The following is a 284,732-nucleotide window of genomic DNA, read 5'->3' on the forward strand; positions in this document are numbered from 1 at the left end:
ATTGCTAGCATAATTACTTCACAAGAAATAGCAAAAAATAAGTAAATTAAATTAAATGGGAAAAATATCAAAAGAAGTTTTTTTTTAGGGTGAAAAGATTTTATACCAGAGAGTAAATCAAATCTGTACAAAGAAGCAAAGAGCATACTAAAGATAATTATGTAGGCAGTTATACAAAGACAGAAATTATATATCTGTAGTACGTCTCTTTTCTCATCTGAATAGATTTTTTAAACAACTCCATAAAATAATAATTATAAAATTGTATTATTGGGCTTTTAACATAAAAAGATGTGATCTATATGACAATAGTATCAAGCAGAGGAGAGAAGGAATGAAACTATATTAGAACAAATAAATGACATAAAACAGTAAGTTGAAACCACAGGAAAAAAAAAAAGAATGCCACAAGCGGTAATATCTATGTTATGACAAAAAATTTGAGCAACCACTAAGAAAAATAACTCAAAAAATAGAGAAATTATTCAACAAAGGAATGAAAAAGATACAGTAGAAATGTGTTTAATAAAAAATAAGGCAATAATTAAAAGAGGGACAGAATATTCCTCAGATGACACATACATAAAAAATTAGCAAAATGGCCAACATAAATCCAACCATGCCAATAATAACATTAACTGTGAATGGCTTAAGTGACTTAATCAAAGGTAGTATTATCAGAGTGGATTAAAAACCCAAAATGAAACTATGTATTATCTATGAGAGATGTACTTTAATTTCAAAGACACAAATATGTTGCAAGTGAGAAGATAAAAGAAGATGTGTTCATACAATGTGATAAAAATGTTACTAGAGACAAATGATATTTTATAATGATTACTTGCATGGGTGCTAGGTAGTTTCAGTCAGGTCTGACTCTTTGCAACCCTATGGACCGTAGTGGGCCAGACTTCTCTGTCCATTGGATTCTCCAGGCAAGAATACTGGAGTGGGTTGCCATGGCCTCCTCCAGGGGATCTCCCCAACCCAGGGATTGAACCTGCATCTCTTATGTTTCCTGCATTGGCAGGTGGGTTCTTTTCCACTAGTGTTACCTGGGAAGCTCATAATGATAAATGTTAGCAAAAAATGTAGAGAAATTTGAACGCTTGTGTATTGATGTTGGAAATATAAAATGTTTCAGCCACTTTGCAAAGCAGTTTGACAGTTCCTCAAAAACTTAAACACACAGTTACCATGTGACCCAACAATTCTACTCCTAGGTATGTATCCAAGAGAAATGAAAACATGTTCACAGAAAGACTTATGCATGGATGTTTGTAGCAGCTTAATTCATAATAGCCAATGGTTAGAAACAATCCAAAATCTCCATCAACTGGAGAACAATAAAATGAAATATATTCATTCAGTGGAATACTATTTAGAGATTAAAAACAACCAGACTACTGTTTCCTGCTAAATATGTGAAAGTTGCTCAGTCGTGTCCAACCCTTTGTGACTGTACAGTTCACAATGGAATTCTCCAGGCCAGCATACTGGAGTGAATAGCCTTTCCTTTCTCCAGGGGATCTTCTCAACCCAGGGATCGAACCTAGGTCTCCCACATTGTGGGCAGATTCTTTACCAGCTGAGCCACACGGGAAGCCCAAGTACTGGAGTGGGTAGCCTATCCCTTCTCCAGAGGATCTTCCTGACCCAGGAATTGAACCAGGATCTCCTGCCTTGTAGGTGGGTTCTTTACCAACTGAGCTATAAGGGAAGCCCTGCTATAACATGGATGAACTTCAAAAACATTCAGAAACTAGGTGCAAAAACTACCTATTCTATGATTGCATTTATATTAAATGTCCAGAAAAGACATATCTATATAGACAGAAACTAGGTTAGCTGTTACCTAGGTTTGGGAGTGAAGATTAACTGCAAATGAACATGAAGGTGATGATTGCACAATTCTGTAGATCTACTAAAAATTGGTGAACTCTTACAGAGGTGAATTTTATGGTATGCAAATTATACCTTAATAAATTTGAAAATATGATCAATATCATTAATTACTATGAAAAGGCAAATTAAAACCCAAATGCCATAACATCACATACCCACTAGAATGGCTAAAATAAAAAAAGTAGACAATAACAATTATTGGTAAAGATACAGAGAAATGGGAAACCTCACAGATGGCTGATGGGAATGTACATGGTGCAGAATGTTCATGGGAATATGCATTGGAAAACAGTTTGGCAGTTTCTTAAAATGTTTAGTTATAAGTTTACCATATGACCCAGCAGTTATTTTCTAGGGTGAATGAGTACCCAAGAAAAGACTAGTACAAGAATGTTCCAAGGAGGGGCTACATTATAGCCAAAAAGAAGCAGCAAACCAAATGTCAACTAACTGATGAATTGATAAACAAACTGTAATATAACAGAGTGTCATTCAGCCACAAAAATGTATGAAGTACTGATACATGCCACTATGCCACTGAACCTCTAAAATGTGATGGTAAGTGAAATAAACCAGATAAGAAAGTTTGCAGATTGTATCTACATGTATTGATACACATACTGTATCACATGTATTATATGATACCATTTATATGAAATGTCCAGAACAAGCAAATCCATAGAGACAGAAAGTGGTTGCATGGGCCTCATGATGAGAACAAGCATTAACAGTAAATAGGATTTTACTGGGATGATGAAAATGTCCTAAAATGGATTTATGGTAACAATCATACAGTTTGGTAAATTTACCAAAAATCATGGAATTGTACACTTGACATGGGTAAATTATATGATATGTAAATTTGCATCAATAAAGAAATAAATACATTTTTTGGCTCTGCCACTTGGCTTATGAGATCTTAGTTCCTGACCAGAGTTTGAACAAACAGGAAGAGCATGAAGTTCTAACCACTGGCCCACCATGGAATTCCCAATAAAGTTATATTTTTAAAAAACTGATGTGTGTTAGGGATGTGTAGTCATTACTGTTGTTGTTCTGCCTGGATCCCCTCCAGGGATACTGTGATTTACAATAAGAAATATATACTTGGTTTTCCTCATCATTGCTCGCACAGAGCTGCTAAAAAATTTGAAATTTCCTAAGTGATAAGAGATATTAAGGTATCATTTCTTTTTTTTTTTTTTAAGTTTTTTGTTGTTAATTTTTTAAATTTTATTTTATTTTTTAAATTTACAATATTGTATTGGTTTTGCCATATATCAAAATGGAATCCGCCACAGGTATACATGCGCTCCCCATCCTGAACCCTCCTCCCTCCTCCCTCCCCGTACCATCCCTCTGGGTCGTCCCAGTGCACCAGCCCCAAGCATCCAGCATCGTGCATCGAACCTGGACTGGCGACTCGTTTCATATATGATATTATACATGTTTCAGTGCCATTCTCCCAAATCATCCCACCCTCTCCCTCTCCCACAGAGTCCAAAAGACTGTTCTATACATCAGTGTATACGAGACAGCAAAAGAGACACTGATGTAAGGTATCTTTTCTTATTCACAACAACCCACTTTGAACCACAACCAAGTTTCTATTAATGAGGTGACTTTTGGAAAGCCCCCAAAGATAGGGCTGGTTGCCATGGGAACCAATCTTGTGATTAGAGAGTTGGACCTTTCAGCACTAACCTCCAACCTCTAGGGATGAGAGAAGGGTAGAGGTTGAATCAATAACCAATGACCAGTGATTTAATCATTCATGTCTAAGGAATGAAACCTCCATAATAACTCAAAAGTGTGGATTTAGAGAGCTGCCCATTTAGTAACCACATGGAGGTGCTGGAAAAATGGTATGCCTGGAATGTGCATGGAGCTCTGCTTTCTTCCCACAGACCTTGCCCAATGCATTTTGTCAATCTGGATATTCCTGAGTTGTATCCTTTTATAATAAACTGATAATAGTAATTACAGTTGATCTTTGAAAAATTTGACAGTTAGGGGCACCAACCCTCTGAGCAGTTGAAAACCTGCTCCATTTGGGTGGTTCCTCCATATTTGAGGTTTCACATCTCGGATTCGGCCAATGGCGGATGGTATAGTAGGTCGTATTTATTACTGTAAAAAAAACCTATGCATATAATTAGATACTCGCAGTTCAAACCCGTGTTACTCAAGGCTTAACCATAAACTTTTTCCTGACTTCAGTGAGCCACTCTGCTGCTGCTGCTAAGTCACTTCAGTCATGTCCAACTCTATGTGACCCCATGGACGGCAGCCCACCAGGCTCCCTTGTCCCTGGGATTCTCCAGGCAAGAACACTGGAGTGGGTTGCCATTTCTTTCTCCAATGCATGAAAGTGAAAAATGAAAGTGAAGTTGCTCAATCGTGTCCAACTCTTAGCGACCCCATGGACTGCAGCCTACCAGGCTCCTCTGCCCATGGGATTCTGCAGGCAAGAGTACTGGAGTGGGTTGCCATTGCCTTCTCCGCATGAGCCACTCTAGCAAACCTCGAATTCTTTTAACAATTTGTGAGCACAATTCCACTGGCTTTTGTTGTCGCTTTGCTTCTGTACCTATGTCTCTACTGCTCTTAGAAGCCTGGTTTTGGGTTAATGGAGCCACTTTGCTTGTACATGCAGAGAGCTGGCATTGTCTCTGAGTTTATAGTCATCCTTACACAACCCCTTTTCTTCCCATCTGCCAGTCGTGGACAGTCTTTACCCAGTGACTGACTGCTGTGAGAGTATGTGTATGTAGTTCCTTTGCCTCAAGTAGGGACAAGCTCTGAGGCAGAATTTCCATTCAGTATTCTCCTGCTGGATCACACTGAAGCAACCCTCCACAAGATGTTGTCAGAAAGTACATATTTGTTTAGCTTCTTCCTCTTTCCTGTTCCACTTCCTCCATTTTCTTATCAGGTTGTCCTGGGAGAACTTCCTTAAGTTATTGCATGTACGTTTCAGCAACTGCTTCTGGGGAACCCAACCCAAGATGAGGGAGCTATTTATTCCTCATCCCCCCAGTTTGCAGGTGGAGGAACACCCACTGAGGTAACACTCCAGACTCCTCTGTCCCCCTCCCTTGCTTCTCCCTATGGGACTAGGAATTTGGCATGTATTGCTAGAGCAGATGCTCTGTGAGCCCTCAGATAGAGATGCTGCCTGAGACCTTGTGGGCTAGTCAAGGCAAATCCATAATTTGCATGTGTGTCAAAATGAACAGTTGACATTGTCAAAGGGAAGGGGTCATGTAATCATTTTGACAGCAAGTGAATCGTTGATATCCTCAAGGGATGGTGCCATACTGGGGACTTGGTGTTGGTCTCTTGCTGGAATGTTAACATTTGGCCATGGCAATGTGTACAACAGTGAAGCCCTGGCTGATGGGCCCATGCATAGCTGCCATCACTGCTACTGTGCCTACTCCATTGTTCAAGGACTGGGATGGCAGAGGACAGACTGGCTGATATCAACTGACCAGATCATCCTGTCTCCTTGGTCATTTTATGAAAAGACAAAATCCTTCACTTTGTGCCCATTCGCATAAGTATATCCACATGCCTCTTCCTCAGACCTCCCAATCTTTCCATCTTTCCCATCCAAGCTCCTATCCAACCAACCAAACCATTCACTGTTGGCCGTGAACCAATATATATTATAACCTCAAGCCACTTCTTCCACACAAAGTGGATGACCAAGTGTACCATCAAAAGCTCTGCCCACTGTCTTTCCGGGACATCCTTGAGCGGAGTGGTAGGGAAGCAGCTGCACGTTTTCAGCTTATACCCAAACACTGGGCCGACATATCCAGGAACCAAGTTTGAGCTCTGTTTTTGCTTGCAGCTTGTCATAAGGGATGCTCCATTTCATGTGCCCATAGGTGAGATTTGAAGGAGAGACCCCAGTGCAACAGTGGTGGGTGACATAAATGTCTGGACCACCTGTTCCTACAGCTTCCTTGTGTCCTCTGCTTGATCCCAATCCCGTTGGATGTACCACTTCATCTCAGAATGAATTTCTGCTGGGTCTGCCCAGCCTTGTGGCTGGGTAGATCAGACAGGATCCAGCTCATGATAGGCAGTTCTGGGAATGTGGTCACTTGATGTCCCAAGTTCAGGTGTTCAATCTCTTTTAGGGCCCAGCAGCCTGCCAGGAGCTCTTTTCAAATGGTATATGATTCTCTGCTTCCTGATGGCGTGGCCCTGCTCCAGAACACTAAGTAATAGCACTGCATTGCTCCTATTTGGCCTCGTCAGAGACTCCACATGGCATTTTTTTTTTAAACCACCAATACCTCTGCCTTCATGGAACTTTCTGGATCATGCATTTCACTGACCCAAATCACAAGATTGCATTTACTACAGCTGAGGCTTGCTACAGAGGCCTTTCTTGCTCTGAGCCCCATTTAAAATGAGTAGCCTTCTGCGTCATTCAATAAATGGACCAGTGCAGTATTTCCAAGTGCCGAATGTTGCTTCCAGACCCAAAGGGTCCAACCTGCCTCCTGAATCTTTGTAGGGTTTCTCTCCAGCTCTCTAGAGTGTGTGTCTTATCAGGGCATCCAGGGTACTTTTGCATTTTGCTCCTCACGTCCAATTAACACGATACCATCTGTATGGTGGACTGATACAATGCTTTAGGAAGTATCCAGATGGCTTAGTATCCTTTGTGCTATATTATGAGAGAGAGTACAAGAAATAACATAGCCGTGGGGTAAGACTGTGAATATATAGTCTTGGTGTCTGTCCCATGTGAATGGAACCTGTTTCTGATTTTCCTTCCTGATGTGTGTGAAAAGAATATATCTGCCCAAATCTGTGGCCACCTGGTAATCTGCTCTAGTAAAGAGACCACATCCAGACTGATTAAATGGGCATATGATAGAGATCATGGCTCTTTTTTCAAAAAAAAAGTTTATTTATTTGTATTTTTGGCTGTGCTGGGTCTTTGGCTGTGCTACACATGGGCTTTCCCTAGTTGCAGTGAACAGGGGCTACTCTTCACTGCGTACTTCACTGGTACACGGGCTTCTCATTGCAGTGAAAGCTCTTGCAGCATGCGAGCTCAGTAGCTGTGGCTCCCGGGCTCTAGAGTGTGGGCTCAATAGTTGCGGTGCACAGGCTTAGTTGGCTCATGGCATATGGGTCTTAGTTTTCTAACCAGGGATGGAACCAATGTCCCCTTCACTGGCAGGCAGATTCTTAACCACTGGACCACCCAGGAAGCCTGGGATCATGACTCTTACATCATTTAATGTTTTGAGAGTGACACTAATCTTTGCTCCCACCCCCATGCCTGTGCAGGGATGTGAGGTTTGTTTTTTTTTTTTTTAATTTACCATTTTGGCCCTTGGAATGTTTTGGGGTGGGAGAGAGTTTCAGGGTCTTTCATAGGGCCTTTCCTATTATAATATCTCTTACTTTGTAGATCAAGGAACTAATGTAAGATATCTACTAACTGCTAATATATTCATTGCAATTATTCATCTGGGAGTCATGGAGATAACTACTGGACCTACAGAGACAGACCTGAGCTGATACTGTTTTTCTCATCATCATCTGACCCTCATATAGCCCTCTCTAACAGGGCAGCCACATGGCAGGTTAGGCTGCTGTGCATCAGTGTCAACTTATTTCCTGGTTCCAATAGACCTTGAAAGTGTACTCTCCTTTCCCCAGCTGAGTAAATGGTCATAGACCCTGACTTTCAGACTGAGGAAATCTCTACCAGATATATGTGCCATGTTTTTTTAGGGTCCTTCCTTATGGGAACCTGGCCTTATCTTCACTTTATGGATTTTGGGATCTGAGAACTGTCTCAGTTCTGGAAGTTGGGAAAAGAGATGTGACTTTCCACTGGGGCAGTTGACCTGTGTCTTAGTCCATTTGACCTGCTATAAATAAAAACACCAGAGACTTGGTAGCTTATAAACAATAAACGTTTATTTCCCACACTTCTGGAGGCTGGAAAGTCCAAAATCAAGGTGACAGCAGATTTGTTGTCTGGTGAAAGCCCACTTCCTGGTTCACAGGCAGCCATCTTTTCATTGTAACTTAAAGGGCAGAAAGCATGAGAGATCTGTATGGGGTCTCTTTTGTAAGGACACCAATCCCATTCATGAGGGCTCCACCCTCAGGACCTAATCATCTCTGTAAGGTCCCATCTCCAAATACCATCACCTTGGGGATTAGGTTTCAACATATGAATTTGAGGGGGACACAAACATTCAGTCTATAGCAATCTCTGCTGCTAAGTCACTTCAGTCATGTCCGACTCTGTGCGACCCCATAGACCGCTGCCCACCAGGCTCCCCTGTCCCTGGGATTCTCCAGGCAAGAACACTGGAGTGGGTTGCCATTTCCTTCTCCAATGCATGAAAGTGAAAAGTGAAAGTGAAGTCGCTCAGTTGTGTCTGACTCTTAGCGACCCCATGGACTGCAGCCTACTAGGCTCCTCCATTCATGGGATTTTCCAGGCAAGAGTACTGGAGTGGGGTGCCATTGCCTTCTCCATAGCAACCTCAGACTTCTGCTTATTTAATATATATATATTAGTCAGTATCTCAGTCATGTCCAACTCTTTGCGACCCCATAGACTTCAGCACACCAGAATTCCCTGTCCATCAGCAACTCCCGGAGCTTGCTCAAACTCATGTCCATTGAGTTGGTGATGCCATCCAACCATCTCATTCTCTCTCTATGAAAAAGAATGGTCTTGCCCCTAGGAATTCAGTGTTCTATGAATCATCTCATTTGAAATGCATGGGTCAGGCACACTTTGGTGAGATTGTACCTTCGGTGCCCATTACAGTATTTATACCCACCGTGCTTCTCATGCTTAAGTGCTACCACCTGACCTCACATTTTCCAGAATCTTATCACCCCTGTTGCTACTAGGGAGTCCAGTCCTGTAATAGCATCTTCTACCATAAGCCCTGGCTCACATCCACAGCCTCCCTTCCTCCCCTGTTCTCCTCTTTCTTTCTTTCTCTCTCTTTCTTCTCTCCCTTCCTTCCTTTCACCCTCCTTTCTTTCTGTTTCTCTAGTGGATAAATCTATCTTTATTTGCTTTTGCTAATGAAAGAGTCAATTTTTTAAGAATTTTATATATTTATTTTATTTATTTTTGGCTGTGCTGGGTCTTTGTTGCTGCACAGAGTTTTCCCTAGTTGTGGTGATAGGGGGCTACTCGCTAGTTGCAGTGCACGGTCTTCTCATTGCAGTGGCTTCTCTTGTTGCAGAGCATGGGCTCTAGGCATGTGGGCTTCAATAGTTGCAGCACGTGGGCTTCAGTGTGTACAGGATGCAGGCTAAGTAGCTGTGGCACACTGACTTTAGCTGCTCCATGACGTGTGGAATCTTCCCGGACCAGGGATCGAACCCGTGTCCCCTGCATTGGCAGGAAGACTCTTACCCATTGGACCACCAGGGAAGTCCTCAGGAGTCCAGTATTTATGGCAAAGAATTCCTCATGGGTTTTGAGACTCTATTGTTTTTTCTAGTCATTTACAGGAAAACAGAGAAATTTGTTCCACTAGTGTTGTAGATGATTTGTCACTAATCTCAGAAACCAAAGAATAATATAAAACTGATTGATACTTTGGCTTTGGTATAGTTCTTTGCTTCACAGGAGCGTAAGGCCTCACTGGACAAATCAAAATATTGCTGATCTGAGGTAAAACAGGACATCTGTTGTCAGCTGTAGGCCACAGTGTGTGGCAGCCTGGGAGCTAGCCCATTTTGCAGATCTATCTGTTACTTAAAAAACCTGAGATAATTTTGTGATGAGCACAAAAGAGCTGTAGACAGTAGATTCCAGTTTTTGCAGAGGGGACAAATCTTCTGATGAAGCAATTGCCTGGTTCACCTCCAGATCTTCTGGTTTGGTCCTTAGAATCTGAAGAGGATTTGAAAAACTGAAATTAATGATAGCCTCTCCTTCAGCTTTGAGGAGTCCAAATTTTGAAAAAAAATTCTGACTTGTTTTATGTGCTGTTCTTGTTAAAAATGCAGATTTAAGGGAATTCCCTGGTTGTCCAGTGGTTAGGACTCAGCGTTTTCCACCCACTGAAGTGGCCTGGTTTCAATCTCAGGTCCAGGAACTAAGACCCCTCAAACTGTGTGGGGTTGCCAAAGGAAAATAAATGCAGATTTAATGATATTTACCAATGAGCAATGTACTGTAGCTAAAAGTGACCCATTTATGTCCTCCAATGCTGTGCTGACTTGTCATACAGTCATTGAAACTCATGTTTTGTCTGGAATTAAGCCAACACAAGCAGATGAGTTAATATCAGTTACTAGAGCTACAGTCTCTGGTCTGGACTTAAGTATATAATGTATAGACTAATAATAAAGGGCTTCCCTGGTGGCTCAGTCAGTAAAGAATCTGCCTGCGATGTGGGAGACCTGGGTTCAATCCCTGTGTTGGAAAGATCTCCTGGAGGAGGGCATGGCAGCCCATTCCAGAATCCTTGCCTGGAGAATCCTCATGGACAGAGGAGCCTGGCAGGCTGCATACAGTCCATGGGGTTGCAAAGAGTCGGACATGACTGTGTGACTAAGCACACAGCACTAATAATAAATGTATGTTTGGTGTCTGTCATGCAACAAGGCAATTTAAAAAATGGAGAATTTTCACTTTATTTAGAAGTGAAAAACACAAAATCTCACAGAAAACCGCAAGGTGATTTGTGGTACCAATAGTTCACATTGCTGACAGAGTGGCAAAAACTGCTGTTAAAACATGGCAGACTTCACAAACTTAGAAGCCCTATTCTTTTTTTTTGTAATTTATTATTATTTTTTCAGCTGGGAGATTTTATTTTTTAAAAAATGTAATGTTTTGTACAATTTTTTTTGTTGTTTTGTATGTACAATTTTTAAGAAGTCACTTTCCACTTGCAGTTATTCCAAAATATTGGCTGTATTCCCTCTGTTATACAATGTATCTGTGAGCATGTCTCACACCCAGTACTTTACACCTCCCACTCTCCCACTCGTATATTGCCCCTGAACCACTAATTGGTTCTTATTTCTTTATGGCTGTGCTGGGTCTTCGCTGCTGCGAGCAGTCTTTTACTAGCTGTGGGGAGTGGGGGCTACTCTCTAGTTGCAGTGTTCTGGTTTCGCACTGTGATGGTTTCACTTGTGGAGCATGGGCTCTAGGGTGTGTGGGCTCGATAGTTGTGGCTCCCGGGCTCTAGGGCACAGGCTTAATAGTTGTGATGCTCTGACTTAGTTGCTCCACCACATATGGGATCTTCCCAGATCAGGGATCGAACCCATGTCTCCTGCACTGGTAGGTGGTTTCTTTACCACTGAGCCATAAGGGAAGCCCTTGTTTTTTTTCTCTCTCTCTCTCATTTTGTTTACCACCCCTTGCATCTTACAGTGTCTTAGTTGCCCAGCCAGTGATGAAATCCAGGGCCCCAGCAGTGGAAGCATGGAGTCCTAACCACTAGGCAGCCAGGGAATTCCAATCACTAGTTCATTCTCTTTATCTGTGAGTCTGCCTCTTTTTCTTTTTATTATAGTTTTTAGTTTGCACATATAAGTGATATCGTACAGTATTTGCTTTTCTCTGTCTGACTTATTTCACTTAATGTAATACCCTCCAAGTTCCTCCATGTTGCTGCAAATGGCAACATTTTCTTTTTTATGGCCAAGTAGTATTCCATTGTAATATATGCCACATTTTTTTGGAAAGAAAGTAGGATTTATTGGTGGGCATGAGTAAGGAGGGGCCAGTGTCAAGGCTTTCATGAGCACAGGGTCCACCACTTGTCCAGAGGGCCAAATTTTAGGGATGTATTTGACCCCACAGCCATCGGGGATGAGCTGCTGTTCTGCCACCATGTTTTCAAATTCATCAGCATTAACCTTAGTAAATCCCCACTTCCTGGCGATGTGAATCTTCTGGTGGCCAGGGGACTCCAGCGTGGCCCTGTGGAGGGCCTCAGTCCCGTGCTCCTTGTTCTGCCACATGGTGTGGATGGACATTATGACTTGGCCAATGTGGACCCTGGCTACTGTGCCCTGGGCTTTCCAAAGGCACCGTGTATAACTGTCTGTGGCCTAGATTGGGGACAGCATGCCAGTCATGAATGTCCACTGGAAACTATGCCCCATCTTCTTTATCCATTCATCTGTTCATGGACATTTAGGTTGTAGAAGCCTTATTTGTTTTGTAGTGGTTGATTTGGTTTTGCTGCACAGCTTGTATGATCTTAGTTTCTTGACTAGGGATTGAACCCTTGCCCACTGGACCACCAGGGAATTCTCAGAAGCCTTATTCTTAATATGATAAGAAATTTCTGTTTATTTTTAAAAATATATTTCAGAAAAGGAAATGGGAAAATGGATTGAAAAAGGGATTAATTTTGGGCTGTTCCACTCTCACCACTACTATTCAACATAGTTTTGGAAGTTTTAGCCACAGCAATCAGAGCACAAAAAGACATAAAAGGAATCCAGATTGGAAAAGAAGAAATAAAACTCTCACTGTTTGCAGATGACATGATCCTCTACATGCTGCTGCTGCTAAGTCACTTCAGTCGTGTCCAACTCTGTGCGACCCCATAGATGGCAGCCCACCAGGCTCTGCCGTCCCTGGGATTCTCCAGGCAAGAACACTGGAGTGGGTTGCCATTTCCTTCTCCAATGCATGAAATTGAAAAGTGAAAGTGAAGTCGCTCAGTCGTGTCTGACTCTTAGCGACCCCATGGAATGCAGCCTACTAGGCTCCTCCATCCATGGGATTTTCCAGGCAAGAGTACTGGAGTGGGGTGCCATTGCCTTCTCCAGATCCTCTACATAGAAAACCCTAAAGACTCCACCAGAAAATTACTAGAGCTAATCAATAAATATCACAAAGTTTCAGGATATAAAATTAACACACAGAAATCCCTTGCATTCCTATACATGAACAATGAAAAAACAGAAATTAAGAGAAAGAGAAATTAAGGAAACAATTCCATTCACCATTGCTATGAAAAGACTAAAATATTTAGGAATAAATCTACCTAAAGAAACAAAAGACCTATATATAGAAAACTATAAAACACTGATGAAAGAAATCAAAGATGACACAAATAGATGGAGAAATATAGCATGTTCATGGGTTGGAAGAATCAATATAATGAAAATGAGTATACTACCCAAAACAATCTATAGATTCAATGCAATCCCTATCAAGCTACCAATGGTATTTTTCAGAGAACTAGAACAAATAATTTCAAAATTTGAATGGAAATACAAAAAACTCGAATAACCACAGCAATCTTGAGAAAGAAGAATGGAACTGGAGGAATCAACCTTCCTGACTTCAGGTTCTACTACAAAGCCACAGTCATCAAGACAGAATGGTACTGGCACAAAGACAGAAATATAGATCAGTGGAACAAAATAGAAATCCCAGAGATAAATCCACACACCTATGGACACCTTATCTTTGACAAAGGAGGCAAGAATACACAATGGAGAAAAGACAATCTCTTTAACAAGTGGTGCTGGGAAAACTGGTTAACCACTTGTAAAAGAATGAAACTAGAACACTTTATAACACCATACACAAAAATAAACTCAAAATGGATTAAAAATCTAAATGTAAGACCAGAAACTATAAAACTCCTAGAGGAAAACATAGGCAAAACACTCTCTGACATAAATCACAGCAGGATCCTCTATGACCCACCTCCCAGAGTAATGGAAATAAAAGCAAAAGTAAACAAATGGGACCTAAGACATACAGATAGGTAACAAACACATGAAAAGATGCTCAACATCACTCATTATCAGAGAAATGCAAATCAAAACCACAATGAAGTACCGTCTCATGCCGATCAAAATGGCTGCTATCAAAAAGTCTACAAACAATGCTGGAGAGGGTGTGGAGAAAAGGGAACCCTCTTACACTGTTGGTGGGAATGCAAACTGGTATAGCCACTATGGAGAACAGTGTGGAGATTCCTTAAAAAACTGGAGATAGAACTGTCATATGACCCAGCAATCCCACTGCTTGTCATACACTGACGAAACCAGAATTGAAAGAGACACGTGTACCCCAACGTTCATCACAGCACTGTTTACAATAGCAAAGACATGGAAGCAACCTAGATGTCCATCAGCAGACGAATGGATAAGAAAGCTGTGATACATATACACAATGGAATATTACTCAGCCATTAAAAAGAATGCATTTGAATCAGTTCTAATGAGGTGGATGAAACTGGAGCCTATTATACAGAATGAAGTAAGCCAGAAAGAAAAACACCAATATAGTATACTAATGCATATATATGGAATTTAGAAAGACGGGAACGATGACCCTATATGCAAGAGAGCAAAAGAGACACAGATGTATAGAACAGTCTTTTGGACTCCATGGGAGAAGGCAAGGGTGGGATGATTTGACAGAATAGCATCGATGCATGTATATTATCATACATGAAACAAATCACCAGTCCAGGTTTGATGCATGAGACAGGGTGCTCAGGGCTGGTGCACTGGGATGACCCTGAGGGATGGGATGGGGAGGGAGGTGGGAGGGGGGTTCAGGATGTGGAACACATGTACACCCGTGGCTGATTCATGTCAATGTATGGCAAAAACCACTACAATATTGTAAAGTAATTAGCCTCCAATTAAAATAAATAAATTAATTACAAATAAATAAATAAATTTGGGCTAATCAGTTCAGTCGCTCATTCGTGTCCAACTCTGTGACCCCATGGACTATAGCTTGCCAGGCCTCCCTGTCCATCACCAACTCCCGGAGTTTACTCAAACTTGTGTCCATTGAGTCGGTCATGCCATCCAACTATCCCATCCTCTGTAGTCCCCTTCTCCTCCTGCCCTCAATCTTTCCCAGCATCAGGGTCTTTTCCAATGAGTCTGTTCTTTGCATTTAGGTGGCCAAAGTATTGGAGTTTCAGCTTCAACATCAGTCCTTCCAATGAATATTCAGGACTGATCTCCTTTTGATGGACTGGTTGGATCTCCTTGCAGTCCAAGGGACTCTCAAGAGTCTTCTCCAACACCACAGTTCAAAAGCATCAATTCTTCATTGCTCAGCTTTCTTTATAGTCCAAATCTCACATCCATATATGACTATGGGAAAAACCATAGCCTTGACTAGATGGACCTTTGTTGGCAAAGTAATGTCTCTGCTTTTTAATATGCTGTCTAGGCTGGTCATAATTTTCTTCCAAGGAGTAAGCGTCATTTAATTTCATGGCTGCAGTCACCATCTGAAGTGATTTTGGAGCCCCCCAAAATAAAGTCTGCCACTGTTTCCACTGTTTCCCCATCTATTTGCCATGAAATGATGGGACCAGATGCCATGATCTTAGTTTTCTGAATGTTGAGCCAACTTTTTCACTCTCCTCTTTCACTTTCATCAAGAACCTCTTTAGCTGTTCTTCACTTTCTGCCATAAGGGTGGTGTCATCTGCATATCTGAGGTTATTGATATTTCTCCCAGCAATCTTGATTCTAGTTTGTGCTTCATCCAGCCCAGTGTTTCTCAAGATGTACTCTGCACAGAAGTTAAATAAGCACAGTGACAATATATAGCCCTGACATACTCCTTTTCCTCTTTGGAACCGGTCTGTTGTTCCATGTCCAGTTTTAATTGTTGCTTCCTGACCTGCATACAGATTTCTCAAGAGGCAGGTCTGGTGGTCTCGTATTCCCATCTCTTTCAGAATTTTCCACAGTTTGTTGTGATCCACACAGTCAAAGGCTTTGGCATAGTCAATAAAGCAGAAATAGATGTTTTTCTGGAACTCTCTTGCTTTTTTGATGATCCAGTGGATGTTGGCAATTTGATCTCTGGTTCCTCAGCCTTTTCTAAAACCAGCTTGAACATCTGGAACATTGGCTACAGTCCAAGGGGTCGCAAAGAGTGGGACACAACTGAGCATGCACTCAGGATTATTGTTAGGTAATTCCTACAGCCCAAATTTACTGCTACACTCAGTGCCCCAAACCCTGCAGTAAATCTGGGCTGTGGGAATTACCTAACAATAATCTTGAGTGCATGCTCAGTTGTGTCCGACTCTTTGCGACCCCTTGGACTGTAGCCTGCCAGGTTCCTCTGTCCATGGGATTTTCCAGGCAAGAAAACTGGAGTGGGTTGCCATTCCCTTCCCCAGGGGATCTTTCCGACCCAGGGATGGAACCCATGTCTCCTGCATTGGCAGGCAAGTTCTTTACCAGTGAGTCACCTGGGAAGCCCCTAGTAATAATCCTTGTGTCGTGGTTAGTGTGTCTTCAACAAATCCATCTGAATAAAAAACGTATTTTAAAGGCAAAAACATTTAAAGCGATGTGCTATTTGTCAGCAGAATTCTTTACAGGCCTCTCCCAAGGTAACACAGGAGAATCTCCCTAACCAACTTAACCAGGAACCTGGTGATGATTGGATTCCATAGATTGGATTTCATAATAGTTGTGAAAAGTAAGAGACTGTGTCTGGTTATGGTATGTACGATGTTTGGATGGCCTGAAATGTTGCCTACTTCAAAAGCCAATATTCAGGCGATGGTAAACCTCTCAATGTATATATTTCCCCCTTTTGAGATACTAGAGCATATTGGCTAGGACAGAGGAAGTCACCTTATTTCTACTGTTGTTCAGGAAGTATGCAAATTTTTGCAGATTCCTGTAAGCCTCAGTCCTCTGGATGTGTAGAGCAAAGAATCAAACTCCTTGGCTAAGACTCAGCAGTCTACCATGTTAACATGGCCTAGAGCCTTATTTAAAATTTAAGTCATGCCTGCAAGCAAGTATGGAATCTCTCCCTTTGCAAGTTTGGCAGCTCTATGAATTTGGGTCTGAGACCACCAGGTCCTGTGCCTGATTTAACTGAATTTTCTCGTTATCATGTGCAATACTTGGAAAGTTTTCTCTTGAGACTTCCTTGGAGGTCCAGGGGTTAAGACTCCACACTCCCACTGCAGGGAGGGTGGGTTCCATCCCTGGTCAGGGAACTAAGGTCCCACATGCTGTGAGGTGCATCCAAAAGTAAGTAAATACATACAGAATTGAATAAAATTTCTCTTCCTTTGGCCTGAGAAAGAGAAGGTGATCTTAATCAGGATCTTTTGGTTTGAATTAGTAAACCTGGGTTCACTTCCAGTTTCGGCAGGGTAGATTTTTTAAAAATTATTTTTAATACAACATAGCCTGTGTAAAAGACAAATCTAACTTTTCTTTTAAATCTTGTTTTAAATTAAGTGCTTCTGATAGAAAAACTAGATATGTTAAAGGTCAAGAATCATAAAGTAGGAATTACAGCTTTAAATTTCATATTTATAGGAGGATACATTTATGAGACTCTTAGAAACTTATATATAAGACCACAGAAAATAGGATAATAATCAAATCCTTGGAAATATGATAACTTGTAAACCATGAAATGATAGAAGTCAGGGGGCTGCTCTGGCGATCCAGTGGTTAGGACTCCACACTTCCAATGCAGGGGACACAGGATCCATCCCTGGTCAGGGAACTAAGATCCCACATGCCATGTGGCATGGGCAAAAGATTTTTTAAACAAGGCTTCTCTCTTCCCTGGAAACCTTGAGACAACGTTATAGGACCTGGAAGGACCCATCGGAGGAAGTCTTCCGCCTCTACCAACTGGAAAACTTCATCTGTATTAAAGTATTCCAGTCAAAAGATGGGCTGAGTTGAACGCTTTTAAGCGCTGCTGATCACCCATATGGCTATAAAGGTAAAGGAGAAACTTAGCTGGATTCATGCTTCCCACTGCAGGAAAATTGCACTATGTTTTCCACAAAGGATCTTTCTAGAACCACCGATATTGATACTGAACTCAATTGAAAAGAGATATTCTAGAAAATTGATTACTGTTCTCAGAAGCTACATGGCTGTCCTACTCACAGCAGTGCTTATTCTAATTATTTTAAGAATCAAATTTACTAAGAAAAGAAACATTATGACATAACTTTTTCTTTCTGCACGCTTAATGGTTCCCCAAACCACATATTTCCAATCAACTCTAACTTGTACTCTCAGTTTGGACTTGATCTCAATTTAAAATCTAACAATCCAATTATTAGCAGAGTACAAGTGGGACCATCCTCATTAATAATTTTTGATTGTTGTTGTTCAGTCACTCAGTTATGCCTGACTCTTTGTGACCGCATGAACTGCAGCACGCCAGGCTTCCCTGTCCATCACCAGCTCCCAGAGTCTGCTCAAACTCATGTCTATTGAGTTGGTGATGCCATCCAACCATCTCGTCCTCTGTCATCCCCTTCTCTTCCTGCCTTCAGTCTTTCCCAGCTTCAGGGTCTTGCATCTATGTACTTGAGCTCTAAATATAACACAGAATATTTCAGCTGGTTTGATTGGAAGGTTGATGTAATTTTAAAAATCATCTAATTAGCAGACAAATGGAAAGCTCGCATCTACAGATAGGAACTCCAGAAGACAGGTCTGATTAACACTTGGAGACAAGTCTCTCCAGTCTCAGTATGACGGGATAAACAAAGGTGGATGTCTATTATCTATAGATATTCAATGGACTGTTACAATAGTGTAAGTATTGATTTAGACCAACGTGAAAATGGCCCACAAAATGAGTTTGCCTTCAAGACGTAAAACATTAGAATCATGTACATGAAATCATGTACAGTTTCAATCTGTATTCTTGAACTGGTGTCCCATAATGAGACTTTGATGCTAGATGATGGATGTGTGTCTCTTTGTATTTCACATCTGAAAAAAAATATTTGGAAAGATGAAACAATTATTGAAAGGCCTAACATCATGTAAATGTGATGTTACTTGTATAATCAGTGGAAACTCAGGATACATTTATTGCCCTTAAAAGGAAGACTCTTTGGACTTCACTCATGGGATACAGTTTCCCAAAATTAAAATTTATTAAGAAGTACTTAGGGACTTCCTGGGAGAAGGCAATGGCAACCCACTCCAGTACTCTTGCCTAGAGAATCCCAGGGACAGCGGAGCCTGGTGGGCTGCAGTTCATGGGGTCGCTAAGAGTCGGACACGACTGAGCGACTTCACTTTCACTTTTCACTTTCATGCATTGGAGAAGGAAATGGCAACCCACTCCAGTGTTCTTGCCTGGAGAATCCCAGGGACGGGAGAGCCTGGTGGGCTGCCGTCTATGGGGTCGCACAGAGTCGGACACGACTGAAGTGACTTAGCAGCAGCAGTTGTTAAGAATCTGCCTCACAATGCAGGGGACAAAGGTTCGATCCCTGATCTGGGAAGATTCCACATGCCAAGGAGCAACTAAACCTGTGCACTGCAACTACCGAGTCCACAGTCTAGAGCCCACTAGCCACAACTACTGAGCCCATGTGTTGCAGCTGCTGAAGCCCACATGCCTAAAGCCCATGCTTTAGCCCCCACGCGAAGCCTGCGCACCACAACTAGAGAGTAGCCCCTGCTCGCTGCAACTAGAGAAAGTCCTTGAAAAGCAACGAAGATCCAGCACATCCAAAAATAAATACATAAATATTTTAAACAAGGAAGACACTTTTTAAGAAAGCTTATTTTATTAAAGCATAGTTGATTTAATGGGCTACCCAGGCGGCTCTGTGGTAAAGCATCTGCCTGCAATGCAGGAGATGTGGATTGGATCCCTGGATTGGAAAGATCCCCTGGAGAATGAAATGTCAATCCACTCCAGTATTCTTGCCTGGGAAATCCCATGGACAGATGAGCCTGGCAGGCTACAGTCCATGGGATCTCAAATGAGTCAGACACGACTTAGCGTCTTAGCACACATGCACATAATTGTTAATTTCTACTGTACATGTAAATCAACTATACTTCAATAAAAATTAAAAAAAAACATGTCTAATGTACAGCAAAGTGATTCAGTTATACATATATAGACATTCTTTTTCATATTCTTTTTCTATTATAGTTTATCACAGAATATTGAATATAGTCCCTCTGCTATACAGTAGGGCCTTGTTGTTTATTCATTCTATCAATATGTATAATACTTTGTATCTGCTACTCCCAAACTCCTAATTTATCTGTCCTCCTCCCTTTCCCCTTCAATAACCATAAGTTTGTTTTGTATGTCTGTGAATCTTTTTCTGTTTTGTAGATAAGTTCATTATAGAGTAACTTGTTTTTATAGATAAATGTCATATTTTAGATCCCACATGTAACTGGTATCTTATGGTATTTATCTTTTTCTTTCTGACTTAGTATCATCTCTAGGTCCATCCATGTTGCTGCAAATGGTATCAGTTCAAGAAGGTTAATTCTCCTGGTTGAAAATAAAGTGTGAGATTTCCTTCTTCTTTTTCTCAAAGCACTTATTTTAGAAAACTTGTAATAATAAGCATTTTCTCATCTCTTTGAAATTTATTTTATTTCTTAAAATTAATTTATTTATTTTAATTGGAGGCTAATTACTTTACAATATTGTGGTGGGTTTTGCCATACACTGACACCTCCATTTTTAAAATTTTAATTGGAGGCTAATTACTTTACAATATTGTGGTGGTTTTTGCCATACATTGACTTGAATCAGCCACGGGTGTACATGTGTTCCCATCCTGAACCCCCTCCCACCTCCCTTCCCATCCCATCCCTCTGGGTCATCCCAGTGCACCAGCCTGAGCACCCTGTCTCATGCATCGAACCTGGACTGGGGATCTATTTCACATATGGTAATATACATGTTTCAGTGCTATCCTTTTGAAGACTATAGACTTTGTGCCAGCTTTGTGACCCAGGACGTTCTCTCTTGTGGACCTGGGAACCAACTCTTTGATATAAACCTCAGGAGAGATTGCCCCCTTATCTCCTAGCTTCTGTGGGAGGGTACGAGCCTAACTTTGGTAGGTACTTCACTCAAGTTGCAAAACTACAACTTGCCATAAAGATATAAGATGTTTGTTTTTTAACTTGATAAATTCGCTAACACAGATGATCACTCCAATTACCAAGTAAAGTTCGGATTAACTGTGTGACAAATGGTGCTGTCAGGTCCTTTTGCTGAAGAAGTAATTACCGTTTAGGGACTTCCCTGGCGGTCCAGTGGTTAGGACTTGGCACTTTCACTGCTGGGCCCGCGTTCAATTCTGGTTGGGGAACTAAGATCCCACAAGTCGCATGGCAAGGCCAAAATAAACAAAAACAAACAAACCATGTGTATAATAGGTTGTATTTGCCTGGCCATACAAAAAGGTGAGATTGCTTTCAGTCTTTGAAATCTCTTAGTAGATTACCTGTGATCCACATCACATTCTGGTTTAAGTGTTTTTCTTTCTCTGCTACCACTGTGCAAGGGATTTCTGAGTTTGGAGAGATTTTGTTTTTAATTGTATTTCTCCAGCTTAGGCAAAATTACGCCCACCCCCACCAAGATGCCCATGTGCTAATCCCTAAAATTTGTGAATGTTACCTTACATAGCCAAAGATGCTTTGGAGATGTGATTAAAGCTATAAACCTTGAGATGGGGAGAATAGCCTGGATTATCCAGGTGCTAATCCAGCTGGGCTTCCCTGGTGGCTTAGTGGTAAAGAACTTGCCTGCAATGCAGGGAGCTGCAGAGAGACTTGGGTTTGATCCCTGAGTGGGGAAGATCCCCTGGAGAAGGACATGGCAACCCAATCTAATTACACGAGTTCTTAAACAATGAAAGAGAGAGGCATATGAGTGGGTCAGAGATTCGATGTGAAGACTCAACTAGTTGTTGCTAGCTTTCAAGATGGAGACAGGGGCCCAAAAGCCAGGGAATGGTGTTCAGGCTCTTACAAGAAAATGCCATATACTGGGTAGTTTAAAAAACAACCTCTTCCTGGTTCATAGCAACTGCCTTCACATGGTCGGATGGACTGGGAGCCTCTTTTATAAGAGACTAATCCCAAGAATTCTGGGATTAGTGGTTAGGCCTCAGCATTTTCACTGCCATGGACTGGGTTCAATCCTTGGTAAGGGAACTAAGATTATGTAGTGTGCAAAAAAAAAAAAGACACTAATCCCATTTATTATGGCTCCACCCTCATAGCCTAAGTACCTTCCAAAGGCTTGATCTCCTAATGCCATCATTTTTGAGGTTAAGGTTTCAATAGAATTTAGTGGTTAGGAGGCAACCATTCAGAACATAGCAGTAAGTAACCTCTAAAAGCTGGAAAAGGCAGCAAAATGAATTCTGCCTTAGCATCTAGAAGGGAGCACAGTCCTATTGACACCTTGATTTTAGTCCCATGAGACCCATGTTGGATTTCTGAATTACAGAACTGTAAGATAGCAAACTAGTGTTGTTTAAAGCCCCTAAAATTGTAGTAATAAAAAACTAATACAGCAAGATAGTCCCCAACAGCTAAGAGCAAATCCAAGGAGAAGGCTGCAGTTGTAAGCTGTTGGCTGCAGCATTCCCAGGAGCTGGAAAATGGGTACACTGGTCATAAAAGAGACAGAAACCATGGCTACTATAATATGTGTGTGCATCGTGCTAAGTCACTTCAGTTGTGTCCCACTCTTTGTGACCCCATGGTCCTCTGTCCATGGGATTCTCTAGGCAAAGAGACTGGAGAGGGTTGCCACGCCCTCCTCCAGGGGAATCTTCCCAACCCAGGGATCAAACCCGTGCCTCTTGCATTGCAGGCAGATTCTTTACCATCTGAGTCACCAGGGAAGCCCATGGTTTTGTACATAAAGATTTATTTCATTTCTTCTGAAAGTTGTTTTTGTTAGTGTATGAGTTGGTGATCTACCTCTTTTCCAAATGGATAGTCAGTTGTCTCAACATCATTTATGGAGAAGTCAATATTTTCCCTGTAGATTTAATTTAATTAAATTAATTTTTATTTTGGTCATGTCACACAGTATGTAGGATCTTTAGTTTTGGTATGTGGGATCTTAGTTCCCCAACCAGGGATTGAACCTGGGCTCCCTGCTGTGGAAGTGTGGGGTAGGGAATTCCCACCCTATTGATTTTTTCTTTTTAAAATATTTATTTCACTTTATTTTGGCTGTGCTAGGTTTTCATTGTGTGTGAGCTTTCTCTAGTTGCAGTGAGTGGGCTTCTCACTGTGGTGGCCTCTCTCGTTGAGAAGCACGGGCTGTGGCGCTCGGGCTCAGTAGTTGCGCCCACAGGCTTAGCTGCGGCGAGGCATGTGGAATCCTCCTGGACCAGTGATCGAAACCATGAGGCATATTCTTTACCACTGGACCTCCAGGGAAGTCTTCCTTTTCTTTTTTTTCGATGAATTTATATTGGAGCATAGTTGCTTTACAATGTTGTGTTAGCTTCTCCTGCACAACAAAATCAATCAGCCACATGTATACAAATATCCGCTCCCTTTTGGATTTCCCTCCATTGAGGTCACCACAGCGAATTAAGTAGAGTTCCCTGTGTTATATAGTATGCTCCTCTCAGCTGTCTATTTTATACATGGCATCAACCGTGTATATATGTCAATCTCAACCTCCTGATTCTCCCACCACCCCCTCACCTTTCCCTCTTGGTATCCATACATTTTTTCTCTATGTCCATGTCTCTGTTTCTGCTTTGCAAGTAAGATCATATACACCATTTTTCTAGGTTCCACATATATGCATTAATATATGTTTTCCTCCCACCCTATCTGTTTTAAATACCATGTCTAACATATACCAAATTCCCACATGTGCATGGGTTAGTTTCTGGGCACTCTATTTTCAAGGGAGGTACTGATTTGTTCACTTATCTGAGTCAACACCACACGTGTTTAATTATTGTACCTTTATAACATTTCCTTATGGAAAGGAAAGTTGCCTTGTGGGTAAAATCCCTTTTTTAATTTTTATTTTTTAAACTAGTCTTCTCTATTTGAGAGGAAATGTAGCATGACCCTAGATGAAATCAGCTAGGGAGTGAACATAGATAGAAAAGAGAGGGTGCCCAACAACTGAGCCCTGCTGTGCTCCAATATTTAACTTATGGAAGGAGGGGAGGAACCAGTGAAAGAGACAATCAGAAACCAGTGATGCTGGAGGAAAACTACGTGGCAGTCTGGAAGCCAAATGAAGAATCTGTTTCAAGTGGAGCAACTGCTAAGCCATATTATTCCTTTGTGAAACAAAAATAAAGCAAATAACAAGACAAACAAGAAGCCCTATCTCTTCTTCAAGTTAAAAAAATAATTGTTAGTGTGCTATTTATTTTCCAGTATAACAATTATAAAACTATAAAGTCATTCTGTATAAATTATACAAATCAAATATTGAAGACAAAAGTAGAAACAACTCAAAGATTTAATCACAACATTAGGAACTCAAAACTGTCAGAGCATAATAATTTATTATTTAACAGTTTTACATCTTATTTTTATGAAAACAGAAATCTTTATGACAGTTTCAATACTGACTTGCTTTTTGTCTATAGAAATAATCACTATATATGACAGTTTTCTTTTGAGACTGTAGACATTAAGTAGTTCTTTTTCTTTTCTTAAAGTGTCTTTTGTTATGTTTTTTATTTTATTTGTTTATTTTTGGCTGTGCTGGGTCTTCCTTGCCTTGCACAGGTTTGTTTTAGTTGCAGCGAGTGGGGCTACTCTCTAGTTGCCGTGTGCGGGCTTCTCATTGCAGTGGCTTCTCTTGCTGCAGAGCAAGCCACTCTGCAAGTATGCTTCAGGAGTTGTAGCACATCAGCTTAGTTGCCCCGTGGCCTGTGGGATCTTAGTTCCCAGATCAGAAATCGAACCAGTGTCCCCTGCATTGGCAGGTGGAGTCTTAACCACTAGACTATCCGGGAAGTCCTTAAGTAGTTCTTAATACATTTTAATTTGGGGAAACTGCATTCTCTATTGGTGACCATTATTGATGAAATTAAATACATCCTGAGAGCTCTAGAAGTATTCAGAAATGTATCCGGTGAACTATTACTGCCCAACTGAATGCAGAGTTCTAGAGAATAGCAAGGAGTTATAAGAAGGCCTTCTCAATGCAAAGAAACAGAGGAAAACAAAATAGTGTGGAAGACTAGAGATCTCTTCAAGAAAATTGGAGATACAAAGGGAACATTTCATGCAAAGATGGGCTCAATAAAGAATAGAAATGGCAAAAACCTAACAGAAGCAGAAGAGATTAAGAAGAGGTGGCAAGAATACACAGAAGAACTGTACAAAAAAGGTCTTAATGACCCAGATAACCACGATGGTGTGGTCACTCACCTAGAGCCAGACATCCTGGAGTGTGGAGTCAAGTGGGCCTTAGGAAGCATTACTATGAACAAAGCTAGTGGAGATGATGGAATTCCAGTGGAGCTATTTCAAATCCTAAAAGATGTTGCTGTGAAAGTGCTGCACTCAATATGCCAGCAAATTTGGAAAACTCAGCAGTGGCCACAGGACGGGAAAAAGTCAGTTTTCATTCCAATCCCAAAGAAAAGCAATGCTAAAGAATGTTCAAACTATACACAGTTACACTCATTTAACACATTACCAGGGCTTCCCTGGTAGCTTAGCTGGTAAAGAATCTGCCTGCAATGCAGGAGAACCTGGTTCAATTCCTGGGTTGGGGACTTCTCCTAGAGAAGGGATAGGCTACCCATTCCAGTATTCTTGGGTTTCCTAGGTCACTCAGATGGTAAAGAATCTGCCTGCAATGAGGAAGACCTGGGTTCAGTCCCTGGGTTGGGAAGATCCCCTGGAGGAGGGCATGGCAACTCACTCCAGTATTCTTGATTGGAGAATCTCCATGGACAGAGGAGCCTGGAGGGCTATAGTCCATGGGGTCGTAAAGAGTTGGACACGACTGAGTGACTAAGCACAGCATAGCACATGCTATCAAGATTACGCTCAAAATCCTTCAGGTTAGGCTTCAGCAGTATGAGAACTTCCAGATGTACAACCTGGATTTAGAAAAGGCAAAGGAACTGAAGATCAAATTGCCAACATTCATTGGATCACAGAAAAAAGAATGAAATTGCTCCTTCCCGCCACCCCCCCCAAAAAAATCTACTTCTGCTTCATTGACTACACTAAAGCCTTTGACTGTGTGGATCACAACAAACTGGAAAATTCATAAAGAGATAGGAATACCAGACCACCACCTGTCTCCTGAGAAGCCTGTATGCAGGACAACAAGCAACAGTTAGAACCTTGCATGAAACAATGGGCTGGTTTCAAATTGGGAAAGGAGTACATCAAGGCTGTATATTGTCACCCTGCTTATTTAACTCATATGCAGAGTACCTCATGTAAAATGCCCAGCTGAATGAAGCACAAGCTAGAATCAAGATTGCCGGGAGAAACATCAACAACCTCAGATATGCAGATGATACCACTTTAGTGGCAAAAAGTGAAGAGGAACTAAGCCTCTTGATGAAGGTGAATGAGGAGAGTGAAAAAATTGGTTTCAAGCTCAACATTGAAAAAATAAAGAAAATGGCATCCAGTCCCATCACTTCATGGCAAATAGATGGGGAAAAAGCAGAAACAGTGACAGATTTTATTTTCTTGGGCGCCAAAACCACTGTGGAGGGTGACTGCAGCCATGAAATTAAAAGATGCTTGCTCCTTGGAAGAAAAGCTATGACAATTCTAGACAGCATATTAAAAAGCAGAGATATCAGTTTTCCAACAAAGGTCCATCTAGTCAAAGCTATGGTTTTTCCAATAGTCAGGTACAGATATGAGAGTTAGACCATAAAGAAGGCTGAGTGCTGAAGAATAGATGCTTTTGAATTGTGGTGTTGGAGAAGACTCTTGAGAGTCACTTGGACAATAAGGAGATTAAAACATTCAATTCTAAAGGAAATCAACCCTGAACATTCATTGGAAGGACTGATGCTGAAGCTGAAGCTCCAATACTTTGGGCACCTGATGTGAAGAGCTGACTCACTGGAAAAGACTCTGATGCTTGGAAAGGTTGAAGGCAGGAGGTGAAAGGGCAACAGAGGATGAGATGGTTGGATGGCATCACCGATTCAATGGACATGACTTTGAGCAAAGTCCAGGAGATAGTGAAGGACAGAGAAGCCTGGCATGCTGCAGTCCGTGGGGTCACAAAGAGTCAGACACGACTTAGCAACTCAATAACAACAGCAACATTGCTGCAAATATATGGCGTACTTCAACAAGAGGCTTACTAGATTTTAGTAACCAGCTTTTCAGTTCCATATTTCAGTTCCTCATACATCAAAGATCATCAATATCTCATTTCTTACATAATATCATCAGTCATTTCCATTTTAAGCCTTCCTAGATGTATTAGCTTATTTTTATTATTTTATATTTATATATTATATGTATTAATGACATAAATATATATGTATATAGGTATTTATAAATTATATATTTATTGTTTGCGTGCTAAGTCGCTTCAGTTGTGTTCGACTCTTTGTGACCTCATGGACTGCAGCCCACCAGGCTCCTCTGTCCATGGGGTTCTCCAGGCAAGAATACTAGAGTGTATTGCCATGCCCTCCTCCAGGGGATCTTCTCGACCTGTATCTCTTACATCTCCTGCATTGGCAGGAGACATTCTTTACCACTAGCACCACCTCGAAGTTTATTTAAGTATAAATCATAATTATATTTTCTATTTGTATTATTACTCTCTAACATATTGCTTGAAACACTGAAAAGGCAGATTTGTACTAGGCTGAATTGTTGTTGTTTAGTTGCTAAGTCATGTCTGACTTTTTTTGACCCTATGAACTGTAGCCCACCAGGCTCCTCTGCCCGTGGGACTTTCCAGGCAAGAATACTGGAATGGGTTGCGTTTCCTTCTCCAGGGGAACTTCTTGACCCAGGGATGGAACTCAGGTATCCTGCATTGGCAGGTGGGTTCTTTACTGCTGAGCCACCAGGGAAGCCCACTAGTCTGAATAGTCAGGACCCAGGAACGTGTAAATGTAATCTTATTTGGAAAGAGGATCTTTGCAGAGGTGATTAAAGGCCTTCAGGTTATTACGAATTTTCCAGGTGGTTGCTATATGCCATCACAAGTGTGTTTATAAAGGAGAGGCAGGGCCTTCCCTTGTGGTCCAGGGCTTAAGACTCTGTGCTTCGACTGCAGAGGGAGGGCAGAAGTTCAGTTCCTGGTTGGGGAACTAGGATGCTGTGCAGTGCGGCCAAAAAGAAGATAGAGGCACAGGTTTTAGTGATGTGGGTAGAAGGCAGGGAATGCTGGTAGGACCAGAGAATGGCTTCTCCACTAGAATGTCTAAAGACAGCAGGGCCCTATTTGATTTCAGACTTCAGGCCTCCAGGACTATGGAAGAACAACTTTTTGTTGTTTTTCTTTTCACAGTGCTTTATTTATTTATTTTTCGCTGTGCTGTGTTTTCAGTGCTGCACTCGAGCTTTCTCTAGTTGCAGAGAGTGCGAGTTACTCTCTAGACGCAGTGCGTGGGCTTCCCTCGTGGAGCACAGGCTCTAGGAGCATGGGCTTCCGTGGTTGCTGCACGCAGGCTCAGCAGTTGCGATTTCCTGGCTCTATGGTTCTTGGGCTTCAGTAGTTGTGGCACAGTGGTTCATTAGTTATGGCTCGTGGGCTCTAGAGCTCAGGCTCAGTGCTTGTGGCACATGGGCTTAGCTGCTCCCTACCCTCACTGCATGTGAGATCTTCCTGGACCAGGGATCAGACCTGTGTTCCCTGCATTGACAGACAGATTCCTATCCACTTTGCCACCAGGGAAGTCCAATTTTTGTTGTTTTAAGCCACCAAATTCTGTGATAATTTGCTATAGCAGCTCTAGGAAATGAATACAGCCATGATAGTCTTTAATTATTATAAACTTTTCTTTTAAATATGATACTGTATACAATATAGAAAAAAGCTTAGCTTGAAATTGATCACCATAGATATACAGTTTAAATGAGTTGTCTTTTCCCGTTTTATGTTTTTACACTGAAGAGGTTAGTCTCTATTTTAATAAGCCTTAATTTGTTTAGCATCATTAATATATTTAGCTTAAACATCATGGTTCACTTTTTGTCGAACAATTTCTAAGTTCCTTCAATGCTTTCAAGGGCACCTGTAGGCCGATAACCTATAGTGATAACTGTGATATTTCAATTGTGATAATATGCCACAAACTGATTCTGTGATACTCTCCAAACTCATTTCTCCTCAAGCAACTGAGAAAACAGATATTGAATTGATCATATACATGAATACTGAAATCACCAGTTGAAAAAAGCTTGCAGATTTTAAACTTAGAGTCCTCAAATTGTAAAAATATGAACATTTTGCTAATAATTAAAGTATCTATGATTGTGAATGGCACTGACTTAGATATAAGGCACTTGTGCAGTGGACAACCTGAACAACCATATGTAGTGACCTTGATTTCAAGGAGAGAGTAATCTGATGTTTCAAATGCCACTGAGAACTACTAATGTGTCTTTATAATTGACCACTGGGTTTGATAACATGGAGATTGTTATGGGCTGAATTCTGGCCTCTCAAAATTCGTATGCTGAAGTCCTAAACCCCAGTACCTTGGAATGTAATTATATTTGGAGATAAGGTCTTTAGAGAGGCGTTTAAGTTAAAGTGAGGTCTTTCAGTCAGTTCAGTTCAGTCGCTCAGTCGTGTCCGACTCTTTGCAACTCCATGAATCACACAGCACGCCAGGCCTCCCTGTCCATCACCATTCCCCGGAGTTCACTCAAACTCACGTCCGTTGAGTTGGTGATGCCATCCAGCCATCTCATCCTCTGTCGTCCCCTTTTCCTCCTGCCCCCAATCCCTCTCAGCATCAGAGTCTTTTCCAATGAGTCAACTCTTCGCATGAGGTGGCCAAAGTACTGGAGTTTCAGCTTCAACATCATTCCTTCCAAAGAACACCCAGGACTGATCTCCTTTAGTATGGACTGGTTGGATCTCCTTGCAGTCCAAGGGACTCTCAAGAGTCTTCTCCAACACCACAGTTCAAAAGCATCAATTCTTTGGCACTCAGCTTTCTTCACAGTCCAACTCTCACATCCATACATGACCACTGGAAAAACCATAGCCTTGACTAGACAGACCTTTGTTGGCAAAGTAATGTCTCTGCTTTTGAATATGCTGTCTAGGTTGGTCATAACTTTCCTTCCAAGGAGGAAGCGTCTTTTAATTTCATGGCTGCAGTCACCATCTGCAGTGATTTTGGAGCCCCAAAAATAAAGTCTGACACTGTTTCCACTGTTTCCCCATCTATTTCCCATGAAGTGATGGGACCAGATGCCATGATCTTCGTTTTCTGAAAGTTGAGCTTTAAGCCAACTTTTTCACTCTCCTCTTTCACTTTACAGTGGGTCTTAATCCAGTATGACTGAAGTTCTTATGAGAAAAGAAGGCCACAGAGACACCAGACACGACGTGTGTAGACAGCCAGGTGTCCATATGAAGATACAGCAAGAAGGCCTCCATCTGCAAGCCAAAGAGAGGCTTCAGGAGAATCCAGACTGCTGAAGCTTTGATCTCAGACTTTTAACCTCCAAAATTGTGAGAAAATAAATTTTCTGCTGTTAAGCTACCCAGTCTGTGGTATTTTGTTATGGCAACCCCAGTGTTACTGAGTCCAAACTCATATTGCTTGCAGCACAACAGGCCAGTCAATGGAGAAACAAGCTGTTGGGCAAGGAGTGGTGGCTTTATTAGGAAAGCCAGCAGGCTGGGAAGATGGTGGACCAGTGTCCCAAAGAAACATCCTGCCCAGGTTTGGATGCTAGTTTCTTTTATTGTACAAAGAGGGGGAGGTGTGTGTGTATGTGTGATAGTCACTTAGTCATCTCCAACTCTTTGTGGCCCCATGGACTGTAACCCACTAGACTCTTCCGTCCATGGAATTCTCCAGGCAAGAATACTGGAGTGAGTAGCCATTCCCTTCTCCAGGGGATCTTCCTGACCCAGGGATCAAACCTGTGTCTCCTGCACTGCAGGCAGATTCTTTACCATCTGAGCCACCAGGGAAGCCCCAAAAGACAATAAGTTGTTGCAAATATTTCCTGGTTCCGGTAGACTCCAGAGGAGATGTGTTGATGTCTTCTTTCCTGCAGCCTTTTACAGGTGGCCCTGGTCAGAATGTTTCCTGTGAGCTAAGATATTTTAGCTTAACTTCATTGCTTAGGAGGCAGGGTCCTGGGAAATAGACCATTATGTCTACTTTAAGGTATATGATGCTGTGAACGTGCTGCACTCAATATGCCAGCAAATTTGGAAAACTCAGCAGTGGCCACAGGACTGGAAATGGTTAGTTTTCATTCCAATCCCAAAGAAAGGCAGTGCCAAAGAATGTTCAATCTACTGCACAATTGCACTCATCTCACACGCTAATAAAGTAACACTTAAAATTCTCCAAGTCAGGCTCAACAATACGTGAACTGTGACTTTCCAGATGTTCAAGCTGGTTTTAGAAAAGGCGGAGGAACCAGAGATCAAATTGCCAACATCCACTAGATCATTGAAAAAGCAAGAGAGTTCCAGAAAAACATCTGTTTCTGTTTTATTGACTATGCCAAAGCCTTTGACTGTGTGGATCCCAACAAACTGTCAACAATTCTGAAAGAGATGGGAATACGGGACCACCTGACCTGCCTCTTGAGAAATCTGTATGCAGGTCAGGAAGCAACAGTTAGAACTGGACATGAAACAACAGGTTCCAAATAGGAAAAGGTGTATGTCAAGGCTGTATATTGTCACCTTGCTTATTTAACTTATATGCAGAGTACATTATGAGAAACGCTGGGCTGGATGAAGCACAAACTGGAATCAAGACTGCTGGGAGAAGTATCAACAACCTCAGATATGCAGATGACACCACCCTTATGGCAGAAGGTGAAGAACAGCTAAAGAGGTTCTTGATGAAAGTGAAAGAGGAGAGTGAAAAAGTTGTTTTAAAGCTCAACATTTAGAAAAGGAAGATCATGGCATCTGGTCCCATCATTTCATGGCAAATAGATGGGGAAACAGTGGAAACAGTGGCAGACTTTATTTTGGCGGGTGGGCTCCAAAATCACTGCAGATGGTGACTGCAGCCATGAAATTAAAAGACATTTACTTCTTGGAAGGAAAATTATGACCAACCTAGACAGCATATTAAAAAGCAGAGACATTACTTTGTCAACAAAAGTCCATCTAGTCAAGGCTATGGTTTTTCCAGTGGTCATTTATGGATGTGAGAGTTGGACTATAAAGGAACCTGAGCACTGAAGAATTGATGCTTTTGAACTGTGGTGTTGGAGAAGACTTTTGAGAGTCCCTTGGACTGCAAGGCGATCCAACCAGTCCATCCTAAAGGAGATCAGTCCTGGGTGTTCATTGGAAGAATTGATGTTGAAGCTGAAACTCCAATACTTAGGCCACCTGATGCGAAGAACTGACTCATTTGAAAAGACCCTGATGCTGGGAAAATTGAAGGTGGGAGGAGAAGGGGACAACAGAGGATGAGATGGTTGGATGGCATCACCGACTCAATGGACATGAGTTTGAGTAAACTCCGGGAGTTGGTGATGGACAGGCAGGCCTGGCGTGCTGCAGTCCATGGGGTTGCAAAAAGTCAGACACAACTGAGCGACTGAATTGAACTGAACTAAACTGAAGCTATAGGCAACATCTCTTTAGTGATTAACTTGTAACAAAAGCAATAGAACACAAAGGTTAAAGGAAAAGAAATGGATCCAATATGGAGTAAGATTTTTTCTTCCTTATTATAGTAGCAGACTAAGAGAATACTGTTGCAGGAAATAGGGGGCGATAATTGCAAGAGCAAAGTCCTTGAGTGGGTGAGGTTGATCTTCGCAAGGAGCACCGACAGTTCATTGATTATAATAGGAGGGAGGCCAGAGCAGATGAGTACAGATGCAGATAGCTTGGTTGACTTGGAGAAGGGGAGATAACTGGCTCAATTTTCTCAGTTACATATGCAAGATCATCATCTGGCAGTGAGGAGCGTAGAGAGGAAGATGCAGATCTGATGAGAGAAGCCAGTGTTTTCAATAATCTTCTGATAAAGTGGAACAGTAATTGAACTAGAGAAATACAGTAAGATTACTTGGTAGTGCTAAAGGCCCAATCAAGGTGTGAGATACTAACGTGAATCCAGAGACTTCCCTCATGATCCTAAGAGAAGGATCAGCTAAGTCTCCGAGCTCCCAAGGCAGGCAGTCTGGTTTTGATTTCTGGTCAGGGAACTAGACCCCATATGCAGCAACTAAAAGATCCTGCATGCCACAACTGAGACATGGAACAGCCAAATTAATAAATAATTTTTTTTAAAGTGTATATTGTACCTCTGGCATTGTGAGACCTGTGGGTATCTGTCTTTTCAAGAATGTTATATAAATGAAATCATACACTATGTAACTTTTGGGGACTGGTTTTTTGCATTCAGCACCATTCACTTGAGATCCACATAGGCCGTTGTGCGTATCGATAATTTGTTCCTTTTTATTGCTGAGCAGGATTCCATGATATGGATGGGCCACAGTTCGTTCATCCATTTGCCTGTTGAAGGAAGGACATTTGGTTGATTTCCAGTTTGGGCTGCTACAAATAAAGCTGTTTTGAACATTTATGTATAGATATTGATATTTTTATTTTTTCTGGACTAGATTTCCAGGAGTATAATTGCTGGGTTAGATGGCAAGTACATGCTTAGTTTTTTAACAAACTAAAAACAACTTTTTTTTAGATTAAAAAAAAAAAATTTAATTGGAGGATAATTGCTTTACAATGTCATATTGGTTTCTGCCACACAACTTTTTTTCCCCACAAACTATTTTCCCATAGTGGTTGCAACATTATACATTCCTCCCAGTGATATAGGAGTGATCCAGTCTCTCTGCATCCTTAGCAGCATTTGGTGTTGTCACTGTTTTTTTATTTTAGCTCTACTGATATGTGTGTAGTCAGATCTCACTGTGATTTAAATTTGCATTTCCCTAGTAGCTAATGATATTTAACATCTTTTTCATGTGTTTATTTGCCATCCGCATGTCCTGTTTCAAGAGCTGTTTATGTCTTTTGCCCATTTTCTATTGGATTGTTTATTTTTTAACACTGAGCTTAAAATGTATTAAAAGGTGTTTTAGGCTTTTTAACATGTATTCTAGATAGTAGGTCTTTATCACATATATGGTTTCTAAGAGTTTCTCTCAGTCTGTAGCTTGTCTTTTCATCCTCTTCAAATGGGTTTTCAAAGAACAAAAGTTCTTAATTTTGATGAAACCTAATTTCTTAACTTTTTTTGTTCTGTAGATTGTGATTTTATAATCTTCCAAACTTGTCATATTTTCCTAGGATAAGTTTCTAAAATGACCTTGAGGAAAAACTTTAGGCATGATATAAAAGATGTACATCATAAAGGAAAAGATTGGTATATTTTATTATGTACAAAATTTAAAATTTCTGTATAGTAATTGCTAAGAAATTAATAAAATGTAAAAAAGGCAAATACTAACGAGGAAACAATTTAAAAAGTATATATCAAAAGGTTAGTATCCTTAATATCCAAAGAGGGATTATAAGTGAACAAAAACAAACTATATTCAGTCTCACTTGTATGATATAGAAGACATAATTAAAAGTAGACTGAGCCAGGGACTTCACTGGCAGCCCAGTGGTTAAGACTTTGCCTTTGGGACTTCCTGGCGGCACAGTGGATTGGAATCCGCCTGCCAGTGCAGGCAACAAGGGTTCATTCCCTCGTCTGGGAAGATTCCAGGGCCTCGGAGCAACTAGGCCCCCGCACCACAACTTCTGAGCGCGCGTGCTCTGGAGCCTGTGCTCCACGAGGAGAAGCCACTGCAGTGAGAAGCCCAAGCACCATAACAAAGAGTAGCCTTTGCTGACCGCAACTAGAGAAAGCCCACCCAAAAGCCACAGAGACCCAGCACAGCCAAAAAAACCCCAAAAACTTTGTCTTCCAATACAGGGCGTGCAGGCCAATCCCTGGTCAGGGAGCTAAGATCTCACATGCCTTGTGGCCAAAAAACCAAAGCATAAAACAGAGGCAATATTGTAACAAATTCAGTAAAGACTTTAAAAATGGTGCACACCAAAAAAGAAAAAAAAAAAATGTAGGCTAAGCCAACCTCTGCTTCTACCCATAAAGGATTATGTGGTACGGACTTTTCCTCCCAATATAAACAACTTGAAAACCAGTCAGAATATATGAAACAACTCTTTCCAGAAATTGAGACAACCAGCAGCACAGGACTTTGATCCCCAAGAGAAGGGAAACAAAGGGGGAAGAACCCTATGGTCACTCAGATTTTTGCCTAGAGGCAAATTCAGTTCTACGACAGGAGGAGGGGCAAATTGATTGGATGCTGTATTGAAAAAAAAATCTTTGAAAAACATTTTAGGGACAAATGGGAAAGTCTTAATATGAACTGAATATTGGATGGCATTAGTGAATTTTGCTTATGTTCAAAATATCCTTAATTTGAGGAGAGGCATGCTGAAGTATTTAGGGTGATTTAGGGTGATAGGATGTCTGCAACTTATTTAATCATTTATTTAGAAAAATATAGCCACTGTGCCTATTTAGGCAAGTGAAATATGGCAGAATGTTTCCAATGATTAAATCTAGATGCTGGGGACAAAGGAGATCATCATATTCCCTCAGTCTTTCAGTAAGTTATACATTTTCCTTATTAAACTGTGTGTGGGGAGGGAGGAGTTTCAGTTTTAGTCCCCCATCCTGACATTTTGGTTGGAATGCAAATGTCATGACTAGTGTCCAAGCAGTCTGTTTTATTTATTTATTTTTTGCTCATCACAATTGCCTTTTAATTTTATTGTTATTTTTTTGGCTGCACCTCACAGCTTGTGGGATCTTAGTTCCCTGACCAGGGATTGAACCTGGGCCCTCGCCAGTGAGAGTGCAGAGTCCTACTACTGGCCCACCAGGGAAGTCCCACAATGGCCTTTTAAAAAATAGCAATTTTGTTGAGACATGATTAACATAGTGTATAACTTACCTATTTATTTATTTATTTTTTATAACTTACCTATTTAAACTGTACAATTCAATGGCTTTTAGTATATTTACAGAGTTGGGCAACCATCACTAAATCAATTTTAGAATATTTTCTTCACTTCTTCCTCCCCGCCTGGAAGTCCCACTCATACCCATTGGCAGTCAATCCTTATTTCCCCTCAACTCTCACCTCAGTCCTAGGCAACTGCTGTTCTACTTTCTATCTGTGTGGATTTGCCTATCCTGAGCACTTCATATAACTGATCATTCAATACATGATCTTTTGTGACTGGCTTCTTTCACTTAGCATAAAGTTTTCAAGGTTCATCCATGTGTAGGATGTGTCTGTACTTCATTTCTTTTTGTAAAATGAATAATATTCACTTGTAACATTTTATTTATCCATTCATCAGGTGATAGATATTTGAGTTTTCACTTTTTGGCTATTATGAGTAATGATGCTATGAATCTTTGTGTACAAGATCTTACGTGGACATGTTTTCATTTCTCTTGGAGTGGAATTGTTAGCACATATGATAACTGTATTAACATTTTGAGTCACTGCAAAACTGTTTTCCACTGCAGCTGTACCATTTGACATTTCCTCCAGCAATGTATGAGGGCTCTAATTTCGCAACAGCCATGCCAACACTTGTTATTGTCTGTGTGTGTGTGTGTGTTTTTTTTTTTACCATAGCCATCCTAATAGGTGTGAACTGGAACCTCATTGTGGTTTTGATTTGTGTTTCCCTGAAGGCTAATGATGTTGAGCATCCTTTCTTGTGCTTATTAGCTATTTGTATATCTTTGGAGAAATGTCTCTTCAGACAATTTACCCATTTTTAGCTATTTGTCTCTCTGTTGTTGTAAGAGTTTTATATACATATATATATATATTCTGGATACAAGTCCCTAATCAGAAATATGATTTGCAAATATTTTCTCCCATTCTGTGAGTTGTCTTTTCAGTTTCTTGATGGTGTCCTTTGAAGGAAAAAATTTTAATTTTGAGAAAGACCTGTTTATCTCTTCTTTTCTTTTGTGGCTTATGGCCTTGGTGTGATATCTAAGAAACCGTTGAGGGGACTTCCCTGGTGGTCCACTGATTGAGACTCTGTGCTTTCACTGCTGGGGGCGTGGGTTTGATCCCTGGTCCAGGAACTAAGATCCCATATGTTGTGCAGCCACAACAACAACAACAACATCAAACCCACTGCTTAATCCAAATTCACACAAAGAATCATTTTGAACTATGAGGTGGGAAGCTAAAAATGGCAAAGTAACTGAAAAGTAGCATCAGTAGATCTCTGATGACTAGGAAGCTGCATGCTAGCCTTGGACTGCCAAATTCTGTATTTGTTTTATATGAGAGTGAGATAAAGTATCTTATTTAAAAAATTGAGGACCTCTGTTTCTTAAAATGTGCTACAGGCATTGAAACATGTATAATATCATGTATGAAACGAGTCGCCAGTCCAGGTTCGATGCACGATACCGGATGCTTGGGGCTGGTGCACTGGGACGACCCAGAGGGAGGGTATGGGCAGGGAGGAGGGAGGAGGGTTCAGGATGGGGAACACAGGTATACCTGTGGCGGATTCATTTTGATATTTGGCAAAACTAATACAATATTGTAAAGTTTAAAAATAAAATAAAATTTTTAAAAATGTGCTACAGAATGAATTATTTGCAAACAAATAACTGACATTGACTTAGTATCCACCAGGTGTGACAAACTTTTTTTGTTTTTTTATTTTGGTTGCACACTTCAGCTTATGGATCTTAGGTCTCTGACCTGGGAACAAACACAGATACCCCCTACCTGCCCGCCTTCCCATTGCACAGTGGAAGCATGGAGTCCCAGTATGACAAACTTTTATGACTCAATAACAAAAAGACAAACAACCTAGTAAAAGAGGGGCAATAGAAATGAACAAAGATTTTACAGAAGAGGAAATATTTGTGGCCAATCAACAGAGAAAAGCAAAGGAGAAAAGGAAAGATATAAACATCTGAATGCAGAGTTCCAAAGAATAGCAAGAAGAGATAAGACAGTCTTCTTCAGTGATCAATGCAAAGAAATAGAGGAAAACAACAGAATGGGAAAGACTAGGGATCTCTTCAAGAAAATCAGAGATACCAAAGGAACATTTCATGCAAAGATGGGCTCGATAAAGGACAGAACTGATATGGACCTAACAGAAGCAGAAGATATTAAGAAGAGATGGCAAGAATACACAGAAGAACTGTACAAAAAAGATCTTCACGACCCAGATGATCATGATGGTGTGATCACTGACCTAGAGCCAGACATCCTGGAATGTGAAGTCAAGTGGGCCTTAGAAAGCATCACTACGAACAAAGCTAGTGGAGGTGATGGAATTCCAGTTGAGCTATTCTAAATCCTGAAAGATAATGCTGTGAAAGTGCTGCACTCAATATGCCAGCACATTTGGAAAACTCAGCAGTGGCCACAGGACTGGAAAAGGTCAGTTTTCATTCCAATCCCAAAGAAAGGCAATGCCAAAGAATGCTCAAACTACCACACAATTGCACTCATCTCACATGCTAGTAAAGTAATGCTCAAAATTCTTCAAGCCAGACTTCAGCAATATGTGAACCGTGAGCTTCCTGATGTTCAAGCTGGTTTTAGAAAAGGCAGAGGAACAGGAGATCAAATTGCCAACATCTGCTGGATCATGGAAAAAGCAAGAGAGTTCCAGAAAAACATCTATTTCTGCTTTATTGACTATGCCAAAGCCTTTGACTGTGTGGATCACAACAAACTGTGGAAAATTCTGAAAGAGATGGGAATACCAGACCACCTGACCTGCTTCTTGAGAAATCTGTATGCAGGTCAGGAAGCAACAGTTAGAACTGGACATGGAACAACAGACTGGTTCCAAATAGGAAAAGGAGTACGTCAAGGCTGTATATTGTCACCCTGCTTATTTAACTTCTATGCAGAGTACATCATGAGAAACACTGGACTGGATGAAGCACAAGCTGGAATCAAGATTGCCGGGAGAAATCTCAATAACCTCAGATATGCAGATGACACCGCCCTTATGGCAGAAAGTGAAGAGGAACTAAAAAGCCTCTTGATGAAAGTGAAAGTGGAGAGTGAAAAAGTTGGCTTAAAGCTCAACATTCAGAAAACGAAGATCATGGCATCCAGTCCCATCATTTCATGGGAAATAGATGAGGAAACAGTGGAAACAGTGTCAGACTTTATTTTGGGGGGCTCCAAAATCACTGCAGATGGTGACTGCAGCCATGAAATTAAAAGACGCTTACTCCTTGGAAGGAAAGTTATGACCAACCTAGATAGCATATTCAAAAGCAGAGACATTACTTTGCCAACAAAGGTTCGTCTAGTCAAGGCTATGGTTTTTCCAGTGGTCATGTATGGATGTGAGAGTTGGACTGTGAAGAAGGCTGAGTGCCGAAGAACTGATGCTTTTGAACTGTGGTGTTGGAGAAGACTCTTGAGAGTCCCTTGGACTGCAAGGAGATTCAACCAGTCCATTCTGAAGGAAATCAGCCCTGGGATTTCTTTGGAAGGAATAATGCTAAAGCTGAAACTCCAGTACTTTGGCCACCTCATGTGAAGAGCTGACTCATTGGAAAAGACTCTGATGCTGGGAGGGTTTGGGGGCAAGAGGAGAAGGGGACGAAAGAGGATGAGATGGCTGGATGGCATCACTGACTCTATGGACGTGAGTCTCAGTGAACTCCGGGAGTTGGTGATAGACAGGGAGGCCTGGCGTGCTGTGATTCATGGGGTCACAAAGAGTCGGACACGACTGAGCGACTGATCTGATCTGATCTGATCTGAATCAACATACTAAAAAATTCTTGGGACTTCCCTGGTGGTCCAGCGGTTAGGACTCTGTGCTTTCACTGCAGGGGTCCTGGGTTCCATCCCTGGTTGGGGAACCAAGGTCCCCCAAGCTGTGTGTTGCAGCGAAAAAAAAAAAAAAAAAAAGGCTCAACCTTATTAGTAATCATACAAGAGTAAATTTCACACCCACAAAAATATTTTTAAAAATTAAAAAGTCTGTAATATGGAGTGTTAGCTATGATATGGAGTGATAGGAAATCATACCCTGCTTGTGGGAATGTAAATTTGTATAATCATCTTAGAAAACCATGCTTTGGGGATCGCTATGTGGCTAAGGATTAATTGTAGTGGGAGTAACTGAATAAACAAGCTGAAAAGACAGTTGGTTGTGGTTAGAAAATGTAGTGCTCGAATTCATGATGCAGGAGGCAGAGAAGTTTGTTCAATGACCAAGTACAAGGTGTGACCTTGCAAGTGGTTAGCTAAAGTGGAGGTGAGTTCACTGAAGATGATGAAGCATGTTAGTCTGGGTCCAATTAGGACAGATAAAGCACAGGGGGATTTTAACAGGAAAAGTTTAACGTAAAGAATTACTAACGATAACAGGGGACTGGAGTAATAAGAGATTGGCTGGTAAGAAGTCAAGGGAACTCTAAAAGAATATAGGAAGAGCAGATATAATATACAGTGGCAGACAATATAGAAACAATATGTAATAGTCACTACTCACAGAGCTGTGATAATCTCTCTTTCCCTGTATAGCTGAGATCCAGGCCTTGTTAGAGAAGTTGCCTGTGGTGTGCTGAGTCAGAGGAACTTGCTGGACATCCACCCTCTGGAACTGGCTGAAAACGTGCTTCTCCAGGATGTTTCCCATTCATAGGGGAGGTATCTCACCAGAAACACTGCTACAGAACCACCCAAGGGTGGTGCCAGGGGAAATTGCCACCCACTGTGCATTGAGGAAGCCAGTGCACAGAAGGTGGGTGCTAGGAAAGTGGAGGGTGGGGTGGGTGGGGGTGAGGTGTCAGCGGGGGTGGGGTAGGTAGGGGGGTGGTCTTACCAGGAGCCTATGGAGGAAACACACAGGAAACAGGAAGTAAAGCCCCTTCTTCCTGCCGGGTTTTTCCACCACCATCTACTAGATAAAATATTTCAAACCTGCTGGCAAAAGAACACAGCCTGAAAGTCCCCAGATGCATTTTCACAATAAAAAGAGGGAGTGAGAGGTATTATATCAATTACAGGTACAGGAGGTCAAGAAACTGAGTGGTCATGCAGTTGGATTGTTGTTCTTGTGAATACTGAAATTATCACCGGTGTTTGCAGAAATTTTGGTGGAGTATAAGGTTGTAAAACAACTTGTTTCTTCACGTGTGACCTTGGTCCACTGCCTCAGAATCAAGGGGATACTTTAATAATACAGATTCCTTTGTCCCACTGCAGATCCTCTAAACTGGGGTATTAGGGAATTGAACCCCCAAATCTTTTTAACAAGTGCCTTAGATTTAAAATTTCAAAAATCAGTTATGATTATTCCAAACGCAGAAAAGTTAAGAAAATAACATAATGGGTTCCAATGTACCCAGAAACCAGTTTTAACAAATGTTAACACTTGCCTTATTTGCTGTAGGTTTTTTTATTTTTAATATAATATTACCAATTTACCGATCGGCACAAGTTCCACTCTCATGCCTTTCTCCTCCCTCCATCACAAGAGGTGATTATTTTTGTACGTTGTCATTTGTAAATGACTACTTTAGGTGATGGAGAGCCTTTGAGAGTTTTTGAGCAGGAATATTAAACGATTACAGAGGTGTTTTTGGAAAATCAACCAAACTGTGCTCTGCAAGGGAGTTCATTAAGATGAGAGGATGAAGGGGGAAAGCCAATGATGAGGCAGTTTCAGTGGCCCAAGGTGTGTGGTATTAAAGATCTGAAGTAGAACCAGAAACCTTTGCTCTTTGTATGGCAAAAACCATCACAATATTGTAAAATAACTATCCTCCAATCAAAATAAATTAATTAACTGAAAAAAAGCACTATACTAAAAAAGTTTTGTGGGAGGCATTTAATCAATTTAAAATTAATTTTTATAAGAGGATAGTTGTCTCATCTTTTTAAAAAATTTGATTTGCTCAAAATTTATGTTATACTTTATTTTAGGTGAAATCTATATGTAATTTCAAGTTGAAAAAATCAACTTCAGTGCTCCCATTTCATTTAGTTTATGTTTTCCAATTTCTCTGTCTCTTTCTTTTTGATAGTCTTTCTCAAGCTTTTATCTATCAAGCATAGTAGAAAAGCTTTTGTATACATATATATAATATATGTATAACATATATATTTTAGAAAACTTATGGATTTTTGCCTAGCTAAAAAATTTATGACAGTTTGATTCCACTTGTTTGACTTAGTATGAATAGAATGTTACATTTTTAACTCATATTCACTCAAAACTTTGGTATAGTTCCACGTATTTTGGCATCCAGTATTACTGCTAAAAGTCTAGAAAGTTTATTATCTTAGTGATTTTAAAAAAATTGAATAAGGCTTGAAATCCAATTCTGAGAACATAAAGAAATATCACATTGTAAGAAAAATAAACAACCCAGAAAATTAACATGTGGTACAATATTATTAATTAAAGTACAGCTTTTGTTCAAATTTAAAAAAAATTGGGGCATTAAATTAATTAATTAATTTAAAATTAATTTTTATTGGCATATAGTTGCTTTATCTTTTTAAAAAATTTGCTCATAATTTATGTTCCACTTTATCTTAGGAAATCTATGTATAAATTTAATTTGAAAAAATCTGCAAAAAATATAGTTTTCAAAATAGAGTACATACTGGCTACCTTTTAACAAATCTGAGCAATATTACTTGAATACAATACCAAGATTATAGAAATTCAAAGTTACAATCCTGTTCAGAAAACCCAGATTTAAAACATCTTTTCAGAAAGTTCAATGTCTGTCTTTTAAGGTTATTATGAAATCGATTTCATATCTGGTATCATGTTGTGTGCTTAGTCAATAAAGCAGAAATAGATCTCTGCTTTATTGACTATGCCAAAGCCTTTGTGTGGATCACAATAAACTATGGAAAATTCTGAAGGAGATGGGAATACCAGACCCCCTGTCCTGCCTCTTGAGAAAGCTATAAGCAGGTCAGGAAGCAACAGTTAGAACTGGACATGGAACAACAGACTGGTTCCAAATAGGAAAAGGAGTACGTCAAGGCTGTATATTGTCACCCTGCTTATTTAACTTCTATGCAGAGTACATCATGAGAAACGCTGGGATGGAGGAAACACAAGCTGGAATCAAGACTGCTGGGAGAAATATCAATAACCTCAAATATGCAGATTACACCACCCTTGATGGCAGAAAGTGAAGAAGAACTAAAGAGCCTGTTGATGAAAGTGAAAGAGGAGAGTGAAAAAGTTGGCTTAAAGCTCAACATTCAGAAAGCTAAGATCATGGCATCCGGTCCCATCACTTCGTGGCAAATAGGTGGGGAAACAGTGGAAACAGTGTCAGACTTTATTTTTGGGGGCTCCAAAATCACTGCAGTTGGTGATTGCAGCCATGAAATTAAAAGACGCTTACTCCTTGGAAGGAAAGTTATGACCAACCTAGATAGCATATTCAAAAGCAGAGACATTACTTTGCCAACAAAGGTCTGTCTAGTCAAGGCTATGGTTTTTCCAGTGGTCATGTATGGATGTGAGAGTTGGACTATAAAGAAAGTTGAGCACTGAAGAATTGATGCTTTTGAACTGTGGTGTTGGAGAAGACTCTTGAGAGTCCCTTGGACTGTAAGGAGATCCAACCAGTCCATCCTAAGGGAGATCAGTCCTGAATATTCATTGAAAGGACTAATGTTGAAGCTGAAACTCCAATACTTTGGCCACCTGATGTGAAGAGCTGACTCATTTGAAAAGACCCTGATGCTGGGAAAGATTGAAGGCGAGAGGAGAAGGGGACAACAGGATGAGATGGTTGAATGGCATCACTGACTGAATGGACATGAATCTGAATAAACTCCTTGAGTTGGTGATGGACAGGGAGGCCTGGCATGCTGCAGTCCATGGGGTCACAAAGAGTCGGACACAACTGAGTGACTGAACTGGACTGTGTGCTTAGATAAAATAGTCGCTAGATTTCTGTATGGCAGAAGGAGAGCAGATAATGTTGTTCATCAAAATGGGTAGACTCTAATATTCATATGATGGAAGAGAAAACTTAGGCTTCTGCTTGAATTAAATGAGTCAGTGAGGTAATTTCATGCAAGTTCTGGATACATGTATCCACCTTTACTTCTGCCATTCTCTTCTTGCAAGCTTGACAAGGTAACTTTTGCATAGCATTTTATTTTTTCATACTCTTATGTAAAGCCTGTGCTTTGTGCCGCTATGATCTCCTGTCTTTCAACCCTCCACTCTGTTCCCCCAGGTCATTAACTTCTTTTCATTGCCCTGGGTTCCCTGGTTAGTCATTTCACCCATATGGTTGCTACTGTCCTGGAATGCCTTGCTTTCTTGACATTTGCCCATACCAACCCTAACTTCCAATCTTTATACTAGTAGAAGTGTTTCTTCTGCTTTGAGATGGCCTTGCCTTTCTGATTTTACTCTATTGCTTACAGTCATTTGCGATAGCCAATGTCTAAAATGAGGCAGATTTTCACCCCAATAACCCCAGTGGGCTCAAGCCTATTTTGAACAAGGCTGGGTTCCTGAAATTACCCAGGCTTTATTCTTCAATAAAAAAATGTAAGTGATACCTCAATAATACTGCCGGATTTGTTTGTCTGTAGAATACAATTTTGATGAGCATTTGTGAGAAAACTGGTCAAATGAGATATCAAAGTATATTTAAGCAGGTTACATTTAAGAATTTCATTGATCAACACATGGATTTTGGTTTTATTTCCATTACCTAGATTTGGTCATGGATCAAAAGTCAATGAAAACTTTTGATTGACTATACTTATTTTGCTCATAAATATAATTATATCAAACTGAATATCTGGAGGTCAAATCTTTCTTATAGAATTATTGATAGATACAACAACATGAATGAATCTCAAAGTGATGATGTTAACTGCAAGAAACCAGACAACAGAAAGGTCCATACTGTATGATTCCACTTATACAAGATTCTAGAAAATGCAAACTAATCTATAGGATTGAAAAAGGATTGTTCATTGTCTGGGATTTTAAGGGAAAGGAGGGAAGATGGGGTTGAAAGGGCACAATAACACTTTTGGGGGATGACAGAAAAATTTTTTGAATTGTGTGTGCATGATTGTATCATGGGATGTATACATATGTCAAAATCCATTAAATCATACATCTTAACTATGTGTGATTCATTATGTCAATTATATCTCAGTAAAAGTACAAAAATCATTAGCAAGGAAAACATGTTGGTTTTAAGTCGTTAAAATGTCTGCTGTGTACCAGGCACTCTGCTGGGGACAGTGTTCATCAAGGCAGCCAAGACCCCTCCCCTAGTGGAGGCTATATTCCGGTGGAGGAGACAGATCAACAAATGACAGTGGTCAAGTCTGGATAACTGTTAGGACAAAGTAAAAAGGGGAAGCTTTGAAAGAATGTAGCCAGATTAAAAAACAATTTTTATTTGACTGCACCTGGTATTAGTTGTGGTATGTGGGATCTTCACTGTGGCATATGGGATCTAGCTCCCTGACCAGGGATGGAACCTGGGCCCCCTGCATAGGGAGCGTGGAGTCTTAGCCCCTGGACTACCAGGAAAGCCCCCCAAACATGTAGCAGGATTATCTAAGCTGATTATTTGGTAGTAGATGCCTGTCACTCTGTTGAAAAGATTCTTAAAGTTAGCAGGATCCCAAGCATCAGGAGAGGGTAGTGATGGTGAGTACCATGCATTTGCCCAGATCAGGCTATACTGTTGGCCTTATCATAAATTTCCTAATCATGTGGCTATTATAACTGGTTATGAAGCTGTTTTAAGAATAGTGTCGATCTCTTGTTATAGACCTTTTTTTTTTTTTTTTCCAGAGCAATATTTTGAAGGCAAAATGTTTCTTGTTGGGGAAACATCAACCTTCAGACTGTAGTAAAGACAGAGGACAAGTGTTCTTTTGTTCTCGAAAATTCTGTTTCCAAGTGCTTTTCACTAGCCGATATGACTGTGTCTGAGCCTTTGCTAAGGGCACTGCAGCTGGATTGTGTAGTGGAACCAGGTCCAGAAAAAGAATCGCTCAAGAATGCAAGTAAACAGGATGTCAGATGTTATCCTTAGTCTATTTCCCTAAACATAGCTTTTTGGCTGCAAAGTAAAATGCCATTCTTCTAGTTTGTGCTTACACAGAGTGATGGCTGACAGCAGGCACAGTCTTCATCTGCTTGGCACGTTGTCACCGTGCAATTCAACGTGTTTTGCAAAGGAATGATCATGACACATTATCTCGGTGAGACAGTAAGAGGACATCCGGCCATTTCTTGGAAGAATTTTCCCAGCTTACCTTCTCTGAGCCCTGTTGTGCCAGCACAGCTCCCCACGAGGCTCAGATCTGTCTGACCTAAGAGCCAGTTGGCATCTTCCTCTTGACAGAAGCCAGATTTTCACTGGGGCTAGACTATTTATTGACAGCGTTTTCCCAGACTGGCCCATGAGTATCTCATTTCCAAGGTCCCCTGAAGTGCTGGCTCGCCTCTGTTTTCCCAGAGCGCTCGCTGCCTTCTCTTTCTTCCCTCCCCAGCATCCTGCTCACTTCCTTCCCTTACAGCTTCTTGCACTGTTGGGTTTTTTTGGGGGGAGGGGGAGGGGTGTGAGTGTGTGTATGTATTTCTTCTTTTTTTAAAAAAAAAAAAAATCCTAATGAATTTGTTTTGCAGCTTTTGAAAAAGAAACGCAGTGTTATCCAGGATTTTCCCCCCATTCATTCTATTTCTACATCTTTGAGTGTGAGCTCTGTGGTTTTCAAATCCCAGAATTGGTGTGGCTTCCACCGTTGTCTAAGGAACGTTGTTTTAGAGCTTTGCTCTGCAAGCACGAGAAGAGAACTCACAAAAAGGAAGACAACAGCAGATGCAATCGCGGATGTGGCTTAGTCCTTGCAGCTGCCCCAGAGAGGTGCTTGGGAGCATTCAGTCTGCAGTAATGAATCCAGAAGAGCGTGTCGTGACCTGGCTCATATCCTTGGGAGTATTAGATTCCCCCAAAAAGACCATCTGTGATCCTGAGGAGTTCTTGAAGTCCTCGTTGAAAAATGGGGTAGTGCTGTGCAAACTGATCAACAGACTAAGGCCTGGCTCTGTAGAAAAGGTAAGGGAAATTTGCAGTATCTTTAGGGTTGCTCACCACCAGAGAGCAGCGGTAATGTCACTCTGGAGATTTCGATTGCTTGGGTCATGGGACACTCCTGCTTTCATCTCTTTCTGAGACTTAACCATTCTTTCTTACTGTTTTCGTAGTTGGAAAAAGTCAGAGAATGAAAGGTTATCCTTTAGTGATTGGCCACTGGAGGTTAGTACAGTAAAAACCTGTGACACCACTGGTGCCAGGGGACAAGGATAACACCCCGTCACGAGCTGGCTCTGTCATAGAGACGCGTGTTGTACCTCCCTGTGTACTGAGGACATGTTTTGAACCTGAGGTTCATGTGAGTCCGTGGAGTAAAGGGATGATTTGTAACAGATATTCAGGGTGCTTATTGATGGTATGACTAAATTTAGTGTGGATTTACTTCTCAAAGAAATAAAGTATCCATTGAAAGAGAGGCTATTTAGCAATCAGGAGAAATAATCCAAAATGTCACAACGGGTTTGTTAAAACAATAGAAACCAAATATATGTTTTGAATGCAACACGTGTTCAAAGTGAAACTAACCTTACTCATTTTTAAAAATCCAAAATTGTGAATGTTGGAAACCCATGATCACCAGTATGAATAATTTTAAAAATGGGCACCTTGACTAAGTTTAAAAGTGGAGCCATAAATTATTTTTTTAAGGTCAGCAGGGAATGAGACACTGAGTACAGTTCATTTCCTTCCTTGAGGCAGTTGGTGTTTTTATTGAACATACCGATTTACTTATAATTTCTCAAACTTGGAAAACAGTGATAAAATGGAAAATGTCGAGAAATGTGATCAAATGTAAAGAACAGCGAAGAGGAAAATACAATTTTAATACATTATCATGAGGAGGATGGAGGGAAATGATAGGTTGAAAGCAGCCAGGATGAAAAAAACTTGCAGGGTCTCTCTAATTTGCTATCACCACACTTTGGTAGAAAGCATGAGAAAGTTTATAAGTGCAGATGGCTTGGGGCTAAGGACTTGGTGACATTTGGAACAAGACCAACCGTTTAGATTTTTGCATCACTTCCTTCAGTGGTTAATTTCTCTTCCTGGATTGACAGTAATGTTGGCCCCACCTTAAAAAGCCTACTTTATCTAGTTATCAGCGAATGATGCAATGATGTGTCCCACTTGGGATGACAGTCTCCAAGTGATATTTGACTGTGTTTCTCTAGTACTGTCTGGAGCCCCAAACTGAAGCTGACTGCACCAACAACATCAATGACTTCCTGAAAGGATGTGCGGCCCTTCAAGTGGAGGTAAGCCCACCCAGGTTGCCTTCCTTGTGGTCATTTTTCACTCTGCTAATGAACATGGTGTTGTGGTAAAAGGCTTATTTTCACTGTTAAACAGAGGAAGCATTTTTATGGAAACCATGGTTAAGATCGATGGTCCTCAGTCATTGTTTGTTTGTTTATTTTTTTTTCCAGAAACCAATTCCAAAGCAAAACAAAATCAAAATTCAAAATATGGTAACTTTTATCTTACTGTATAGCACAGAGAACCATATTCAATATCCTATGATAAACCATAACGGAAAAGAATATTAAGAAAAAGAATGTCTGTATATGTGTAACTGAATCATTTGGCTGTACAGCAGAAATTAACACAGCAATGTAAATCAACTATAATTCAATTTTAAAGAACCAAAATATAGTACCACTTAAAAACAGCTCTCCAAATTTGTTGCATAACTCAGGGAACTCAAACCAGGGCTCTGTGACAACTTAGAGGGGTGGGATGGGGTGGTAGGTCGAAGGGAGATTTGAGAGGGTGGGGACATATGTATACCTATGGCTGATTCATGTTGATGTATGGCAGAAACCAACACAGTATTCTAAAGCAATTATCCTCCAATTAAAAATAAATTAAAAAAAAAAAAACAGCTCCCAAGCTCTGAAAGCAGGCTTTTGGTGCCAGAGGTTGTATGGTATGCATCCCTACTAAGTGGAGGCCAAAGTGGGCCACTGGATGCTGCAGAGGGTTACTGTAATCCTTTTGAGTTGGGAAGGGTGGAAAAATTATAACCACTTTTCCCCACTAACAATTTAGAATAGAGGCCATGAAAGAACTTGGGCCTGAGGTAGAAACTGTATATTAAGTTACATTGTGTTCTTTTATGTTATGTGGATCCTTGCAGTAAGTATAGGGGGTGTTGCTGAAAAGGAGGTGACACTTCTGCTTGTATGTTACATTATTTCATGTCTCTGTGCTTTAGTGCTTTAATCTGTAAAATGGACACAATAATAACTACCTTATGGGGCTGTTTTAAGGATCAAATGAGATACTGCATAATAATTTAGAGCTAAGAGCTCCAAATTCCAAAGATCTATGAAATAACGTAGGTAGAGTACTCAGCACAGGACCCGGGGTGTAAGAAGTATTAGTACTGGTTTGAGCCTGGACTCTTCCCTACTGGCTCAGACAGTAAAGAATCTGCCTGTAATGCAGGAGACTCGAGTTCAATCCCTGGGTTGGGAAGATTCCCTGGAGAAGGGGGCGGCAACCCATTCCAGTATTCTTGCCTGGAGAATCCCATGGACAGAGGAGCCTGGTGGGCTACAGCCTGTGGGCTTGCAAAGAACTGGATACAACTGAGCGACTAACACTTTTACACACCTTCTGGTATTAGACTACTTGGGTTCAAATCTCAGTTATCTCTTGCTAGTAGCTTTGTGACCTTGGGCATGTTACTTAACTATGGCTCTATGCCTCAGTCTCCATATCTGCAAAATGGGAAGAATAGCAGCACCTGTCTCATGGGATTGATATAAGGTTTCAAAGAATTCGCATGCTTGGAAGAGTGCATGGCACACAGAAAGTTTTCTCCTAGTGTTAGTTAACTACTAGTAGTACTAGTACAAGTACCTTTTCCCCAGATAAACTTTGCTTCCTTCAGAATTTTTCTGAAAGTTAGCCATAGCATCAAGTTATGCTTGTTTCAGAATATTTTATTCCAGATTTCCTTATTGCCAAATTTTAGCTCCTTCCCTCTCTCTCTCTCTTTATCTTTCTGTGTGTGTGCCTGGGCACACGGTGTGTATGGCTTTTAAGGCAGGTGCAACCTACTCTATATCCCTTATGGAATGATGTCTGCTCTGAACAGATCATGGCATTTTCTTTTCATTTGTTAAATAAAAACATGGTGAGGTTGCCAATGATTCATGCACTCTGAAGCTGTCAGAAGGTATATTGAGCTTCCTTGTGGTTCTAAGAATACTAGGTGATACAGAAACACCTCCTGGGTCTGGCATTGTTGAAGAATGAGTCGTTTCACATAAGTGGATTTTTCTGATAATTAATGCTTACTCCGTTAAGCACCCATACTTAAAATATTTTTGGCCACTTTGGACACAAACATTTCTTTAAAAGTATAACATAATTTTCGTTTCTTACATGAAGGTCACCAAACATATTTTGATCTCTTTTGGATAATTCAGGCTAGCCTGAGCATCAGATGAATATTGTGAGGAGGCAATATCTGGCAGGATGGTTAAGCACATCCCTTCTCCAGTTTGACAGACAGACATGGGTCAGAATTTTGGCTCTGTGTGATTCTGAGAAGTTACTTGGCCTCTCTCTACTCCAGGTTCCTCATCTGTATAATGGAGACATGAGTAATAGGTACTGCATTGGATTTGTTTATTTATTTTTAATATTTTGACCATAGCTTGCAGCATGTGGGATCTTAGTTCTCTGACCAGGGATCAAACCCTTGCCCCCTGCAGTGGAAGCAGGGAGTCTTAATCACTGGACGGCCAGGGAAGTCCCTGCATTGGATTCTTTTAAAGATCAAATGAAATAATGCATCTAAAGCACTTCATATGTCATTGCACATAAAGCATGCATAATAGCTGTTCACTCATACCATTATTACAGGTAGTGTTGCACACAAAATTATGCCTGAAAGGGGTGCACAGCAGTCATACAGAGGCACTCCTAGAACCCTGAGGGAAGATTAATAAAATCAATACATGAGGAATGAGATTGAAAGCTGAGCGAGGGTGCACCCAGCAGCCAAAAATACTGACCATTCAGTCTCAAGTTCCCAAGGTAGCTAGGAGATAGACTTAAACACAAATATTTGCAAATTTAAAAACATTATTTTAAAAATTGAAAGTATTTGACATACAATATGGTGTAAATTTAAGGTGTACGATGTGTTACCTTGATGCATTTATATTTTGTAATATCATTGCCATTGTAGCTATATTTATCACATCACCTAAGTACAATATTGTTGTCTGTGTTCCCTATAGTGGACATTAGACCACTATGGTGTATTTACTACTCATTGTAGGTTGGTAAGCTTAAACAATGTCAGTTTTCATCCCTCAGCCCCCACCCCCTGGTAACGGCTCTTTTTTTATGTTTGATTTTTCAAGATTCCATGTATAAGTGAGACCATACAGTATTTTTCTTTGACTTAACTCATTTAGCATAATGTGCTCAAAAGTCCATCCCTGTTTTTGCAAATGCCAGAATATCCTCCTTTTGCATGGCTGAAAAACAGTCCATTGTGTGTATATACCACATCTTTTCTTGAAATCCATTCATCCATTGATGAACATTTAAATTGTTTCTGTATCTTGTCACTTTAGATAAGAGTATCTCTCAGATCTAAAGTACCTAGCACAGTGCCTAGTCTGAAGTGAAGTGAAGTGAAAGTTGCTCAGTTGTGTCCTACTCTGCGTTCCCATACAGTCCATGGAATTCTCCAGGCCAGAATACTGGAGTGGGTAGCCTTCCCCTTAGGGCATACTTAATACTTTTTTTTGTTGACACTATGAAACTGTTAATGTTTAAAAAGCAAAAAGAGCAGGGCTTGATTGTTGCCAAGGACACACTATTATTTATATACAGACAGAGTGCCAGCTGGGAACGGTCAGTTTGGAAATCTAGAAAAATGAAAGCAGAGATGCAGCAGTACATTGACAATTTGAGTGTTGACTGTGGGGCACGGTGACCACATGAAAGAGCTGCTGCCTTCTGACCCTCTAAGTGGCCAGCTGGTCTCTGCAAGTGACCTCCATCTTTGTGTTCTCATGTGGCTCTGGTGTCCTAGGGTCGCTGGAGGCTCATGCCACTAGCAACTCACCAGGGAAGTACGCTGAGACACCTGGGAGACAAGGATGCTTCTGAAGTGCCTCCCAGACTTTGATAGTATCTTCTTAAAAATATTTCCCCATTTTCTTTCTTTTTAATTTAATTAAAATTGTTATTATTATTGGCTGTGTTGTGTGGCTTGTGGGATGTTAGGTCCCCAATCAGGGATCAAACCTGGGCCCTCACCAGTGGAAGTGAGGAATCCTAACCACTGGACCACCAGGGAAGTCCCTAAAAATTATTTTTTATTACACGAAAAATTCTTAAAATTCTATAGTGCTTTCTAATTTTCAAAAGTTTCACACATATGATTTCATATAGTCCCATAATAACCCCTTTTATTCCCTTATCCCTATGTTGCCTTCTTCCTCCTTCCCTCTCCCCTCAGGCAGTTTGTTTTCCATATCTGTGAGTCTGCCTTTTTTGTTTGTTTTAGTCACTAATTTGTTGTATTTTTTAGATTCCACATATAAATGATATCATACAGTACTTGTCTTTCTCTGACTTGTTTCACTTAGCATAATGCCATCCAAGTGTCCATCCATGTTGGGATAAATTGGCATTATTTAGTTCTTTTTTATGGCTGAGTAGTATTCCAGCCATAACACACACACACACACACACACACACACACACACACCACATTGTCTTTATCCATTCACCTGCTGATAGACACTTAGATTGCTTTTATACCTTGGAAATTGTAGATAATGCTGCTATGAACATTGAGGTGCATGTATCTTTTGAATTGGTGTTACACCCAGGAGTGAAATTGCTGGGGCATATGGTAGTTCTATTCTTAGTTTTTTGAGAAACCTCCATACTGTTTTCCACAGTGGTTGCACCAATTTACATTCCCATCGACAGTGTAGGAGGGTTCCTTTTTCTCAATACCCTCCCAAATTTGTTATTTGTGTTCTTTTTCATGATAGGCATTCTGACAGGTGTGAGGTGATACCTCATTGTGGTTTTGATTTGCACTTCCTTGATGATTAGCAATGCTGAGCATCTTTTCATGTGCCTGTTGGCCATCTGCATTACCTCTTTGGAAAAATATCTATTCAGGTCTTCTGCCCATTTTAAAAATTGGGTTGTTTTTTTGATGTTGAGTTGCATGAGCTGTTTATATATGTTGGATATTAACCTCTTATTAGTCAGCATTTGCAAATATTTTCTCCCATTTAGTAGATTGTCTTTTCATTTTGTCAATGGTTTCCTTTGCTGTACAAAAACTTTAAGTTGTAGGTGCCATTTGTTTATTTTTTAAATTTCCTTTGCTTTAGGAGATGGATCAAAAAATATTGCTGTGATTTATGTCCAAGAATAATCTGTCTATGTTTTCCTCTAGGAGTTTTATAGTATCTGGTCTTTAATCCATTTGAGTTTAGTTTTGTGTATAGTGTTAGAGAATGTTCTAATTTCATTCTTTCACATGTGCTGTCCACTTTTCCCAGCTGCTGCTGCTAAGTCACTTCAGTTGTGTCCGACTCTGTGCGACCCCATAGACAGCAGCCCACCAGGCTCCCCTGTCCCTGGGATTCTCCAGGCAAGAACACTGGAGTGGGTTGCCATTTCCTTCTCCAATGCATGAAAGTGAAAAGTGAAAGTGAAGTCGCTCAGTCATGTCCGACTCCTAGCGACCCCATGGACTGCAGCCCACCAGGCTCCTCCGTCCATGGCATTTTTCCAGGCAAGAGTACTGGAGTGGGGTGCCATTGCCTTCTCCACTTTTCCCAGCACCACTTATTAAAGAGACTATCTTTTCTCCATTGTATATTCTTGCTTCCTTTGTCATAGATTAATTGACTGTAAGTGAGTGGGTTTATTTCTGGGCTCTCTATTCTGTTCTACTGATCAATGTATCTGCTTTTGTGCTAGTACCATACTGTTTTGATTGCTGTAGCTTTGTAGCATAGCCTGAAGTCACAGAGTGTGATTCCTCCAGCTCTGTTCTTCTGTCTCAAGATTGTTTTGGCTCTCTGGGGTCTTTTGTGTTTCCATACAAATTTTTGAATTATTTGTTCTAGTTCTGTGAAAAATGTCACGTTGGTATTTTTGATGGTTTGTTGTTGTTGTTCAGTCATGTCTGACTCTTTGTGACCCCATGGACTGCAGCATGCCAGGCTTCCCTGTCCTTCACTATCTCCCAGAATTTGCTCAGATTACTGTCCATTGATCAGTGATGGTATATAACCAACCATCTCATCCTCTGCTGCCCTCTTGTCCTTTTGCCTTCAACCTTTCCCAGCATCAGGGTATTTTCCAATGAGTTGGCTCTTTGCATCAGGTGGCTAAAGTATTGGAGCTTCAGCATCAGTCCTTCCAATGAATATTCAGGGTTGATTTTCTTTAGGATTGACTGGTTTGATCTTGCACTCCAAGGAACTCTCAAGAGTCTTCTCCAGCACCGCAATTCAAAGGCATCAATTTTTCAGTGCTCAGCTTTCTTTATGGTCCAACTCTCACATGAATACTGAAAAAACCATAGCTTTGACTAGACAGACCGTTGTTGGCAAAGTGATGCTTTTGCTTTTTAATATGCTGTCTAGATTTGTCATAGCTTTTCTTGCAAGGAGCATCTTCTAATTTCATGGCTGCAGTCACCGTCCACAGTGATTCTGGAGTCCAAGAAGATAAAATCTGTCATTGTTTTCACTTTTTTCCCATCTATTTGCCATGAAGTGAGGGGGCCAGATGCCATGATCTTGGTTTTTTGAATGTTGAGCTTTAAGCCAGCTTTTTCACTCTCTTCTTTCACTATCATCAAGAAGCTCTTTAGTTTCTCTTCACTTTCTGCTATTAGAGTGGTATCATCTACATATCTGAGGTTGTTGATATTTCTCCCGGCAATCTTGATTCCAGCTTGTGCTTCATCTAGCCTGGCATTTCACATAATATAGTCTGCATATAAGTTAAAAAAACGGAGTGACAATATACAGCACTGTCACACCCCTTTCCCAATTTGGAACCAGTCCATTATTCCATGTAATGTTCTAACTGTTGCTTCTTGACCTACATACAGATTTCTGAGGAGGCAGGTAAGGTGGTCTGGTATTCCCTCTCTTAAAGAATTTTCCACAGTTTGTTGTGATCCACACAGTCAAAGACTTTAGTGTTGTCAATGAAACAGAAGTACATGTTTTCCTGGAATTCCCTGGCTTTCTGTAGATGATTCTTTCCCCCACTGAATTGATTAATGTAGCTGAGTGGTAAGTTTTCAAATCAGAAAGCATGAGTCCTCCAACTTTGTTCTTCATTTTCAAAATAATTTTGGCTATTCTGGATCTCTTGTGTGTGCATATGGATCAGGATCAGCCTGTACATTTCTGCAAAAAGGCAAACTGGAATTTTTAATAAGGATTGTATTCAGTCTGTATATTGCTTTGGGGAATACTGCCATCTGAACAACATTAAGTCTTCTGATCCATAAACACAGGATGTCTTTCCATTGATTTAGGTCTTTAAAATTTCATTCAACAATGTTTTGTAATTTTCAGTGTACACGCCTTGTACCTCCTTGATTCAATTTATTCCAAAGTATTTTATTTCTTTTGATACTATTGCAAATGGAATAGTTGTTTCCTTAATTTCACATTTGGGTTGTTCATTGCATAGAAATACAATTGATCTTTCACCATTAAGCATAATGGTAGTTGTGGGTTTTCATAGATGCTCTTTATCAGATTAAAGGAGTTCCATTCCATTCCTAGTTTTTTGAGTATTTTTTATCATGAAAGGGTGCCAGATTTTTTCAAATGCTTTTTTTTTTTGCATCTGTTAAGATGACCATTGATTTTCTCTTCTATTATACTGCAATGTTTATTACATTATTAATTTTCATATGTTAAATCAATCTTGTATTCTTGGGATAAATGCCAGAGGGTCATGTTGTATATGCACATAGAGATTTGTGTACATCTGTGATTATTCTTGAAGCATCTTTCTTAATAGAAATGGAATAACTGTGTTAAAATTTGATACTCTCAAATTCCCCTACAAACATGCTGTATGCAGTTCTAATCCTACCAACAGTGTAGAAAGTGCCTTCTTCCTCATGTCTCTGGTGGCCCTGGATATTATTTATCATTAATGTTGGCTAAAATGTTGGGTGCAAATGGTATCTGATTTATTGCTGTAATATGAATTTCATGATTCCATGTGCGTTTGGACATCTCTCATGCCTTTATTGTTTATTTGTATTTCCATTTCTGTGAACCAAATGTATCTTTCTTATTTATTTACAGAATGGAGAAGGCAGGGAGGACACTCAGGCTTCAAGAGAAAATCTTCTAGAACATATGGAAAAATCCTCATGTCTAGGTAGAGTGTCACTAATGTGACCAATAAGTCCCTCGACAGCACTATCCTAGCAATGGTCTTTGTTCTGCCTTTGAACTTGCTGGGAGTCAGGGACAGATATAGTTCTTGTGATCATTTGCGACTTGCCTGGGTGGTACCTCTCTGACTACGCGGTCCTGGCTAAGCCCCAGGAAGGACTGGTTTGTCCCAGCTCTAGTCCTCTGGTTTTTCTTTCAGCCAGGCTTCCCCCAGCCTCATCCCCAGTAGGCACTTCTTTTTCACCTGCCGCTTTTATGAACAACCCTTTGCCAGGGATACTCTACAATCTCCTATTCTGCTCCTGGGCCAACCCTACTTTGTAGAAAGCTGTTTTGTTTATGAAGGATTTCATTGAACGTATATGAAGCTCAGTTAGGGTTTCTTTCACTCTCTTTCTCCCTCCTCTCTCTCTCTCACCAGCTGGTATCAGTATGGCTTTTTCTTTGCCCCCACCCGTAACTGCCTCCTGTCTCCCTGAGTCACTCCATCTGCCTTGTCACTGGAACAGCATGGGTGCCCTCCCCAAAGTGGGGCCTGTGGGATGGACGATTTGCCATTTCCCAGGGGCTGCTCGACAGGGAAGCAGTTCTGGAAGGAAGGCAGCTCTACTAATGATCATGAGTCAAGGGCTAAATCTCCCATAATCGATCTGGGCTCTAGGAGAGCAAAGCCTCCCTGGAGCAGTGAGGCAGAGACCAGGCAGCTAAGCAGTAGCTGCAGTGGGTATCAGGCCCTGAAACGGCGACGTTCTCTCTGAGAACTCAGAGTCCCCTTCTCTCAGCCTCGGTTGACTCATCTGTAAACATGAAGAGGCTGGAGTAAGGATTGGTAATGTCTCACTGTTGGACACTGTTTTTAACTGGCCCATTTCCATCAGTTTCCGCTGGGGAAAGCTTTGTATATTTAGCCGCTCAATTTGAGCTAGTGAGAAGACTAAAGAGGATTTTGGTAAGTTTTTGGTCTTTTTTTTTTTTTTTTTCCTCTTTCTGTCGAGCCAGTCTGACACTCCTACTGGAATTTCCGTGAGTTACATCAAATGACACCCATGACTCTGGCCATCCTAATCTACCGATTCCATTGCTTTTCGGTAAAAACTGGACTTCAAGTAAGGTCGGAAATATTTGCCTTCTCTCACGAACCTTTTCATTCTCCCTCGAAGAGACTGTTTGGTGTGGGGCCTGTTATTCGAGAAGTCCGGGAAGGGCATCCAGGACAGTTCGGGGAAGGGAGGGGTGCGGAGGGCCGCTGGAGAGCGCTTCCTCTTCTGGGGTGGCTCAGCGGCTCACCACAGGGTTTGGGGGCTCCAAGCCGTGTCCGGGGCTGGAGGAGGAAGCGGGCCACCTGGCAGGGCTGCTCAGTGAGGCCGGGATTCCCGCCCGAGGCTCTAGCAGAGGCCCGCGGCAGGCCAGGCGGCGGCAGCCCCGGGCTCGGGGTTGAACCCGGCGGCAGCAGCATGCGCAGTGTGGTCGCCGCCGCCGCCGCTCCGTGGCTTCTGCTGCCGCCACGGCTACCGGGCGGCGGCGGCGGCGGCGGCGGCTGCTCTGCCCTGCGCCGCTGTCACTTCCAGTTCCTACTTCGGCGATCCAGGTCCGGGTCACTGCTTCCCCGCCGCTGGCCCGGTCCCTCCAGGCCGCTCTCCCTCCCGGGCTCTGGCTCCCGGCTGGAGGGGGCCGGCGAGGTACTGAGAGCCGGGTGCGGAGCGGCCGCAAAGGCGGGTTCCCAGGGCAGCCGCTGCCCGCCCGTTGCCGCCCCGCGCGCCCTCGGCCGGCTCGCCGCCCGCGCACCCAGCAGGGCGCGTCTCCCGCACCCCGCTTTCGGCCCCGCGCTCCCCGCCTCTTTGGAAACAAGAACTTGAGGGCCAGCATCTAGCTTCCCTTTAGGCTAAAAAAAGGAGGCGGGGGGAGCATTAAAAACAAAAAACAAAAAAACCCTGGTCTGGAGAGGTTGCGGGCGCTGCTCAGAGTTTGGAGACGGGCGCCCCCTCCTCGTCCGCGTCCAGGAGCAAAGTTGCAGTCGCCCCTCCCCGCCCCGGCGAGCCGAGCCCAGCTCTCCAGTTTCGCCCTGGTGGCGGCCGCGCTCAGGGCAGAGTACCAGCTCCGGCCGAGTGGAACCGTTCCCGCAGCCTTGGCACCGGCTCGGCCGCACGCTCGCCGGCCCGGTGACTCGGGAGGGCGAGCGGCTTCCCGGAGGCGGCGGCAGCGCGGATAGAGCGAGCGAAAATCTGGAGGACCAGCGGGCAGCCGTCAAGCCAGGTGACCTGCCCGGGCGAAGGGTCAGGGGAAGGGGAGCGCGCGAGGGCCTGGGGTGGGGCCGAAGGACCCTCGTTGGCGAGGAGACGCCCTTCCTCCCCGGGCCGTGGCCGCGGGGTCCGTCCTCCGCCAGGGCCTCGCGGGGCTCTGAGCTCCTGGGTGCCGGGAGCGGGGGCGGGGGCCGAGGGCGCAGAGCGGGGACGCGCCAAACTTAGGGGCGAGTTGTCCGGCTCTGGCCGCGAGGTTTGCATCAGACCCAATTCCTTCTTTTCCCTGAAACCAGGGCAGGAGTCGACAGTACTATTTTTCTTTTATACTAATTGACATACCCCCCGTCCCCCCCCAATTCCCGGCATCCGTACATTTGGGGATATTTTAGGCATTGAGTACACAGGTCTGTCGCAGAAATGGTTTGTGGATGGGGAAAGTCCTGTATCTACAAGATGTTCCAACGTACCTGTGGTTAATTTCGAGTTTTCATTTTCCAGTCATTTAGGAACCCAACAGGTATTTGAGCGATTTCGTTTCTCAGCTCTAGAGTGGAGAGCCTTTAAGTTTATCTGTCTCTTCGAAAATCTTATAGTTTTATTTTTGGTTTGTTATTGTTTTTGGATACAGGGGTGACTCACATGATTTTTTTTTTTTTTTTTTGTCTCTCCTTAATGTGTAGTGGGAGAAAAAATAGAGTCCTAAGGGAATATATTTTTGTATGCAACTATGTACCTTTTGTCAAGAAAAGCTTCACATAAACCAGAAACCATTATAGGAGAGGAGACAATTTTAAAAGCAAGATTCTGAGGTCCAGACTGTTTTTCTAACTTGTATTTGCCTGGGAACCCCACGATTTGTCCTTGAACTTCCTATCTTAATTTTGACATTGACCATGGTAAGAAGAGCTCCGATGACATCATTTGCTCCAGCCACAGTTCTGGTGTTCCGTGACTGAGAGCGCCTGTCTCCAAAATGTAAAGCCTGGGCCTGCCCTTGTAGTTCAGCTGAGGCATTTCCAAGGATTTCTCTTAAGCAAAGTATTACGCTACATGCCAGGCAGTGCTGCAGTCTCTTCTTACATAAGCGAGCTTCAGGCTGGTGGAGTCTCTGGGTGTGCTTGAAGCAGTTAATATCAGAGAGTTCTCAGTCTTGGAGAGGGAGGGTGGTGGTTGGTGACTGGAGTTTGGAACAAAGTAAATTTCCAGCCTAGAAATCTCATCTTGCCTTCCTTTGCTGCTTCAGGTTTTGGAAAGCATTCTATTTATCTTATCTAACTCACTGTGCCCTTGTAAAGGATGTAGGAGAGATGGCATTGTTTTCATTGGCCAGAGAAACAGAAAAGTTTAGTGAACCAAAGTCACACAGCTGATGGGTGGTGTCATCAAAACTCTCACCCGAATCTTCTGCTTCTCAGCCCATGATTCTGCTTTGTTTTTATGCCAACATGACATTTGATACAAAAGTGTCTCATTTGGTACATATTGTGGCTGGTATGTCTCCCAAGCTACTGTTTCTTTCTGTTCTTTCTTGCCACCTCACAGGACTGTTGCTGTTACTAGGGGTAAGGTCAGGGACAAAGCTTTCCACAGGAGGGTCTGTGGTTGGTATTGATCTATGGTCTGCTTCCTCTCCAATCATCTTTGGGGGTGGCAGTGTTGAACAGAGTGAGCCCCCAGGGCCCAGAAATGTCTGACATTCATTTGACGTCACTAGCCCAAGTATAATATTACTTCGGTCTACAAAGAAACTCATTCAGGAGGAGAAACCGGAGAGTGTGAGTTTTGTTTGTCTACAGCGATCTGCTCATCACTGGGCTGAGACTTAGGAACTTAGACATGAAGGAGGGAGAGGAGGTGGGTACCTACCATTTTTCAAGCACATACTGTGTTCTAGGTTGCATGCTAGGTGCTCTAAATATATTATTTCATTTCATCCTCACAACAGTCCTAGGTGGGGAGAGGATATTGTGCCCATTATACACTGGTGGAAACTGAGGTTTGGGGATGATCCAGACAAATGCCACACACTGCCAGTGCAAAACAGAGCCAGAATGTAATCACTGATGTTCCTTACTTCAGAACTTGTTCCCTTTGCCACGTGCCAGGCTGTTAACCCAAAGGAGCTATTGAGAATATGGGAACATCTAGCCTTGGTTTTCACACACAGCTGTACATCAGAGCCACTAGGGGTGTTTTTTAAAAAATACAAATATTGGGGTCTACCCACACTGGGCTTTTGGGTTAATTGGTCTGCAGTGAGATCTAGGCCTTCCTCACTATTTCTTCTTTTTTTTAATGTTTAAGTAAACTTTATATTGACGTACAGCATGAATTCAGGAAACTGCGCAAGTCCTGAGTAAAAAGTTCATTGGATCCTTACAAACTGAACACATCTGGAACTGGTGGTTCAGTGGTTAAAAATCTGCCTGCCAAGTGCAGAGGACACAGGTTCGATCCCTGGTCCGAGAAAATTCTGCATGCCGCAGGGCAACTAAGCCCATGTGCCACAGCTACTGAGCCCAGGCGCCCTAGAGTCTGTGCTTCGTTGTTCTTTATTTTTTATTCCTAGTGGTATTCCATTGTGTAGATGACCCCTATTTTCTTTATCCATTCACCTGTTGATGGACATCTGGGTTGTTTCCAGTTTGGGGTTGCTATGAACAATGCTACTATGAATATCCCTGTGTGTGTCTTCTGGTACACATTTCTGCTGGGTTTATACATAGGAATGGAACTGCTGGGTCATAGGGTATGTGTATGTTTGGCCTGAGTAAGTGCTGCCCCCAAATTTTCCGAAGTGGTCTTGTTATTATTTGATTTTGAAAGCTCCCCAAGTGATTCTAATGTGTAGCCAGAGTCGAGAACTTTTTCCCTGGTTTATTTAGAGTTCAGTCGTCCAGCAACCCCTAGAGTCTGCCACCAAGCTGAGAACCTCATCAGCCTTGGATCGTCTAGAAAATCTCTGCTGAACTGGGCAGCTAGCATCCATTTTCCCATAATCCTTTGTGCACAGCTACCTTTTTGCTGCCTGCCCATTCTCAGCATGGTAATCTGTGGTCACATTTCTCTCTCTACTAGTCTTGGGGCTTCTCAAAGGCAGGAACTAGAGGTTGATCATCCTTGTAATGCCAGCAGTCATGACAGAATGTGGCACATAGCTGGTGCTCAGTAAATGTTTATTAAATGAATGATTGCTAGAATGACTGAGTGGTCAGGCAAGGTCTGGGCTGCAAAAGAGATGCCCGCTCTTTGTCCTTGGACATATGCACTTCATTCCTAGGAGTCTGCCTTAAGCCCTCACTCAGAACCTAATTGCTTTTATTTATCGAAGCCTGTTGGAATTATGGGTAATCTGGTTGCTCATCCCCAAACTGATTAGAAATAGCAAATTAGATTAGATGAGATAAGGTATGTGGAAGCACTTTGTAAACTGGAAAACAGCATCTAAATGGAAAGTTGTGATAAAGGGAGAAGAGAGGTTGCTCCAGATTAGACTTGCTGGTGATGGTAGAAAGTCTATATCTATGTGAAATATGGAAGCAATGAAATCAGCAGGAGACAAAAACTATAAAAAAGCAGACTGCCAAACATAACCATCCGGGCATTTTTGGCATGGGGTCAGGTAACCCAGCACATGCTGTGTGGTCTAGTGGCCAGAATTTCTAACTTTCTCGGCCTTGGTCTAGGTCTAATTCCTGCTCAGGAAACCTTTGTTCTAGAGAAGTCGTGTAGTAGTGCAAAGGCTAAGAGCTTGAGTTTTGGACTTGAACTGACCTGAGGTAGCCACTTGTGAGGTATATGATAATTTCCTTCATGGTGAAAAGTGTTAGTCGCTCAATTGTGTCTGACTCAATTGTGACCCTACGGACTGTAACCCGCCAGGTTCCTCTGTCCATGGGATTCTCCAGGCAAGAATACTGGAGTGGGTTGACATGCCCTTCTCCAGGGGATCTTCCCAACCCAGGGATTGAATCCAGGTCTCCTGCATACAGGCAGATTCTTTACCAACTGAGTCACCAGGGAAGCCCTTTCTTCATGGTAGTGTTAGGTAATATTAGGTATATATATTACTTTCTTATTATTAGATATAAGCTACCTCTTAGCATTAAATGAGAGAAGTAAAGCACTTCACACTAGTGCCTGGCACTGAGTAAACGCTCACTAACATCTAATTAGTTCCTAATTTAGCTGTATTTTAGTTTTTTGGCTGCACTGGGTCTTCGTTGCAGCATGGGCCATGTGGGATCTTAGTTCCCTGACTAGGGATTGAATCCACATCCCCTGCATTGGAAGGTGGATTCTTAACCACTGAACCATCAAAGAAGTCCCTGGAATTTTAATATATCCTAGTAGACTAGTGTTCACAAATGATCACATTGCAGTATCCAAAAAAGGTTCACTTTTTTTCTTGTTGACAGGTTAGGCAAACTCTATTTAAGAAGGGAATCGTGCTTAATGGAAAGATTTGCTTTAGAAATTGTAACATTAAAAAAACCTTGGGACTTCCCTGGTGGTCCAGAGGTTAAGAATCCACCTTGCAATGCAGGGGACATGGGTTTAATCCCTGGTGCAGGAAGATCCCATATACTGCAGAGCAACTAAGTCCGCAGGCCTCAACAACTAGAGCCTGTGCTCCACAAGAGTAGCCACCGCAATGAGAGGCCCCCAGTCACTGCAACTAGAGAGTAGCCCCCAATTGCCACAAGTAGAGAAAGCCTGCGCAGCAGTGAAGACCCAGTGCAGAGAAACAAATAATAAAATAATGGAAAAGCCCTTGGAGACAGGAAAGGGTAAACTGTGGCCTCTGGGGAATGATGGCGTCACCTGGGGTTCTGAGGTTTTACACTTGTTCCATTGAGAATTTAGACGAGGATGAAATGTAAACCAGGAAAGAGAAAATCCAGCCATCTTCTTTCACAGTTCTATGCTTTATTTGGCAGAGATCGCTTGTTTTTGGGAAAAAGTTGTTAGAAAATAAAGTTGAAGGTTAAAATCCCCACATATTTTTTAATACTTAACATCTTTCTTCCAAAGACAAAACAAAGTTGAACGTTTCTGGGAATTTTCGGTGAAGAGTGGTGGTGGGCTTGACCTCTGTTCTCCTGGTGAACAGCAGAACTCTATCCTGCCAACATTATTAACCTCTTTCACTCACTAATTGGAGTGTTTGTTTTTTTTTTTCTTTTTCTGAACTTGAAATTCTTAGTGTCTCGCATCATAGAAAATAACGACTTTAGATTAGAGGGTGTTGAAATGTGTTGAAAACTATTTGTAGGTCATATTTACTGTGTTTACATATTTTATTTGGAAGATTGCATAAAGACAGTTTAAATTTTGGTGATATTATAGCCCAGTGATAGCCATGGGACAGAAACTGGAAGCTGTAACTCTAACTTCTGATAATGTATGTGTAATCTTAAGACTCGATGGACGTGAGTCTGAGTGAACTCCGGGAGTTGGTGATGGACAGGGAGGCCTGGTGTGCTGCGATTCATGGGGTCGCAAAGAGTCGGACACGACTGAGTGACTGAACTGAACTGAACTGACTGAATCTTAAGAGTTTCATGAACTGGTTATAAAAGTTCCTGTTAAGTCTCCAGCCTAATGTCTCGCTGTTGTTTTTAGTGCTTTGCGTGGCTGATTTTTAAGTTCTGAGAAGAAATTTGTATATGGTTTTCTTTATAACAACTCAGGGCGCGAAATATGTTTGGGGATCCAGTTCTAAAGAGGAACTGGAGAAGACAAAGCGACTGAATTCTTCTGAGACTATGAATTATTCAGTTGTTAACCACAGTAACTTCTTTAGCTACCATTTTGTGTGCTAATAATAGAAACGGTTTGGACGGATTCCTCTTGGAATTGAAAAATCAGGAAAGCTTTTCACTCTTTTCTAGTCTATGCATAAACTAGGAGAATGTTTAAAAGGATATTTTCAGTTTCTCATGTTTACCTGGATAAAATAGTAGGTGTGTCTTTTAAAACAAAGGTATTGATATTCATTTTATAATTACTATAGCTTGAAATTTAAAAATCCACTCCAGAGCAGTTTGCTTCTTGTTTTAGTTGAATTAAACAATTCAACAAATGTTTTTTTGTTTTTGGTGATGACTGACAAAAGCTTTCCCCCTTGCTCCCAGGAAATAAGTAATAAACCTGTTGAATTGGGCACAGTTGAGGGGGAAAAATAATCAGTTGCCTCTATACAAAAAACAAAAACAAACAAAACCCCCCATGGTATATAATACTTAAAAAGGAAACATATAGTTTCTGAATTGAATTGAATGTGTGCTGATAATACCAAAAGGAAGGCATTTTGTTGGAATTAAATCTAACTCAACTGTAATTTGGTTTTAATGTTGATTTGAATCCAGGCTGTTTCTGGGGGCAACAGAGCACAATACAGGCCTTTATTAAGACCACACAATCTTGGCCAGTTCTCCCCTGCTCCAGCCCCACTCTAATTTGTTTGTATGCTTTCACTGAGGCGACCCCCCAAGGATCGGTCTGAGAGGTGAGGACATTGCCAACACAGCATAAGGTAGGCAGAGCCATTGGTGATGACACTGGGGTTAGCACCAAAGGGAAGTACAAGGTCTGGCTGATTGCTTAGGGCCTTTGCTTACCTCCATTTTTAGAGGAGGTGTATGTCCACTCAGCCCAGAAGGCTGCTCCTTATCTACATTTCAACAGTGACCTTGCCACTTCCTCTATTGTCATCTGGAAGAAAGACTTACAACACCAGACATCTGTCTAATTAGCTCCTGGCTTTGTCAGACCCTGGCAAACTGGACCCTACCACACAGAGGGTTGTGTGGCTTCAGATGACATCTAGTCACATGTCATTTGTATTTGACTTCTTGGCAGAAGATTTACCTTCCTAATTAAGTTCTGCTTAGAGAAATAGAGTAAAATCCCAGCTTTATACTTTCTTAGGGACTTGAATATTATTACAGAGATCAGACATGTCAACTGAGGGATTGAATAGGGCAATGGGGAAGAGAAAGAATTAAATTAAGGTGAGATGAAGTGCAGCAGTTTGCAAAGCAGAGAGTGAAAGTGTGATAAGGACTTGCTTGTCTCACCCTAGACAAAACATGCAGGTTTCCCTCCCTTTGGCAGCACAGGCATTACTTTAAGAGGCATCTTTAAGGGGTCAAGCTGTGAACAGCTTTTATGAAGAGCTGGCCCTGTGAAGCAGTCCCTCAGCACTGAGGAACATTCTGTCTTGTATTAATAACTTGTCTGTTCTTCATGGCTAGGTTTCCAGCAAACTGGGGCTACTTACCAATGATTTCTGAGAAATGTATGCAAACCAAGAGAATTCAGTATTTTACTAACCAAAGAAATTTAACCACTTCTTTGGAGAAATGTGTGTTGTGATAGTGTAAATCAGCATTTTTACTGTGAAATAACCCGCTTGCATTCTTTGAAGATATGCTGGTATTTGGGAATGAATTGGGGGAAATCTTGATTCGGGATTAAAAAATCACCTTCAAGGAAAGAGAACAGAATGAAAAATAATGTTTGATAGTTGGTATATACTTGTAGGGACTTTTTTTTTTTTGATAGACTTCATATAGCATCCGTTTTATTTCTTATCTTAAAACAAATTTATGCATTAGTGCTTGGCATATACCAGGTGTTCAGTAAATATTTGTTGAATGGGTAATGAGTGGATGAATTGTTAAGAATTAATTTTAGATAGCTTGAATATCTAACAGCCTATATGTAGATTTTCAAGAGCTGACTTTATTTATTGAAGTGACTCTTTAGTGGATGAAAATAAGGCTAACAGGAAAACTGGGTCTCTCCTAGTCAGTATTACTCAGTTTCTTTATACCAAGCTGGAGCACCTGTTTCATGTTTTTAAAAGTTAAAAAAAAAGAAAAAGAAAAACATGAGAGATTAGGTCACACAGTGTCATATGGAAGACTTTCTCTGCCTTTCCTGTCCTCAGGTCACTTCTTATTCCTTGTGTTACCGAAACTCTGTCAATTTCACTACAATTTCAAGTGTGAGATTTGCATATCCAGGACTCTAACTTTGATTCTCCAAAGTGGTCCCAGGCAGTAACTGCACTTCCTTTGGGTGAGGTAAATGCTTTATCAGCATTCTTTTCTTCTCTCAATCATATTCTTCAAAAACAAACATCTGTCTTCCCATGTGATGGAAAATATATGAGCCCTGATTTAACAAGTTCTATGAGGAAAAAAAATGACCTCCCCCTGTCTTTCCTTCTGGAGAAGGTAGGCCCAAAGGACAGGTGTTTCTGGTGGAAGAAATAGCCACTTAAATTTTAGGTTGAAAGAAAAGAGGAATAGTCAGCAAATGTTTGTGGATCGTCTGTGTGGCAAGTGCTGAGCATTGTGGAAAAGGGCAGCATGTGTACGGGAAATAGTCATGGAGTTTCGCAGTGGATGTCTGGCTAGGTAGCCATGCTGCCAGAGTCTAGAGCATAATACAGAGTGGAAAGAGAAGTGCATTGTGTACTAAGTTAGAGTGTTGGAGGAAGACCCTATGGAGGAGACTGATGGAGGATGGGCCCCGAAGATCTGCTACAATTCAGATGATTGAGGGAGCTTGTTCATAAAGAGAAGGGTGCCTAGCAGAGAGCGGCACAGTGAAGGAAGCAAAGGATTCTGGGGCATACATAGAGGTGACGGTAAGAAATGACGCACTTGCTAGTGGTGAGACCAGCTTGAGAAGCACTTTGAATGCTGGTTTGAAGAGTGCGGACTTGATCTTGTAGGCAGTCATAGGCAAGGTTAGCTTAGGCTGAGAGATGTGACTTTTAACAGAAAGCACTGTTCATGCTGGCTTGGATGTCTGAGCTCCTGAATGCCCACCTTCCTGTGTTTGGATGGTTTCCTAGGCACAGATCTTGTTTGGGGTCAGATGGAGGAAAATTAATTAACTTATTCATTAATTGGCTGATTGATGTCTGTTAGGCCTCGATGGGCATCTCTGAAAAGGGCATAGTTTTGAAAAAGTGACTCACATAGAGAAGTAAGCACAGTATGCCAAAAGTCTTTGCCAAATGAATTGTTGAAGGTGATCTCAAAAGAAAGAAAGAAAGTGGGAGAAACTTTGGCACAACATCCTTCCCACCCAGATTAGCTGGTGTGAGAGGGACTTCAGGCGTGTGATTTGTAGTCTTGCCAATTGCCTGTCACTGCTTCTTCCTTCTCCTGGGTTACTTTGCCGTATTTTGTCATGTCCCACTGTGCCCTGCTGGGACTTGGACTCTGTTTTAAGGCAAGGGATAAACAGGTTAATGTGGCTCATAGTGGCTGTCTTTTAAGCTGTTTTACAATACACTGTTCAAAAAAAAGATAACCCAGCCAGCCAAACAGTAACATCTCACAGTCCTTTCCAGCATCCCTTCTCTATAGTGCCCACATCATGGTGCTTTGGGAGGAGATTTGTACCACCCGAGACAAGCCAGAAATTGCATGGGCACATGAGTCACTGAAATCCATCACCGTAGAGTTTGAAGCATCTTCAGTCACCTCACAGTCACTGGGCTTCAGTTTGGGGACAAGCACAGGTGTGTGTTAGTTTAGATAACAGATGTTTCCTGAAAAGTCATATGGAAATGGATTCTTTTTCTTTGCTAATCATATTTCTTTTTGCCTTTACTTGTGATCTTGACAATGCCTTTTCCTCAATTATAATTAATCACCAATTGGTGAAAGCTTCTAAACTGTAATTCATCAAACAGTTATTGAATACCTACTATGTGACACTTTTCTAGACACTGAGGATCCAGAGATGAAAAAAATTTTTAATACTATTGCAGTGTAGTTGATTTACAATGTTATGTTAATTTCTGCTGTACAGCAAAGTGATTCAGTTATACATTTTTTATATTCTTTTCCTTTATGGTTTGTCCCAGGATATCAAATATACTTTCTTGTGCTATACAGTAGGACCTGGTTGTTTATCCATTCTATAAGTAATAGTTTGCATCTGCTAATCCCAAACTCCCAGTCCGTCCCTCCTCCACACCCAGATATGAAAATGTTTTAAAAAACCTGGCTTTATGGGGCTTATTTCAGTTTTTCTGATAGTCCACCCTACCAATCCACCAATGAATGGTGGTTTATTGAGTGTCTCATAGGTATTGAATGCTGGACCAGGGCTGGGGGACACTGTGCTGCTAAGAGTTGGTTTTCCAATGGGAAAGCCAGGGCTAATCTTAAACCCTGCAGAATAAGTAGAGAGTATAACACTGGAGTTGACTGAGAGCTTATGTATGTGCCATCTATGCAGACAGGAGGAAGAAAGAGAGGCATGAGGGTGGAGGACTTTAAGGAAGGCAGTGGATGAGACTGCTGGAGGGGGGACTACTGTGTTCATTGCCCACCTCCCTCCCTCAGCTTTGTGCTCGTAAAGGCTGTATATTGTCACCCTGCTTATTTAACTTATATGCAGAGTACATCATGCAAAATGCCTGACTAGATGAAGCACAAGCTGGAATCAAGATTGCGGGGAGAAATATCAATAACCTTAGATATGCAGATGACACCACCCTTGTGGCATAAAGTGAAGAGGAAATAAAGAGCCTCTTGATGAAGGTGAAAGAGGAGATTGAAAAAGCTGGCTTAAAACTCAATATTCAAAAAACTAAGATCATGGCATCTGGTCCCGTCACTTCATGGCAAATAGATGGGCAAACAATGGAAACAGTGACAGGCTTTCTTGGGCTCCAAAATCACTGCAGGTGGTAACTGCAGCCATGAAATTAAAAGACCCTTGCTCCTTGGAAGAAAGCTATGACCAACCTAGACAGCATATTAAAAAGCAGAGACATTACTTTGCCCATAAATGTCCGTCTAGTCAAAGCTACGGTTTTTCCAGTAGTCATGTACGGATGTGAGAGTTGGACCATAAAGAAGGCTGAGCGCCAAAGAACTGATACTTTCAAACTGTGGTGTTGAAGAAGACTCCTGAGAATCCCTTGGACTGCAAGGAGATCCAACCAGTCAATTCTAAAGGAAATCAGTCCTGAATATTCATTGGAAGTACTGATGCTGAAGCTGAAGCTCCAATACTTTGGCCACCTGATGTGAAGAACTGACTTATTTGAAAAGACCCTGATGCTGGGAAAGATTGAAGGCAGGAGGAGAAGGGGACAAGAGAGGACCTGGTTGTTTATCCATTCTATAAGTAATCGTTTGCATCTGCTAATCCCAAACTCTCAGTCCATCCTTCCCCAATGCCCAGACATGAAGATGTTTTAAAAAACTGGTTTCATGGGACTTATTTAAGTTTCTCTGATAGTCCACCTTACCAGTTCACCAGTGAGTGATGATTTATTGATATAAGCTTGGCATGCTGCAGTCCATGGGGTTGCAAAGAGTTGGGTGCAACTGAACGACTGAGCAACAACATGTAACACTAGTCTCTCCTGTGCATGGAATTTGTCGCAAAGCAGTTGCTTCTACTAGGTTTTCAGGCTCTGACCCTAAATCATAGAAAGCAGGGGCTTTGGGAACCCTGTCTTCACAGGAGAGTCCCCTCCTTCACTGCCTGGACAATTAAACCAGCAGGAGCTCTCGGCTCTTAGACTTTCTGAGCCTCTTCTCGTGGTCTTTATACCTATGGCTGGATTCATCATGGGGAGTTCTAAAAGAAATAGTACCTGGAATATCTAGGGTGTTTTTTATCTTTTTAAATTTATCCTTACATGAAAGGACAAGGAAGAAGTATAAAGGATGAGGATGTTGATTTGGGACCCCATGTTCAGGCATTTTTCAGTATAAAAATGGATTTTCCAAAAGTTTGTTTTTAAGTTATTTTAAGGAACACAGCACATTTTCCCATAGAAATATGGCGCTACACGGTGACTGTTTTCTGGCCGGCCCACAGCGGCTTGTTTAATAACTAATGTGACTGAATTACAGATGTCACGGTGACTAAGTGGCGGGAATGACACTGTATCTCTGGGAAAACATGTTCCTTGTTCCAATCTGCAAGACTAAGAAATAAGTTGCCTTCTCTGAAGGGGTGGGGACTTGGGGCTCAGGGAGGACACCCCCAGCTCTGGTGCACAGATGCTCCAGCAGCTGGGGCATCCCATGTCTGTCCGCCCCACCCCTCAAAACTGGCAGCTTGTATGACTCTAGTGACAGGGGCACAGGAGGAAGGTGGTGGGCGGGAGGTGGGCCACAGCGGCCATCTGGCTGGGCGGCAGCTGGTTCTAGGTCTTCGGCTTCCCTCCTTGGCTTGGCAAGTGCTATTTATAAGAGAGATTTCGTCTGTTGCTTTCCTTCACATCTACTCTCTTTTTGGTGAGATTATCCAAAGCCAATTGTCCTCTCCCTTTCTCTTTTTAATCTTGGCACTGTTTCCACCAGGATGCCCCTATCATTCCTCATTCCTTTGCTTCTTTCCTGAACACTTGCTACTCAACTGAAGATAAATTTCTGTCGTGGAGAAAGTGGTTTTTGCCGTAAACATGTGCTCACAAGGAAGAATGGAGATCATAAAGTTGGATGTGGTGATGTCAGTGATGCTGAGGAAGCCATCTGGAAGTGGACTTGGGGATTTCAAGATGAGGCGTGAGCAGTAACAATTAGGCTCAGACCTTTGCTCGTTTTACAGGAGCTCTGTGAAGCTGGACTTCCTGGCTCTGGATATCATGAGGTCCAAGTCATCAAGAAGCCTATATTAGTTATCTAAAGTAACTCTGTATAAATTCACAGAAACAAAAGGACATAGATGGTCAAAGCCATCCCCAATTGCAACACAAGTCCCACGAGGCACTGGCAGGAAGATAGAGCCAGAATTTATAAATAAGCCATTTAAAAATGACATTTTGAAAAAAAAAAATCATCTGTAAACAGGTAATAATTATGTTAGGCTGCGATACTCCAGACTCCCTTTGCTCTGATTCTGTATTATCCAACAAATTTCTGATTGTAATTTGGCTTACCATGTAGATTTCTCTGTTGGGAGAGAGTGATCTAGACCATAAAATGGAAGGATCCAATCCTCTTAATGGTTCATTTTTTTGAAAAATTAGTACATTGGCTTTTCGCTTTATGTATTAGCCTTTTGTGAACGTGGTTAATATGAGTCTATTTTCAAGAGCCTTGAGATTTGAAGACCAGATTCTGGACCTTGGGGACCCAGCCAAGATGCTGCCTTTGGGAGCCCCTGTTCAGAGGATGAATCAGCAGGCCTTTTACTGCGCTCCTTTGGTCAAAGACATCTCTCACCATCCAGATGGGAAACAGAGACACAAAGAAAGTAGTGTTGCTTTCCTTGAGTCCTCACAACTGCCCCGCAGTGACAAATCTTGGATTAGAGTTAAGGTTTCCTGACCCTCACGTCGGTGCTCTTTTCAGTACACCGATGTTATTGCAGCTACGAGCATAAGTCAGACCTTGTTCTCTAAATGGCTGAAGTGTAGAGAAGGGAAGGAAATAAGGGAGAGAAGTAGCGAGCAGGCTTTGCACCATATCAAATTGGAAGAGTTTTCATTTAAAACCAAGCAGAGTATAAATGCTAACTCCTGTATTCTAGTAAGTGGAATACCAGTGTCGAGGTGGGTCCAGTTTCTGAGATGAGAGGATTATTTGTTGCGGACTGGGTGACTGCTTTTAGGAGGAGCTGGGTGGAAGCATCCCAGGTCATGTCTACAAAGCCAGGAGCACTGCCACCCAGTGAAATATGACTAAGCAGCTCAGATTGGCTTGCTCTGTCGCACGATGTAATGACATTTCCTCCAAAGTTCAGGGGTTAACAGAGGCAGCGTGCTCAGCTGTGAGGATTAGAGAATGTGATTCAAGATGGTCTAAGTTAATTTAAGATCTTATTCAATAAGAACAAGGAGAACAAGGAAGAGATGGAATGTTCCTAAAATATTTGAAAAAAGTTTTTTTTTTTTTTTTAAATGGGCCAGAAACATAAGCTATATCCATGTGGTCTCACTGAATCACTTGCTTTGCAGTTGATTAGGCTTTAATAGTTGAGTGATGGAGTCTATTGTGATCCTCTCAAGCCCTGAATTAGCTTTAAATGAAATGCACTGAGTGGTACTGAAGCCACATGGCATTAGAGGCATCACCTAGTTCTGAACTGGTTTGTGGTATGGCTTCTTGTCTTAACGAGGATGTGGCTGGGGCTATGACTGGTTAACGCAGATGCTTAGAGTATGATGCTGAGGAATGGTTTCACTTGGTCCTGTAACCATGGGCCAGATCCCCAACCCACACCCCGTCAGCCAACACTTAACGTATATGGACGATGGAACCAGACCAACAAACGGGAGTAACTTAGTGCAGCCCTGAACCCCTTCTGGCAAATATGACGAGGTGCCTGCTGGGTCAGGGCTGCCCCCTGAAATGAGAAAGACAACACAGGAGTTAGGCAAACCCCTGCAGAAGACAGTCTTCTCATACAGGTGAGTTTCTCTTTGTCACAATTAGTTGAACTAAGTTGTCTTAGAGGTTGTAACCAGCTTGCTGCAGGTGGTAAAGGTACTCCTTGTATTGACAGCAGCAAGGGATTTCTTTTCATGTACAGACTCACAGATTTCGTTCTCATCTTTTTATGTCAGGAAAACATGGTGGCTCAGATGGTAAGGGGGCTATCTGCGATGCAGGAAACCTGGGTTCGATCCCTGGGTCAGGAAGATCCCCTAGAGAAAGCAAATGGCAACCCACTCCAGTATTTTTGCCTGGAGAATTCCATGGACAGAGGAGCCTGGTGGGCTACAGTCCGTGGGGTCACAAAGAGTCAGGGCGTGACTGAGCAACTAACACACACACATAAAACTTCGGGTATGCATACAGGGCTAAAATGCTCCTCAGAGCACTTTCTTGTATATTTTTATTGATTCCATCACATTCTTGCTTTGTGACTTAACTACTTACTTTGAGTCACCATTTACTTATCTATAAAATGGGGAAAATAACTGTACCCAGATTATACAGGCTTGCTGGGAGAATCAAGGGCAATGAATGGATGGTGTCAGCCCATAGCACATAGCAAGGGCTCAGTAAATCAGGAAATTGTAGCAGTAAGATTACCAAATGGTTGGGGGAGTGTCTTCTCATGCACTTCCTTACTTTTGTCAGTGTAGGGAAGATGTCATAAAATAGCATACATGTTGAAACTGAAAACTCCTCCAAAAAGGATCTATTTGTAAAGCCATATAAATATTAACTTCTGTGCAGCTTATATTGGCAGATCCCCAGTGGTTCAGAATTAACACCTGGTATTTAGTGGATGGAAAATAGGTTTTGCTGTCATTGTGGATATCCAAAATGGAAAAATGTGGGGAAACATTTAAAAATGAAAGGCCTTGTCTGATTTCAGCTGCTGATGTAGGACTAGACCTTAGGCTGGCTCTATGTAAATAGTTAAAATCTTTAATGAACTTTACTCCCTGTCTCTCCATTGCTTACCCAGTGTAGAGTAAATGTTTTTCTGTTGTTGTTATTCTTGAACCTTGCCTCATTCCATGGCAGGCCTGGGACCTTGAAGCCATTGAGCTGTAGTCCAAGAAGCAATCTTTTCTTTCCTGCCTGCCTCACAGTAGTGGTGAATGGAGGCAGGGAATCCTGCTGTTCATCCGACCTTCACAGATCCAACTGGAACTAAGCAGCTAATTTCTGCACCAAAATAAGTATCAAGAAAGTTCAGCTAGGGACTTCCCTGGTGGTCCAGTGGTTAGACTCCATGCTTCCAGTGCAGGGGACACAGGTTCAATCCCTGGTCAGGGAACTAAGATCCCACATGCTGCATTGTGTGGACCAAAAAAAAAAAAAGAAAAAAAAGTTCAGCTAATCTGAAGCTCAGTTTCATACCAGGGACACTAAACAGGTGCATGAAGCTTGCATAGAGAAGCCAGAGATGCGTGTCATCCGGCCATTGTATTGGGAAATCGCATACAGCATCTGAGCACAAATTTGCATTACCTTTTCACCATCCCAGTGCTTTGGAGATAGAAAAGGGGAATTGGTTGTCCATTTTGTACATGTGAATGATTGGGATTAATTCTAGGCAAGTGACTTGTATTGGAGTCTGCTTACCTCATACCCTGCCCATGGTGGGGGAGTCTCCCTTGCTTTTTCCCAGTTGGGTGCCAGTGCCCTTAGTTTTTCTCCACATCATCGTCTCTGAACTTGGTTTCACACCTCTCATTTCCACTAAGGTGTAAAAGACTGATAGCAGCTGAAAGTATTGCACTTTCTATAGACAGTATTTCCATTTTAGTAGGTGACCAATCTCAAGAGCGAGGAAGAAGGTCTGGGATGGAATGTTCAGTATTATTCCATGTGATGCTCGTGAGGGTGCGGTGCAGTGGAGGGTGACATGGTTCTGTCTAACTTTCCATTGGCTCAGAAATCATAACCCTCAGGCTTTGCCTTCTCTACTAGTCCTGAGAGGCCCCTTCCAACTTCTTCCTATGTAGTTCCGAGTGCTTCAGAACAGCATCTGTGGGTAAATTCTACTGTATTGAGGTTTTCTAAAAAAGGGAACTGTGTATAGTGCAGGCAACTTCCCTCAAGCAGATGCAGTGCCTCTTGCTGATGCATGTTTCATTTTCTGATCAATGTCTTTATTCTCAAATTCAGCCAAGTACCAACACAAGTGGGCTTCCCTAGCGGCTCAGTGGTAAAGACTCCGCCTGCCAATGCAGGAAATGTGGATTCGATCCCTGGGTCGAGAAGATCCCTTGGAGAAGGCAATGGCACCCCACTCCAGTATTCTTGCCTGGAAAATCCCATGGACAGAGGAGCCTGGCAGGCTACAGTTCATGGGGTTGCAAAGAGTTGGACACGCCTGAGCGACTAAACAACAACTAATACAAGTGAATATGGCCAGTGTGGTCGCCTATAGGAGGTCAATTAACCTGGATAAGGAGCAACCTCAAAAGAAAGGTGAAGGTTTTTTATCACAGTTCTCGGCCTTTTTCTGCTGATATTTACATCCATTTATTATTTTAGACACTACTCATCTCCACCACATCTGCCCAATACACACATCCACGTGCATACACATGCTCACACTCCCACTAGGAGTTTTTTGCTTTGTTACCATTTTGGCATACATGTCATTAACACTTTCCCATTGATATCACTTCTAAGGGAGATGCAGTAAGTCTGGAATCCCATGGGATACTTGATAGTGTCTCTAGGGTCTGTTGCATCTTGTTCACTCAGGTCTTGGCAAACTAGAACAGAATGCCTATCCATTTATTCCTGGAAACCTTTGAATTTTAGATTGTAGCATTCAGGAACATATTTGGATTGTAGTGTCCTTTAACTCTTTAGTAATACTGACATCTCCCCTTTGCTAGAAGTATATTAGAATCTCATTTTTAGATGCGATTGGGCTCGTCAGTCATTTTAAGTTTGAATGCAAAACATTCATTGATTAAATGAATAAAGACTTGTGGGTCTCAGAAGAGGCCCACATTTGCATATATTGTTTACACTGATGGCCTCCCTCGCAAATGTGGGGAAAAAATGGATACTATATATTTTCACTCAAGAGACAGATTTTAGGTCTTAAAGAATATGTACACAAAGAAGATAAAATTGGATCTTGACATAGCTCCCAGAAAACATGCAGATTAGAAATGGAACAAATGTCCCTACCTTCCCATCAGGGAAGACAGATCCTTCAGAATCTTAGGCTCATTACCAACCATGCCCCACATGAAAAGGTACATTTTATTCCATCACCACACTGGGGGAAAAAAGGATGCAAACTTCTTGACATCCTGGAAAAAACTGTTTTAAGGTATATTTCCATCCAGAAACTGGGCATCTGGTTAAGCATTGGAGAGTGGTGCTAGTGGTAAAGAATCCACCTGCCAATACAGGAGATATGGGTTCGATCCCTGGGTCGAGAAGATCCCTGGAGAAGGAAATGGCAACCCACTCCAGTATTCTTGCCTGGGAAATCCCGTGGACAGAGGAGTGTGGTGGGCTATAATCCATTGGGTAGCAAGAGTCAGATACAACTGAGTACAGCATGGCACAGCACAATAGATAATATATATAGATCTGGGAATCCAGGTGGCTCGGTGGTAAAGAATCTGCCTGCCGATGAAGGAGATGTGGGTTCAATCCCTGGGTTGGGAAGATCCCCTGGAGAAAGAAATGGCAACCCACTCCAGTATTCTTGCTTGGGAAATCCCATGCACAGAGGAACCTGGCAGGCTACAGTCCATGGGGTCACAAGAGTCAGACAAGACTTAGCCACTAAACCATATATAGATCTGTATCATTGACTGGCAGATTAATAGGTTGAGCCTGTGCTTGAGCAGACTTCTAGTTTCAAATACACATTTATGAGACTAGAAGACATCTCCATACACTTTTAATACATTGAATGCATTTGAAATTTTATTCTTAAATTTGTGAAATTATTTTTTTACTAAAGTATAGTTGATCTACAATGTTTTGGGTGTACAGCAAAGTGATTGACTTATACATCTATAGATCTATTCCTTTTCAGATTCACTTCCATGATAGGTTATTACAAGATATTGAATACATTTTTAAATGAACAGTTGTCTTTAAAACAGTAACCGCTTGGTATCTTCCCTAGGGACAGAGGATATCAGAATGATGATTGTAACTGGCCAAGTGAAATATTGTATTTCTTCAATGTTTTGCTGCCAGCAGATGAGCAATACCAGGAAGGCCAGAGGTCATATCTGGAGAAGTTACCTAAGGCCAGGAAGAACCTAGAGGCTCAGAGTGGCCAAGGGTCAGATCCATGAAGATGAGCTGAGAGGGGCAAGGTCAAGCGGCAGAAACTGGGCACTGAGGCTGGGAACAGGAGGCAGGCCTAGGCAGGAAGTTTGGGCAGTGTGAAGTTGGGACCCAGCGGGTGGCCACAGCAAGGATGGGCAGAAGAGAGGAAGGCAGTGCTGACAGTGCCCGGCTGAGAACAGTGAATAAACTGCACTGAGGAAAGGGTGTCACAAGGGCTCCCCCTCCTTCGGTAGGTGATGGGCACTGACTGTAACCCAGCACAGGGTTTCCGGTAACTGGGCCGAGAGTATTGATGGGTTCAGGTCAGAAGAGCAGGTCTGTGCATTTCCTGGTGGGCGCTGCACTCGGCATAGTTCTCATTTCCCATTACTGCTTCTCTCTGACTCACTGATGGCTGCCACATGTCATTAGGCGGCTTTGCTGCCGCTTTCATTTTTTCCCAAAGGTATACAGAGGTTTGGGTCTTGGCTTTTACATTATTTTCCCCTGAGAGCTGGAGGAAGTAGCCTTCTGATAGTTTGGTTTGTTGAGTTGAATACTTACAGTGTCTTAACAGTTTCAATTTCCTTTCTCATAGATATTTGATCCTGATGACCTTTATGCAGGGGTCAATTTCTCCAAGGTTCTGAACACTCTTTTAGCTGTCAACAAAGCAACAGAAGGTAAGTAGGGCTTGAGATGGGTAGGGGGGTCTGGGTGACATGTTTGGGTTCACGTGTCTCTGATTCCTCTAGGATCCGACTATGGCCACAACTGTGCCCTTGGGACAGATTTCTCTCTTCCCCTTAAAAGAACCCCAATGGGTGCCAGATGCTTTAATTCGTCATACTTTAGGATTTCAACATAACTATTACAGATGTTTTTCTAATGCCCTTAATATAATAAGAATCAAGAAACAATTTCATTCAAAGCTATCAAATAGGCCCCTGAGTATAACAAGGCAGAAAATTAAAAGGAAAAAGATCAGTTCCTTTTTTCATAAAGTTTACAAAATGCAGCCGTTACTTCCCTTTCCCCGCCAGAGACATTTTTTTTTTTTTTCTCATAGTTTTCAGTATGTCTTTGTCCATGTTAAGGAACCCTTCAGTAACCTTGCACTGGAAATGAAACCTCAGGTTCATAGTGAGAGAAAAGAACATCATTTATTTAAATGTTTAGTACCCATCACATTGGCAGAATGAAATAAATATAAATCTTAGTACATGTGAACCAAATGATGATAACCTTAAAGGATAGCTTCATTCCTTCTGTGATACAGTCTCTTACTGAGAGCAGGGCAGTAATAACCATAGTTAACATGCGTTGAGCCCTTACCATGGGTCATGGCCGTCCTAAGAGCCATCAGTAGTCTCATTTAATCTTTGAAACAACCCTGGGAGTAGGTGGAGTAGGTGTCAATAGTAGGTCCATATTACAGATGACGAAAGTCAGGCCTGTGGTGGTTCGAGTAGAAAGTAAGCAGCAGACCTGGGATTCAGACCCACAGCTCACTGACTCTAGAGCCCCGATGCTCCAACTTGGGTCTTGCTGCTCAAAACACTGGAAAGTCAACACGCTGTGTGCCCAGCACTGCCAGGTGCTACAAAGGAAGTGTAAGACGTGGTCCCCGCCCTGGAGAAAATTACCATCTATTTAGGGAGACTCAACTTACCCACATGAAACAATTAAAGAACAAGAACAGACAATATAATCAAGTGCCAAAGAGGCTGGGGCATCTAGGAAGCTATCAAGTAATTACAGTTTTAGTCAAAAGAGCTGTATATAATAGCAATAAATGCAAAAATACTTCTCTGAAGTTGTTCTTTTGCTTTCTGGAAGAAAATGCTTTGGCGCTATTGCAAGGCGTATAGCAGAAAGTACAGCTAATTCAAGTAACTATATTTAACACACATGACAACTATCCAGTTCTGGGCAGGGAGGATCGTATAATTCTAACATTATGCCATACAAATTATATGTTCCTTTGCCAAACTCTCCTAGCAAGTTTTACAGTCTCTTCCCTTGCCACAGATATTTATAAAATACAAGGAGGTGAAAGTTAAAACCCACAGCATCAAGGAAATTACTTGGATACTGAGCTTGTCGCCTAGGGAATGTTTGGGCTTTAGACTTTTGCAGTTTATATCTTTTAAAAATAAATGGAGAGGAAAAGAACTCTCATTTGAATTTGTCAGGAAGCCAACTCCTCCCTTTAGTATGCTCTGGGCATTCTGAAAACACCCAACTCAGCGCTGGGCTGATCGAATTTCACATGGTTTCAAGGAAAAGACTCTTGAGTTTGAGTTTAAAAAAAAAAAAAGATTCTAGTATCAAGACTGCATCTTTCCCAGACGCACATTCTCTCTCATTCTCATTCTCCCATCCCCCAGGCACAAGGAAGATTTGACATCATATGTGCCACATAGACTGCTCCATGTGAGGAAGAAAAGAACCACTCAGTTACGGGCCAAAAAACAAAGCGAGAAATTTAAAATATTTCAAAGTAATAAGAGCCACAGACAGCTGTTTGGTACCCAATATAGTTCTGCTGGGGATCACAGGGCATACTGTTCCAACGGGTTCAGGAGCAAAGTGTTGTAGAGAAATGGGTTAAGAGAAAATGTGGTTGTGTTGCTGTTTTTCATTCTACTGGAGAACAATGGCCAGTAAGGTTAAGAAAGAGAAGTTGGCCACTGCAATGGAGGGGAGGGGGGGTGAAATAAGCTCAGCATGTTCATCATGGAACAGTTAGAAGTCTGGTCAGATTGCCTTTGATAATGTCCCGTGAAAGAAAATATTTTGCTGGAGACGTTTTTCTGACACAAGGGGCTCTCTTTACGGTACCTTTTCCTCTTTTCACAGATCAGCTCTCAGAAAGGCCATGTGGACGTTCCTCTTCTCTTAGCGCTGCTAATAGTTCTCAGACAAACCCACAGGGAGCAGTTTCTAGCACAGCTCCAGGACTGCAAAGGCAGTCAAAGCCAGTGGTAAGTATGGTCCCCAATTCCCCTGGCCTGTTTTTAAATCCGTAAAATTCGATGGCTATCTTGGTTACATCTCCATAGGTGGTGAGATACCATCCTGTTGGTTTGGGGTGTTGTGATAAAATGAATTTGGAACCTCACCCCAATTCAGGCTGGCCCAAGGGAACGCATCAAAGGCATGTGGGCCACAGAGTCAGAAAGTCAGGGTTGAAGCCTCAAAGTTCTATCCCTTTCTACTGGAGTGGGTAGCCATTCCCTTCTCCAGGGGATCTTCCTGACCCAGGAATTGAAACCCAGGTCTCCTGCATTGCAGGCAGATTCTTGACTGTCTGAGCCACCAGGGAAGCCCATCCCTTTCTAGAATTGAGCAACTGAGAGCCCTATGCAAATGTCAGTTGTTAGTCCGACTTCCTGAGGGAAGTTTGCTGTTATTTCCCCGTCACCACCACCCACCCCCCGCCCCCAGCTTATTAGAGAACTAAATAGCTCCTGGCACAGTGCAGGCAATCAATGCACATTACTTGCTCTCATCATCATCACTGCCATTTTCTTTTTCTCTTTGCATTCCTACTGAGCTCGAGAGGAGCTCCTGTATTGGGATGGCTCAGTTATCATTGCATTTGGTCTTAATGGGAGCTTTTGGAAGGAAGCACCCTAGCTTCTGCTCTTTTGAGACCTTTATTCCTTGTCAAAATCCACCCACTTGCTTTAAGCCATCAGGAGCTATTAGTTCCAAAGTACTTTAATTACTTCCAAAGCACTTAACCTTTTGAGATCAGAGATCCCTTTCAGAAGCTGATGAACATTGTAAGGTTCCATACCCCTTGGGCCCTCTCAAATTGTATGCAAAATTTTCTCTCTGAATTTACTAGTCTCTGTTTTGGGTAAAGGCACATTGTGCTATCATCTTCTCAGGGACCTGTGACAGGTTAAGAGCTCCTGACTTGGGTAACTATGGGATATTTGATCTTTGCATATGACTAAGCCTTAGCCAATTTAAGATATTCTTAGTAATTGGGAGGTGGGAGGCAGATTTTATGAGAGGAGGTTAGTACCTAATCTTGGTCATGTAATTATGTAAGACTTTGTCTGGGTGTTGGGTACAGGCAGAGTGGGATAGTTTATTAATCTACTTTGTTTCCTAGCTCATTTAAATAAGTATCTTTCAGGAATTCCCTGGCAATCCAGTGATTAGGACTCCATGCTTCCATTGCGGGGGGCCTGGATTTGATTCTTGGTCGGGAAACTAAGATCCCCACAAGCTGAGTGGTGTGGCCAAAAAAATAAAAGTAGTATCTTTAGATAACTGGTGGGGGACAAGGAGATGAAGGCATGACTCCCTCCAAAATACACATGCCCACAAATGCAAAAGTTTGCCTACAATTTTGAGGGCTTTATTAATCCCCTTCTTCTCACCGCTTGCGCCCTGGCAAGGCCTACCTATGTTAGGCCCATTCCTAAGTTAAAGATTCAAGACTGAGATAGACCTGGGGTTTTATCCTTGGTCACCCTACTTTATTTGCCTAAATTCATAGAATTTCTGCCCCAGCCTCATTGAGATGAGTACCTAATCTGGTGTGACTTTTATTTCTCTAGGAGATGACGGAAAATGGAAGTCACCAGTTGATAGTAAAGGCAAGATTCAACTTTAAGCAGACTAATGAAGACGAGCTGTCTGTCTGTAAAGGGGACATCATTTATGTCACTAGAGTTGAAGAAGGAGGCTGGTGGGAAGGCACATTAAATGGGAGAACGGGCTGGTTCCCTAGTAATTATGTCCGAGAAATTAAATCCAGCGGTAAGTCAATCTTTTCAAAGCTTTTTTGACTCTGACTCCTCTATGTTCTTGGTCTTTGGACGGAAAATCTTGCAGTTTTCATTGGTTCACAGAATTGTTTGTACTGGTATATGTGAAAAAGACTAGAACAGAACTGGGATAAAAAAATCTGTGATTAGATATTTTGAAGCCAAGTTGTATTTAGATTACATCAAGGCGGCAAAAAACTAAAAAAGCAAAAGAATTCAAAGCTTAGACAACTGTTCCACCCTAACTATGTCCCTTTCTGCTACTAATTCTAGCTCATGTAGCCCATGTACAAAGTCCTTCCTGCTACTCCAAGAATCACTGATGGCAGAATACAATAATAAGAAAGGCCATGTGCTCACTTCCTTTTTTATCCCTAAGCTCTTTGAGCAAACTTAAGTCTAAATGTCTCAGAGATATGTAGGAGAAATAATCACAAGGCTGCAGGAAGCTGTCTGGCCACTTTGATTCTAAATAAGATTACCCTGAAAGTCGTTGTACACTGCTAACCGTTTACCCTTTTTCATGATGATACCCAGAGAAATGCAATCTAATCACTCATCAGTAATCATTCTAGAACTTTCTTAGGTAACTTACTTGCCTTTTATTCAAGAAACTAAATCTTGCTTATATTACAAAACCAACAAAAATCTCTGGCATTATAAAAATATGTCATAATACAGATAAAATAAGGTTCAGTTATTCACATTATTATAGCTCTTCATGCTTCAAAACTATTTACCCAGGGGCTCCTTTTGAGTAGTTAGCTCCTTGGTATATTTTTTCCTTTGGTTGATGTCTTTTTTTGCTTTTTTAATACCTCAAAATTAATACTATTATTTAATAAGATTATAGGCTCACTATAAGTTAAAACTTACCAAAATAGATAGTGGAGATAATAAAAGTTCCCCTCTCATCTCCTCCTCCAGATAACCACTGTTAGGAGCTTTTCCCTAAAGTATTTGAGCTAAAATTTAGCTTCACGCTTTTCTGTGTTGTGTATCGGGTGAAGGTAGAGCATTTCCTTTAATGGAATGAGTATTTACTAACAGATTTCTAATTATGTGTGTGTGTGTAAATGTCTTAGTATCTTTTAGTACTGGGAATCGAGGAGTTTCTGTTGAGCCCTGAAGTATTTTCATGGGCTTTGCCTGGAATTTCCTTGGTTTTGATGATTTCCACAGCCGATTTTTACCCCTTTTACATCTTTCAATGTGTATAATCTGATTGTTAGAATCTCTAAATAATTTGACAAATTCACCCTAACTTTGTTCACTGATTCAATGCCTTCATCAGAAAAGTAAAAGGAACAGCCCTTGCTTCCTGGCCTGGCCTGGGAATCCCAAGCATTGTTGAGGGGATGCAGGTAGCGAACAGACAGCACGCCGCACTCATTATATATATAGTGTCCCTTACTGAGATGCCTTGTAGCATATAGTCTGGCTCCTCCCTTGTGAACCAACCACCCTGAGCAGTTTGTCCTGGTCTTGGACCCCTTCTCTTTGAGTTTTTCCTAAACTCTCTTTGGTTTACAACTCAGTTAAGGATACACTTGGCAAGCTCTGGCTCTTGTTTGAGCACCTGGGGAACCTAACCCTTAGAAACTCTTTTCCAGCTGTCAAGAATAGGTCTGGCTAACTGGGGTCAGGAGGCCAGCCTATCAGGGAAAGCCTAGGACTGCAAGAGTATGGACCACTTCCCACCTAGTTTATTGCAATAGCTTCTTAACTGGCATCCCTGCTCCTGTCCTTGTCACTCCTATAGTGTAATTTAAACTCAGTAGCCAGAGGGTACTTTTAAAATGTACCTTGAAAAAAAAATTAAAAAAATATAAAATGTACCTTGAGCATTATTAAAATGATTAGAGAGGGTACGTTTAAAATGATCCTTTTAAAATGTAACTTGAGTACTATAATGGCTCCCAGCTCAAAAACAGTGAAGGTCAAGGTCATCCCAATAGTCTACATGGCCTCCAGGATTTGGCCTCTGGTGTCCCCTCTGACCTTCTTTCTGACCTCTCTCCCCCTCACTTGTCCCACTTCCACGCGGGCCTCCTGGTTGCCTGTTCCAAACAGGTTCCTGCCTCACCTGCTGTCCCTCCACCCTTACCTACTTCAGGTTTTTGCTCCCTTGTTGGCTTTGAAGTAGCATCTTATCCGGTCACCCAGGGGGAAATTGGACCCTGTTCTCACTACTCTTGTCCCCTTTCCCTTTTGTAGGTTTTTTTTTTAACCATTTATTTCTAACAGTGTATATTTATTTATTTCATTTACCATCTGTATTCTACCATTAGCATATAAGTGCCACAAGGGCAGAGATGTTTTTTCTGTTGGTTTGGCTCGGTAAATATTTGTAAAATGAATGAATGTTGTGGGGCAGGTCATTCAATTCTGTTCAGCTTGTTCATTGAGTATTTCCTGGGTACTGGGTGGGCTGTGCTGTACTTACCCACTCAGTCGTGTCTGACTCTTTGCGACCCCGAACTGTAGCCCACCAGGCTCCTCCGTCCATGAGTATTCTCCGGGCAAGAATACTGGAGTGGGTTTCCATGCCCACCTCCAGGGGATCTTCCCAACCCAGGGATTGAACCCAGGTCTCCCTCATTGCAGGTGGATTCTTTACCATCTGAACCACCAGCCCAAGAATACTGGAGTGGGTAGCCTATCCCTTCTCCAGAGGATCTTCCTGACCCAGGAATTGAGTTGGGGTCTCCTGCATTGCAGGTGGATTCTTTTCACCAACTGAGCTACCAGCGAAGCCCACTTGGTGGGGAGAGGGTTGTAATAATCTGTCCTCATGGACTCTGCCCCCAAGGACTTTGCAGTCTAGTAGTCATGATAGGTGTGTACATGACAGGTTAGGACAGAGTCACACAAAGTCATATGTACAAAGCTGTTGGAAGAGTAAAGAAATTATTTGTTTAACAGTAACCTAAGAGGAAAGAAGGCAATGACACCCCAGTCCAATACTCTTGCCTGGAAAATCCCATGGATGGAGGAGCCTGGTGGGCTGCAGTCCATGGGGTCGCTAGGAGTTGGACATGACTGAGCGACTTCACTTTCACTTTTCACTTTCATGCACTGGAGAAGGAAATGGCAACCCACTCCAGTGTTCTTGCCTGGAGAATCCCAGGGACGGGGGAGCCTGGTGGGCTGCCGTCTGTGGGGTCGCACAGAGTCGGACACGACTGAAGTGACTTAGCAGCAGCAGCAGCAGCAAGAGGAAAGAAGCACTTGACTTGGGTCTTGAATGATGAAAAGAGGCTTCTGATGGGCAGAGGATAGAAGCAGTTACTAAGTTAAAGCTGGGAAGCAAGGAAGCATGGAGTGAGTGATAGGAGGATTTGGGTTGAGGGTCAGGTGAGTGAAGAGAAGGGGTGTGGCTGGAGCTACTTTAAGAAGGCTGTCAATGACAAGTTGTAAGCAGGGGATTGCATGTGGTTTAGAGAAATCTTTCTAGTGATGATGTTGGGGCTGGATGGCAGGGAAGTGGTGGGGATAATCAAGGAGGATGTGGGCAAAGCAGTAAAGACTACTGCTGAGGTCCCAGCAATCGACTTTGATGACTGTGGAGAAGAAGAGAAAGTGGATGGATGCAGTAGATACTGTCAAAACAGAATCAAGAAAACTTGCTGATGATTAGCTATGAGGAAAGGGAAGAGGTGAACATAATGCCAAGCCTAGGGGTCCAGGTTGATGGTGAGCTCCTTAAGGGTGTGCAGTGTCATCCACCTAGCTGGGCAGAAAAGGTTTATTTGCCAGGAGTAGGATATCAGTTCTATGATGAGGGAACCAGTGAGGCACAGAAGCCTGAGGCATGCCTCTTGCCCTCGTGGTGTTCATAGTCTTGTGAGGAGATGGTCTTACTAGCATATCAAATGCTCAGTTCTAAATACAAGGTAGTCTGGAGAATGGTGAGCAGAAGAGAGGTACCCAGCTCATCCTGACAAGGAGGTCAAACGGAAATTATTCATCTTTGTATATCTTTCTGTGTCCATAGTGCCTAATGTAGTGCTTTAGACATAGGAAATGTTTGGTAGATGCTGAACTCCCTTAATAGAGAAGATAGGAGGTTTTTGCGTGTGTGTGTGTGTGTGTGTGTGTGTGTGTTGGGGGTGGGTGATTGGTACTGGAAGATGATGAGTTGTTTTGGACATGTTGAGTGGAGGTGCCAGCAGGTTATCATTCTGAAGATTTCTAGCAGGTTGGCAGGATGAATTTAGAGCATGGGAGAGAGGTAAGAGCTGGAGATTAAACTGCCAATGGACACTACAAAGTGGTGGATGATGAAGTGTCAAATAGATAGCAGATCATCAGTGGACAGAGAGTATGCAGTGACTGGAGAGGTTGGGAGAGGCTTCCTGGAAGAGATAGGACTTGAGCTGAACCCTCAAAGACACGGAGGCTGTGTGGACAGGTCCAAAAGAGAGAGGAGGACAATATAAGTTGTAGTGATTGTTTGGGGAGAATGAAAACCATGAAAGATCGGTGGTAGTTCAAGTGGAGCGTGTTTAAGGGACTGTGGAGGAGATTAACTTGGTGTAATGCAAACATCTTGTTGGCAAAGTAGGTATCAGCTCTTTGCCGACTTGAATCCTTTCCCACCGGTATCTTGCTGCACAAAACAGTAAGAAGGCCACAACCTACTTAGAATGCTGCTGAGGGACAATATAAACTCAGTGTTATGCTGTTTTATCCCCTGGAGAAGGGAATGGCTACCCACTCCAGTATTCTTGCCTGGAGAATTCCATGGACAGAGGAGCCTGGTGGGCTATAGTCCATGGGGTCGCAAAGAGTCAGACACGACTGAGCGACTAACACTTAGAAGATACTTGTCAACTTTGGAATGTCTTTCCATAAAATCCATAGTGATGTGTCCACTTAGGAAAGAACATTTATCTTTAAAGAGTCTTTAAAAATGATTTCTAGATTAAATGTGTAGCTCAAAGAAACGAAACCTTCAATTTGAAGTTTTCAACTCCTCTGCTATACAACTTCTGGGTCCTTTATAAAGTTGAATCAGGCATGGAATTCTGTGATCTCTATCTGCTTACTGTTGGGCCAGATGTGTAACACGGAGATCACTGGAAGAGTCAGGAATTCTGGAATACTCATTCACGGTAGCCTGGGTACAATTCAGGCTGATGCTACAGGTTCTTTTGTCTTAGAAATCAAACAAAGGAACTCCAGTCCCAGGCAACCCTCAGCCCGCAGATGGCTCTGCTGCCTCTGCGATGGAAAGCTGTGCAGAGTTTTGTTCCATTGACAAGAGCACTTCATGCTCTGGTAAGTTTGCCCTTGGGGAATGGATTTTTAAGTTTGAGAAATCCTCTGTAACTTTTGTCTAGAGATAATTATGGCCAAAGCCCTGGAGACAGTTTCTTCCTCTCTTCAGGAGGTTGATTTCTGAGGACTTACAGAACACCACCACTCTAATACTGTAGAAAGTTGATAAATAGAATATTTGAGTATAGTGTTTTATACACACACACACACACACACACACACACATCTTTCAACATGAGTTTAAGGCTGAAGATAGAATAGTTTTTTGTGACCATGATGACAAAAGCCTCTCCGCAAGAATGAGAGAACTCAGACACAGGTGACATTAGGAAGCTCTTGTTACCAGTCCTGCTGGCCACCTTTCAATTTCCTGTCACATGAGAAAAATACACCCCATTTTGAGGAAAAAATATTTTTTCCAAGGATCTTACTTCTTGAAAAGTACATGTATGAATAACTTAGTCATTATATAAACTACAGACGGTCTTTTTTATCCATCATTTCATTTGACTCAGATACATTATAAATAAGAAAATTAGCCATTTATCCTGTTTTCAGTCTTTTTCTTCAAAATTAGTGGTAACTTGTAAATGACCTTGTTGTTTACACACCAAAATCATGTTTGCCACTACATCATAGTAAGTTATATCTCAGTAACACAGTAGGTTATATCTCTCCTTAAAATTTTTGTCTTTGTTACCAAGAAAGGGTGAAGGTTTTATCAGGACTTTGCATTAAAATTTTCCTGGCTATTGAGGCAAATATGATTGGAGCAGATATTTTAAACAAGTTCTGTTTTCTTCAGCTGATTCAGTTAAAGGGTCAATAAATCCTTCTAAAACTTCTTCTTTGCAGGTAAATGTAGATGTCAAATGAGGGGATTAGGTAGATGGCTAATTAAATTTTATTAAGGCAGATTAAGAAATGACTCTTCCTACTTATTCTAATCCAAAACCATGATGAGGCTTTATATTTAGACTTCCTGTTTTAATCCCCAGGGTGTATCACACAGATCCTTCACATCCAGAGAAAACCAGTTATCACTAGATTTCTTTTTGACTTGTCACCACCAACAGGCATAGGAATCTATACCTTAGCGAGGGAGAGGAATGAATGGAGAGTTAATGGGAAAGGGATCGTTACATAGGAATAAGGACGATTTCTCTTTTTTCCCAACATTTGTAACATTTTTTAATTGAAATATTTGTTATTGTTGTTTAGTCGCTAAGTCGTGTCCAACCCTTTGTGACCCCATGGACTGTAGCCCGCCAGGCTCCTCTGTCTATGGGATTTCCCAAGCAAGAATACTGGAGTGGGTTGCCATTTCCTTCTCCAGGGGATCTTCCTGACCCAGGGATTGAACCCGGGTCTCCTGCATTGCAGGCAGACTCTTTACCAACTGAGCTACAAGGGAAGCCCCAGTTGTATAGTATTATATAAATTATATAATATAGTGATCACAATATTTAAGGGTTATACTCCATTTATAGTTATCATAAAATATTTGCTGTATTCCTCATGTTGTACAGTATATCCTTGTAGCTTATTTTATACCTAATAGTTTATACCTAATAGTACCTGTTACTCTCCTATCCCTATATTGCCCCTCCCCCTTCCCTCTCCCCACTGGTCACCAATAGTTTGTTTTCTGTATCAGTGAGTTTGCTTCTTTCTTGTTATATTCACTAGTTGGTTTTATTTTTTAGATTCCATGAATACGTCCTATTGTACAGTATAGTATTTGTCTTTCTCTGACTTATTTCACTTAGCAGAATGCCCTAGGAAGGTTACTTATGTCTACACTGTGTGACACTGTTGTTGTTTGAGTTATGCTAAATAACCCATTTGAATTCTTCACTACATTGATTGATTTCTTTTTTGTTGATTGAATTGAATTGACCAGTTTTTTAATGGCCTTAGAAACACCACCTAAAAGGTTTATGTTTTCATATTAGTTCTAGTTAGGTTATATTGCGGAGGAAAAAGTTTTCCTCTACCCTTCTAGGTTCTTTTGAAATTGGTAAGAGACAGATCAACAGGTGAAAATCACAAAAAAATTTTTAATAATATGTCTACATGGGAGAGACCCAGGGGAACTGAGTAAGTTGCCAAAATGGTGAAACGTTCACATTAAATACCATCTTCAGCTAAAGATAAAAGAGGGTGTTGGGGGTAGTGGTTTGTGACTTCAAAGGGGAAGAAGGCAATTGACAGAGAGATGGAAAAGCAAATGTTTGGCAAATAAATGTTTGCTGGGCCTTGCAGAGACCATGGAACACAGAGTGGACTCTGATCTCCAAGAGCTGTCCCCACCACCCCCAGCCCATGTTCTTTGCAGATGTCTCTGCTGATAGCTCTGTTCTGGGAACAGGCCTTCTACCTAAATTCTCTAGGCATCTAAGAGGGAGGTAAAAAGAAAGACTTCCTGAGTCTTTAGAGCCTTGATTGTTTTCAGCTCAATATAATCCATGTGCCAAAGAGACACTTTGGGGAGGGAAAATTGACCCCCCTTCTGTCACTTGGAACCACCCCCAGGGACTGAACTTGTTTCTTCTGCACCTCCACGTATTCATTCCTTCTCTGCGTGTCTCACTGAGAGTGGGTTTCAGCTAAGACCACACGTGTTAAGAGTAGGCAGTGGTGGGCTGGGGGTAGAGGGCAAAGGAGGAACAAGAGGCAAGAACTGTCACTGAAACCTGGTACTGGTGTTTTTCTCTTTGCATCCACCCCTTGAATTTTTTCATGGGGCCGGTTGTTTGCAAAGGCTACGTATCTAAAGATTTTCCAAGGTTGTCCTTCCAAATCTGTTTTCCTTCTCTCGGGGTTGATTCCCCATTCTGCACCAAGACTGCAGGGACATCCAGACCTTCCAGCACGACGCTGAGTGAGAGCAGGCATCCTTGCCTTATTCCTGATCTTGGGGTTCGGAATGCATTCAGCTGTAGGTTTTTCTCCACTAGGTAAGATGCTAGCTATAAGGTTTTTGTAGATGTCTTTATAGAGTTGGAGAAGTTCTTTATTCCTATTTCTTTTTGGAAGTTTTTGTTGAATGGGTATTTAATTTTGTCCTGTGCTTTTTCTGCATCCATTGATATTATCATGTGATTTTTCTTTTTAGGCTATTACTAACATGGGTTTCATCTATTGATTTTTGAATATTTAACCAACTTGTATCCATGGGATGAATTCCATGGTATAAAGTTCTTATAAAATATTGCTGAATTCTATTTACTGATACTTTGTTAAGGTTTTTTCATCGAAATTCATGAGGGATATGGGTCTGCAGTTTTATTTTTTGTACTGTCTTTGTCTGGTTTTGGTGTCAGTGTAATAGTGACTTTATAAAATGAATTCTTTTATTTTCTGGAAGACATTGAGAAGAATTGCTATGACTTCTTCCTTAAACATTTGGTAGAACTCTCCATTAGAACCATATGTGCCTGGAGATTTCCTTTTTTCCAAAGTTTTAAATTTATAAATTCAATTTCCATACTAGTTATAAGGTTCTTCAAATGGTATATTTAATAGTGGGTGAACTGTGGCAGTTTTGGTTTTCTGAGAAATTGCTCCATTTCACACCTGATTATCAAATTTATGTGTTTTGAGTTGTTCATACTATTTATTATCTTTTTGGTATCTCTAGAGTCTGTAAAGATATCCCATATTTCACTTCTCATATAGGCAATATGTGTCTTCTCTCTTTTTTCCTCCGTCAGTCTTGCTAGAGTTTGACTATTTTATTAAAATTTTTTCACTAGAATTTTTTTATTAAAGTGTGATTAATTTGCAATATTGTATTAATTTCAGGTGTACAACAAAGTGATTTGGTTATACATATATATGTATATATCTCTATATTTTGAAAATTTCTTTTCCATTATAGGTCATTACAATATACTGAATATAGTCCCCTGGGCTATTCAGTAAATCCTTGTTAACAATTTTATTGATCTTATCAAAGCACCAGCTCTTTTAGCATTATGTTCAGCCACCCAGGAATCTCCATGGCAGTCACTGTTTTCTTTCGTGTTTCCCTGTTCTACTTTACATAGTTACCATTTTTTTTTTTCAATTGCAGTGACCAATTCCTTTGGGCTTTCCTTTCCTCTTCTGCATCTTAGCAGACTTTCCATTACTGTTTACCCTTCCTTTTGGCCTTGCTTTCAAAAGGCGACCACATCTTGCTGATTTCTCTGGAACATTCTATTTTTATCGGACTGGTTTATGTCATAATTACACAAAACAACTGAGTTTTAAGTAGCATCAGGGCTATACTGTAGAAAACTTGTTTAATAAAAACTAAAAGAATTTGGTGACTGTTGATTTCAAGTATGCTGAAGAGTCCAAAACCATAGTGTGTGTGTGTTGGGGGGGGGGGCGGTGGGGGGCGGCGAGCACCAAGCTTGGCAATACAGTACTTGGGTTCATGTCCTGACTCTGCCACTTATAATCTCAAGTAATAGTCTGGGTGGCTTTGAATTGCTCAGATTTATCCAGTAAAGCCTCGTGAAGCCACCATGTGGATCCAGGCAGATCTTAAACTAGATATGCCCCATTTTTTGTTGCTGAGGAGTGGGAGAATTGGCCCTCATACCTGCGTTTCTGCTGTATTTCCACTTTACACAGCCTGGTCCAGCTGGACAGTTCACTGTCGCAGGAACAGCCCTGTTTGAGTGTTGCCATTTCTACAGCTGTGCTCCTGGAATCTTCCCTGCTGAGAAAACGCTCTACTGTCTTCTCAGCCTGTTTGAATTCTAGCCCCCATCCAGGGACAGATCAAATACCCCCCTGCCCAGCAAGATCTTCTCTGACCATCCCAGATCGAACTGATGGCCCCTCTGAGCTCTGAGGTGGATGGGGAACCACTCACTGCTCATGCCATCGACCAGGCCCTTCAGTAGCTTCATCTCTGGACGTCCTGCTGCTTGGGAGCACAGGCTCTTGTCAAGACACACCCGGGCTTCAGTCCTGGCTCTGCCATTTCCCAAATTCATGCCCTTAGGCAGCTGACCTCACCTTTCTGTACTTTAGTGACCTCTGCAAAATGAGAAGATTATCTCTGCCTCACAGGGTCGTTGTAAAGATCAAATAAAATGTCCTAAAAGCTGGTAAGTGCCAAGTAAACATAAGGGATATTTTAAATATAAAAATCATTAGAAATCAAGGTTAAATGGAAAAATGTTCATGAAATAGTGCTGTAATAGGAGAGTTAAGCTGTAGGTGAATTAAGGAAGATCACTGTGTGTGTGTGTTCACAAACACATGATAAAAGGAATAGGAAGACATACTCCAAAACGTTACTGTGGGTGATGGTTAGCTCTTGGTGACGGGTTAATTGTTGGTTTTTCTTTTATATATATTGTATTTTTTAGGAGTGGAATGTCATAGATATAAAACTAGAAAATATTACTTTTAGAAAAGGAAAGATCAAGGCCTGATGATAATACTTGGTTATGTATACTCTACCATACTTCAGAAGGAATTTAAAGCAGCATACAATATAATATAGCGAGGTAAAAATGGAATATACAGCAATGATATACAGGACAAAATGAGAGTAAGGAAGATAGTCTGTAGTGACACTGTTAAACATTTATGATTGTTGTCTTGTATTTTTTATTTTTTATATTTCTTTTGGCTGCACAAGGTGGCTTGTGAGATCTTAGTTCCCTGACCAGGGTTTGAACCTGATCCCCTTGCAGTGCAAGTGAGGAGTCTTAGCCATTGGACCACCAAAGAAGTCCCCTGTCTGTATTTTTATTAAGTGGTTTCTTTGTTTTTAAAAAAAGCATCCTGGGATATCTCTTCGTCATGAGTTTAATAGATAAGACAAACTTTGTAAAAGAAAGACAACAGTTTATAGCACAATGTAATGATATTAAAATGATACATAGAAGAATTTCCTGCTAGTTTTCAGTGTATTCAAGATTCCGATTATTTTATTCTGGGCACAATAAACAGCCAGCCCCAAGAAAGAATGGCTGCTATTATCTGTATTATGTTATTCTTGTATGGTTAGTTGCAAGTTACAAACATAACGTATTTGGTTAGCATTCCTTTGCTTATCTGTTTTATAATAAGTCGAATGGAAAGGCAGATGAGTGAAGAAACAGCCCAAACTGGATCTGAAGTTCTTGCCTTGACCCTGTCATTAAGAAGCTGTGACTTGACCATCTGTAGTTTAGTAAGATTATAGCTTCACTTGTTTAGAAACGTACATTTCCTTTGAGCCTTCCACTTGACAATATTTATATGTTAGTTGACCTATGTTATAAAATGTTCATCTTAGACTTGTGTGATATTAACAGAATTTAAATGTCTTTTTCACAGAGAGACCTCTCTCCCCCAAGGCTGTCAAAGGATTTGAAGCGACTCCACTTACCAAGAATTATTATACTGTGGTGAGTGTTCAGATGATGAACAAAAATTTTCTTGACTCTCTATATGGAGAACCACTGAAGTGTCGAGGCGACACCAATGAAAGACTGGAGAAAGCTGCATTGCAAGGGTCTAATGTCAGCTTCATTATAATGGAACTCTTCTACTTGTAGGTTTCTTACAGATGTCTAGAAGTTTTACATCCCCTGTACTGAGTAATTCAAGGGTAGCACAAAGATTCAGAGCAAGACCTTTTAAACCGCAACAAAGGAGAAATTGGCTGATATGTCGACATTATGGGGAAATTCAGCAGTTAGAGCTCGCCTTACATATAGGAGGTGAATCCCCAAGTTCCTTTAATGGAATAAAGTTTACATGATTGCATAGTGTGATTTTATTTTAGAAGCAATCAATTTGCTATGATATCCTTGGAAATATTATCAACCTTGTTCTTGAGGACAGCCCAAAGGGAAGACTGTCCTTTGGCACAGAGGGAGGAATAAAATGACTCTGGCTTGAACACAGATATGACAAAATATATAAGCTATAAATAGGGCATGTGCAATACTCAAAATAAGTTCCTGTTTGAAAAAGAAATTGTATAATTTCCCTTAATCTACTCTGTTTTCCTCCATGTCTTCTTTCCAGACTTGGCCCAGTCACTAATGAAAAGGTCAAGTCCTCATAACCCCGAAGTCTCCCTGTTTGGTAGCCTTGTCATCTTCCTCATCACAGCTGAAATATAGTTTCACCCTTCACCTAATGTTCTACGTGTGTTTTTGCTGCCGATTCCTTTCATTGTGTGCATGGATAAACAGTTTTTATTTTATTTTTTGGCCATACTGTGTGGCTTGCGGGAGCTTAGTTCCCAGACCAGGGATGGAACCCGTGCCCCCTGAGGTGGAAGTGCAGAGTCCTAACCACTGGGCCGGCAGGGGAGTCCCTCAAGAGTTTTAAAATCTTTCTATACATTTGGTTTCAAAAAATGAAATATCATTCTTCAGTGAGTTTGCTTCATAATGATAACATGAACAGTAGTTGGTGTGAAAAATCAGGTAGGAACTTCATAGGTAGCATGGACAATAATCACAGGGGATAATTTTGTCACTATTTTCCTTTTACATTTCTGAGGTTAAAATACATCACTCAACAGAGCTAGGCTCCCTTCTCTCTTCATCCCTGATCACTTTTTTTTAAAAACTGGTAATATTTTGATGCATTTCCTACACATATATAGCTATATATCATTGAAGTGAAGTGAAGTGTAATCGCTCAGTCGTGTCTGACTCTTTGCAACCCCGTGGACTGTAGCCCACCAGGCTCCTCCGTCCATGGGATTCTCCAGGCAAGAATACTGGAGTGGGTTGCCATTCCCTTCTCCAGGGGATCTTCCCGATCCAGGGATCGAACCCAGGTCTCCCGCATTGCAGGCAGACGCTTTAACCTCTGAGCCACCAGGGAACCCCAATGTAGTTGTAATCATGCTATCTACACAATTTGTGTTCTGAGTTGTCACTTAAGGTTATCATATTTTCAATTATTTATTTGCCTTGTATTTTATTTTTTATTCTAGTTATATTGAGAAAAAATTGACATGCAACACTGTAAATTTAAGGTGTACAGCATAATGATTTGACTTACATACATCATGAAATGATGACCCCAGTAAGTCATTGAACATCCATGATGTCATAGAGTTACAAAATCAAAGAAATGGAAAAAAATGTGTTTTCCTCGTGATGAGAACTCTTAGGATATACTATCTTAACAATAATCATAAAGAGCATACAGCAGTGTCAATTATATTTATCATGTTGTACTTTATATCCCTAGTACTTATAACTGTGAGTTTGTACCTTTTTACCGCCTTCACACAACCCCCCCCCACCTCTGGTCCTGACCATTTCTTTTAGCTTCCAGGTGAACCCCAATGATTAAATTTTTAATGGAAGGGTGCAGTCAAATGGTGAATGAAAGTGTTACAATAGCTGCTTCTCCCTGCCGGTCTGGAGCATACAATCACTCTGCTTTGACTCTCTCTCTGCCTCTGCTGAGTCTATCAACCCACTCCAGTATTCTTGCCTGGAGAAGCCCATGAACAGAGGAGCTTGGCGGGCTACAGTCCACGGGTCGCAAAGAGTCGGACACGACTGAGCAACTTCACTGGGATTATCCAAGGCAGACTAACCTCTGTGATTCTTATGGGCATTATACAAGTCCTATCTATACTAAATACCAACTCAAGATGTACTGCAGTTTCTATCACCCATCTCCTGTTGGAGTCCGTGTACCTTATTTCCACATCTCGCTGTTACAAACAATTCTGCAGTGAACATCCTGTGTGTAACTTTGGCAAAGCGTATAAAGATCTGTAAGGTGGAGTCCTAGAAGTTAAATTGTTGAGCCAAAAAATATATATATATTTAAATTTTTTCTCAAACCAAACTTAATTTAAAAAAACCCAAAAGGTCTTGGGGAGCCCATGATGGTCTGAGAAGGAACTGTAGAGCTGTAGTATGAGAATTGCTGGATTATTGAGACCAGTTGGACTTACTATTGTAATTAGATATGCATGTGAAGGGATTTGGGCTAGTTGGTGTTTTTTAAAAATCTACATTTTTGAGTATTTAGGCAAATTTTTAGCAGCAACAAATTCAAAATATGTTCCGAGTGTTCTGATCACCCTCCCAATCTGTGTTGAATACCTGAGTACTCACCCACAGTATTTGGAGATCTGAAAAATCAAGTTCACCCATATGTAAGGTGTCCCCATCTCATCTCACATTAGCTCGTCTTCCTAAGAGTCATTAATTGTAGATGTTTTCCGTTGCTAGTTCTGTAAGAGCACTAGTGTCTGATTTTTACTTCATTTTTTTTAAAACAGGAAGAATTTTTTTATTATATAAATAATGATTAAAAAATCAGACAGTGCAGGAAAAGTATAAAGAAGAAAATAAATATCACCTGTAATTCCACCACTCAGAGATGATCATCATTAACATCTTGTTGAATCTGATGCCAAACTTTCTTTGATGTGTGGGTGTGTGTATACATATATACATATACATAGCCTGTTTAAATATAAATATAGCTATAAATAAAACAGGAACTATGTCTTCTTCATTATTTCTCCTTCATGGAGATTTTTTGTTCTCACACCCTGACGATACTGTGATCAGACATGTTCTTATGCTCTTTATTCAGTGAGTCCTCGCTAGTCTAAATGCTTTCTTTATTTTGGTCTTGTGTATTAGTCAGGGTTCTCCAGAGAGACAGAACAAATGATACATACAAGGAATTGGCTTGTATGATTATGGAGGCTGAGAAGTCCCATGATCTGCCATGTGTAAGCTGAAAACCCAGGACAGGTGGTGGTGTAGTTCAGTCTGAGTCTAAAGGCCTGAGAACTAGGAGAGCTAAGGGTATAAATTCCAGTCCTCAGGCAGCAGATGTTCCAGCTCAAGCAGTGAGGTACAAAGAGAGCCAATTCTCCCTTCCTTCACCTTTTTGTTCTATTCAGGCCAACAGATTGGATGATGCACATTGCGGAGGGCAATCTGCTTTACTCAGGCTACTGGTTCAAAGTTCACCTTATCTGGAAACACTCTCACAGACCTGCCCAGAAATAGTATTTAATCTGGGCATCTCATGACCCAACCAAGTTGATACATAAAATTAATTCTCACATCCTATAAGCTTGGGCAGGATAGAGACCTCTTGGAATTTGCAGGTCTGCACACATTCTCTCCCCTTTTTCAAGTTTCTGAGGGATTATCAGCTGATCTTGGACCCATTTAAGCCTCAGTTTGCTTCTGGTGGCACATAAGTTCCGAAATGTTTAGAAGTTCTCCAGTATGATCAAAGTGACGTAGGGAGCCCAACTCAGACCTACATCTGCCATGAGGCATGTTTAATGTATCTAACTGAGGCTTGGTCTCTCCTAGCCGGTTGTTTTGAAAGGGAGTTTAGCATCCTTTAGGGACATGACAGCCTAAAGGAGGCTTTTGCTGCTCCTGACTTTGGTTCCTTCATTGTCCTAAAAATTCACTGTCATTTGTTAAACGTCTCTTACCATTGAACAAAAGCATATCGTTTTCTATGAGTTATTTTTCTAATAATCTGCTCAGTGGCTCTCTTTGCCTATTGTAAGTTGATGTTATGTGCCAGGAGGGATTAAAAATAAAGAAGAACAATAGCAACAAAAGAAAATGGTGACTATGTGAGGTGATGGATGTGTTAATTAGCTTGATCGTGGTGCTCATTTCACAATGTGTGCATACATCAAAATGTGAAGTAAGATATCTTGAATATATATAATTTTTATTTGTCAATTAGATTGCAATAAAACTGAAAAAAAAGAAAAGAAAGAGGAAACTATGTAGCTTAGTTGTGGGTTCATTTGCATGCAGCACTTAGGTCTTGGCATCCATGGTCTCACCGGGAAGACAGGACGACATGGTGTAAGCCACATGGCAGGCAATGATGTCAAGTGACAAACTGTCCTAAGATGAGTTGCTCCAGATGTGGCTGGGAAACCTTTTGCATTTGAAAGCCCCCAGGGAGACCATTAAAACTGTAGATATCTGGGATCCACATCTGGCTTGTTACATCAGAATCTTTGGCCATAGGTCCTAGTAAACAGCATTTTTAAACAGTTCCCTCAGCTGCTTTCTCTCCATTCCTCACAGGCGATTCTGATACTCACTAAACTAAAATTCAAAAATCAATAAAGGAAAATATTGGATTTCCTAGGTGTATCAGTGGTAAAGAATCTGCCTGCCAATGCAGGAGGTACAGGAGACGTGAGTTTGATCTGTGGGTCGGGAAACTCCCCTGGAGAAGGGAATGACAACCCACTCCCGTATTCTTGCCTGGACAATTTCATGGACAGAGGAGCCTGGCGGGTTATAGTCCATGGGGTCACAGCGAGGCAGACATGAATTAGCAACTAAACAACAACAGCAACAGGAAAAAGTTGAATGGCAGAGAGGATTGAGGGCATGTTAGGGCTTAGATAAGCAGAGAAGAGCTGGAAGGGGAGTCAGGCAGGGAGAACCATGTGAGCACATTCATCCTGGCAAGAATGTGCATGCCTGCAACTTGTCCCTGCAGAAGGGACTGCGTTCTCTTCCATTCCCATCAAAATGCCTCTCAGAGGGTGAAATTCCTTATTTATTGCAACAAGTGCAGCCCACTGTAAGAATATGGTCCTTTGTGCTGCCACAAATAGGCCAGGCTCACTGATACAAGCACCCCTCAAAGATATTGCAGATATGATTCCATGAGTGCTCAGTCACTCAGTCATGTCTGATTCTTTGTGACCCCATGGACTGTAGCCCGCCAGGCTCCTCTGTCCATGGGATTTCCCAGGCAAGAATACTGGAGTGGGTCGCCATTCCCTTCTCCAGGAGATCTTCCCAACCCAGGGATTGAACCCATGTCTCTTGAGTCTCTTGCTTTGGCAGGCAGATTCTTTACCACTAGAGCCATCTGGGAAGGCCCATTTGATTCCAGAGCATCGCAAGAAACTGAGTTACATGAGTTGTTTGGTTTCCCAGTGCATATAAGAGTTATGTTTCCATTTTATTTTTCTTTTAAGTCCTATCCAATTTTTAAATTTTAATTAAAAAAATTTTGACCATGCTGCACAGCATGTAGGATTTTAGTTCCCCAACCAGGGATCAAACCCGTGTCTCCTGCAGTGGAAGCGTGAAGTCTTAACCACTGGACCTCCAGGGAAGTCCCTGTTTATGCTTTACTGTCATCTATTAAGTGTGCAATGGCATTATGTCTTAAAAAACAATGTACACGCCTTAATTAACAAATATTTTATTGTTAAAAATGCTATGATCTAAGCCTTCAGCGAGTTGTAATCTTTCTGCAGTAGTCATATCAAAGATCACCCATCACACAATGAATATAATAATAACGATAAAGTGTAGACTCTTGGGAGAATTACCAAAAGTGACACAGAGACCTGAAGTGAGCAAATGCTGTTGGAAAAATGGCGCCGGTAGACTTGCTTGATTCAGGGCTGCCATACACCTTCCGTTTGTGAAAAAACACGATGTCCACAAAGTGAAATGAAACAAAGTGCGATAACACGAGGTTTGCCTGTACTAAACTCTGGAAGTTGCCTCTGTCTGCAACTGTATATCTGTAGAGATATTTCCCTACAGCCAAATAGGCAAATATAATAAGTAAGGGCCAGTATTGTTTATTTTTTCTAACTTTCTTCTACTTTATTGTAATGTATGGCAGATGCCTAACCAGTCTGTTTTCAGTGCCTCCATTCAGTAGGAAAGGTGGAAAGATTTTTTTCTCTACCTTTCTAGTGCTTATCTACCCTTCTTAGAAAAAGAAAACTTTATATTTTCGGGCAGTTCTAGCTTCATGGTGAAACTGATCAAAATGGAGAGATGTCTTGTATACCCCTGCCCCACACATGCATAGATAGCCTCCCCCACTATCAGCATGTCCCATCAGAGTGGTATGTTTGTGACAATTGATGAACCTACATTGACACATCATTAGCACCAAAGTCCAGAGTTGACATTGCCATTACTCTTGATGTTGGACATTCTAGGGGTTTGGACAAATGTATAATGACATCTATCTACCTTTAGAGTGTTGTTCAGGGTAATTTCACTGCCCTAAAAAACTTCTGTGCATTCTCTCTTTTTTAAACCACTAATCTAAACTACCTTACCCATCTATCCATTTATTCCTTCTCCATATGCCATATTCTTTTTTGCCTTCTTATTTCCTGTTTGACTCATCCATCCATGTCTTCCACCTGAAGTTGGGGAGATGATGAGAGTTTTCAGAGTCCAATTCTGTTTTGCTGGGTCTGTCAATTACAGGGCATGGTGCTGCTTGTTTTGTGAAAACCAAGGACTTGGAGAAGTGAAATTGACCACTGCACTTGAATGTAAGCAGGTGGCTCTTCTGTCATATAAGCCAAATATTGTATAAATACAATAATGTATTGCCCTTTCCTGTTTCATAGTAGTTTACCAACACAAACTCATTTTTTGTAGGCATCATAATTATCTCAGAATTCCTATAACAGTGGTTTGGCTTAGATTTAAGTTTTCTTAAGGCCGTTATAGTTTTCCTTTATCATGGGACGTATCTCTATAGTCAGCCTTTGTTTCTGCATTTTAGCCCCTTAAAATAATTTCCTCAGACCTATATGATTCGTTCCCTTTGGAAAACAGAGTTATAAAAATGAATTCACTCTAAAGCATTTCCAGGAAATGGAGGAAATATATTTTACTGGAAAATCAGTAGCCTAGGATGGAGGTTCAAAAGGCCTCTACCTCTTTTTCTATGGCTTCTAACCATCTGTTTTATTCTGAATTTAGTCAAAAGTTAATTGAGCAAAAGGATACTCCGTTGTCCTTGTGAAGAAGGAATCAGGGAAGCAAAGGCAATGTCTGGACAGTGTATTTTAGTATTGAGTGGATTTCATCTCAATCAGATTGTACTGCTCTGAAGTTAGTTGGCCTGCCAAACTCCCTGCCTTCTGACTCACCACTGAGGCCTTCTGTTTGGGAACACATAGCCTTCTCTGTCTGCTTCCCTTTTTAATCCTTTTACAGTAGATGCCCTGTGGCCTGAAAAATAAAGAACCAGTCTCCAAAGTTCATCAGTTGGTCTATTGAGATTGAGGAAAGCAATAAAAATCCAAGTGAATTTGGGAAAGAATCTTAGGCATCCACCATGATGAGCATTTCTACTAATCACACCACAGCAAGGGCAATACTGTTCAGTACATCATCATTCAAACACATTTTGCATTATTTAACGAAGGACTCATTAATCACCTTTGTCAATCTAGCTTGTAAAATCAGCATTCAGTTCAGTTCAGTTGCTCAGTTGTGTCCTACTCTGTGACCCCATGAATCGCAGCATGCCAGGCCTCCCTGTCTATCACCAACTCCCGGAGTTCATCCAAACTCACGTCCATCTAGTCGGTGATGCCATCCAGCCATCTCATCCTCTGTCATCCCCTTCTCCTCCTGCCCTCAATCCCTCCCAGCACCAGAGTCTTTTCCAGTGAGTCAACTCTTCGCATGAGTTGGCCAAAGTACTGGAGTTTCAGCTTTAGCATCAGTCCTTCCAAAGAACACCCAGGACTGATCTCCTTTAGGATGGACTGGTTGGATCTCCTTGCAGTCCAAGGGACTCTCAGGAGTCTTCTCCAACACCACAGTTCAAAAGCATCAATTCTTCGGTGCTCAGCTTTCTTCACAGTCCAACTCTCACATCCATACATGACCACTGGAAAAACCGTAGCCTTGACTAGATGGACCTTTGTTGGCAAAGTAATGTCTCTGCTTTTGAATATGCTATCTAGGTTGGTCATAACTTTCCTTCCAAGGAGTAAACGTCTTTTAACTTAATAGCTGCAATCACCATCTGCAGTGATTTTGGACTGGAAAAGGTCAGTTTTCATTCCAATCCCAAAAAAAGGCAATGCCAAAGAATGCTCAAACTACCACACAATTGCACTCATCTCACACGCTGGTAAAGTAAAATTCTCAAAATTCTCAAAATTCTCCAAGCCAGGCTTCAGCAATATGTAAACCGTGAACTTCCAGATGTTCAAGCTGGTTTTAGAAAAGGCAGAGGAACCAGAGATCAAATTGCCAACATCCACTGGATCATCAAAAAAGCAAGAGAGTTGCAGAAAAACATCTATTTCTGCTTTACTGACTATGCCAAAGCCTTTGACTGTGTGGATCACAATAAACTGGAAAATTCTGAAAGAGATGGGAATACCAGACCACCTGACCTGCCTCTTGAGAAACCTATATGCTGGTCAGAAAGCAACAGTTAGAACTGGACATGGAGCAACAGACTGGTTCCAAATAGGAAAAGGAGTATGTCAAGGCTGTATGTTGTCACCCTGTTTATTTAACTTATATGCAGAGTACATCAGGAGAAACGCTGGACTGGAAGAAACACAAGCTGGAATCAAGATTGCTGGGAGAAATCTCAATAACCTCAGATATGCAGATGACACCACCCTTATGGCAGAAAGTGAAGAGGAACTAAAAAGCCTCTTGATGAAAGTGAAAGAGGAGAGTGAAAAAGTTGGCTTAAAGCTCAACATTCAGAAAACGAAGATCATGGCATCTGGTCCCATCACTTCATGGGAAATAGATGGGGAAACAGGGGAAACAGTGTCAGACTTTATTTTGGGGGGGCTCCAAAATCACTAAAGATGGTGATTGAAGCCATGAAATCAGCATTCAGCCACCCTCAAAACTTGCAACATTATGAGTTTAGTGTATGTTTCTGTTCAGATCTCCAGAACTCAGTCAAGGGCAGTAAGGAGTGTCTGCCTTCCTGCTTCTGTTTGTCCGTACGAGTGATTGCAGCGCAGATAGAACCCTTGGAATACTGCTTCGCTTAGCACACTCCAATAAACCCCTTGGACCAGGGCAGTTGGCACCTTTCTTGCAAAATCTTAGTCCTTTCTCCAAAGGGAACTTGAGATGATTGCATTTTAAAGGAAGTTGAAATAATAAAACTGTTTCAACAGGGAGATAGCAACCTTGGAGTTAAAGTAGTGATGTTTAATTGTCTTAAAAAATTACACTTTATGATGTAAATAATGTCTTCGAAATTTCTAATTTAAAAATTCCCTCAGGCAATGATTGTGTTTTTTTTTTTCTTTTTCGCTTTGTTTTTCTTTTTTTTAAATGAACATTATAATCTGGATAGTATGACAGTTTCAGACAACGGTTCTTGAATGCAAGGTTGAGGATTTGAGACGGTACATTACTAGACATGGTCTCTTCAGAAAAATGTGAACAAAGGAAGTGATAAACTGACTTCATTCTCTCCTGGATATAAGTGGGAAGCCAGGCCACCAGCCTCTTTTTCTTTCAATATGAATACTGTAGACAAATAAATATTGCTAAAAAGGAAATCTGTATAAGAGTTTTACCTCTTAATAACTGTGGTCCTGTTGAATTCTAGTGCCCCTCTTTCCATTTGTAAGAATAAAAAATGAATCCTAGTGCTGAATGTGAGTAAAAGTGATTATTTAATACACTGCAGTGAACAACAGCTCAGCTGGGCAGAGAGGTGTAAGGATGGACAAATTGAGTTTGGAAGGGTATTCTACTGGATAAGGACTTGAACTCAGAGAAAAAACAGAAAAATTTCCATGAACAGATGAGAAATTTGTCCTTTGAATTTAAGATAACAGCTATAATGATATATAATTCACATACCACAAAAGTCACCACTTTAAAGTGTACAATTCACTGATTTTTAGTAAATTATGTGATGATCACCACCATCTTATTTTATAACATTTTCATCACCTCAATAAGAAACCCTGTACCCATTAGTACTCACTCCCTCCAGCCCTTAACAACCACTAATCTACTTTCTGTCTCTCTGTAGAGTTTTCCTTATTCTGGATGTTTCATATAAATTGAATCATACAATCTTTGTTCTTTTGTGTCTGGCTTCTTCCTTAGCATAACATTTTCAAGGTTCATCCACGTTGTGTCTTAGTAACTCATTGCTTTTTGTGACTGATTAATCTTCCATTGTATGGATATAATAGGTTTTGTGTATCCAACCATCACCTGATGGACCTTTGGGTTATTATTTATAATGCTGTTGTGAAAATTGATGTGCAAATATTTACATAGAGATATTTTTTCATTTTTTCTAGTAATGGATTACTGGGTCATATGATAAATCTATGTCTGACTTTTTGAGGAACTGCCGAACTGCTTTCCACAGTAGCTACTTTCCATAGAAAGTTTTTGACTTTCCCACCAGCAATGTATGAAGGTTCCAGTTTCTCCATATCTTCACCAACCCTTTTTATTTTCTACTTTTTCGTTTTATTATAGCCACTCTACTAAGTGTGAAGTAGTATTGTGGTTTTGATTAGCATTTCCCTAGTGGTTAACTCGGAGAAGGCAATGGCACCCCACTCCAGAACTCTTGCCTAGAAAATCCCATGGATGGAGGAGCCTGGTAGGCTGCAGTCCATGGGGTCGCTAAGAGTCAGACACGACTTCACTTTCACTTTCACTTTTCACTTTCATGCACTGGAGAAGGAAATGGCAACCCACTCCAGTGTTCTTGCCTGGAGAATCCCAGGGTCGGCGAAGCCTGGTGGGCTGCTGTCTATGGGGTCGCACAGAGTCGGGCACGACTGAGCGACTTCACTTTCACTTTCATGCATTGGAGAAGGAAATGGCAACCCACTCCAGTGTTCTTGCCTGGAGAATCCCAGGGTCGGCGGAGCCTGGTGGGCTGCTGTCTATGGGGTCGCACAGAGTCGGACACGACTGAAGCGACTTAGCAGCAGCAGCAGCAGTGGTTAACTATGTTGACTATCTCTTTATGTGCATGTTGGCCATTTGTATATCTTCTTTGGCAAGATGTCTATTTAAATCCTTTGCCAACTTTAATTGATTACTTTTATTGTTGAGTTATAAATTCTGAATAGTAGACCCTTTTCAAATACATTATTTGTAAATATTTCCCCCATTTTGTAGGTTGTCTTTTTCTTGACAATGTCCTTTGGTGAGCTTCTCTGGTGGCTCAGTGGTAAAGAATCCAAAGGAGACACAGGAGACATGGGTTTGATCCCTGGGTTGGGAAGACCCCCTGGAGAAGAAAATGGCAACCCACTCCAGTATTCTTTTTTTTAAATTTTTTAAATAATCTTATTCATTTTAATTGGAGGCTAACTACTTTACAATATTGTAGTGGTTTTGCCATACATTGCCATGAATCCACTCCAGTATTCTTGTCTGAGGAATCCCATGGACAGAGGAGCCGGCAGGCTATAGACCATGGGGTTGCAAAAGAGTTGGACATGACTTAGCAACTAAACAATGTCCTTTGATACATAAAAGTTTTTAATTTTCATGAATTTAAATTTATCCATCTTTAGTCTCTTGTTGCTTGTGCTTTTGGTGTCATCCAAGAATCCATTGCCAAATCCAAGGTCAGGAAGATTTCCTCTTCTGTTTTCTTCTCAGGGTTTTGTAATTTTAACTCCAGCATCCATTTTGAGTTAGTTTTTTAATATGATGTGAAGTAGGAGTGCAAGTTCTTTCTTTGCATGTACTTATCCAGTGGTCCCAGCACCACTTTTTAAAAAATATCTCTTTAAAAACTATTTTATATTGGGGTATAGTTGATTAACAATGTTCGTGTTGTTAGTTTAAGGTGTACAGCAAAGTGAGCCTCCAGCAACTCATCAATTATAGTTCACGTTTTCCTACCTTGCTTCCCATTCCTGTGGAGGCTTCTCATGGTTTTCTGCTCCAGCAAGATATGATCTCTATCTGCTTGTCTGTTTCTCTAATTTTGAGTGTATCATTTTTCCCTTGTGACCTCAATTCCCTGACAAATGTAAGTAAAGTTCTTTTAGCCATTTTTTAAAAAGCTATTTGCTTGTTTTTAGGATGGAGTAATTTTTAGGATGGACTAGCAAATGCCTTAAATGCTGGAGTGGAAACCAGAAGTCCTGTTTCTTCTTTTTTGATATAGGCATGTATAGCTATTTACCGTCTCCAAGCACTGTTTTAACTGCATCGTACAAGTGTTTTATGTTGTGTTTTTTTTTAAATTCATCTCAAGATAGTTTCTAATTTCCTTTGTTGTGCGTTGACCTCCTGTAGGGGTAACATTTCTATTCCATTAGGTGGATTAATTTCACAGCACACTGGTACGTCCAGGCCCCTAGATGCACGCTTATTTTTAGAGTAGGCATTCCTCTTTAAGGAACAGAGAAACTGAAAGTAGACGTGAGTGGCTGGGAGGAGGGGCTACAACTCATTGGGGCCACCCCTATAGCCCATGTCCTTGTCGGCCAGGGGTGATATTGCCCTTCAGGTGACATTTGGCATTGTCTGGGCACATTTTTGATTGTCATACTTGGGCAGGGGGTGGCGTGCAGCTGACATCTGACGGGTAGATTCCAGTGATGTTGCTAAACATCCTGCAGTGCACAGGGCATCCCCTCACAACAAAGAGTGATCTGCTCTGAAATGTCAATAACTGCCATTGAGGAACCTTTTTTTTAACCATTTAAATTGGAAGGGACTGTTTCCCAACTCACCCAGCACCTACACGTACAGTGTCTCCCTTACCTCTTCACAATGGTCCCTGAGGTAGGTGAAATGTCACAATCTGAGATGAGGCAAGTGAAACCTTAACACTGAAGCAACCTGCTCATTGGTAGCAGAGCCTGGACGACCACCCTTCAGTTCAGTTGTTTCAAAACAAACCACAGCTGCCTGGACCTCCAGGTGGTTTTTCCATTCCACCTTTTAAAAGCAGATCATCATGCCCTGTCTTGTGAGTACATGTCTGGCATGTTGGTAGGTTAAAGGGCTTCTCCTGGCTAAGAATGCTTCACGTGGTCTTGTGAGCCCCCTGTTTAATGTCTCCCCCTGCAGATAGAGTAGAAACTCCCTGAGGGCAGGTATGGCCTTTGTCACCACATAGTGAAAGTTGCTCAGTCATGTCCGACTCTTTGCGACCCCATGGACTGTCCATGGAATTCTCCAGGCCAGAATACTGGAGTGGGTATCCTTTCCCTTCTCCAGGGGATCTTCCCAACCCAGTGATCGAACGCAGTTCTCCCGCATTGCAGGCGGATTCTTTACCAGCTGAGCCACAAGGGAAGCCCTGTCACCACATAGACAGTAAATTTGTGTTGAATGGATTAGGAGATATGACAAAGTACACCAAAATGTTAGCTTGGTGGATTTCTAAGAACTTGGAATGAAGGTTGTAGCTGCCTCCAGAAAAGGCTGGGAAATGGGGCATGACTCCAGGGCTGGTGGTGGAAGAGAAACTGTGGACCTATTTATTGATTATTTTGCCTAGAGGATTTTCTTTGGGCTATCATTAATAATACTGGTAAGCATCATTTCCCTCATTTAATTCCTCACATTTCAGCTTCTTTTTCTCTTTGAAATGTTTATACTGGCACTTTTTACTTTTAATTAAAAAACCAGTTTTAACCCTGCTTAAGAATTCAGTGTCCTCAGATTTTGTCACCTAAAGATCTTCTCAAAAACATCATTTAAAAAACTCTGTTTTGTTGTTTGATATCAGTTATCGTGAAATTATCCTGACATTGAATCTCTATGTCTTGGGGTAGTTGGTCTCAGTCTTCTCAGCCATAAAATGGAAATGATGATCCTTTGTTAGCTGAGACTTTTACTGAGGATAAAATAATTTAAAGCACACAAAAGCATTCTGAGCCATACTGTGTAAATGGTAGGGCCCCTCCAAGTAAAGGTAATTCTGAAAAAACATGTATGAGTTATGCAATATAACCAATTGCCATGCAATTATTAGTTTGCTAGAATGCATTCAGATTTTGTGTTCCTTACTCACACTGCTAACCTGAGTAAATAGGACTTTTCTTTCTTATAATTTGATAAAAAGATCTAAAACTGTATTTTATTTTGGACTTTTCTGACAATGACAATACCTTGATCTTTGTTTCTCCATAGGTGTTACAGAATATCTTGGACACTGAAAAAGATTATGCTAAAGAACTTCAGTCTCTTCTTGTGACTTACTTAAGACCCCTGCAGTCCAATAACAAGTAAGTTTTATATTTTAAACCCCTCACTAAGCAAAGCAAGATAATGTCAGCATATGGAGTCATTACTCTTATGTCACTGAATAATTGGTTTTGCCCTTTAGAAGAATTTCCGCAGATCACAGGTTGCCAAGAACATGGTCAAGGCAACAGAAATTACGCAAGATGTTGCTTTTGGGGAGCTCGGCTTTCTCTCTCCTGGCTGTGGCGGGAATGGGTCGGTCTGCTTTTCTGTCTGTCACCATTTTTGTCTTGTCCATTTTTAAAGGGATATATTTGGTTTTACTTTCCAGAAAAAGGGCTTGCTGATGTTTTTATGCAAAAAGCACAGATACTGGAAATTCTTCTGCTTGCTGTGACCTTTGCTTGCCAGAGCAGAAACTCTTTCCCATGCTCTGAGAGTGGAAAAAGTGTGGCATTTTGTGAGTGTTCCTAAGAGCCATTCAAGCCAGTATTTCACCCAGGCCAAAGTGAATGAGAAAGAGATGTTAGAATGTTTTTCACAATCCAACATTCAAACCTTATTCTGATCGTGGAAATCCGAAGGCCTGAATTGCAAACTTACTTTTCACAAAATAAAACTGTTGACCACTCATTTTTTTGGTGCTTGTAACAAATAATGTCCAGCTGCATTTGTGTGTTTTTAATGGATTAAACTTTCCTAGAGATTATGATTTAAGTCAAATAGAAAATTTAGCAGTTGATACGTAGAGTGGAGGACAGAAGCCTCTTCTTTTACTTCAGTTTGAGTATATTTTTTGCCAAACAATTACCTAAATTGTTGGCTTCTAGCTTAAATAAGTTTAATGATGTATTTCACTATTTTCTCCCTTTTTCTAAACCATTCTTGCTTAGACATAATGTCCTATTAAATTTCCCACTTGGTTATTTTCATGACACTGTGGGAATCCTACTTCAGTATGAAAGGATTTTGTATTCCTGTGTTTTGTCAGAGTTTAAATGATCAACAACAAAGTAGCTTTTGTTAATATTTTGTAAAATATGAAGTGCTCTGTGAATCATAGTTCTTAGAGCTGAATGGAACTTCAGTGAATCATTGGGTCTAGTGCCCTGGAAGAAATGACTTTCCTCGTTGAATAAATAAGAAAACCAAATCCCAAAGAGGCTCACTGCCCTGCCCATCACATGGTCAGTCAGTGGCCAGATTCAACCTGCTGTATCTCCTGCCACTGAGTGAAATGTGGGTCTGTGTTCTAGAGGTGACAGGCAGAGGAGGAGAGGGAAACTGATGTGTTAAAGCTGACAGCAGAGATGGTAAGACTTCAAATAAAGGAGTGATTGATGAGCAGTCAAGAACTAGACAAAAGAAAGGAAAAGAGCCAGGGCAGAGGAGGTGAGAGAACCGAGCCAGAACCGCACTGTTCCACGGAAATTCGAAATGCACTTACAGTCACTTTCCATTGGTTCTGCCTTGTCGACCCCGAAGTGATTTGAGCAAAGCAGACTGTTTACTGTTTAATCCTGAAGGGCCCAGCTAAGTGCTCAGTCAAGTTCCTGCTGCTCTAGGGGAGCAACAGCCAGGAAAGCTGCCTAAACGGTTTCACTTTTGACACCCATGAGAGGGGTTTTTCAGCTTGTGGTTCAAGAGGGCATCAGAGGGTAGGAACTGGGTGCTTTTTATACTCTGGGGGTTACTGGTAACGTCTGTTTGGGTCTTCCTTTTCTTTGTCAGCAAAAGTTACTCTCCTGGAAACCCTCCCCTAGTATTATTATATTAAGGAGAAATAACGTGTGGCAGACGTTGGCCTTTTAAGTCAATCTTCAGAAAAGTTTTCTCTCAAAAAGTAGAAGCATTTACTCTGGAGCTAGAATGTTTGAGTTCAACTTCTGGCTTCACCATTCGCTGGCTTTGTGACTTTGGCTGATTTGCCTAACCTCTCTGTGTGTGGGTTTCCTTATGTGTAAAATGGAGACAGCGATAGTATCTATCTCATAAAGTTGTTGTAAGGTTAAGACAAGTTGTTATTTGTAAAATGCTTACCTCAGTGTTAAGCGCTATACTAATGTTGGCTCCTTTTTTTTTTTTTTCGATATGAGAAGAAAAGATGAGAAAATTCTTAGTACAGAGGTGATGGATAAAGTTGTTCAGTTTGTCTTTGTTTGATTCTAGTCCATTCCAAAAACAAACACACACATCAGTACTATTTCTTCCCTCCTACTTCCTCTCCAGATTTCCTTGAGTTGATTTATGAGCCTTTTAATTTAAGAGAAGCCGGATTTTGCTCTTTTTCCTTGTGCCTTATATGGCATATATAATATCTTCCAATTACTGTCCCAGCTCCTCTCAGGGAGAGAATTCAAAAGTTTTTACACTTATTCCCAACTGTGATGTATTCTACCTACTTTAGACTCTTATTTATTTTTTATTGAGATAGAGTTGACATGTAAACATTATATTAGTTCAGATGTACAGTGTAATGATTCAGTATGTGTATATATTGTGAAATAATCACTACAGTAAATCTAGTTAACATTTATCATCACACATAGTTACAAAATTTTTTTCTTGTGATGAGGACTTTTAAGACCTACTCTCTCAGAAACTTTCCAATATGCAGTACAGTATTATTGACTGTGGTCACCATGCCATACATTCCATCCCTATGCCTTCCTTATTTTATAACTAGAAGCTTGAACCTTTTGACCACCGTAATCCATTCCACCCACCCCTTCTCCCCACCTTTGGCAACCACCAATCCGTTCTCTGTCAATGCTCAGATGTTAAGCATTTGTTACTCATTTACTCCTCGCTTTGTAAAATACCTAATGTCCCTTGTAAACACTCATTTCTTTACGATCATTATTCTTGTTGTAGAAAAGGAAACCAAGGAAAGAAGTTTTAGAAAGTTGCTTAAGACCACAGAGTTGGTGTCAATTCAGAAGCAAAAGTTAAAATATAAGAATTGCTTCCTTTGTCCCATTTGCCAGTTACTAGCAAACTGTCACCTAACCAGACTAGAGAGAGATAGCTCAAGTCATCCCCAAGTTCTCTTCACTGAAGCTGCATATATCTATTTTTCAGTCTGAGTACTGTGGAGTTTACATCTTTATTGGGAAACTTCGAGGAAGTATGTACATTTCAACAGACGCTCTGCCAAGCCTTGGAAGAATGTTCAAAGTAAGTGTCTCACATTGCCATTAAGATAGCTAGCAACATTGGGTTTTTTAAATGTGTGTTTTGTTTTCTTTTGACTGTTGTCTTAGATATGGGCACTTTGTATTTATGCATTTATACATTTATTACAACTTTAGTAAATTGCCCCAGTACAGAGAAAATCTGGACTTCCCTGGTGGCTCAGTGATAAAGACTTTGCCTGCACAGTGGGAGATTGGGGTACAATCCCTGGGTCAGGAAGAGCCCCTGGAGAAGGAAATGGCAGCCCACTCCAGTATTCTTGCTTGGGAAATCCCATGGACAGAGGAGCCTGGCAGGCTACATACAGTCCATGGGGTCGCAAAACAGTTGGACATGACTGAGCAACTCTACAATAACAACAACAGAGAAAATTCACTAGGTGGTGGTATTCACAGTGTCAGACCACTAGTTGCTTCTCAGTGTTCTACATCTAGTCAATTACTTCTGGCTTTATTTAAGAATTATGTTGACAAATAAGGTCTAAACTGACTATAGATGATGCCTTTATCATCTATTAGATGATAATTTGTACATAGCGAATTACTTTTCCAAGTAATACCTTTATGTGAAGCACAATACATCATTGAAGGCTAGCTAGATCATTGAGGTGTTCAACTTCATACTGCAGAGTGAACTGTGATGATCATTAAGCAATTTACTTCTGGAGCAAGATTAGTTGTCCAAGTGGTGGATCTCAGACATTGGTGACTTTTGTTGTCTATAGGGAACTTGGGGGCAATTGCCTGTTTCTTGAACTTAGTGAAGCACAAGTGGTTGTCCACGGAGGAAGCTGGTGAGAGCCCTCACAAGGAGACCTCAAGAGCCACTCCAAATGCTGTAGGGATCCAGATGATTGGTATGGAAAGGTGGTGACTAAGAGCAGATTGCCATCTAGATTTGTCATCTTTGTTTTCCATTTTATAGAGAAATACATAGAAGAGTCCAAAGAATAAGCCAAAATTATTATAATCGGTATCTCTGAATGGTGGAATTCCAAGTAATTTTTTTCTTGTGTTTTTCTGAGTTTTTTGCAAACTAAGATAGGTGACTTGTAATTTTAAACATCTGGATGTCACCTTGCCTAGCAACTGCCACCAAGACTACATAACACTTCTTTTTGATGTGTCATTTCTGGATTCAGTTAGTTTTGTCTGTACTTAAAGTGAAGTGAAGTGAAAGTTGCTCCATCATATCCGACTCTTTGTGACCTAATGGACTATACAGTCCATGGAATTCTCCAGGCCAGAAGACTGGAGTGAGTAGCCGTTCCTTTTTCCAGGGGATCTTCCCAACCCAGGGATCGAACTCAGGTCTCCCACATTGCAGGTGGATTCTTTACCAGCTGAGCCACCAGGGAAGCCCAAGAATACTGGAGGGGGTAGCCTATCCCTTCTCCAGTGGATCTTCCCAACCCAGAAATCGAACCAGGGTCTTGCATTGCAGGCAGATTTTTTACCAACTAAACTATCTGTACTTGAACTTCATGTAAATTAATCAAGAGTATTTTTAGTGTGTCTGGCTAAATTTGAATATTGTAATTTGAATAAGCATCTTAAAACCCCTATTAATGCAAAATAAGTATCTGACTCTATGTATTGGAGCTATGTTTGGTGGCTGGGGTTTAAAGCAGTGGCCAAGAACTTGCATTTCATAGATAAAATGGTTATAATATAGAAGTTTCTTTTTAACTTTGGCAAAAGAATTCAAAAGGTTTGCATGTTGCCAGGTTTAGTATAAATCACCTTCCTTTATCTTGTTTTCTCTATTACATTGTGTGTTCTACTTGTTTTACTTACAGGTTTCCAGAAAACCAACACAAAGTAGGTGGTTGTCTTCTGAGCCTCATGCCTCATTTTAAATCTATGTATCTGGCTTACTGTGCAAATCATCCTTCAGCTGTAAATGTGCTCACCCAGCACAGGTAAATTATTAACATTTCCCTCCAAAAGCTGTTTTGCAATGATACCTTTTCCTCAGACTACCTATTTGGAAATCTAGAGTCTCCCTCCGAACTCTTGATTATCCCTTTACGTCATACCAGAAATCGATTCATTGTTATATGGTTTTATTGCCCATTCATGTAACAGATAATTTATTGAGCACCTACTATGTGCAAAGTCCTATAGTAGCTGATGGGGATCCAGCTGTGAACAGGGAAGAGAAGGTCCCTTCCCTCATGGAGCGTAGATTCTTAGACATGAAATTATGTGTCACGTACTTTAAGCAAAGATCTCGGATTATAATTATACATGAATATAAGCTTTCGGATGCATGGAGAACAGCAGAACACTGTCTCCTTTAAGCGTCCTTACAAGGGATCCAGCTGAGCTCATGTCTCTCCTGCCCTTCCTTACCCTCTGACAACTCATCCTTGACACATTCACTGATACAGTCATCGGGACCAGGATTCTGTAGGATAGGCTTGAAGACAGTTTTGACTTTGAAACTGTGTGCTAGAAATCCAGGTGAGACAATAGGAAGAACAACACGCAGAGGCTCTTATGAGTGAACTCAGAGTCTAGATTCAGACCAACATGATTCTGGAGGCTGCTCAAGACAGAAAAGACTTTTCTCTTAATTTGACTTGAACTCCCAGAGCCAACCTGGAACGCTAGTTGACACCAACCCTCAGAAAGTGATGGAAACTTCGGTTTTGTTCTGTTTTGTGAAGGGCTTGATTGGCTTTATAGAGCTGTTATGTAGGCATTTTGAAGGTAGAATTCAGTAGGTTCTCCTTGGAGGTCAGTTTTACTTCCCTAATGAAAGTTGTGAATTTTTATGAAATAGCAAATATGGACGTTGGAGTTTAAAGAAAGAAGCCGTGACTCTGGATTATTTAGGCAAGTGGCTCAACTGCTTAGAGCTAATAATAACACTGACAATGTGCCAAGCACATGATGTAAACGCCTATGATAGAGTTACTATTATTACCATCTCTGCTTTACAGATAAGACATTGGAAGGTTAAGTAATTTGCCCAAGTACTCATAATTGTTAAGTGGTTGAGCCCGAATTAGAATCCAGGTCTGTCAGACTTCTAAAACAATGTTTTTATGGAGGCATGTGTTTCACCTACAAAGAGAATACTCTAAATGCAAATTTAAAGGATTATCATAAAATGAACACTTATGTACTTAAGAAATAAAATGTTACCATTTCCTTTTTAATATAACAGCTTTATTGAGATATAATTCACATACTATACAATTCACCCATTTAAAGTGTTAAGTAAATTCAGAATTGTGCAACCATCACCATGATCAATATTAGAAGATTTTCATCATTCTCCAAACAAACCCATACTCATTAGCAGTGACTCTCCATTGCCAGACCAAGGCAACCACTGAAATACGTTAGGTCGCTATGGATTTGCTTATACTGAACATTTCATTTAAGTGAAATCACACAACGTATGGCCTTTTGTGTCTGGCTTCTTTCACTCAGCATAATGTTTTCAAGATTCATCAGTGCTGTTGCACTTATCAGTACACTGCTTTTTAAATTGTCATATAATGAAAAACATTCCATTGTATGAATACCACATATTGGTCTTCCATTCACCAGCTTGTGGACATATGGATTGTGAATGGTGTTATTATGAAGGTTCATGTACAAGTCTTTGTGTGGACATGTTTTCATTTCTTTTGGGTAGATACCTAGGAGTGAAATTGGTGGGTCATACAGGAACTCTGTTTTACTTTTAGAGGAACTGTGAGACTTTTCCAAGTGGCTGCACCAATTTATATTCCTACTAATACTTTCTCCACATCCTCACCAACATTTGTTATCATTAGTCTTTTTGATTATAGATGATAGCCTTCCTAAAGGGTATGAAATGATACCTTATTGTGACATTGATTTGCATTTCCCTAGTGACTCATGATGCTGAGCATCTTTCATGTGCTTGTTGGCAATTGGTGTACCTTCATTTGGGGAAATGTCTATTCGGATCCTTCACCTGTTGTTAAATTGGGTTACTTGTCTCGTTATTGAGATATGATTAACATACCATAAATTCACCATTTAAAAATGTATAACTCAGTGGTTGTGTATATATAATGTTGTGCAACCATCATCTCTGTTTAGGTCCAGAATATTTCCATCACCCTCAAAAGAAACCCCTTACTAGTAGCAGTCACCTTCCATTTCTCTAAGGGCTAATGATATTTCCTGTGCTTCTTGGCTATTTTAATATCTTCTGTGGAAATACATCTACTCAAATCATTTGTCCATTTTTTATGTGAGTTAATTCATCTTTTCATTTTTGAGTGGCAATATTTCTTTGTACATTCTTCTTTATATACTCTTATCCAATGTGTGATTTGCAAAAAAATTCTCCCATTTTGTGGGTTTTCTTTTTACTCACTTGATGCTATCTTTTGAAGCACAAAAATTTTTATTTTGTTTAATTTTGATGATGTCTGATATATCTATTTTATCTACTTTGCTTATATTTTGGTGTTATATCTAAAAAACTGTTGCCTAATCTATGCCTAATAGATTGCCTAATCTAATCTATTGCCTAAAATTATTGCCTAGGCTATGAAGATATGCCTTTCTAAGAATTTTATAGTATTAGCTCTTTAATTCCCCACTCCAGTACTCTTGCCTGGAAAATTCCATGGACGGAGGAGCCTGGTAGGCTGCAGTCCATGGGGTCGCTAAGAGTCAGACACGACTGAGCGACATCACTTTCACTTTTCACTTTCATGCATTGGAGAAGGAAATGGCAACCTACTTCAGTGTTCTTGCTTGGAGAATCCCAGGGACGAGGGAGCCTGGTGGGCTGCCATCTATGGGGTCGCACAGAGTTGGACACGACTAAAGCAACTTAGCAGCAGCAGCTCTTTAATTTAGCTCTTTAATCCTTTTTGAGCTAATTTTTACATATGATGTGAGGTAGGAGTCCAGTTTCATTTTTTGTATGTGGATAAGAAAGCAGAGAAAACCACTAGACCATTCAGGTATGACCTAAATCAAATCCCTTACGATTATACAGTGGAAGTGACAAATAGATTCAAGGGATGAGATCTTAGATTAGAATTAGATAGACAGAGTGCCTGAAGAACTATGGATGGACGTTCGTGTCATTGTACAGGAGGCAGTGATCAAGACCATCCCTAAGAAAAAGAAATGCAAAAAGGCAAAATGTTTGTCTGAGGAGGCCTTACAAATAGCTGTGAAAAGAAGAGAAGCAAAAGGCAAAGGAGAAGAGGAAAGATATACCCATATGAATGCAGAGTTCCAAAGAATAGCAAGGAGAGATAAGAAAGCCTTCCTCAGTGATCAATGCAAAGAAATAGAGGAAAACAATAGAATGGGAAAGACTAGAGATCTCTTCAAGAAAATTAGAGATACCAAGGGAACTTTTCATGCAAAGATAGGCACAATAAAGGACAGAAATGGTATGGACCTAACAGAAGCAGAAGATATTAAGAAGAGGTGGCAAGAATACACAGAAGAACTATACAAAAAAATCTTCATAACCCAGATAATCACAATGGTGTCATCACTCACCTAGAGCCAGACATCCTGGAATGCAAAGTCAAGTGGGCCTAGGAAGCATCACTATGAAAAAAGCTAGTGGAAGTGATCAAATTCCAGTTGAGCTATTTCAAATCCTAAAAGATGATGCTGTGAAAGTGCTGCACTCAATATGCCAGCAAACTTGGAAAACTCAGCAGTGGCCACAGGACTGGAAAAGGTCAGTTTTCATTCCAATCCCAAATAAGGCAATGCCAAAGAATGCTCAAACTATTGCACAATTGCATTCATCTCACATGCTAGCAAAGTAATGCTCAAAATTCTCCAAGCCAGACTTCAACAGTATGTGAACTGTGAACTTCCAGATGTTCAAGCTGGATTTAGAAAAGGCAGAGGAACCAGAGATCAAATTGCCAACATCCGCTGGATCATCAAAAAAGCAAGAGAGTTCCAGAAAAACATCTACTTCTGCTTTATTGTCTATGCCAAAGCCTTTGACTGTGTGGATCTCAACAAACTGTGGAAAATTCTTAAAGAGACAGAAATACCAGACCAACTGACCTGCCTCCTAAGAAATCTGTATGCAAATCAAGAAGCAACAGTTAGAACTGTCTGTTAGGACATGGAACAACAGACTGGTTCCAAATCGGGAAAGGAGTACATCAAGGCTGTATATTGTCACCCTGCTTATATAGTGCGTCATGAGAAATGTTGGACTGGATGAAGCACAGTTGGAATGAAGATTGCTGGGAGAAATATCAGTAACCTTAGATATGCAAATGATACCACCCTTATGGCAGAAAGCAAAGAACTAAAGAGCCTCTTGATGAAAGTGAAAGAGGAAAGTGAAAAAGTTGGCTTAAAACTCAACATTCAGAAAACTAAGATCATGGCATCCGGTCCCATCATTTCATGGCAAATAGATGGGGAAACGATGGAAACAGTGACAGACTTTTTTGGGGGCTCCAAAATCACTGCAGATGGTGACTGCAGCCATGAAATTAAAAGACACTTGCTCCTTGGAAGAAAAATTATGACCAGCCTAGACAGCATATTAAAAAGCAGAGACATTACTTTGCCAACAAAGGTCCGTCTAGTCAGAGCTATGGTTTTTCCAGTAGTCATGTATGGATGTGAGAGTTGGACTATAAAGAAAGCTAAGTGGTAAAGAATTGATGCTTTTGAACTGTGGTGTTGGAGAAGAATCTTGAGAGTCCCTTGGACTGCAAGGAGATCCAACCAGTCCATCCTAAAGGAAATAAGTCCTGAATATTCATTGGAAGGACTGATGCTGAAGCTGAAACTCCTATACTTTGGTCACCTGATGCAAAGAACTGACTCATTGGAAAAGATCCTAGTGCTGGGAAAGATTGAAGGTGGGAGGAAAAGGGGACAACAGAGGATGAGATGGTTGGATGGCATCACCGACTCAATGGACATGAGTTTGAGTAAACTCCGGGAGTTGGTGCTGGACAGGGAAGCCTGGTGTGCTGCAGTCCATGGGGTTGCAAAGAGTCAGACATGACTGAGCGACTGAACTGAACTGATCCAATTGTCCCAGCACCATTTGTTGATTTCTATTCTTATAAATCTGTTGCAATGTATTTTATGTCCCAGAATTGGATCTATCTTTGTGAATGTTCATGTGAACTTAAGAATTTGTATTTGCTGTTGTTGAATCAATTTTTCAATAAATGTTGATTAGATCAACTAGATTAATGATACTATTCTTTTCAATTACATCCTTATCCATTTTTGACCTGCTGAATTTACTGATACTGATAGAGGGATGGAGTATAATAGTGGAGCCATCTATTTCTCCTTCCAGTTCTATCACTTTCTTTTCCCTCAAGTGTTTTGATGTTCTTTTGTTAGAGGCATTTGTGTTAAGGATTGCTTTATCTTGTTGGAGAGATGGCCTTTTTATCTTCATGTAATTCTCTCTCTTTATCCCTGATAATTTTCCATGTTCTGATAATCAGCTTTTTCTGAAATTAACATAGCTAGTCCAGCTATCTTTTGATTACTCTTAATGTCTTTTTCCATTCCTTTGCTTTGTAATCTGTGTCTTGTAGACAATATATAATTGAGTCTTGCTTTTTAATCCACTCTGAAAGTCTCTATCTTTTAAATGGCATATTTAGACCATTCATATTTAAAGTGATGATTATTATTATAGTTGGGTTAATATCTAAAATGTTGTAACTGTTTTCTATTCATTGCACTTGTTCTTTCTTTGCTATCCCCCTTGTACTACCTTCTCTGGTTTTAGTTAAATATTTTGTATGATTTCATTTTTCTCTTCTCTTTTAGGAAGAATTTTAGTGATTTCCCTAGAGCTTGAATATCCATTTACAACTACTCTGACAGACTTACAACAACTACTCACATAACACTTACCATTTCACAAGTAGTAACTCAGAGAAGGCAATGGCACCCCACTCCAGTACTCTTGCCTGGAAAATCCCATGGGTGGAGGAGCCCTGGTAGGCTGCAGTCCATGGGGTCGCTAGGAGTCAGACACGACTGAGCAACTTCCCTTTCACTTTTCGCTTTCATGCATTGGAGAAGGAAATGGCAACCCATTCCAGTATTCTTGCCTGGAGAATCCCAGGGACGGGGGAGCCTGGTGGGCTGTTGTCTATGGAGTCGCACAGAGTCAGACACGACTGAAGTGACTTAGCAGAACTTGGAGTATTATCAGTTCTTCCCCCTCATCTCTTATTATCCTCATTCATTTCATTTATTCATAATGTAAAATCACTCAATATATTGTTGCTATTATTACTTTGACTAGTTCTATTAAAAATATGAAAAAAAGATTCTATTTTACCTGCATTTATTCTCTGACACTCTTCCTTTTCTATGTAGATCCAAGTTTCCTTCTCTCTGAAATACTTCTCTTACAAATATTTGATAGAAAATCTACTGGTGACAATTTCCCTCAGTTTTTGTTTGCCTGAGAAAGTTTTAATTTTGCTTCCACTTTTTTTCCTTCTATTTTTATTGTGTAAAACAAACAAACAAACAACTGTATAACATGACATCTATCCTCCTAACAAATTTTTAAGTGTACAGAACAGCACTGTTAATCATTAGCACAATTTTGTACAGCAGATCTCTAGAACTTTAAATCTTTTGTACCTGAAACTTTATATCCATTGAAGAGTAACTCCCCATTTTTCCCTTACCTCAGCTCCTGGAAATCACCATTTTACTTCCTGCTTTTATGAATTTGACTAACGTAGATAACCTTATATAAATGGAATCATGTAATGTGTTTCTGTGACTGACATTTCACTTAGCATAATGTCCTCAAAGTTCATTTATATTTTCACATATGACAGTATTTCCTTCTGTTTAAAGAGATAGGCATGTACATAGTACATTTCTTTATCCATTCATCATCATGGACACTTAGATTGTTTTCACAACTTGGCTATTGTAAATAATGCCTCAGCAAACATGGGAATGCAAATGTCTCTTTGAGATTATCATTTCAATTTATTTGGATAAATACCCAAAAGTTGGATTGCTGGATTAAATAGTAGTTCTATTTTCAGTGTTTTGAGGAATTTCCATACTGTTTTCCACTGTGGTGCACCAATTTATATTCCTACCAACAGTGCACAAAGATTCCAGTGTCTTCACATCTTTGCCAGCATTTGTCTTTCTTTCTTACTTTTAATTATTTCTTTGTCTTTGGCTGCACTGGGTCTTCATTGCTTTGCGTGGGCCTTCTCTAGTTGCGGCGAGCAGGGGCCACTCTCCAGTTGTGGTGCACGGGGTTCTCCTAGGGCTGGCTTCTCTTGTTGCGGAGCACAGGTCTAGGCACGTGGGCTTCAGTAGTTGCAGCGCACAGGCTCTGGAGCGTGGACTCAGTAGTTGTGGTGCTTGTGGTGCCCAGTTGCTTTGTGGCACGTGGAATCCTCCTGGACCAGGGATCAAACCCGTGTCCCCCACACTGGCAGGTGAACTCTCATCCACTGCACCACCAGAGTTCTCTTTCTTTATTTTTTGGTAATGACCATCCTAATCAGATGTGAAGGAATGTCTCATTGTTTGTGTGTGTATCTCTGTGTGTGTTTTTACAGTTCTTTACCTGCTGCTGCTGCTAAGTCGCTTCAGTCTTGTCTGACTCTCTGCGACCCCATAGACAGCAGCCCACCAGGCTCCTCTGTCCCTGGGATTCTCCAGGCAAGAATACTGGAGTGGGTTGCCATTTCCTCCTCCAATGCATGCATGCATGCTAAGTCACTTTAGTCGTGTCTGACTCTGTGCGACCCCATAGACAGCAGCCCACCAGGCTCCTCTGTCCACAGGATTCTCTAGGGAAGAGTACTGGAGTGGGTTGCCATTTCCTTCTCCAGTTCTTTACCTAAATGTATACAGTCTTATGTAGTAAGGGTCATGTATCTGTTTTCCTCAAATAAATACTCAAGTAATATTTTAATTGAAGCATAGTTGTACAATGTTAATATAAGTTACAGGTGTACAATATAGTGATTCAAAATTTTTAAAGGTTATACTCCATCTATAGTTATTATAAAATATCATCATAGTTCTGATTTGCACTTCCCTAAGGATTAGTGATATTGAACATCTTTTCATGTACCATTTGTATGTCTTCTTAGGAAAAATGTCTATTCAAGTCCTTTGCCCACTTCTAAATTGGGTTATTAGTATTTTTACTATTGAGTTGTAGGAGTTCCACACAGTCAAAGGCTTTGGCATAGTCACTCGATGGACGTGAGTCTCAGTGAACTCCGGGAGTTGGTGATGGACAGGGAGGCCTGGCGTGCTACGATTCATGGGGTCGCAAAGAGTCAGACATGACTGAGCGACTGATCTGATCTGATCTGATCTGTAGGAGTTCCTTATTTGTTTTGGAGGTTAGCCCTTTATCAAATATATGAATTACAAATATTTTTTTCCTATTTTATGGATTGCCTTCTCATTTTCTTGATTGTTTCCTTTACTGTGAAGAAGGCTTTTAGTTTGATGTAGTTCCACTTGCCTATTTTTCCTTTTGTTAACTGTGCTCTTGGAGATCATTGCTAAGACCAATATCGTAAAGAATTTCTCCTGTTTTCTTCTAGGAATTTTACGGTTTCAGGTTTTAGGTTTAAGTCTTGAATCCACTTTGAGTTGATTTTTGTGTGTGGTGTGAGGTAAGGGTCCAGTCTCTTTCTTTCTTTTTTTGATGTGCATGTTCAGTTTTTCTAGTAACATTTGTTTAAAACAGTTTTTTCTCATATATTCTTGGCATCCTGGACAAAGATCAATCAAATACATATACGTAGATTTATTTCTGGGCTTTCCTATTTGTTCCATTGATCTATTGTCTGTTTTTGTGCCAATACCATACTGTTTTAAATACTGTAGATTTGTAATATGTTTTGGAACCAAGTGTGAAGCCCCCAGCTTTGTTCTTTCTCAAGATTCTTTTGGTTATTTGGGGTCCATTTTGGTTCCACATGAATTTGGAGATTTTTTCTTTTTCTCAAAAAAAATGTCCTTAAGAATTTATAGGGATAACTTTGAATCAGTAGATCACTTTAGATGTCTAGACATTTTAACAAAATGATTTCTTCTGATTTGTGAACATGGGATGTCTGTACATTTGTTTGTTCCCTCTTTAATTTTTTCATCAATGTTTTGTAATTTTCAGTGTACAAGTCTTTGGTCTCTTTGGTTATGTTTAGTCCTAAGTATTATATTCTTTTGATGCTATTGTGAATGAGACTTATTTACTTTCTTTTTTCCTTCCTTCTTTCTTACTCTGTTTCTTTTTTTCTTGGATAATTCATTGTTAATGTTTAGAAATGCAACTGATTCATGTATGTTAATTTTGAATGCTGCAACTTTACTGAATTCATTTATCAATTTTACCAGTTTTTTTGGTGGCGTCTTTAGGGTTTTCTATGTATAAAATCATGTCATCTGTGAACAGAAATCATTTTACTTCTTCCTTTCCCATTTGGATACCTTCTGTTATTCTTTCTTGCCCGTCTGGCTAGGACAGCCAGTACTATGTGAATAGAAGTAACCAAAGTAGGCATCTTGTTCCTGATCTTAGAGAAAAAGCTCTGTTTTTCACCATTGAGTATGTTAGCTGTGTGCTTTTCATCTATTGCCTTCTTATGTTGAGGCAATTTCCTTCTGTTTGTGATTAGTCGAGTGGTTTATTTTTTTTTTTTAATCATGAAAGGATGCTGGATTTTTGTCAAGCTTTTTCTGCATCTCTTGAGATTATCATGTGATTTTTATCTTTTGTCCTTTGAGTGTGATGTATCACACTGATTGATTTTTCTATGTCAAATCATTTTTGTGTCCTAGGGATATTTCCCACTTGTTCATGGTGTATGATGCTTTTAAAAAGTGCTATTAAATTTGGTTTGCTCATATTTTGTCGAGGATTTTTGTATCTATATTCATCAGGATAATGGTCTGTAGTTTTCTTTTCTTGTGGTATCTTTCTCTGGCTCCGGTATCAAGGTAATGCTGGTCTCATAAAATTAGTTTGAAAGTGTTCCTTTCTCTTTAATTTTTTTGAAAAAATTTGAGGAGGATTGGTGTTAATTCAGTTTTAAATGTTTGATAGAATTCAGCAGTGTAGCCATTGGGTTCAGGGCTTTCCTTTGTTGGGAGGTTTTTGATTACAAATTCAATCTTCTTACTCATTAGTGGTGTGTTAATTTTCTTTTTTTTCATGATTCAGTCTTGGTAGGCTGTATGTTTCCAGGAATTTGTCTATTTCTTCTATGTTATTCAGTATGTTAGTTTATAATTGTTCATAGAATAGACGTATCTTGGAGATATTGCAGGTTTGGTCCAGGCCACTGCAATAAAGCAACTCACCTGAAATTTTTTTGTTTCCTAACGCATATAAAAGTTATGTTTACACTATACTATAGGCTATTAAGCATGCATTAACATGTTTTAAAATGTGCATATCTTAATTTTAAAATGATGCTGTTGGAAAAGTGGTGCTGATAGATTTGCTTGATGCAGGGTTGCCACACACTTTCAATTTGTAAAAAATACGATATATGTGAAGCACAATAAAGTGAAGTGCAATAAAAAGAGGTATGCCTGTAGTTGCTTATGATCCTTTTTACTTTCATGGCATCAGTTGTAATGTCTCTTATTTAATTTTCTTTATTTATTTGAGTCTTTTTCCTTAGTCTACTAAAGGTCAATTTTGTTTATTTTTTCAGCTCTAGTTTTTATTATTTCTTTCCTTCTGCTAACTTTGGACCTAGTTTGTTGTTCTTTTTTCTAGTTCTTTAAGGTGTAAAGTCAGATTGTTTGAGCTCTTTCTTCTTTTTAATATAGGCATTAATCACTATAAACTTCCTTTTTAGAATTGTTTTGTTGCATTCAGTAAGTTTTGATATGTTGTATTTTCATTATAATTTGTCTGAAGATATTTTCTAATTTCCCTTTTGATTTCTTCTTTGGCCCTTGGTTGTTCAAGAGTGTGTTGTTTAATTTCCACATATTTGGGGATTTTCCAATTTTCTGGTAATTTCTAGTTTCATTCTGTTGGAATCAGAAAGAATACTTGGTATGATTTCAGTATTTTTAAAGTTAAGTTTTGTTTTGTAACATAACACATAACCTAACCTGGAAAATGGTCTCTGTGCACTAAAAGAATGCATATGCTTCTCTCTTGGGCAGATTGATATGTATGTTTGCTAGGTCTATATGATCTATAAGCATTTTTCAAGTCATTTTTTATCTGGATGTTATATCCATTATTGATGGTGCAATATTAAATTTCTCTGGTATTATTGTGTTGCTATCTATATCTCCTTTTAGTCTGTTCATATTTGCTTTATATATTTGTGTGCTCTGGTGTTGTTTGCATATATACATATTTTAATTGTTATATCTTCTTGGTTAGTTAATCGTTTTACTGTGATACTTTTTTGTCCTTCTTTGTCTCTTTTGACAGTTTTTGATATCAGGTCTATTTTGTCTGATATAAATGTGGCCACCCTTGTGCTCTTTTGGTTACTATTTGCATAAAATGTCTTTTTCCATCTCTTCGCTTTCAGCCTGAGTTTGTTTTTAAAAATAAAGTGAGTTTTTTTAGACAGCATGTATTTGGGTCTTTAAAAAAAAATCCATTCAGCTATTTTATATCTTTTGAGGACTTTAATCCATTTAAATTTAAAGTAATTATTGAAAAGGAAGAACTTACCATTGCCATTTTGTTCATTGTTTTCTGTTTATCTTGCAGCCTTTTTTGTCTCTTGCTGTCTTCCTTCATGTTTTATTGATTTTGTGTAGTGACATGTTTTGATTCCTTTCTTATTTTCATTTGTGTATCATCTATAGGCATTTTCTTTACGATCACTACAGGGCTTACATAAAATGTAACAATCTCCTTTAAGTTGATAAAAATTTGACTTCAGTTACACACACAACTCTACACTTTACTTCCCCTCCACTTTATGTTATTGATGTCACAAGATACATCTTTTTACATTGTATATCCATTCAGTTCAGTTCAGTCGCTCAGTCCTGTCCAACTCTTTGCGACCCCATGAATCACAGCACGCCAGGCCTCCCTGTCCATCACCAACTCCCGGAGTTCACTCAAACTCATGTCCATCGAGTCAGTGATGCCATCCAGCCATCTCATCCTCTGTCATCCCCTTCTCCTCCTGCCCCCAATCCCTCCCAGCATCAGAGTCTTTTCCAATGAGTCAATACATTAGCATCTTTTTATAGTTATTTTTATGCTTTTATCTCTTAATTTCTATGCCAGAATTAAAGCAAGTTATGTACTATAGCTAACAGTATTATAGTATTCTGTATTTGTTTATATATTTAACTTTACCAGTGACTTTATAAATAAAAACGCTATTGTGTTGCTGTTTAGTGTCTTAATTTCAACTTAAAGGACTCTCTTTAGAATTTCTTGTAAAGGCAAATCTAATGGTGATACAGTCTCCAGCTTTTGTTTATGTGGGAAAGTCTTTATTTCTCCTTTGTTTATAAAGGATAATAATGCCAGATATTATATTATTGGTTGGCAGTATTTTTCTTTCAGTACTTTCAATATAGGGCTTCACTGGTGGCTCAGCAGTAAAAAATCGACCTGCAACGCAGGAGATGTAGGTTCAGTCCCTGGGTTGGAAAGCTCCCCTGAAGAAGGAAATGGCAACCCACTCCAGTATTCTTGCCTAGGAAATCTCATGGACAGAGGAGCGTGGCAAGCTGCAGTCCATGAGGTCACAAGAGTCAGACATAACTTAGTGACTAAATTCTGTAAAGCAATTATCCTTCAATTAAAAAAATTAAAAACAACTTTCGATATATCATCCCTCTCCCTTCTGACCTGCAAAGATTCTGCTGAGAGAAACACCAATAGTCTTATGGGAATTCTATTATATATGACAAGTTTCTCTCTCTCTGTCTCTCTCTTTTTGAGCTTGATGTTTTACTTAGATTCCACATGTAAGTGATAGCATACAGTACTTTTCTCTGTCTGGTTTATTTCACTTTAGCATTATGCCCTTAATGTCCATCCATGTTGTTGGATATGGCAGGATTTCTTTTTCTCATGGCTGATTAGTGTGTATATATGTATACACAACTCAATAGTAAAAAAAAGAGCCAAACAATCTGATTTAAAAATGGGCTGAAATGTTTTATATAAAACAGCTTCTTTATCCATTCATCTACCCATGAAAACTTAGGTTGTTTTCATATTTTGGCCATTGTAAATAGTGCTGCTATACTGGGGTGAATGTATCTTTTCTAAATTGAGTTTTTTTTGCTTTGTTTTGTTTTTGGATATATACCCAGAAGTGAAATTGCTGGGTCATATGGTAGATGTATTTTTAATTTTTTGAGGAACCCCTGTACTGTTTTACATAGTAGCTGCACCAATTTACATTCCCAGCAATAGTGAACAAGGGTTCCCTTTCTTCCACATCCTTTCCAACACTTGGCATCTCTTGTCTTTTTGATAATAGCCATCCTAGCAGCATGAGTAGGATTTGATTATTGCTTTGATTTGTATTTCCCTGATGATTTGTGATACTGAGCACCTTTTTATGTACCTGTTGGTCATTTGTATGTTTTCTTTGGAAAAATGTCTTTTCAGTTCTTCAACCCATTTTTAAATCAGATTGTTTGGCTCTTTTTTTTTTTTTGCTATTGAGTTTAGTTCTTTATATATTATGAATATTGCCCCTTATAGGATTATGACTTGCAAATATTTTCTCCTATTCCATAGGTCACCTTTCTTTTTATTGATAGTTTCCTTTACTTGTGCAGAAGTTTTGGAGTTTGATATAGTCCCACTTACTTATTTTTTCTTCTTTTGCTTGTGCTTTCTGTGAGTACTAGTGGCTTTAGTTTTTCCTAGTTTCTTTGTTTGTTCCCCTCCCTCTCTGTATCTTTGTGTTTCTTAAGAATTTCCTCACAGAGTCCACATCCTGCAGCTCTCTCAGCTGTAATCCACCATTGTTATATTGGAGCCATGTTCATGTGGTTGGTATAAGGTGTAATGGAAGGGATGCATTCTATAATATTATGGATAAATTTTACTTATTTAATGGACCAGTGTCCCTGACCTCTGATCTGTAGAAGAGTTTCTTAGACTTTTTTCCTCCTCTTACTTATGAGAGGAAGATGAGAGAGGGTCAGATAAGTCTCTGACAACATAGTTTCCTTTGGAGAGCAAGCCTTTGTTACAGAGAATGTTCTGGGAGCATTTCAGTATGGTCACTTTTCTCTCCCCTTCTCTGAAACACAAAGGGATTTTTCTCTGATTGTCTCTATGACAGCCTGCTTGGGTTAATGGATACAAAACACACAAAAGTTTTGGGCTCCCTGACTGGATCCTTGGGAATTTTTAATTGTCAAGCTAGTCCATGCTCAGACTCTTGCAGTGTATCAAAAGTACCAGTGGCTTCTCCTCAGGGAAATTGATCTTGGTTTTAATTCTTTGTGTTTGACTGTCTTTCTAGATTTTGGGCTGGTGGCTTTCCCTGTGATCTCAATTCTCAGTGGATCTAAAGAAAGTAATTGATTTTCAGTTTGTTCAGTGTTTTTCTAGTTGTGAGAATGGTAATGATAACTTCTAAGCTCTTTGGATGTCAGAGCTGAAACCCAATTTCCTTTCATGATTTTTTGAATTATTTTGTTTTTTAACCAGTTTGCTTAACTTATATTTAGTAAATGTATAGAGTTATACAAACATCACCACAATTCAAAATCATTTCTGTCACAGCAGATCCCTCATGCCCACCTGAGTCAATCTCTTCTCCTACCCCAGAAATTATTTTTTTTGGTGTTTGCTTTGAGGCTTTGCATATACATCTTGCCTGAAGCTGCTTCATATTAACAGTTACTTAATTCTGGGGAGATAGAAAAACGTTGCTCCTAGTATAGCTCTATTTCTACTTCCTTTTCTTTTTCTCTACTTCCCTTTTTGTGCTATTTTTGTTATACATATCATGTCTATATGTTATAAACCCAATAATACATTCCCATAATTATTAGTAGTATAATAATTTTCTGTCTATTAATTAAACTAAGAGAAGAAAGAGGAGTAAGGATATATGTATAGTATTTGTTATTTTCCATTTGTGTGAGGTGATACCTCATTTCAGTTCTGTTTTGCAATCCCTCTAATAATTAGTGATGTTGAGCATCTTTTCATGTGCTTATTGGCCATCTGTATGTCTTTTTCAGAGAAACGTCTACTTAGAAATGTCTACTTATTTGACAAAAATGTCAAATCCGTTTTTGGATTGGATAGATTTTTTGATAAAGAGTTGTGTGAGCTGTTTGTATATTTTAGAATTTAACCCCTTGTCAGTCACATGGTTTGCAAACATTTTCTCCCATTCTGTGGGTGTCTTTTCGTTTTGTTAATGGTTTCCTCTGCTGTTCAAAAACTTAAAACTTTGGTTAGGTCCCATTTGTTTATTTTTGCTTTTATTTCTATTGCCTTGGGAGATTGACCTAAGAAAACATTGGTACAATTTATGTCAGAGAATGTTTTGCCTATGTTCTCTTCTAGGAGTTTTATGGTGTCCTGTATTATTTTTAAGTCTATAAGCCATATTGACTTATCTTTGTGTATAGTGTAAGGGAGTGTTCTAACTTCATTGATTTCCCTGTGGCTATCCAGCTTTCCCATACCATTTGCTGAAGAGACTGACTTTTCTCCATTTTATACTCTTGCCTCCTTTGTCGAAGATTAATTGACCATAGGTATCTGGGTTTATTTCTGGGATCTCATTCTAGGGATAGTTTTTTGAGACCAGTGTTTGAAGTTTCTTCTGGCCCTCCTTAGTTGTCTCTTTCCCTGGTTCTCTCTAGCAACCTAGCTGGCCTCTTGTGTAGCTTGTTGCTCTTAATTAAGAGGACCAGCCTCCTCTCAGTTTTTGTTGTTATTGTTCATTCACTGAGTCATGTCCAACTCTTTGTAACCCCATGGACTGCAGCACTCCACCTTTGTCCTCCACTGTCTCTCAGAGTTTTCTCAAATTCATGTCCATTGAGTTGGTGATGCTACCTAAGCACTTCATCCTCTCTCGCCCCCTTCTCCTCCTGCCTTCAATCTTTCCCAGCATCCAGGTCTTTTCCAATGAGTCAGTTCATCAGGTGGCCAAAGTATTGGAGCTTCAGCTTCAGCATCAGTCCTTCCAATGAATATTCAGAATTGATTTCCTTTAGAATTGACTGGTTGGATCTCCTTGCAGTCCAAGGGACTCTCAAGTCTTCTCCAGCACCACAGTTCAAAAGCATCAATTATTCAGCTCTCAGCTTTCTTTATGGTCCAACTCTCACATCCATACATGACTCCTGGAAAAACTATAGCTTTGACTATATATATATATATACATTTGTAGGCAAAGTGATATCTCTGCTTTTTAATATACTGTTTAGGTTTGTCATAGCTTTTCTTCCAAGGACTAAGTGTCTTAATTGCATGACTACAGTTACTGTCCGCAGTGATTTTGGAGTCCAAGAAAATAAAATCTGCCAGTTTACATTTTTTCCCCATTTATTTGCCATGAGGTTATGGGACTGGATGCCATGATCTTAGTTTTTTAATGTTGAGTTTCAAGTCAACTTTTTCACTCTCTTCTTTCACCGTCATCAAGTTCTTTAGTTCCTCTTCACTTTCTGCCATTAGAGTGGTATCATCTGCATATCTGAGGTTGCTGATATTTCTCCCAGCAATCTTGATTCCAGCTTCTGATTCATTCAGCGTAACATTTCACATGATGTATTCTGCATGTAAGTTAAATAAGCAGGATGACAATATACAGGCTTGTACTCCTTTTGCAGTTTTGAACCAGTCAGTTGTTCCACGTCCGTTTCTAACTGTTGCTTCTCATACTGCATACAAGCTTCTGAGGAGACAGGTAAGGTGGTCTAGTACTCCCATCTCTTTAAGAATTTTGCACAGTTTGTTGTGATCCACAGAGTCAAAGGCTTTAGCATACTCAGTGAAGCAGAAGTAGACGTTTTTCTGGAATTCCCTTGCTTTCTCCATGTTCCAACGAATGTTGGCAATTTGCTCTCTGGTTCCTCTGCCTCTTCAAAACCCAGCTTGTACCTCTGGGAGTTCTTGGTTCACATGCCCCTGAAGCCTAGCTTGAAGGATTTTGAGCATAACCTTGCTAGCATGTGAAATGAACTCAACTGTATGGTAGTTTGAGCATTCTTTGGCATTGCCTTTCTTTGGCATTGGAATGAAAACTGACCTTTTCCAGTCCTGTAGCCACCACTGAGTTTTCCAAATTTGCTGACATATTGAGTGCAGCACTTTAACAGCATCATCTTGTAGGATTTTAAATGGCTCAACTGGAATCCCATCACCTCCAGTAGCTTTGTTCGTAGTGATGCTTCCTAAAGCCCACTTGACTCCACACTCCAGGATGTCTGGCTCTAGGTGAGTGACCACACCATCATGGTTATCTGGGTCGTGAATACCTTTGTGGTATAGTTCTTCTGTATATTCCTGCTACCTCTTCTTATTCTCTTCTGCTTCTGTTGGGTCCTTGCTGTTAGATCCTAAACTTTTTACCACTTTTATATTGTCTCAGTTTACAGTTCTGCCACTTAGAAGCAGAACTGTAAACTGTAATCACCAGGGTGATTCACTTCACTTTTTAAAAAATTAATTTTAATTGGAGGCTAATTGCTTTACAGTATTGTTGTGATTTTTGCCATACATTGACATGAATCAGCCATGGGTGTACATGTGTCCCCCATCCTGAACCCCCGCTCCCACCTCCCTCCCCATCCCATCCCTCTGGGTTGTCCCAGCGCACTGGCTTTGAGTGCCCTGTTTCATGCATCGAACTTGGACTCTTCATTATTTCACATATGTTTCACATACAAGTTTCAATGCTATTCTCTCAAATCATCTCACCCTTGCCTTTTCCCACAGAGTCGAAAAGTCTGTTCTTTGTATCTGTGTCTCTTTTGCTGTCTCGCATATAGGGTCGTTATCATCTTTCTAAATTCCATATATATGCGTTAGTATACTCTATTGGTGTTTTTCTTTCTGGCTTACTTCACTCTGTATAAGAGGCTCCAGTTTCATCCACCTCATTAGAACTGATTCAAATGTATTCTTTTTAATGGCTGAGTAATACTCCATTGTGTATATGTACCACAGCTTTCTTATCCATTTGTCTGCCAATGGATGTCTAGGTTGCTTCCATGTTCTAGCTATTGTAAACAGGATTCACTTCACTTTTAAACCTTAGTTTTCTCACTTGTAAAGTGAAAATTAAACCACCTACCTTGCCAGGTTGGTGCGAGAAGTCAATGCAACAGTGTGCGTAAAGTACCCGGCAAGGTAGTTGCTGTCACTCCTCATTTGTACTTTATTCATCTTCCAGCTACTTGTTGTGTTTTAGAAAAAAATCATGCAACATTTCAAGCACACAAAGAGCAGAGAGAAAATAAAGTACACCCACATTCCCACCATTCAGCTTAAGAAACAAATTATAGCTGCAACTGGAGCCCTGTGCACACTTTCCAATATTTCCTGCTCCTCCTTTGCTCCCTCCTGCAAGGGAACGCCAGTCTTGAATTTGTTTTTATTATTTCCAGGAATGTTTTCATACTTTACTATTTATCTTCAGTAAAGACAAAATGGTTCAGAGGCATTTTTCCTGTGATGGATACTTAAACATCCTGTGTGGATAAGGGTAAATTTCTTAATGCCTATAAAAAGATATCACCATCATGTTAGCTTACCATTTATATGAGTACATATTCTTTTTTTTCTGATCCAAGAATAGCAATTCTGAATAAATACCAGAAAGAAATGGTGTACCTCAAATGACGGATTTTTGTAGTGTTTAGAGAATTTTCTGTCTTAAAAAATTATTTATTTTTATTTATTATTGTTTTTATTGGAGTATAGTTGCTTTACAATGTTGTGTTAGTTTCTGCTGTACAGCAAAGTGAATCAAGTACATGTAAATATATATCCCCTATTTTTTGGATTCCCTTCCCATAGAGGCCATTACGGAGTACTGAATAGAGTTCCCTGTGCTATACAGTCGGTTCTCATTAGTTACCTATTTTATACATAGTATCAGAAATGTGTATATGTCAATGCCAGCCTCCCAGTTCATCCCACCCATCCCTCCCCTGTTGGTGTCCATTGTTTGTTCTCTTTATCTGTCTCTGTTTCTGCTTTACAAATAAGTTCATCTGTATCATTTTTCTAGATTCCACATATAAGCAATATTATATGAAACAGTAAGTCCCCTACATACAAACAAGTTCCATTCTGAGAATACATTTGTAAGTCCAATTTGTTCATAAATCCAACAAAGTTAGCCTAGGTACCCAACTAACACAATCAGCTATATGGTACTGTACTGTAGTAGGTTTATAATACATTTCACACAAATAATACATAAAATACAAACGCAAAAAATAAAAACATTTTATTTATTTTTTATTTTTTTTTAATTACACTTGTGGCAGATTCATGTCAATGTATGGCAAAACCAATACAATATTGTAAAGTAATTAGCCTCCAATTAAAATTAATAAATTTATATTTTAAAACATTTTCAATCTTACAGTACAATACCCTGAAAAGCACAATAGCACAGTACAACAGCTGGCATACAGGAGCTGGCATCGAGTGAACAGGCAAGATGAGTTACTGACTGGAGGACGAAGAGGAGGTGGGAGATGGTAGAGCAACAGGAGACGGAGGGCAAGCTGCAATTTCACTCATGCCTGATGTTGATGGCACAGGTTCTGGTTCCTTGATGGATTCAGTTCTATCCACCCTCTTGAAAAAACAATCCAGTAATGTCTGGCTAGCAGCTCTTTTTTCTTTTCGTCAGAGATGCCATGGTAGCACCGGATTGCAGTCTGAATGGCTGCTGCAACCTTTGTGTACTGTTCTACGTTTGGGTCCTGTGACTAACAGAGCCTCCTCAAATAAAGAAAATCCCCTTGCCTTTTCCTGCGTCGTGAAATTATTCAGTTCTGCAGTTACTTCTTCTTCCTCTTGTCTCCCTCCATCCTTTCTCTGGGCCTCCATTTCCAACAGGTCTTCATTAGTAAGCTCCACGTTCACGTCTTTGAAAGTTCGCAACTGAAGAATTTTCTGTTGTAATTCTGTGTGCTAAAATGCTTCTGAGTCTGTATTTATCCATGTTAGGAGTTTAAAATATAAATAACAGTAGAGATTCCTTCAAACATTATGATTTAAAATTTGTTCCACAGTTAATATAAAGATTCTCTACTTTGGGGGGAAAACTACTGTATCCTATTGGCTTGATTTTGGTTAATGATTTTTTTTCATTGAAGTATAGTTATTTACAATGTTCCATGTTTACAACAAAGTGATTCAGCGTATGTGTGTGTGTGCGTGCGTGTGCGTGTGTGCTAAGTCGCCTTAGTCGTGTCCAACTCTGTGCAACCTTATGGACTGTAGCCTGCCAGGCTCTTCTGTCCATGGGATACTCCACGCAACAATACTGAAGTGGGTTGCCATGCCCTCCTCCAGGGGATCTTCCTGACCAAGTGATGGAACCCGCGGTCTCTTATGTCTCCTGTATTGGGAAACAGGTTCTTTACCACTTGGGGCACCTGGGAAGCCTTTTATATATATATAGTTTTTAATTCTTTTTCATTATAGGTTATTACAAGATATTGAATATAGTTCCCTGTGCTATATCATAGCTTCTTGTTTATTCTACATATGGTTAGTGATTTTTTTGAGAATTTTATAATATCCCTTGAATTGATGGAAGACTTACTGGAGTCCCATAGAACTGAATTTTTATCTTAATAACTTATTTACATGTAAGGAATGAAAATTAAAATACTTGGCATTATCCTCAATGGTGTTTCTAGTATAATCTCAGCTATTTTTTAGGCATCCTGTGGTAATTTATGCTGACATATTAGAGACAAAGCATAGTTGAATGAAAATTCAGATTAAAATCCTGTTTTACATGAAGGTTTCAGCTGAAATAGGGACATTGTTGGATTTCTGCTAAAGCTGTAGGTATTTAGCAGCTGGATAATCACAAGGGCTTCCCTTGTGGCTTAGCTAGTAAAGAGACCTGAGTTCCATCCCTGGGTTGAGAAGATCCCCTGGAAAAGGAAAAGGCTACCCACTCCAGTATTCTGGCCTGGAGAATTCCATGGACTATGTAGTCCATTGGGTCGCAAAGAGTCGGACACGACTTTCACTTTCACTCACTCATCACCGAGTCAGAGCCAGCCAGTCAGGTGCACATCTTTCTTTCCGCCGGCAGGTGGCAGTAGCATACTAGAAATGTTTATGACGATTGGCACCGAGACCACACACACAGCTTTAAAATGCTATGATCGTGTGTTGGAACCTTGTGAAAAGAACAGTAAGCCATTTTCTGGATTTCGAGATATAAAGCAGACCCCAACCTTGATATGTTCCCCATATTTACATATATTTGAATGACTGCCCCGGTCTTTTGCTCTGCCCTGGGTAAGGTCTTTTGGGATTTCCCCTCTCTCTCCCCTTCTGGCTTCCTATTGTAGCTTTTGTTTCTTTCTGGGAGTAACTTCACCCTTACAAAAATACCCGCTTCTCTCCCATGCTTCATTGTGGCATCCATTCTTTTTCACGAGGGAGAGCGACCTGGTGTGAAACGACAGAGTAGGGAGAGGAAGAGAGAGCATGGAGGCAGATCTGGACCTCACTTCCGGCTCTACTGTGGCAGCTACCACAAACCCCACATGTCCTTTTCCTCTTGTTAGTTTTATTCACTCTCTTGTTTACCATTGTTGTCAGCAGTGAAGACTTTGAGAAAAACCCAGAGCTGTGTACTTGCTTATGTAAAACCTAAGGAAAATTCTGAGACTCGATTCTGTTCTGTCTTTGAGGAACCAGGGAAGGGAGCAAGTGAGACTAATCACAAACAAAAAGTGGTGGGGACAGAAAAGAAGCAGGCAGCCTAGGTTCTGGGACCGGATCAGAGAAAAAAGGGCTAAGTGAGATCCACCCAACCCAGTGGGAGTGGCATCCCTGGGACTTTCCACTGGCCAGACCCAGACTCCCAGCTCCTCATGTCTCATCATCACTTTCCCGATTACAGCGATTCCCAAGAAAGGCTGGTGCGAGAGAGTGAGGCAAAGGGGGGAAAAGTCTGACCCTTTTCTAGCTGCTTTAGATGGAGTTATCATCATTCGAAGTAGAAATCTATGCAGAGATTCTACAGAAACACTGTTAGATGAGATAGTTAAGCCCTGTACTGTCATTATAATGTACAATAATTTTCTTGAGTTTTCCAGCCCAACCCAGAATGTGCCAAAGCCCCATCCACCATGTGCATTCTGTGAGATAAGGGTATATTGAATTGCAAACAACATTCACACATTGAAAACTGCTTCTGTTGTATCCCATCACACATACAGAACATGTTAAACTCAAAAGACATTTCAAATAGGCTGTATAAAAGTTAAAAGCTGTATTTGAAAGACAGATTGTGTTTTGGTATAGTGATATACATTTGCATATTATATTTGTATATAATGATATTAATTTGTGCATTAAATTTATTTGGCTAAGTAAAATGTGTCTTTCAGAATCTATTTATCATACTGGGCAGTGGCTTTAAGATAATTTTGTTCTTTTGTTGCAATAGTCAAATGTTATTTTTTCCCCCAATAACCAGTGTTTTATTCTGAGATAGCGATCTCATGTTATATTGGAAAAATTAAAGAAATTCTTTTGTAATATTTGACAAGCCTAGAAGTTAGAATGTTGCATGGAAAGTAGTAAAATACACATTGACATTTGCTTTTAATTGTTGTAACCCTTGTATCAATTTGAGTAGAACATTGAGGATGCGGTAGTTATTTAGTCATGGAAAGGAAAAATAAGACTTGTTTACCAAATTGAAAAGAAGTTAGGAACGCGATTTTCTCAAAAGTACACTTCTACTCAAATGCACTCTCCCACTTCAAGTTATTTTCCTAATTATATTTTATATGTGATGATTTTTTACTAAGTTTAAGCCAATCTGACCCAGAGGCAGGCTAACCTAGGTGTTTCCCTAGTGACTTGCATTAAGCACTATTTTTTAAAAATTTTTATTGAAATATAGTTGATTTACAATGTTGTGTTAGTTTCAAATGTATAGCAAAGTGATTCAGTTATACATATAGACACATATTCTTTTTCATATTCTTTCCCACTGAGGTTTATCACAGGATATTGAATATAGTGCCGTATAGTAGGACCTTGCTGTTCATCTGCTTTATATAATAGTAGTTTGTATCTGCTAATCCAAACTCCTCATTTATCCTTCCCCCATCCTGTAACCCCTTTAGTAACCATAAGTTTATTTATTTTCTATGTGAGTCTGTTTTGTAAACAAGGTCATTTGTATCATATTTTAGATTCCACATATATATGATATCATATGGTATTTGTCTTTCTCTATCCGATTTACTTCACTTAGTATTAGAATTTCTAGGTCCAAAGGACTATTTCTTACAGAAGTTCTCACTGTGTTATTCAAGTCAGCTCAGCCCCCACCCTCCTTTTATTCATGATTTAGGCCTCAGAGATGGCCCGTGCCATGTCTGTGTTCCACATCAAGCATCAGATGGTACTGATTTCCAACAGACTTGGGTATGAACCCCAACTTAGCTATTTACTTGCTTTCACTCATCCTTCCTGAGTCTTATGTTTCTCGTCTGTAAAATGAAGATAACACCCGTGTGAAATGTTGTAGTGAATATTAAACAAGAACAAATGCATGCAAAGACTTAGCATGAAGCAGTAGCCTTATAAACCTCAATATTTAGGCTTCACGATTTTAGTAGGAAGTAGTTTTTATCTCTGTTTTACAGATGAGTCAGCTGAGGTTGGTAACTGATCCAGGGTCACCAAATTTGTTTTATGATTTCAAGTCCAGGGCACTTCAATCCCCTTGGCTGCTTCTGGGCCAAAACTGCAGAAACTGATGAAACAGGAAGCACTGATGGTTAGGTGTGACCACTCAGATGAGCTCTAGCTGCCGTGAAGGTGGCAATTCCCAGTTCTTTTTCCTCTGACATTCCTTTAATTCTGTGTGATTCACAGTTTCTGTTTAACAACTGAAGCTCCATTCTTTTCTCTCCTGCTCACAAAAGCCCAGAGATAGGGAGAGTGTTTATAGTAGGGTTAACGGGCAACCTACCCCATCCCCACCCCCTAGCATGTTATCACTGATAGTGAGTTTCTTTGAACACAATACAACGTATTCCAACATGCCATAGTCAGAAAGTGCTGCGTAAGATGTATTCTAGGAGAATAAATAGGTCATTTGGTAGTACAGGGTTCCTGTTGGAGAGTGATGAGAAGATTGGTGGGGTCAGTGGGAGTCTAAAAAGTGGAGAATTGATCTCACAGGTAAGTGGAGGTTTTTAAGTAGGAAAGCAGCAGGGGTAAAATGGTGGTTTGCAAGGGGTTTCAGAAGCCAGAAAGCCTGGAAGCCAGGGGATCCACTGAACTATTGAAGTGAACTAGACTGAATGAGATGAAGGCCTGAACCAAGTCAGTGGCAGTGCGAATGGAAAGGAATGAACAGATACAAGAAGGCTTGTGATGGATTGGATATGCATGGGCGAGCAAGGAAGGAGAGGGGTCAAGTGATAAAGCAGATTTCCTTCTTTATATTTTTCAGAAATGTAAACTATAATGATCTTGCAGCCCAAGGACTCAGAATCGTGATGGAGGAAAGGAGAAAATCCAGAATGTGCTGAAGGGCAGGGAAAACCCAAGGTTACACGTTGGCAGGACATGGTTCCTAAGAAGTTTTTCTTTTTGGCTCCACCACTTGGCATGTGGGATCTTAGTTCCCCAACCATGGATGGAACCTATACCCCCTGCCGGGGAATCTCAGAGTCTTAACCACTGGACTGCCAGGGAATTCCCTACAGTCCTTTTGTTATTTTTGGCCGAGTTATTTGGGTAACCTGCTGTATGTTTTCAGATCCTAGGCTAAGTGACTTTGTGATTAGTCATGGAAACATGCTGCTGTCTGAATTTAGGACTTGATTCTGGAACATTGCAAGTGATGTTCTGGTGATAGAAAGCACTTGGTGAGTTATTCTCTTTGACATCTCACCAGCCAGTAACTAAATGTTTGCAGTGACTCAGAAAAGACTTTCCGAACCTGACACTGAGATCATCTGATAGATTGTATACCCCATGACTCTGGGTATAGGCTTCCTTAAGGGCAGAGATTTTTGTTTTCTTCACAGCTGTATTCCCAACAGAGAACAGAGCCTGTCACTTAGTAGATGCTCAATAAATAAGTGTTGGATGAGGAAACGAAGCCAGGGGCTACGAGTGCCTGGCTCACCACTGTACCCAGTGCTGCATGCCATGCTGATGGAATTGAGTTGAAATGCGTTGGACAGCATTTGGGCTGGTGACACAAAATTTATCTGGTTTTATATGCTGTGAAATACAGGAAAATCATGTTCAGTCAATAGCTGTTTATATGGAATATTAAGCAATAACAAAACTATATTCATCCTTTTGCCAGTGATGAGCTGGAACGATTTATGGAAAATCAAGGTGCATCCAGTCCAGGTATCCTCATTTTAACAACAAGCCTCAGCAAACCTTTCATGCGACTGGAAAAGTATGTTACACTCTTGCAAGAGTTGGAACGGCATATGGAGGTAAGGGAAGGTGAACTGTTTTAAGCTCGCATACAAAGTATGGACCTCTGCTATGGAGGCAGCAGCCAGTCTGCCTCCAAACTAGCCTTGGTGAGGAGTTCAGGAAAAATCTTGGTTTCAAAATTTACTTGATCCAGTCTTCCCTCTTCCTGGGCTTTTAGTTTTCCTCTTTATGCAGCAAGATAAGAAGGGGACTGTTTTTTTCCTCTGAAGATTTTTAAATTTTTGGACTTATTTTTATTAATTTTTTCTAGCTTTATTTTTGAGGTATGACTGACCAATAAAAACTGTATGCATTTAGATTGTATAACGTGAGTTTTAAAAGGTGTATAATGTGATTATTCATTATACACATACTTTGTGAAATGATGACCATACAATCAAGTTAATTAGCACATCCACCACTTTTTTTGTGTGAGAACTTTTAATGTCTTTTTTTTTAGCAACTTTCAAGTATACAATTCAGTGTTATTAACTGTAGTCACCATGCTGTACATTAGATCCCTCAGATTTACTCATCTAATAACTGAAAGATACTCTTTCTTTATTATTAAATATTCATGGTCATTCTCCCTCCCCTCCCTTCTCCCAGCCTCGGTCTTGCTCATTGGTTGATTCAGATGGTGGTTCTACAGAGAGATCTTTCACCAAGAAATCTTCTGTTGCTCTGATATATGAACCAACTTTCTTGAGGGAGATAAACAAAGCAAAACAGCATCAGAAAATGTGCAGAAAAATTTTTTTATTATTATAGACAGAAGCATTTATCCCTAGGTCACTGCAGTCATTCAGCTTTCTGAGGCTAGGTTACAGTGGAAGATTCTGGTATTTCTTGAGAGAAGAATAAATGGGTCCACTCTTAGTTTCTTTCTTTACGCATCCAGACATCTCCATCAAAGTCCCCTTGCATTTTTTGTCTCAAGAGCCCAAATCCTCTTATTAAAAGCCAGTCAGCAGGGGTGGCTTATTGAGTGGTTCTTGTGTGCTGGAGCCTGGGGGATGGGGTTGTGGGTGGGTGAGGGGGGCCTGGAGGCTGCATTTACCCTACTTGTTCTTCCTGTGTCTGGGGAAAGGTTTTGAGGTTTGAAAGGGTTTGAATATCTTTAAAGAAAAAGGTTGCACACTGCCGGTCATGTCAGCATTTGTAAGGATTGAAAGTGTGTACTCTGAGCGAAACCACATTCTCAGGTTCTTTGACCTGCCAGAAATCTGCAGGCAGTGGGGAGCCAGTGAGTAATGCCAGCCAGAATGAAATTTCAGTTAGAGCCCGGCAAGGTGTTGAGCCCTGGATGGCTTTCCAAAAGCTAAACCAATTTGCTGAATCGTTTGAGGTTGGCCCCTCCTGGTTTCTCACAAAAATTCAGAAATGAGCGGCCTCAGGTTCCGTGACTGCTCAGTGCTGAAGTGCAAATATTAATACATGCTTCACTGGAGGAGATAAAATCCCAGGTGCTCCTCCTGCCTGGATCCTCTGTCTTGGAGCCTGTTTCCACTCCTTCTCCATGTGCTGGTGGTCCCCTGCCTTTGGCTGCCTTTTATTTCCCACTATGAGATTATACATACCCCAAGTATGAATTCACCATCTGATAAGACACTTTATCCAGCTTTCTGATCATTGAGCATGGCTGCCGGCTCATGATAGAGTAACATTTGAACTTCGCAGGGGTCAGCTGATTTGGGGAAGGATGAGTTTATAAAGGAATACAACCTTTCTTTTCATAAGCAGTGCTGTTCTTGGCTTGGGTTAGACCGTTAGTCTGCTCAGCTCTGTATTTTATCACTGGAGGCTGGTTGCACAGCAGATATCTTCCCATTACTCCAGCTGAAATTCAAAGCTTAGCTGGATCTCTCCCCAAGGAGCTCCACTTTCCTTTCATAAAGAGTTATGCAGGTGTGGACTCCTCAAAGCCATTTTTTAAAAAAATGGCTGTTTATTCGTTCTGAAGCTAATTCATTTTTTGACTGTACTGCCCAGCTTGTGGGATCTTAGTTCCCCAACCAGGGATTGAACTGTTGCTGCCTGCCTTGGAAGCAGAGTCTTAACCACTGGACCGCCAGGGAAGCCCCTCAGAACCATTTTTGAACTTGTTCACTTTTGGGGATTGTAAGTCCCATGAAATTGCAGACCAAATAAGCTTGCTGAAGAAGGAGCACATGGTATAAACTTGGAATTTTTTCCCGTCCACCAGGTTTAGTCTGCTGAAAGAAAATGGAGGAGGTTTAGCATGTGAGATTGGATTGATTTTTCTGAGTATCACTCAGTTTCTACATTTCCTTACCTCTTATCATTTACTAACAACATGACCTAATGATGACCCCAAATAATTATTATTTATTATCCACAGTATAATAGCAAAAGGGGAAATGGAAACCCTTGCCTCGATAACCAAATATATGTTACCAAATATATAATGTCTTCCGAACTGTCTTAATTTCTTCATCACCTAATCATTAAAGGTGCTGAGATTCCAAATGCTCAAGTGCTGTCTTATTTTTTAATCTTGAAGTTAACATATAGCAAAACTGATTTTTTTCCTTTGAGGTACAGTTCTATGACTTTTAACCCATGTACAGATTTGAGTTACCACCATCACTGATGCAATACACAACAGTTCCATCATCCCTCAAAAATGTCCTCTTTTGATCTCTTTGCAGCCACACCTTCCTCCCACCCCACCCTCTGGCAACCACTGATCTGTTCTCCTTTAATACTGTTTTAAAATGTATTTCTTTGATAGGATACGCATCCAGATCACCAGGATATTCTGAAAGCAATCGTAGCATTCAAAACTCTCATGGTAGGTGCTGCTCTAAAATTATTATTCTCTATTTCGTAGTCTTTGTTCTAAAACAGTGACTTGTGTGTAATGTTTCTTTCCTTTTGCAAAGGTCTTTGGAGTGGAAACAGTAAGCTCTAGTGACCGTATTGCAGTGATTGTTTCATTTAATGTTGTCTTCCAAACATCATGCTCACCTGTGAAAGGTTGCCAGGCTGAGGGTGTAAAGTACTCACATTTGAAGTCTCTGCCACATTAAGCATGGCTGTGTGGGTGGGGGGTTTCTTTTGTCTCTTTGTCTTTACCCCTGTGTTGCTCACCTTACGTCTGTGCAACTCGTCCTTCACTGATTGGCATCAATACTGGATTCATCTACTTATGCCAAAAGGTGTGAGTCTATTCTTTGCCTAGGAAAAAGAAATCCTTCATCAAATCTAAAAGGAAAAAAAAAAAAACAGCTAAAATGCAATTGCCGTATACAGATTGCTATCAAAGATACCTTTATCTTAAATCTTGAGCATGATGGCTTAATGTCCTCTTGAAACCACTAATGTAAAACCGCTTGGTGGCATTTTAGGAGGAAAGTAAATGTTATTTGGGGTGATTGATTAAGTTGAGCTTCATTTTAGACATTTCCGTAGTATTCCAAGTGATGGGGATTGAGGTTCAGTTATTGATTCTTGCTGTAAGATTATGATGCACCTTTCACCATCACCTCATTTTGGTTGCTGTTAAAAGATCTGTACCTGACGTGTCCGCAGTTAAACAGCAAGTTGAAGACCAGAGAGTAAGGTATCAGGTTCAATTTGCTGTGGGAGACAAAAAATGGTCAATTATTGGCAGTTTGACATGGTTCAACCTAATAGAGCAGGGCCACTGAAACCTGTGGCATTTGTTATTGTTATTTGTGTCCCCTTTCTTTTTTCCTGTGTAGATTGAATATAACATGTCTCTTTTGAAAACAAATTAGTTCTAATCATTTACATGTTGTACAAGTTGCTTTGATGGTTATAGTATACTTATTCCCATTCCAGGTGCTTCAAAAATGTATCAGTTTATTTCTTTAAGCTTTCATTTACCTGAAAGGGACAGCAGAGATTTTATAGAAAACACATCCCCAAATGCTATGACAGTCATTTGGAAACAGGAATATAACTAATCATATGCTTATTTTCATATTCAATTTGGATTGAATGCTGTTAAATTATTTTAAGATAACCGCATTTTCTGAAACAATCATATATATATATAGTAATTATAGCCTACATATTGTTTCTTGGCTTGTATTTTCAATTTGTATTTGTGCAATTCAGTTGTATCTCTTTTTTGAATCCTTTTAAGGATAAAAATGAACTTAGTACTTTTTATAGCAACCTACTACTGGTCCCAAAACAAAGTGTAGCACAGTGTACATGTTTCATTATAAGATCAGTTTGAGTCACTGTGGCATAAGGAGTTTAATTTTCTCTTTTTCAATAACTCTTGGAGTTATTTTATAAATTAAGATGTTATTTGGTTGGAAACTGAGTTAGAAAAATAAGATTGCTTTGTAACTCAAAGCTCTATTTATGCAAAGATAGACAAGATGGAGGGGAGGTGGAGCCAACAGGGATGCCAAGCAGCAGATCTGAATGTACTGTCCCCGTTTGATGTCATTCTGCTTATTTTCCCATACTCCTTGCAGGGAGGGAGAAGCAATCCCCTTCTACCAGTTTATCTTGATGTTTTGACAAAATGAGAAGTAGCTCTTCCTTACAAAATGTCTGGGGGCTCAAGGCCAGCAATTTAAAGTAGTAGATCTTTCTGTCTGTCCAGAATGGAGCTGGTGATGGGATTTGCGATGAAGAACAGGGACTCAGTGGAAATCTGAGAGTCGAGAACCACATCTTATTTTCGTCTTGTTTTAGGTCTGTTTCGGAAGAATTCCTATTCCATTATGTTCTGCTTTGGTTCCGTAGGGGCAGTGCCAAGATCTCAGAAAGAGAAAACAGCTGGAGCTGCAGATCCTTTCGGAACCTATTCAGGCATGGGAAGGGGAGGATATTAAAACCTTGGGGAATGTGATCTTTATGTCACAAGTCATGGTGCAGTGTGGAACAAGTGAGGTAAGAGGTTTCACAGCTCAACACCACCTCTTTCATCTCTTCTTCCATATGTTTCTTCCTTTATGTCTTCTCCCATCAAGGTCAAACACTCGAACTTTCGCATCAGAAACTGAGGACCTCTTCTTTGCCCAGCCCTCTGCTTGGTGCTGTGGGAGGGAGTTAGGAGGAAAGAACAGCCATGATCTTGATCTCTGCCTTCAAAGTACTCATTAGAGACAGATGAAAACCCAAACTGCAACTGGAAAACAAATCAAAATAGTCCATGACAGATTGTGACATCCCAGCAGTAGATTCCATAGAAGTTCAGAGAAGGGAGAGAGCAAGAAAAGACTCTATGGAGACAGGACCCGAGGAGGGGGCCATGAAGAGAAGAGGGGAAAATTTTGTAAGGGAGAGGTCCTTATTGTCTCAGGAGAGAGCACGAACTTGGCGGCCTTTGTTCTTCAGGGCACTTGATTGGGAGCAGAGGAAACCTCCCAGGCAGAGTGCAAGAGCGAGCTGATTGAGAGGCAGGTTGTGAAGAATGTCGGATGTCAGGCAAGGGTAGTTCAGATGGAACCATGCCAGGCCTGAGGGTAGAGAAACACAGTGAAAGGGCTGTTTACGACACCATCTGGCAGCCGTACATGTCCACTAAACGGGAGGGGATGGGGCTGGAGACAGGCCAGCTGGGTTGGAAAGTGGTAAGTAAGTACCTCCCCCTCCCAGGAAGGTGATGGTGGAGAGAATGAAACTTAAGGGGCAAGTCTGAGACCTGTTTGGAAGGGAAAGCCTATAGGAAGTGGTGGGCCATGGGCTAAAAGAGATGACATGTCATTTCAGACCTGACTGAAATGTGATGGTTGGTATACAGATGGAGGTGACTTGTAGGCAGGTGTTGAAAAAGTATAGAAATGTGGGTAGGAGGTCAGAATTAGAGGCAGAGGCTTCCATGTCGCTGACAGATGTGCTTTCTTGGGAAATAAAAGTCCAGAAAGAAGCACAAAGGCCTGAAGATGGATTATATCTTTTAGGAAGGGGGCGGGGTAGGGGAAGAAGGTTGATTACATCACCTGGCATGATTTATTGGGTATTACAATCATCTTCTCCTTCCCTAAATATCTTCTTCTACTCCCTGACAGGTCTGTGTCAGAGATTCATTACTTTGGGCTAATGTGGTTACCAAAGAGGAAAGTGGGGAGGAATAAATTAGGAGTTTGGGATTAACACATACCAACTACTATACATAAAGCAGATAAACAACAAGATTCTACTGTATGCTGCTGCTGCTGCTAAGTCGCTTCAGTCGTGTCCGACTCTGTGCGACCCCATAGATGGCAGCCCACCAGTCCCCGCCGTCCCTGGGATTCTCCAGGCAAGAACACTGGAGTGGGTTGCCATTTCCTTCTCCAATGCATAAGAGTGAAAAGTGAAAGTGAAGTCGCTCAGTCGTGTCCAACTCTTAGCGACCCCATGGACTGCAGCCTACCAGGCTCCTCCATCCATGGGGTTTTCCAGGCAAGAGTACTGGAGTGGGGTGCCATTGCCTTCTCCCTTCTAGCACAGGAAACTATACTCAATATCTTGTAGTAACTTATAATGGAAAAGAATCTGAAAAAATATATATCTGAATCACTTTACCATACACTTGAAACATTGTAACTCAACTAGGCTTCAATAAACAAACACTAGAAGAAAAATAAGCAATCTCAGGTAAAATGCAGATACCCTTGGGAAAGTTACTGTAGCGACTCTAACAGTCTTTCATACCTTTGGGATAAACCTCTTGGGTAAAGCAAGAAGGAAATAGTGCCAGAAAAAGAAAGTGGAAAATAGAGGGAAATTAGGGGAGTGTGTTGTCATGGAAATTCCAGAAAGAACATTTGAAAGCGGTCAGACTGCTGAGGGCTGCAGAAGGTTCAGAGTATGGAGACCGAGAAGCCATGGGATGTCACAAAAAGGCAGTGATTGATGACTTTGAGAGAGCGATAAGGGTGCAGTTATGGAGGGATCAATGGGGAGAAGAAGAAAGCAGCCAGTAATTTGGCAATAAAACGTCAAGAAATAAAGCCACAGGGGGCAGATGACAGCCTATGAAATGGACAGGAGATGTGCCTATGCTAAAGGCAGCAGAAAAAGCGAGTTAGACAGGCGAAGTGGCTGGAAGCAGGAGCAGGAGATAAGATGTCTGTAGAAGGAAGCCAACCAAGAGAAAGATGGGAGAGAACGCAGAACACTTGTTAGAAAAATCAGCCTTGAAAGGTTGCTCTTCTCAAGCAGGAGGAAGGAGATGGAACTGGGCTTGAGGATAATTGTAGGTAAAATGGCTGGACGTGCAAGCCCAGCGACATCTTTGGCATTTACTCACTGCATATCTGCTCAAGTAGTTCAGAGAAGCATTTGTGTCCAACATTTCCTTTCAGTTCAGTTCAGTTCAGTTGCTCAGTCGTGTCTGACTCTTTGCGACCCCATGAATTGCAGCACGCCAGGCCTCCCTGTCCATCACCAACTCCCGGAGTTCACTCAAACTCATGTCCATCGAGTTGGTGATGCCATCCAGCCATCTCATCCTCTGTCGTCCCCTTCTCCTCCTGCCCCCAATCCCTCCCACCATCAGAGTCTTTTCCAGTGAGTCAACTCTTCGCATGAGGTGGCCAAAGTACTGGAGTTTCAGCTTTAGCATCATTCCTTCCAAAGAAATCCCAGGGCTGATCTCCTTCAGAATGGACTGATTGGATCTCCTTGAAGTCCAAGGGACTCTCAAGAGTCTTCTCCAACACCACAGTTCAAAAGCATCAGTTCTTCGGCGCTCAGCTTCCTTCGCAGTCCAACTCTCACATCCATACATGACCACTATTTCCTTCTTTGTTTTATGTGGGTATGATAATTACTGTGTAGTTACTGATTAACAGTAATTTTAGGAAGAGTTTAACACATGGGTTAAGAGCAGCGGTCCCCAACCTTTTAGGCACCAGACATGGGTTTTGGGGATGACAATTTTTCTACGAATGGGAGAGGGGTGGCAGGATGATCTGGGGATGATTCAAGCACATTACATGTATCGTGTACTTTATTATTATTACATCAGCTCCACCTCAGATCATCAGGCATTAGATTGCAGAGGTTGGGGACCCTTGTGTTAGAGCATAATAAATTTCTTATCACTTGAACCCCTTTATTTGGCCACTTCTCAAAGTAAAATCATTTTCACTTTGAGAACCTCAAGACTTATATTGTGCTGTGGTTGCATCACGGGCAAGAAGGCAGTAACAGTGTGACTTTTCAGGCTTCAGCTTGGGAAACAAGTGTGGTCATTTTTACTTAACTGTTGTGTATAGGACTTCCCAGGTGGCGCTAGTGGTAAAGGACCCGCCTGCCAGTGCAGGAGATGGGGGTTCAATCCCTGGGTCAGAAAAGTCCCCTGGAAAAGGAAATGGCAACCCATTCTGGTATTCTTGTCTGGAAAATTCCATGGACAGAAGAGCCTGGTGGGCTACAGTCCACAGGGTCACAAAGAGTCGGACACAACTGAGCGACTGAGCACACACGTTGTGTATAGCAAAGAGACAGATAAACTGGATTTATATACATTTCAAAGTACAATTAAACGAGTTTTCTACTTTTAAGTTGGGTATCTTTTTTTTAAAAAAATCACTATTTGTGTTTCATTGCCTTATATAAGATCTATCTTACAAAAATTCCAGAAATTCTTAATAAACAAAACGTGCAATTTCTGTTTACATGTAGTCTTTTTCCCTCCACTTCAGGAAAAAGAGGAGCGGTACCTCATGTTATTTTCAAGTGTTTTGATAATGTTATCTGCAAGTCCTCGGATGAGTGGCTTTATCTATCAGGTTAGTAGATTTCATATAAAGCAACAAGACAGATAATGAAAATAAATTTTCCTCTAGATGCACTGTTTCCACTCTGTATTAAGAGCTCCAGCCAGAAAAGGCAGAATGTTCTGACCCTTTGTATAATTAAACAATTTATGAGAGCAGATATTCCTTTGAACATAGACCTTTGTGTTAGCATAATGAGTTTATCCTGAACCTCCACTGCTCTGGTTATGAGATAGGTCATGAATGTGTAAACAGAAATCAAAGTCTGCAACTAAGTAAATTAACAGCAGCATTTTCCAGGCCTAGATCATATGATTATTGCTGAGAAGATATAAAGCTGACAGTTGCCTCTGTGATTGTCTTATTACAGTCACATTATATGACCCAAGTTTCTGAGATGGAAGTCATTCAACTCCTTAGGAAATTCAACTCCTTTCAGTTGACTCCCAAGACACTGAGTGTTATAAGTTATTGTTGCCTATCCTATCTTGGCCTAGCAATGACTAATTTTCATGAAATTTGAGTTTTTGCTTTGTTGACGGACTCTCCTGAAAATCTGTTAGAAGGGTAAACTGTGATTTAATCCTGACCTCATGATTTATGGTGTGTTAGCAAAACATAACCCACATTTTCCCGTTGCTTTCTTGTCTGATTAAAATTTAAAGCAGAGAAACACATTATCTATTGACAGACTGGAGAAATATGTCTCACCATAATTCAGCAGTGGTTCCTAAGAGGGTCAGAAAATCTAACAAAAACAGAGACATGTATAACCACAGAATTAATGGGGATGTTCTTTTTCTGGTAGGGAAAAATACCAGTAGCAGGAATGGTGGTGACTAGATTAGATGAAATTGAAGGGAATGACTCCACATTTGAAATCACAGGTAGGTAATTTTCTCTTCTTCAAATCCTTTTCGAAATGAAGTGGGGTTTAAATAAATAAACACTATTATTTTCTGTTATATAGTCCATGAGCAAGTTTTCCATGGACATGGTAAAGTGTATTCCAATTCCTTGGATAATTAGGTTACAGCAAGAGGAGGGAAGACTTGTGGTCATTCATGAGCCTCAGCTTGGCCATTAGTTTCAATCTTCTCTTGCATAAGAGCTAAGAAATAACAAGATGGACTGATGTAAATACAGTTTTATCTCCCTTCTGTCATCTATTCCCTGGTGGCAGAGGAGCCAAAGATGTGAACTTTTATCAACAATTTTATCATCAGCCTATGAATTAGCAAGATTTGTGTTTCTAAAAAGTGCTGAAAAACCATGAAACTTTCCTCACGGTTTGAGCAGTCTGCCACACCTTGGTCATGCCCCCCAACTGGCCTGTTGTCCCTTTTGCCAAACCTGTTTGATGTAATGGTTGCACGTTTTTCACTGATACAACTCAATGGCTAACACTAGGATGCTGGCCCCAGACCATAACCCCTTCTTTCCCAATAGGGAGTCCGAGATTTGGTGTTGGCCTAAAGACCAGTCTTAGTTGGATCTGGCTTCACCTTTGATATTGGGTAAAGCAGTATGCTATTCTCCTTTTAGACTATGAACTAGGTGGGCCCTGTGCTTAAATTTGGGGACTGTGAGCTTGTTTAGAGTGAAGTTTTATATTACTTCCAAGATTCTATAGGCAGTAGAAATCAAGGATGGTTTTTATAAATCAAATACAAGTATTTATATCTTTATTATCATGGCTTATCTGTTCCTGATAGAAGAGTTTCAACAGGGTTAACTCATAGCTATGAAAACTTCTCAAGATAGACACCCAAGTCCTAGCTGCACGCAGTGTGTTTATGAATGAGGCAAGCTCAAGGTCTTCCTTGTCTTTTGTTTCCAAATGCTCCTAATCGGGTGATCCAGGTAACATAGTAGAGAGAATTGTGGTCCACTGTGGCAACAACCAGGACTTCCAGGATTGGCTGGAGCATCTGTACAGGCTGATCAGAGGACCTGCCTCTTGCAGTTCATTATCCAAAACATCATCGTCGTCTTGTAGTGCTCACTCCGTAAGTAGCGTGTCTGTCCTGTCCAGGGATTATTGAGTCTCTTGTCAAATCCTGCCTACTGAGGACTTACAAGAGTGGTGAGCATGCCCTTAGCCTTTGGATAGTTTGGATTTGTAGGATTAGAAGTACAGTCAAACCTCATTAATTCTGCTTTCTTGTTATGGGGGAGGCCCATCCCAATTAACACAGAGTTTGAGATATGCAGCTTTGTTTGACAGTTATTAAGGTACTCCAACTGAACAGCTAGCAAAGTTTTTCTAACCAGAAGTCCTGCTAAGATGTTTTAGTGATAAACAGGATTTATTTTACTTAGCAACCGTTATGCTCATCAATGCTTTGGCTCCAATCCTTTGGCCACCTGATGTGCCGAGCTGACTCATTGGGAAAGACCCTGATGCTGAGAAAGATTGAAGGCAAAGGGAGAAGGGGGTGACAGAAGATGAGATGGTTAGATAACATCACTGACTCAATGGACATGAATCTGCACAAATTCCGGGAGATAGTGGAGGACAGAGAAGCCTGGGGTGCTTCAATCCATGGGGTCGCAAAGAGTCAGACACGACTTAGCGACTGAACAACAACAGCGTGCTCATATTAATAATGTGCTAAGGCAAAAGAGATAGTTTACCTTCTTAAGTACTGAAACGTCTCCATGCAATCACATTTATGCTATCACATTTCTTCATTAACCTTTAAGGGTAAACTTTGAGAGCTGCCTCCTTCTGCTGTATCACAGAGTTCACGGAATTTGAATTGATGAGATTTTACTGTACTTGCTGAGTGAGACTGAAGATGTGTTGTGTTGTCTGTTAACATTCAAACCTGTGATGCTCAAATTCCAGTTTTGAGCATCGTGTGTTGTGAGAAGAAAAGGGGCTTTTGGCATCAGATCTGGGTTCAAATCTTGACTTTGCCGATTGTTGACTGGTTACTTCGCTTTGCTAAAGTTTGCCTTAAGTTTTTCTGAAAATAACCTATGTAAGCACCTAATTGAGTGCCAAACACATGACTGAACTCATTAAATGTTGGCTGTTATTCCACTTTCCTCCCTTTCAGGGGATAAAAAAACATCTGACTTGAATGAAATTGCAGGACAGAGGGAGGGCAGGCTCATGGGATGTGGAATCAGTGTTGTGCTGTTCTTTTGAGGCCCCAAGTCTTGACTGGAGAATGCCAGTTTTCCAACTGGAGACTTGTTTTCCCATCCTTTCCTTTCTGGGCCTGGCTTTTCAGATCCAACCAAGCTATTGTTGTTCTCTCACTGTGTGGCCCAGGGTTGGGTTCATATGGCCAATTGCTACCATCTCATCAGACATTTTCCCAGTCTTTTAGCTCTACTGGACAGCCCCGAGGACCCTTGGAGCCTCCTCAAATTATAAAACCGTGGAGCTTAAGTTGTCTACGACCTGCACCTCCACTTAGACCATCAGCAGCACTAGGTTATAAAGAGGTAATTTTGCTACATATGGTATAAAATGCTTCTGACAAGCTGATTTTGTAGCTTATTAGAGATAGTTCTGTGGGGATGTGCTAGAATTGATGGTAGGCGATACAGTCAGTCAGTCTTGAGTTGCCAGACTCAGTGATTTTTTTTTTAATTTCTGAATTTTTCATTTCCCCATTGTCCATCTACACATATGTCTTAAATACCCACAGGCTTTCTGTGCACTGCCTGAGTTTCTCCGGTCTCCTCCTGAAGGGCCTCTGGTTTGCCTTTGTGATGATATGATAATTCTATAAATTGGTCATGATGTACACACATCTCAGACAAAAGTCACTTTATTAGCGTGAAATTGCTAACCAAGCAGACCCAGTTCTGCATTTTGAATCATTTTGATCTATGAAACCAAATCAGTAAAAGTTTTATGGGACCAAGCCCTGGGTCTGAACTATGAAAGCCTGAATTATTTGCTGCAGTTGGAAAGAAAGAATTTAATGAAAGGAGTGTCTTTAAAAAAGAGGCTTCTAAGCAACAACCCTAGAGGACATTTGATATTTGGGTAGAATGGGGATTTCAAGGTTTTTTTTGTTTTTTGTTTTTTTCTTGTCTCGAAGTTGCAGTCAGGAAATGCCAGTCACTGTCTTCTGAAACTGTGTGGAGTGTTACCTTTTCCATCCAAACTTTTTTTTTTTTTTTTTCCCTAGCATGGTTCTCATCATTTCAGCTTTCAGAAAAGATCCTCATTTATTAGTAACCGTTCTTTAAATAGGTCTTACTGCATGAAGATTTAAGTTTGTGACAGTTATGAGATGTGTCTTAGAATTATGGTGCCAAGGCAGCATATACTTTTGTACCAAACGTGTGTTTTTGATGCGTGATGCAGACTTAGCTCAGTTTTGAGTTTGTTTTGATTTAAAACACCGTGCCATTGTTTCACTTGTTGCCTCCAATGCTTAGTGCAGTAAAAGTAGAACAATGTTTGGATACGAGAGGATTTTTTGATCTTTTCAACCTGACATGACAGGAAAATAATCCTTGAGCTGAATCTTTATTATGTACCTCTGTTCAGAATTTGGCCAGAAAACAGCCCCAGAGATTGGCTTTGGAAATTGATCGGTGATTCCTGCAATCATCCAATTTTCTCCTCTGATTACCTTAACCAGGAGTGCCACTTCATAGTTACCTAAGTCCCCTTTTTAATGATGGATATTTTGTAATTGTCAGTTACTAAATTCAAATTAAGGTGAGCTTTGAAGGGTAAAGTTGACTTAATCCTTCACAGAACTAATCCATTAAAACTAAGGCATGATCACTTTGTTTCTGCTGGGAGAAGTGAGTTATTAATATGTTCTTACTATATAGTGTGTATTTCAGTAATTTTCAGCATTTGTAATTCTTCACAGAACTGTATTCCTTGGGCTTTTGCATGACGATATTGCATCTGAAACTAATGTGGGAAACATGATGATATTCTCTCTGTGTAATTTATGATAACACTAACATTTCAAATGTTGTTTTAGAATTATTGATAAATGGATTTGGTCACTATAACCATCGACCTCTCACGCTCATCTTCTCTTTCTTTACATATTCACTTTAGAGGATGTCTTATATCTTAAAGGTAAGGGTAGAACAATATCTTTGGTGTACAGTGACATCATTTAATGCTGTGCTGTAATCTTTGATGAATGAAGCTTTCCTTTATGCTTGTTTTGTCCCTTTTTATAATTGGTAGCTAAAATATGAAGATACATTTCTGACATGTAAGTACTTTCTTCAAAAAAGCAGGCTCTTAGGAAATATGTACAAAAATGAAAAACTCACGTGTGACAAAAATAACAGGAAAAATAGAAATAGCATGTAAAATGTCTGTTTTCCATGGGCTTTTTTTTTGCTATTTCTATTTTTCCTGTTATTTTTGTCACGTGAGTTTTTCATGTCTGTCTGCTTTCTAAGGAGATCACTGAGGCTAACAGGAAGAAATTAAATTCTTTGTCACATTTATTTGTAAGGTAGCAATTGTTATCCATTCATCCTGTATATATATTGCATGGGAGGTTGGAATAAGATGATCGCTATTTACTCGGATATTTAATGAGCACTTTTTAGACTTTCTGGTTATTCATATGGCAAATCCAACAATTCATATATCTTTTATCTGCTAATTAAAAATATGCCTTGCTTGGCTGTAAGTACATTACGTGTAACCCCGAATTATTTATCAGGAAATCTTTCATTTGGCTATTCTCTCTGAATACAGGGACTGTATTTAGTCTCTCTGCCTTAATTTTCCTGTCTGGCAAATGGAAGTTGATATTCTTCTTTGTGGGACTGTTGCTAAGGAGAATTTCTTAGTTTTGAAGCTCTTTGAAAAGTGGTCTATACCCCACTAATAGTTATAATTGTTATTTCATTCCCTTAAAATTGTATCAGTGGGGAGGATAAACCCAGTTAGGAGTAGTGTTATTTCTCTAGGAGTGACACCCATTACCATCTCTCCAGATGGTACCCTAAAGGCACTTGGCCTCCTGTATTTGCAGCTTGCCCATGCCATTCTTGGAGCCATTTTTATTGTGTATAGTATTAAATTTTGATACCCTCCTAAGTGCAACTGTAAAAATCAGAGAGCCATTCTACTTAATTTCATTTGCTCTTTTTAATTTTTTTTTTTTTTGCGGGGGGTGGGAGTGGGGAGAACCTTAATTCATGAAGAAACCTCTACCCTTATAGGAGTCTAGTAAAAGCCCCAAAACGATGAAGAAGTTTCTTCATAAAAGAAAGACCGAAAGAAAACCATCAGAGGAGGAATATGTCATCCGGAAAAGTATGTATGTGTTTTTTATTTTTAGAAAGTTGATTATAGATGAGGAATTTTTTGAAAGCAGAAAATTCGAGCAGTATGTTCTCAGCATCATCTTTCCCATAGGGAAAAATGCATTAAAAAAAAAAAAAAAAGGCTTAGCCTCCTCTCAGACTTTGGAATAAGCTGTCTCCTGCTGCTTTTCACCTGTATGATTTTTGTGTTGACTATTTGACCATACCTGGTTTAGAAATACTAAAGGGACCTATTTGCCATGGATACATTTTTCCGTTCTTAGTTTCTGAATGCCTGAGATATTTGCCTTTACTGAGACTGACTCAGTAGACCTGAAGGGAGTTTAATGTTCAGTGATGTTCTCAGTTAGTCAAGGAATCTGCCTGCTGACATACTGAAACAGGGCTGGATTTAGAGACAGACTGCAAAGTCGGTCAGCCAGTGGATACATACACATTTGCCTCTGCGGCTGGGAACAAGGCACTCTGGGACACACATGAAGGAGTAAGTGCCACTTCCTAAATGGGTGACAGAGCTGTGCCTATCAGTCAGAAATAGTCTGGATAAACCTTTGCTAGACTTTAGCTTCTGTATCCCCCATCGCCCACCCGACTCCTAGGTCTGCACATGAGCGTGTTAACAGTCACGTCTAGGATGAGTTGGAGGGGCTTGGGGAGGAGAGGGAGACTCAATGACTAGCCTGGCTGGTTGGGAAAAAAATGTGTTATGTTAGTGGTGGAAAGCTTCCTTAGAGAAGGTGAGCCTTGAAATTTGATGGAGAGGAAGGGTGTGGTGTATTGGCTGAGAACTGAGGCCAGCGCCAAGCCCAGTGCTGGCCCTGAAGCCTCTGAGGCACATGGGAGACCCTCTAATTTAGTGTTTCGAGTGGCTTCCAGAGCAGACCACTCTCGGTGCTGAACTCACTGGTGCTGACCGCAGAGCTCCTCGGGGCTACTGTCTCTGTCGCTCCACCATGACAGCTGGTCAGCTTTTCTCTCCTGCCTTGCATGAACACCACTGGTCAGAGAAGCCAGTGCCCAGAACCCGCGTGCATCATTTCGAGGGTCCAGAGGCGTGTATCTCTGTGAAAAGTCACGATTCATTACATTTGACAGGTACGGCTGCTCTGGAAGAAGATGCTCAGATTCTGAAGGTGATTGAAGCCTACTGTACCAGTGCAAGCTTTCCACAAGGCCATGGCTCAAGTAGGTTCCCCCAGCCACTTTCTCTACTGAGTGATGTTTCTTCGCTACTGCTCACTGCCTCTTGGAAAAAGAGCAAAGCAACCCAGATGGGCTGCAGGGTGTGGAAAGCAGGTGACTTGCAGCAGAGGAGTGGGTACAAGGCTGCATCTTTCAGATAAGCTGGTTTTAGCTACCAAGCGGTTTGTTTACCCACTGTTTCTTTTCACCCAGAGAGAAAGAGAGATGCAAGAATAAAAAAAAGTTGGAGGTGATAGAAATGAAAAAAAAAATTTTTTTTAAAGTCAATTTCCTTTGAAGTACACAAATACCTTCACCAACACTAGTTAGGAATTAAAGAGCCCAAAGGGTTCCTGTGTCTGTGAACTGATGCTAATCTCTTCTTATAGGCAGATTTGGAAAGGAAGTCAAAATATTATCTTTGATCAGCTGCATATTTAAGCAAACAGAGCTTCACCAAGCTCAAGTTTCAGAGTTGCTCTGAAAATCTGGAAATGTAGCTGCTTAGCAGGGCCTGTTGAGAGTGTCTACAATTTATCAGGGACCTATTAGCTGAGGGTATTTCCCCCAGCCTGAAAGTGAGCTGATGTTTTCTGATTCTTCCTTGTGCTTTTATAAAAGACATGTCACATGGCTTATGTCCTTGGCCTTTCATTATTAGAGACATTAAGGATACCTGGTGTGAGGGTCTTGCCTCTGCGGAAGACATGAGCTCTCCCTAAGGCTCCACTGGGACAGCCACTGAGCCCATGCTTGAGCGTGGGCAGGGCTTCCTCGGTGAACCACCCTGAGGGGTGCTGTCAAAGTGACATGTCTCTAAAGGCATCATGGGAAAAGCATTCTATGTGGACTTTGATACATTTGACTTTGAAGGGTAGACTGTCACACCTTGTGCTTCTCAGACCCAACCTGGCTGCAGCTTTGGGCACGCCTAGCCAGTACTCTTGCCTGGAAAATCCCATGGACAGAGGAGCCTGGTAGGCTGCAGTCCATGAGGTCACTAAGAGTCGGACACGACAGAGTGACTTAACTTTGACTCTTCACTTTCATACATTGGAAAAGGAAATGGCAACCCACTCCAGTATTCTTGCCTGGAGAATCCCAGGGACAGGGGAGCCTGGTGGGCTGCCATCTGTGAGGTCGCACAGAGTTGGACACGACTGAAGCGACTTAGCAGCAGCAGCAGCAGCAGCAGCCCTAATAACAAGATTCCAGGAGCCAGGAAAGGCAAGTGAGAGCAGTTTTTATCATAGAAACCAGGAAAGAGAGGCACACAAGGAGACACTAGAAGCAGCAGCCCTCCTGTGATATCTGACCTCACCTCCTGCCTCCTCCTGTCTTCATTCTGATAGAGACAGGAAATTTGCTCAGAGGTGCAGGCAGGCATTCTCAAGAGTCATATTGTCCCCCCTCCTCCCTGGCCTCCCTTTTACGTGTGGAAAGTGTCTAGCACAGTGCTTCGCACGCAGTAAGCCATTTAGCATCATGGTGTCATGGCGACCAACACCATACATCCCTCTCCAGCCAAAAGTCCTGCTCCCCTAAAACTGATCCCTACTGTTTCTTGCTGCATCCAGTTGGTTGGTCAGTCAGCCAGCCTGCTACCCACTTATTAAGCATCTACGAAGTCCTGGGGCCTGCAGAAGACAGAGACACATCCTCTTTGAGAAAAGCATGGAGATTGAGTGAAGGCAGTGAGTGTTCAGAAATTGAAGGGAATTGGCTTAGAAGAGAGGAAGCCAGTGGCTCAAGGAGACAGAGATTAAGGGATCTAGCTCTCAGAGGAAGGATCCAGAAGGGAGGCGGAGGTTGGAGGTGCAGGAGAGCCGTCTGGTCAGGTCCCATGGCTGCTCTGTCACCTTCTCCATCCCAGAGCCGGGAGATGGTGAGCAGACAGTGGTCAGGACGCCTGCATCTTTGCAGCTGTCGTGATCATCTCCCCACCCTCACTCTACCCTTGATCAAAATGGTCTCCACTGACTCTGCCTCATCCTGTAAGATGGAGAACCAATGGGGGTGAATGATGCTTCTGAAGACTTTTTAAGCATGTTGCATCCCCATGTAGTGCTATGTTCTGCATGATTTTTACTAAAATACAAAACACACAGAATGTAGTGTGTCATTCCCCAGAGATGGGCAGGGAGGAATGGTTGCTGGCCAGCTCTTTGCTTTGGAGGAGCCAGAACAGGAAAGGAGGGGACCTTGGTTGAGGATAATCTCACAGCAGCCTTTTCACATTGTTTCTGGATACAAAATGTGCCCCCGCCCCCAGGGTTGAAACAATGTATTCGGCCATTTGGAATTTCTCATGTCAGAAAGATTTCATCAGAAAATGTGACTGCTCTTGGGGTGCCAGTCAGCCAGATGCTATCAACAAAGACCCCTCAAAAACAATCGTAGAAAGGAACAAACCCCCAATAAATAATCTCCTCTAGTAATCCCTCTCCTCTGCCTCTGGCTACCCTTGTCTGTAGGTGCTCGCAAAGATTCCGTTCCCCAAGTCTTACTCCCCGAGGAGGAGAAACTCATCGTTGAAGAAACCAGAAGCAATGGCCAGACCATCATTGAAGAAAAGTGAGTAGAGCTGGCTAAACCTTTTCTGATATTTCCAGGGGCTGGAAAGAAGGTTCCGGCAGACCAAGCCTGCACTGAAGGGCAGACCCTCCTCATCAGAGCATGGGGCCCTCTTGGTTGATCGTACAGTTGGGAGCACAGGGGGTGCTTCTCCCACAACAAAGGGAAGGAGAAAGGAAAGGCAGAGGGGGCAGCCAGCTCCCCGGACAGGAAGGAACTTCAGGGTACAAACGAATACTGCTCCAGATGGGTTTGGGAGGCATTGGGAAGGCTACAGCACCAATTCCCCTGCCCATGGCGATGCCCCTCACATTTATGGACTCAGGCACTGGACTTTCAATATTTGACCTCATTTAAACTCCCACAGCAATCCAGTGAGATACACCACCATTGAGATTTACCACCATTACAGATGAGGAAATTGTGATTCAAGAAAGTTATGTCCTTGACCTACCTTTGCACAGTAATGAGGGTGACCTACCAGGGGAAAATCAGGTTAAATACTTGTTTAAACTTGAGTCATTTCTGAAGTCAGGCCTAAATTTGCATAGGACAGCTTGTTTCATAGCGCTTGGCACCGTCAATATATTTTTCCATCTGGTGCATGAAGTGATACGGCCAAATGATGAAGCACTCGGGCTCAAGAGAAGAACAGCCCTGGTTCAAGCCAATTCTGGTACTTGTTAGCTGTGTGACCTGGGACAAGTTCTTTCCCTTCTCTCTGCCTCAGTTTCCTCATCTATAAACTGGATGTGATAATGATACTTTCAGGGTTGTTGTGAGGTTAAATGGAATAAGAAGTACAAAGGCCAGCACATGATAATCACTCAATAAGTGATGATCATATAGTAATAGTTATTTACTCAATAGTAATAGTTATTAACTCAATAATAGTAATAGTTTAATTACTATCATTATGGCTACATTCACCCTCCCAATGACTTTATGAGGCTTTCGGGGAATGGGTTACTATCCCCATTTTGTATGTGAAGAAAATAAGACCAAGAGAGGGTGAGAAGAAAACTGGTTACCCGAGGTTAGAGGACTGGTAAGATGTCCAGTAAGTGGAACTCTGATCTCCAAAGTCCTTGTCCAGGGAGAGAGTGAGAGAGGAAATGACTCTTCTACAACTCAGCCAAGGTGCTTTATCCCTTTTGGAATACGTGGAATCTTCCAGAAATAATGCCCTGACTTTGTGTCACGTATGCTGGTGAGAAGGGCAATGTGCTCATGCAGACACTATAAGCAGGCAGGGCCTGGTGCCACCTCTCATTACAGTATGTCAGGTGATGCCCCCTGCTTCCCCCAGGAGAGAAATCAAAACCTTATGAGTAGCCCTAGTCTCTCTTTTTCTGAATTCTTCTTTTTAAAAATTGAAGTAGAGTTGGTATACAATAATATATAACTTACAGGTGTATAATACACTAGTCGCTTTTCCGTACTCACCCGAGCCGGGAAGCGAGCAGTGGAGGAGAGAAGTAATAGGAAAAGCGTGGTGACTCGGCATTGGAATGAGCTGGTGTGATGGTGGTTGTTAGCCCATAAAAATGAGGGACACAAGGGCCATTCATAGCAGTATCTCTCCCCATCCGCCAGAAAGGTCACTGGTTTTCAGAAACTGTATTTCTATAAAGCTGCTTTTCTTCTTAAGTATCACTTAATACTTCGATGCCAACTATTAATCTCTGAACTTTGTGTTGTTCTAGGAGCCTTGTCGATACTGTTTATGCCTTGAAGGATGAGGTCAAAGAGCTGAAACAGGTAATGAAATTTCTCAGATCCTAACAGCCTCCCTCTTCCCTGCCACACATGGGTAAACACCCTCAGGAGAAAGCCGGGAACAAGGTGGTGAGGTGGGCATTCTTATTTCCCATGTGTCATCCAGGTGGGTTTTGTAGATTTTACCACGTGGCCTTGGATTTCAATTTCTGAGGCTTGATTATATACCTGTTTAGCATTTAAAATAGGGTCCCAAACTTAGTTACAACTTTCATGTTCCCTGACATTTGCAAACAGAATTTAAGAAAAGATAAGTCATTCATGGGACTTCGCTGGTGGCTCAGATGGTAAAACATCTGTCTACAATGTGAGAGACCTGGGTTCAATCCCTGGGTAGGGAAGATTCCCTGGAGAAGGAAATGGCAACCCACTCCAGTACTCTTGCCTGGAAAATCCCATGGATGGAGGAGCTTGGTGCAGACTGCTGTCCATGGGGTCGCAAAGAGTCAGGCATGACTGAGCGACTTCATGTAAATAGAACCATAAGTCATGAATTGTGGGCTCCTCTGGCACTCTTCCTAGAGTTTGAGGACTGCCTGTACTTTGTGATGGGGTAAAGCCTGGATTGTAGGGAGAGAGACCAGAAGCTGGAAGATCACTTAGGAGGCTATTACAGAACTCAGGGTGAGACATGATGAGGTCCTGAGCTGAGGAGAGAGAGCCACTGAGGCTGCAGAGGAGGGACATGGAAGTAAAGGAGGTATATCACCGAGTTAGAGCCTGTGGAAAATGGTGCTATGATGTGGGAATTGAGAAAGACCCAGAGGGCTTCCCTGGTGGCTTAGTGGTAAAGAGTCCACCTGCCAATGCAGGAGACACGGGTTTGATCCCTGACCCAGGAAGATCCCACATGCCCCAGCATAGCGAGGCCTGTGCACCACAGCTATTGAGCTGGTGCTGTAGAGCCCATGTGCTGCAGCTACTGAAGCCCACATGCCTAGAACCCATGCTCTGCAACAAAAGAAGCCACTGCAATGAGAAACCTGTGCACCACCACTGGAGCGTGGCCCCCGCTCTCCAAAACTAGAGTAAAGCCGTGCAGCAACGAAGACTCAGCACAGCCAAAAATAAAGTTAATAAATAAAATTATTAAAAAAAAAAAAAGAAAAGAAAAAGAGCCAGAGATGGAAGATGAAACTTTTTCATCTGGGTATGTACTTTGATATGGTGGTGCCCTTCATGAAAATCAGAAACTACAGAAGGAAGAGATGTTTGGGTGATGGGGGAGATACTGGGTTCACTTTAGAACATAATGAACTTGAGGGCCTTATAACAAGTATAGGCGGAAATATCAAGTTGGCCCTGGGGGCTGTGGACCTGGTGCTCCTGAGCTGAGACGAGGTCAGTGCCAGAGAGAATTGGGGTGGCCTCTTCACAGATACTTGAGTTGAAAGAAAAAAAACAGTAAGTGAAAAGAGTGAGTGAGAAGAGGGCCCAGGCCAGAGCCCTAGAGAATGCTTGTCTTGATATTTCAGGGGTTGGTCAGCGAGAAGTAGAATAATCCAGAAGCTGCTGAGGGAGAGGGGTTTGAGGAGGGAGAGTGTCTTCAGTGGTGAAGGCTGCCAAGAGGTTGAGCATGAGGAGCCCTGTGGCAGGGACTGTTTGTTTGGTAACCAATCAGCCTTTTCCCATCATAGGAGAATAAAAGAATGAAGCAATGCCTGGAGGAAGAGTTGAAATCAAGAAGGGACCTAGAGAAGCTGGTCCGGAGGCTGTTGAAGCAAACTGATGAGTGTATTCGGGCCGAGTCCAGTAGCAAGACCTCCGTTCTCCCATAACCATCACTGTGCGGCTGGCAGAGGGTGCCTGTAGGGTGTCGGGAAATGTCCAGCTGAGTGATCTGACTCAGTTTGCTCACTTCTCTGGTTTTTATTTCATATCTTAGTCTCTCTGTGTGTGTATGTGTGTGTGTGTTTGGATGAGTGTTTGTGATTGTTTGGTTATTGATTGGTTGTTGATTTTTTTGACAGGAGTAAAAAAGCAAGAGGGAGTGGGAGAAGTCTCCCCAGAGTCTTTTCCATCAGTAAGCAAAGGGAAGCTATTGTAGGCAGATGACTCACAGGGTCTTCAGATGGCCTTCAACTCGTAGTGCCTCTTTACCAGCCATTATCCTTGGGTCACTCTTGTTGGGCTGGCTGCTCTCCCCAAGTGGCTGGCCATGGCTTATTAAAATGTGAACTTGACTTTCCCCCTAATGCTTTCCTCTACCTAGCAGCCCCTCAGTACCTAATTTACTGAAGGCAACATTTCTGGAACTCTGACTGGGGAAGGTGAAAGGCAAATATGTTTGCCCAGTGATCCAGCTGCCCTTCCCAGACACAGCTTGTGCCACCCTCAATACCCGCTTTTTAAAATGACTACCCTGTCTTGTCTATAAGACCAAGAAAACTGTAGCACCCTTTCTCCTTTCGTGTTGGTTTATTTTTCCATTCTGTGGGGCAGAAGCTCTGGTCACCCACGCCAACACCAAATCCATTAGCAACCTGCACTGGAGCATCTTCCCCTCAGTAGCCGACTTGCCCATCTCTTGCCAGTGCATGCTAGGTTTTGTCCCTGGCCTTCTGCTTTGTGTAGAAGTTTTCTATTTCCCCAGTGCTTTAAGCCAACCATCCCAATCAGTGTGTAAATTGGTTTGTGTGTGCTTTTGCTTTTTAAAAATATAGACTGTGAGCAGTTCCTTTTATCTACGTCACATATTCAAGTTGCATCTTCTCATCCTTCAGTCTACACTGAGGTGATGTGGCGCCCTGGCAGACAGCTTTAATTCCCTTGATTGTCCTCCCATATATGCTGTGAGATGCTGTAATAGTCATCAGCCTCTTTGAGTAGGACTCTAAGCATGATTTGCAGATATGTGCTGTTGGGCCAGTTTGTACAGCTGGAAGGAAAGGGCCCCTCTAGTAGCTGTGTGCTGGTTCCTAGCAAAGCTGATTATTTGGAACTGGTTTACTCAAGTTGTCCATCGAATCAAACCCTTGCTGAGGGTTTCTAATATCTGAGAAATTAGAACTGTGATAAACCAGGTGTAGAAGATGGTCATGGCAGGGCAGCACACATCCAAATCCAGCACAGTTGAAAGTTGCAACCTGCCCCTGTCTCTCCCAAAGAGAGGCAATTTGGCCAGATGGGGGAGATCGCTGGAAAGAGAGGTCAAGGACCAATGGACAGATCAAAGTTGTCTCCCAGATACATTCAGTAGGTACCTATAAATGTGGGTTTTGCAAATGTTTAGAAACCAAACTTGAACTCCCGAGCTTGCTAAGCCATTTTCCTTTTTAGTACAGCAGAGGGGGTCTCAACTCCCATAGCTACCTGTTAAGGGGCTGTTGACTGCTTGCTACATGGCAGAAATTACATCCTCCACAGGAAATGGACTTTTCCTGCAGACCAATCTCAGCCAACCACACACAGCCGTCTTTGGAAGCTGAAGACCGAAGAAGACTTCTTGGAATGGCTGTGTTCTGTTTTTAGCCCAATGATTTAGAGATGCCATCCTTCACTTCCAGATGAAAAACAACAATAACAAGAACACAGATCGTAGCATATGCCCTGTCTGTGGTTAGTCAATGGCTTGCAATAAATATGCAAACTATATCTGTAGGAAACATTTCTTGTGATTACAAATACTTTAGTTGATAAGGTATATAGGATTGCTTAAAATATTGACAGGTCTTTATTTTAAAGTGACATGTCCATATGCATGTTTTGGGGGTGTGGCCCTTCTGATGAGAGGCCCTAGGTACTCTGGGTAATGTAGTTTTTGCAGAGTGGTGTCCACGCTCACACTCAACAATCCTATACAGGAAATGAAGCCATGTTAACCTAACAGCAGTGTCTCCATAGTTGTGTTGTTTACAATACTCTATAAATGGGTCCCTGTAACCCTGTAGTTAAAACGGCTACCCTTCGAGGCCTTTTAGTTCCTCTTCTGTCGTGTCCCTTCTTACACAAGCTCAAATTTTCTAACTTGTTTTTATTTTGAAGACTTTTAAAATGGACATTTTCAATAAATAAGAATAACAATGCTTTATAAAATAAGTCCTGTGTTTCTTCTTCTTTTTCTTTTCTTTCTTTCTTTTTTTTTTTTTTTTTTGCTAGCTGGTGTGTGGAAAGAATTCTCATGCTGTGTCAGCTTCCTTTCCTGTTTCCCTCATCAGTTATCCATGCTCATCAGGCCCCTGAACTAGCTTCTATCTTTTTCACTCAGGGCAGATGATATTTGTTCCCCACTTTACAGAGATAATATGTCTCTTGAGGGAGAACCTCCCTTAACTTCACCACCCCTCTCCTCCTGGCCCCAAACTATAAACTGTCTGTACCTCTTCTTGCCGTTTTTCTTCAATATTAGAGATAGAGATATTCACTTTCCTCTTCAAACTTATCCCTTGATCTTCAGTCTTGTTTCCATCTCTCTGTATATTTAGCAGGATTTTGCCAATTTTGCTCCATTTTGACCACAGTTGGAATGCCAGTTTCAGCAGTCAGGGTGAAAATATTTACTCCCAAACAAGAGAGCTGCACTGGGTATTATTGGTTGCTGCTGCTGCTGCTAAGTCACTTCAGTCGTGTCTGACTCTCTGCGACCCCATAGACGGCAGCCCACCAGGCTCCCCCGTCCCTGGGATTCTCCAGGCAAGAACACTACTCAGCATCCATTCCTCCCCCTACCTTACCCCAAGGCTAAAAAATAACTATCTCAGACTCTCTTGCAGCTAGGATTCTGGATACAACATGGGTTCTGATACATTTTCAGTTCTGCCAATGAGATGCCTTTGCACAAGGTTGAAAGGCTTCAGTTAGGGAGAGGCTCTCTTCCCCGGGGCTTGGTGGCTGGCCGGGAGATCCAAGGAGATGTTTGTGGCTTCTGTACTACATTCTGTACTCACAGCTTTGTGGGTGACAGACTCTAGCAGCAGCCGTATCCCCTGAAGCTAGATTTGGATCACGACCACTGTGCTATGACCTTGATAGCCATTAGGCTAATGAAAGCCCCCTGACTTCCACTTCTGTAGTCATCAATTTTGTAGGAACCTGATACTACTTTTCTGCTTGAGATCGCTTCAGTGGTTTATGTTTCCTACACTGAAGCAATAACTATAACACCGTACCTTCTGTGTGCGAGGCTCAGCGCTGTTTTACATGGTTAAACTCCTGTAACCCTCCAAACAACCCCATTAGGTATTCACTATGAATATCCCCATCTTACAAGTGGGCTTCCCTGGTGGCTCAGAGGTTAAAATGTCTGCCTCTAATGCGGGAGACCTGGGTTCTATCCCTGGGTCAGGAAGATCCCCTGGAGAAGGAAATGGCAACCCACTCCAGTATTCTTGCCTGGAGAATCCCACGGATGGAGGAGCCTGGTGGGCTACAGTCCATGGGGTCGCAAAGAGTCGGACATGACTGAGTGACTTAACTTTCAACTTTAACTTTCTTACAAGTGAAGAAAGGTACAGTGATTGAACAATATGCTACTGTGTGTGGAGCAGGGACTTGAAACCCTGGTCTGTCTGCCTCTTGGATCCGTGTTCTTTCTACCGCATTGCCTCTTCTACACATGACACTTGCCTGGTTGGCTTCTACCTTGGCCATCTACTCTCCTGAAGTCACTAATGAGCTCCTATTGACAAATGTAGGGAGCACTTTTCAATATCCATTCTGACCTCTCTTCAGTATGTGACCTTTTGTTATTCAGTTGCTAAATCATCTCAGCTCTTTGTGATCCTGTGAACTGCAGCATGCCAGGCTTCCCTATCCTTCATTATCTCCTGGAGTGTGCTCACACTCATGTCCATTGAGTCAGTGATGCTGTCTAACCATCTCATCCTCTGTCATCCCCTTCTCCTCCTGCCTTCAATCTTTCCCAGCATTAGAGTCTTTTCCAGTGAGTCAGCCCTTCATATCAGGTGGCCAAAGTATTGGAGCTTCAGCTTCAGCATTAGTCCTTCCAATGAATATGCAGGGTTGATTTCCTTTAGGATTGACTGGTTGGATCTCCTTGCAGTCCAAGGGACTTTCGAGAGTCTTCTCCAGCACCACAATTCAAAAGCATCAATTCTTTGGCACTCAGCCTTCTTTATGGTCCAACTCTCACATCCATACGTGACTACTGGAAAAACCATAGCTTTCACTATGTTGACCTTTGTCCCTTGCCTCCTTGTTAAATCTCTACTTCCTTGGCTTTCATGATCCCAACTTTCCTGGCATTCATTCAATCTTTCTGACCACCCCACAGTCTGCTTTGCTGAATATGCCTCCTGCCTGCCCCATGAATGTTGCTGATCCTTAATGCTCTTTTCCTCTTCTCTCTCTTTCTATTGCCTCTTCCTGGACAATCTTGTCTATTCCTATAACTTCATTTATCAAAGTACAGATGACTCCCTTGTCCATATTTTTCCATCCTGAACTTTCTCCTGAGCTCCAGACCCATGGAGGCAGCTACCTTGTGGACATCGCAGTTTGGATGTCCTACAGCACCTCAGAGTCAGCGTGTCCCAAACTGGACCCCTCATTTGTAGTCCCAGATCTGCTCTTCCAGTGTCTCCTATCCCAATAAATGGCATCCCTGGCCACTTAGTTGCCCCAGCCAGAAAAACAGACATTATCCTTCATTCCTTTCTCTCCCTCAACCCTGTATAAATGTATTTATACATTAATTCTTTATACATATACATATACAAGTCTTACCATTTTTAACTCTGCAGTAGCCCCTGAATTTCTCTCCATCCTCCATTGCCTATTTCTGGTACATGTCATCTCTCCCTCAGATTCATGCATCTCTTTGCCTCTTGTAGTCTGGCCTCTTTAGTGCCAATAGAATGATTATCTAAAAGATCTGACTATATCACTGACCTGTTTAAAAATGTGGTGTCTTGCTACTACCACACTCAGTTAAGTTTGATCTCCTTGAATTTCTCTTAAGTCCCAAATATGCCATTTGTCCTGTCTAGAATCCCTTTCCCATCCCTGTACATCAAATAACTTCTTTCTTTTTCCATTTAGACTCAGGTCAAGTATCTGTATGAACTCATGATTTCCAAAACACGTGTGCATATATATCTCTGCGTGTGTATGTGTCCATTTATGTACATGTAGTATGTATGTTTATATGTATTAGGATTGCCAGATAAAATACAAGATGCCCAGTTAAATTGGAATTTCAGCTGTACATCAAATAACGTTTTGGTATATATCAGGTCCCAAATTTTGAATGGAATATACTTATACTAACTTTTTCAATGTTTACCTGAAATCCAAATATGACTGGGTATCCTGAATTTTTATTTGCTAAGGCTGACAGCTTTAGTAGGTATGTGTGTATACATGTACATCTAAATGCATACATTTCCTAGGAGAAGTGACATCTTAATACAGCGGACACACCTAGTGCCCACAACTTGGTTTCTAAACACTGTACTCTGCACTGAAAGGGAGAAGGGCTTCTTGGAGAAATGGCTGATTCTGCGTCTAAGGCATGAAAGGTACAAGATGAGCCTGGAACATCTTGTTCTGCCAGAAGTGATGCTCAGAAATATGAGAGGCGCATGTGAGAAAGACCCAGGTGTGAACTTGAAGAGGCTCTTACTGGCCAAACCAGGGAAAATTTGAGCACCAAAATACAGTAATGAATTAGAAAACACTGGAAAAAGTAGAAATCTATGAGTCTATACCAATAAATAAGTGGGGAGAAAGGGAAGGTTCTTGTTTATAGTACCATGAGTATTGACTGGTAAATAAGAAAGGAACTCTGGGGTTGGAAAATCCCCGTTTTGCAGCCATCGTAGTAAAGACCGATGCAGGCCAAAATTACCCTTGCATGCTAAACATAGAGGGAAACTTTGATGATGAACAAATTACCTGCATGGTCTTAAAGTGTTTCCCCAAAGAGTGCTTACTAGTTGCAAGGTAGGAAATAGTAACTCTAGATAGAGTGGGGATATTGGACAGCACCTGAAGTGAGGGATCACAGTTTACATCAAGAATGAGAGGCCAATGACCATCACATGCCTCCAAATAGGACACCCTCTGAGAAGAACACATCAGTATGTAGTTTTCCATCCAAAAAACGTAACCTGAATTTAACCATGGGGAAATATCAGACAAACTCAAAATAAGGAACAATCTTAGGGACTTCCCTTGTGGTTTAGTGGTTAAGACTGTGCTTCCACTGCAGGGGGCACAAGTTCCATCCCTGTTTGGGGAACTAAGATCCCACATGCCACAGAGCAAAAAAAAAAAAAAAAAAAAAAGAAACAAAAGAATTTAAGGAGCTCAGAGAGCTGTTTTTCTCTGCCAGGTGAGCACAAATGCATTTCTAGATTGGGCTTCAGCATGTGCTGTTAGGCCGGTATAGCAACATATTTTTCTCACATGAGGCCCTCTGTGAGCTGACTCCTGCCTGCTTCCCAGAACCCTTTGCCTTCACACGTTTGCTTTTACATGATTCGCTCTATCTCTTGGGCCCTCCTTTCCTCAATGTGGTCCCTCTCCCCCAGCATCCCATAAGGCTCGATCTGTGCCACATGTCCTGGAAAGCCTTTCCTGAAACCCACCTTCCCCTGCTTGTGCTAGTTACATGTCCCTCCCATGTATCCCTGGTAACACTGATTCTGACCCATGTTGCAGCATTCACAGTGGTCTTTCACAACGTTTGCACACCGGTGTGCTGCGATTCATGGGGTCGCAAAGAGTCAGACACGACTGAGCGACTGATCTGATGCAAAATTCTGTAAGCTACTTGACAGCAGAGACTGGCTCATATCCATTGCATGCAAAGCACAGAACCTATCATACCACTCACTGTTGGATGGGTGGGTGGATGGATAAAAAACCAAATCTTTGGGACTTCCCTGGTGGTCCAGTGGTTAAGACTTCACTTTCCAATGCAGGGGGTGCAGGTTCAGTCCTTGGTTGGGGAGCTAAGATCCCACGTGCCTTGTGACCAAAAAAAGAAAACATAAAACAGAAGCAATATTGTAATGAATTCAATAAAGACTTTGAAAATGGTCCACATTAAAAAAAATCTTTCAAAAAATACACATCTTTAAACTCATAGTAACAAGAAATGTGAATCAGATTGAAGTTGTGTTAAAGGTTTCATGTGGGATTTCAAGAAATGGCAACCCATTCCAGTATTCTTGCCTGGAAAATTGCATGGACAGAGGAGCCTGGAGGGCTACAGCCCATGATGTCGAAAAGAGATGGACACGACTGAGCATGCATGCACAAACACACACAATTACCATCAGAGATGCACAGAAGATAAGTTTAGTGACCAAAATTATTGGACTTTAAGTGGAGTTACATTAGCAGGGAAAATGTGATGGATAACTCAATGGAACTCCAGGAATGAAGAATGAAAAGCAGCTATATATTTAAATGGTTTTCTTGAGAGTTGCTGAATTGCCTCTTGGGGTTACTCAGAGGAGTGTGGTATGGAAGGAGGGGGCTTTATTATTATTAATAATTTTATTGAAGTACAGGCTTCCCTGACAGCTCACTTGGTAAAGAATCCACCTGCAATGCAGGAGACCCTGGTTTGATTCCTGGGTCAGGAAGATCCTCTGGAGAAGAGATAGGCTACCTGCTCCGGGATTCTTGAGCTTCCCTTGTGGCTCAGCTGGTAAAGAATCCTCCTGCAATGTGGGAGACCTGGGTTCGATCCCTGGGTTGGGAAGATCCCCTGGAGATGGGAAAGGCTACTCACTCCTGTATTCTGGCCTGGAGAATTCCATGGACTGTATAGTTCATGGGGTCGCAAAGAGTCAGACACGACTCAGCGACTTTCACTTCACAGTTGATTTACACTGTTGTGTTAGTCTCTGGTGTACAGCAAAGTGATTCACTTATACATACATATGTGTATTCTTTTTCAGATTCTTTGCCATTATGGTTTATCACAGGATACTGACTATATTAATAGGTCCCTGTGCTACATAGTAGGACCTCATTTATTTTGAAAGGGGGAAGTTTATATGCTGACATACTTTATATTGGGAATCAATGATTAAAAAAAAAAATCTTCCTAAATATCCTGAGGATGGAACTTGGAACTGCTTAAGACTACTGAAAAGTTTGGCAACCCTCAGCCTCTGATTGTTAATCATTTTTGACAATGAAACTGTAGGAAAGTCTTTGCTACACACAGATCTGCTCTAATATTCGGTATGTGTTCTTGTTCTAGACTTGCTTTTTTTTTTTTGCTTTCACTTTGCTTCAAATTGGGTGTGGTCTTTGGTCTACTGCATGGCAAGGCCTTTCATGTGTACCTGGGCTGCTCTTCACCTTGGTCTCGGAAGTTTCAAACATTTTAAGGTGCCATCCTGTCTACCTATGGCACTGGATGCAGGCTGGTGTGCTGGGGACCACATGGGCACTCCCCTTGGTGCTCTTTATAGGATGATCTGTTCCAGAGAGCAGACTCTGCTGGGGGCTTTCTGAGAATGGTCTCATTGAATCCTCATCAACTTTGCAAAGCAGGTATTTTTAGCATCTCCTCACTTTACAGATGAGGATCCCGAGGCCCAGAGGAGATGAAATGAATTGTCCGTGGTGATGATGTTGGAAAAACAGTGGAGCCTGGATTAAGACTGTCTCTGTCTGACTCCAGACTTAACCACTGTACTACACTGAGGATTTCCGGTTTTTTTTTTTTTTTTTTTTAATGGAGATGTGCTTCACAGAGCAAAAGAAAAATAATGAAAATCATGTTCCCTTTTTATGTCTCCAAAGTATTTCAGACTGCTCTAAAGGCCTAAGGCAGTGCGACTTCTAACAATGCAGTCAGGCCCTCTGGAAATAGTCAGATTCAACACAAAATGTGTTCCCTCCTGGAGCCCAGGAATCTATATGTTGTTTCTTTTTAACTGGGGCCCCTGTATTGATAGCTTGCCAGGGCACACTGTTCCTTTTGTAGACATTTGCTTCTTATCAAGGAACACAGACAGACCTGTTTATACTTTATTTTCTCTTTATCTGAAAATAAAAATCACTGATCATTTCAAGCATTCCTCTCCCCACTCTTTAGCGGGAATGCAGAGTGATACATTTACAAAAATAAATTCAGTTCGATAATTTATGATCAGAATATTATTAATATAGGTAGATCAGAAATGGACCCAAGTCCTTGTCATTTACTGGAACAACTTTGAAAATATTACATGAAGTTTGTAACCAACATCATGGACTATCTTGCCAATGATCATGTACTATTTTGCAAAATATAATAAAAATATATTCTTTGTTTTTATCGACAGTATAATTTTCAGTCATTTTCTACTCCCTGAGTATATTTTCATCCTATAGATATTTTTTATGTCATGAAGGTTTTTACAGTGTGGCAAATTCTTGCTTTCACCAACACAGAATTATTTCATGGACTCCTGGGTTGGAAGCAGCTACATGCACTAATTCACTGATTCCTTCCCACACAAAGAATAAAGAACCAATTCTGTGCCAGACCGTCAGTAGACGCCGAAGTTACTGTCTTGGAAAAGGTCTTCCTTACTGTCACAGAAAAAGTCTTGGTCCCTAAGCAGCTCCCAACGTAGGAGGAAACACCTTAAACTTGTAAGTGCTGTGAGCCTCAGTGCAGGGGACAGTGGGGAGGGAAATGGGGTCACAAGCAGAGAAAATTACACTCCCATCTCCTAAGGCAGGAAAGCATTTGTAGCTTTGCTCAGAGGAGCTAAGGTTGGCACTTACACTGGGACAGGTATTGGCAGGATAAAAAAATCAGTTCATTATTTTTGGTCTTTATTCTCAGGTTATTAAGAAGGATAGGGGCGTGAGACTTCCCTGGTGGTCCAGTGGCTAAGACTTGGCACTCCCAATACAGGGGGCTGGGTTCAATCCCTGGTCAGGGAACTAGATCCCACATGCCGGAACTAAGAGTTCAAATGCCAAAACTAAAGATCCTGTATGCTACAACTAAGACCAGGCATAGCCAAATAAATAAATATTTTTTTTTTAAAAAGGAGGGGAGTGGTGGACGTCAGGATTGTATTTAAGAATTCTCTCTGGCTGCTGAATAATGGATGAGAAGGATGAATGGATGAGAGGGAGCAGGCGTGGAGGCAGGGAGTCTAGGAGGCTGTTGTCACTTCCAGAAGACAGACGACAGGAGTTCAGACTAGGATCCTGGCAGTAGAGATAGAAGTAGATTAAGAGCTATTTAAGAAATAAGGTTGATGTGTTGGGTTAGGGGGACAGGATGTGGGATTGAGGGCAGTGAGGGGTCAGGCCTGGTTGGTGGCTCGGGAAGCAGACTGGGTAGGGCTGTCCCAAGTGGAATGGGCAACACTGAAAGTGGATCCCGTTGTGCAGGGTTAAGATCAAGGGCTCCATATGGATACCTTGGATTTGACCCCTGGGCCCACCATTTGGAAATGTGAGCAGAGGGGACACACTCTAGGAGGCAGGTCAGAACCAAAGGCATGACATTAGTAGCCTGAAGGGGTTCATTCAACCCCTGAGCTGGGAGAGATGACCCCCTGTGAACAGGTAGAACAGGAGGGGACAGGCCTTTGAGTTCTTGGCAAGGGTAAGGCTGACCTCAGGTGGAAGCCATCTGAAGGGTTGAAGGCACTTGGATTGTAAGGCTGACACTTAGGAGAAAGTTCTGGGCTGGGGCTGTGGGAGGTGTCATTTAGAGGACAGTAGGAAGCACGGCTGAGCGACTTCACTTTCACTTTTCACTTTCACGCATTGGAGAAGGAAATGGCAACCCACTCCAGTGTTCTTGCCTGGAGAATCCCAGGGACAGGGGAGCCTGGTGGGCTGCCGTCTATGGGGTCGCACAGAGTCGGGCACAACTGAAGCGACTTAGCAGCAGCAGCAGGAAGCATGGCAGCAGAGGAGATAGCCTAGAAATTTTGAGGTTCTGTGTCTACAGCATTCCTTCTGATAACAGATTTTATTAGCCACTCGGTTCCTAGAGGTAGAGATAGCCTGGAACATCATGGTTTCCAAAGAAGAAGAAAGCAGGGTGAAGTGCAGGGACAAGGTTTCAATCAGAGGATGTGAGTGTAGAAAGGCCTGGACATGAATTCCCTTCTAATGACCCTCTTGCCCACCCAAGGCTGTGCTCCACAGTGGGTTTTCATCAACTGTGAGAGGGGACAGTCATGGCCAGTGTATTATCTTCTCTTGGGACTGGGCCAAGCCTTCCCGTCAGCAAGATGGGGGCCTGGCCTACGTGTGAGAAGATCAGGACCAGGGTCTTCTTGCTGCCCCCGCCTCTGCCCCTCTTCCTTCAAGTCTCCCATGTGAGAGTGACAGTGTAGAAGGATCTTCACTCCAGAGGACAAGACAGCACTGTGGACATATCTCTGAACCCACAATGTCACCCAGGCTCAGACCAAACTTCCCTTGTTGGAGAAAGTACACAAGCCAGCAAGTTTGTCCAGCAACTCTTCAGCCTCATGTTAGAAATTCATGCTCTAAGGCCTTCTGAGTCACTCAGCCAAGAAGGGATTGTGCTGTCCAGAGGACCAAAGAGCAGGACCAGCAGCCAAGAACTGTACCGACCTCTCCTCAGCCTCATTCTTATTGCTACAGTAATATTTTTCTGCTTGTATTTGCCAGAGGAAGGGCCCTCTACTGGTAAGGCAGATGAAGCCACTCTGGGCGTCTTGTGTGAAAACCCCCTCAATTGGAGGTGACCTCAGTCTTGTCACCTCCAACTGAGACCGAGGGACGAATGCTTCCCCTCGGTTGGTCCCTGCTCCATGTCCTCTTACCTAAGGTGGAACCACTTCGACAGCTATTAAAAAGATAAGCAACTGCTTCTCATTTAAGCTTCACTTAGGTGTGACTAATTGAGAAGAAAACCCAGCCTCTCTGCAATCCCCTGCAACATTTCCTGGAAACTCCCATGGACGGAGGAGCGGTCTCTAAGAGTCAGGCAGGACTGAGCGACTTCACTTTTACTTTTCACTTTCATGCACTGGAGAAGGAAATGGCAACCCACTCCAGTGTTCTTGCCTGGAGACTCCCAGGGACAGGGGAGCCTGGTGGGCTGCCATCTATGGGGTCGCACAGAGTCCAACACGACTGAAGCGACTTAGCAGCAGCAGCAGCAGCAACATTTCCAGAGCAAGTTTCTCACTGGCTAAGCTCCCCTGTCATCCATCAGAGGCTATCACAGCCCTCCAGGGAGTGTACTTTCACCAAGATATTTTGTGGTGTCACAAGCTTCAGAACCAAGTTTCTGAAAACACCACACTCTTCCTCTCCCCCAAACTCACACCCCTGCCTGGGGCTTCAGATGCAAAGTAACAACAATCATGTTAAGAGATCTTTATTATTCAAAAAATAAATAAGATAATCACAACTTCATTCTGGAAACAATGAGGACTACAGGTAGATACAATAGGTTTCCTTTAAATACAGTCATTTCTCAGGGAGGAGTGTGCAGCCTCAGAGCTGACTTCTCTTCCCCCCACCCCCCACCCCATCAACAGTAGTGGAGACAGGAACAGGGTTGAAATAAGATACTTGATGAGCAACTGCCTGACTCTGTGTGTGTGTGTGTGTATGTAGGAGAGAAAGAGAGGATGAGAATGAGTGTCAGGGTGGCTGGTGGGGGCAGGGTTTTGGTTCTCTACTGCCTTATACTTCCTAAAGTCTGCCCCATCTCCACCAGGGCACCAGGGACCCAGAATCCACCATGATTGAATGTGAGCTGAAGCTCCCCGTTTCCCTTCAGCATCTTCACTGAGAAATCAAATACATCCTCCACTGAAAGACACTGCATGCAAAGAAACAAAACTAAACTTGGCTAATTTTCTGCTGTTTACTCAAATTCGAGCTGTGCATAATGGTGTCTTTTCACAGGACTCTGAATGTCTGTGTCAGTGGGGTTGCTGCTTCAGAATATAAGCTCTTATGGATCAGGGCCTGTTGGGGTTTCCCCTGCCCAGTAATTTACTCATTGCAGCCCTACATGCCTTGGGATGTATAATAAATAGTTATCCGTCAGGAGGATACTAGGGTTATAAATAGGCAGTTCAACGGGGAAGTTGTCTTAACTGCTTTCCTGGATTGTGAAGACCACCAGCATCAGCCCAGCCGCAGCCTGCTGGCTTACACCGTTCAGAGTTTGAGTAAGCCAAATGATGTGAAGCCCGTCCCGTGGCTCACTTGACTTGGATCAGTCACATTGACAAACACCGAAGCACCCGATTGCAATTCAAAGACTCCTCCCAAGTGAATGGATTGCTGCCCGCATGGTTTGGAAGAACTGTGGGTGTTTGCAGCTCTCAGTAAGATTCTCTCTGATCCACTTGGGGACTTCAGGCAGAGGCTGGCTATAAATGGAGCTTGACTCAAAGTTTCCCGATTGGAACAGAAGGTGACTTGGGTGTAGATGTAATAGAATCCTTGTCTTTTCACGGCCAGCTGTTTCCCGTTTTCGAGGGTTACCAGGTTGTTGCTTAGGGTGTAGTATCCTTTGGGGGCCCACTGGAGAACTGTAATGGAGAAGGGGGAAAGCCGTGGTGAGGTTGTGCATACATGATTCAGATTCTCACAGACAATAGAGTTCCATACTGGATACTGGCTTCATACAGGAAGGCAAGTTTGTGGCATCAGGGAGTCTAAAGGACCCCTCCAGCCCTCAGAGACTATGGAGGAGCCACGGCTGACCAACCAGCCTGGGCTGCACTGTTGGACAGAGCTGGGTTCCAATCCAGATCTTATTCAAGCTTGGGCAAGTCAACCTCTCTGAGACTCGCTGTGCAGACTAACTCAAGTAACCGAGCAAAGGGAGTTTCCTTCTCCGCTTAAAAACTCTTAAAGCCAATTGACCCTTGAACTTCAGCCAGTGCGAATGACTTAAAAAATCCCGTGTCATAAATCATGCGTGCCAAAATGCTCAAAGCGTTACTAATATCAACTTTCATATCTTGCTTTCCTTGAATTTTCTAAAGTCAAAGACTTGCTGATCTGTCTCACTCAGCTGCAGCATAGAGCAAAGACAAGACCCCCATTTCTTCCTACCTGATCGGGCTCTTGCAAACCCAATCTGCCTCCCACAGCAACGACTAAAATTAGGCAAGGAAGTATGAAAATAAACCTGTCATTTCACTGTGTGTTTTGATTTCCCATTGTAGTGGGCGCCACCAACTTGAAAGTGCCTGTATTCTTGTGGCTAAGCCAGAGTACCCACCAACAATGTGCCATTTTCTCAGCTGAGATGTTGAGTGGGTTCAAAGTAGTGTGTGCAGCCGATTTCAAATCTCAGCTCCCACAGAGAGCAAGGCTGCGGGGGGTGGGGTGGGGAGAACTGAAAGTACTGATGCGTTTGCTTCCTTGAGCTATTTCTTTTTCACTCCTGCTTGGTGGTCTTAGGCCTATCAGGGTACAAGACGCCACCTGTTCAGTCTCACCCTTCCGTAATCAGGAAAGGCATCATGAAATACTTGACATTGCGTGGGCCTCCAGACCACTCTAGAAAGGCTTCATTATGATGTGTTCACTTTTAGACTATCTGAGAAAACATGAGCAGTTTCCCTATCTTTCTGTCCACAAGGTTTATTGTTATCAAGTCCTTACCTAATTTTTGTCCTTGCTGTAAGAGGTAGGTCAGGATTAGAGCAGCATGACCAAGTAGGTCTGGGAGGTTTGTGGCTGGGGTGGGGTAAGAAATGTGACTCTCTTCTCATCTGATCCTCTGCAAACCTACTGGGCTGCAGACTGTCAACTACATTAGGATCAAGAGCCATCATGGACCTTTTGACAGAATGTGGGAGCACCATGACATCTATCCAAGGCAAGCTATTCTTCTAAGAGGTGTCTCTGTGGCTGGCATCCATCCCATCCAGATGAGAGAGTATCATGTGGATGAACACCCTGGACATGTTGATATGGTTGTGATACTCTCCCCTAAGTGTATTTTCTGAGAAAGGGGTACTGGCAGAATTACGAAACATTGTGGGAGTAAGTGTTATTCAAAAAGGGCTTTATGTTACTCTTCTGACAGCTACAGGGAAGTCAGTTAAGGAATGACACTTTAGATTTGTACAGTGCTTGACAGAATAACTTTCTTCCATATTAGCTGATTTGATGCTCAGAGTCACCTTGTGAAGTAAGTGAGACAGGAAACTGCTGCATAGGTAAAGGGACTTGCCCAAGGTCACCCAGCAAGTGGCAGTCATGGTTCTTAAGCCTCAGTGTTCAAAACCTTTCTATCCAGCGCTCCTACTCCATGATCCGGGATAGCCACCTATGTGTTATGCCCACTGAGAAGCCCAAGCCACCTCAGAGATGAGGCTGTATCTCCTTTCCTCTCTCTTGGTTTCTGTTTCTCTGTGTCTCACACACATGCATATGCATATGCACACGCACGCACACACACACACACACACACACACGCACTGCTTAGAACTCCATTCCAGAGCACTGTGCTGAAATTTTCAAAGACTGCTCTAATGCTCTTGGCCTGCATTTATGTAGATGGGAGATTTTATGCTAATGTGTATATTTCCATCCGTTTATCAGAGGGGCCACATTCTCCAACACCAGTTAGTATGAGGTACAGATTTGGGAAAAAAGATCTGAGGGCTAGAATCATGGCAGAACATATATGGAAAGAAAAATCATTCAGAGTTGAAAAGATTCCAGTATGTCATCTATTGTTACTTCATTGGAAAATCTAACGTCCCGGCACCTATTGATCTTTGCAGAATGATTTTACCTTTAATTTCCCTAAGGTTGGCCCCAAAGAGGTGGGGATTAATCATACAGGGATTGGAAGATGGCAGGAAATACCCCTTGAGGCCCATTTACACACAGTGAAGAGGGGTTAGAATGAGGGATGCTCCCAGTCAAGAGGTCACTACCTGCCACCTCTTCTATGTTGTCAGCATAATGGTCCCTCCACCCAGTAATTCATAATTCAGAATCAGCCACAGAGCAGGAACCTAATGAGTCCATCAGGATTGCTTTCCACTGCCTTTTGTCCCTCTAAGTCCCATCTGTGCATTTGAGCCCACTTTGAAGACAAAGGCAAGCGCATGAGACGTGTCTGGGGAGCTTTGTAAATTGGGCCCCAAAGGAAGAGAGGAGCCTAATCGTTAGGCTGCCCAACTGTAGCCTCCTAGCCTGCCCCTCACTCAGGTGACTGATGTGCAGATGCTTTGGACTTACCAGAGGTTGTTTTACTACTGGCCTCACTGATGACATGTGCCGCTATCTGAGGCTCCTGATCACCTGAAATGAAACCAAAGGCCAACTGTCAGGCCAAAGAAACACGAAACTGGCCACCAAACAATTTAGTCTAGTTCTGCAGCTGAATCATAGAGACTGTACTTAAACAGATTATGTGAAAGGAAGCATAAGATGGCCTGAAATCCCTCCCACAGAGGGCAAAGTTTGTTTCTAAAATCTAAACAATTGATTATTTCCACTGAGCCCAATTCTTCCAAGAGTAGTTCAGTACTTGACTTCGCTTTACATAGATTGACACGGGCTAAAGATAAATGATCCTCTTTAAACACATTTTGAATCTTATTTTTAAGAAAGCTCCCATCCATTGGTCATCTTAGTGAGCCCCAAGGTCATGCCTACACACTTAACTAGTAAGATGCTCACGGTGCCTGATTTGGTCAAGCACTGGCCACAGTATATCTGCCTCCAACCGTTTCTCGTGTAGACTTGCTCCTTAATTAGCTGTGCTGATCTTCTAAGTGCGGACATGATATGGAAGTTCCTTTTTTTCCCCAGTAATGAGCTTGGAGCTGGACATCTTGTAGGTGTCCTATAAATACTGAGTCAAGTTGTGTGACCTAAATGATCAGTTTTGTTAAGTATATCATTTTCTCAAAGGCTGCTAGGCAGCACCCACATGAACTGCGTTCCTCAAATTTCATGGCAATTAACAATTTGGTATCACTCAACATATTTTACAGTCATTCTGAAAGCAAAGCCTTCATGGAAATCAGGCAACCCCTAGCAATCAGACCAACAGTTAAAGCAAGCTCTTTGCCTCAGAGAACAGTATCTGTATCTCTATATGTATGAATGCATTTCTTTGTGTATATTAAATTTGTACAAGCCATACCATCTTTACACTGACTTTGTGATATAGTAGTCTCTCTAACAACACCCATCTACCAACACTCCATTTCTCCTGTACTCAGCTGCTCAGGTCACCCCAGGAATTATTATATTGGTTTTGGGTGCTACGTTCTAATAGGAAAAGGGAAGTCAGTGTGTCCAGAAAAAGAAAGAAAAATCCTGGAAAGGGGGAACAGTGGAAGACACTGAGGAGGTTTATCCTGGAGAAGAAAAGGCTCAGGGCCATGATTGCCATTTTCAACATCTGGACAGCTGCTGTATAGAAGAGGAATTATATACTTTGCTTAGTATGGCCCCAAAGATCAGAAGTCGATTCAGTGAATGGAGATTACAAGAATAAATTTCAACTCCAGAGAAGAAAAGACTTCTCTTGAGTATATAGTAACCTTCTTTTAATTATTAGAGTCATTCAAAGATGGCCCAGGTTGCTTTATGAGCTAGAAGGTGTCTAGGCATGTTTGTTCAGAGGGAAGATGGTTAGTGCTAGTGTGAAGGAGATTCATGACCTGGGAATGGTATGAGATTTGAGGACCGTCAAGAAGTCCCTTCAACTCTGGGATGTTTGAGATGCTCAGACATCAAGAATAGAGCAAAGAACAAGGCTGTCATACTGAATCACTTCTTGATCCCTGAGGTTCTACTGGCTGTGGTTCCCCATGAAAAACTGTCATCATTGAGTGATGAATGGCACCACTACCAAATGCCGACTGTCTGGTCATCTTATCCTCCGTAGGTGGCGCTAGGCTGTATGGTTGCTGTAAAGTGTTGAAAATAATACAATTTCTTCATACTTGGTATTGTCAGCACTAAAGGAGCACAGCCTTCCCTGTAAATATGTCCACACAAATCCTTTCCAAGTAACAGGCACCAAGGAAGATGTTGATTTCGCAGCCATGTTCCTGCTTTATTTCCAGGGCTAAAGGTTCCCTGATTCAGCTTGGCGTTGTTCAATACAATCAGCCTAAAGCTTCCTTTTTGCTTTTAAGTATTCATAGGAATGGTAAAGAGCAACCTACCTTTGTGCATTTCAAAGTTTTTTTCTTTCTTCTTTACTTCTTTGTTTTGCATTATATCCTAAAATAAGAATCATAGCAAAAGGTCATTTTGACAGGAACTCTGGCAGGGCCTTTAGAGAGAGGTTGCATGCATTTGACATCTGTCATTACTCTGTTGTCTGTTTCTGGTCAGGATTATCGTATAGACTCTGAGCTTGTCATTAATTCCATCCTACTGTAATTCAGAGCCCAGGGTTTTGACAGATGAGCTGACAGCCCAGAAAGCCCAGGGGTAGACCTGAGACAGAATTTGGGCTCTGTTATTGTGCCAGGCCAGAGGTTGCCATCCTGACCCCTCCTCTGACCCCAACCTCCCCAGCTCTGAGAGATATCGACAAATAATGCTGAATGAGGAGCTGATTCTTCCTTGGGAACTGGTAGATAGAATGTTAATAAACATAAAAATGATGTGTATCTATTAGAATAAACTTAGTCTGAAACCTCTTAGGAAATGGAAGTAGTAAGTTTGACATTGGGAAGAAATCCCAGACCCTGAAAAGACCCTCAGACATTTTTTAATTTTGTTGTCCATTTCAATGGGCTGAAGAGATTCTCTTGTTGTTGGTTGCCTCATGTGGCCTGTTCTTATTTAGAATAATCTACATAGAAGAAACCTAAGTAATGTCTCAGTGCAGCTGAGATTCCAAGGCAAACACAGTACTTCTTAAGGGGTTGCTTCTCACTAGCAACTGCAGGATGGTTAGAGGCCCTTACGAAAGCTAGCAGAGAGTGTCGTCTACACAGTCTGGAAGGTAGTAAAGGCTGCTGTTGCCATTTTAAAGATACTGAATAAAAGGTCTGGTGGGCTTAACTGGCAGGCATGAGGTCACCCAAGGAGTCTGAGGCTGAAGCCAAGAGTAGAAACTATGAGATCACACTCTGAGGCAGGGCTTAACCCACACCATCACCCTCTGCTCTGAGCACAAAGGAGGAAGGCAATAATATTTTCACATCTTTGGATAATCAAAGGCTTGTGATCCTTCCTGTTCCTGGAGTCAATTTTCCACAGCACCCCTCCTTTTTGTTCCTCCCTTAAAAGGAATTAGTGTTGTTACTACTGAGGGGCTCAGGTGTCAGGTGTGAGAGTATAAGTCATGGAGCCTAATGGGCAACCTGCGCCTCAAAATGCTTGCATGGGGCTCAGAGCTTCAACTTTCCACTTGAGCTCAAGGGTGGTGGCTTGAAAGTGCGGCGACAGGAAAATGTTTGTAAGATAATAAGCCAACAAAAGAGTATTTCGTGTCTTTTCAAAAGATGGAGTGTGATGATCGAAGTCGAGATACTTTTAGACTAGGTGGTTGCCCTGGTGTCAGGGCTTGGCCAACATGAAAATGTGAAGTCAGCAAAGTTTGTCTTTTATGCGTCCGGCCTTGCCTTTCTGTGAACTTTCCCCCAGCCACACACCCCAGAGCCTTCCCCCTTCTCTTGCTTCAATCCCCACCTCAACTGACAGACTTTTTAAAGTTGATTTTAGAAAATCTAGAAGGAGTTATTTCTCTCTTAGTGGGAACTCTATTGGCAGGGCTGGATAGGTTGATCTTTAACTCGAAAAGGAGATGCTCTGACCTTATCAAAGACATCGTGGGCATTGGCCAGCAGACAATCCAGGAACTGATCATTCTAACAGGCAGTTGGGGGGGGGAGGAAGATTTAATGTGAAATTATACTAGTTAAAATGCTGCCTCCATTTACCTAATAGCAACCATGAATCCCATCTTCTGCCCAGAGTGACAGCTCGGTTCTACCTGCCTCAGGAATTAGCTCTTTGTCACTAGAGGCGTTCCAACAGAGATGGAGGGACTGCTGGGTAGAGACTGTGGGGAGAAGCAGCAGCTCTGGGTTGATAATTGGATCTGATGATTTTGAACATCCGTTCCTGAGATTCAAACTTTAGGTTGCTCTGGAGTAGTCAGATTGTGACCCAGAAGGGAAGCCTGTTAACATTAGCTAAGAATACAAATGATCTAATTTGGGGTTATTTTGTTGTTGGCCTGTTGGGTTAAAAAAAAGAAGTCTAAAATATTTTGTTTTAGAATGAGAAGTTTCATGGCATGGATATTGGAGTGGGGTCAGTCATTGGAAGAGGAGGGGGAGCTGGAGTATTTTGGGTCCGACTGTCGTGGGCATCGGAGGTGCAGATGACATTGACTCGGATTCTACCCCACAGCAGTGGAGGCAAGAGGCTTCCTCTGTTTCACAGGAGGCACTCTGGTGGACATGCCTGGGAAGGTCTGCCTTTTCAGAATATGAAACTCGGGAGCTGCCATTTTTTTCATGCAAGTATAAGCAGAGAGACCAAACTGACTTTTTCATTGCTTTTCTCCTGGTAGCTGATTTGGGAAGCTTTGCATATCTGACCGGAAATATAGCCATGAGATATTGGAATACAACAGTAAACTCTCAGTAAGAGGGAGGGAAGAAACCAACAACCATTCTCAATGCCTTTGGGGGAACTGGCGGCTGATCTGAGAATTATAGAATGTCGAAGCTGGTAGTGCCTGGCGGAACATCTCAGCCCTCTCATAGGATAACTGAGAAAAATGAGGCCCAGAGAGGTGAAGTCATTTGCTCAAGATCACACAGTCAAGCACATTTAATATGCTAAGCATTGATCTCAAAGTGGATTTATTCACGTTTAAATTTGCAACACCTTCCAATATTCTGTAATACTGGCCAGAAGCCTCAAGGAACCAGAGAAGCTCAAATCATTTCCAAGCCTTGCATGTAAAGAGTTAGGAGTCTTCCTCTAAAACCTGTACTCCTGTGGAGAACCTAAAAGCCAGCCACAGATTTGAGCTGCATTCTGATTTCCATAGGTGACTCAGGGATAAGCTCCCAGAGTCCTCACTACTGGATTAAATGATATACCAGGGACAGTATAGGAGGACAGGAAAAAGCTCAGAAATAAGATCTCGGGCCCTTCCACTCCTGGGTTAAATGACACATTATCTGTATCTGAGAACTCCTGTTGGTTTCTCTAGCTACCCACCCACCTGGCACAGCACTGTCCTCAGCCTGGATGTGGCCTCCTACTCACAACCCCCAAGTCCCCTGAGGGCCCAAGATGTTTAACTTTGTTCTGAGGGGGAAACAGGCACAACGATTTCTAGATGCTGTTCTGGAGAAAGAGCTCCTAGACCCCTTGTCTACGACGATGGGATTAATATTGTAGGCACATCCTCAGTAAACTGTCCCAAAACTCTTGCTTTAGGTACCCATCATAGGTCACTGATGGAGAAGGAAGTGGCCACCCACTCCAGTATTCCACCTGGGAAATCCCATGAACAGAGGAGCCTGGTGGGCTACAGCCCATAGGGTCACAAAGAGTCGGACACAACCTAGCGACTAAACAACAACAACATGAACCACTGCAGTGACTTAATGCTGGGCACCAGTCTGTTGGGCAAGACAACTTCAAACTCTCTGCCTTGGGTCTTGATTGGCCGTAGAGCAGACTGGCTCCATGAGCAGAGGGTATTCTATGGAGTCTGGTTCGAGTGGCACTGAGACAGTCCATCACCCATTGCCCACACCTCTCCTCACAGTAAAAGGAAAAGATCTTACTTACGTGGTACCTGAAATTCCATCATGAGAGAAGCAAAGCGTTCCTTCACATGTTAAGAGTCTATCAGTGCTCACAAGTCCCCATCACCCCCAGTGAAGGCAAACCCTTAACTGGTGGCCTGCCAACACTGCAGTGGCCAGTGTTTAGTGCTTCCCTGGGAAATGGGGACCAGACCCTGGGTCCTCAGTGGGAAGGCACTAAGATTTGGATGGAAAGATAAGAAAATGCAAAAAGCAAGGTGGTGGACTTCATCCTTTCCCCCCGAGGCATCTGCCTGTCTGAGCTCGCATGCATATGTGAATGTGCCCAGGAAAGTGTGTATTTTCTCCAGAGAGCCTTTTTTGTTCTTCTTAAGGGCATTCCTATGAGCAAGCACACTTTAAACTTTCCTTTCCCTTTTAACCATAGGGTTTTGGCTTCAATTTTGCTTTTTCATATACACACCCATATACACGTGTGTACATATGTATGTCTACCTGTATCTATAGCATATACCTGACACATGTTTAAACTTTTACATGGTTAGGTTTTAGTTTACCAACCTAGCAGGTTCCCCCCTCCAAAACTTTTCAATGATATTTTTCCCAACGACTGAGGTCCTTACCTTGACCAAGTCTTCAAACCGGCTTCTAATTTCCTCACAGTTCAGTAAGGATAAGGACCCCTCTCCTTTATTGCATCTCTGTATCGTTTTCATGAACACAAAATCTTCATGAAGATTCCTTTCGTCTTCTATCTATTTTTGAAATGACAGGGACATGAGAAATTGTAATTTTGAAGAAGGCAGCTAATGATGTCTGCCTCTACAATCACTTCCATGGCCTCAGCAACACAAGGAGGGCTTTGCGAATATAAATGGGGAATGATAACACATTAGTACACTGGACTGGTGCTTCCCAGGTGGCTCAATGATAAAGAATCCGCCTCCCAATGCAGGAGACGCAGGTTCAATCCCTGGGTGGGGAAGATCCCTTGAAAGGAAATGACAACCCACTCCAGTATTCTTAGTGGAAAAATCCCATGGACAGAGGAGCCTGGCAGGCTACAGTCCATGGGTCGCAAAGAGTCAGACACTACTTAGCGACTAAGCAATGATACTGAATTAGTGATATTTAGTATTAGCAGTTTAAAAAATCTACAAAAGCCAGCAAAGAAAATGTGATGTTGCCTGAAACACTAGGTAGAAATCATAGCTATTCTAATGAAATTTCATCACAAATTGTACATTTTTCCATGTATATTAGCAGCAACATTCTTTAATGGTCATATTTCCCATTGCTTCAATAACGATAGGTCATTATAAACACAATCTATAAAATAGTTTTCTGGTGAGCTAATTTGCCCACTTAGTTTTAACATTTGTGATCCAGTGCTTTATAAAAAGAGGGGGATTTGCAATGCGTGTCAATTACTCAAAGTCTAATTACATCTCTCTCTTTTTAACTTTAGTATTTGCAAAAAGCATTTACATTTTTAAAGAAATCATCTTTCATTCCAAAAGTTGAGATATTTTATTTTCTGATGTCCTAAAATAATTAAATGTATGGAAGTCACTTGGTTACAAATTCTGTGCCATTTTCTTGTATTCATATTGCAGTTTTAGATTCAAAACAAGGTCCAGTTAGCCAGCAGCTTTCACTGTCATTAAGAGAACACCCAAGTTCCAGGGTAAATTTGAGTCTCTGTGTGTGTATGTGTTAGTCGCTCAGTAGTGTCTGACTCTTTGCGACCCCATGGACTGTAGCCCACCAGGCTCCTCTCTCCATGGAATTCTCCAGGCAAGAACACTAGAGTGGGTTGCCATTCCCTTCTCCCGAGGATCTTCCCCACCCAGGGATCTACCCAGGTCAATATTTCCCCTATTGAGGGTAGGGGAAATATTTGATTGGCAGGGCATTTGATTAGCAGAGCCCACCAGCCCACGAACAAACAACCAGACACAGAATCCCACTCTTTTCTCAGCAGTGAAACCTAAAATTTGTAGTAACCCAGTGAATTGCCTCAATTCTGCCTGCCCCACCTTATCCTGCTAGAAAATCTTATGGTCGTAATTCAAGGTTGGCGGCTCAATAAAGACCCCTTGCACATCCCTGAGAAAACACAGTCTCCAGATGCTGTGAATCCACAATTCCCACATCCAGACCAGACAAATAATTGATAAAATTTCTCTTTTTCATCCATGATTGATATTTTGTCAACACAGCCAATAATGCTTGTCACTGGAGAGGAGTAAACACATGGAAACAGAATAAATCCTAATGGTAACATTTTCTTAAGAATGTAGAGCAACCTACTAACTTACTCCACTCTTCTGTTCTACAAGTCTGGCTATTCAAGAATGCACAACATCTCAGAGAGAAACTGAGCAGCTTACAACTACAATCAGCATTTGAGAATTATACAGAGACCACCACTTCCACTAAAAGTTGCAAATTGGGGACTTCTCTATGCCTATGTTAACCCGAAGCACTATGAATTTTCAGGTCAAATTGATGCTTTCCTTCTCTAGTTGAAAATTTAGAAGAAAAATAGTTGTCTCCATCAGAAAAAAAAAAAAAAGTTTACTTTTTAAACAAAACATAAACAAATCATTATAGCTAATGTCTCCACAGTGCTTATTTTGTGCCTGGTTCTGGTCTTAGCTTGAATTTAATCTATGAGATGAGTACCATTATCATCCCCATTTCTCAGATGTGGAAACTGAGGCATAGAAATGTAAAATAACTTGCCCGGATCGGAAAACGAGTAGGGGATTGAGTCAAGATTTGAACCCAGCAGTCTAACTCCAGAGTCAAGGGTCTTGACCAGAGAAAAGAATAGAATATCTCACTAACTAGACCACAACCACTATGCGACGAGACCATTTATCTATTTGGGTTCTTAACATTGTCCATCATTTGGGTAGCACTAAATCCAACCAACCCACACATCAATAAGAACCCTAAATTTAGTTAATGAAGACCCATGGTTCATCTTACCTTGTCCAATCTTCTGTGAAGATACACAGCAAAAAGGGCTGACCCAATCATCTGGGTGATAAGAAAAACTGTAAGTAAATACATAAAAATTTTCATACTGACAGGTGGTCCAGTGGCCACGGAGCGGGGAGAAGGTTGACTGTATGTTTCGATCATGCTGCGTTAGAGTTGAAATGATGTCTTCTGACTGAGAAGGTGGCAGAGGCAGCATGAGAAGACTGTCAAAGTGGCCACCTTACTCAGGATTAGTTAAGAGCGCACAATCGTCGCAGCCCACACTTCCTGGAAAATGTGCTTCGCAGTCTTCTCTCCCAGCAAAAAAGTTACGTAAAGGTTTTTTGTTTTTTTTTAACCTACCCATATCATTCACTTCCAGGCTTTCCCTTTCATTAGTAAAGAAGAAATAAGTTTCTTCTTCCATATATTCATTCTTGCCTTGAAATGTCATAGACTCCTTAACAGACAATGGCAGTATTTTCCTATCACTGTCTAACGTATGGGGTTCACCAGTTTCAAGGAAAGTGACAGATGAATCCACCAGCAATAGGCTTATTTCAATTTCAATCTTACTAATATAAAGCGGGAACCTGATAGATGGAGAAAGAAAGAAACACCAACGAAAGTTTGGATTGATTTTATGACTGGCTTGCTGCTGGCTCCTTAAGATTTCTTTCGTCTTTAAACCCAACAAAATCCCTGTGGCATTTCAAGTCAAGTCTACACAGCATAAAGCAAAAAGGAGTGCTAACAATTAGTAGAGAAAATTTAACTGGAAAGATAATTCAAGAAAAATACACTTCTTAATGAGAACCTACTGTATAGCACAGGGAATCCTATTCAGTGCTCTGTGGTGACCTACAAGGAAGAAAACCCAAAAAACATGATTATATATATATATTTATATATATATATATATATATAGTGTGTGTGTGTGTGTGTGTGTGTGTGTATGTCTGTACACTTTGCTGTACAACAGAAACTAGCACGATATTGTAAGGCAATTATACACCAATAAAAAAAATAAAAGAAAAATACACTTCTCCAAGGCCAAGAGAAGTAGAGCCTTGAGTAATTCAGGCCAAAATTCTGGAATTGAGATTAAAGTAGGAATATTAGGTTGATTTAGCCAAGTTGCCTATCTACGCTGCTCCAATTCATCAGATAACTGTTGATGCTGATCTGTCAGTTTGGAATAGGGAAACTGGGCTGCAGTTAAGAGACCTGAATTCTAGATCTTGGGGTAGCAATGAATTGCTGTGAACCTCCAGCAAATCTCTCCCTCTACAGATCTCAGTTACCTCCTACCCAAAGGGGCAATTGTACCTCCTTTGCCTGTCCTCTAGGTTGTTGAGAAATCAAGTAAAGATGTGCCTGAAAAATCTTTGAAACAAGCAATAGCAAATCACTCTCATCTGAAGTTTTTTGGTATTTGTTCAGCCTATGAGGAGTTTTCCAAATGATTGCCAACTCCTTACATACTAGTAAACAGCAAACAAACAACAATAGCTTCAAAAACACCCAATGTTTTGACAGCGATCTGAATTATTGAAGTGTGTAGAATTACCCATTTCTGAATGGCTTCTGATGGTCTTATCAGATTGCCTTTGAAATAAAAACAGCTGTGGAAATCCCTACCCTACATCCCAACTTTTTCTAGAACCATGATAAGATTGCTTTTGTGATTCCTATAAAATTGTTTTGAGAGACAAATAGAAAATGTAACAAACTCCTCTGCTAGGCATGCTATCTGCATAGTTACCACCTGCTCTCTTCCCCTCCCACGCCCTAGCATCCTGTCCTGGGCCCAGATCTCACTACATCTGCCAAGTAGGTGGCTTCAATGCATGTGATAAACTTTGATCAGTCAAATCAGAGGCTTCGGTTCTTAGACAAGGAACCTTAGTTCCACTAAAGGAAAATTATCACGAGAGCTAAAAGGGGCTCGAGGACATCTCCAGGGCCAGTTTCATGCGATGACAGCATGCCAGAGTTGCAAGGACCCTGTGACCATCAGCTCAGCCAAGCTCCGAGGGTGGCACGTTTATTCCTGGGACAAACTTCAAGAGAAAATTGTTGTCCTGTCTCCCTGCCTACACTTCCTGACTTCTGCTCATAACATTCCCCTGAAACTGCTTCCACTATTCCCAACACAATGGTTTGAGTTGAATACTTTGTAGGGTTAATTTTTAGTGACCTTTCCAGTAGTCTGTTGACCTGTTTTTTGTTGGCATCCTTCTAAATCTCTCCCCTCTTGCCTCCTCTTCGTGTGCTTCCTTTTCCCCTTGTACCCCTTAAAACTTTGGCATTTCCCATCCTCATGCTCCTCCCACCCCTCCCCTCTTCTTATTCTATATGTTTACCTGGGATGACTGCCATCCATTTTCATGATTTTCACTATTACTTTCATTGTGATAAACCCCAGATGTATACCTGAACCCTGAACTGAAGATTTTTAAGTGCAGGTAACTCTGAGTCGAAGGTATCTCCACTTGGACACCCCAAAGCCACCCTGCATCTGCCAGGACCCCAAATTAACTCATCCCGCCACTCCACTTCCTATCCAGACTTGTTTTCCCTCCAGGCTCTCCCCATTTCAGTGACTGGTACTACTATACTCACCTAGTTGTCCAAGACCTAGGAGCCATCCAGGATTCCTTCCTCTGTCTTGCCCAGGTTACTTCTCTATCCCAGTGGCTTCCTCATCCCCAAAAGCTTCTTGATTATCACCATGACTCCTTTCTAGTCTCCAGGGAAACATCCTAGTCCAGGGCCACATTCCCTCTCTCCTAGATTGATTATCTTGTTGCCTTTCTAGCCCCACCCCATCCATCTTCCAGAAGAATGTTAACTCTGAATCTTGTCACTGACCATGTTATCCAATATATTTTTACACTCCTACAACTCTGCGTTGGACCCAGGGAAGCAGATTGACAGTTTCCTGGCATATTCGTCATGAATGGGATTAGCTCCAAATAGCCTGATAGTCCTTTAATCCTTGAAGTACCCTCTTTCTCCCATTCTTCCTCTGCCTGGTCCTCTAGATTACTGTAACTTGCATGCGTGCTCAGTCGCTCAGTCATGTCCGACTCTTTGTGACCCCATGGACTGTAACCCACCAGGCTCCTTTGTCCATGGGGTTCTCCAGGCAAGAATACTGGAGTGGGTTCCCATGCCCTCCTCCAGGGGGTCTTCCCGACCCAGGGATTGAACCTGTGTCTCCTGTGTCTCCTGCACTGCAGGCGGATTCTTTACTACTGAGCCACTAGGGAAGCCCCCAGATTACTGTAACATTGGCTACCTTTCCAGCTTCCACATTTTAGTTCTATTTTCTGATTCTCTGTCAGATGTCCTTTGTCTAAGGACCTCCCATACCTGTCTCTCCCCTGACAAGGAGTGGACTGGCCTTGATATTGGGACCCCTTTAAAAATTTCAGTTGCTTACTGCATCCAGAAGTACTTTTTAAACTAGATTACCAAGAAATCTATAGACCTGGGGAGTACAGGAAAGTGCCTTTAGCTAAAGTCAAATATTGACCATCTTTTTCTTAGTTTACAGAAAGAATCAAGTTAATGGATTGAATTGTTTCATTTTTCAGTTTTTCTTGCCTAAAATTTTCTGAAATTTCTGTCACCTTTCTCTTCTTTCCTTCTTGCTGGTGATTGATCTGCAATAAACAAACATCAAGGGAAAAACTCAAAAAAAAAACAAAAAAACAATGGATCTCATGTATTCTGATGTGACTATGCTTGTGGTTGTGATTTTATATTGATAACCTAGAACACAGTCAGAGTTTCTGCTAGGAAAGTTATTTCCAGTACATAAGAAAGAGTTAAATATATCAGCGTTTTGTTTGTTTTACAAAGGGCCTCTCAAGGACTCTTTTCCCTGAATATGTCTGTAAAACCCTAGCCTAGAGGATAGTGTTTCCGTTGTAAGCATAGCATAAGTTCTGACCCCTGCCCACCTTTCTGTCTTCATCCTCCACAACTCACTCATGCTCAACCCTGAGCATCACCCATGTCCTGCTGAGTTTATTTCCCTAAACATATTGTTTGTTCAAGCTGTCCACATGAATATCATGAGTGCATCCATGCGTAGTCACTCAGTAGTGTTCAACCCTTTGTGACCCCATGGACTGTAGCCCTCCAGGCTTCTCTGTCCATGGGGATTCTCCGGGCAAAAATACTCGAGTAGGTTGCCATGCCCTCCTCCAGGGGAATCTTCCCAACCCAGGGATCCAGTTCGCATCTCCTGAATTGCAGGCCAATTCTTTACCCACTGAGCCACCAGGAAAGCTCATGACTCCTTCCGTTTTTATTCACTAATGTTGAAGAAATACTCACTCTGTGAAATGAGCCCTCTCCACTGATAAAATGCCATCTTCTGTGCTTAATCAATCATAGAGTTTGACATATTGCATCACAATTGACTTGTCTGATTTCTCTACCATTAGCTTTTAGAGGAAAGACGATTAAAAAGCAAATCTCAGAATCCTTGCATCCTGATACATTGTAAGGAATTAGTAAATTTTTATCAAATTACTAAATTTTCTTTTCAGGGGATAGAAGGGAAAGTGTGCTGCTGCTGCTGCTGCTGCTAAGTCGCTTCAGTCGTGTCCGACTCTGTACGACCCCATAGACGGCAGCCCACCAGGCTCCCCTGTCCCTGGGATTCTCCAGGCAAGAACACTGGAGTGGGTTGCCATTTCCATCTCCAATGCATGAAAGTGAAAAGTCAAAGTGAAGTCGCTAAGTCATGCCCGACTCTTAGCGACCCCATGGACTTCAGCCTACCAGGCTCCTCTGTCCATGGGATTTTCCAGGCAAGAGTACTGGAGTGGGGTGCCATTGCCTTCTCTGAGAAGGGAAAGTGTAAAACTTTCTAATCTGGTAGTACAGCACTGGCGAGGCCCTCTGGTGATAGACATCACAATGCATTTGTTTTCTGTTTTCTTCTATTCCTTTATCTCTCTTTCCTCTAGGATCAGTTTCATTTTCTTTATTTTGGTCCTTCTGTTTTATGTTGACAGTTTTCCTCCAATGTCTGATGACCTTAGTTGTCTGGTCATGTTTATGAATCTGTTCGCTTTTATGGTTGGATGGCATGGGTTTCCTCTACAATTGTGTTGATCTGCTTCCCCCATGAACCTCTCTCTGCAATGGGAGAGCTGACTGTGTGTTCTGTTTAAGTGGGTAGGGCTTGTCAACAGGCAGTCTTCCCTTTAGGTTATGTGGGTGGAGAGGTAGAAAGGCTGGGACCCCCACAACTGATAAAGAAGGGCTTTTCTCTGGGGGTAGAGCCCTTTAGAGGGTTTCACTTTTGACTGAGGTTGGTTTCCTTTTTCCTATCCATTGGAGAGGTCTCAGGGCCCTCCCTAGGCTTTAGCCTGAGGGCAAAGGCCCAGTATTGCTGCTGACAAAGGATCCATGGGGGGAGGGAGAGAGGAAGAAAGGGGTCACTTGTCCTAGCTGTTCCACTCTAGCACTTTAAAAACAAATATTTATTTATTCATTTATTCCACTGTATTCTTTTTATTTTTTATTGTAATTAACTTATTTATCTTAATATTGAGGCTGCTGCTAAGTCACTTCAGTCGTGTCCGACTCTGTGCGACCCCATAGACGGCAGCCCACCAGGCTCCCCCGTCCCTGGGATTCTCCAGGCAAGAACACTGGAGTGGGTTGCCATTTCCTACTTTAAAATATTGTAGTGGTTTTTGCCATACATTGACATGAATCAGCCATGGGTGTACATGTGTCCCCCATCCTGAACCCCCTCCCACCTCCCTCCGCATCCCATCCCTCAGGGTTGTCCCAGTGCACTGGCTTTGAGTGCCCTGTTTCATGCATCGAACTTGGACTGGTGGTCTATTTCAGATATGGTAATATACATGTTTCAATGCTATTCTCTCAAATCATCCCACCCTCGCCTTCTCCCACAGAGTCCAAAAGTCTGTTCTTTATATCTGTGTCTCTTTTGCTGTCTCGCATATAGGGTCATCGTTACCATCTTTCTAAATTCCATATATATGTGTTAATATACTGTATTGGTGTTTTTCTTTCTGACTTACTTTACTCTGTATAATAGGCTCCAGTTTCATCCACCTCATTAGAACTGATTCAGATGTTTTCTTTTTAATAGCTGAGTAATATTCCACTGTCTATATGAACCACAGCTTTCTTATCCATTTGTCTGCCGATGGACATCTAAGTTGCTTCCATGTCCTGGCTATTATAAACAGTGCTGCGATGAACATTGGGGAACATGTGTCTCTTTCAGTTCTGGTTTCCTCAGTGTGTATGCCCAGCAGTGGGATTGCTGGATCATAAGGCAGTTCTATTTCCAGTTTTTTAAGGAATCTCTGCACTGTTCTCCATAGTGGCTGTACTAGTTTGCATTCCCACCAACAGTGTAAGAGGGTTCCCTTTTCTCCACACCCTCTCCAGCATTTATTATTTGTAGACTTTTGGATCGCAGCCATTCTGACTGGCGTGAAATGGTACCTCATAGTGGTTTTGATTTGCATTTCTCTGATAATGACTGATGTTGAGCATCTTTTCATGTGTTTGTTAGCCATCTGTATGTCTTCTTTGGAGAAATGTCTGTTTAGTTCTTTGCCCCATTTTTTGATTGGGTCATTTATTTTTCTGGAGTTGAGCTGTAGGAGTTGCTTGTATATTTTTGAGATTAGTTGTTTGTCAGTTGCTTCATTTGCTATGATTTTCTCCCATTCTGAAGGCTGTCTTTTCACCTTGCTTATTGTTTCCTTTGTTGTGCAGAAGCTTTTAAGTTTAATTAGATCCCATTTGTTTATTTTTGCTTTTATTTCCAATATTCTGGGAGGTGGGTCATAGAGGATCCTGCTGTGATGTATGTCGGAGAGTGTTTTGCCTATGTTCTCCTCTAGGAGTTTTATAGTTTCTGATCTTATGTTTAGATCTTTAATCCATTTTGAGTTTATTTTTGTGTATGGTGTTAGAAAGTGTTCTAGTTTCATTCTTTTACAAGTGGATGACCAGATTTCCCAGCACCACTTGTTAAAGAGATTGTCTTTAATCCATTGTATATTCTTGCCTCCTTTGTCAAAGATAAGGTGTCCATATGTGCGTGGGTTTATCTCTGGGCTTTCTATTTTGTTCCATTGATCTATATTTCTGTCTTTGTGCCAGTACCATACTGTCTTGATGACTGTGGCTTCGTAGTAGAGCCTGAAGTCAGGCAGGTTGATTCCTCCAGTTCCATTCTTCTTTCTCAAGATAGCTTTGGCTATTCGAGGTTTTTTGTATTTCCATACAAATTGTGAAATTATTTGTTCTAGCTCTGTGAAGAATACTGTTGGTAGCTTGATAGGGATTGCATTGAACCCTGAGTTGTATGGCAGTTCTATTTCCAGTTTTTTAGGGAATCTCCACACTGTTCTCCATAGTGGCTGTACTAGTTTGCATTCCCACCAACAGTATAAGAGGGTTCCCTTTTCTCCACACCCTCTCCAGCATTTATTGCTTGTAGGTGTTTGGATCGCAGCCATTCTGACTGGTGTGAAATGGTACCTCATAGTGGTTTTGATTTGCATTTCTCTGATAATGACTGATGTTGAGCATCTTTTCATGTGTTTGTTAGCCATCTGTATGTCTTCTTTGGAGAAATGTCCGTTTAGCTCTTTGGCCCATTTTTTGATTGGGCCAAAATCAAAAAATGGGGGCTCGCTTATTTTTCTGATATTGAGCTACATGAGATGCTTGTATGTTTTTGAGATTAATTCTTTGTCAGTTGCTTCATTTGCTATTATTTTCTCCAATTCTGAAGGCTGTCTTGTCACCTTGCTTATAGTTTTCTTCGTTGTGCAAAAGCCTTTAAGTTTAATTATGTCCCATTTGTTTATTTTTGCTTTTATTTCCATTACTCTGGGAGGTGAGTCTTAGAGGATCCTGCTGTGATTTATGTCAGAGAATGTTTTGCCTATGTTTTCTTCTAGGAGTTTTATAGTTTCTGGTCTTACATTTAGATCTTTAATCCATTTTTAATTTATTTTTGTGTATGGTGTTAGAAAGTGTTCTAGTGTTCTAGTTTCATTCTTTTACAGGTGGTTGACCAGTTTTCCCAGCACCACTTATTAAAGAGATTGTATTTTCTCCATTGTATATTCTTGCCTCCTTTGTCAAAGATAAGGTGTCCATATGTGTGTGGATTTATCTCTGGGCTTTCTATTTTGTTCCATTGATCTATATGTCTGTCTTTGTGCCAGTACCATACTGTCTTGATGACTGTAGCTTTGTAGTATAGTTTGAAGTCAAGCAGGTTGATTCCTCCAGTTGCATTCTTCTTTCTCAAGATTGCTTTAGCTATTCAAAGTTTTTTGTATTTCCATACAAATTTTGAAATTATTTGTTCTGGTTCTGTGAAAAATACCACTGGTAGCTTGATAGGGATTGCATTGAATCTATAGATTGTTTTGGGTAGTATATTCATTTTCAGTATATCGATTTTTGTTGCAGTGTATGGGCTTCTCACTGTGGTGACTTCTCTTGTTGAGGATCACGGGCTCTAAAGCATAGGCTTAATAGTTGTGGGGTACAGGCTTAGTCACTCCAAGGCATGTGGGATCTTCCCGGACCAGGGATCAAACCTGTGCCTCCTGAAATTGGCTGGCAGATTCTTATCCACTGGCCCACAAGGGAAGTCCCTACTCCAGATCTTAAATGAGTTACCATAATTATTCCTTCCCCATCTACCCCACTCTTTGCATTTACCAACCCTGAGATTGCTGTGCTCTTGAGAAAACCCACTCAGTCTGATTTTTTGAATTGCAGTGTTTTCTGCTGTGATTTCTGTTAGCCCAAATTCATTGACTTTTTTACTTCCCAATATCCCTTAAAATTTATTTCATGTTGATGTCATCTTTTCTTGTTTAGCATTGTTGCTGTGATTTCATTCTTTTTATATTTATTTATTTTCAAATATTTATTTATTTATTTGGCTGTGTCGGGTTTTAGTTGCAGCACACAGGATCTTCAATCTTTGTTGCAGCATGTGAACTCTTAGTTAAAGTATGTGGGAACTAGTGCCTTGACCAGAGATCGAACCCTGACCCTTTGCATTGGGAACATAGAGTTTTTGGCACTGGACCACCAGGGAAGTCCCTACATTTACTTTTGACTAAGTAATACATTCACATGGTTAGATATATAAGTGATACAAAAGTGCGTGCACTGTAGAGTCTTTTTTCAGACTTTTCTGCCTAGTTCTTCACTGGCAACCAATGTTGTCAGTTTCTTAGTATCTCCCAGAGATGCTTTTACGTACATTCAAGCAAATACAGTTATTCTCTTTCACTCTTTTTTACACACAGTAGTATACAATGCGCTGTGTGCATCATTCTTTTTTCATCTAACACTATACCTTGGAGATTAGTTTATGGCAACAAAGTGCTTCTTTTTTCTTTTTTATAAAGAACTGTATAATATTCCATTATATGAACGACATACCACAATTTATCTAACTAGTCCCCTCTTGATGAACATTTAGGTTGTTTCCAGTCATATGATATTAAACAATGCTGCAACAAATAATCCTATACGTATTCATTTTTTATTTAAAATTTGTTAAAATTTTACTTTAGAGTATAATTGATTTAAATGTTGTGTTAGTTTCAGGTGTACAGCAAAGTGATTTAATTACACTGATTCACTTTTTAAGCATTTCTGTGGGATCTGGAAGGCTAAAAATCACACACACAAACACACACATACACAAAGTTCTTTTTTAAAATATTTATTTATTTGGCTGCAGTGGGTCTTAGTTGCAGAATGTGAGATCTAGTTCCCCAGCCAGGAACCAAACCTGGGCCCCTTGCATTGCATTGGGAGCATGGAGTCTTAGCCACTTGACCACCAGGGAAGTCCTATATATATGTAGGACTTATATATTAACAATATATATATTAGCATTGACTAATCAATGTGTTAACTGAATACATCACACTCAAGGGAAGATAACTTAAAAGTTATTGTTTAGTTTCCATTAGTCAGATCAATGCATAGTTCAGTTCAGTTCAGTCTCTCAGTCTTGCCTGACTTTGCAAACCCATGGACCGCAGCATGCCAAGCCTCCCTGTCTATCACCAACTCCCAGAATCCACCCAAATCCATGTCCATTGAGTTGGTGATGCCATCCAACCATCTTGTCCTCTGTCATCCCCTTCTCCTCCTGCCCTCAATCTTTCCCAGCATCAGGGTCTTTTCAAATGAGTCAGCTCTTTGCATCAGGTGGCCAAAGTATTGGAGTTTCAGTTCAACATCAGTCCTTCCAATGAACACCCAGGACTGATCTCCTTTAGGATGGATTGGTTGGATCTCCTTGCAGTCCAAGGGACTCTCAAGAGTCTTCTCCAACACCACATTTCAAAAGCATCAATTCTTCAGCGCTCAGCTTTCTTTATAGTCTGACTCTCATATCCATACATGACCACTGGAAAAACCATAGTCTTGACTAGATGGACCTTTGTTGGCAAAGTATGTCTCTGCTTTTTAATATGCTATCTAGGTTGGTCATAACTTTCCTTCCAAGGAGTAAGTGTCTTTTAATTTCATGGCTGCAATCACGATTTGCAGTGATTTTGGAGCCCAGAAAAATAAAGTCTGCCACTGTTTCCACTGTTTCCCCATCTATTTGCCATGAAGTGACGGGACCAGATGCCATGATCTTAGTTTTCTGAATACTAAATGCATAGTAAACTGCGTTATTCACCCTCTTCAAAGCCAGGTGGACTTCCCTGATAGCTCAGTTGGTAAAGAATTGTCCTGCAATGCGGGAGACCTGGGTTCGATCCCTGGGTTGGGAAGATTCCCTGGAGAAGGGAACGGCTACCCACTCCGGTATTCTGGCCTGGAGAATTCTATGGACTCTATAGCCCATGGGGTCACAAAGAGTTGGACACAACTGAGTGGCTTTCACTTTCACTTTCAAAGCCAGGCATTACATTTTGAAGCTTCCAATGCAAAGTCCTATCTCACCTTGAGGATTCTGGTTGCACCTTGTGGGATTCTCCACGCAAGTCTGCAGCAGAAAGCCTGAGATGGCTTGATATCTGCTGCTTACATCCAGATGTTGCACTTGTTGGTGAGATTGTAAGATGCATTTTCTGGAGATTTTTCCTTCAATCAGCTCATTTGCTCAAAGCAACATTCACAGAGCGCTTACTATGGCCCAGGTGCTGAGCTGGATGCTGGGAATACAAAAATAAAAATGATAATCCTTACCCTGTCAGGAGCTCCCAATCTAGAAAAGCCCATGAATACATGAGCAGATAACCAGAAAACAATGTGAGAAGAGCCCCAGTGGAGGTGAACACAGAATGCTGTGGGAGCATTAAGGAAGAGTCACAGCAGGGAAGTAGGATAGGAAGAATGTCCAGGAAGGCTTTCTCAAAGAAGATACACCTGTGATAACTTTGTATACATGGGGTCACAAACAGTCCGACATGACTGAAGTGACTTAGCACACACACACATTAGTTTTGATAGTGTGACCAGAATCTTCAATCTCTAGCTGCATGCCTCCATCCTATGTCTCCGAGATGAATCTTCTTGACAAATGTCCACTCTTTGTTTCTAACTTGTGGGCACCATGGCTCCACTCTCCATTAGTGTGAGAAAAGCCCTGTTTATGTGCTTAAATAGACAAGAGACACAGGTAACAGTGGTTACCACTGGGAAGTACAATGGAGTTTACGGGGAACAAGTTTTAATTTTTGATTTATGCCTCTGTACCCTTTGCATTATTTTTATAATGAGAATATTTTACTTTTATAATTAAAAAAATATTTTCTTGGGTGTGCTGTATGGTATGTGGGATCCTAGTTCCTCAACCAGGAATTGAATCTCGCCCCTTGCATTGGAAGCACAGAGTCTTAACCACTGCACCATCAGGGAAGTCCTGAGTTTTATAATTTTGATAAATTTATTGAAGTAAACCTTTATATACAGAAAAGTGCACAAATCATGTTAGTGGATTTTCATAAAGTAAATACAGCCATTGTAACCATCACCCAGATTGAACAGTTGTAGATTTTTACTAGCATCTTCGAAGTCCACCTCTTGTCTCCTTCCAATCACCTCCACTTCTCACAAAGGTAACCACTATTCTGCCTCTTATCACCAAAGAATCATTTTGACTAAGATTTCCAGTTGTGCCTTATCCTCACTAGCAGTTGGTATCATCAGCATTATCTATCTTAGCTCTTCTAACAAGTCTGTAGTATTGTCTCATTGTAGTTTTGATTTGACTAATGGGGCTTTCCACGTGGCACTAGTGGTAAAGAACTCGCTTGCCAATGCAGGTTAGATGTAAGAGACATAGGTTCAATCCCTGGGTCGGGAAGATCCCTGGGTCGGGAAGATCCCTGGGTCGGGAAGATCCCTGGAGGAGGGCAGGCCAACCCACCCCAGTATTCTTACCAGTATTCTTGCCTGGAGAATCCCATGGACAGAGGAGCCTGGCAGGCTACATAGGGTCGCAAAGAGTCGGACATGACTGAAGCAACTTAGCACGCAGGCAGTGGCTAATGATGTTGACCATCGCTGCATGTGCTCATTTGTTATCCACATGTCTACTTGCATGCTAACATCCTCTATAAATATAGAACATAATCATTTAAGAAAATTATTTGAAAATAATTGAAATAATTATTTTATAATTATTATTACATAATAATATAATAATATACTATTATATATTATTATTGTTGGATAATAATTATTACTGCAAACAATAATAATAGTTTGAATAATAAATAAGTAAAAATAATAAATAATAATAAATATTATTAATACTAACTATTATTTCAAACAATCACCTCAAAGGGGATATCCTTTGGGCATAGCAATTCTTCCAAGAGGCAGATTAGGGTGGTGGAAATAGCCAGATCTTGGTAGCAGACATTTCAGACTACCCTATGTGCTGCGGGATCTTAGGCATATCTTTGAACCTCTTTGTGCCTTGGTTGCTTTGCCTATGAAGCAAGGGTAATAATAGTTCTTGCTTTATAGGCTGGGTCTGAGGATTAGATGAGAAAATTATGCAAGGTTCTATGCTTCATGCCTGAGATGGTCAGTGTTCATCAGTGTCTCCCTGCCCTTCTGGCAAAGCCTGGAAAGAGGCAAGAAAGAGAAGGTTGTTCTTGAGGCAGTCAATGGCTTAGTATCTGGGGGAAAATGGGTGAGAGATTCCTCTTTCTCTAGCTCTAAGGGAGAAAAAAAACTCTAGAGTTGTGTTCTGGGGGTAGGATTCTGTCCCCTCACTTCCTGCTGCCTCCCCATCCCCAGCCCACCAAGCAGTAGGAGCAATCTGCTTTGAAGGAAATTCTAGAAGAAATTCTAGTCATAACTGGGCTTTTGGACAATTTAAACACCTCCTGCCATGTGTCTAGCAGAGAGACACAAGCCCCGTGGCATCTTTCTGTATAAGTCCCCCAGGTTCTCCTACTGGTGTTTCCTGTGGCAGGATTGGGCTTCCCTGGTGGCTTTCCTGCCTGCCAATGCAGGAGACACAGGAGACCTGGGTCTGATCACTGGGTAGGGAAGATCCCCTGGAGAAGAAAATGGCAACCCACTCCAGTATTCTTGCCTGGGAAATCCCACGGACAGAGGAGCCTGGCAGGCTACAGTCCAGGGTGTCACCGAGTTGGACATGACTGAGTGACTAAAGAACAACAATAATGGCAGGACTGCACAAGGGCCCTGAAGAGAGAGGGCTGCCCCCAAATTTACCCACCCATGCAGCACTTGATCCCTGAGACCCTTCATCCTGGAACAAAGAGGGTGTTTTTACCATAAAGTCCTTATAAGGTGATGAGTAGTTAGTGTCAAGTAGTTAGTATCTGTTCAGCAAATATTTGCCCAGGACTGAGCAAGCACTAGGCTCTCTGATATGTCTGGGGAGCCAAAATGAGAAAGAAAAGAGTGCTAGTTAAGGAGAAAAGTATGGAGGAGGAAAGGTCCTGGAAGAGGTGACTCTAGTGGAATTTTCTGGGTGAGGGAAGAATGCTTTCCAGGTACAGGGACTAGCCCAAGCAAGGACCCAGAGGCTGGAGCCCATGGGCTCTTTTCCTGAGTCTTCAGTCTTGGGACCACAGCCTTGCTCTGGGCTCTGCACAGTTTCTATTCCAGGGTTTTCCAATGTGCCTTTATAATGGAGTACCACCTTATGAGGACTTTATAGTAAAAACACCCTCTTTGTTCCAGGATGAAGGGTCTCAGGGATCAAGTGCTGCATGGGTGGGTAAATCTAGGGGTACCCCTCTCTTCAGAAATCAGCCTGATATGCTTGAACATAAAAGACCTGTCTGTGTGCTTCTAGCTCATTTTTTACCTTCCTCGCTGCAGTCTCGGACTACCTTCTGCATTTCCCCTAGACTCCAGAACTTCAGTAAACTGGTTCCTAGCTCTTATTCCCCTGAATTCTGCCATGTAGCCTCTCCCTGGGGCCCTAATCTATCTCTACCTTAATCCTTCTTCTTGACTTACTTTGTTCAGGGTTCTCTCTTTTCCCTGCCTTCACCTCAGCTTCTAACTCTTCTCCACGCTTTCTTCTTCAGTTCTGACTGAAGGCTCAGGCAGTCCCTCCCAGACCCCTTCTGCATCTGTTTCAACAACCTCTTGGGGCTATTTCTCAAATGAGAGCTTCTGCTCCCAACTCGAGTCTCCCAGGAGACTGTCCTCTTCATGGTGGCTGACTTGGGTGCCCTCCAGTTCTCCCACAGTGTCTCTTGGGGTCCGCCTCAAGGTTTCTGAAATGGGGAAACTGAGGCTCAGAAAAGGGGGATGACTTACCAGGGTCTGGCAGCAATTTAGTAACAGAGTAAAACTAGCCCAGGCCTCCAGACTTGTAGCCAATGCTCTTTCCCAGGAATCAGGCTGCCTCTCAGAAGGCTCCGATCTTGTTATTGCCATCAGCTCCCACCCACTGACTGCACCAGGCACCCATCTCTCTCAGCACTTCCTTCCTGACCCACTTCATTAAGACTGAAGCTGGCCTGTCCAAGCTTCTGACTCAGCAGCCCAGCAAAGAACATCCAGCCCTGTCTGCATCTGATTAAGGGAACACCGGAGGCAGGAAGCGTTTTTTTCCCCTCTGGCAGGGTAGGGGATGCAAAAGAAGTTTGGGGGAGTCAATGAAATGGTAAGATGTCAGGGACTACAGGGAAGGGGTGGGAGGTGAAAGCGTTATATCAAAACATTTAAGATTCTGGAGACATTCCTGACTGTCCAGAGGTCAAGAGTCCGAGCTTCTACTGCAAGGGGCACAGGCCTTATCCCTGGTTGAGAAACAGAGATCCTGCATACTGCATGTTTTGGCCAAATATATATATATGCAAATATATATATGTATGGGAAAAGTTCAAAAGGAAAAAAAGGTAGTAATATCCTTTTAAGAATTTCCAAAAAAAAAAAAAAAAGATTTAAGATTTCTAGTCAAATACATTTGGGTAACAGAAATATATTTACTAACTTAGAAGGACCCCTGATACACTGTTAGTGCAAAAATCATGGCAAAAATAGAATGTTCCCATAGTTCTACTTCTGTACAAATAAGTTGAGAGTGTCCCCAAAGTGCTTATGAGCAGTAGTTAGAAATTGGCTGTATGTTCCCCTCCACTCTCTGCACCCATGTTAATTTTTGCCCAGAGATTAATGGTTGACAAAGATCACAATCTTGGAGAGTTGCTGTAACACAGGCATTCACTTGCAAATAAATGGAGCCGACAACTTTTCTCTTTCACAATGTGCCACAGTGAATGGTGCCATCTTGCTCAATGTGGATATATTTTTATTTTTTAATATATTTATTTATTTACTGGGTGCACTGGGTCTTAGTTGCACCATGCAGGATCTACTTCCCTGACTGGGGATTGAACCCTGGCCCCCTGCATTGGGAATGCAGAGTCTTAGCCACTAGACCACCACGGAAGTCCCTCTTCAGTGTGGATCTGGAATGGCTCCCACCAGAAAACATCCACATCTAATGCAACATCTAATCCAGTCAGGGGTTTTGACATCAAGATGTTTTCTGACTGGGAGTAGCAGGAAGCTCTGGGGCCCCCTATTGTCACAGGATCACTGATGCCTACAGACCTCTTTCCTGACATGAGGGTCCCAACTCTGTCTAAAGCCTGTTCAAATAAGCAACAGGATTGACACTTGCAGTGGTTTGAATAGCGTCACCCCTCCCCTGCCAAATTCTTGTCCACCCAGAATCTGTGAATGTGAACTTAGTTGGAAACAGAATCTTTGCAGATATTAGTTAAATTAAGACGAGATCATACTGAAGTAGGGTGGGCCTTAATTCAACGACTGATGTCTTCACATGAAGAGGAAAATTTGGACATGGACTCAGATTGAGGGAAGATGGCAATGTGAGGATGGAGGCAGAGATTGGAGTGATGCAGCCAAAAGCCAAGGAATGTCAAGGATTGCTGGCTGTCACTAGACGCTGGAAGAGGCCAAAAAGGATTCTTCCCTAGAGCCTTCAGAGGGAGCATGTCCCTGCCAAAACCTTGATCTCAGACTTCTGGCCTCCAGAACTGTGAAAGACTACATTTCGGTTGTTTTAAGCCACTCAGTTTGTGGCACCATATTAAAGCAGTCATTGGAAAACAATACCACACATCTCTGAAAATAAAAAATGACTCCATCTTCCGAAATGTTGCTCCAGTTGAGACATGAGGTGAAAGATGCTCATCAATAGAAGACACACTTTCAAGCCTGGGTATGTGTGGTCCCTCTGGTTATGCTCTACACTGGTCTATACATGCATAGAGAAATAAATCTGGAAAAAACCCCAAGACTTGTCTTTGAGTGATAAATTCTGGGGGATTTTTATCTTTTTGCTTTAACTTGTATTTTCTAAGTTTCCCACATGGCTATGTATTGCTTGTGTAAAATATGTATATATACATCTACCTGGCATCTACTTATCCATCTACTGATCTTTAATTACTAGTATGCTTATATACTCAAAGAATTTTCCAAGTCAGATAGCCTCAGATTACCTTCATTTCTTGTGGATCCAAGGCTAGGAACTACTCCTGAAAAGCCCAGTGGTGGGGAATGTAGACAATAATAAAACCCTGTATCTGTGTGGTATTCCATGCTCTTTAAAGAGCACTCCTTATCAATCCATTCAATGCCATACCCCTGTCTGGTGGATAAAGAATCTGAGACTCAGAGAGTTGTTAAGGAACTTGTCTAAGGTTTCATAGCTAATAACTCGTAGGGCTGTGACTAGCACTCATGGTCCCAACACCTGGTCCAGTAGCATTTTCTAGAAGGTAAGATCTATAGACACAGCTTTTCGTCTGTCTTGTTCTCCTAGCCCTTGTAGCTCCAGCACTTAGAATGGTGCCAGGTATACAGTACGTGATCAGTACCTTTTCAGTGAATAGATGTGACAAAAGCAAGCTCCTCCTTAGAAGCATTTTCTGCTACTAAGAACATTTTTGTTCAGACCAAGCTTTGTGCTCTGCAGAAGATACCCCACTCTCTTCTCAGTCCCTGTCCTTCCACACAACCTGCTCCTCTGCCCCCATCCCCCAAAGGGTAGCTAATTTCCAGGGCTGACCTCTCAGATCACCTACAGGGATAACCCCAAGTGGTGTGGTTCAAAGTGAGTCTGGAAAAGGCTCCTCATCCAAAAATAATGCCACTCAACAAAAAGATTCAGGGTCAAGAGGAGGGCAGGCTTTGCCAGTGGGTGGGGTTGTCAACCTCAGAATGATTTATTTGGTTCTGAGACAAGAAATAGGACATGTCAAGAAATACTGACACACAGTAAGGGGACTATAGCCAATATTTTATAATAACTGTAAATGAAAAGTAACCTTTAAAAATTGTATACAAATAAAAATTAAAGTGAAGGAAAAAGAAAGAATCATTAACACAGAGAAAAGACATACACACAGAGGAAATGGCAGCAAGGTGGATGGAAAAGAGTCTCAGTTCAGAAAGAGGACATGAGAAGTACAGAAAATGTACAAAAGTGAGTCAAGAAGGAAGACTTGGTGAAACAATGGGAAAAAGGAAGTGGGGTGGGGCAGGCGGAAAACACTCCCACCTAGCCCGTCATCTTCGCCCAACCCCCAGTCCTCACGTCCTCTCCTAAGGATACCCCTCCCACCGCCCTCCACACAGGTGACATCTTCCCACAAGGCCTTGTGTGTGGGGTGGGGTGGAGGGGTGACTCCCTGAAGGCAGGCTTTGTACAGAGGGGCTGGCTGCCACCCCAGGTCTCCTTTTTAAGTGCAAATTTCCGGGAAGCTTCAAAGCTGCTCCTTGCCCAGCCTGGGGGGTTTCCCAGGTGAAAGTGAGTGAAGTGAAGTTGCTCAGTCGTGTCCGACTCTTTGCGACCCGTGGACTGTAGCCCACCAAACTCCTCTGTCCATGGGATTCTCCAGGCAAGAATACTGGAGTGGGTTGCCATTTCCTTCTCCATTCCCAGGTGGCTTAGTGGTAAAGAATCCTTTTGCAATGCAGGAGACAAAGGTTCTATCCCTGAGATACAAGATCCCCTGGAGAAGGAAATGGCAACCCAATCCAGTATTCTTGCCTGGAAAATTCCATGGACAAAGGAGCCTGGCAGGCTACAGTCCATGGGGTCCCAAAGAGTCAGACACTGACCAATTGAGCGACTAAACAACAGTAACAAAGCCCTGACTCAGAGGGAGTGGGTGTGGCTACTTTCCAGGCTGAGAAGGACTGGGTTTCTGGAAGCCCAGAAGCCAAGGACTTCAATTGGAGAAGGGGAGGGAGTGAGGGCTTCTGAGCACAGAGGTCAGAGAGCAGAGCTCTGGGGACCCCTTGGGATTTCACAGTTCTTTTCCCTGACCTTTTCCCATTTAGCCAGGACAACAAAAGGAAGCTTAAAAAGAATTATGGGCCAATTAACTGAAGCTAAGGAAGTTACTTAAAAAGGAATGCCCACACCCAGGTACCATTGTCTTAATTAAAGACCATTCCTGGCTAATTTATTTGAGGAGGAGAGGGGTGCTGTTTTCAAGGCAAAAGATTTCAAGAGATCACATACTGACATGGTTCAATTACTAATTCTCCAATTTTTGTACTTCCAAACAAAAGACCTGTCTCAAAATCTACTCCCAATTGCAAGTAAAATAGACATTTGCAGTTTAAGACACAAGAATTTTCCATCCATGGAGTGGGTATCCATAAAGTTGATGAACAAGGAAAATTACTGCATTTTCAGAGTTAGCTCCTCTGAAACCGGAAATGTGACAGAGCTGACTTAGAGCTAAGACTTTCTCTTACTCTTGTAAGAAAGAGGAAAGGCTGTGTGCAAGGTAGCAGTGATGTGCAAAAACCACAGTAGAGGTTTTGTAAAGAAGAGCAATTGTGGCTTTTGCACAAGTTATTCCTAAACCGAGGCTGGGGACGGCATATGACACCTTTCAAAGCAGCTTCTGGACTGGTATTTCACTGAAATGAAGAAGATCTCTGAGCAAGACCGGAAAGCCAAAACTCTGTTTCATGACCTCTGCAGGAAAGTAATGGTTGCATTATGGAACATTCTAGAATGGCAGGCTCAAACTGTGGCGCGGAAGAACAGTAGGCCTTTTTGGGTGGGAGGGGGAGAGGCAGGGAAAATATAATTCCCAACTAGGTTTCTGATAGATTTTCCACTCTCTCTCCCCACCCCCTCACTTACTTCTGTGCTGCTCTTTAGCCATCTCCTCTAGCACAGGGGATTTGATTCAATAGCTGGAAAAAAGGATGTAGAGGAAACAGAGGGAAAAAGGTAATGTCAATCTCCGGAAGTCCAGAATATTTTTAAATCAAAAGCTGCCTGCATATATAGAGAATCTACATCATGTACCCATTATACTGGGAGTGCCCATAAGTAAATCATGCCCTTAGATGTAGCCCTGGAAAAGAGTTTCACAGTAAATATTGTTTTAGAACTAATCCTTATTTGGATAAGAAGAAAAGAAGACAGGTTAACTAGGTGAACAGAAGGAAATCACTAATGAGTAAGAAAATGAACAGGGAAAGCAAAGAATTGACCTGATACAGTATAATGAATTTCTTTTGTCCTTCATGGACATGTCCTCCTTGGACTGACTTAAGCTCCTACAGGATAAACTAGAAATTTTTTGTTGTTGCACTACACAGCATGTAGGATCTTATTTCCCTGATCAAGGATTGAACCCACACCCCCTGAAGTGGAAGCATGGAATCTTAACCACTGGACTGCTAGGGAAGTCCCAGGAATGTTTTAAACAGCTAACTCTTAAAACAGCATTAGGCCCAACTTCATAAATGAATTCTTTCAAACTTTCAAGGAACAAATAATCTTGATACTTTAAAAAATGTTCTAGAACAGTGAAAAATAAGGTCTCCATTTTCAAATCAAAGCCGGTGTAATATTAATATCGAGTTCTAAATAAAGAAAAACCTAATTTAACCCTTCAGGAAATTAGAAAAAGAAAAAAAGCTAAGTCCAAAGTTAGCAGAATGAAGGAAATAACAAAGATTAGATATAAATGAAACTAAAAATAAATAGAAAAAACCAACAAAACTAAGTTGGTTTTTTGTAAAGAGAAACAAAACTGACTAACTCTTAGCTAGACTAAGAAAAAAGGAGAGAAGACTCAAATAAATACAATCAGAAATGAAAGAAAAGACATATATATACAGAAAGGACATGTAACAACTGATGCCACAGAAATAAAAAGCATCATAAGAGACTAGTATGAAGAATTATACACCAACAAACTGGATAATCTAGAAAAATGGATACATTCTTAAACACATATAACCTGCTAAGTCTGAATCATTAAGAAACAGAAATTCTGAACAGACCAATATGAGTAAGGAGTTTGAATTGACAATCAAAAACCTCCCAATAAAGAAAAAACAAATAATCTTTTTAAAAAATGGGCAGAGGATCTGAATAGACATTTTTCCAAAGATGTCCAACAAGCACATAAAAAGATGCTCAACGTCACTAACCATCAGGGAAATGTAAATCAAACCCACAATAAACCAACACCTCAAACTTGTTAGAATGGCTATTACCAAAAATACAGGGAATAAAAGTATTGGTAAAGATGTGGAGAAAAGAGGACCGTGTGCACCATTGGTTAGAATGTAAATTGGAGCAACCACCACAGAAAACAATATGAAGTTTCCTCAAAAAAATAAAACTAGAACTATCATATGATCTAGCAATTCCACTTCCAGTTATTTATCCAAAGAAAACAAAAACGATAATTCAAAAAGATATACGCACCCTCATGTTCATTGCAGAATTATTTACAACAGCCAAGATATGGAAGCCAATCTGTGTCTGTTGACTAATGAATGGATAAAGAAGATATGCTAAGTCTCCTAACACAGAAAAGCCCAGAACCAGATGGCTTCACTGGTAAATAACATTCATTCTCAAACTCTTTAAAAAAATTAAAAAGAAAGAAATACTTCATTCTCAAATTCATTTTATGAGGCCAGGATAACTGAAGCCAAAGACCCCACAAGAAAAGAAAATTGCAAGCTAATGTCCCTAATGAACATAAATGCAAAACTCCTGAAAAAAATATTGTTGTTGTTCAGTCACTAAGTCGTGTCCAACTCTTTGTGACCCCTTTAACTACAGCATGCCAGGGTTCCCTGTTCCTCACCATCTCCCAGAGTTTGCTCAAACTCATGTGCATTGAGTTGGTGATGTGATTCAAACATCTCACACTCTGTTGTCCCCTTCTCCTTCTGCCTTCAATCTTTCCCAGCATCAGGCTCTTTGCTTCAGGTGGCCAAAGTATTGGAGCTTCAGCTTCAGTATCAGTCCTTCCAATGAATATTCATGACTGATTTCCTTTAGGATGAACAGGTTGGATCTCCTTGCAGTCCAAGGGACTCTCAGGAGTCTTCTCCAATACTTCAAAAGCATCAATTCTTCAGTGCTGAGCCTTCTTTATGATCCAACTCTCACATCCATACATGACTACTGGAAAAACCATAGCTTTGACTAGACGGAACTTTGTTGGCAAAGTAATGTCTCTGCTTTTTAATAGACTGTCTAGGTTTGTCATAGCTTTTCTTCCAAGGAGCAAGCGTCTTTTAACTTCAAGGCTGCATTCACCATCTGCAATGATTTTGGAGCCCAAGAAAATAAAGTCTGTCAACTGTTTCCGTTTTTCCCCAGCTATTTACTATGAAGTAAGGAGACCAGATGCCATGATCTTCGTTTTCTGAATGTTGAGTTTTCAGCCAGCTTTTTCACTCTCCTTTTTCCCCTTCATCAAGAGGCTCTTTAGTTCCTCTTCAATTTCTGCCATAAAGGTGGTGTCACCTGCATATCTGAGGTTATTGGTATTTCTCCCAGTGATCTTGATTCCATCCTGTGATTCACTGAGCCCAACATTTTGCATGATATACTCTGCATATAAGTTAAATAAGCAGGGTGACAATATACAGCTTGACATACTGCTTTCCCAATCTTGGAAAAAAAAAAACATTAGCAGAGGGACAAATTGGGAGATTGGGATTGACATGTACACACTGCTATATTTTAAATAGATAACCAACATGGACCTACTGCATAGCACAGGAGACTCTGCCCAATACTTTGTAATAATCTAAATTGAAAATAATTGGAAAAACAATAGATATATGTATATGTATAACTGAATCACTCTGCTGTACACCTGAAACTAATGCAACAGTGTTAAATCAAATATACTTCAATATGAAATTTTTAAAAAAGAACAAAAAAATTAGCAAACCGAAGCACATTAAAATGATCAAACACCACAACCAAGTGAGATTTATTCCCAAGATGCAAACATGGTTGAACATATGAAAATCAATCAGTGATGCTCCACATTACCAGCATAAGGGATAAAAGTCACATGATCATCTCAATCATCTCAACAGGTGTAGAAGAAACATTTGACAGCATTCAACACCTTTTCATGATTAAAAACTCTCAACAAACTAGGAATAGAAGAAAAGTACCTTTACATGATACAGGCCATTTATGACAAGCCCACAGCTAACATCATATTGGATAGTGCAAAGATGAAAACATTTCCTCTAAGATCAAGACAAGGGAGCCCATTGTTGCCACCTCTATTCAATGTTAAAAAAAATTACTCTACTAAAAGAAATTAAAAGCATCCAAATCAGAAAAGAAAAAGTAAAATTATCCCTGTTTGCAGATGACATGATCTTATGTATAGAAAACCCTGAAGATTCCATTAAAATAACTGTTAGTATTAATAAACAAATTCAGTAAAGTTTCATGACACACAACATACAAAAATCAGTTGCATTCCTAAACACTAACAAGAAACTATTGGAGAAGGAAATTAGGAAAGCATTGCTATTTTTAATAGCACTGAAAAGAATAAAATACTTAGGAATACATTTAACTAAGGAGGTAAAGTCTTGTTTATTAAAACTAGAAAATAGTAATGAAGAAAATTAAGCAAGACACAAACAAATGTAAAGACATTGCATGTTCAAGGACTAAAAGGTTTAATAATGTTAAAATGTCCATATACCCAAAGTAATCTACAGATCTAAGGTATCTCTATCAAAATCATGATATTCTTATTTACAAAAACAGAAAAAAATCCCTAAATATTATGTGGAACCACAAAGGACTCTGAATATACAAAACCATTTTGAAAAGAAGAACAAACCTGGAGGCCTCATATTTTCTGATTTCAAGATACATTGCAGAGCTACAGTAATCAAAACAGTGTGGCACTGGCATAAAAACAGACACACAGGTCAATGGAACTAGCCAGAGAGCCAAGACATAAATCCACATATATTACGTCAACTATCTTTGACAAGGGTGCAAAGAATACACAACAGTGAAAAGATAGTCTTTTCAACAAATGATGTTGGGAAAACTGGATAACCACATGCAAAAGAAATTGGACCCATGAAATTGGACCCTTACCTTCCATGACACACAAAAATCAACTCAAAATGGATTCAAAACTAAAACATAAGACCTGAAACTATAAAACTCCTAGAAGAACACGTGGGAAAGAGTTTCATGACATTGGTCTTGGTAATGATTTCATAGATATAACACCAAAAGCACAGGTAAAAAATACTAAAATAGACAAATGGGACTATATCAAACTAACAGGCTTCTTACAGTAAAGAAAACATTCAACTGAGTGAAAAGGCAATCTACAGAATGGAATAAAATATTTTCAAACCATATATCTGATAAGGGGTTAGTCCCTAAAATATATAAGGAATTCCTACCCAAAAAAGGGCTAAGGACTTGAATGGGCTTCCCTGGTAACTCAGTGGTAAAGAATCTGCCTGCAATGCAAGAGATGCGAGTTCAATCCCTGGGTCTCGAAGATCCCCTGGAGAAGGAAATGGCAACCCACTACAGTATTTTTGCCTGGGAAATTCCATAAACAGAGGACCCTGGCAGGCTGCAGACCATGAGGTTGCAAGAGTTGGACATGACTTAGAGACTAAACCACCACCACCAATGACTTAAATAGACATTTCTTCAAAGAGGACATACAAAAGTCAATAAGTATATAAAAAATGTTCAATGTCACTAATCATCAGGGAAATGCAAATCAAAACCACAATGAGCCATCACTTCACACCTGTCACGATTGCTATTCATCAAAATGATAAAAGATAACAAGCAATGGCGAGGATGTGGAGAAAATGGAGCCCTTGCACATGTTGATAGGAATGCAAAATGGTGCAGCCACTATGGGAAACAACATGAAAATTCCTCAAAAAACTATAAAGAGAACTGTCATAAGATCCAGCAATTCCACTTCTGGGTATATATTCAGAAGAATTGAAATAAGGATCTCGGAGAGATATTAGCATTCCTGTTCATTGCAGCAATAGCTGAGATGTGGAAACAACACAAATGCCCACTGATGGACGATTGGATTAAGAAAATGTGGAATAGACATATAATGGAATGCTATGCAGGCTTAAAAAAGAAGGAAATTCTGCAATATGGGACAATATGGATGAACCTTGAGGAAATTATGCTAAGTGAGGTAAGTCAGTCACAGAAAGACAGACAAATACTCCATGACTCCTCTTATATAAGGCACCTAAAATAGTTAAAATCATAAAATCAAAGAGTGGAATGGTGTTTGCCAGGGGCTGGAGTGGGGGAAATAGAGAGTTACTAATCAATGGGCATAAGGTTTCAGTTAAGCAAAATTAGTAAGGTCTAGAGATCTGCTGCGGAGAAGGCAATGGCACCCCACTCCAGTACTCTTGCATGGAAAATCCCATGGGCAGAGGAGCCTGGTGGGCTGCAGTCCATGGGGTCGCTAAGAGTCGGACACGACTGAGCGACTTCACTTTCTCTTTTCACTTTCCTGCATTGGAGAGGGAAATGGCAACCCACTCCAGTGTTCTTGCCTGGAGAATCCCAGGGACGGGGGAGCCTGGTGAGCTGCTGTCTATGGGGTCACACAGAGTCAGACACGACTGAAGCGACTTAGCAGTGGCAGCAGAGATCTGCTGTACAACACTGTACCTATAATCACAATAGGTACACTTTAAAAATTGTGTACACTTAAAAATTGTTAAGAAGGTAAATCTCATGTTAGGTGTTCTTACTACAATAAAATAAAATTTTTTCACTAATTAAAATTTTTTTATTTGAATAACAATGTGTTAAGATAAAATTGAAAAACCTCACAAAGAGTATGAAGAATTAAACTGCCTATCAGTTTCACACATAAATATTTACTGAAACTATACTAAATAAAATATTAGTAAATGGAATCTAGCAGTATGTTAATATGCTCATACCTTCACCAAGAGGGACTCATTTCAAGTGATGCAAAATAGCTTAATATTAGAAAATCTATTACTCAAATTCCCGTTAGTAACAGAACACTATTTCAATAAATGGTGAAGAAGCAAAAAAATTCAACATCAATTCCTGACAATGCATTTATTTAGTTTTAGGCCATGCCATGTGGCATGCCAGATCTTAGTTCCTTAACGAGGGATCAAACCCTGCATTGAGAGTGTGGAATCTTCACCACTGAATTGCCAGGGAAGTCCCCCTGATAATGCTTTTAGAAGCAAAAGAATAGTGAAGATCTTCATTCATAAGATAATTTATATTTAAATCTTACTATCTCTATAATCTTAGGCATATCACATACTCATTTTGCCTCAGTTTCCTAATAAATAGTGATAATAAAATATGTCTCTCAGGGTCTGAGGATTGAGTTATATATATATAAAATGTTATCACACAATACCCAAGCCCCTCCACCCCATCTCTTACTACCTTATTTTCTCACCTGTATAACACTCATTAACACTATGTGCAGGACACTAAGGTAAGTGATATACTATAAATTTTTGGCTTTCCTGGTTTTTTTCATTTGCACCAGTGGACGTGGGATAATTTTACTGGAGCTCTAGCTTGTTTATTCGTGCATGGTCTTGTAAATAAAGCAACTCTTCCTGATCATCCCTCCATGGTAACTCCTGCTGCTGCTAAGTCGCTTCAGTTGTGTCCGACTCTGTGCGACCCCATAGACAGCAGCCCACCAGGCTCCCCCGTCTCTGGGATTCTCCAGGCAAGAACACTGGAGTGGGTTGCCATTTCCTTCTCCAATGCATGAAAGTGAAAAGTGAAAGTGAAGTCGCTCAGTCGTGTCCAACTCTTAGCGACCCCATGGATTGCAGCCCACCAGGCTCCTCTGCCCATGGGATTTTCCAGGCAAGAGTACTGGAGTGGGTGGCCATTGCCTTCTCTGATGGTAACTCCTAGACCCTCTTAAAACAAGATTGTACTGATTGACTTCATTGGTTGTATTAAGCATTAGTTCTCAGCCCTGTTTGCATGTTTGAATCATCTGGACAGCTTCCTCACTTGGTTCTACTGGGTAGCTAGAATTGCAAAATGCAAAGTAGTCATTTCACTCCAAGTCACAAATACTTTTACTGCCTCTACACAAATTGACATACACAGTCACCCCTTGGTATCCACAGGATATCTCTTCCAGGCCCCCCACAGATACCAAACTCTGCAGGTGCTCAAGTCCCTTACAGTGGTCCCTCTTTATCCAAGGATGTTCCACAATTTTGCAGCTGCAGATACAGAGGGTAAATATTTGATCAGCAATTGATTGAACCTGTAGATACGGAACCCATGGATACAGAAGGGTGACTGTATGTTATCTGATTCTGAAATCAGCTTTGATTCATTACTAAAAATTAGCTGAATGACTCGCAATACCTAAAAGATCATTCATTAGAGGGATCTTTCTTTCAGAAAGAAAGAAAACTTAAAAGAGAAGGCAAAGAGCAAGTGACCACAACTTGGAGGAATCTCAAAATTAGGTACAAGAAAGAAGAGAAGCAGGGCGGGGGTCAAAGTATAAAGAATCAGGATTGGACAGTAGCATAGAAACCAGAGGGGGAAAAGATGCAAGAAAGATTAAGCTCACATTTCTTGTTTCCCTTCAAGCACTGCTTACCTCCTTACCCAAGGAATGCTTTTTCTGGGCTAAGCAGCTTGGTTTGACTCTCAGAATGAGAGCCACACTTCCTGGCTTCAAATCTCAACTCCATCATTCTCTAAGCAGACAACACCAGACAAGTGAACTCCCTGTGCCTTCAGCTCATCACCTGCAAAATGGGGCCAACAGCGGTCTCTACTCCGCAGGGTGTTGTGAGCCCTAAACAAGGCACCAAGAGCAGCACCTGGAAAGTAGAACATATTGTGTTGAATGTTAGATTGTTGTTGCATGTACTCCCCTTGTAGACCCTCATAGCACCATATGTTCCCCTCCTGCAGCATTTGTCCCAGTTGTCATCTTACAATTTCTTTTGGTGCTACATTGTCAGGTCCACCAGGATAAATTCTCTTTGGAATAACTCAAAGCCAAATGATTTGGGACCTTAATTACATCTGCAAAATGCCTTCACCTTTCACATGAAATGTAGCCTAATCACAGGAGAGCTGTCATCGTAGTTGTAGATCCAGCGCCTGTGCAGGGGAAGTAGATTATAGCAGGTGTGTGCACCCAACCATGGAAATCTTGGGGCTCGTCTTAGATTTCTACCTACCACAGCGATGATTTGATTGATCTTTCTCCCACTAGATCATAAAGTCCACAAGGGCAGAAGCCATTTCTGTTTGGGGGAATGTGTGAGTGAATGAAAAATGCAAAAGAATGAAGGAAAAATAGTTGTGGGTATAAGTGATTTGATTCGCCAAAAACCTTACCACTGTGGTCAAGAGGGAGCCCTTATAACTTCACAAAAATCTGTGAAAGCTGTAAAGCTGTATGATCCAGACAAACATCCAGGCTGAACCCCTCTTTGGGGTTTGTGTTGCCAGAGGCCATGCGGGAGCTGCTTGGGGCTTCTGCTGGCCTGAGTAGTTCCTCAACCCTAGGTTCTCCATACCCCCAGCCAGCTCCTTGCCAGCACCCAGAGCATAACACCTGGGGCACCATCTGATCTCAAGTGTTTATGAAGAGATCAAGGGCATCCTGAGTGAGGGAAGGAGGGGGAGAAGCGACATCTAAGGCCAAGCCTAAGAACTTCAGAGAATGAATCCAATACCTCACCTCAGAGGTACCCAGGCTTTTCTGCTGGGTGTGAGTGGTTGTGCAGTGGCAAAATGGTCTGAGCTGTACTGGCCTGCGTTCCATTCACTTGCCACGTTCCTCTCCCAGCATCTGAATCCCCGTCCTGAGCTGAGACCCAGGACAGGCCCTGGGGCTTCAGTATTTTTTTTTTTATAACACCTTGATGGAGATATAATTCCCATACCATATAGTTGGGTACATTTAAAGTGTATGAAGTGAAGTCGCTCAGTCATGTCCGACTCTTTGCAACCCCATGGACTGTAGCCTACCACGCTCCTCTGTCCATGGGATTTTCCAGGCAAGAGTACTGGAGTGGGCTGCCTTTGCCTTCTCCAGAGGATCTCCCCAACCCAGGGATTGAACCTGGGTCTCCCGCGTTGTAGGCAGACGCTTTATCATCTGAGCCACCACGGAAGTCCAAACATAGTTGGGTACGTTTAAAGTGTATAGTTGAGTGCTTTTTAGTATATTCACAAATTGTGCAACCGTCACCACTCTCGAATTCTAGAACATTCTCTTTAGCAGTTATGCCCCATTTTGCCTCCATTCCCCCCCTCCAATTCAGTTTTGCCTAGGGCAGGAGCCCTGCCCCCAAGCCTTTCCCCAGTCCAAGGTTTTAGTCTTGGTTGTGTCCTGACCAGTTGTGTCACTGTGTGGCCCTCCTTTTCCTGGGTCTCAGGTTTTCTAGATGTAAAATGAGAAGTTTGGACCATAAGATGTCCCCTACGGGACTTTGCTGTTCCTGTACTCTACCCACCCACTGCTACTGTAAGCAAGGTGTTATTTAGACTGACAGTCCAGCATCCTCTTTTTGCCTTCATTGTGCCTGCCTTCACTTTCATTCATCTCACCTGCCATATCCCTCTCTCCTTCCACACCCCTTCATACCCCTCCCTTCAAGAGCCAACCCCAGCTGAGCCTCCTCCAGGAAGCCCAATTAGGGCTCCCTTTCTCTAAACTCCATGGGCAACTGTATTGTCTACAGCTTGACCCTTCCTTATACAGAGACAATTCGTGCTTCTTGTGGATAACTAGGAAATGGTATCAAATATTTGCACTGCATCCCACATTGCCATCCTCTTTCTCCACCTGGTGCCTTGCATTGCTATGTTTTTGTGATTCTTTCCTTTTTGATCCTTAGCAAGTTATTTCAATACTTCAGAAGTAGGGGTGAGAGTCAGAAGGAAACAGGAAGGGACGAATATGGGCTGGGTCCTTACTGCACACCCAGTCCATGCTAAGGAGTTGATGTACTTTATTTCGTTAGAAGCTCCCAGCGACCACTTGTGAAATAGAATCCAAGCCAGAAAGGGACAAGTTACTTGGCCAGGCTAGTAAGGAGGCTTACTTTCTATTAAGAATTCATTTTCAGTTAGCCAGAGATTTCTTTAACATTGTTCTTAAGCCCATTTTATTATTTTTCACAGAGAACTCTTACATTTTAGAATGCTTCACCCATCAATGCCTGATGGAGCTCTGGTTTTCTGATGAGAAAAGTGATAAGCACTCATTGTGGGAAACTCTAAAATGCAGAAAAATATAAAGGAGGAAACAAAAAGCACCCACAACCCAAAGATAACCACTGATAACATTTTGGAGTATTTCCTTCTAGGCTCACCAGCTTGCATGCTCTCTCTCTCTCAATAAAGAAAGAAAGATGCATACATAACACATCATTGGATTCCACCTGAGTATATAAGTTTATGACCCCTTTTCCCCTGAACACTATGTGGAAGCGAGCATCTCTCTATTTGTTTCCCAATTTGTCCCTCTGAGGAACTGATTTCGTAAATCATAAGAGGAGAACCCCGGCTCTCAGAGGCAAACGTATCAAATACCAAAGGCTAATAATCAAATGAAATCAGCTCCAGCGCCCAGTGAGTGGCAGAGAAATTTAGAGGTTGCTCTGGTAGTCTTGGAGTTCTTCCATTCATGTGGCACTCAATTTTATAGCACCAGGCCCTGGCACTCAAGGTTTCTTCTCTCCTCAACAAGCACTAGGTATGAAGCTTTTTGGGTGTCCTGCTCCTCCACTCCTCATTTTGCAATAAACAATTTCTGGAATGATTCAGGTGTATTTTCACGATCTTTTTTTTTTCTTTTGTCAATGTAGTAAGCAGGCCCCACAAAACATTTTGGGGAACCTAGTGATTCACTGGATGGTCTGTGGGGACTGGGGAAAGCTCTAAGCGGCAAGTCATAGCCACAAAGGTCATATTCCTTCCATAGAAGTGCAAGCACCAGCTTGCACCCACCAGGCTCTGTGTCCCTTTTTCCTACTCCAGGCCCTTGGAACTGAAATCAGGGGGCTCGGGTTGTTCTTCATCCTCCTCCTTTGGCTCAGCTGAGACTGCACCAGCAGACACACAGAAGAAAGGGCTGCTCCACGACCTCAATTTAGAGAAACGGAAGGGAGCAAGACTGATGGCTCTCATTCTGGGGTGACTCAGAGTTTCTATGAACCTACTCATCACCAGCCAAGGACCCAGCTGAGCCTCGCTCCTAGGAAACCTTTTTAGGACGGAGCATTGCTCACCCCACTGAGATTCTCCGTTTCTGGAAGATTGAATTAGGCAAGGGAAAAAATCAACTCATGCTGTCAACCTGGGAATTTAGCTTTACAATAACTGGACAGGAACCTTCCTCTTAAATAAAATGCTGAAAAGGGTTTTTTAGTGATATTGCACACACAAAAAAAGAGAATAGGAATAAAATGACTCACAAACCTAGCTTTCTAGCATAGCCATTGTTGTCGTATTTCCTTCATCTTTTCTCCACAAAAATTTTTTATTCTTTTAATTATAGAACCCACATGTTTGTATCCTGCTTTTAAAAACTTACCTTTTTTTCAGCTTTATTGACGTATCATTGACAAATAAAGTTATAAGATATTTAAAGTGTATGTTGTGATGCTTTGATATACGTACACCTTGTGAAAGGATTCCCCCAGCTAGTTAATTAACACCTCCATCATCTCACATATTTATCTTCACTTACCCTTTCCTAATAAGCATTTTTCTGTTACCCCACATTTTAATAACCACCGTTTTAAAAAGCAACAATAATAGAATGCTTCTTCTAATAACATCACACCACTGCGAAACTGTGGTTTTTCTCCTATTCCTCTGCAGTAGGTGCAGAATTAAGAGGTTTGAGACATGGCTGCTGCTCGCGAAGCATTTCTGTTCTTTCTGGTGGAGATAGTCATTTCTCAAAGACCGTGAAGTTGGAGTTCCAAAGCTTGAGTAGCATCTAGTTAGGATTGTCTACACAGGTACCCCCCTCCATGAGCAATGGAGTACATATGAGTGCCACAGGATGAATCACTTTCAGTGACCCAAATCTACTACCCTCCAAGTTCGAGTCTCTACTGGCACCTATGTGACCTACTCCCAACCAGAGTTGTTTCAATGGCCTTGATGTAGGGGTTGTATATGTGGAGGCCTCTCCCACACTTTTAATCTGGTTACTTGGTTTGATGGAGAAGGTGACTTGATGGGTTTATGCCCTACGTCTTCTGTGGTAACCAAGTGAGAAGATTCTAGCATCTTAAAGGGTATCACATTAAATCTTAAGGTGAGAAGTGGAAACTTTCTAAGTGGCTCAGCTGATGGAGGTGTCACCCAGACTCTATAGTTGTGATAAGGGTTACTGCATTTTGTCACATTGCTGAAAACTTCCAACCCTACTTTTCACTTAGAGACCAATAAATATTTAGACATTTTTACAATCTATAATTTGTGTTTGTTGCTTGCCACAAGTATTATCAATCCAAATCATTAGCATTCTGAGCCCCATAAAAAGTATGGACCCTCTAAAGCAGTGGTCCCCCACATTTTTGGCACCAGAGACTGGTTTCATGGAAGACAATTTTCCACAGACGGGGCGGGGGGGGTGGCGGGCGGGTGATGGTTTCTGGATGGTTTAGGCACATTACATTCATTGTGCACTTTATTTCTACTATTATTACATCAGCTCCACCTCAAATCATCAGGCACTAGATCCCAGAGGTTGGGGACCCCTGCTCTAAAGTATCCCAAATTGCAGGGGAAAAGCATGACCTTCATACCAAGAAATCTTCATCATTGGCCGCCCAGATTCAGGAAATAACAAAGTTCCCAGCAGTAATATATTCTTAAGCGAAAAGAACCATTTGAACATTTGGTGGCTTTAGCTATTCTGACATATAAACACAGTACCACTCCTTTAGCTGAAGCTCAGCTTTCCTAAAAATGGCTTTTCTGCACTTTTCTAGCTAACCCTACAGTATGTTTTTAAAAAATGATTTATTTGGCTGCACTTGGTCTTAGTTGCAGCTTGTGGTATCTTTAGTTGCTGCACTCAAACTCTAAGTTGTAGTGTGCAGCATGTGGAAACCAGTTGCCTGATCAGGAATGGAACCTGGGGCCCCCTGCATTGGGACTGCAGACTCTTAGCCACTGGGCCACTAGGGAAGTCCCTACAGTGTGTTTTTATACAGAGCCCAAGATCATGCATATTTGTGATCTTGGGACTCTGATCAAAACTATCCTGGACCGGAATGTGGACAATGCTAGATCAACTGGAAATCAGGGTTTCAGCTTTGAATTATAACATTGTGAAAAACAGATGTTATAGAAAGACACAGGAAAACAATACCATTCCCTACAACCTGTAGAGAGGGGGTCTTGAATACTCATATTTTCTCCTCTTCCTTAAGAATATCTTCTGGGCATTTTGCTGCTAAAAGGTGGCAGATTGTACCCCATAATTGTAAAAAAGATGTTCTCCCATTTGAATTGCCTCTTTGGCTTCCTCGATAAAATATTTCAGTCGTGTGGTCCACAGCCATTGTCTTCCTCTAATTGCTCTGACTCAAATGAAGATTGACTTTGTGGTTGGAAATTGTGTGACATTACCAAGAAAGCTCAGTCAGTACCAGGACTCTTCTCAAACTCCTGTTTGCAAACCCAAGGAAAGACCTTTAGCAGGAAAGGCCAAAATACTGATATGCAAAACAATCATGCGAGGTAGAACTCAAAAGATTATCGAACCTACCCTTCTCTCCGTTGTTTTTTCAGTCAAAGGAACCGGTTCAAGGAAATTTTTAGTGAGGCTACCTACTGATTATTTGTGCTCATGAAGGACAAACAAGTTCTGGAAAATTAAAAGCCAGACAATATCAAAAGTTTATGTTAAGTTAGAAGTTTCAAAATTATTTCCCATCAAACTTATTTTTGCTTTTCTCCTTGCTCGGGGCCATCCTTTGCTGGAAGTAGAAAGATGGCTTTTAGAGCCAGAAAGCACGGCACCAGCTGCAGCAAGGATGGAAGCAGAAGCACAGAGCAGCCAGCGGCCCCGGGGAGAAAGTGATCTTGTTTCTAAATGGATGAAGGGGATGGGACAGAGGGGATAAGGGGTCACAGGCTCAGGAGACGCTGAGTTGAATGAGACCGTGGAACAATAGGGCTTGTTAAGATGTAGATTCCCACACAGGAGATTCTGATTGGGTGGGTCTCTGTTACGGCCCAGGATGGTACTGGGGACAAGTATCCCAGATGATTGGGCTGCAGCTGGTTCATGCTGAATCCTACCTTGAGAAATCCTGCTTTAGCAGGAAGCAGATGCAACCCATTTATTTTTACAGATGAGGAAAAAGAGGCCCTGAGAGGTTGAGTAATTTGCTCAAGGTCCTTGAGGACAAGATTAAGAAGCTAGGTTTCTCAGTCCAGGGCCTCCCCCTCTCTGCTGTGGTCCTAGAGTGAGTTCTTTTCCTTTATTCCGGGCTCTTCACCTGAGTCTGTGGCAATGGCCAAGGCAATCAGGCCTACTGCTGCCAGTTGGGGTGGGTCTCTTTTAATTATGTGCCTCAGATTGGGTGGGCTGTGCTGGAAGGGAGGGGCATCCACAAAATGGTGTGCCCCCCTGAGCCTCACTGTTCCCTGTAAACTGAGTGAACCGCAATATAGACTTTCCTGGGGCCAGAGTGCCAGGTGTAAGGACCAAATGCTGAGCTCTGTAGTCACCATTGGTTGAGCCAGACAGCTACTTCACATCAGAGACCCTGAGCCTTAGAGTACGTCTGTCCTCCTGAGGACTTGCCCCAGGATACCTGGCCCTGAGGCATATATGTCATTAAAAATTTGGATATTTGATCACTTTAACTATCCAAAAAGAATAATATGAATTGATTGTATATGTAGTATAGTAGTTTGCTAGATTGCCATAACAAAGAACCACAGACTGGGTGCTTATACAACATAGATTTATTATCCAACAGTTCTAGAGTTTGCAAGTGCAAAATCAAGGTGGTGCAGGGTTGCTTTCTTCTGAGGCTTATCTTCATGGCCTGTAGGTGACCATCTTCTCTTGTGTCTCCACGTAGTCTTCCCTGTGTGTTCATCTATGTCCTAATCTCTTCCTATAGGGACACCAATCATATTGGATCAGGGTCCACCTACGTGAACTTTAAAAATTTTAACTATTTTACTACTTTAAAGATCCTATCTCCAAGTGCAGTTGTATTCTGAAGTCCTGGGGGTTAGGACTTCAACACATGAATTTTGAGGAACCTAACTCACCCCGTAGCATATTGTCTTTGTCTATTTCTACAATAAACAGGGATGAGCAACTGATGATGGAAGTGGGTTGGGAGCAGCAAAGAGGAGTGGAAACAAACCCGGCTAGGGCCGCCCAGTGAAGGGAAAAGTGCTAAGTGAGAGAACTCAGATCTCAGGGAGGAAATTCCATCAGTTTGATACTAAAATCACATACCATCTAGTTGGACTTGCACAAAAGCCAACATTCCACAAGAATAGATGAATGTTTCATGAAAACTCTTCACACGCAGGAACTGATATATTTGACTAAAAATGTGTGCTCTTCTGAGTCAAGAAAAAAGACAATCATGCTTTTTTTCAATCTTTTGGAGCTTTCCAGTATAAAGTTTCCCAAATCTCTTCACTTTAAGTGTAAAAAAAATAACAGATTACCTCGGAAATTTAAAATATATATAATGACACCAAATATTTCACCACTGAGAACATAGAGATGGTATAAACCTCTTCAGATGCTTCTGAGATGTGGTTTTCTATGGCTGACATTGAGAAAATAGAGGTCATAGCTATCAAGGGTGGCCTGGCAAGAGGAGGGAATCCATCATGTGGGGGATGGAGAAAAACAGCTTGGTAATGACAAAATTGTCTTGGCTCAGTCCTGCAGTTCACTAACAAACATTTGGAAGCTATTTGGGGTGGCACATATTTGTTTTGTGAATGCGGGATTAGGCTATTTGAATCCAAGTAGCTACTGGGGACCTAGGTTTTGCTCAGCCAGAATCCCATTTGGGGAAGGTCTGGAGCCCTAGACTAACAGTCTTTTGGGTGTCTCTTTGCAAGGAGCCCTGCCCAGGCAGGGTCATCACAAGAGCACTGAGTATCTGGGAGAATTGAAGGAGGGAGATGCTGAAGGAAGGAGTGAAAGAGGACACCCAATACACACCGCCAGTGTCACCCACTGTTGTGGTTCAGGCTAGCCTCGAGTTTAGAGCTCTATGGGGGAATCAGAAAGCGAGTGCTGAGTCACTTACACAGAATTGCTAAAAGACAGAGGTGGGCAATTCTGAGTTTTGGTGGTCACAGAGTGTGGCTTCTGGTGGGGCACAATTTAACTAATACCCTGGAGGTTAACATCAAACAATGGAAAAGGGAAAGAGAAATACTTGGTGTACAGAAGTTTGAACTCGTAGGCTTCACGTTCAACTTGCTGCTTCTGCTTTGTTTATGTGGTGGTCTGTCCACAGGCCAGTTTTGTATCACAGGATCATTTCTTACCTAAAGCAGCAGGATAGCTTATGGACTGTTGACTACATGCCAGGTTCTGCTGTAAGTGTTTTACAAATAATAACTCATTGAATCTGTGCAACAGATGAGGAAAAGGAGGTACAGAAAGATGAAGTAATTTGTCTAAGATTATAGTGCTAACAAGAGTCAGAGCCAAGATTATAACCCAGGCATTCTGACTTCAGAGCCTTGGCTCATGATCACTTCTGCCTAGTCACTGCATACGAGAGAAGGACAGCTCTCCAGATCCATTGAAAATGAAAGTGAAAGTCACCCAGTCATGTCCGACTCTTTACAAACCCATGGACTATACAGTCCATGGAATTCTCCAGGCCAGAATACTGGAGTGGGTAACTTTTCCCTTCTCCAGGAGATCTTACCAACCCAGGGATCGAACCCAGGTCTCCCACATTGCAGGTGGATTCTTTACCAGCTGAGCCACAAGGGAAGCCCAAGGATACTGGAGTGGGTAGCCTATCCCTTCTCCAGGGGATCTTCCCGACCCATTGGAGGAACACTTTCCTAGAGAAGCTGATTCATCGATAGCTGAAGGCCAGCCCTTTATGTATGGGAACTTACAAATTATGCCCGTTGTTGGCTTGAAATCTTCATAAAATGTTACTTTCCAACAGAAGACTCAATATGTGGTTCCATTTTATTGAAGATTAAATCCAAGAGCTAGATTATTCATGCGTTCGCTCCTCATTTGAGCACTGGTGCTGTTGATGTGGCCATTGAAGCCAAAGGTGATGGTGTGAAGTTCCAGCTGAAAGAGCTTTCTTGTCTGTGTAGAATGACAGACTCCCAGTGCTCTGCTCAAATCCTGTAGAGAACTTGTTGGCATGTCTTCAGCTGGAAACACAGATGCCTTAAGGTTGGCTCCACAATCAGGGAGACCCATTCAAGTGGCTCTGCCACTGACTACCTCTGTGATCTTGGGCAAGTCAGTAAACTTCAGTTTCCTCATCTGTAAAATGGGGATAAAGATATTTTGTATCTCCAGAGTTGTGGGAACCCGATGAGATAATGCAGGGGAAGCACAGTGCCTGACTCCAGAGTGAGCCTTGTGGTGATGAACCAATCAGAGAGTTCCTTTCATTCTACACAGGAAACCCACCACTCTTAAGCCCTGGGTGTCATCTCAGGGGCTCTGGTCTCCCTAGCTCTGTTCATCTGTGGCTGTGTACTCAGCTCCTAGGCTGTCAGAAAAGTCTCTTCCTGTCCTGAGTCAAGCAAACCCAGGCCTGTCTGAAAGGGAGCAATAACATGAGTATTGATTGACATGGCTGGAGAATCATGCCTTGCTCAAGGCAGGCACTCAATAAGCGGTGCCTTGAACAGAGTACACAAGAAGCCAGCTTGTTGATTTGATTCATCCCGTCTTGGCCTTGCCTCACTTTCTCCACCTGCACATGGGCCTAATAATACTCGCCACCTACACACCTTATTGTTATTGTGAGGTAGGCAAAGGCCATAGAGAGTGGGGGATCATTAGAAGATGTACATCTAACAAAGTGGAAACCTTTGAACTTTCAGCGCTGTGGGGTTGTCAAGCGGAGACCTGTTATCTTCATCTTTCAAACTCCTCTTCAACCTTTCAATTACGTTAGAAGTGAAGTGTTCCCTTCCGGCCCCAAGCTGGTGTGTATAGATCCAGGAGGGTGTTCTGGCCTCTGGCAGCTGGTACTCCAGCTTATCTCTCACCAGAAGTCCCCTGGATGAAGATGATAACAATATAATAGGTGCTTCTTGTCACGGCCACAGCCGTATGTGATCTAATATACAAGTGGAACAGATGGTACTCTTGTTGGCTGCATAAAAAAATGAATGGGGCCTGAATTATCAAAGGCTACGGGGAAGTGAACAGTTTATTTTCAGGAGAACTTGTTCTAAAATCATTTCAGTTCATTATTTTTTCACTCACTTGCCAAATATTTACTGAGCACCTATTATGTGACAGGCACTCTTTGAAAGGTGCCTTAATGGATATAGGAATGAACAAACCAGACAAAGTTCCTGTCTTCATATATGTCTCATACTTGAGAGGGTTAGACAGACAGGAATGAAACAAATAGATAACTTATCAAGATGATTTTAGATCATCACGAGACTTATGAAGACTACAAAAAGGGGTCGTTGGTTAGAGAACGACCCCTGTGGAGGAAACGGTTTAGCTGGGATAATTGAAAAAGGTGTCATCCAAAGTGGCTTATGTCATTCTGAGGTTTGGGGACTAGAGGTCTCAAGGGCTTGGGTGTCCACCTCTCAAGATTTCTTAATCTAGCTGGAATTCCCTTCAAATTGCAAATTCTGGGACTTGCCTGGCAGTCCAATGGTTGGGAACTCCATGATTCCACTCATGGGGGCATGGGTTCAATCCCTGGCTGGGGAACTAAGATCCCCCAAGCCACACAGTGTGGCCACACACACACAAAAGATTGTAAATCCTACCTAAGGGAGGTGGGGTCACACTCAAGACCTTAATGCGAATTTGGCGTCCAATCTTTTCTCCCGTCTGGAGGGATAAAGCACACATGGACCTGGGGAGAGAGTGGGGCATGGAATGAGGTGGGGTAGAGAGGGAGCTCTTCGCAGTCTCTGCATCATTGTTTCCGCCTGCACATCAAGGTGCTTTACCCCTCAGGAACAATCTTTAGATGACGGGTGACTAGAAATTGGTTTGAGAGGTTTCCAAAGCCGTCGATACTGTGATCACTGTTGCCATACCTGCATACTTCCCTTCCTATCAACAAACACTGGAAAAGCTCTGATTCATGGCGTCGGGCTTGCCATGCGAGCTTCTTGTTCTGAGTCACAGTGGAAGAGCTCAGGGGCCTTTGGGTGGTAGGGCTTAGTAATGAGGAAGGAAACGGTTACTAGGAAATGAAGAGTTTCACTCATCAAAGTGATCGGTAACCAAAGAATGGTGATTTGGTTCTTTGTTACATGGTGGAATAGAAAAGAGTAGGTGTGTGACAGATCCAGACCCAGATGACCCCGCACTGCTCAAAGGGCCAATGCCAGCTTCCTATGAAGCTGCCTAGGAAGTAGGTGGGGACGGCCCCAGTTGTGTCTCCATGTTGTTTATTTTCGCCTTTCCCGAAATAAGCAATTTCAATCTTTAATTTCCATGTGGAAACACTCCTCACTCTCCTCTGCCCCCGAAATGTGGGTGTGTGGAAGAATAAGACTTTGCGGGCGGTAATCAGTGACCTGAATTTGGAAGTTTTACTCACAGCAACTCTCCTCTCATCCGCCTTTGAATTGCTGTTTGTAATGGCTGCTTGCTAAACTGGCATAGCAGCCAAAGTCAGTTGAACATTCTAGAAACATTTGGAGCTCAGAAACGATAATATAGACCACTAAGCATATGCTTAGCTGTGTTGGAATCATTTTCTATATAGCACATTTAATCTTACAGTAATTCCATAAGCTTGTTAATATACCCATTTTACAGATTGGGAAACTGAGGCCCACAGAGGTTAATTAACTTACTAAGCTATGGATAGCAAGGCAGGATCTAAACCTAGACAGCTGCCTTCCACCTGTCTATCTGTTAATCATTATGCTATTCTTATTTCTCCCAATGTCTGTGACAAGTGTTATGCAGAGCTCAGTGCTTCTAGCTGCTCTTGTGTGTTTTTCTTAAACTCTACTTGTGATACTCATTTCATGTATTATTTATCTTCTCCCCAACTATTTCCAGAAAAGATGGGAGGTGGTGTCTTAACCTCTAAGGATTCAACCCATCTAGAACAAGAGTTCACTGAATGTCTACCAGCTGGCTTATAATTATTTGTTATCCACCCACACATTTCCCCCAAGTGTTTTTCATACCTGCCTCTTGCTCAGAGAATCAGGGCTGTGAACTTCTGAAGGCCAAATGAGCACTATAGTACTATTTGGAAACTATGAGTTGGGTGGGCATCATGCCCAGAGATGGCCCTAGCAGACACTCTTAACTTTCAGAGATGACTGATTTCACTTTCAGAAATGCTGAGCCAAAGCAAAATGTTGCTGAATACTGGGATGAGATCCCAGTGCTCAGTTATTATATGTAGCGAGATGCCTAGGGCTCTTAGGGGGAGCAGTTGTCTTAATGCCTTTGTTAGCTTGCTTGTACCTGGTTAGCTGGTTGAAGCAGTATGCTTATGAGAGGGTCATGAGTTTGCTACTAGGAGCAAAGGTATGATGGCTATGTGTAGTTTGTGTGTTTCTCCTAGAAACACATGCTAAGAGGGGAGAACCTGAAATCCTCAAATCAAAAATCCATGTACATTCCCAGGGAAGCAGGTCAAAGTGAAAATAGCAACTAGAGAGGCACATCCTAACTGGCCTTTGTAGCAAAATGGGATGAGATCGTCTCTGCGAGTTAGGTACCAAACTTGCACTTATTTACCATAATCTGCAGGTCAATTTCAAGATGTGTCTTATAAAAGAAACCACCACAACAGTGCAAACTTGAGTTTTATTTCCCCTTTCTCCATAGAGATGTCCTACCTCTAGGGTCATGCAGCATGATTTTCTCTCCCTTCTTGGCCATACTTTCTCCTCCAACCCTTTCTTAAAATTCACTGATTCCATGATAGTAACCCATAAAGAAGGTTTTTACCTTGGGGAGGATTAAAACTTTGTCTTCTATTCCATGGAGAGAACAGGAGGAAATAAGCTTGAGAAAAGGGGGTTTGTCTGATGACCATGGGCTCACTTCCAACACCCTTTCCAGTCATTAATTTGGTGTCACTTCAACCTCTGAATCATTCATTTCGCGTGTACGTCTTGGCATAGTCACCTTTTGCTTCAAGATGGCAGTGTTTGTTTTCCATTGGTTTATATGTTTGTCCTTCCTAACAAAGGCCTCTGAGGCTTCTCACAGACCCAAGTCCGGTTTGAAACATTTGAAAAAGGTGAACGACATGAGACAAAAATCTAGAAGAGTTGTTTTTGAGTTTAGGTAAGCAAATGTTGGGATTCATGGGGTCACAAAGAGTCGGACACGACTGAGCAACTGATCTGATCTGATCTGAAGCAAATGTTACGCATTCCCATCTGGGACTAAGTTGTGCCTAGCATGTGATAGCAGTGATTCCCCGGGTGCCTGGTGCCTTCACAAGGAGCCCTTCCCACTGCTGCCCCCTCTGAAGCACTAGGAAGACTCTACAGACCCTGGGCTGACTGACTGGTTTAAGATGCTAGTCTTCACTGACTAAGAACCACCCCATTCACTGAACAGTGAGGGAAAGACCCTTCATCTCAGCACATCAGGAAGTCAAATGAAAGATGAAAATGGTCTCCATTTAAGGAGCACTTGCTGGGCTTCCCTGGTGGCTCAGCGGCGAATAACCCGCCTGCAATGCAGGATTTGCAGGAGACTTGGTTCAGTTTCTAGGTGGGGAAGATCCCCTGGAGAAGGGCATGGCAACCCACTCCAGTACTCTTGCCTGGAGAATCCCATGGATAGAGGAGCCTGGTGGGCTACAGTCCATGGGGTCACAAAGAGTCGGACACGACTGAAGTGACTTAGCACTACACTACCCTACTGTGTTCAAGGAACTTCACATGGATTAGCTGGTATTATCATCACAGCAGCTCTGTGAGGTACAAAATGTTATGATTGTCCTCATTTTATAAGATACTGAAGGTCAGAGGGATTTAAAAATTCTGCCAAGAAACTCAAAAAGGGGCTGTGTATCAATCTAGAGGGGTGAGATGGGGCGGGAGATGGGAGGGAGGTTCAAAAGGGAGTGGATATATATATATAACTATGGCTGATTCATGTTGAGGTTTGACAGAAAACAACAAAATTCTGTAAAGCAATTATCCTTCAATTAAAAAGGAAATTAAAAAAACTCTGCCAAGCTCACCTAGCTTGCAAGTGGCATGGCTGGACTCAAATGCAGGGGTGGCCTCTTGCCACTGCCCTACCCTGTCCCTCAGAAGTCCCCAGCACTCAAAGGTGGGATTGGAACTGAAGTATAGGGACCATTTCACCACCACTTCAATTTCCTCAATTCTAAGATGCTATTGGGTATCTTAAGAGGTACCATTGACTTAGAAAGAGCTTTGGGGAAAGAACATAAATCCCATGGTTTTGGTAAATTGCAGGACAGTGTCATGGTTGGGGTCATGACTCTGCCACTTAGTAGGGGTGCCTGTGTGACATCTTGGAGAACTGACTTCACCTTTTTATGCCTCAGATTCCTCAATTGTCAATAAGGGGAAAATCTAATCTCTAGGGCTATAAATGAATTAATACAGATCAAGCACTGGGAATAACATCTGGCACTTAATAACATTAAGTTGTAGATAAGTGTTAGCTATTATTATTGCTATCATCATCATCATCCCACCAGCATCATAGTCACACATTCTGATTTCAGAAATAATGAAATGTGAAAATGTGCTTTTTAAAAGTGAGAAAATAAAGTTATCGATCTTTATTATAAAGATCAATGAAGTTAAAAATAAAGTTATTCAATGGCTGCTGGAATGGATTGTGCAAGATGTCTTCTAATTTCATCATCTATGTGTCCTAAGCATTAGTCACTTCTGCCACCCCCAGGGTCACTTTTCTCCTAAAATCTGAGGAGGAAGTTTTGTCCCCTCACATTTACTCTTCAGTGGATGTCCATTCAACAGCCATTTCTCTGGGTGCGGGTCTTCCTGGCTACTCATAGCCTGTCATCACGTGGGGCTCCCAGACAATAGACTTTCCAGTGTGCTTCCGCTCTTCGGCCTGGGACGCAGCCCTCCTCTCCTAGTCCTCAACAGCTCCATCAGGCGGAGTTAAGAGTTCTGCAGCAGGATTGGAGGCTTGGGGATAAGGGCAACTAGAGAGGTAACAATGGCGGAGAGAGGGTGCAAAGCTAAACACCAAACATGGCGTTTGCTTTTATGTTGTTCAATAGAAAAGCATGAAAGAATTAACCCCTACATCAGGGTCCTTTGTGGACACATCCTGGTTCCTAGCCTCACTCTCCCCTGTTGAAGGCTATGAGCTTCCTTTCTCAATAAGGCCTCCATTTTCAAGGTGGACTACCTTACTGGAGGGACATTCCACCCCATAATTACAGACTTGGAGTACTTCCCGTAGGCCAAGCACTTCTCTGAGCGCCTTATCAGTATAACTACTGTACTTCAGCAATTAGGAAATGTGTACATTTCATGTTGTAACATTTCTGACACCAGGATGTCTCCAAACCAGTGGTATATAGAGTTTAAGGGGCAGCTTGCTTTTTCCTTTTTCAGTCAGTTCAGTCACTCAGTCATGTCTGACTCTTTGCGACCCCATGGACTGCAGCACGCCAGGCTTCCCTGTCCATCACCAACTCCCGGAGCTTGCTCAAACTCACGTCCATTGAGTCGGTGATGCCATGTAACCATCTCTTCTTCTGTTGTCCCCTTCTCCCCCTGCCTTCAATCTTTCCCAGCATCAGGATCTTTTCAAAGGAGTCAGCTGTTTGCATCAGGTGACCAAAGTATTGGAGCTTCAGTTTCAGCATCAGTCCTTCCAATGAGTAGTCAGGATTGACTGGTTTGATCTCCTTGCAGTCCAAGGGACTCTCAAGAGTCTTCTCCAACACCACAGTTCAAAAGCATCAATTCTTTGGTGCTCAGCTTTCTTTATGGTCCAACTCTCACATCCACACATGACTATTGGAAAAACCATAGCTTTGACTAGACGGACCTTTGTCAGCAAAGTAATGTCTCTGCTTTTTAATATGCTGTCTAGGTTTGTCATAACTTTTCTTCCAAGGACCAAGTGTCTTTTAATTTCATGGCTGCAGTCACCATCCACAGTGATTTTGGAGCCCAAGAAAATAAAGTCTGCTACTGTTTCCATTGTTTTCCCATCTATTTGTCATGAAGTGATGGGACCGGTGCCATGATCTTCGTTTTCTGAATGTTGAGTTTTAAGCTATCTTTTTCACTTTCCTCTTTCACTTTCATTAAGAGGCTCCTTTAGTTCCTTTTTGATTTCTGCCAAAAGGGTGGTGTCATCTGCATATCTGAGGTTATTGATATTTCTCCCTGCAATCTTGATTTCAGGTTGTGCTTCATCCAGCCTGGCATTTCACATGGTGTACTCTGTATATAAGTTAAATAAGCAGGGTGACAATATACAGCCTTAATGTACTCCTTTTCCTATTTGGAACCAGTCCCTTGTTCCATATCTGGTTCTAACTGTTGCTTCTTGACCTGCATACAAGTTTCTCAGGGGGCAAATAAGGTGGTCTGGTATTCCCATCTCTTTTTCCACAGTTTGTTGTGATCCACAGAGTCAAAGGCTTTAACGTAGTCAGTGAAGTAGAAGTAGATGTTTTTCTGGAACTCTCTTGCTTTTTCTGTGATCCAACAGATGGCAATTTGAGCTCTGGGTCCTCTGCCTTTTCTAAATCCAGCTTGAACATCTGGAATTTCTCGACTCACATAATGTTGAAGCCTGGCTTGGAGAATTTTGAGCATTTTTTTGCTAGCATGTGAGATGAGTGCAATTGAACATTCTTTGGCATTGCCTTTCTTTGGGAGTGGAATGAAAATTGACTTTTTCCAGTCCTGTGGCCATAAAATAATGGTCTATCCTACATCTTAGTCTCAGTGGAGATATGGAAATTTAATTATCACAGTGACTCCATCATGTAGGGACTTTTTTTTTTTTGGCTGCACCATGAGGCATGCAGGATCTCAGTTCCCCAACCAGGGATTGAACCCATACCCCCTGCCATGAAATTGGAAGTCCTAACTAGTGGATCGCCAGCAAAATTTTCTGTTTTGGGGAGCACCACGAGGCTTTCAGGGTCTTAGTTCCCTGACTAGGGATCAAACCCGTGCCCCCGGCAGTGGAAGCACGGAGTCCTAACCACTGGGCCACAAGGGAAGTATGTAGGGACTATTCTTATCAACATTATAAAGATGACATATTTGAGCCTCCAAGTCACGCACCTAATGAATGGTAATTGTGAATCTAGGCAGGCAGGCTCAAAAGCCTACACCTTTAAGAGATGATCTGACCCCCTTGGCATCAACATAGGTCCCCATTAACTATCAAGGATGGTCCAGCATAATTCAAACTGCATAAGAGAAACACCAAAAGTTCTCGAAACCTGCCCAGCTGGCCCTGCCAAATTCCATTGTCACCCAGAGCAAGTGCCAGTGTCTTTTTTCTCCTGCTTTCAGACTGTGCCCTGGGTGGGTGGGGCAGATGCTTCAGAGGCAGAAAAAGTAAGCCTACCACAGAGCCACCTACTCCAAAAGCTGGCAGAAGCTTTGAATGGAAAGTCTTTTTCTTTATTTTGGAGGCTAGGTCAAATTCCAGGGCAGGGCTACCTCCTGCAATCTCTGCAAAGGGAAGCTGGGTGAGATTTACTAGTTCCTGTGGGCTAACAACATCTCTGGGCTGGAGAGGTGATGGAAAGGGCAGTGGCTGTACTTCCAGTGACATATATTTATGATATTATTATTTATTATATCTTATCTATTAGATGTGTCTATTTCATCCACTCATTTCCTATGAGCTGGTGACGGAAAGAAGGAAGCTTAACACTTGAAGCAGAGATTTATATCTTCAAACTGTATGTGCATCAAGTAAGCAAGAAGCCAGAATATTTCAAAGTGAGGATGGCCCACCCCAGCCCCATCTCTAAAAACTGGAGGGAAACAGCTGTGAAATACCTAATAATTCATGAGTTTTGGAGCAGTCTATTCTAAGCATTTCCAAATGCTGCCAATTTTTGTTCTTCCTTTTGCTAGGAAAACCTTTGTTAAACAGGATTTTCACATCACCAGGCAAGAAAAAGCAAGTTTAAGAACAAATTTAGTATTTTATTATTAATATTAATACATCTAATGTAAAGATCACGGGACTTTATTCCTGATATAAAATTAGCATCATGGGGAATTTCTTAAAAAGAATACTTCACTGTTCTCATTTTTAGATGTCTTGTGGTATACATCATATTTTATACAAAAATGTAAATAAGCATTATTTTATCTTGTTATATGTTTTATTTTTACTGTCAAGTGGAGTGATTTAATTTCTCTGGTTTCATATTTTGAAATAGACACAATCAGCATTTAAATCATATTTTGATCTTTTTTTTAGCAACAAATAATTGTGAAAACTACATTATGTTTTCTGCTATGTGCATGAGTGATCCATAAGCCCATGTTGGAGTACTAGCTATATATTATAACTTTCAAAATATTTAATGGTTAAATATATTTGAAAACTCTTAACAGATACACTATATTTTCAAAAGGAGAGCTGAATAATATAAATGACTTCTATGAAGGTCACCCTTGAAAAAGCTTGCCTTATGGTTAGTTCTTTCCAATATGATTGCACAGAGGATGAGATGGTTGGAAGCCATCACCAACTCTGACATGAGTATGAGCAAGCTCCAGGAGTTGGTGATGGACAGGAAAGCCTGGCATGCTCCAGTCCGTGAGGTTGCAAAAAGTCGGACATGACTGAGTGACTGAACTGAACTATGATTGCACTCTTTCCCTTATGCTTCTTTATTCTATCAGTTTTTGGAAACATATTACTGCTCTGTTTACCCTTAAAAATACTTTGAGATAAAATCCTACAAGTTCTACAAAGGCAGCTGTGATATGGTAAATCACTCTGGAGCCAGTCAGATGAGTTGGGCTGCTTTTGAGTTTCCAAAACTAGTTCTCCCCTCTTGGCCATGGCCTGTACAACATCTAAATGTGCCACTTCTGAGACATCCCTGGTGGTCCGGTGGCTCAGACTCCACTCTCCCAATGCAAGGGGCCGGGGTTCAATCTCTGGTCAGGGAACTAAATCCCACATGCCGCAACTAAGAGTTCACATGCCGCAACTAAAGACCCTGCATTCCGCAACTAAGACTCGGAGCAGCCCTGGATCATTAAAAAAAAGCGCCACTTCACACAAGCAACAGCAATTGCTCTGTTAAACTCTAATGACTCCTTGCAGAGGCTAATGCCATCATCCACGCATGTGTCCCTGTATGCTTTCATTCTTCAGACTAGTGTGGGAAAGCCATGCACTCTGGGATGGAATTTCACGACCTCCCTTGACTATCTTTTGCCAGGATTTGTAGCTTTGTGTATTTCATAACAAGGCAAGTTAACTGGAAGTTAGGGTGTCTAATATTTTTCCTTCACTTGGACAATTTGTCACTAGTTCAAGAAAAAGTCTTTTCATAGTTCTGCTGTTTTGAGTCTTTGAGAGACGTGAATTTTAGTACATTCACAGATATGGGAGACTATAGCCACAGTAAATTCTAGAATGTTAGAAGTTTCAAGACCTTAAAAACAAACTCCGTACCATTTAGTTGTCACTCTCCTACCCCATCTCCACTCCTAACCCTGGGCCACCACTAATCTTTCTGTCTCTATAGATGTCTCTGTTCTGGACTTTGATATAAATGGAATAATATATAGTATGTGGCCTTTTGTGATTGGCATCTTTTTTTTAGCATAATGTTTTCAAGTTTCCTCCCTGTTTTTGCACAGGTCACTACTTCATTCCTTTGTATGACTGAATTATATTCCATTGCATGAATTTACCACAGGTTGTTTCAACTTAAATAGAGGCAGTGGAGGACCAATGATGGGGGCTAGAACTGGTACAAGTAGGCCTGGTGAACCTTACGTGAAAGCAAAAAGTGAAAATGTTAGTCGCTCAGTCGTGTCCGACTCTTTGTGACCCTATGGACTGTAGCCTACCAGGCTCCTCTGTCCATGGAATGCTCCAGGCAAGAATACTGGAGTGGGTAGCCATTCCCTTCTCCAAGGGATCTTCCTGACCTAGGGACTGAACCCAGGTCTCCTGCATTGCAGACAGATTCTTTACCATCAGAGCCACAGGACCCTGATGGGCATTGCTGCTGCTGCTGCTAAGTCGCTTCAGTCGTGTCCGACTCTGTGCGACCCCATAAACGGCAGCCCATCAGGCTCCTCTGTCCCTGGGATTCTCCAGGCAAGAACACTGGAGTGGGTTGCCATTTCCTTCTCCAATGCATGAAAGTGAAAAGTGAAAGTGAAGTCGTTCAGTCGTGCCTGACTCTTCGAGACCCCATGGACTGCAGCCTATCAGGCTCCTCCATCCATGGGATTTTCCAGGCAAGAGTACTGGAGTGGGGTGCCATTGCCTTCTCCATGATGGACATTAGGACCTGCCAATTCTAAGAATCTCTGAAATTAGACTGGGCACATGAATATCATGCAGGATTTGCAAGCCTTTGTAGACCTCTGGTCTAGGTTTTCATCAGAGCACAGTGTCCAGGCCTGCTATACTAGAGATGCTAATAATTTGTCTGGGCACCAACAGGGACTCTGTCCAGCTCATCATTCCTATGATCCTGAATATCCATGAGACACCCCCCCTTCCCAGTCTTGTCTGATTGCAACAGGATTAGGGGACATTTGACCAAGGATGGCCCCTTTATAGGCAAGTTGGTGCCCTATACAGGACTCCTGTGGCCTGGCTGAAGAAGATGAACTAGAGCAGATTCGTCTCTTAGGAATACAGAATTGGGGAGCAGAGAGTCTGGGCCACCATCTAAAATGGAACCAAAAGACTATACGACAGACTTGGAGCCTGGGCCAAATGCGAAGGATCATCCCTGAGCAAAAGTTAGGAGAAAACTAGTTAAGAGAAAGAGGAGAATGAAACAGATATGCAAAGAGGAGCAGAGATATCAAGAGAGAGAACATGGGCCTCTGGAGAGACAGAGACTATAGCCAGAGACTGTAGCTTGAGAGCTTGGGGCTCTCGAGGTCAGGGCAACAGAGTAGAAGCATCTAAACTCTGGGCCTGGGGTAGCCTTCTGCCTGGGGAGGCAGGACTTGGAACCCTTTAAATTTTTTTTTTCTTTTAAAGAAATAAATGCTTTTCTTTTCCCTATTCCACAAGTACTGTATGTCCATATGGAAAAAAATCAACACATACACAAAAGCATAAAGAAGATTCAAAAATAATCTGTGGTAATCCCACACCAGATATAGCCACTGGTCACATCATGTTGTATGGTAATTGCAGCCTTTTCTTCTACTATATTCACAATACTCTTTCTGGCATTCTGATTCTCACCATCCTGGCAGATTGAAGCAAAAGTTGAAACAACCCTGCCATCTGCTGCCTGACTCGTTCTCCTAAGCAGCTTTTTGGCTCTTTAAAGCTCTTTCTTTAAAAAAAAATTTTTTTTTGTTCGTATTTTTCTAATTACAAAGATAGTATGTTCTTTTAGAAAAGAAACAAAATTGACGAACATTTAGGTAGGCTAAGAAAAAAAGGACTCAAGTAAATAAAATCACAGATGAAAGAGGAGACACTGCCACTGATAACAGAAGTACTAAGGCTTATATGAAACTGCTGTGAACAATTATATACCACAAATTAGATAACCTATAAGAAATGGATAAACTCCTAGAAATATGCAACCTACCAAGACTAAATCATAAAAAATAGAGAATCTAAATAGGCCAATTACTAGTGAGCACATTGAATCAGTAATTAAAAAAAAAACTCCCCCCCCCCCAAAAAAAAGTACAGGACCAGATGGCTTCGCTGGTAAATTCTATCAAACGTTTTAAAAAGAATTAATACCAATCCTTCTCAAATTCTTCCAAAAAACTGAAGAGGAGGCAACACTCATTTTACAAAGCCAGAATTACCCTGATACCAAAGCTAGAAAGGGACATTATGAGGTGAAGATGTGTGTACTGAAAACTAGATGACATCAATGAAAAAAATTAAAGAAGACACAAATAAGTTGATAGATATTCCATGTTCATGGATTGGAAAAATTACTATTGTTAAAATGTCCATACTATCCAAAGCAATTCACAGATTCAGTGTAATCCCTATCAAAATTCCAATGACTTTTTTCACAACAATAGATAAAGCAATCCTAAAATGTATTTGGAACCACAAAAGAAGCTGTATATCTAAAGTAATTCTGAGAAAAAAAGAAAACTGGAGGCACCATACTTCCTGATTTCAAACTATGTATTGCAAAGGTGTAGTAATCAAAGCCATAGGATATTGGCATAAAAACAGACATGCAGATTAATGCAAGAGAATAGAGAGCCCAGAAATAAACCTGTGTGTGTATGGTCAATTAATTTTTGACAAAGGAGTTAAGAATATACAATAGGGGAAAGGAAAATCTCTTCAATAAATGGTATTGAAAAAAATGGATAGCCACAGGCAAAGGAATGAAATGACTCATCTTAAAACATACACAAAAATCAACTCAAAATGGATTAAAGACTTGAATATAAGACCTGAAACCATAAAACTCCTAGAAGAAAATCTAGGGGGTTATGCTCCTTGACACTGATCTTGGCAATGATATTTTGGATTTGATACCAAAACAAAAATAAACAAGAGGGACCACATCAAATTAAAGAGCTTTTGCACAGCAAAGGAAACTGTCAATAAATGAAAATGCAACCCACAGAATGAGAAAATATTTGCAAACTGCATATCTAATAAGGGGTTAAAATGCAAGTAACATATACAACTGAATAGCAACTCCCCCTGCTCAAACAATTTAAAAATAGGCAAAGGACATTTTCCCAAAGAAGACATACAAATGGTCAACAGGTATGTGAAAAGGTACTCAAAATCATTAATTATCAGGGAAATGCCAATCAAAACCACAATGAGATATCGTTTCACACCTGTTACGATGGCTATTACCACAGAGACAAGAGATAACAAATGTTGGTGAGGTTACGGAGAAAAGGGAACCCTTGTACACTGTTGATGGAAAAACAGTACAGAGGTGTCTGAAGGAAACAGAACCATTATCTGGAGGAGATATCTGTACTCCCATATTCAGTGTGGCATTATATGCAATGGCCAAGGTATGAAAATGAGTTAAGTGTTCATCAACAGATGAAAAAGAAAGAAAAGTGGTATATAATCAGTATACTATTCAGCTTTAAAAAAGAAGAAGAAAAAAAAAAGAAGGAAATCTGCCATTTGCAACAATATGAATGAAACTGGAGTGCATTCGTGCATGTATGCTAAGCCGCTTCAGTCGTGTCCAACTCTTTGCAACCCTATGGACTGTAACCTGCCGGGCTCCTCTGTCTGTCCGTGGGGTTCTCTAAGCAAGAATACTAGAGTGGGTTGCCATTTTCTTCTCCAAGGGATCGTCCCTCCCCAGGCGTCTCTTAAGTCTCCTGCCTTGGCAGGTGGGTTCTTTACCACTAGCGCCACCTAGGAAGCCAGGAGGCCATTACGCTAAGTGAAATAAGCCAGAAGGACAAATGCTGCATGGTATCACTCATATGTGGAATCTTTAAAAAGTTGAATTCATAAAACAGATAGTGGAATAGTGGTCGCCAGGAGCAGGGAAGTGAAAAAATGGGGAGGTATTGGTAAAAGGGTACAAACTTTCAATTATAAGATGAATAAGTTTGAGGATCTGCTGTATAACACAAAGATTCTAGTTGATAATACTGTGTTGTATAATTGAAATATACTGAAAGTGTACAACTTAAGTGTTCTTTCCCCCCAAAAAATATAGATAAAATAAAAGTTCACTGTGTGTCAATTAACTTGATTGTGGGATTCCTGTCACATTTTACGTATATCAACTCACCACACTGTACACTTTAAATATATTACAATTTTATGTGTCAATATGTGTCCAGTTTACCTCAATAGCACTGGAAAAAATACACACACATGGTATTTGCAAGCTCATGCTTTGTAAGAAAAAGTGCTTCATGGAGTTACATTTTTCTCATACAACAAATGATAGGGGAAAAATTGCCCTAAGTGAGAAGGGGAGTAAAAATATATCTGTTTATTTAAAGACCAATGGGGGTGCGTCCCTGGTGACTCAGTGGTAAAGAATCCACCTGCCAGTGCAGGAGACACGGGTTCGATCCCTGATCTGGGAAACTCCCACATACTGTGGAGCAACTAAGCCGCTACACCACAACTACTGAAGCCCTCTCACCCTAGAGCCTGTGCTCCAGAACAAGGGAGGCCACCACAATCAGAAGTTCATGCACACTGCGACTAGAGAGTAGCCCCTGCTCGCCACCACTAGAGAAAAGCCAGTATAGCAATGAAGACCCAGCACAGTCAAAAATACAATCAATTAATTAAATTATCTTTTTAAAATTAAAAACCAATGGAGAGGGATGGAATGAGCCATACCCCCTCCCCTGACTTACATCATTGTCTGCACTTCAGGAACACTACAGGCCAATCAGAGTGGAGTTTGGGACTTACATTTGAGTTCTGCCAGGCAATGGCACCCCACTCCAGTGCTCTTGTCTGGAAAATCCCATGGATGGAGGAGCCTAGTAGGCTGCAGTCCATGGGGTCGCTAAGAGTGGGACACGACTGAGCGACTTCACTTTCACTTTTCACTTTCGTGCATTGGAGAAGGAAATGGCAACCCACTCCAGTGTTCTTGCCTGGAGACTCCCAGGGACGGGGGAGCCTGGTGGACTGCCATCTATGGGGTCGCACAGAGTCGGACACGACTGAAGCAACTCAGCAGCAGCAGCATTGCTTGAGGGGAACAGGCTGTGTAGGGTGTGCAGAGTGGAGAAAAGATACTCAGATTTGTGCCACAGCAGTGTGTGTGTGTGTGTGGGGGGGATTCTCCTCATTCAATGAAATAAACAGTTACAAACTCCCACCAACAAACATATCATCTGAAGACCCTTTTGAGTCTGGCTTACTTTTTCACAGATACTAATCCAGCAACTTGGCTGGTGACAGGAATGAAATGGATTTGCAATATCTGTCAGCACAATTCTTTTCCCAGGAATTACTAGGAAGCTTTAGCTCTTATTTGGGAGCTAATATTTATCTGATTGGCATGATTGGGAAGAACAAACTAGACATGCTTGACTTTTAAAAATACTGAGAAGCAACAGAATTTGGCCTCTACACCAGAACCTGAGCAAATCTTAGGATTTCAATAGTCGCTTTCATGTCAGATTTCTCCCTGGCATATGGTGTTGGGTTGTCACGAAGTAAATAAAACAGATAATCCCAAACAGAAAGAAGAAAGTTCTCCAGATCATCTAAGGGGCTCCAACTTCCATCATGACCTGATTTCAAATTCCCCTTACCCCTACTTTACCTAAGACAAGGGCCTTTGTTGTAATTCTCACCAGAAGCAAGTCTCTTTTATGAGATTTCCATTTCAAAGATGAAGTCAGTGGTAAGATAGCTCTGTCCTTTTGGTAACAGAGCTGTGCAAGCTTCCTCAACTCTGTAGCTGAATGAGGTCCTGCAACCTCCTTTGAACTGTACTCAGAGAATGCTGAGGAGTGATTGGATGGGGAAGCCCTGGAATCTCTTCCCTAGTCAGAGAATCCCACATGAGCTGGTTTAGATCTGCAGGATTGAAAACAGTGGCCATGAGAACAGATGGACATAAATTCTACTTGAATTATGTCAATAGTTGGTAAAGAGATCCTTCATGGTATTTGTTTGCAAGAGTCTTTGCCCAAGTTGATGAGATCAGCTGTCTTTTTTGAGACATTTTGATGATCATCTCTCTGATGTTGCTGGAAGCTAGGTGTTAATATGTGATTTGGCAAAAAGGGAAGGGAGACAACTCAAGAATGGACTAGTTCAGAGTATGACATCCCTTATATGCAGAATCTATTAATAAAAAGACATGATACAAACGAACTTATTTACAAAACAGAAAGAGACTCACAGACTTAGAGAACAAACATGTGGTTGCCAGGGGGAAGGAGAGGGGAAGTTAGGGAGTTTGGAATGGACAGGTACACACCACTATATTTAAAATGGATAACCAACAAGAACCTACTGTATGGCACATGGAACTCTGCTCAATGCTATGTGGCAGCCTGGACAAGAGGAGTGTTTGGTGGGGAATGGATACATGCATATGTATGGCTGTGTCCCTTCGCTGTCCACCTGAAACTATCACAACACTGTTAATCAGATATACTCTGATATAAAATAAAAGTTATGGTCTTCCCTGGTGGCTTAGATGGTAAAGAATCTGCCTGCAATGTGGGAGACCCTGGTTCAGTCCCTGGGTGGGGAAGATCCCCTGGAGAAGGAAATGGCAACCCACTCCAGGATTCTTGCCTGGAGAATTCCATGGACCGAGGAGCCTGGTGGGCTACAGTCCATGGGGTCACAAAGAGTTGGACTTGACTGAGCCACTAACCCACACAAAATAAAAGTTTAATAAAAATTTTTTTCTTTCAGAAAAAAAGGATGGACTAGTTGATTCCAGAAAGAATCATTGGCCAATCATTAAAATGGTATTCTAATAAGAAGCTATCAACAAGTTCCCCACTTAGGTATTTCCCAAGAAATGAGTTACAAATAGCAACCAGAGGCATCCCATTTAGATTCCGCTATTGCATACATTCCTTTCAAAACTGGAGTTTTGTTTTTGTTTGTTTTGCCCTAGGAAGAAAAAGTTAAAGGAGAGTCTAGACATCATATCAAACTAAGTCACTTCAATTCAGTTCAGTTCAGTTCAGTTACTCAGTAGTGTCTGACTCCATGGACCGCAGCAAGCCAGTTCATGACCAGTCCCTGACCATCACCAACTCCCAGAGCTTGCTCAAACTCATATCCATCGAGTTGGATGGATGCCACCCACCCCACCCTAATTCTGCTGGTACTAAATTCTAATATAAAGTGTACTTGGCTAAATAGTGTCCCCCCCACAATTCACATCCTCTCAGAACTTGACCTTATTTGAAAACAGAGTCTTTGCAGATATAATTAGTTAAGATGAGGACATACTGAATTAGGATAGGTCCTAAATTCTTAGACTGTTGTCCTTACAAGAAGGTCATGTGAAGACTCAGACACACACAGGGAAGATGGCCATGTGGCATGTGGTAAGGGGGCAGAGACTGGGGTGACAGAGGTGCAAGCCAAGGAATGCCAAGAAATGGCAACTTCTAGAAGCTAGGAGATGTGTGGACCTGATTCTTCTTATCTCCAAAAAAAGCCTACCCTGCTGACACTTTCACTTCAGACTTCAGACCTCTGAAACTGCAAGAGAACTCATTTGTGTTGTTTCAAGCCACCCATTTTGTGGTAATTTATTACGGCAACCCCAGGACATTAAGGCACAGGTGAGACATTTGGAGAAAACTACTGCCTAATGAACAAGCCTCTTTAACATTCCCCTCCCCCATTCCCACACTCATCTGATGATACCTTTAATGACACCTCTACAGACGACCAAGCGTTCATTCTCCACTGAGGAGCCTCCCATGTAGACAACTTTTGAGTGTGTATGTGTTAGTTGCTCAGTCATGTCTGACTCTTTGCAGTCCCATGGACTGTAGCCCACCAGGCTCCTCTGTCCATGGAATTCTCCAGGCAAGAATACTGGAGTGGGTTGCCATTTCCTACTTCTGTAGGCAACTTAGGCAATGATTATTCAAGAGATATGGGTTCCCATTCCAGCTCCATGGACTAATTGTGTGTCTTCAGATAAATTACCTGCCTTCTCTGGATCCAAGATTTCATCAATCCATTGAGGAAGCTGAACGCCCCTGGAGGTTCTTTAAAATTCCCACTGGAGGATGTTCATTTTCCCTAATACATGCATGCTGCATGCTAAGTCACTTCAATTCAGTTCAGTTCAGTTGCTCAGTCGTGTCTGACTCCATGGACTGCAGCAAGCCAGTTCATGACCAGTCCCTGACCAACTCCCAGAGCTTGCTCAAACTCATGTCCATCGAGTTGGATGGGTGCCATCCAAGCATCTCATTCTCTGTCATCCTATTCTCCTGCCTTCCATCTTTCCCGGCATCAGGGTCTTTTCAAATGAGTCAGCTCTGCACATCAAATGACCAAAGTACTGGAGCTTCAGATTCAGCATCAGTCCTTCCAATGAATATTCAGGACTGATTTCCTTTAGAATGGACGGGTTGGATCTCCTTGCAGTCCTAGGGACTCTCAAGAGTCTTCTCCAACACCGCAGTTCAAAAGCACCAATTCTTTGGCACTCAGCTTTCTTTATAGTCCAACTCTCACATCCACACATGACTACTGGAAAAACCATAGCTTTGACTAGATGGACCTTTGTTGGCAAAATAATGTCACTGCTTTTTAATATGCTGTCTAGGTTGGTCATAGCTTTTCTTCCAAGGAGTGAGTGTCTTTTGATTTCATGGCTTCAAGATGATTAATTTCAGGAACAAGAGGTTAGGAGGGGGGATATCACTTTTAGAATCAAACCCAATACCTGCCAGAGATGCTTGGAGGGCTCAAAAAAAAAAAAAAAAAACCTTGTGCACACCAGGACCCAGGGACCCCACAGAGACTGAGCCAGACCTGTGTTTGAGTCTCCTGTGTAGGTATGGGTCAGCAGTGGCCTGTCGCAGGGGCAGGGGCTCTGGGTGAAGCTACCTGGTCACACAGCCTGTGCCATAAGCCCTCTTGGAGATCACCATTAACCCCACCATAGAGCCACTGAGCAGATAACCCACAAACTGCAGAACAATTATACCAAAGAAATTCTCAGAATGTTAAGAAAGTTCTAGGACCCACAACAGATTTCCCAACCTGGGCATCTGGCAAAGGGTCTGAGAACTCCCAGAGAATTTGACTTTGGAGGCCAGTGGGATTTGATTACAGAACTTACACGGGACTGGGGAAACAGACTTTTGGAGGGCACAAACAAAACCTTGTGAGCACCAAGACCCAGGAGAAAGGAGCAGTGACCACACAAGAGACTGGCCGAGACTTGCCTATGATTGTCCAGGAGTCTCTGGTGGAGGCATGAGTCAGCGGTGGCCTGCTGCAGGATCGGGGACATTGAGTGTGGCAGTGTGTGCACGGGACCTTTCTTTGGTGTCAGGTCAAACAACAGAGAAGGGAACACAGCTCTGCCCATCAACAGAAAATTGGATTAAAGATTTACGGAGCATGGCCCTGCCCGTCAGAACAAGACCCAGTCTCCCCCATAGTCAGTCTCTCCCATCAGGAAGCTTCCATAAGCCTCTTATCCTTATCCATCAGAGGGCAGACAGAATGAAAACCAGAATCACAGAAAACTAATCAAACTGATCACATGGACCACAGCCTTTTCTAACTCAATGAAACTATGAGCCATGCCATGTAGGGCCACCCAAAACAGATAGGTCATGGTGGAGAGTTCTGACAAAACATGGTTCACTGGAGAAGGGAATGGCAAACCATTTCAGTATTCTTGCCTTGAGAACCCCATGAACAGTATGAAAAGGCAAAAAGATAGGACACTCAAAGAGGAACTCCCCAGGTTGGTAGGTGCCCAATATGCTACTGGAGATCAGTGGAGAAATAACTCCAGAAAGAATGAAGAGACAGAGCTAAAGTGAAAACAACACCCAGTTGTGGATGTGACTGGTGAAGGAAGCAAGGTCCAACGCTGTAAAGAGCAATATTGCATAGGACCCTGGAATGTTAGGTCCATGGATCAGGGTAAATTAGAAGTGGTCAAACAAGAGATGACAAGAATGAACATCGACATTTTGGGAATCATTGAACTAAAATGGACTGGAATGGGCGAATTTAATTCAGATGACCATTATATCTACTACTGTGTGCAAGAATCCCTTAGAAGAAATGGAGTAGCCCTCATGGTCAACAAAAGAGTCCAAAATGCAGTACTTGGGTGCAATCTCAAAAATGACAGAATGATCTCTATTCGTTTCCAAGACAAACCATTCAATATCACAGCAATCCAAGTCACTTCAGTAGTGTCCAACTCTTTGCAACCCTATAGACCATAGCCTGCCTGCCAGGCTCCTTTTTCCATGGGATTCCCCAGGCAAGAATACTGGAGTGGGTTGCCATGCCCTCCTCCAAGGGATCTTCCTGACCCAGGGATCAAACATGCGTCTCTTACATGTCCTACGTTGCCAGGCGCGTTCTTTACCACTAAGTGCCACCTGGGAAGTCCCAAACTAATTAATTTATTTGGCAGTACAAGGTCTTAGTTGTCACATGTGGGATCTAGTTCCCTGACCAGGGATCAAACCTGGGCCCCATCTCACTCCTGCATTGGAAATGCAGAGTTTTGGACACTGGACCACCAGGGAAGTCCCTATATAGGGTGTGTATAAATTTCTTTTTTGTGTGTGTGTGTGGCATCTTTGTCTGGTTTCAGTATTAGAGTGATGGTGGCCTCATAGAATGAGTTTGGCAGTTTACCTTCCTCTGCATAAATTTCTTGAAGACAAAGATCTTTCTCTTGTTCACTGTTGTTTCCTTGGTGAAGATCAGCGTCTGTCACATAGGAGGGGCACAATGAGTCCTTGAGAGTGAATGAATAAATAAAGACACAATCAAGGTAGAATGAGAGTAACTGGTCCTGATGATTCAGGTACTTTTTTGCCTTTCCTCCTCCCAAGGCTGTTGAGACCAAGGTGAGGTCAAGTGTTCTAGATTGACTATCAGCACTGAGTGAGTGGTAGTCACTCAGTCGTGTCCAGCTCTTTGTGACCCCATGGACTGTAGCTCGCCAGGCTCCTCTGTCCATGAGATTCTCCAGCCAAGAATACTGGAGTGGGTTGCCATTTCCTCCTCCAGGGGATCTTCCAGACCCGTGATTCAAACCCATGTCTTTTACATCTCCTTTTGCATTGGCAGGTGAGATCTTTACCACTAGCACCACTGGAAGCCCTATCAACAGTAAGCATTGATTGGATTCACAAGATAATTATTCCCTCTGCACTTCCTTTGCTTGAGGAGATAGCTGAAGAGCCTACATGCACAAGAGTGAGATACTCAATTTTTCCTGGCTCAGGACATATTCAGAAAGAAAGGAGGGTGGGACTTCCCTGGAAACCCAATGGTTAAGACTCTGAGTTTCCAATGCAGGGGGTACAGGTTCCATCCCTGGTTGGGGAACTAAGATCCCACATGGCCAAAAAGTAAAAAGAAAAATTAATTTTTAATCAATAAATAAAAGGAGGAATAGTTTGAAATAGCAATTGAATCACTGCATTGGAAAAAGTAAGATGGTCTGCCATAAGTCTTTTGGAAAAGCTGTGGGGGGAAAAGAAACACATTTCTTATGAAGATAGGAAAATAAATCTTCCACACATGGAAAAAAAGCATAATGCTATCAAGTATCTGAGTACAGTTTAAATACAATTTTCACAGTACTTCAATTTTAGAAATGTTATAAAATATTTTGACAAGCATTCAGTCTCTACATTTCCTGGGGTAAGAGGCTAATGGTAAAATATTGAATGCAAAATAATAGATGAGAAGTCCTGCCACAGCACAGATCCCTAATTCAGTTTGGAGCGGCGAGTGTTTTATATTATTAAACTGTTATAAGAGTCATCTGACAGCTGCTTTTAAAGAAAATATGACAACTGTTGATTTTTTTCTGGAGCAATACAAAATGTGGTTAAAAAAATTTCCGCTTGAGATGGACTTGAGGTCAAATATAATTCACTTAGAAATCTAACAGAAACAAATCTGTTCTGGATCTGTTATGCTACTGCCGTGGACTATTTCCACTGTTATCTTATTTCCTTCTATGAGTAACATGGGATAGATAGGACTACTTCCCAAACCCAGATTGATTGAGATTAGATGTTCCAACAGAGCAGGGGGCAAGAGGGAGCCCAGGGAAGGACAGGCCCTACATATCCTCTCCCACCCCTAGAACCATCATCCATACAACTTAGTTTAAAAGGAATGTCAAGGTCAGTGTAGTGTCAGGGATGAGGAAGGAGCTTGAGTTGACTGTGCATATGCTGGTTGTTTTTTTTGTGTATTTTTGTGATTGAATGGGATTTTATTTTGTTTTGTCTTTTGACTGCAGTTAGAGCCTCCTCTTCCATCTCACCAAGAGTTGGCCCTGAGCCACCTGCTCATTTGTTGACAAGGAAACAGGCCCAAGTCAGATACTGTTGGATGCCTGCTCAATGGCCTTCCCACCTGCATGTGTGTCTTGATAGCGGGACCCTGATCGTGTCCGACCTTCAAGCCAAGAGCCCTTGATCTCAGGGAAGATGTCCCCAGCCACTGTCATTAGTGGTTCAAGCCAAGCACAGCAAACCCATTTCTCTTATCATGTGATAGGTGACATCTTTGGGTTGCCTACTTTGGGTCAGTAAGACAAAGGAGAAGTTCACTGGGAGGTCTCTGGGAAATTTTTTCCTCATTGATCAAGGAGAGAGGTAGAGAGAGAGAAAGTATCTGCCCTACACCCACTTCCTGCTTTGGGAAGTTGTCAGGCCATTGATTGCGTAGTTACTGAATACACCACTAAACTGTCTTTACCCACTGAAGGTAGCAGTGTGCAAGGATATAGAGAAAGAGAGGGAGGGAGGGGCTAAAGCTGTGGTCTTTTCACTGGAACTGTTTCCAAACTTTTTAATATGTGAGAAAATGAAATGTATTTGTCATTTAAACCAGTGTTAGTTACTCTAATACTTGAAGCCCAAAGCAACCTAATTGATTGTTTTTGTTGTTCAGTAGTTCAGTCATGTCTGACTTTTTTTGACCCCATGGACTATAACACTCCAGGTTTCCCTGTCCTTCATCATCTCCCAGAGTTTGCTCAGATTCATGTCAATTAAGTCAGTGAGACCATCCAACCATCTCCTCCTCTGTTGTCCCCTTCTCCTTTCGCCTTCAATCTTTTCCAACATCAGTGTCTTTTAAAATAAGTCGGCTTTTCTCATCAGGTGGCCCAAGTATTTGAACTTCAGCTTCAGCATCAGTTCTTCGAAAGAATATTCAGGGTTGATTTCCTCTAGGAAATTGATACAAGACACAAATAAACAAAGTGACATGACCAAGAGCGCTCAGGTCATTGGCATCAGTGGAAAGACTAGATCTGGAATGAATATGGAGTTTGGAATTAAATAAACCCATATTTTTTGGTTCTTTTATTAAATATTTTTTATTGAAGTATAGTTGATTTGCAATGCTATGTTAGTTTCTGCTGTACGGAAAAGTAGTTCAGTTATATATACATATTTTTAGTATTCTTTGCCATTATGGTTTACCCCAAGATACTGAATATAGCTCCCTGTTCTATACAGTAGGACCTTGTTGTTTATCCATCCTCTATACACACCACTTTGCATCTGCTAATCCCTAATTCGAAATCCTTCCCTCCCCTACCTCCCCTCCCCTGTGACAACCGCAAGTCTATTCCCTGTTAGACCCATGTTTGAATCACTAATTTCCTGTGTGCTCTTGGACAAGTTGCCTGATCTCTCTGGGCCTGTCTTCTCCTCTGTTACATGGGGTTAACACGAACATCCACCTCATGGAGTTGTTGTGATGTTTAAATGAGATTACATAATGTGGCTGAAAGTCAGTGAATGTCAGCTCATTCTGCTTCCTCCTTGACACTTTGTCCAGTGTAATCTTTTTTTTTTCTTGATTTAACAAATGTATTTATTGTAACAAATATAATTTTAACAGAGTAATAATTTGTAAATTGACCATTTTATTTTTTACAAAATGTGTTTGAAACAATGCAATCTTTTGACCTTGTCTTTTCAACCCACTCCAGTATTCTTGCCTGGAGAATCCCATGGACAGAGGGGCCTGGTGGCTACCATCCATGGGGTCACAAAGATCAGACACCACTGAGCGACTAACACTTTTGCTTTCTTTCCTTTAGAACTATATTAGCAGTTGTGTTCTCATGATAAAATATTAGCTGTATACAACCTCATAGTACTTACAGGATTAATTTTATTTCATTATAGACATTTTAATAATATTTACAATGTGCCTCCTCTTGATAAGTCCTCCAAACAGTAGATTGCTTAGTACATTAGTATCCAGAAAAGTTACCACTGAATGCCTATATCTCTGGCTCCAAAAAATATTAGAGACTTGAAATTCAATGCATCATCTTGAAATCTTTAAGTTTTTCTAGGTAGTCCTTAAATCTCTGTTTTTTTTTCTTAATGCTATTTTCAGACACCTATGACAAAAGCAGATGAATATAAGGAGTGACTCAATTGTTTCTACCTGTGAATATTGGAAAGAAAAATTATGCCTAAGTAACAGTAATTTACTTCCTGGTGGCTCAGAGGGTAAAGCGTCTGCCCACAATGTGGGAGACCCCGGTTCAATCCCTGGGTCAGGAGGATCTCCCAGAGAAGGAAATGGCAACCCACTCGAGTGTTCTTGCCTGGAAAATCCTATGGACGGAGGAGCCTGGTAGGCTACAGTCCATGGGGTCCCAAAGAGTCGGACATGACTGAGCGACTTCACTTTTCACTTTAACAGTAATTTATGACATGGCCATAGTGTTTCTACAGCACAGGTCCTAATAACATCACATGTGAGCAAATGCACTATCATAAATTCCTCCCAGTCATTATCTCAGCAAGTAGTGCCAACAACCCTAAATGGTGGGTTCTGTTATCCCCATTTGAGGGATGGGTACACTGAAACTTGAGACGGTCAGTGATCTGTCCCAGGTCACACAGCTAGTTAAAGTGCTACAGCTGAGACTGGACCCAAGTTCTGTCATACTTGGGAGCCCAGGTTCTTAATTCCTACACTTTCAGTTCAGTTGCTAAGTCATGTCCGACTCTTTGCGACGCGATGGACTGCAGCACACCAGGCCTCCCTGTCCATCACCAACTCCCCGAGTTTACTCAAACTCACGTCCACTGAGTCAGTGATGCCATCCAGCCATCTCATCCTCTGCCATTCTTTTCTCCTCCTGCTTTCAATCTTTCCCAGCATCAGGGTCTTTTCAAATGAGTCAGCTCTTCACATCAGGTGGCCAAAGTATTGGAGTTTCAGCTTCAGCATCAGTCCTTCCAATGAACATTCAGGACTGATTTCCTTGAGGATGGACTGGTTGGATCTCCTTGCAGTCCAAGAGACTCTCAAGAGTCTTCTCCAACACCACAGTTCAAAAGCATCAATTCTTCGGTGCACAGCGTTCTTTAGAGCCCAACTCTCACATCTATACATGACTACTGCAAAAACTGTAGCCTTGACTAGATGGACCTTTGTTGGCAAAGTAACGTCTCTACTTTTTAATATGCTGTCAACGTTGGTCATAACTTTTCTTCCAAGGAGTAAGTGTCTTTTTATTTCATGGCTGTAATCAACATCTGCAGTGATTTTGGAGCCCCCCAAAATAAAGTCTGTCACTGTTTCCACTGTTTCTCCATCTATTTGCCATGAAGTGATGGAACCAGATGCCATGAACTTTACTTTCTGAATGTTGAGCTTTAAGCCAACTTTTTCACTCTCCTCTTTCACTTTCATCAAGATACTCTTCAGTTCTTCTTCACTTTCTGCCCTAAGGGTGGTGTCATCTGCATATCTGAGGTTATTGATATTTCTCCCAGCAATCTTGATTCCAGCTTGTACTTCTTCCAGCCCAGCGTTTCTCATGATGTACTCTGCATATAAGTTAAATAAGCAGGGTGACAATATACAGCCTTGACACACTTCTTTTCCTGTTTGGAACCAGTCTGTTGTTCCATGTCCAGTTCTAACTGTTGCTTCCTGACCTGCATACAGGTTTCTCAAGAGGCAGGTCAGGTGGTCTGGTATTCCCATCTCCTTCAGAATTTTCCACAGTTTATTGTGATCCACACAGTCAAAGGCTTTGACATAGTCAATAAATCAGAAATGGATGTTTTTCTGAAACTCTCTTGCTTTTTCAATGATCCAGCGGATTTTGGAAATTTGATCTCTGGTTCCTCTGCCTTTTCTAAATCCAGCTTCAAATCTGGAAGTTCACGGTTCACGTATTGCTGAAGCCTGGCTTGGAGACTTTTGAGCATTACTTTACTAGCATGTGAGATGAGTGCAATTGTGCAGTAGTTTGAGCATTCTTTGGCATTGCCTTTCTTTGGGATTGGAATGAAAACTGACCTTTTCCAGTCCTGTGACCACTGCTGAGTTTTCCAAGTTTGCTGGCATATTGAGTGCAGCACTTTCACAGCATCATCTTTCAGGATTTGAAATAGCTCAACTGGAATTCCATCACTTCCACTAGCTTTGTTCATAGTCATGTTTCCTAAGGCCCACTTGACTTCACATTCCAGGATGTCTGGCTCTAGGTGAGTGATCACGCATCGTGATTATCTGGGTTGTGAAGATCTTTTTTGTATAGTTCTTCTGTATAGTCTTGCCATATATTCTGTATATTCTTGCCATCTCTTCTTAATATCTTCTGCTTCTGTTAGGTCCATACCATTTCTGTCCTTTATTGAGCCCATCTTTGCATGAAATGTTCCCTTGGAAGCTCTAGTTTTCTTGAAGAAATCTCTAGTCTTTCCCATTCTGTTGTTTTCCTCTATTTCTTTGCACTGATCACTGAGGAAGGCTTTCTTACCTCTCCTTGCTATTCTTTGGAACTCTGCATTCAGATGGGTATATCTTTCCTTTTCTCCTTTGCTTTTTGCTTCTCTTCTTTTCACAGCTATTTGTAAGACCTCCTCAGACAGCCATTTTGCTTTTTTGCATTTCTTTTTCTTGGGGATGGTCTTGCTCCCTGTCTCCTGTACAATATCATGAACCTCCATCCATAGTTCATCAGGCACTCTATCAGATCTAGTCCCTTAAATCTATTTCTCAGTTCCATTGTATAATCATTAGGGATTTGATTTATGTCTTACCTGAATGGTCTAGTGGTTTTCCCTACTTTCTTCAATTTAAGTCTGAACTTGGCAATAAGGAGTTCATGGTCTGAGGCACAGTCAGCTCCCAGTCTTGTTTTTGCTGACTGTGTAAAGCTCCTCCATTTTTGGTTGCAAAGAATATAATCAATCTGATTTCGATGTTGACCATTTTGGTGATGTCCATGTGTAGAGTCTTCTCTTGTGTTGTTGGAAGAGGGTGTTTGGTATGACTAGTGCATTCTCTTGGCAAAAGTATTAGCCTTTTCCCTGCTTCATTTTGTATTCCAAGGCCAAATTTGCCTGTTACTCCAGGTGTTTCTTGACTTCCTACCTTGGATTCCAGTCCCCTATAATGAAAGGGGCATCTTTTTTGGGTGTTATTCTAGAAGGTCTTGTAGGTCTTCATAGAACAGTTCACCTTCAGTTTCTTCAGCATTACTGGTCAGGACATAGACTTGGATTACTGTAATTTTGAATGGTTTGTTTTGGAAACTAACAGAGATCATTCTGTCATTTTTGAGACTGCATCCAAGTACTGCATTTCAGACTCTTTTGCTGACCATGATGGCCACTCCATTTCTTCTAAGGGATTCTTGCCCACAGTAGTAGATACAATGGTCATCTGAGTTAAATTCACCCATTCCAGTCCATTTTAGTTCACTTATTCCTAAAATGTCGACGTTCACGCTTGCCATCTCCTGTTTGATCACTTCCAATTTGCCTTGATTCATGGACCTGACATTCCAGGTTCCTATGCAATATTGCTCTTTACAGCATCGGACCTTGCTTCCATCACCAGTCACATCCACAACTGGGCGTTGTTTTTGCTTTGGCTCTGTCTCTTCATTCTTTCTGAAGTTATTTCTCCACTGATCTCCAGTAGCATATTGGGCACCTACCAACCTGGGGAGTTCCTCTTTCAGTGTCCTATCTTTTTGCCTTTTCATACTGTTCATGGGGTTCTCAAGGCAGGAATACTGAAGTGGTTTGCCATTCCCTTCTCCAGTGGACCACGTTTTGTCAGAACTCTCCACCATGACCTATCTGTTTTGGGTGGCCCTACATGGCATGGCTCATAGTTTCACTGAGTTAGACAAGGCTGTGGTCCATGTGATTAGATTGGTTAGTTTTCTGTGATTGTGGTTTTCAGTCTGTCTACCCTCTGATGGAGAAGGTTAAGAGGCTTATGAAAGCTTCCTGATGGGAGAGACTGACTATGGGGGAAAGTGGGTCTTGTTCTGATGGGCAGGGCCATGCATCTTTAATCCAATTTTCTGTTGATGAGTGCAGCTGTGTTCACCCCCTGCTATTTACCTGGGGCCAAACTATGGTGGAGGTAATGAAGATAATGGTGACCTCCCTCAAAAGATCCCATGCATGTACTGCTACAGCCCGTGCCCCCAACCCTGCAGCAGGCCACCATCGACCCATGCCTTTGCCAGAGACTCCTGGACATCCACAGGCAAGTCTCCTGTGGGGTCATTGTTCCTTTCTCCTGGATCCTGGTGCACAGGGTTCTGTTGTGCCCTCTGAGGGTCTATTTCCTACACTTTATTGTTGCCTAAAATACCTGCTAAACTTCCTAAGTAACCACATTTTCTTAAACAACTGAACTGAAACATATATGTATCATTTATCATACTGCTGCTGCTGCTGCTGCTGCTAAGTCGCTTCAGTCGTGTTCGACTCTGTGCGACCCCATAGACAGCAGCCCACCAGGCTCCCCTGTCCCTGGGATTCTCCAGACAAGAGTACTGGAGTGGGGTGCCATTGCCTTCTCCATTCATCATACTGCTGCTGCTGCTGCTGCGTCACTTTAGTCGTGTCCGACTCTGTGTGACCCCATAGATGGCAGCCCACCAGGCTCCCCCATCCCTGGGATTCTCCAGGCAAGAACACTGGAGTGGTTGCCATTTCCTTCTCCAATGCACGAAAGTGAAAAGTGAAAGTGAAGTCGCTCAGTCGTGTCCGACTCTTAGCGACCCCATGGATTGCAGCCCACCAGGCTCCTCCGTCCATGGGATTTTCCAGGCAAGAGTACTGGAGTGGGTTGCCATCGCCTTCTCCATTCATCATACTAGTTAACATTTATTGAGCACCTACTGTATGCCAGGTAAATATCATTTCATTATCAGACCCCTGAAAGATGGTATTATTGCTATAATAAAATAATAACTAGTTATTGTAATCAGTATTAATATCAATATCAGTAGCATCAACATTAATTAATATCAACATTAATGGTAATATTTGTTAGTGTTAACATTCATTGTTAACAATGTTGATTAATAATATTAACATTGATTAACATTAATATTGATTATGAATTGATATGCACTGTGTGCTATGAGTTAAGATAGATACTATTCATTCATAATATTATGAATAAATATATTGTTTGTTATAATAACTTTACAGATGAGAAGTGGGGGGCAGTAGTGGGCTGTAAGTTCTCCAGGTTTGCACAATTGATAGTGGGCATTCATTTACAACACAGCCCAGTTCCATAGCCTGTGTTCTTTCCATTGTGCCACATAGCTTCCTGTCATAACTAGAGTAACTGCCTTAAGGAAGCTGCTCCAGGTTTAAAATGGAAAATATATCTACAGTAATATATTTTAAGTGTCTCAGGGGCCTTATAATTCTTTGGTTCCCCAAACAATTAAAATAGTGCTAAATACTCACTGAGCATTCAGTGATTGGCTGCTTGATTGATAACAGACTGGTTGATAAACAGCAATGATCTCTTACACCCATTTCCTTCTGAAGAAATGTTTATGGGCCTGAAGTGATGTGAATCTTATGCTTTCCAAGATATGTGTTATATTTGGCTGCAGGACGTCCACAATGGCTGCAGGATGACCTCACAGCAATGACAATGTCATCAGTTTGTGAAAGTCTTGAGGATACAATTGACAAAAGGAAAGCTGATCACATCATTTTTTTTAAGGTTACATATAGCAGTACCTTCTTTACACGAGGGAAAATGAAAAGCCTGGAGATCTGATTCTTCATTAGTCCTTCATGCCAAAGTTGAGAAATGGATATGAATCAAAGTAGTTTGTAGAACTAAAATCTTAAGTGTCATGGCCATAACTCTCCAGTAGATAGTAAAGTGAAGTCGCTCAGTCATGTCCAACTCTTTGTGACCCAATGGACTGTAGCCTACCAGGCTTCTCCATCCATGGGATTTTCCAGGCAAGAATACTGGAGTGGGTTGCCATTTCCTTCTCCAGGAGATCTTCCCAACCCAGGGATTGAACCCAGGTCTCCCACATTGTAGGCAGACACTTAGATATATAAGCTGAAATTCTTGACATTTTATATATTCATGAACCTGAAGGAATAGAATGAATGGGGGTAGGAGTTGGCGTGTATTTCATGAAGAAAATTAAGTTTGGTGTTTAAAAGAATGTATTGCAATTTTATTTGTGTAATTTCAGATTGGTGGCCTGTGGAAAACTAGAGAGGAGAAAAATAGTCTAGTTCTTGTCTAGTTGCTAACTTAGTGTCTGATTTTCCTTCCACTCTCTGGAATTCCGTTTCCCCTTCTGTACAATGAAGGTTTGACCTTGTGACCTATAAAGTCCTTTTCATGTCCAAGTCAGCCCATTTTCTTTCCTTCTACTCCCCAGGTCATTACCTCAGGAGGAAGAGTGGACTTTCTTGGGAAAAATCCCTTTGAGAGAAAATATCCCACCTGATGAACCTGGAGGACATTACGCAGTGAACTTAGGCAGTCACAAAAGGACAAACACCGCTTAATAGGACGTCTACGAGGAATGGACTTCCCTGGTGGCTCAGATGGTAAAGCGTCTGCCTATAATGCGGGAGACCTGGGTTCAATCCCTGGGTTGGGAAGATCTCCTGGAGAAGGAAATGGCAACCCACTCCAGTATTCTTGCCTGGAAAATCCCATGGATGAAGCCTGGTAGGCTACAGTCCATGGGGTCGCAAAGAGTCGGACACAACTGAGCGACTTCACTCTCACTTTTCACTTTTCGTGAGGAATCGAAAACAGACAAACTCATAGAGGCAGAGAATGAAAGGGTATCTGCCAGGGGCTAGAGGAATGGGGAAAGCAGGAAATATTAGTCAAAGGGTACGAAATTTCAGTTATAAGATGAATGAGTCCTAATAGGGAACTGTATTCAATACCCTGATATAAACCATAATGGAAAGGAATATAAAATAGAATGTATATATGTATAACTGAATCTGATCTATAACTGGACCAATGCTGAAGCTGAAGCTGCAATATTTTGGCCACCTGATGTGAAGAACTGACTCATTGGAAAAGACCTGATGCTGGGAAAGATTGAAAGCAACAGGAGAAAAGGGTGGCAGAGGTTGAGATGGTTAGGTAGTATCAGCAGCTCAAGGGACATGAATTTGAGCAAACTCTGGGAGATAGTGAAGGACAAGGAAGCCTGGTGTGCTACATCCATGGGGTCACAAAGAGTCGGACGTGACTTAGCAACTGAAGAACAACAAAAATAACTGAATCACTTTGCTGTACAGCAGGAATTAACACAACATTGTAAATCAACTATACTGCGATACAAAAGATGAATAAGTCCTAGAAATCTATTGTGTGGAATAGTGCCTGTAGTTAACAATACTCTATTACACACTGGAAAGTTTGCTAAGAGAGTAAATCTTATGTTTAAGTGTTCTTATCACAAAATAATAATAATAGTAAAAGAAGTGGGAAGAAAGTTTGGAGGTGATGGATATGGTTATGGAAAAAGTTGTGATGATGGTTTCACAGGTGTATACTTACCCCAAACTCATCAAGTTGTGTATGCTGATGTTTAATGCACAGCTTTTTGTCAAACAGACCTCAACAAAGTGGTTTGGGGAAAAAAAAGAAAATACTCTGTCTTGAGTTGAAAGTACATGGACTATAAGGTTCTTCATTTTTAGAGCAAATAGCATGTTTCCTGTGTGTATTAGGATTCTTATGGCTGCCAGAGACTTAAACCTAGCTGGAATTTTGCTTATGCCAAAATGGGAGACTTCTTGGTTAATGTAACCAAGCCATGGGAAAGTCGAGGCCAACTGAAACAAAAGCCTGTGATAACTGGCAGGATTCTCTTTCTTTCTTCCTTTCTTCTCCCTTTCTTTTTCAGACTCCCATCTCTGCCTGTCTGAGTGTCAGCCTCACACTCTCAGAATAATTTCTTGACACACAGCTAGATACATAGAAGCTGGCCAGATCTGTACTCATATCTCCCAGAGTTGCTGTCAGAGAGGAATTTCTACCAGTTTTTCCTGAATGTATTAGAAGTCTCAGGAGAGATTTTGATTGGCCTAGCTTGGATCAGGTGCCCACATCTCTACCAATCACTGTATCCAGGCAACAGAGTTTGGCAAGAACATAGCAGTGTTCCTTCATCACATGGTGGGAGTGGAGAAAAGAGCATTTTTCCAGAAGGGGAGTGCTGCTCTAGACAAAACACTAGACAGCCACTGAGTGAAGCTTCAGTGTCTTTGATGGGAGACTGATGAGTACAGTCCACAATAACACCAAAAGACTCTATGACATTTTTGTACTCAGGGGATGGTATAGACTGAATGTGTCCCCATCAAAATTCATATGTTGAAATCCTGATGCTCAATGTGATGGCATTAGGAGGTAGGGCCTTTGGAAGGTGATGAGGTCAAGAATGTGAAGGCCTCATAAATGGGATTAGTGCCCTTATAAAGAGATCTCAGAGAGATCCCTTGCCCCCTTCAACCACGTGAGGACACAGCAAGAAGATGCCATCTATAAATCAGGAAGTGGGCTCTCACCAGACATCAAATTTGCTGGTGCCTTGATCTTGGGCTTCCAGCCTCCAGAAGTGTAAGAAATAAATTTCTGTTGTTTATAAGCCACCCAGTCTATGCTAATTTTTTTATAGCATCCAGAACAGATTAAGGAGAGTCGTGGAAAAATAAATACATTGCTACGTTGAATGCAAAGGGCTGAGGGTCTAAATGTGTTTTACCAGTTTCTTTTCTACAATGCAGACTTGCAATTTGGTAAAAGACATCCATTTTCTATAATGTCTCTCAAGGAGTAAGCAACAGAAACTTCATCCATTTTTATTATTCATAACAATACTTGATACTTACACACTATGGCATTTTCATCAAAGGATCTCAGAACGTACAATTAGCAAGTATTAGTCAGTTTTCAGATGGGAAGTCAGAGGTGCTGAGAAGGCGAAGCCAGGCACTGTGAGTCTGCCTGGGATGGTAAACTTCTGGAAAGTACCTTTTCTAACCCTGGCCTACTCAGCCAATTCAGAGGGGAGATGCCCTCCAGTTCAGAAGCACTATTCCAGTCAAAATAAAGAAAAGACAAAGGTCATGCTTTCATGGAACCTGAGATTCTCAGATATGGAAGAGTACTTGGAGGTCAGCTAATTTCCCATCCCTACATATCTTTTTTCTAGATCATCAGCCATTTAGAGGTTGAACCCTATTCATTTTATTCCTGAAATGGGAAGTTTATTCTTTACATTGGAATCCATCTTTCCCAGGGCAGTGATTTTTTTTAATCCACTCTTGAAGGCATGTTCTGTGACTGACACCCAGCTAAGTGTAGGGCTACGGAGTGAGTAAGCATTGGTCCCTGTCCTCCAGGATCTTGGTGTCTAGTGCAGGATAGCTGTCTATGGTTTAGTGAAGGTGTGAACATGGGAACCCAGAATCACACATGCTGACCTCTGTCTAGAGAGGAAGCCCTCCTGGAAGAGCTAGCCCCATGGTTGATTTTTGAAAAGATGATAGGAATCTGCCAGATGAGCAAGGATGGATTCTGGATGAGGCGGAGGTGAGACTGGTGCATGCAAAGGCTCAGAGGTGAACAAAAGAATGACTAATGGAGAGAACCACAGGTAGTTTGCTGTGATTGGAGAAGTGATATTTGAGGTTTAAGAGGCCAGGTTGATTCAGAGAGATGTGGGTGGTCCTAGAGATTGTCATACAGAGTGAAAGAAGTCAGAAAGAGAAAAAATTATATCATATAATATCACTTACATATGGAATCCAGAAAAATGGTGGAGATGATGCAAGGCAGAAATAGAGACACAGATGTAGAGAAAAAACTTATGGTTACCAAAAGGAGGAAGAGGGGTGGGATGAATCAGGAGTCTGGGACTGACATATATACACTATTATGTATAAAATAGATAACTAATGAGAACTTAGTGTATGGCACAGGGAACTCTACTCGGTGTTCTGTGGTAACCTAAATGAGAAGGAAATCCAAAAAAAGAGGATATGTGTATACGTATGACTGATTCACTTTGCTGTACAGCAAGAAACTAACAACATTGTGAAGCAACTACCAGTTCAGTTCAGTTGCTCAGTCGTGTCCGACTCTTTGCGACCCCATGGACTGCAGCGCTCCAGGTTCCTCTCTCCGTGGGATTTCCCAGGCAAGAGTACTGGAGTGGGTTGCCATTTCCTCCTCCAGGGGACCTTCCTGACCTAGGAATCTAACCTGTGTCTCCTGCATTGGCAGGGGCATTCTTTACCACTGAGCCACCTGGAAAGCCCATAAAGGATAATAAGGGAATACTACAAACCTCTCTACAGTCCTAAATTTGCAGGAACTTGTACACAAATACTCATAGTGGCTATTTATAATAGCCCCAAACTGGAAACTACCCAAATGTCTTTCAGTAGGTGACTGGTTAAACAAATTGTAGTACATCCTTACTGTGGCATGCTGCTGCTGCTGATACTGTGGAATACAGCTCAGCAAAACAGAGGAGTGTACCACTGACACATGGCAACAACTTGGACGAGTCTTAAGGGAATTGTGCTGAGGAGGCGAAAGCTGATCCTAAAAGAATAAATGCTGTATAAGTATTATATAACATTCTCAGAATGGCAAAACTGTAATGGTAAGAGAGCAGACTTGTGGTTCCCAGGGATAAGGAGACTAGAGGGGAGAGGCTGGGTGTGGCTATAAAGGCATAACACAAGAGTTTTGTGGTGGCTTCATGGTCAAGCATTTTGATTGTGGTGGTGGTTATATAAATCTCCACATGTGATAAACTTTCATGGAGTTATACACACACGCATACACAAGTATATGTATATAACTGATAGAATTTGAATATGATTCCTAGATTTTAGCTGTACCAATTTCTTGACTTCCCTATTGTGCTATAGTTGTAAAATATTACCACACAATTGCACTCATCTCACACGCTAGTAAAGTAATGCTCAAAACTCTCCAAGCCAGGCTTCAGCAATATGTGAACTATGAACTTCCAGATGTTCAAGCTGGCTTTAGAAAAGGCAGAGGAACCAGAGATCAAATTGCCAACATCCACTGGATCATTGAAAAAACAAGAGAGTTCCAGAAAAACATCCATTTCTGCTTTATTGACTATGCCAAAGCCTTTGACTGTGTGGATCACAATAAACTGTGGAAAATTCTGAAGGTGATGGGAATACCAGACCACCTGACCTGCCTCTTGAGAAATTTGTATGCAGGTCAGGAAGCAACAGTTAGAACTGGACATGGAACAACAGACTGGTTCCAAATAGGAAAAGGAGTACATCAAGGCTGTATATTGTCACCCTGCTTATTTAACTTATATGTAGAGTACATCATGAGAAATGCTGGGCTGGAAGAAGCACAAGCTGGAATCAAGATTGCCAGGAGAAATATCAATAACCTCAGATATGCAGATGACACCACCCTTATGGCAGAAAGTGAAGAGGAACTAAAAAGCCTCTTGATGAAAGTGAAAGAGGAGAGTGCAAAAGTTGGCTTAAAGCTCAACATTCAGAAAACTAAGATCATGGCATCTGGTCCCATCACTTCATGGCAAATAGATGGAGAAACAGTGGAAACAGTGTCAGACTTTATTTTGGGGGGCTCCAAAAGCACTGCAGATGGTGACTGCAGCCATGAAATTAAAAGACGCTTACTCCTTGGAAGGAAAGTTATGACCAACCTAGACAGCATATTAAAAAGCAGAGACATACTTTGCCAACAGAGGTCTATCTAGTCAAGGTTGTGGTTTTTCCAGTAGTCATGTCTGGATGTGAGAGTTGGACTATAAAGAAAACTGAGCACCAAAGAATCGATGCTTTTGACCTGTGGTATTGGAGAAGACTCTTGAGAGGCTCTTGGATTGCAAGGAGATCCAACCAGTCCATCCTAAAGGAGATCAGTCCTGGGTGTTCATAGGAAGGACTGATGTTGAAGCTGAAACTCCAACATTTTGGCCACCTGATGCGAAGAGCTGACTCATTTGAAAAGACCCTGAGGCTGGGAACGATTGAGGACAGGAGGAGAAGGGGACGACAGAAGATGAAATGGTTGGATGGCATCACCGACTCAGTGGACATGGGTTTGGGTAGACTCCAGCAGTTGGTGATGGACAGGGAGGCCTAGCATGCTGTGGTTCATGGGGTCACAAAAAGTTGGACACGATTGAACGACTGAACTGAACTGAACTGCGGGATAGGCTGCTCATATCTTCCCTGTGTATTTCTTTGCAACTTCCTATGAATTTATAATTGACTGTACTCAGTCGTGTAGATTCTTTGTGACTCCCTGCACTGTAGCCCACCAGGCTCCTCTGTCCATGGAATTTTCCAGATAAGAATACTGGAGTGAGGTGCCATTTCCTATTCTAGGAGATCTTCCTGACCCAGAGACAGAACCCGACTCTCTTACGTCTCCTGCATTGGCAAGCGGATTCTTTACCACTGCATCCCTTGACCCATTTTAATTATTTCAACATAAAGCATTATTTAAAAAAACATTTGCAGACCAAGCGAAAATCTCCATATATGAAATCCTCATTCAACCGAGAAAGGCTGCATGTGCTGCACTGTGCTTCCTTAGTGACTCAGTCGTGTCTGACTCTTTGAGACCCCATGGACTATAGCCCGCCAGACTCCTCTGTCCATGGGATTCTCCAGGCAAGAGTACTGGAGCGGGTTGCCATGCCCTCCTCCAGGGGATCTTCCCAACCCAGGGATTGAATCCAGGTCTCCTGCATCGCAGGCAGATTCTTTCCCTTTTGAGCATGCATGCCTATTATTAGTGCTGTTATTACTCATCTACCTTCCTGGTCCCAACTTTTCTCCATGTATAACCGCCTCAAAGTGGGTTTCCTAGGTGGTGCTAGTGGTAAAGAACCCACCTGCCAATGCAGGAGACATAGGAGACACGGGTTCAATCCCTGGGCCGGGAAGATCTCCAGGAGGGCATGACAACCCACTCCAGTATTCTTGCCTGGAGAATTCCATGGATGGAGGAGCCTGGTGAACTACGGTCCACGGGGTCGCCAAGAGTCAGACACAAGCGAAGCGACTTTGCACACATGCACAACAGCCCCAAAGAGTATCGCCGAGGTAAGCAGCTTTGCCCATCATGGTCGCTCCAGGGAAAATCAAAATCTTTTTGTTAACCTAGCTAAGGCATACAGTCCTCTACCACTCTGCCTCCTTCTAGTCCTTCCTTGATTCAAGACAGCAAGATTTCTTATTGGACAATGAAACTTATTTTTATTAACACAATTAGAAGCACTTCAATAAGGGTGAGCTTCGTGTCTAGTAAGAATAAGAGTTAACAAGAGCACCAGCATCTTCAGCTTTATATAATTATATATGTATTAAATATAACAAGTGTGGTTTGTCATTAATTTATAGTAATTTAGATGTAATAAAGACACTCTGTTCCCTTGCTTTGGAAATCAGCTTATTATTAATTCAAATATTTCCCACTTTACTGGCCTAGGTTAAGAACATGGGCACTGACATGAGGTAAATAATGTATGTTTCTGTCCCAGCTCTGACACTTACAGGTTGTGAGAATGTGAACAATTTGTGTTGAACCCTATCAGCCTGGTTTCCTCATCTATACAATGAGGTCTTAATCACAACTAACCCAGACGGTCGCTGGCGTGAGCCAATGAGATTTTGAAAACTTGGTCATCATGACACCTCCTGACACATAAAGTGAAAGCGTTAGTCACTCAGTCGTGTCCAACTCTTTGTGACCCTATGGACTGTAGCTCGCCAGGCTCCTCTGTCCATGGAATTCTCCAGAAGAGAATACTGGAGTAGGTAGCCGTTCCCTTCTCCAGGGGATGTTCCCGACCCAGGGATTGAACCCAGGCATTGCAGGCAGATTCTTTACCGTCTGAACCACAGGGAAGCCCAATACACAGGAGTAGTTGTAGTAAGTACTATCATCATCATGATTATCACTTCACCACCCACCTCTTGTGGAGGCCAAGGCCCAGAACCCATGGTTTTAGGTGTCACTCGTTATTGTAATTCCGAGTGAGGCTGGTTCTTTCATTCTGCACCCTCTCAAAAACTTTTGAGAATATCTTCAGGCTCCAAGCAAACCTGTACTTATTTGGGGTCTACACTGTGGTTTTGACTGAGTTTCATTCTGATATTTAGGTTCAGCCAGAGGTAGAGTTCAAAGTGAAATCTAAAGAGGAAAGGCTCTTTTATGCAATTATAACTGAAAAAAAAGTTTCTACAAAATGGAAAGTGCTGAGTGTTGCACAAATCTGAGGTCAGTTACTTTCTCAGGCCAGACAACAATTAAAGCTTTAATTCACTCAGCACTCCCACCACCTTTTAGTCACACCATTCCCGTGACTAAGGCAATGCTTTTACCAATGGAAATTCCTTTCTGGGGTGCCTTCTGGGTATAGCACTATAGAGACACACATTTGACATGTCACACTAGAGAGCATTTTGTCTGGTGCAGTCAAGAAATAAACCCCTGGGTGAATGGAAGATCCAGGAACATCTAGTTGAAGGATCCTGCCAACATAAAATAAATTTGGAGGATTATTCTTCTGCCTTGTTTATGAGTTTCACTTTTTCAATTTCCTTGCAGATTTGGGGATGCATTGCTTGATAAGAGAATTAGGAAGAAAAGCAAAGTTACCAGATATGCCTCGCTCATCCCAGCTAATGGCATACTCCTGAGTGTTTTCGATACCATTTCTTTAGGAAGTTTTCTCTGACCTTTTCTCCAGCTCCATTAGGTTGGGGCCCTATGGAATCTGTAGGAGAGCAAAATTTGCCACCCCAAGATATCTCTTTGAATGGGGATTATTTCAAGATGAAAACAATCAAGGCCCAAAATGACTCAGGAAGAAGCTCCCCATAACTGCCTAAAGAGTGTAGCTTGAGGACCAGTTGCAGCCTGGGAGCTGCCATCATTGGTAACTATAGTGAGAACTAAGCGTGCCCACAGGGCAGAACCCAGCAAAGTCTCTTATAATTCCTCTTTGTATCCTATTATCTCCACATAAAGCAGCAAACATGTGTTTACCAAATATTTGCTTTTCCAGCTCCGTATCAGTTGCCTTTCTCCCCTTTGAAGCCCCAAACCACTACCCTGAATATCCTCTTTTGTCTATAGCTGAAGTTAGTATTTAAGGTGAGAGTTTCAATCATTTGGGGAGTTAGTTTTCCTGGGTCTCTACCATGTATATATGTTCTTAAACTTGGCTTGATTTTCTCCTGTTAATGTGCCTAATGTCAGTTTAATTCTTAGACCAGCCAGAAGAACCTAGAAGGATAGAGGAAAATTTTTTCCTCCCCAGTAGATCTCACAGTGTCTTGTTCCTTTCTTTCAGAGTGCTCATCACACTTAGAATTAAGTAACAAATCACGTACTTGTGAGTGTAGTGTGGTTTTTTTCCTGCTAGACTGTACACTCTGTGAGGACAGAGCCTGTGTCCAATTTGGCCACTGCTTCTGGGACTCCTAGCTCACCACCTGGCACATAGTGCATGCTCAGTAAACATTTCTGAGTTAATCCAGTTTCCCCTCCATCCTTGATCTGAACTAGCTTGATGAACTTCTGTGCCTTGCCAACAAGAAACTTGAATAGAATACAAAGGAATCAATGAAAACTCAAAGCTTAGCCCAGGTTTTTTGCAAAGGGATTCCTTCCATTTGTAACATGAAGGGCGCACATTTCTTTCCCAGGGGCTTGGATGAACTAGATCTATTTCCTCTTCTCAGGGGTGGAGTAAAGTGTTAAACTACTCCTTCTTTCCTCACCTCCATTCTAGTTTCGTTTTTAGCTTGCTAATCTGACCTTTAGATTTTTTTTTTTTTTAAAGCACCGAACACAAAGAGTAGGTATTTTCCCCCGGTGTTATTAACAAAGTGAGACCACATCTATTTCTTAGAGTCTCTGTCGTTAGAGACCCATTTGCTGTTCAAGGTTCCTGCTCCTCACACATATGCCAGAATGTGATCCATCCTTATCCCAAAGCCATTTTTTCTTGGAAAAGTTAGGTTGTGATGTTTATATGAATGTAGATCATTGAGGAAAGAATGGTGTGGTTTAAGCTTTGCTCAGGAAACCCAAGGACTTAGCAAATGCCAGACTTCTAAATATACGACTTAGGAATTACTCCCCCAAATGAGACATTTGCTCCCATTTAGTTCAGAATTTAATAAACGCACCCAATTTCCTTCTCCACCTGGATAAACCCCTATAACATTCAGGCAAAAATTGGAAGACCTAAGGCTGGCCTATGGTCAAGCAAAGCTCTGTACTGGGTGGAAGTCTGTCCTAGAAAATGAGGCCACCTTACACCCACAAGGAAACTTTTTTAAGAATTACATAAGTTCAAAAAAGTTTGACACTTCTTGAGAACTCCTTTTAAAAATAATTATTATTCTTCACTCTTTTGCAGAATATCTTGGCAACATATTTTAAAATATAAGAAGACATTACTTTTCTGCCTCAGTTTCCAAGAGACATGGCTGCTCCTAATGATCTTTTGATCTCAGCTCAAGATGCCACATCACCTCCTCCAGGAAGCCTTCCTTCACCCTCACCAAGAAGGTGTCTTCGTCTGTGCTTCGAAAGCGGTCCTGGTGGGTCTGAGCTGAGCACTTAAGCATATACTCCCTTCTGCCTGTTTCCTCATGTCTCCCACTAGACTGAGATCCCCTGAAGGCAAAGAACACATCTTTTCTGGTCAATCAATTCTGCCCTGGGAATTCCCTGGCTGTCCAATGTCGTACTCTTACTGCTGAGGGCCCGGGTTCAATTCCTGGTCAGGGAACTAAGATCCCACAAGCCTTGCAGCATGGCCAAAGGAAAAAAAAAATCTGCCCTTTCTTGCTTCTGAGTCTTCACTCCTAATTTTCCTTCACGGCTTTTGTTTAAGCTCTTCTCCTCATACTCCCCACCCTAGACTGAAATCCTGTAGCCATGTGGCTTCCTAGAGTTACTGAAACCATGGATTTGCTAGTCTAGCTCCAGTGGTTATGCTGGTCAATGTTTAATAACTGGTTTTCTGAAAAAAAAAAAAATTTCCTAGTTATAGTGATCGCTGATTTCCATAGTGTAAATACTTCTACCATGGTCAATTTCAAGCCATCAGTGTGAGGTCACTCAACATTGACTTGGTAAAAAGCACAATCAAAAAAAAAATGATGAGGAAGTAATATACTTTGAGTACTTATTGCCTGTCTTAACTAAGTATATTTGATTTAATTATTAGTTTATATAAACTAATTTTTATTTTTAACTTTTATTTGTTTATTTGGCTGTGCTGGGTCTTAGTTGCTGCATGCGGGGTCTTTAGTTGTGGCATCTGAATTCTCAGTTGTGGCATGTGGGATCTAGTTCCCTGACCAGGGATTGAACCCTGACCCCCCTCAGAGTCTTAGCCACTGGATCACCAGGGAAGTCCCTATATAATTTAATTTTTAATAGCAGTGTGTTGAGTAATCAGTTTTCTAAATTTCTGAACATTTATCCACTCTCCTGAGCCAGCAGGAGCTCATACCAGCACAACCAAGCTCCCTCTTACTTCTTTTCTAGGAGGGACACAAGTATGGATTTGCCAGGCTGTCTCCAGTGAACATGGGTGAGTGTCTCCTCTGAGCTCAGTTGTGCTGTTTTACCACAAAGGTGCTGGAGAGGAAGAGATTTTCCTCTACCCTTCTTGGTTCTTCTGGCTGGCCTAAGAATTCAACTGACATGAAACTGATGAATATCAGAAAATCACACAAAAGTTGAATAAGACATATCCATGGGAGAGACCTAGGCAAAATCAGTAATGCCCCAAACGTATAAAACCCTCACCTTAAATACCATCTTCAGTTAAAAACAAAAGAGGATGTTGGGGGGTAGTGGTTTGGGATTTCAAAAGGGGTGGGAAGGCAACCGAACTAGAGATGGTCAAGCAAATGTTTGGTAAAGAAATGTTAGCTGGGCCCTGTCCAAGGGGACACAGCGTGGACTCTGATCTCTAGGCCCTGTTCTGCCTTCCACCCCTGGCCCATATTCTCTGCAGATATCTCTGCTAATAGCTCTATTCTGGAACCAGGTCTCTGAGTAAATTCTTTTAGGCACTTAGAGAGGAGGTTTTGAATATTTGGGGCCTTGATTATTTTCAGCTCAAACCCCTGACACCTCACAGCTGTATAACACCTCACAGCCAACTTCCTAGCCACCAAGCTCATGCGTCACTCCCTGCTGAGAAACTGAAAAAAGCTCTGCTAAGCACCTTACCCTGGACTTGAGGGGCAAGCACCCACTTTCTTCCTAGGGAAGCAAGCAAAATACTGCAGGTTTGATATTAATGCCAACTTCACACCAAATCCCTTACAGCAGAAGAAAATTCTTGCCTTTCCAAGCCTCAGACACTGATCCAATTATTTCAAGACCCATTAGAATTCGTTGAATCCCAACCCAATGGAAGAATTCAGGCCTTCCTGTGAGGTTTCTTGGAATGGTTTTGACTATCCTAGAGCACCAAACCAGCTACCAACAGGGGGTGTGTGTGTGTGTGTGTGTGTGTGTTCGTGCTCAGTCATGGCCAACTCTTTCGACTCCATGGACTGTAGCCTTCCAGGCTCCTCTGTCTGTGGGATCTCCTAGGCAAGAATACTGGAGTGGATTGCCATCTCCTTCTCCAGGGGATCTTCCCAATCCAGGGATCGAACCCATGTCCCCTGCATTGGCAGGCAGGTTCTTTACCTCTAGCACTACCTGGCAAGCCCCACCAACAAGATAGAACTACAGAATAGTCACAATGTGTTTGAGACCAAATCCCAGTCATGGTAGGCCTACTTTTCAGGCGCTAGTGGAATGTTCTGGAAAAGAACTTTAAATAATCAAAGCAATACCTCACACACAATGGATGCTTTCTACCTATGTGCCAAGCACAGTATAAGGCCATCCTCACAGACTAATTCATAAGGCCTCATGTAAAGACCTCAACTGGGGGCACCCTCATCTAAATTGTCAGCATACTGGGGCTATTGCCAATCCAGTGACATCAGACTGTGGTTTGGATCAAAAGTTTCTGCTTCATTATGTGTCAGAATGATGTCATGGCTCTCTAAGAATTCACAGTTGGGGGAAAAAGTCTCTCAGGAACTATTCTTTTTTTGCCAAAATGGTGCCATTCAGAGTTGTAGGAGATGTGGCTTCCCCAACCAGGTGCCCAAGTCACCTTGGCTCACTCCTTTGAGAAGCAAGGCAGGAAGACATCCCGCGGGCTCAGCTTTGCCCCTCTCTGACATCCGTTCAGAGAGTTGAAATCCGTTGGCTTTTCAGGGCAGTGGGTGACACTACCCACGGTCCTTACATATCTTCAATAGGTTGACATTTCGCATCATTTGCATAAATCAAAGTGACGGAGGTGCATGAAGTTGCTGAGTTAGGGAGATGATCATAGAGAAGAGAAAAAGACATTTCATGTTCTTACTGATGAGTGAAATAAGTAAATTTTGAAAAGGAAATGAGAAGCTTTGTGGGAGGAACCTTCTCAGGGAGAGAGCTCAGTGGTACCTCTGTCTTGTACCCCAGTAATAAACTGCTGGGGAAATGTCTCAAAACCACCCATTATGTGCACCCTAAAACTCAACATGTAGAATTCACATTTTCCCTGGAAATGAGAGTCTTGATTAGGTAAATCCTGATCTCGGAATACAAACTCTCTGTGTCACGTGGAAAATTGAATCTGGTTTCCTCTAAATGAAACTTGAGTCTTGGTCCCCTATGGCTGTTGATCTTTATCCTTTCCTGCAAAAATAAAAAGTAGGTTTTTTTTTTTTCCTTACCGTTGGTGTGCAGAAACGGCCTAAATCAGCTTCCAAGCTGCTTTGTTCAAAAGGATTTTCAGTAGAAGTAACCTAAATGTCCAGAGACAGAGGAAGGATGAAGGAGATGGGGTACATCTATACAATGGAATATTACTCAGCCACAAAAAAGAACAAGATAAATGTCATTTGCAGCCATATGGATGGACCTAAAGATTATCACACTGAGTGAAGTAACTCAGAGAAAGACACATATCCCAGGATATCGCTTATATGTGGAATCCAAAAAAAAATGATACAAACAGACTTATTTACAAAACAGAAATAGAGTTGCAGATGTAGAAAACTAACTTATCCTTCCAGGGTGTAAGGGGAGGGGGATAAATTGGGAGACTGAGATTAACATACACACATGACTATATATAAAAATAAATAACTAATAAAGACCCACTGTATAGCACAGGGAACTCTACTCAATACTCTGTAACGTCCTATATGGGAATAGACTTAAGTAAGTATATGTGTACATCTAACTGATTCACTTTGTTGTACACCTGAACCTAACACAACTTTGTAAATCAACTATATTCCAATAAAAATTAAAGAAAAAAACAAAAAAAGGAGTTTCAAGAGTTCAGTGAGTGTCCCAGTTCTCAAGTGTTTCTTATGCGCACAATAAATCATTGTGAAATACAAAAAAAAAAAAAGAGTTCAGTGAGTGGCTAGAAGAGGCAAGCAAGCAAGCAAACAAACAAAAACCCCAAGCGGTGCAGCAATTTGGGTCAGAAGTTGAAAAACACAATTGTTAGGCCTCATTCAGGAAGGAAGATCTTTTTCATGTTAATCAACTACTAATTATAAAATAGGCGAGAGCAGGCGCTGTGAGGGACTGAAAAGGCGGGGGCTGGGGCGGCGCTACTTCATAATTTAGTCACCCTGGACTGAAGAGTGGGTGTTGTAAGATTTGGCACCAAACCCCAGCGAGTCACTCTGTAGCGTGGGTTTCTCTCACTTTGGGTTTTCAGTTTGGATACCACGGGGTGGGGGAACTAAAGTCATTGTAAGACCAAATTATCACATTGCTGATGTCCACTGCCCAGAACCAAGTCAAAGGGAGGGGATTTGTAGTCTAGGAAGTAAATGGAAGGAAAGTGATCTCAACGCTGCTTTTGTGTTAGAATTGCTTGGAGGGCTTTAAAAACTCTTGGTGTCCAGGCTGCACTGTGAATGAATTAAATCAGATTTTCTGGGAGGAAGATTCAGGAATCAGTTTTTTTAAGTTAATTAATTAATTAATATTAAGTTACTGTTGATTGATTGTTTCACTTATTTATAGGTATTAGTATTTTTAACAACAAAAACCTCCCTAGGTTGGCTTCCCTGGTGGCTCAGTGATAAAGAATCCACCTGCCAATGCAGGAGACAGGTGATTTCAAGGTGCGGTCAAGATTGAAAATCAAGAATTAAATAGCAATAAAGCATAGCTAAAATAATCAAGTATTCTAATATGTTCAGAGTCTGTATTTTCTCTTATGGTTGGCATGCAACATGTGCGATTAGCGTTGTTGCCTCATATTAGCATTGAGATACATGTAAACTGAATACCTAATCAAGGGGCCAAGTACGGGGACTGACTTTGAGCAGACAGTAGGCTGGCAAAGCTGATGCCCTCCTCAGAGAGATGGGCCCCTGTGAACTCATGGGCTTGGCACTCGGTGTAGTTGGCCAATCAGTTGCTACCAAGTGATTAAGGTGGAGCAGAGATCCGAGAACCAGACATGCAGGCGGATCTGGGATTCCGAGGAAACAGCATGGAGAGGCATTAAATATGGAAGCCCCTGGACTTCCCTGGGGGTCCAGTGGTTAAGACTCTGCACTTCCAATGCAGGGGGTGCAGGTTCCATCCCTGGTCGGGGAACTAAGATTCCACATGCTGTGTGGTATGGCCAAAAACAAAAGAGAAACAAAAACCTATGGAGGCCCCCTGAGATGGGGTGGTGCACTGGAACAGCATCAGAGAGGAAAGGAGCTTCATTCTGCTCCACGCTATAGAGTTCTTGATTTAGGCGCAGGCAGTAACCACCCTCCTCTTTGGTGGGGGTTTTAGAGTTTGAGGGGATCTGCTAAGGCATCTGCTTCCTGGTAGGTCTGAGTTAGTTTCATGTTCAACGTGTTTGAGTCAAGAGCCACCTGTCAGATGGAGGACAAACTTTTGAGGTACCTAAGACTTTCCTGGCTAGGACAGCTGTGTGCTGCAGTAATGGGACTGGTACACCAGGCCATTCCTCCATGGCTGAAGTCCTTGTAGCCTTCAGGGTCTGCTTGTGAAGATGGCACCCAATAAACATTGTACTGCAGCTCATTTGAGGACATTCAAGGGCTTCCCTGGAGAAGGCAATGGCACCCCACTCCAGTACTCTTGCCTTGAAAATCCCATGGATGGAGAAGTCTGGTGGGCTGCAGTCCATGGGGTTGCTAAGAGTCGGACACGACTGAGCGACTTCCCTTTGACTTTTCACTTTCATGCATTGGAGAAGGAAATGGCAACCCACTCCAGTGTTCTTGCCTGGAGAATCCAAGGGACGGCGGAGCCTGGTGGGCTGCCGTCTCTGGGGTCGCACAGAGTCGGACACTACTGAAGCGACTTCGCAGCAGCAGCAGCAAGGGCTTCCCTGATAGCTCAGTTGGTAAAGAATCTGCCTGCAGTGCAGGAGACCCCGGTTCGATTCCTGGGTCAGGAAGATCCACTGGAGAAGGGATAGGCTACCCACTCCAGTATTGTCGGGCTTCCCTTGTGGCTCAGCTGATAAAAGAATCCACCTGCAATGCGAGAGACCTGGGTTCGATCCCTGGGTTGGGAAGATCCCCTGGAGAAGGGAAAGGCTACCCACTCCAGTATTCTGGCCTGGAGAACTCCATGAACTGTATAGCCCATGGGGTCACAAAGAGTCGGACACAACTGAGCAACTTTCACTTTCTCTCACCTAACAACTCTTGATAGAGTGCCTGATAAATTTCAAGCGCTGGTGAGAGAGGACTTAGTGAGCTAAGCGGGGGTTGGGGATGGGGATGGGGTGTGTCCCAGCCTTTTAGGGGGAAGACAATTCCAACAGGGCTCAGAAAGCTCACAGAACAGGAGGGGCATGATACAGAAAGAGTTCTTAGAGGTACTGAATCTTAAAGAATGACTAAGTGCTCCCTAGATGAAAAGAGCTGGGAAATACATTCTAGGCAGAGGAGACAGAGAAGGAAAAGCATGTTTCTACTGGAGACCATGCACAGATTAGTATGGCTGGGGTGTTAAGTGTTTAGATGTGTGAACTGAAGGAGAGGGAGGGACCAAGAATGATTCCCAAAGAGGGACTTCCCTGGTGGTCTAGATCCCACATGCCCCAACTAAAAAAAGATCCCGTGTGCCACACCAAAGATCAAAGATCATGTGTGCCAAATAAATACATCACACATTGCTGGTGGGGTAGTAAAATGGCAGAGGGCATGGAGAGTGACTACTAATGAATACCAGCGTCATTGAATGATGCAGAGAAAACAGGTGGCAGAACACATTTAAGAGGGACTGGTGCCTATGGGACCTCCGGGTACTTATGTCCAGTAGCCAGGAAGGTGGTGTGCCTCAGGCTCCTAGGAGAAGTCTTGGTAGGAGATGGTGACTTGGAGTCATCAACTTGGTCATCAATGGTCACTGATGTTATGGGAAAGGATGCCATCACTTAGGAAGAAAGTGTAGTGTGTGAGGGCTCTGGGCCAAGGAAAAATCCCTAGAGAATACTGACATTTAGGGGATAGTAGAGAAAGAAGAGTTCATGCAGGAGCCAAAAGAAGAGCCTAAGGAAGATTTGAGGAGAAGCAGCCAAGTGGGAGGAGGGATTGTCATGAGATCCCAGGGCATTAACGTAAAAGATCCAATTTAAATACTATTATATAATTAAGTCTTTGCCCACATTCTTAGTACCATTCTATACCAACCCTGCTTTGCCTGTATGGGTAAGATGAATTTCGTGCAATGATCAATTCTCTGTAATTAAAAAGTTCCCTTTAACAAGAGAATTTTTTCCAACAGGAACATTTTTTAATCCCCCCCCCAACCCTTTGCTACAAAATGCATTTACAGGCAGACCTTGGATATATTGTGGGTTTGACTGCAGACCATGATAATAAATCAAATCTCACAATAAAATGGGTCACGTGAATTTCTTGGTTTCCTGGAAGATATAAAATTTATATTTACACTCTACCATAGTCTATTAAGTGTTCAATAACTGTATGTCTGAAAAAACAATGTATATGCCTTAATTTTAAAGTACCTTGTTGCTAAAAATTGCTAACCATCATCTGAGCCTTCAGTGAGTCAGAGAATTAACTGATCAGAGACCACTGATCACAGTTCACCATAACAAACAGAATAACAATTAAAAAGTTTGAAATAGTTCAAGAATTAACGAAATGTGACACTGAGACATGATGTGAGCAAATGCTGTTGGGAAAATGGTGCCGATAGACTTATTTGATGCAGGCTGGTCACAAACTTTCAATTTGTAAAAAACCCAGTATCTTCAAAGCACAATAAAGTGAAGCCCAACGAATAGAGTTCTGCCTGTGTTCTCCTATTACATATATGGTACATATTATAACGTCCTTTTTGGATAACTGTCCTGCTAATAAGAGACATTTCTAATTATTAAAATGTATACCAATAAATAAGCCACAAAGATATATTGTACACCACAGGAAATACAGCCAATATTTATAATAACTTTATTTTTCTTAATATATATATTTTATTGAAGTATAGTTTACTTACAATGTTTCAGGTGCACAGCAAGGTGATTCAGTTATACATATACACATACATTATTTTTCAGATTATTTTCCATTATAGGTTATTATTATTAAGGAGATCTTCCCTGGTGGCTCAGATGGTAAAGCGTCCACCCACAATGTGAGAGACCTGGGTTTGATCCCTGTGTTGGGAAGATTCCCTGGAGAAGGAAATGGCACCCCACTCCAGTATTCTTGCCTGGAGAATCCCATAGACAGAGGACCCTGATAGGCTACAGTCCATGGGGTCACAAAGAGTCGGACACGACTGAGGGACTTCACTTTCACTTTCACTTTCATAGGTTATTAACAAGATATTGACTATAGTTCCCTGTGCTATAGAGTAATCTTTGTTGTTTGTTGCATATCAATTTTTTTAATTAGAAATCTAACCTTCTTTTCATACCAAGTCAAACAACTGGAATCAAAACATCATAAATGTTTTAGCTAGGTAAAAATTCATAAGTTTTCTAAAATGCATATTATACGTACTTTTTATATATGTGTATACAAAGGCTTTTCTACTACACTTAGAAAGAACATCAAAAAAAGCGAAACTGGAAAACATAAGTAAATGAAATGGAAGCACTGAATATGAAATAGAAACAGTGAGATAAACTAGATAAAAGTAAAAGATCCTCATATAGTCCAGTTGTTTTTAAACATGGCTGCTGATTAGAAACATATGTGGAGCTTTGAAGAAAAAAAGACATACTTGGGCATTTATATTTTATCTTATATTACAAGATAATTCTGATACACATCTGGATTTGAAAAAGTGATTACAGATTTTTCTATTAAATGGTAGTTTTGGTGGTCTAGAATATAATAACTTTAAGTGGAGTAAAATGTATAAAAATTTTGAATCACTATGTTCTACACCTGAAACTAACATTGTATTGTAACTTAACTAAACCTCAGTAACAATTTTTTAAAAATACACAACAAATAAGCATCTTAGTCTCTCAAAACGTGATTTAATTAAACTGCTAATGTATAAGCCAAATGTCTGGTCACTGATATGAGTGGTGTGACTCCAGAGGCTTATCAACACATCACTTGCAGATGAGATTGTTTTTAACAAGAACATTATAAGTTTCTCTTTTACAAGTCCCAGTCTCTGGGACAGTTTCCCTGCTGCCCCTGCCCCTAGAAAGGCAGAGATCACCTCTCGAGGGCAGAATTAGTTCCTCCACACTCAGCAGCCCTGTTATTCCTGTAGATCATCTTGAAAATAAGAGGAAGAGGCGTGGTCCCAAGAAAACTGAAAAGTGAGCTGTCACTGTGGACTCGGCACACATGCCCTAAGTTGCCTGACCCACGTTTTGACAGAGATATTGAACGTTGACATTTATTAAGTGCTAACTCTATGGCTGGCACAAGCCTTTAATCATCACAGTTCAGTCGCTCAGTCATGTCCGACTCTTTGTGACCCCATGAATTGCAGCACACCAGGCCTCCCTGTCCATCACCAACTCCTGGAGTTCACCCAAACTCATATACATCGAGTCGGCAATGCCATCCAGACATCTCATCCTCTGTCGACCCCTTCTCCTCCTGCCCCCAATCCCTCCCAGCATCAGGGTCTTTTCCAATGAGTCAACTCTTCACATGAGGTGGCCAAAGTATTGGAGTTTCAGCTTCAGCATCAGTCCTTCCAATGAACACCCAGGACTGATCTCCTTTAGGATAGACTGGTTGGACCTTCTTGCAGTCCAAGGGACTCTCAAGAGTCTTCTCCAACACCACAGTTCAAAAGCATCAATTCTTCGGCGCTCAGCTTTCTTCACAGTCCAACTCTCACATCCATACATGACCACTGGAAAAACCATAGCCTTGACTAGACAGACCTTGTTGGCAAAGTATGTCTCTGCTTTTGAATATGCTATCTAGGTTGGTCATAACTTTCCTTCCAAGGAGTAAGCGTCTTTTAATTTCATGGCTGCAGTCACCATCTGCAGTGATTTTGGAGCCCAAAAAAATAAAGTCTGACACTGTTTCCACTGTTTCCCCATCTATTTCCCATGAAGTCATGGGACCAGATGCCATGATCTTAGTTTTCTGAATGTTGAGCTTTAAGCCAACTTTTGCACTCTCCTCTTTCACTTTCATCAAGAGGCTTTTTAGTTCCTCTTCACTTTCTGCCATAAGGGTGGTGTCATCTACATATCTGAGGTTATTGATATTTCTCCTGGCAATCTTGATTCCAGCTTGTGCTTCTTCCAGCCCAGCGTATCTCATGATGTACTCTGCATATAAGTTAAATAAACAGGGTGACAATATACAGCCTTGATGTACTCCTTTTCCTATTTGGAACCAGTCTGTCGTTCCATGTCCAGTTCTAACTGTTGCTTCCTGACCTGCATACAGGTTTCTCAAGAGGCAGGTCAGGTGGTCTGGTATTCCCATCTCTTTCAGAATTTTCCACAGTTTATTGTGATCCACACAGTCAAAGGCTTTGGCATAGTCAATAAAGCAGAAATAGATGTTTTTCTGGAACTCTCTTGCTTTTTCGATGATCCAGCGGATTTTGGAAATTTGATCTCTGGTTCCTCTGCCTTTTCTAAAACCAGCTTGAACATCTGGAAGTTCAGAGTTCACATATTGCTGAAGCCTGGCTTGGAGAATTTTGAGCATTACTTTACAAGCATGTGAGATGAGTGCAATTGTGCAGTAGTTTGAGCATTCTTTGGCATTGCCTTTCTTTGGGATTGGAATGAAAACTGACCTCTTCCAGTCCTGTGGCCACTGCTGAGTTTTCCAAATTTGCTGGCATATTGAGTGTGGCACTTTCACAGCATCATCTTTCAGGATTTGAAATAGCTCAGCTGGAATTCCATCACCTCCACTAGCTTTGTTCGTAGTGATGCTTTCTAAGGCTCACTTGACTTCACATTCCAGGATGTCTGGCTCTAGGTCAGTGATCACACCATCGTGATTATCTGGGTCGTGAAGCTCTATTTTGTACAGTTCTTCTGTGTATTCTTGTCATCTCTTCTTAATATCTTCTGCTTCTGTTAGGTCCATATCAGTTCTGTCCTTTATCGAGCCCATCTTTGCATGAAATGTTCCCTTGGTATCTCTAATTTTCTTGAAGAGATCTCTAGTCTTTCCCATTCTGTTGTTTTCCTCTATTTCTTTGCATTGATCGCTGAGGAAGGCTTTCTTATCGCTCCATCATTTAGTGTTGAAAAATAACCTTATAAATAGGGTTATCCTTCCCATTTCAAAGATAGGGGAAATAAGGCAAAGAGAAGTAAAGTGACTTGCCTGCGGCTGTCTAGCTAGAGCCTAGTAAGACTGGCAGCACTTGGCCTTAACTGTGATCTACCGCCTCTCAGGAGGGGCTTCCCTGGTGGCTCAGTGGTATCTGTATCAATGCAGGAGATGCAGGTTCGATCCCTGGGTTGGGAAGACCCCTGGAGTAGGAAATGGCAACCCACTCCAGTATTCTTGCCTGGAAAATCCCATGAGCAGAGGACTCTGGCGGGTTACAGCCCATAGGGTCACAAAGTGTGACACAACTGAGTGTGCGTGTGTGCACACACACGCGCGTGCGCACGCGCGCACACACACACACACACACACACACACCTGCCTCTCAGGAAGCAGGAGCACGAAGCAGCTCCGTGCAGGAGTAAAGTGAGTGAATTTGAAGTCAGCTGGTTAAGTCCAAGCTCTGTATCCTAACAGCTGGCTGTGCTACATTTGGCAACTTATGCACCCTCTCTGAGCCTCGGTTTTCTAATCTATACCAGGAGGATATGAATACTCGCTCTGCGAACCTCACCCGTTTGTTGGGATGATCAAATGAGATGTATTCTAAACGAAGGCTTAAAACGACAAAGCTCTGTGCAAACGCGAGCAGGTGATTCTATTATTTTCGCAGAACCTCACTCGGCAGTGGACGCAGAGTAGGAGCCCAGCACCGCTGATGAGGGGATCGCAGAGATCCCGGTCCATGCTCTGGCGACACGATCTGCATTTTATTGTAACTCTGCTTGGGAATCTGTCCGAGACTTGTTCGGGACTTTTCAACTCTGTCTCCACAGCACCTGGCTCAGTCCCTGGCCCTGAGAGAAGCCTAGGACATGGTATTAGTTTGTGGGGGTAACAGTGGGAGCGGCAAGAGGAGGAGAGGCCCTAACAGCAGCACTTTGAAGGAGTCACTTTCTGGGCGGCTACAGCACCAACCTGTGGCCAGCAGAGGGCAGCAGAGACCCTTCCGAAGCCCAGACCGTCTCAAGCCCTGGTAAGCCGCCAGGAATCCGTGCATCTCGGACCTTGCTTGAAATTTAGCCTCTCTCTAGGGAGGCCTGGTGTGCTGCAGTCCATGGGGTCGCAAAGAGTCGGACGCGACTGAGCGACTGGACTGAACTGAACCAAGGGGTGGAAATTGCGCTCCGTTTGACTAAAATGTTTTCCGACCCTTTAGCAGTTTGCGAATTTCGGCCTGAAACTAGGGCAACAGGAGTCGTTTTAGTCACCACGGCCATCCCCAACGTTCGCTGAGCCACCGCATCCATGAGCTCTGAAACTCTCCGCGGAGAGACAGCGGTGCTGCCTGCTTCCTTGCCACAGAGCTCCATGCGTTTGACAAAAGGTATTATCAAATTTGGAAAGAGTTCCTGGCTTTTGAAGACTGAGAACTGGAAACTTCTGTTTTGGTTTGGCTTTTTAATAGTGTATTCAAAGTCCCTTAGAGAGAGCTGCCATCTACATATTATTTTGATGTTCTTTAGTTAATAGAAAGGCTCATAAGTCCGCATTGGGAGTCACTTAAAGTGGTTGAATGGATGGTAATTATTTTAACTAGCAATGGAAAGAAGAGCCCAGCATACTGGTAAAGTGGCCTGCTTCTACCAATTGATGGGCCAGCCTTATTATTTTTTCCATTTGACACCAAAAGGCTGCTGGGACTAATGGCCTTTCAAGAGAAGGCAAAAGCTTTCTATTTATTTACCTTATTCTCTAGCTTTTACAGGGTCCCATTTTAATACCCCTTAATTACTCTATAGCAGTTGAGTGAAGGGGTTAAGAGTAATGGGCTTTGGAGTCAGACAAAACCGGGCTTGAATCCTGGCTCTAACAGCTGCCTGGGCTGGGCCACTTAGGCTACCGCTATGAGCTTTAATTTCCTTATCTGTAAAATGGCAACACTAATTCCTGCCTGGAAGGGTTATTGTAAAGATTCAATGAGATGATGCAGCTAAAGCACTTAGCCCGGAGCAGGGACCGATGAGTGCTCAGTAAATCATAGCCCTTGATATTACTCAAATATTGTAAGAATGCTAAAACACATCCATACACAATTATGAATTCACATTGAGGATAGTCAGTGGCCATGATAAAATGCTCAAATCAAACCCTCATAAAGTAATGAGGTTCAGAGGGATGAGGTAATGCCCCCAAAGTTGGTCAGAAACTGCTAGAGATGGACCTTAAGTCCTGTCTGTCTGAGGCTAGAACTAAGTTTTCCATGTCAACTTTCTTCTGGAATGGCAATCAACTCTTCCCTCCAGCCTGAGATGTCTCAGAGCCCTGGTGTAAGGGGCTGCCCTGAGTCCCCTTGGACATCCATCCTAGAGCCCATGGCTCTAATTGAGGCTGACTCCCAGGAAGCCAAGTTATTTGCCTAAAGTCACACAGTTGGCTGAGCAAGGAGACCTGGAGAAAGAGTGGGAAATCCCTTGTTCCTTAGCCTTGGCCCTGTAGTTCTGGAACATAGAGTATAATTAATATTCAAGGCATCCAGTCATTCATAAATATGGCACCGGGGATACAGTGATGATCAGGACAGACCCAGTTCACTGTCTAGTGGGGAAGAAAGACAGGGGATAGTCACCTGGGATAAACATGGGGTGGCCAGTGCTGTGATGGCTCCCAGGGAGCCATGGGAGCTCAGAGGAGGACAGCTAATCCAGACTTAGGTGGAGGTGAGGGTGCGGCCAAGGGCAACACCAACTGGCCAGTGACACAGTGCTATTTGCATTCATTTTTTGACCAAACATTTACTGAATGAGGTCCCTGTGCCAGGCACTGTGCTAGGCACGATAAAATACAGAGATTACTCAGACCTGGGTATTGTCCTGCTGAAAATTGGCACTTTCCATTAGGAAGTAGGTGGCATGGTGCTTTTCAGTTTATTCAGAATTATCAACTCCCTCACCTTCAAGAAACAGGTAACAATAAGTCTGAAAAATTCATTGGTTGGATTTCTGCCTGGTTAAAACATCTGTTGATTATTTGTTCTTTTTGCATCACAAAATGTGTTATTTTGTGAGCAGGAAAGTGCACCTGAATTTCTGGAACTTCCTGCACAGTTATAGGTTGTGATATTAACTATTGGAGTCTTGAACACTGACCTTTGCTTTTGAGGTTGAAATCAAACTCAGCGTCAGTGATATTAAAGCAGATATGTTAGCACTGAGGTTTGTGTTTTGGTTTTGGCTTCCATTTTTTAAATTCTAGTTTTATTCCATTTAGGACCATGACATTTTGCACCCTAGGTTTGTTCTACCTGAGTATATAAATTTTTTAACTGTATATAAATGGAATCTTGCTACTTCTTTTGGAATTCCAAAGTATTTCTCTTTTTGGTAAACAAGGCAATATACTCTCAGGGTACCAAACTCATCTGACCTAGAATTGGAAATGCTTCTAATTTCAATAATTCTAGAAGTTACTGACATTAAGTCAGTTAGAGTGGACAGATGACCATTGCAGTCAGGTTTGGGGATACAAAATCTTAGCAAAAGGGTTGGGAAATTCTGAAAAATGTATCTCAATTACCTTCTTCAAAGTCCCTTTTCTATCATTAGTAAGTTGGATGCAAACTAACAGAAAATGAGAGTGTCATGCTATTTTGGCCTATGTTATTTCGATGTATTTCACTTTCCAGCTTCACAAAGAATATATTCAGAGTATTTCCAATGAAATCCTCTGCTGTTGCCTTCACAACATGACCAAATCATAACCAAAAAACTAGGTTTTTGTACCATCTTGCAGGATCTTACTTCCCTGACCAGGGATCAAACACAGGGCCCCAGCAATGAAAGCTTGAGTTCTAACCACTGGACCACCAGGGAATGCCCTATAAATATATTCTAAGTGAATGATTCTTTAAGAAAATCTCTGTGGGTGCAGGTCATTGTAGATTGTTTCATAGAGAGATTTTAGGTGCAAGGAAATGGTCAGCTCCTGCATTCTGATATTATGATGAGCTCTGTGGCTTGATTTTCATCTTACCTGGAGAAGTACAGATTCGGATCTGCAATCTGAAGATTCCAGATCTGCATTGACTTTGGGGTTGGGGAGACAGCAACAAGTGTGCCCTGTTAGAGCATCAGTTCTCTCTTTCTTCTTTCTGGGACATCGTTTAAAAGTTCCCACGACTAAGAAAAATATTTTTTAGACTTTAAAATGTGATAGAAAGCACATCACATGTAATTTATCATCTTAACTGTTCTAAGTGTACAGTTCAGTAGTGTTAAGTATAGTCACAATGTTGTAATGCATATCTCCAGAACTTTCTATCTTGCAAAACTGAAATTGTATCCATTAAACAACTCCCCATTTCTTCTCCCATCTCTAACAGGTTTTATCAAGGGACCATCACCAATCCTTTATGGGTCAGTGTTCTCACTAAAGGGAATAATTGTTGCAGAAACTGTTCTCTCCCTCTCCCTGCCCACCACTTGGGAACAAAAGAAAGATTCTGAAGTAGTGATGTTTTATCTTTTGTTAACTCAGATCTCAGAGCTGAGTTCTGTTTCCCACCATCATTGCCCACAAGGGCTAGGAGCAGAAGTTTTGAGACCTTGAAATGCAGGGGTTTTGTAAAAATAAAAAGTTAAAATTAATTCTTTTTTACAAAATTGAAATGGCAACCCACCCCAGTATTCTTGCCTGGGAAATCCCATAGACAGAGGAGCCTGGTGAGTTACAGTCCATGGGGTCACAAAAGAGTTGGACATAACTTAGCCACTAAGCAATAACCAAGGGAAAAGTTGCAGAGATCCCCCTGGGCTAATATTTTGTTTAGAAAGGGGAGAGCTGGTTTGGAATTCCAGCTCTGAAGAATTTCAGGCCGTGTGACTACTACAGACTGAATGTGTAGCCCCAAATTTATATGTTTTGACCTAACCCCCAATGTGGTATTAGGAGGTGCAGCCTTTGAGAGATTAGGAGGTCATGAGGTCCACCCATGAATGAGATCAGTGCCCTTATGTAAGAGACCCCAGAAAACACCCTCACCCCTTCCCTTACCTGACAACACACCAAAAAGATGACTGTTCAATGCAGAGTACATCATGAGAAACGCTGGGCTGGAAGAAGCACAAGCTGGAATCAAGATTGCCGGGAGAAATATCAATAACCTCAGATATGCAGATGACACCACCCTTATGGCAGAAAGTGAAGAGGAACTAAAAAGCCTCTTGATGAAAGTGAAAGAGGAGAGTGAAAAAGTTGGCTTTAAAGCTCAACATTCAGAAAACTAAGATCATGGCATCTTGTCCCATGACTTCATGGGAAATAGATGGGGAAATAGTGGAAACAGTGTCAGACTTTATTTTGGGGGGCTCCAAAATCACTGCAGATGGTGACTGCAGCCATGAAATTAAAAGACGCTTACTCCTTGGAAGGAAAGTTATGACCAACCTAGATAGCATATTCAAAAGCAGAGACATTACTTTGCCAATAAAGGTCCGTCTAGTCAAGGCTATGGTTTTTCCAGTGGTCATGCATGGATGTGAGAGTTGGACTGTGAAGAAGGCTGAGCGCCGAAGAATTGATGCTTTTGAACTGTGGTGTTGGAGAAGACTCTTGAGAGTCCCTTGGACTGCAAGGAGATCCAACCAGTCCATTCTGAAGGAGATCAGCCCTGGGATTTCTTTGCAAGGACTGATGCTAAAGCTGTAACTCCAGTACTTTGGCCACCTCATGCAAAGAGTTGACTCATTGGAAAAGACCCTGATGCTGGGAGGGATTGGGGGCAGGAGGAGAAGGGGACGACAGTTGAGATGCTAGATGGCATCACTGACTCGATGGACATGAGTTTGAGTGAACTCCGGAAGTTGGTGATGGACAGGGAGGCCTGGCATGCTGCGATTCATGGGGTCGCAAAGAGTTGGACACGACTGAGCAACTGAACTGAACTGAACCAGGAAGCAGGTTCCCACCAGACACCAAATCTACCTGTACCTTGATCTTGGACTTCCCAGCTGTGAGAAATAAGTTTCTGTTAAGCGACCTGTACGTGAGTGCTCAGTTGTGTCCGACTCCTTGCGACCCCATGGACTGTAGCCCGCCAGGCTCCTCTGTCCATGGGATTCTCCAGGCAAGAATACTGGAGTGGGTTGCCATTTCCTACTCCAGGGGATCTTCACATTTTGAAAAAACAAATGGGTTATAAAATTATTTTCAGTTATGTCAAGCTAGAGAAACAGTGGCACCCCACTCCAGTACTCTTGCCTGGAAAATCCCATGGGCAGAGGAGCCTGGTAGGCTGCAGTCCATGGGGTCGCTGAGTCGGACACGACTAAGGGACTTCACTTTCACTTTTCACTTTCATCCATTAGAGAAGGAAATGGCAACCCACTCCAGTGTTTTTGCCTGGAGAATCCCAGGGACTGGGGAGCCTGGTGGGCTGCCGTCTATGGGGTCGCACAGAGTCGGACACGACTGAAGTGACTTAGCAGCAGTAGCAGCAGAGAAACAGTTATGGAAATGGCAGAGATTATTGTTTATATGGGAGAAAGATGTGACCCAAAGATAGTTACTTAGTTTTATCTCTGGAGGGGTTACTTTGTTTTCTGTGTTACACTTTATTTTTATAATGGTAAACTGCTTCTACACAAGTCTCAACTGGCTTGGCAAACATCCTTATTTGGAATTCTTGAAAGAGTTTTTGCTTCCTGAAAAAAGGAAATTGTTACCTTTTGTTGCCTTTTTAACCCAGGTATCATTCAAGTGAGTTTCCAGCCCATTGGAAACAATTCCCATTCTTTCAGATCATAAAGTTCAGGAATGGGTGTGTTTGTGGGGGAGGGGTCACAGCCAGTGAGTCAGAGTGGATCAAGCCACTTGTCAGTTTCTCAAAACTGTAGAGAAAAATGTGTTTATGGGCTCTAGCCCTATTGGGCCCAACTTTCCAGTTTCAAACCTTGATCCACCTGATTCCACCCCTTCCCCAGCTAGCTAGCATCTCATAAGATTATCAATTGGGAGTGTAGATTAAGCCCCACAGAAAATACATGGGGCCGGCTTGTCTATGTGTGTGCAGTCAGCAAGAGTGAAATGCCAAAGGTAGTCAAAGAAATGCTTTTCAAGTTAGCTTTTTGGAAGTGAGGGGGAAACTAAGAAAGGATGGTTCTAGACAGATGATCTGGGCAGGGATTTACTTGTATCAGAAGAGCTGGGGTCTTTCAGAGACAGGAGGCCTTTTCTTTCCTCTTTGTCAATATGGGGAAATTGACTACTGCGTTCAGCTTTATACGAGAGAACTTCCAAGCTGAGGGATTTTTGGGGAAAAAACATCAGATTACCCAGCTTACACCAAATGCCAGCCCTCTTGGAATCATTTTTTTTCCCTAAATAGCATAATTAAGAGTTCAATTCTGATGGTACATGTTACCTTCTAACACAGACGAATCTTTCTACAGTGAGCCAAGATAAACACCCTTGTATAATGATGCATCACAAGTGCTAGAGTCAGCCTCCGCCCAGAATTTTCCCAACCATCACCTAAAAAAGAACAGCACTTTCGAAGGAAAATAACTTTGAAGGAAAATGTACTGGCTTTTTTTTTTTTTCTCTTAGTAAATCTCAGAAACACATGTAACACATTGGAAAAACTGATTGAGACAAGAGAATTACTCTATTACTACCAAGGTTACCGATTCACTCATGTAAAACCTGTGGTCTTTATTTACATGGCAGATGAGAGAACTAAATATCTAAGAGCCACCTTGATGGTAACCCTTGATAAGTATTATGGAGAGAAAAGAGCCCTGAGATCAGACCTGGGATCCAGCCTGGGCTACGTGACCTTGGGCAGGTCATTGGCCAACTCTGAGCCTTGGTACCCACATGTATTACGTAAAGGTAATCATGTCAATAGCAGAGTTGCTGTCAAGTTTGCATGAGATCATGGATGTGAAAGAATTTAGAATAGCTTAATCCAGAAGTGTCCCTTTATTATTAACC

General features: G+C 41.7%; 2 protein-coding genes and 2 long non-coding RNA genes across 31 annotated transcripts; 1 reads left to right on the forward strand and 3 right to left on the reverse strand.

The window, feature by feature from the left end:
- Nucleotides 1-33,288: 33,288 nt before the first annotated feature.
- On the reverse strand, nucleotides 33,289-40,563 carry LOC147341296 (uncharacterized). Its single transcript, XR_015159583.1, has 2 exons — nucleotides 40,427-40,563; nucleotides 33,289-33,373 (listed from the first exon to the last, which is right to left on the reverse strand). It is a non-coding gene; the product is annotated as an uncharacterized LOC147341296 (long non-coding RNA).
- A 5,470-nt stretch (nucleotides 40,564-46,033) lies between these two features.
- On the forward strand, nucleotides 46,034-163,916 carry ARHGEF6 (Rac/Cdc42 guanine nucleotide exchange factor 6). 28 transcript variants are annotated; one of them, XM_086389097.1, is made up of 23 exons: nucleotides 46,034-46,161; nucleotides 46,589-47,018; nucleotides 48,230-48,313; nucleotides 78,058-78,142; nucleotides 80,322-80,446; nucleotides 82,040-82,241; nucleotides 93,863-93,933; nucleotides 108,433-108,527; nucleotides 111,568-111,663; nucleotides 113,480-113,602; nucleotides 139,217-139,355; nucleotides 142,094-142,153; nucleotides 144,091-144,237; nucleotides 147,984-148,070; nucleotides 148,867-148,945; nucleotides 149,922-150,067; nucleotides 151,392-151,517; nucleotides 153,109-153,129; nucleotides 154,239-154,332; nucleotides 155,439-155,528; nucleotides 158,000-158,099; nucleotides 159,806-159,860; nucleotides 161,516-163,916. In XM_086389097.1, the coding sequence occupies exons 2-23, from the start codon at nucleotides 46,782-46,784 to the stop codon at nucleotides 161,654-161,656; spliced, it is 2,403 nt and encodes an 800-aa protein (XP_086245223.1). In that variant the 5' UTR covers nucleotides 46,034-46,161; nucleotides 46,589-46,781; the 3' UTR covers nucleotides 161,657-163,916. The 28 variants fall into 28 exon arrangements, 26 of the variants coding, with proteins under 26 accessions (XP_086245223.1, XP_086245221.1, XP_086245222.1 ...); XR_015159585.1 differs by having other exon boundaries at nucleotides 46,045-46,161; nucleotides 153,029-153,129; XR_015159584.1 differs by having other exon boundaries at nucleotides 46,045-46,161; nucleotides 151,380-151,517; nucleotides 153,029-153,129; nucleotides 161,516-163,472.
- Nucleotides 163,917-174,158: 10,242 nt separating this feature from the next.
- On the reverse strand, nucleotides 174,159-186,830 carry CD40LG (CD40 ligand). Its single transcript, XM_086389124.1, has 5 exons — nucleotides 186,551-186,830; nucleotides 184,177-184,308; nucleotides 179,969-180,026; nucleotides 178,023-178,085; nucleotides 174,159-175,345 (listed from the first exon to the last, which is right to left on the reverse strand). Exons 1-5 carry the CDS (start codon nucleotides 186,704-186,706, stop codon nucleotides 174,969-174,971), a joined length of 786 nt encoding a protein of 261 aa, XP_086245250.1. The 5' UTR covers nucleotides 186,707-186,830; the 3' UTR covers nucleotides 174,159-174,968.
- A 12,176-nt stretch (nucleotides 186,831-199,006) lies between these two features.
- LOC147341299 (uncharacterized) lies at nucleotides 199,007-201,518 on the reverse strand. The gene is made up of 3 exons (XR_015159429.1): nucleotides 201,380-201,518; nucleotides 199,405-199,697; nucleotides 199,007-199,179 (listed from the first exon to the last, which is right to left on the reverse strand). It is a non-coding gene; the product is annotated as an uncharacterized LOC147341299 (long non-coding RNA).
- Between the last annotated feature and the right edge of the window lie 83,214 nt (nucleotides 201,519-284,732).

The sequence above is a fragment of the Bos grunniens genome, chromosome X (genome assembly GCF_055505025.1).
Source record: "Bos grunniens cultivar Pamir isolate PY7600 chromosome X, Bosgru_T2T1.0, whole genome shotgun sequence".
NCBI classification, from domain to species: domain Eukaryota; kingdom Metazoa; phylum Chordata; class Mammalia; order Artiodactyla; family Bovidae; genus Bos; species Bos grunniens.

Coding starts and splice junctions, on each gene's coding strand:
- CD40LG (XM_086389124.1), bottom strand. CDS start 186,706: ATGATCGAAACATACAGTCAACCTTCTCCCCGCTCCGTGGCCACTGGA. Junction 180,027..184,176: donor GGTTTGAAGACTTGGTCAAG/GTAAGGACCTCA, acceptor TTCTTATTTTAG/GATATAATGCAAAACAAAGA. Junction 178,086..179,968: donor AAACTTTGAAATGCACAAAG/GTAGGTTGCTCT, acceptor GTTTCATTTCAG/GTGATCAGGAGCCTCAGATA.
- ARHGEF6 (XM_086389095.1), top strand. CDS start 46,782: ATGCAATCGCGGATGTGGCTTAGTCCTTGCAGCTGCCCCAGAGAGGTG. Junction 111,664..113,479: donor GCCTTGGAAGAATGTTCAAA/GTAAGTGTCTCA, acceptor TTTTACTTACAG/GTTTCCAGAAAACCAACACA. Junction 159,861..161,515: donor AGGTCAAAGAGCTGAAACAG/GTAATGAAATTT, acceptor TTCCCATCATAG/GAGAATAAAAGAATGAAGCA.